General features: G+C 41.9%; 8 protein-coding genes, 2 long non-coding RNA genes and 3 pseudogenes across 14 annotated transcripts; 10 read left to right on the forward strand and 3 right to left on the reverse strand.

Annotated features, from left to right (window-relative positions):
- Positions 1–22,640: 22,640 nt before the first annotated feature.
- On the forward strand, positions 22,641–23,807 carry LOC129062090 (WW domain binding protein 1-like; annotated as a pseudogene).
- Positions 23,808–82,550: 58,743 nt separating this feature from the next.
- LOC129062091 (surfeit locus protein 6-like) lies at positions 82,551–83,593 on the forward strand (annotated as a pseudogene).
- Positions 83,594–92,718: 9,125 nt separating this feature from the next.
- Positions 92,719–97,103, forward strand: HJV (hemojuvelin BMP co-receptor). Of its 3 annotated transcripts, XM_054563241.1 has the most exons (4): positions 92,719–92,904; positions 94,143–94,329; positions 94,726–95,333; positions 95,834–97,103. In XM_054563241.1, exons 2-4 carry the CDS (start codon positions 94,233–94,235, stop codon positions 96,455–96,457), a joined length of 1,329 nt encoding a protein of 442 aa, XP_054419216.1. In that variant the 5' UTR covers positions 92,719–92,904; positions 94,143–94,232; the 3' UTR covers positions 96,458–97,103. The 3 variants fall into 3 exon arrangements, with proteins under 3 accessions (XP_054419216.1, XP_054419218.1, XP_054419217.1); XM_054563243.1 differs by lacking the exons at positions 92,719–92,904; positions 94,143–94,329 and having other exon boundaries at positions 94,743–94,762; XM_054563242.1 differs by lacking the exons at positions 92,719–92,904; positions 94,143–94,329 and having other exon boundaries at positions 95,011–95,379.
- Positions 97,104–111,223: 14,120 nt separating this feature from the next.
- On the forward strand, positions 111,224–111,337 carry LOC129062482 (uncharacterized; annotated as a pseudogene).
- Positions 111,338–116,213: 4,876 nt separating this feature from the next.
- TXNIP (thioredoxin interacting protein) lies at positions 116,214–120,115 on the forward strand. The gene is made up of 8 exons (XM_054563408.1): positions 116,214–116,732; positions 117,095–117,167; positions 117,261–117,408; positions 117,626–117,728; positions 117,841–118,097; positions 118,200–118,356; positions 118,469–118,620; positions 118,749–120,115. Exons 1-8 carry the CDS (start codon positions 116,483–116,485, stop codon positions 118,782–118,784), a joined length of 1,176 nt encoding a protein of 391 aa, XP_054419383.1. The 5' UTR covers positions 116,214–116,482; the 3' UTR covers positions 118,785–120,115.
- Positions 120,116–131,766: 11,651 nt separating this feature from the next.
- POLR3GL (RNA polymerase III subunit GL) lies at positions 131,767–135,883 on the reverse strand. Its single transcript, XM_054563326.1, has 8 exons — positions 135,783–135,883; positions 135,206–135,379; positions 134,746–134,875; positions 133,854–133,922; positions 133,265–133,321; positions 132,961–133,034; positions 132,727–132,837; positions 131,767–132,238 (listed from the first exon to the last, which is right to left on the reverse strand). Exons 1-8 carry the CDS (start codon positions 135,783–135,785, stop codon positions 132,152–132,154), a joined length of 705 nt encoding a protein of 234 aa, XP_054419301.1. The 5' UTR covers positions 135,786–135,883; the 3' UTR covers positions 131,767–132,151.
- A 6,682-nt stretch (positions 135,884–142,565) lies between these two features.
- On the reverse strand, positions 142,566–145,858 carry LOC129062247 (uncharacterized). The gene is made up of 3 exons (XR_008528257.1): positions 145,664–145,858; positions 143,461–143,578; positions 142,566–142,681 (listed from the first exon to the last, which is right to left on the reverse strand). It is a non-coding gene; the product is annotated as an uncharacterized LOC129062247 (long non-coding RNA).
- ANKRD34A (ankyrin repeat domain 34A) lies at positions 144,722–147,696 on the forward strand. Its single transcript, XM_054563070.1, has 2 exons — positions 144,722–144,830; positions 145,378–147,696. The coding sequence occupies exon 2, from the start codon at positions 145,478–145,480 to the stop codon at positions 146,960–146,962; it is 1,485 nt and encodes a 494-aa protein (XP_054419045.1). The 5' UTR covers positions 144,722–144,830; positions 145,378–145,477; the 3' UTR covers positions 146,963–147,696.
- A 1,562-nt stretch (positions 147,697–149,258) lies between these two features.
- Positions 149,259–166,515, forward strand: LIX1L (limb and CNS expressed 1 like). The gene is made up of 6 exons (XM_054562795.1): positions 149,259–149,547; positions 157,283–157,446; positions 159,928–160,068; positions 164,523–164,618; positions 164,917–164,994; positions 165,328–166,515. Exons 1-6 carry the CDS (start codon positions 149,259–149,261, stop codon positions 165,568–165,570), a joined length of 1,011 nt encoding a protein of 336 aa, XP_054418770.1. The 3' UTR covers positions 165,571–166,515.
- Positions 161,615–170,247, reverse strand: LOC129062020 (uncharacterized). The gene is made up of 3 exons (XR_008528254.1): positions 170,179–170,247; positions 166,523–166,640; positions 161,615–161,762 (listed from the first exon to the last, which is right to left on the reverse strand). It is a non-coding gene; the product is annotated as an uncharacterized LOC129062020 (long non-coding RNA).
- A 52-nt stretch (positions 170,248–170,299) lies between these two features.
- Positions 170,300–172,087, forward strand: RBM8A (RNA binding motif protein 8A). 2 transcript variants are annotated; one of them, XM_054562796.1, is made up of 6 exons: positions 170,300–170,448; positions 170,720–170,779; positions 170,900–170,977; positions 171,219–171,355; positions 171,636–171,772; positions 171,880–172,087. In XM_054562796.1, exons 1-6 carry the CDS (start codon positions 170,382–170,384, stop codon positions 171,923–171,925), a joined length of 525 nt encoding a protein of 174 aa, XP_054418771.1. In that variant the 5' UTR covers positions 170,300–170,381; the 3' UTR covers positions 171,926–172,087. The 2 variants fall into 2 exon arrangements, with proteins under 2 accessions (XP_054418771.1, XP_054418772.1); XM_054562797.1 differs by having other exon boundaries at positions 170,903–170,977.
- Positions 172,088–179,185: 7,098 nt separating this feature from the next.
- On the forward strand, positions 179,186–185,208 carry PEX11B (peroxisomal biogenesis factor 11 beta). Its single transcript, XM_054563022.1, has 4 exons — positions 179,186–179,328; positions 180,120–180,235; positions 180,620–180,821; positions 183,782–185,208. Exons 1-4 carry the CDS (start codon positions 179,273–179,275, stop codon positions 184,185–184,187), a joined length of 780 nt encoding a protein of 259 aa, XP_054418997.1. The 5' UTR covers positions 179,186–179,272; the 3' UTR covers positions 184,188–185,208.
- A 507-nt stretch (positions 185,209–185,715) lies between these two features.
- ITGA10 (integrin subunit alpha 10) lies at positions 185,716–200,664 on the forward strand. 2 transcript variants are annotated; one of them, XM_054563001.1, is made up of 30 exons: positions 185,716–185,888; positions 187,373–187,484; positions 187,687–187,796; positions 188,000–188,091; positions 188,319–188,433; positions 189,126–189,253; positions 189,654–189,802; positions 190,467–190,617; positions 190,822–190,987; positions 191,125–191,198; positions 191,432–191,579; positions 191,784–191,932; positions 192,171–192,314; positions 192,450–192,653; positions 193,543–193,673; positions 194,077–194,243; positions 194,339–194,481; positions 194,957–195,070; positions 195,236–195,321; positions 195,477–195,618; positions 195,792–195,884; positions 196,046–196,122; positions 196,278–196,367; positions 196,990–197,074; positions 197,239–197,352; positions 197,598–197,678; positions 197,818–197,931; positions 199,218–199,313; positions 199,658–199,771; positions 200,067–200,664. In XM_054563001.1, exons 1-30 carry the CDS (start codon positions 185,837–185,839, stop codon positions 200,130–200,132), a joined length of 3,507 nt encoding a protein of 1,168 aa, XP_054418976.1. In that variant the 5' UTR covers positions 185,716–185,836; the 3' UTR covers positions 200,133–200,664. The 2 variants fall into 2 exon arrangements, with proteins under 2 accessions (XP_054418976.1, XP_054418977.1); XM_054563002.1 differs by lacking the exons at positions 185,716–185,888; positions 187,687–187,796; positions 188,000–188,091; positions 188,319–188,433 and having other exon boundaries at positions 187,397–187,484.
- Positions 200,665–202,226: the final 1,562 nt, after the last annotated feature.

Here is a 202,226-nt window from a genome sequence, read left to right on the forward strand (position 1 = left end):
GGATAGTGCTAGCCTCATAAAATGAGCCTGGGAGTCTTTCTTCTTCATCAATTTTTGCAATAGTTTGGGAAGGGTAGGTGTTAAATTTTCTTCAAATGCTTGGCAAAATTCGCCTGTGAAGCTATCTAGTCCAGGGCTTTTGTTTGTTGTGAGTTTTTTGATAACTCATTGAACTTTTGTTAGTAGTTTTCAGTCTGTTAGATTTCCTATTTCTTCCTGATTCAGGCTTAGAGGATTGTGTGTTTCTAGGAATTTAATCCATTTCCAATTCATTGGCATATAATTTTTGTGGTATTTTCTGATAATCCTTTGTATTTCAATGGTATCAGTTGATGGCCCAGCCTCTTTAGCCACTGCCCAGCCCCAGCACTGCTGGCTGCACAGAGTCGGGGTGGCTGTAGATTGGCTCAGGACCTGGGGCAGCAAGAGAAGGCCTGGGATGGGTTGGGGGATGGGGGGTGGCTCCAAGACACAGCACATCAGGAACAGGCATGCCCATGTGTGAAGATCTCTGGAAGGAGCAGGGACAGCACACTGTCACTGCTGTGTGTCATAGTATAGCCAAGAGAATCTTCCCAACACCATCCGGGAAAAATTCAGAGAGAAACTTTAGCTACAATGGTCAGAGACCCTCTAAGGAGGTGGTCAGCCCTGACCGTGAGAGACTGTGTGACTTGTGGGTAAGGAGAGCACATGGAGAACAGGACTCCCAGGGACCAGGGCTACATCATATGGTTCATAGAGAAAGTCTTTTAAAAGGGGAGCTGAAGCATGGCCTGAGGCTCAGCCTGGACCTGGGCTCACATGCCTGAGCACGAGGATGGGGCACAGCAACTTTGCTAACCAAAAACTCAGAGGCAGAGAATACACTGAAGAGGCTGGCCCCAGCACAGCTCGCAAGCAGAGAGCAGTATAGAGCACAGAATTCAGGCCAAAATTCCTGCAAAGGAGCAGGCTCAGGTCTCAAAGGCAGGAGATGAGCACCTGAGATTTGCCACAGTCAGCCAGAGGCTTTCACAGACAGGTGAACCCAACCTCCCGTCTGCAGGGATTACAGGCCCGGTAGTGAGGCCAGGCCCAGGAGTTTCCTGCTGCTTACATTTCCTTAGGAGAAAGATGGTGAAGAAAAAGCACCTACAGGGCCCTTCACCAGACACTATGTGCTTCAAAGCTCCTCAGCCCCAATTTACTAAATGCAGCAGAACATAGTAAAAAGAGACAGGGGCAACAAGATGCTATCTTCTGCTAAGCTGTTTAACACTGATTTCATATCCTTCAAGTTTGGGAAAAATATGGCACCAGGTTTTATAATATAGTTTATTTCAAATCTCATTTATTGCTCTTCCCTTTTCTTATTCCATACTACTTTCTTCCTCCCTCTTCATATTTTTGTTTATATTTGATTTTCTCTCTTGCTGCAACTTGTTTCTATTCCACACTGTTATTATTCCCCCTCTAGCCTCTCAAAGCCATTTGTGATTGCCATTAGTCATCTTATGTTTCTTCTCCCATTCTTAAAAGTACCCCATTCTCTCTCCACTGTATTGATCTTTACTCATAGGTTGTAGATAAGGTGGTATTGCAGTTCTTCAATCTTGTTTCTAAATATTGACTGTCTGTATTTCAAATCTCAAATTTCACTGTTTCCCTTGCCTATTCTATCTTTCCTTCTTTCTGTTCTCTCCTGTTTTTGTTTTAAACATTATTTTTTCCCTGCCTTAGCAAGGATTTCATCTTGCACTCTTAGTTTTCCTTCTCCCTCTATCCTCTTAAAATAACTTTGGTTTTTGTCTAGACATCCTAGCTCATTGGTTGTTGATATTTCAGTGGTATAGCTTCTTCAACAATTAAGTAAGGGTGTGTGTGTGTGTGTATGTGTGTGTGTTTTCTCTCACTAGACACATACAAATATATATATATTTTCTTTAAATTTTGGTTTTATCTTAATACTGCATGCTTCTGCTCTCTTACTCCATCCCATCTTCCTTCCTCCCTTTTTAGTCACAAAGTAAATTTTATTTCTATCCCACTTTGCCTTATCTTTATTTCCTCCTTTTATTATTGTCCTTCCCTCTATCCTCACAAAAATCTCTTTTCTTTCAACTAGTCATCTCATATTCATTTTTTCTCTCTTATAATAGCCTTAATCTCTTTATACCTTTATTAATACTGGTGCTTTGGCTATTGATAGTGTGACTGTGAGTGGGGGTTATCTTTGGGGGTATGGGTCTGTTTCCTGGGCTGTTTGGTTTTTGTTCTGGCAGCCCATAACAACAGTATGCAAGACGTGGAGGGTTGACTGACTCTCAGTCAGTCAGCTGGAGGGAATATCCCACCAAAGAATGACCCAACAACAACCAAGACACAATTACAACTACAGAGTCCACATAGAAGTCATAAAGGGAAGTGCAAGAGCATCAAGCTCAGGTGATCAAAGGCACTGCACCACTGATACTCACAAGTCTCCTACCAGAGAAGATTGCACCATGAAGAAAGGGAGTCAAAGCGGATAAATCTAACACAGAGAAACAAACAAGAGAGACCTAAAAGGGAAGACAAAGAAACATCCCCCAATCAAAAGGAAAGGAGGAATCTCCAGAAAGACTGCTAAATGAAATTGAGGCAACCAAACTATCAGACATTGAATTCAAAATAATGGTTACAAAGATGCTACAGGAGTTCAGTGAGAACTTCAAAGAACTCCAGGAAAGCTACAAGGAACTTACTACATACTACACACAATGTAAAATGACATAGAAACTATCCATAAGAACAAGGAAGACATTAAAAATACAGTATCTAAGATGAAGAACACAGTAGAAAGAAATAAAAGCAGGCTAGATGAAGCACAGGATCAAATCAGTGGGATGGAGGACAAAGTAGAAAAAATTCCCAGAAGAGCAACAAAATGAAAAAGACTCAAAAAGGATGAAGAGTGGTTAAGCTGGCAAATCCAGCTGCAAGACAAGAAGAAATGTAATAATATCTGTAAAATAGAGATACCAGAAGGAGAAGAAGAAGAAGGGGTAGAAAACCTGTTTGAAAGAGTAATAAAATAAAACTTCCCTAACTTGGTGGCAGAAAAAGTCAAAGTCCAAGAAGCACAGAGGGTCCCAATCAAGATGAACTCAAAAAGGACCACTCCAATACACATAACTAAAATAGAAATTTTCAAACAAAGAGAGAATCTTAAAGATAACAAGGGAGAAACAGAAAGAAACATACAAGAAAGCTCTGAGAAGTCTAGCAGCTGATTTCTGAACAGAAACACTACAAGCCAGAAGGGAATGGCAAGAAATATTCCAAGTCATGAAAAGCAAAGGCCTGCAACCAAGACCACTCTACACAGCAAATCTCCCATTTTAAATGGAAGGTGTTATAAGGAGTTTCTCGGACAGAAAAAGGCTAAAAGAATATGCCTCCACCAAACCAGCATTGCAAGACATGTCAATGGGACTGCTTTAAGAAGATGAAGAGCGAAAGAAAGAGGAACACTGGTACAAAAGGGAAAAATAGCAATGAACAAGTACATATTGATAATAACCTTAAATGTAAATGGATTAAATGTTTTTTGAATGGATAAAAAAAATATATGACCTGCATATATGCTGTCTACAAGAAAACTACCTCAGATCAAAAAACCTACAACAGACTGATAGCGAAGGGTTGGAAAAAATATTCCAAGCAAATGGGCAGGGAAAAAAAGCTGGAGGAGCAATTCTTATATCAGACAAAATAGATTTCAAAACAAAGGCCATAAAAAAATACATAGAAGGATATTTCACAAGACTCATGAGAACAATGCATCAAGAAAACATAAACATTGTAAACACATATGCACCCAACATAGGAACACCCAAATATATAAGAAAAACCTTAGAGGATCTCATAAAGATTTCAACAGCAACACAGTTATAATAGGGGATCTTCGCACAAAAAATCAATATGGTATTGTAGCACTAAATGACAGCCTAGAATTCAGGGGCATCCAACCTTTTGGCATCTCTGGTCACACTGGAAGAGTTTTGGGCCACACATTAAATACACAAACACTAACAAAAACTGATGAGGAAAAAAAAAGTTGTAAATGAATTTAGGATTTTGTGTTGGGCCACATTCATAGCCATCCTGGGGTGCTTGTGGCCCAACATTCCTGTAGGATCAAATTGACTGAACTGACATATAAAGAACATTTCACACCAAAGAGGCAAAATATACATTCTTTTCCAATTAACATGGAACATTCTCAAAGATAGACCCTGGGATAGGACCCAGAACAGTGTTAACAAATTCAAGAAAATTGAAATCATATCAACCATTTTCTTGGATTACAATAGCTTGAAACTAGAAACCAACTTAAAGGAAAAAAACTTAAAACAGTCAAATTCATGGAGACTGAAAAACATGTTACTAAACAAAGAATGGGTTAACAGCAAGATTAAGAAAGCAATCAAGCTCTGGCTGGTGTGGCTTAGTGGATAGAGTGCAGGACTGTGAAGCAAAGGGTCACCTGTTCAATTCTCAGTCAGGGCACATGCCTGGGTTGCAGGCCAGGTCTCTGGAAGGGGTGTGTGAGAGGCAACCTCCCTCTCTTCCTCACTTCCCCTCTCTCTAAAAAGAAATAAATAAAATAGTTTTAAAAAGGAAAGAGATCAAAAAGTTTCTGGAAACAAATGAAAATGAACACACAACGGTCTAAAATCTATGAGTCAAATTTATGCCTAGGTACTTTATTTTTCTTTTTGCTATATTGAATGGTATTTTTTTCTCTGATTTCTTCTTCTTCTATTGCATTGCTGGTGTACAAAAACGCCTTTGATTTCTGAATGTTGACTTTGTATCCTGCTGTTTTGCCAAATTCACTTATTAGGTTGAGGAGTTTTTTGGTAGAGTCTGCAGGGTTCTCTATGTACACTATCATGTCATCTGCAAACAATGATAGTTTTACTTCCTCCTTTCCTATTTGGATGCCTTTTATCTCTTTCTCTTGTCTGACCGCTGTGGCTAGGACTTCCAATACGATGTTGAAAAGAAGCGGTGAGAGCGGACATCCTTGTCGTGTTCCCAATCTTAGTGGGAAAGCTTTCAGTTTTTGCCCATTGAGTATGATATTGGGTGTAGATTTTTCATATATGGCCTTTATTATGTTGAGGAATGGTACCACCTCACACCGGTCAGAATGGCCATCATGCACAGTTCAACAAACAACAGGTGCTGGCGAGGCTGTGGACAAAAGAGAACCCTAGTACACTGTTGGTGGGAATGCAGACTGGTGCAGCCACTGTGGAAGGCGGTGTGGAGTTTCCTCAAAAATCTGAAAATGGAACTGCCTTTTGATCCAGTGATTCCCCTGCTGGGAATATACCCTAAGAACACCAAAACACCAATTCAAAAGAACCTATGCACCCCAATGTTCATAGCAGCACAATTTACAATAGCCAAGTGTTGGAAGCAACCTAAGTGTCCATCAGTAGATGATTGGATCAAAAAATTATGGTACATCTACACAATGGAATGCTACGCAGCAGAAAGGAAAAAAGAACTACTAAACTTCGCGACAGCATGGATGGAACTGGAGACCATCATGGTAAGCGAAATAAGCCAGGGGGCGAAAGACAAATACCATATGATCTCACCTATAAGTGGAACCTAACCAACAATACAAAGATGAAAGGAAAATATGACCAGCAACACTGAAAGGAAAAGAAATCAACAGAGACAAGAGGGAAGGAGGGAGGGGCGGGCAGGGAATGGGAAGGGAAGGGGAAAGTCAAGGAACATATAGCAAGGACTCATGGACAAAACCAAAGGGGAAGAGCTGAGGGAGGGAAGGAGGGAGGGGGCAAGGGAAGGTGGTGGGGGGAGGCAGAGACAAATGTATTTAAAAATAAATAAATAAATACTTGAAAAAAAAATAAAATCTATGGGTCACAGTGAAGGCAGTCCTAAGAGGGAAATTCATAGCAATACAAGCCAACCTGAAACAGGCAGAAAAAATTTCAAATAAACAAGCTAACTCTCATCTACAAGAACTGGAAGAACAACAACAAACATACCCCAGAGCAATGAAAAGAAAGGAAATAATCCAGATCAGAGCAGAATTAAAAGACATAAAGTCTAAAAGAACAATTCAAAGGATTAATAAATCCAGGAGCTTGTTCTTTAAAAAGATAAACAAGGTCAACAAGCCTTTAACCAGACTCATCAAGAAAAAAGGAGAAATGACAAAAATAAATAAAATCAGAAATGAAGGAGGAGAGATTACAATGGATACCACAGAAATACAAAGAATTGTAAGAAATTACTTAAGCATAACTGTATGCCAAGAAATTTGACAATCTGAGTGAAACAGACAAATTTCTAGAAACATGTAATCTTTCAAAACTGAATAAAGAAGCAGAAAGTCTGAATACACGGAAAACAGCTAGTGAAATTGAAGCAGTAATCAAAGAACTCCTAGCACACAAAAGCCTCAGACTAGATGGCTTTGCAGAATTTTACCAAGCACTTAGGGAAAAACTAACCCTTATTGTGCTCAAACTATTCCAAAAAATTCAAGAAGAGGGAAGACTCCCAAACTCCTTTATGACGACAGCATTGTCCTAATTGCAAAGGCAGATAAAGACACAACCAAGAAAGAAAACTACACACCAATATCACAGAGGAACATAGATGCTAAAATACTCAACAAAATATTGGCAAACCAAATCCAGCAATTCAATAAAAAGATCATACATTATGATTAAGTGGAATTCATCCCAGGGATGCAAAGATCATAAATATTAACAAATCGATAAATGTATCACATAAACAAAATGAAAGACAAAAATCACATGATCATATGTATAGATGCAGAAAAAGCACCCGTTTATGATTAAAAAATTCAGCAATGTGGCAGTACAGGGAGGATACCACACATAATAAAACTCATATATGAGAAACCTACAGCCAACATCATACTCAAGCAGGAAAATCTAAAAGCTTTCTCCCTAAGAGCAGGAACAAGACTGGGGTGTCCTCTCTCACCTCTTCTATTCAGCATAGTATTAGAAGTTCTAGCCACAGTGATCAGATAAGAACATGAAATAAAAGACATTATAAGATGACATGTGTGTGCATAGAAAACCCTATAGACTCCACCAAAAAAAACTACTCAACATAATAAGTGAATATGACAAAACAGTGGGATACAAAGTCAATATTCAGAAATCAAAAGAATTTCTGTACACCAACAATGAAATATCAGAATCAGAAATCAGGGAAAAAATCCCATTTCCTAGAGCAACAAGAAAAATAAAATATCTGAGAATAAACCTACCTAAGAAGGTAAAAGACCTGTACTCAGAAAACTACACAACACTGAAGAAAGAAATTAAGGAAGATACAAACAAATTGAAGCATATATCATGTTCATGGACTGGAAAAATCAACATCATTAAAATGTCTATGCAACCCAAAGCAATTTACAGATTAAACTCAATCCCTATTAAAATATCAATGATATATTTCACAATGAGCCCGAATAGCTACAATTCAGAGAAAGAAAAACAAGGTAGGAAGGATCACAATACCTGATATCAAACTATATTACTAGGTACAGTCCAGAAATTAATCCATGTCTGCATGGTAAATTAATCTTTGACAAAGGGGGCAGGAGCATAAAATGGAATAAAAATAGCCTCTTCGATAAATGGCATTGGGATGTCTAGACAGCTACATGCAAAAGAATGAAACTAGAAAACCACTTACATCATTGACCAAAATAAACTCAAGATGGAGAAAATAATCAAATATAAATTGTGACACCCTAAAAGTCCTAGAGGAGAACATAGACAGGAAAATTTTAGATATCCTATGCAGAAATATTTTCACTGATGTGTCTCTTAGGGTAAGAGTTATAAAGGAAATAATAAATAAATGGGAATACGTCAAATTCAAAACCTTGAAATGAAGATTAACAATGCCTTTAACCTGTGTGTATAGAAACGATCAAATGTGTAAAACCAACATGAATGTTAAAGTCAAATCTGTTGTATATCCCCAAATTAAATTGCCAGGTCTTAAACTCCAACTTATCTCTTCAGTTATCATAATTTACTAAGGTACTTCAACAGATCCTTACCAAGGATGGTATCTATTTTCTCAGACAGCATGAGTAGTCATCCCACACTGAAATGACTATGGTATGCATACTGGTCCCAGAAACACCATAGACGTGTTTGCCAAAAAATCCCACTTGGTACAAAATAATCTTACTATAAACTGGTTTTGCAGTGTTGGGACACTTCACTAATGTTTTCTTGAAACAAATGAAGGTTGAGGACTGTAAGTGAACTCTTTTGTTGATATTCACTTTGATATTCATAAACGTGTAGTATACAACTCATGTAATAGACTGTTCATGCATGTTCCAGTTGGAATACATTTTTCTGCTTCAAAGAATATTTTACAGAAAACTATGAAATACACACATGCTGTTTCAAAACAGACATAATTGTATGAACCCACTGTCTGTTTTGCACATACAAAAGTCTTGGTACTAGCTCCCTAAGAATGTATTCATTCCTGACCTGTACGCTTTATCTCAGGCAGCACTACTCATCACATACTCATCACATACTGAACTGAGTATGCATATTGGGCCTTAAAACTGCATACCAGTTTTTGCCCCAAAACCTGCTTGGTGCAAACTGGTCTTGAAATGTGCAAACACTTTAGTACACGTTTCTCAAAGGAAATCACACTGAGGAACATAAGTGGACTCTTATTGTTATATACACTTAGATATTCACAAACCTGTAGAACACAAGCCATGTGGTAGACTGTCTACGCGTGGTCTATGTGGAATAAAGTTTTCTTCTGGAAAGAATACTTTGCAGAACACTGTGTGCAAAATGCTTATTCTATTTCAAAACTGACCTAATATATGAATCCTCTGATTGTTTTCCACAAAACAAGTGCTTTCAGTAGCTCTTGAAGAATATATTCAATCCTGACCTACACTCTTTATCTAGGAGAGCACTAGTATTCATCACATACTGAAATGAGTATGTTTTTGGCCTAGAAACTTTGTAGAAGTGTTTGGTTTAAAAAAAAATTTAAACCCCGTATGGTACAAAATAATCTTAACACAAAGTGGTCTTGAAATGTTCGGCCACTTCACTACAGCTTTCTCTGAGGAAATGCATACCAAGGACTATAAGTGGACTCATATTTATATTCACTCTGATATTCAGAAACCTGTAGTGTATAAGTCATGTAGTAGACTCTACATGCATGTTCTAGTTGGAATCCATTTTTCTGCTGGAAAGACTACTTAACAGAAAACTGTGTGCAACATGCTTATTCCATGTCCACACTGACATAATTGTATGATTCCACTGACTGTTTTGTACATACAAGAGTGTTTTCAGTAGCTCTCTCAGAATGCATTCACTCCTGACCTGCACTCTTTGAGAACACAGTGTTCACACCCATTACCTAGTACATACGCAAGAAACTCACAGCCTAAGCTACGTAAGGACTTCCAAACAAACAGTAGTTTCTAATCTTTCATCTCATGTAACAGCAAAAGTTAGCTTCCACACATATCCCTCAGAAAACTTTAGGACAAAAAGTCATGATTGTCAAAGCGTTACTTTTGTTTCTGAGCAGACCGTCCATCCAGAGAATAACTTCAACTCAAAAGGTACAGGACAACTTATGTGCAATGGCAATTCTAATGCTATAACAGACTATAGCTCTAAGCAAGTGGAACTCCTGAGTTACTTTGGAGTTCACACTAATCTTATACCAGAGATTAACACTTTTTTCTCTCAGTGAGGAAACCTCCTCGTGTCCAGAACTAATCAGAATTTCACCTCAACTCACTTCTGTCCTCTCACTTTAAGCTACCACTGAGTTGAAGATTTTAGCTGCAAGATAACCCAACATATACCTACTCCAAGATGTTAGTTAATATTTCTCAAAATAACACAGTTTTTTTATCTTGGATGCCCCAAATAGTCTCTACAAGAGGGAGAAGAGCATGCCATGGCAACAAACAGGGTCCCTCCTTAGGCTTGTGCTCACCAGTTTATTAAGCTCAATGTCTAATTTCTTTTGTTTCCTTTATTATTAATAACTAGTTAACTCCCTATGGTAAGCATTTATTCATAAAATAATTATCATGCTTGCTTATACTGCATGCAAAGCCCTGTTATGGATAGTCACATAAATGAACAAAAAGGACAAGGAATCCTATTTTCATAAAGTTTACATTCTAGTGGAGAAAAATTGACCAAGAAAAGCAGTATAATTACCAACAAAATTATATATTATATTGGAAGGTGATTATTAATATGTAAAAATATATAGCAAATCAGAAAAGTTAATGCTGGGTATGGGTAGCTAGATGGCAACACTTTTTTGGTACAAGATAATTACACAGGATATTGAATAATTTCTAAAATAGCAACTAATATATGGTACTAATTTTTTCCCATAGTCAGGATATAAGGATTCAAGAAACAAGATACCAACTAAATTGGAAATAGGAGCATTATATGCATGAGTAAACAGAGAGAGCCAAGACAGACTGAAGTTTTATACAAGAGGAAGAGTAGAGGGAGACATGAGTAGAAACCAAACTGTGTTGGCCATATTCAGAGTCTTTTTAAATGGCTGGTATAGAATTAAGCTAGCATAAAACCAGTGAGAATATTAAGAGGATGCTGTAGTAGTTGAGAGAGATTGAGGTCAGTGTCCCAAGCTTTGCTCTCAGAAGGAAAGCTGGAAGAAAGAAAGAAATATGATGGAAGAAATGTTACAGAACAGGTAAAGGGAAGTGGAGATAAAGCATAGTTCTAATTCAAAATCAGATAAAGACCCAGCAAAGGAAGAATATTATAAGCCAACATCCCTGATGAACACAGATCCTAAAATCCTCAACAAAATTAGCAAACCAGACCCAAAATGAATTAAACAGATCATAAGCCATGATGAGGTGGGATTTATCCCAGGGATGAAAGGTTGGTACAATATATACAAATCAATAACTGTAATACATAAACAAAATTAAAGATAAAAATCAAATGATCATATACATTTCCTTACCCTATTGAGCTTAAACCCTGCTGAAGAGTATAGCTGGAGGCTCTTTCAGAGATTAAGCCTAACAGACAGCCTGTAAGCAGAGGCAGATATATGGGTGCTTTGAGACTTTAGCTGAGGCTCTCCTGGGCCTGGTGCTGGTAAAAACCAGTCTTGGTGCACAGTTTAGTTTTTTTCTGCATGCACCTAGGCCCAGCAGAGGCAGCCAGAAGCTGCGATGGTGGATAGCTCCAAAATAGTTACCCAGGGCCAGTCACAGGCATTGTCTGACATAGGACTGCACCAGAGTCTTTGCAGATATACCTAACATATATAACAAACACAAAGCAAAAATAGAAAGACAAAGAAACAAGCCCCAAATGAAAGTATAAGAGAATACTCCAGAAGAACAGTTCAGTGAAATTCAGGCAAGCAATTTCTCGGATATAGAATTCAAAGTATTGATTACAAGGATGCATAATCCTTAATAACAGCATAAAAAATATAGGAACTATTTAAAAAGACCAATCATAAACAAAGAATACAATATCTGAAATAAATAACAACCTGGAAAAAATAAGCTGTAGGTTAGATGAAGCAGAGAATTGAATCAGCAATTTGAAAAATAAGTTAGGGAGAAACACAAGGGAGGAAGATGGCAGAGGAGTGAATGGGAGTCACACTGACTTCCTCCCAAGACCAAACTGGAATTGCGACTAAATAGTGGAGAAATCACCTGAAAAACAATGGAACGATAGTTAGAGAGGAACCTTGGAGCCACAGAGAGACAGTGGATTCAACTCTCACACAAACCAATGGGTGAGAAGTACGGTGGAGGCTTGAAAGGGGGGGCTCCAGTACCAGAGGGACATTGAAGCGGCCAGTTAGCTTCCCCTGAGAAAAACAGGGTCTGAATCATAAACAGGTACCCCTAGACTACAACAGCTGAAACAAGGAAAACACGCAAACAAAATGCAACTCCGAAAAGCTTAGGGGCGCTGTTTGCCAGAGACATATGGCTGGGGATGCAAAGAGACATACAAAGTGCCAATGCAACAATTTGCAGTGGCATCCGCCCTCCATAATTTCTGGGTAGAGGTGGCAGCAGAGTGGGCTGGTGCCTGGGAAAAGATTGGTGAGGAAGACTTTGTGAAGAGAACAGAGATGGTGGCGAGTGGAGCCCCGGTGATAACTCATCTCCCACTCTACGGCTACCATCTTGCTCAGGCATAAGGGAATCAATTAACTTGCCTTTTGCACACTCTGCACACAGTTCATGCGAATGTGGCGGGGGGTTGCTGCTAAGTGCAGACAAGCTGGAATAAATAGAGGATACCTGGCCAAAGGAGTCACAGCTGCATAGAGAGCCTTGAGGAGAGACTGGAGATGGAGGTGTTGGGGAAAGAACAGGAGGAGGAACCAGGGAATCCCAATTCTTTCTCCTTTCCATAGTCTCCATTGTGCACGGGCAGGCCACGCCCCCAAAAAGCCAAACGCTGAAAAGCACACAATACACAGCCCCAAACCACCCAGTACAGACATGCACACACACGCCAAGTGGCTGGCAAGGATTGGCCTGCGTGTGTGTGGACCCGCAACCACACGGGCTGATGAGGGCTCCCACAGGTTGGCACACACAGGGACTGTGAGGGAGTGCACAGATTGGCGAAAGCAGGCTTACACCGGCACCCGCGGGGGCCAGCAAGTGTAGAGCAGTCAGCAGAAATAGTGGATTCCTGGCCGAAGGGGTCACAGAGCCGCCCAAAGCAGGACTCAGACACAAACATAGACTCCTGGAAAGCTCAAACAAATGACACAAGGTCATATACGATCAACAACTGACATCATGAGAGGCAGCCCAGAAAGAAAAGAAAAGAAACAATAAATAAATACATGAAAACAAACAAACAAATAAATAAAAAGACCCACCTACTACAATAGAAGCTTAATCCACAAAGTCAGAAATTCTAGATGGATCAATTGAAGCAGAAGAAAATAATTAATTGATTGACTGATTGATTGATAGACTCTCACAAAAATGGGAAGAAAACGAAGTTCCCCCCAAATGAGTGGAAAAGGGGAATCCCCACAGAGAGAGCTAAATAAAATAGAGGCAAGGGAACTATCAGATATGGAATTCAAAACAATGGTTCTAAGGAAGCTCAATGAGCTCAGCCAGCTCAAAGATCACTATGAAAAACTGCAGAGAAACTATCAGGATCTTACAGCAAACTACAACAACCTGGAAAAGGACATAAAAACTATCAAGAAGACACAAGAGGATATGAAGAATACCATTTCTGAATTGAAGAACACAGCAGAAGGAATCCAAAGCAGGTTGGATGAAGCTGAGGATCGAATCAGTAAGATGGAGGATAAGGTAGAAAAAAGCTCCCAGAAGGAACAAGAAATCGAGAAAAGGCTCAAAAAGAATGAAGAAGCATTTAGGGAAATGCTGGACAACCTGAAATGCAATAATATCCACATAATAGGGATACCAGAAGGAGAAGAGGAACAAGGGATAGAGAAACTCTTTGAAAAAAATAATGATGGAAAATTTCCCCAATTTGAGGAAAGAAAACGTCTCATGGATCCATAGGCACAGAGGGCCCCACTCAAGAGTACCCAAGGAGGTCCACTCCAAGACACATCATCATTTAAATGACAACTATCAAAGACAAAGAGAGAATCCTCAAGGCAGCAATGGAGAAGGAGAAAGTAACATACAAGGGGGCTCCAATATGGCTAGGAGCTGACTTCACAACAGGAACACTACAAACCAGAAGGGAATGGCAAGAAATATTCGAAGTAATGAAAAGAAAGGGCCTACAACCAGGGTGCTATAACCAGCGAGGTTCTCAATTAAAATAGAAGGGGAAATAAGTTTCCCAGACAAAAGAAGCCTAAAGAATACATCTCTACCAAACCAGCACTCCAAGATATACTAAGGGGACTGGTTTAAGAAGATGAAGGAAAGAGTAAGAAAGAGAAAAACACAGGTAAAAAAGAAAAAATAAATAGGTTTCTATCAGTAATAACTCTCAATGTGAATGGACTAAATGCCCCATTCAAAAGACAAGGATAGCTGAATGGATAAGAAAACATGACCCACACATACGCTGCCTACAGAGACCCACCTCAGAGGAAAAGACCTACACAGATTGAAAGCAAAGGGATGGAAAAAAATATTCCAAGCAAATGGGCAACAGAAGAAAGCAGGGGTCGCAATACTTGTATCAGACAAAATAGATTTCAAAACAAAGGCCATAAAAAGAAACCCAGAGGGACATTTTATAATACTCAAAGGAAGAATCCATAAAGAAAAAATAAACATTGTAAACTCATATGCTCCCAATATAGGAGCACCCAAGAATATAAGGAAAATCTTGGATGACTTTAAAAAAGATATAGACAGCAACACACTGATAGTAGGGGATTTCAACACCGCACTGTCAAAAATGGACAGATGTTTCAAACAAAACTAATAAACATATCAAGGCGCTGAATGACACACTGAATCAAAGAGACTTAACTGACATATATAGAACCTTCCATCCAAAAGAAGAAAAATACACATTCTTTTCAAATGCTCATGGCAGTTTTTCAAAGGTAGATCACATGATAGGACAAAAAGCAAGCCTCAGCAAATTCAGGAAAATTGAAATCATACCAAACTTTTTCTCAGACCACAAAGCCTTGAAACTGGAAATCAACCTCAAAGAGAAACTTCAAAAACTTGCAAACTCATGGAGACTGAACAGTACACTATTAAACAATGAATGGATCAATAATGAGATACGAGAAGATATCAAAAAGCTTATGGAAACAAATGAAAATGAACAGACAACTGTCCAAAACCTATGGGACACAGCAAAGGCGGTCCTGAGAGGGAAGTTCATAGCAATACAGGCTTACCTAAAAAAGATAGAAACATTTCAAATAAAAGACCTAACACTACAACTTCAAGACGTGGAGAAACAACAACAAATAAATCCCAGAGCAAGTAGAAGGAAGGAAATAGTCAAGATTAGAGCAGAACTGAATGACATAGAGACAAACAGAACAATTCAGAGGATCAACCAAACCAGAAGCTGGTTCTCTGAGAAGATAAATAAAATTGACAAGCCTTTAAGCAGACTCATCAAAATAAAAGGGAGAGGACCCAAATTAATAATATCAGAAAGGAAAGAGAAGAAATAGCAACTGATACCACAGAAATACAAATGATCATCAGAAACTACTATGAACAATTATATGCCAAGAAATTGGAAAATCTTGATGAAATGGACTAATTTTTAGAAAAGTATAATCTTCCAACACTGAAGGAGGAAGAAACAGAAAGCTTGAACAGACCGATAACAGCTGGGGAAATTGAAGCAGTAATCAAGAAACTCCCAGCACACAAAAGCCCAGGGCCAGACGGTTTCACAGGAGAATTTTACAAAACATTTAAGGAAGAGCCAACCCCTGTCCTTCTCAGACTATTCCAAAAAAATCCAAGAGGAGGGAAGACTCCCAGACTCCTCCTATGAGGCCAGCATCACCCTGATCCCAAAACCAGATAAAGGCCCTTCAAAGATAGAAAACTACAGGCCAATTTCGCTGATGAACATAGATGCTAAAATCCTCAACAAAATATTGGCAAACCGCATCCAGCAATACATTCAAAAGATTATCCACCACGATCAAGTGGGATTCATCCCAGGGATGCAGGGATGGTTCAATATATGCAAATCAGTAAACGTGATACATCACATAAATGAAAGAAAAGAGAAAACCACATGATCATCTCAATAGATGCAGAAAAAGCATTTGACAAGGTACAGCACCCATTTATGATCAAAACACTCAGCAAAATGGGAATACATGGGGCATTCCTCAATGTAATAAAGGCCATATATGAAAAACCTACAGCCAATATCATACTCAACGGGCAAAAACTGAAAGCTTTCCCACTAAGATTGGGAACACGACAAGGATGTCCGCTCTCACCACTTCTTTTCAACATCGTATTGGAAGTCCTAGCCACAGCGGTCAGACAAGAGAAAGAGATAAAAGGCATCCAAATAGGAAAGGAGGAAGTAAAACTATCATTGTTTGCAGATGACATGATAGTGTACATAGAGAACCCTGTAGACTCTACCAAAAAACTCCTCAACCTAATAAGTGAATTTGGCAAAACAGCAGGATACAAAGTCAACATTCAGAAATCAGAGGCACTTTTGTACACCAGCAATGCAATAGAAGAAGAAGAAATCAGAAAAAAAAATACCATTCGATATAGCAAGAAAAAAAATAAAGTAACTAAGCATAAATTTAACCAAAGATGTAAAAGACCTGTACGCAGAAAACTATACAACATTCAAAAAAGAAATTAAGGAAGACACAAATAAATGGAAGCATATACCATGCTCACGGATTGGAAGAATTAATATCCTCAAAATGTCCATACTACCCAAAGCAATTTATAGATTCAACGCAATCCCCATTAAGATACCAATGACGTATTTCACAGAAATAGAACAGACATTTCAAATATTTATATGGAACCATAAACGACCTCGAATAGCCACAGCAATTTTGAGAAAGAAACACAAAGTAGGAGGGATCACAATACCGGACATCAAACTCTACTACAAAGCCACCATACTCAAAACAATCTGGTACTGGCACAAGAACAGACCCATAGACCAGTAGAACAAAATAGAAAGCCCAGAAGTATGCCCAGGTCTCTATTGACATCTAATATTTGACAAAGGGTGCAGAAGCATAAGATGGAGCAATAACAGCCTCTTCAACAAATGGTGTTGGGAGAGTTGGACAGCTACATGCAAAAAATTGAAATTGGATCATCAGCTGACACCATACACAAAAAAAAAAACTCAAGATGGATAAAAGACTTAAATAGAAGTCGCAACACCATCAAAGTCCTAGAGGAGAACATTGGCAGGAAACTGCCAGATATCCCACGCAGCAATTTTTTCACTGATATGTCTCCTAAAGCAAGGGACATAAAGGAAAGAATAAACAAGTGGGACCTCATAAAATAAGAAGCTTCTGCACGGAGAAAGAAAACATCAGCAAAATGAAAAGGGAGCCAACCGTATGGGAAAATATATTTGCTAATGATACATCAGATAGAGGTTTGATCTCCAAGATATATAAAGAACTCACTTGACTCTACTCCAAGAAGACAAACGATCCAATCAAAAAATGGGCAAAGGACCTGGGCAGATGCTTTTCTATGGAGGAGATACAGAGGGCCCAGAGGCATTTGAAAGGATGCTCTGCATCACTAGCCATCAGAGAAATGCAGATCAAAACCACCATGAGGTACCACCTCACACCGGTCAGAATGGCCATCATAAACAGATCAACAAACAACAGGTGCTGGCGAGGCTGTGGACAAAAGGGAACCCTAGTACACTGTTGGTGGGAATGCAAACTGGTACAGCCCCTATGGAAAGCAGTGTGGAATTTCCTTAGAAAGCTGAAAATGGAACTGCCTTTTGATCCAGGGATTCCCCTGCTGGGAATATACCCTAAGAACACCAAAACTCCAATTCAAAAGAACCTATGCACCCCAATGTTCATAGCAGCACAATTTACAATAGCCAAGTGTTGGAAGCAACCTAAATGCCCATCAGTAGATGATTGGATCAAAAAATAATGGTACATATACGCAATGGAATACTACGCAGCTGAAAGAAAAAAAGAACCTCTAAACTTCACGACAGCATGGATGGAACTGGAGCATTATGCTAACGAAATAAGCCAGGGGGCGAAAGACAAATACCATATGATCTCTCCTATAAGTAGAACCTAACCAACAATACAAAGATACAAGGAAAATAAACCAGCAACACTGAAAGGAAAAGAAACCAACAGATACAAGAGGGAAGCGGTGGGCGGGGGAAAAGGAAAGGAAGGGGAAAGTCAAGGAACATATAGCAAGGTCTCATGAACAAAACCAAAGGGGAAGAGTTGAGGGAGGGATTGGGGGAGGCAGAGACAAAGCTAATTGAAAAAATAAATAAATTTTCAAAAATGAAAAATGAGTTAGAAAAAAACAATCAGAGCAGCAAAAAGAGAAAAAGATTTTAAAAGTGTTAATCGACCTTTGAGATAACATGAAGTATAACAACATCACATCATAGGTATACCATAAAGAGAGGAGAGGGAGCAAGAATCAAGAACTTGTTTAAAGAAATAATGATGAAAACCTCCCTAACCTGGTCAAAGAAAATGACATGCAAGTTCAGGAAATGAAGAGTCCCGAGCAAGATGTATTCAAATAGGCCCACAACAACACACATCATAATTAAAATACCAAAACTAAAAGACAAAAGAGAACCTTAAAAGCCCCAAGAGAAAGGCAGTAAGTTACCTACAAGGGAGCTCCCATAGGACCGTTATCCTATTACTCAACAGCAGTAGAGTGGGCCTGGAAACTATTATGCTAAGTAAAATAAGCCAGTCACTGAAAGACAAATACCATATTATCTCACCTATATATGGAATCTAATGAACAAAGTAAACTAATGAGCAAAATAGAATCAGAGGCATAGAAACCTGCAACAGACTGACAGCTGTAAGAGGGGAGAGGGTGGTGACGACTGGTTGAAAGAAGATGAAGGGATTAGCCAAAGAACATATATGCATGACCCATGGACATAGACAACAATATAGGGATTGTTTGAGGGAGTGGGGGATCTAGATGGAGAAGGGCAAAGGAGGAAATATTGGGACAAATTATAATAACATAAACAATAAATATAATTTAAATTTAAAAAGAGAGGAAAAAAAACATTACTCCAAGGTTTCCAGATAAGTTGGACAGAATGTGAGGTAATAGAGACAGATGAAGACATTGTGATTTGGTGTGGAAAACCAAGGTAAGTATTTATTATATATTTAATTTTAGGTGAATCTGAGACTTTAAAATGGAGGTGCAGTTACTTAGGAGATCAGAGAGCTCATAGAGATACAAATTTGGATGTAATACGGATACAAGCATTTTTATTTTTTAATCTATGAAATGGAAGAGAGAAATGAAAATGAGGCCGAAAAATTCCTTCATCCTGAATTTAAGTAGAGAATGTGATTCTACAAAATAAACCAAGAAGCTTTCACTGAGATGAAGATGAAGATCAAGAGGAAAAGGTGGAAAAGGAGACAAGTAAGATGGAGGAGAAAAAGAGAAGAGAAATATGAAGTAATAATGAAAGTTAGAGTAAGAATAGTTTTGAAAAAGGAGTTAGTGGTCTTTTGGATTTAATGCTCTTGGGAGCTTCAGTAAGGATCATTAGAAATCCACATAGGGCAGGGGAAAGTGGTGGTAGAAAAATGTAGACAACTGTATTTGAACAATAAAATAATAAATTTTGAAAAAGAAATATTAAAAAAAGAAATCCATGTAGGGCATTGATATTTCAATGACACAGATCATTTGTAACCTTAACAAAAACATTTCTAATGGACTGGTATGGGCACAGGACCAGACTGATGTAGATTAAATTATGAATGGGATGTGAAAAAAGTGGAATAATCTCTTTAGATATTTTAGAAGAAGCTGGAGTGTGTAACAGAAGTGCAGTGGCAATTAAGGAACAACATGAGGCAAAGAAATAAGAATAATTGGCTCTTTGCTACAGTCCATTGCTACTTGAGAAATTTTATTCACAGTATGTTTCATAGATAGAGAACCATGTATAGTTTCTAAGTGTAAGGGCTTTGGCATTAGACAGCTGAGCAAGATTTCAAATATTGTACTGGCTAGCTGTGCGATCTTGAACAAGGTATTTAACTGCCCTAAAACTCAGGAGGTTTTAATATGTATATATTTATATATATTTTCATATACATAGTCACAGTTTCTTGTGAAGATTAAATGAAAGAATGCTTGTGGAACACTTTTTCTTTTTTTTTATTGTTGTTCAAATATGGTTGTCTCCATTTTCCCCCATTACTCCCTTTCCCACCCATCCTTACCTTCCACCCTTGATCCTACCCCTCTTCAGCTTTGTCCATATATCCTTTATACATGTTCTTTGGTTACCCCTGCACTTCTTTCCCATGTTATCCCCTCTCCCCTCCCCTCTGGTTATTGTCATTTTGTTCTTTATTTCAATGTTTCAGGTTATGTTTTGCTTGCTGTTTGTTTTGTTCATTAGGTTCCAATTATAAGTGAGATCATATAGTATTTTTCTTTCCTGCCTGGCTTATTTCACTTAGCCTAATGGTCTCCAGATCCATGCTGTTGCAAAGGTAGGAGCTCCATCTTTCTTTCTGCTGTGTAGTATTCCATTGTGTAAATGTACCATTGTTTTTTGATCCACTCATTTACTGATGGGCACTTAGATTGCTTCCAACACTTGGTTATTATAAATTGTGCTGCTATGAACATTGGGGTGCATAGGATTTTTTGGACTTTTGTTTCAGGATTCTTAGGGTATAATCCTAGCAGTGGAATTGCTAAATCAAAAGGCAGTTCCATTTTTAGTTTTCTGAGGAAATGCCACACTGTTTTCCACAGTGGCTGCACCAGTCTGCAATCCCACCAACAGTGTACTAAGATTCTCTTTTCTGTACAACCTCACCAGCATGTGGAACATTTAACTCAATCCTCGATATAAACAGCATATTCTTAATGATGATTTCTTCCCTTTTTTTATTCCTTTTTACTTATCATTTTATCCCTCCAATTTAACAAGGCAAGTAGCTGGTCAAGCCAGCATAGAACCCAGGGTAAATTTAGAACAAATCTGTGATAAAATTTACTTTTATGATATTTTCAGAAGATGAGAAATTATTTTCTCTGTGTTTCTTTTGCTTCCAAAATGTTTTTCATAATCTTAATCCTGGAATGCAGGATTTGGGACAATTGTAGTAATTCTACAAATGATGACTAGAGAACAAAAGAGAACCAGGCAACATCTGAGAAAAAATATTCAGGAACAAGTTGTTCTTGGTTCTAAGATAAGCTTTTCTACTATGAGAAACTCAGATACCAGAGTCTGAGAATTATTTTCAATTAAGCTCATTATTTTTAAGTTAAATAATATATGATAAATCTTCCCAAAGGTTTTTTTCCTTTGCATTTCAAAGATAATGAGGAGGCAATCTTCATTTTATTATTTTGTATTTACAATCTTGGTTCTCATGTAATTATGCATTGTATTATTTGTATCTTTATTTGTTTCCATGTTTGGCAAGATCTTAGAAGACAGCAGGTTATGTACACTAAAATACCATCTTGATTGCTTATGGTCTCTTCTAGAGCATAAAAGTCAAATTGCTTGTACTCTCCTGGAATCAAAGTGGGTCATACCTTCAGCTCCTGTAATGATATCTCTTTACGTGTATTAACTATTAGGTTTATTAACATTACCTAAAACTAAACTTTTCCAACTCTTGAGTTCCCCTATCATTCCCCTACTTTTAGTTTAAACAATCTTATTTCTATGAGATCAGTTTCATATGCAAGTACTCATTTTGCTATTGAGCCTGTATATTAGCATTAGACCATCTGGTAGAGGGTTTAAGAATACACGTAACTGCAGATGCATGCAAGGGAGCACACTGTATGCAACAACATGCTAAGATACTGAAAAAAAATAAAAAGAATAAAAACAAATGTCTCTCAAAGACCAGTAATACTAGGCAGCCAGGAGTTTAGACAAATCAATACCAAAGAATTTTTCTTTGTTTTATATTGGATACTACTTCACTTACTTGCTCTACTTTATGCTCTGTAAGCTGTGAATTATTACTCAGGTTGAAACAGCAGAGTCCTTTAAATTTTTCACATTTATTATTATACCTTAAAACAAGGTAGTTTATATCCTTGCCTTTTGTGAACATATAATTGAAAGGGCTTTATTAGGTTTGGAAGCTCCAAGGCTGGTGCAGAAACCATGCACACCTTCAGGAACTCAGAATCCTAAGTGCACTCCATCATCCACTCCGGACCTTTCAGAGCTTTTCCAGTTTAACAGATTTGATGGAATATGTGCATAACATCCAGTGGGCTGATCCTCTAACCCTACTCCTACTGGAATTCTTCACAAAGGGTATTGCCCTGCCTCGGTTGGGGTTTTTCCTCCACCAGATTTGGTTCCCTGCTAAGATTGAAATGGAGAGGCGACTTCAGGCTAACTTCCCCAGTTTCCTCAGCCAGGTAAGGAGGAAGATCCCCAAGAGCTGGATGGGCCATTGGAATTCTAACCATGTTCACAGTAGCCATAATAACTAGATCTTTCCAGTCCCTCTCCTCTGAGCTTCTGCTATCTTTCAAAGGCAAATTCTCTTTTCTCTATACCATTAATTTATTTCCTTTTAATCCTGCATCTTTATTATGTAAACTCATAAAGGCTTCTGTATAAGGTATTCCATCCAAATTCCCTGATCTTTAATAAAACCACTCTAATTGCAGTATAGTATAATAATTTAGGGAGGGGGAAAAGTGAAACAGGAAAAGAAGGGAAGAAGGTAGAAGAGGAAAGAAGAGGAGAGGGAGGAGGAAGAAGGTGGCGGTGGCCCCGTGGTGAAGGCGCAGGAGCAGGAGAGGGATGGAGAGGAGAAGACTCCAGGGTGGCATAGTGCTCCTGCTCCTCAAGGCACTGCCCAGTGCCCTGTCAGCCAGGGCTGAATGCCAGCAGGATAAGGAAACCTGTGTGGGTACCAAAAATCAGAGCTACATCTATGACACTGCACACTGCTGTGGACAGCCTCAGTGCTGCAACTACTACTAGGAACTCTGGTGGTTCTGGCTGGTGTGAATCATCATCATCATCATCATCATCATCATCCTGAGCTGCTGCTGTGTTTGCCACCACTGCCAAGCCAAGCACCGCCTTCAGGCCCAGCAGCAGCAACACAAAATCAACCTGATTGCCTACCAGGAAGCCCACAATTACTCAGCGCTGCCATTTTATTTCAGATTTTTGCCAAGCTATTTACTACCTCCTTATGAGGAAGTGGTGAACCAACCAACAACTCCTCCCCCACCACACAGTGCCCTCCAGCTACAGCAGCAGCAGCTGTCTGCACAGAGTGTCATGCAGATGGCAACATCCCAGGCGCAGATCCCACCAGGGGCTCCCAGTGGGTGCAGAGCAGCCACTTGTCTGGGCCCAGCAGAAGAAGCACGAGATCCCCAAGCATCATCGCTGACCCTGAACCCTTCAACACCAACATGCCAGCCAACCCAGCAGCCACCAAAGGCCGTGGAATGGAGCCCTGTGGCTCTGTGGCTGGCCTGGGGGAGCTGACCCCCAGGGCCTTCCTGGACAAAGATTCCGAATGTAAGGAGAAGCTGCTGAAAGATTACAGCTGCGAACAGAGCAGGCACCCTCCCTGACAACAAGGATAAGATGCCTGGCAGACATCACCGCTTCACTGGTGACTCGGGCATCGAGGTGTGTGTGTGCAACTGGGGCCACCACAATGATGACCTCAGAAAGTTCTACACATTCATTGATGGACCCCTGGACTTCTGCTACAGCTGCCATATGTGGCCCCCTGGTAACAAGGAGGAAGGGCTCTGCCAGCCCTCTGAGGAGCAAGCATGCAATCCTGGACATCCCCACCTGCTAAGGCCACCTGCGTGTCTGCTGCTGAACACCATCAATGAGCAGGACTCCGCAAACTCCCAGAGCAGCAGCTCTCCCAGTTACAGCAGGCTCTCCTTGTGTCCAAGAACTTGGCAAAGCAACCAGGGTAGGGGAGAACCATGAAAGAAGCATTAAGTGACTTTCAGAGAAAATGGTATAGCCTCTTGGTTCTTTTTGTTGTTGTTGTTCCTTCCTTTTTACGTCTTCGTTCCTGCATTTTCCAACATCTCCAGGTACAGTATGAGGTGTGGATGCCTCTCCGCCCACATAAGCACATTGCTGTGGAAGGCTGAGAAGTTGATTCTGACTCATTGCTCATACCCCACCCCTTATCCCCTTTTCAAGTCATATCTCAATACCTGTGGGTCAAAGAGATGTGTGTTAAAAAGCCCCCAAGGAAGAGGGGTAAAACTGTGTCCTGAGGTGACTTTGGGTGATGGAATGGATTTTTGCTCGGGTGTTAGAGTAAGAGAACCATGCTTTGTCAGTCCAGGAGAGGTGGCAGATTTCAGCCCTGGGTGAAGGTTGCCTCCCCTCACTGCCAGTATCTGCAGAGTCAGACTTGGGTTAATCCTGCGGGAGGATGAGAGCTGAAGGGCAATTGTGTAGTAGGTGGGTAAGGGTTTGTTGCATTTCCAACCAAGGGACAAGGTCTATGCATCACTGTATCCCTGAGGAGCCCTGCCCAGCACATTCTGGCTGACCACAGACTGTTTCAGGTGCAGATATTATACTGCCTTCTTTTGAGCTTTTTTTTTTTAATTAAAAAAAAAAAAGCGAGCTGAAAACAAGAACTTTACCAGTGGGCAGGCAACAATTCTGTTCTGGAAAAGGGAAGTCTTATGGTTCTTTTCCCAAGTTGGCCTTCAAAGAGTATGGCTGCAATTGAACCAGGAGGAGATGTTTTTTGTACCAGCTTGGGTGGGGGTTATCTCTGGAACTTCCTTGGGTGCTCAGGAGGCCCTAAGTGATGGTGGTGGATAGAAGTGCAGCTTTCTGCATCTTTGCCTATAAGTCTGTGCCAACAGGTGACCTGGGCCCTTCCCCATCCCAAGCACACAGTGTGCAGGCATTTATATCTCAGTGTTGTACATGAACAAGTGAGGAAGATGTGGGACCTGAGGAAGGGCAGCCCCAGAGCCTGGCTCTAACACAGTATTTTCTCTTGATTCTGAGTAAGTTTGTTTTGTTTTGTTTTTTAACCACTTGGAAAAACATGCCTTGGTTATCTGTGGTTTTCATGCCCTTCCCCTCCCTCCTTGTGAGTAGGATAACTAGTCATTGCAGCCTTTATAAAGAGTCTCAGTGGCCCAGGAGCAGAGTGAAGGCAGCAAGTCTGAAAGGACCACAGGATCCTTATTACTGCAGTTTGGCTTCAGATGAGCTTTGACAGGAATAATCTGAATGGAAAAGCAAACAGCCAAATTAACATTCCCTGTCCAGCCCTGTTCATATGAAGAGTTTGGTTCTTCCCCTACTCTTGAATGGTGACATTCAGACTAGGCATTGATGTTATGATAAGAAAGGAAAAAAAATACATATGTATACAAAAATAGACAAATCCAAGGCTGTGATGTGAACAAGTGTCTGTGTTTGGAGTCCATAAAACCAAAATCCATGTTGAACGAAGTGAAATCAGTACACAATGACTTTTGGGTAACCTATGTGTGTCTTTTTGTTGTGTGTAAGCCCCCAGCCCTGTTTTCCTGTGAACATACTTTGAATGGCAGCCATTCTGCTTTTATTAATCACAGGTTTGGAGAACATATGGCCCTCTCAAGGTAATTTATTTTACACATTTACTGTTTACTGAACAAATGTATGAATGTGTACTTGGGTGTATTCAGCAGCATTGTTGACAGCAGTCACCAGTGTTTGCCAAGGATACTGTCCTTGAAGAAGAGGTTTTACTCTACCCATCACTGCAATTTGCACATTGCTCCATGGACACTTGGAGGCCTGTGTTCTGTTCCCTGTAAATAGAAACATGTTCTGAACCTGACTGCCTCCCTCAGCTGCTCCTGGCCCTCGGTATCAGCCCCCCAATGGGGTGGTCACAACCACTTGGGACAGAAAGTGAAGGTGGAACTTCAGACAGAAGCTTAATTGGATATTCAGGGACAAGCTTGGACCAGCTGTGGCCCAGACATCAGCCCTACCTAGAATTGCCAAGAGGGTTTGGCAGGCACCACAGGGTTCACCTCCCTTTGCCAAGGTCCAGCACATGCAAGCAAGATGCTGTGTGGCAAGAGGGAGTGGGAGTGTGTCAACAGTCCTTAGATGTCTTTCCTTTCACCATCAAACAAAAAATTCCCAAGCAACTCGCTGAGGTGTCTCCAAGGATATCAAGTTTTACCAAAATGAATCCTCTTTCAGTTAACTGACCATATGGATGAATTCTGGCCCTCTTCATGGTTCCTTCCCCAGTTAGAGTAGGGAACTGGTCTGAGTGTTAAGGTTCACTGCAGCATCCTGCCCTAAAGATAGGAGAAGAGGCTAATGGACCCCGGGAAGCTGGGCTTGATTGCAGTAGTCAGTCTACCCAGAGTGCAGAAAGGTGGACATGGGGAGTGGAAGGACTCATTAGGGAGCCAGAGTGATTTGGTTGAGCCTGGTTTTCCAGACATGTTGAGAAGGAAGGTCTTGGTGAAGAGTTTGGTGCTAGTCAGATTTGCAAATGCTAGCACACTTCTATGTGAGGCACATCACCATTTGTCAGTTACTGTGAATATGTGTATTTTAAGCAGTAAGATTCAGCTGATTAGACCTTTCTGGGCAGTCTCGGTAATGCATTTCCTGTTCTGTTAGTGGCTCTAACCATTGTAAGAAGCCCAAATAAAATCAATCTCAAAAATTAAAATAATAATAATAATTTAAAGACCAGTTCAGTGGCCAGCACTCTCCTGAGTCTAGATTATATATAAGCCAAACAGTGTTACAATAAAAAATATTTTTCTTTTAAGTCAAAGGTTTATAAGCATAGGTTAACCAATTAGTCAAAATTCACCTTAAAGGCTGTTTCCAGGAATGGAGGCTTTTCCCTCCATTCTACCAGACAGAGCTCTATAAGATCACACAAACCAAATTAGAAAACACCTTAATTAAACCAGAAGAAACCTTTTTACCAGAAATAGTTCTGTAAACCAGAAGGCACCTTAATTCCTAACAGTCTAAGTTGTGACCCAGGATTGTAACCCTGAACGAGAAAGCCCAATGATTCAATCAAAAAGTGAATATGATAAGAGGTGCCGAGAGTAGGAGAAGGAGATTCCCTCAGTAAAACCACTTGGCAGCTGCTACACTATCTCTAAATCCATACCCCAGTGCCCCAAGACCAAGAAGCCAATAGGACTCCGTACCAAATACCCAGAGTCACTAGAATATAAAACCAGAAAAGCCAATATTCATGCTGTCTGTTACCACCAGACCCAATAAGTAAAAATAAGGATTAAATTTTTATGGGTGATTTATTCAGATGGCCTGAGATCTGAGAAGACCGTCTTGATTCCTTATGGTCTCTTGTGGAGCATGAAGATCAAAATGCTTGCGTTATCCTAGAGTCAAAGTGGGATGTTCCTTTAGTTCCTGAAACAATAGCTTTTTACATGTATTAACTTCTAGGCTTATCAGCTATTACCTAAAACTAAAATTTTCTTTTTTCTTTTTTTTTAAATTAATTTATTTACTTTTTAAATACATTTGTCTCTGCCTCCCCCCCACCTCTTTCCCTTGCCCCCTCCCACCTTCCCTCCCTCAGCTCTTCCCCTTTGGTTTTGTCCATGAGTCCTTGCTATATGTTCCTTGACTTTCCCCTTCCCTTCCCTTTCCCTGACCCCCCTTCCCTCTTGTCTCTGTTGATTTCTTTTCCTTTCAGTGTTGCTGGTCATATTTTCCTTGCTTCTTTGCATTGTTGGTTAGGTTCTGCGTATAGGTGAGATCATATGGTATTTGTCTTTCGCCCCCTGGCTTATTTCGCTTAGCATGATGCTCTCCAGTTCCATCCATGCTGTCGCAAAGTTTAGTACTTCTTTTTTCTTTCTGCTGCGTAGTATTCCATTGTGTATATGTACCATAGTTTTTTGATCCAGTCATCTACTGATGGGCATTTAGGTTGCTTCCAACACTTGGCTATTGTAAATTGTGCTGCTATGAACATTGGGGTGCATAGGTTCTTCTGTATCGGCGTTTTGGTGTTCTCAGGGTATAGTCCCAGCAGCGGAATCGCTGGATCAAAAGGCAGTTCCATTTTCAGCTTTTTGAGGAAATTCCACACTGCTTTCCATAGTGGCTGCACCAGTCTGCATTCCCACTAACAGTGGACTAGGGTTCCCTTTTGTCCACAGCCTCGCCAGCACCTGTTGTTTGTGGATCTGTTTATGATGGCCATTCTGACCGGTGTGAGGTGGTACCTCATGGTGGTTTTGATCTGCATTTCTCTGATGGCTAGAGATGCAGAGCATCCTTTCAAATGCCTCTGGGCCCTCTGTATCTCCTCCTTAGAAAAGCATCTGCCCAGGTCCTTTGCCCATTTTTTGATTGGATCGTTTGTCTTCTTGGAGGGGAGTTGAGTGAGTTCTTTATATATCTTGGAGATCAAACCTCTATTTCATGTATCATTAGCAAATATATTTTCCCATACAGTTGGCTCCCTTTTCATTTTGCTGATGTTTTCTTTCTCTGTGCAGGAGCTTCTTATTTTGATGAGGTCCCACTTGTTTATTCTTTCCTTTATGTCCCTTGCTTTAGGAGACAAATCAGTGAAAAAATTGCTGCGTGGGATATCTGAGAGTTTCCTGCCAATGTTCTCCTCTAGGACTTTGATAGTGTTGCGATTTCTATTTAAGTCTTTTATCAATCTTGAGTTTATTTTTGTGTATGGTGTCAGCTGATGATCCAATTTCAATTTTTTGCATGTAACCATCCAGCTCTCCCAACACCATTTGTTGAAGAGGCTGTTATTGCTCCATTTTATGCTTCTGCACCCTTTGTCGAATATTAGATGTCCATAGAGACCTGGGCTTATTTCTGGCCTTTCTATTCTGTTCCACTGGTCTATGGGTCTGTTCTTGTGCCAGTACCAGATTGTTTTGAGTATAGTGGCTTTGTAGTAGAGTTTGATGTCCGGTATTGTGATCCCTCCTACTTTGTGTTTCTTTCTCAAAATTGCTGCGGCTATTCGAGGTCGTTTATGGTTCCATATAAATTTTTGAAATGTCTGTTCTATTTCTGTGAAATACGTCATTGGTATCTTAATAGGGATTGCGTTGAATCTATAAATTGCTTTGGGTAGTATGGACATTTTGATGATATTAATTCTTCCAATCCATGAGGAGAGTATATGCTTCCATTTATTTGTGTCTTCCTTAATTTCTTTTTTCAATGTTGTATAGTTTTCTGAATACAGGTCTTTTGTCTCTCTGGTTAAATGTATGCTTAGGTACTTTATTTTTCTTTTTGCTATATCGAATGGTATTTTTTTCTCTGATTTCTTCTTCTTCTATTGCATTGCTGGTGTACAAAAGTGCCTCTGATTTCTGAATGTTGACTTTGTATCCTGCTGTTTTGCCAAATTCACTTATTAGGTTGAGGAGTTTTTTGGTAGAGTCTACAGGGTTCTCTATGTACACTATCATGTCATCTGCAAACAATGATAGTTTTACTTCCTCCTTTCCTATTTGGATGCCTTTTATCTCTTTCTCTTGTCTGACCGCTGTGGCTAGGACTTCCAATACAATGTTGAAAAGAAGCGGTGAGAGCGGACATCCTTATCGTGTTCCCGATCTTAGTGGGAAAGCTTTCAGTTTTTGCCCATTGAGTATGATATTGGCTGTAGGTTTTTCATATATGGCCTTTATTACGTTGAGGAATGCCCCATGTATTCCTATTTTGCTGAGTGTTTTGATCATAAATGGGTGCTGTACCTTGTCAAATGCTTTTTCTGCATCTATCGAGATGATCATTTGGTTTTTGTCTTTTCTTTTATATATGTGATGTATCACGTTTACTGATTTGTGTATATTGAACCATCCCTGCATCCCTGGGATGAATCCCACTTGATCGTGGTGGATAATCTTTTGAATGTATTGCTGGATGCGGTTTGCCAATATTTTGTTGAGGATTTTAGCATCTATGTTCATCAGCGAAATTGGCCTGTAGTTTTCTTTCTTTGTATGGTCTTTATCTGGTTTTGGGATCAGGGTGATGCTGGCCTCATAGAAGGAGTCTGGGAGTCTTCCCTCCTCTTGGATTTTTTGGAATAGTCTGAGAAGGACAGGGGTTGGCTCTTCCTTAAATGTTTTGTAAAATTCTCCTGTGAAACCGTCTGGCCCTGGGCTTTTGTGTGCTGGGAGTTTCTTGATTAGTGCTTCAATTTCCCCAGCTGTTATCGGTCTGTTCAAGCTTTCTGTTTCTTCCTCCTTCAGTGTTGGAAGATTATACTTTTCTAAAAATTTGTCCATTTCATCAAGATTTTCCAATTTCTTGGCATATAATTGTTCATAATAGTTTCTGATAATCATTTGTATTTCTGTGGTATCAGTTGTTATTTCTCCTCTTTCATTTCTGATATTATTAATTTGGGTCCTCTCCCTTTTTTTCTTGATGAGTCTGCTTAAAGACTTGTCAACTTTATGAATCTTTTCAAAGAACCAGCTTCTGGATTGGTTGATCCTCTGAATTGTTCATTTTGTCTCTATGTCATTTGGTTCTGCTCTAATCTTGACTATTTCCTTCCTTCTACCTGCTCTCAGATTTATTTGTTGTTGTTCTCCAGTTCTTCAAGTTGTAGTGTTAGGTCTTTTATTTGAAATGTTTCTATCTTTTTTAGGTAAGCCTGTATTGCTATGAACTTCCCTCTCAGGACCGCCTTTGCTGTGTCCCATAGGTTTTGGACTGTTGTCTGTTCATTTTCATTTGTTTCCAGAAATTTCTTGATTTCTTCTCTTATCTTATTATTGACCCATTCATTGTTTAATAGTGTACTGTTCAGTCTCCATGAGTTTCCAAGTTTTTGAAGTTTCTCTTTGAGTTTGATTTTGAGTTTCAAGGCCTTGTGGTCTGAGAAAAAGTTTGGTATTATTTCAATTTTCCTGAATTTACTGAGGCTTGCTTTGTGTCCTATCATGTGGTCTATCTTTGAAAAACTGCCATGAGCATTTGAAAAGAATGCGTATTTTTCTTCTTTGGGATGTAAGGTTCTATATATGTCAGTTAAGTCTCTTTGATTCAGTGTGTCATTCAGCGCCACGATATGTTTATTAATGTTTTGTTTGGAAGATCTGTCCATTTTTGACAGTGGGGTGTTGAAATCCCCTACTATCAGTGTGTTGCTATCTATATCTTTTTTGAAGTCATCCAACAATTTCCTTATAAACTTGGGGGCTCCTATATTGGGAGCATATAAGTTTACAATGTTGATGTCTTCTTGATAGATTCTTCCTTTAAGTATGATAAAGTGCCCCTCTGGGTCTCTCTTTATGGCCTTTGCTTTGAAATCTACTTTGTCTGATACAAGTATGGCAACGCCAGCCTTTTTCTCATGTCCATTTGCTTGGAATATTATTTTCCATCCCTTTACTTTCAAGCTCTGCAGGTCTCTTGCTCTGAGGTGGGTCTCTTGTAGGCAGCATATGTGTGGGTCATGTTTTCTTATCCATTCAGCTACCCTGTGTCTTTTGATTGGGGCATTTAGTCCATTCACATTGAGAGATATTACTGATAGAAACTTACTCATCTTTTCTCTTTGTACTTGTGTTCCTCTCTGTCTCATTCTTTTCCTTCATCTGCTTAAACCAGTCCCCTTAGCATATCTTGGAGTGCTGGTTTGGTAGAGATGTATTCTTTTAGCTTTCTTTTGTCTGGGAAACTCCGTATTTCTCCTTCTATTTTAATGGAGAGCCTAGCTGGGTAGAGCAGCCTTGGCTGTAGGCCCTTGCTTTTCATGGCTTGGAATATTTGTTGCCATTCCCTTCTGGCTTGTAGTGTTTCTGTTGAGAAGTCAGCTCCTAGGTGTATCGGGGCCCCCTTGTACTTTCTCCTTGGTACTTTCTCCTTCTCCCTTGCTGCCTTGAGGATTCTCTCTTTGTCTTTGACATTTGCCATTTTAATGATGATGTGTCTTGGAGTGGACCTCTTTGAGTCCCTCTTGAGTGGGGTCCTCTGTGCCTCCTGGATCCATGAGAGCCTTTCTCTCCTCAAATTAGGGACATTTTCCATCATTACTTTTTTGAGGAGGTTCTCTATTCCTTGCTCCTCTTCTTCTCCTTCTGGTATCCCTATTATACGGATATTATTGCGTTTCAGGTTGTCCTGCATTTCCCCAAATGCTTCTTCATTCTTTTTGAGCCGTTTTTCCATTTCTTGTTCTTTCTGGGAGCTTCTTTCTACCTTGTCTTCCATCTCACTGATTCGATCCTCAACTTCATCCAGCCTGCTTTGGATTCCTTCTACTGTGTTCTTCAATTCAGAAATGGTATTCTTCATATCCTCTTGTGTCTTCTTGATAGTTTCTATGTCCTTTTCCAGGCTGATATAGTTTGCTGTAAGATCCTGATAGTTTCTCTGCAGTTTCTCATAGTTCTCTTTGAGCTGGCTGAGCTCATTGAGCTTCCTTAGAACCATTGTAAAACTAAAATTTTCTAACTTGAATTTCCCTATCAACTTCATCCATACATTTCATAGATCACATGTGGTGAAACCCAAGATAAATGCCAAAAAAAATCAGTGAGTGGTCTCTTTTTCTTAGCATTCTCTTGAATACTAAGGAGAAATATAGCAGCACAATTTACAATTGCAAAGTGCTGTAAGCAACCTAAGTGCCCATCAGTAAATGAGTGGATCAAAAAACTATGGTACATTTACACAATGGAATACTATGCAGCAGAAAGAAAGAAAGAAAGAAAGAAAGAAAGAAAGAAAGAAAGAAAGAAAGAAAGAAAGAAAGAAAGAAGCTACTACCCTTCATGACAGCATAGATGGAACTGGAGAGCATTATGCTAAGGGAAATAAGCCAAGGGGTGAAAGACAAAACCATATGATCTCATATATAAGTGGAATCTAATCAAAAAAACAAACAAGCAAGAAAAATATAACCAGCAACATTGAAAGAAAAGGACAAACCAACAGTAACCAGAGGGAAGGAGGGAGGGGAGTAATGAGAAAAAGAAGGGGAAGGGTCAAATCAAGGAACATATAAAAGGGCCCATTGGACAAAGCTAAAGTGGGGAAGGATTGAGGGATGGAGGTGGGGGTGGATGAGGCAGGGGAAAGTGGTGGCAGGAAAGTGGAGACAAATGTATTTGAACAATAAAAAAATTAAAATAAATAAAAAATTTTTATTCAACACATAATATGTATAGTGTCACATGGTTTGATATGCATTTTTTAATTTATTTCTCTCAACAAGTCTGTCAAATAGATTCATGTTACAAACAAGGGAACTGAGAAACAGAAATGTTTATCAACTCATCTAATATCAAAGAGCTATATATATTGAAACTCTTAAAGAAAAATTTACTCAAAATAAGCAAACAAAAAAATGATTTCTTCCCCCTAATACAATTGCCAGCAGTAGGGAAGAAAGCACAGACCAAGTCTAGATACCCAATTTTATGAAACAAAGGATAAGGAGAGTTTTCAAGATGTGGAATGGGGGGATCACAGGTCATCTGTGCTTGTTAATAGCCTTTACTCAAAGGAACAGTAAACATTCTCTTTTCTTCATGACAGGAGATAGTTTTACAATTTGAAGAAAAGTGTCCAATAAAGTTAAGTTTGTACTCTCTCAGATACTGGGAGATAGAGGCTTTCTCTTCCTTGATGATCACATTTCAAAGTGATATGCCCAGTGCCTTGAGAAAGGCATCCCCATGTTATTAAACTGGCTGGAGTCTTTAAAAGTATTTCACCTCAGATTTAACTAGACTTCCAGCCAAGATGTATGTGTAGGTAGATACACTTTGTCTCTTCACACAACCAAAAGAAGGACAACAGCAAATTTAAAAACAAAAAATAACCAGAACTGCCAGTAAATCAAACTGTATGGAAGCCTGACAATCAAAGATTTAAAGAAGAAACATTCATCCAGATGGGCAGGAGGGGCATAGATGGGCAGCCTGGATGGAGAGGATGCATGGCAAATCAGCAGCTGGAGGACCAGGAGGGTGAAGCAGCAACTAATGGACCACATTTATGAGCAGATAAACCAGGAGGAACAGCTGGGGAATGAGACAGACCACACAATCCAGGGTTCCAATGTGGGGAAAAGAAAGCCTCAAAACCTCTGGCTATAAAAACCTGTGGGGGAGAGGGCAGTGGGAGAAACCCCTAGCCTCACAAGAGAGTTCATCGGAGAGACCCACAGGGTATAGAATGTACACAAACTCACCCACCCAGGAATCAGTACCAAAAGGGCTAAATTTGCTTGTGGATAGCAAGGGAAGTGACTAAAACCCTGCCAAGAGCCAAGCAAGCAGCACTGTTCCCTCTCAGACCTCTCCCACACATACAGCATCACAATGCAGTGCCCTGGGTTGTCCAGCCCTTGCAAATACCTGAGGCTCTGCCCCTTATAATGTAACAGGTGTACCAAGACAAGGAAATATGGCTTGAATGAAAGAACAGATTAAAAACTCCAGAAAAAAAACTAAGTGATGAGGAGATAGCCAACTTATCAGATGCAGAGTTAAAACACTGGTAATCAGCATGTTCACAGAAATGATTGAGTAAGGTCAAAAAATAGAGGAAGAAATGAAGGCTATTTAAAGTGAAATTTAAAAAAATATACTGGGAACCATCAGTAAAGTTAAGGAAACAGAGGCTCAAATCAATGATTTGGAACAGAAGGAAGAAATAAACATTCAACCAGAACATAATGAAGAAACAAGAATTCAAAAAAAAATTAGGAAAGGCTTAGGAACCTCTGGGACAACTTTAAATGTCCCAACATCCAAATCATAGGGTACCAGAAGAAGAGGAAGAGCAAGACATTGAAAACTTATTTGAAAAAACAATGAAGGAAAACTTCCTCAGGCTGGTGAAGGAAATAGACATGCAAGTCCAGGAAGCTCAGAGAGTCCCAAAGATGTTGGCCCCCCACAAGTAACATACAAAAACACATCATAATACATTACCCAAAATTAAAGATAAGGAGGGAATCTTAAAAGCAGCAAGAAAAAAAGAGAAAGTTACCTACAAAAGGAGTTCCCGTAAGACTGTAAGCTGATTTCTCAAAAGAAACCTTGCAGGCAAGAAGTAGCTGGAAAGAAGTGTTCCAAGTCATGAAAGACAAGGACCTACATCCAAGATTACTCTATCCAGCAAAACTATCATTTAGAATGGAAGAGCAGATAAAGTGCTTCCCAGGTAAGATAAAGTTAAAGGAGTTCATCATCACCAAACCCTTATTATAAGAAATGTTAAAGGTAGTTATATAAGAAAAGAAGAAAATCAAAACTATTAACAGTAAAATGACAATAAACTCACAACTATCAAAAACTGAACCTAAAAAACAAAACAAAAAAAACCTAACTAAGCAAACCCCGCCCTCACAGGACAAAAGGTAAGACAAAGACAAAAGGATGAAAGGGACAAAGAGAAAGGTAACATCACTTCTGCCACTAGTTGACCTGCTGAAGTATCAGCGAAGAGCTGGGCATGGGCTGGAGGGAAGGGCTCTTCTGGTGATTTAATAATAGGGTGTGTCCTATGTAGATATGGCAGCTCAGGGGCTGCTGTTTCTGCATCCACTACTTAAACAAGGGATGAATCCCCATGCTGGGTATTGAGTTTCGGGCTGTTGCTTGAAACTTGTGTCTTAGCTGTGCGGAAGGGCTAGGGAGGCTCAGGAATGCAGGGAACAAAGTGTCCTTGCATATACAGTGTAAGGCATGAGAGGCTGTAACTGGGGTGGAATTCTTTGAATTCCTGCTCATCTGTGAGGGGAACACTATAATAACAAATCTGAATTTGCTAGGGTCAGGATTATGTACTATATTCTGGGTATGGTAAACTTGGCTGTATAACTAGTGATAGCCGTGGGATGTCCAAGAAACAGTCCCATTTACGTTAACAGGTATGTGTTGCTTTTTCTTTCTTTTTTTTTTTAATTTATTTACTTTTTAAATACATTTGTCTCTGCCTCCCCCCCACCTCTTTCCCTTGCCCCCTCCCTCTTTCCCTCCCTCAGCTCCTCTCCTTTGGTTTTGTCCATGAGTCCTTGCTATATGTTCCTTGACTTTCCCCTTCCCTTCCCTTTCCCTGACCCCCCCTTCCCTCTTGTCTCTGTTGATTTCTTTTCCTTTCAGTGTTGCTGGTCATATTTTCCTTGCATCTTTGCATTGTTGGTTAGGTTCCGCTTATAGGTGAGATCATATGGTACTTGTCTTTCGCCCCCTGGCTTATTTCGCTTAGCATGATGCTCTCCAGTTCCATCCATGCTGTCGCGAAGTTTAGTAGTTCTTTTTTTCTTTCTGCTGCATAGTATTCCATTGTGTATATGTACCATCACTTTTTGATCCAATCATCTACTGATGGGCATTTAGGTTGCTTCCAACACTTGGCTATTGTCAATTGTGCTGCTATGAACATTGGGGTGCATAAGTTCTTTTGTATTGATGTTTTGGTGTTCTTAAGGTATATTCCCAGCAGGGGAATCCCTGGATTAAAAGGCAGTTCCATTTTCAGCTTTTTGAGGAAATTCCACACTGCTTTCCACAATGGCTGCACCAGTCTGCATTTGCACCAACAGTGGACTAGGGTTCTCTTTTGTCCACAGCCTCGCCAGCACCTGTTGTTTGTGGATCTGTTTATGATGGCCATTCTGACCAGTGTGAGGTGGTACCTCATGGTGGTTTTGATCTGCATTTCTCTGATGGCTAGTGATGCTGAGCATCCTTTCAAATGCCTCTGGGCCCTCTGTATCTCCTCCTTAGAAAAGCATCTGCCCAGGTCCTTTGCCCATTTTTTAATTGGATCGTTTGTCTTCTTGGAGGGAAGTCAAGTGAGTTCTTTATATATCTTGGAGATCAAACCTCTATCTGATGTATCATTAGCAAATATATTTTCCCATATGCTTGGCTCCCTTTTCATTTTGCTGATGTTTTCTTTCTCCGTGCAGAAGCTTCCTATTTTATGAGGTCCCACTTGTTTATTCTTTCCTTTATGTCCCTTGCTTTAGGAGACATATCAGTGAAAAAATTGCTGCGTGGGATATCTGAGAGTTTCCTGCCAATGTTCTCCTCTAGGACTTTGATGGTGTTGCGACTTCTATTTAAGTCTTTTATCCATCTTGAGTTTATTTTTGTGTATGGTGTCAGCTGATGATCCAATTTCAATTTTTTGCATGTAGCCGTCCAGCTCTCCCAACACCATTTGTTGAAGAGGCTGTTATTGCTCCATTTTATGCTTCTGCACCCTTTGTCGAATATTAGATGTCCATAAAGACCTGGGCTTATTTCTGGGCTTTCTATTCTGTTCCACTGGTCTGTGGGTCTGTTCTTGTGCCAATACCAGATTGTTTTGAGTATGGTGGCTTTTTAGTAGAGTTTGATGTCCGGTATTGTGATCCCTCCTACTTTGTGTTTCTTTCTCAAAATTGCTGCGGCTATTCGGGGTCGTTTATGGTTCCATATAAATTTTTGAAATGTCTGTTCTATTTCTGTGAAATACGTCATTGGTATCTTAATAGGGATTGCGTTGAATCTATAAATTGCTTTGGGTAGTATGGACATTTTGATGATATTAATTCTTCCAATCCATGAGGAGAGTATATGCTTCCATTTATTTGTGTCTTCCTTAATTTCTTTTTTCAATGTTGTATAGTTTTCTGAATACAGGTCTTTTGTCTCTCTGGTTAAATGTATGCTTAGGTACTTTATTTTTCTTTTTGCTATATCGAATGGTATTTTTTTCTCTGATTTCTTCTTCTTCTATTGCATTGCTGGTGTACAAAAGTGCCTCTGATTTCTGAATGTTGACTTTGTATCCTGCTGTTTTGCCAAATTCACTTATTTGGTTGAGGAGTTTTTTGGTAGAGTCTACAGGGTTCTCTATGTACACTATCATGTCATCTGCAAACAATGATAGTTTTACTTCCTCCTTTCCTATTTGGATGCCTTTTATCTCTTTCTCTTGTCTGACCGCTGTGGCTAGGACTTCCAATACGATGTTGAAAAGAAGCGGTGAGAGCGGACATCCTTATCGTGTTCCCGATCTTAGTGGGAAAGCTTTCAGTTTTTGCCCGTTGAGTATGATATTGGCTGTAGGTTTTTCATATATGGCCTTTATTACGTTGAGGAATGCCCCATGTATTCCCATTTTGCTGAGTGTTTTGATCATAAATGGGTGCTGTACCTTGTCAAATGCTTTTTCTGCATCTATCGAGATGATCATGTGGTTTTTCTCTTTTCTTTCATTTATGTGATGTATCACGTTTACTGATTTGCATATATTGAACCATCCCTGCATCCCTGGGATGAATCCCACTTGATCGTGGTGGATAATCTTTTGAATGTATTGCTGGATGCGGTTTGCCAATATTTTGTTGAGGATTTTAGCATCTATGTTCATCAGCGAAATTGGCCTGTAGTTTTCTTTCTTTGGAGGGTCTTTATCTGGTTTTGGGATTAGGGTGATGCTGGCCTCATAGAAGGAGTCTGGGAGTCTTCCCTCCTCTTGGATTTTTTGGAATAGTCTGAGAAGGACAGGGGTTAGCTCTTGCTCAAATGTTTTGTAAAATTCTCCTGTGAAACCGTCTGGCCCTGGGCTTTTGTGTGCTGGGAGTTTCTTAATTACTGCTTCAATTTCCCCAGCTGTTATCGGTCTAGAACCATTGTTTTGAATTCAGTATCTGATAGTTCCCTTGCCTGTATTTCATTTAGCTGTCTCTGTGGGGATTCCCTTTTCCACTCATTTGAGGGGAACTTCTTTTTCTTCCCATTTCTGTGAGAGTCTGTTAAGTTTTTTGTCCTTTACTTTTCTTTCTGGGCCTGCCTCTGATGATGTCAGTTGTTGACCCTATAGGGCCTTGGGTTGTTTGTTTGAGCCTTCCAGGAGTCTAATGCCTGTGTCTGACTCCTGCTTGGAGCAACTTTGTGACCCCTTCAGTCAGGGCTGGGCTAATTTTTGGGATCTCTCTGCACTCTCTCGCGGGCTCCTTGAACGCGCTCCCAGCGCGGCAAGATCCCTCGCCTGCCTGGGCTTGCATGTGCTTGCCCCAGACCAGGGGGCTTATTTGCGACCTCGCGTACTCATCTGGCCCCCCTGGTCGGCGAATTTCCTGGCACTGGTCAGTTTAGGGTCTTCTACTGTGTGTTTTCCCCGCTTTTGGCTCTTTGGGTGCGTTGCTTGCCCTCGCCAAATGGGGACTACCGAAATGGGAGGAAGTCAGCTCAAGGGTTCTCTGGTTAATCCTGTCTCTGGTCTCTCCTCCAGGGACTCTGGGCAGCTCTGTGTCCCCTTTGGCAGGGGAACTACTAATTTTGTGGGCTGCTCTGCAATCGCTGGCAGGCTGGTCAATTTACGCCTGCACTGATGCCTGCACTTGACGCTCTGTGCACTCCCTCGTAGGCCATATCGGTGCCAATCTGTCGGAGGCCTTGCCGGCCGATGCAAGCATTCGCCAGCCCATATGGGTCACACACACGCTCACCAACCCTCACCGGTCACTCGGCGCAAGTGTGCGCGCTGCCCTCGGTGTTTTTGGGGTGTCTATGTGTGCTTTTCGGCTTTTGGTCCTTTGGGGTGTGGCCTCTTCCCACACAATGGAGACTACAGCAAGGAAAAGGAGTCGGGACTCCCAGGTTCCTCCTCCCGTTCTGTCCCAACGCCTCCATTTCTAGTCTCTCCTCAGGGGTCTCTGGGCAGTTCTGTGACCCCTTCAGCCAAGGATCCACCCCCTGTGTGGCCTGTGTTTCAATCACAGGCAGTCTGGTTCATGCGCGCCCCGCTTCTGCCTCTTTGACATCGCGCCTTTCCAGCCCACAATGGAGACTACAGAACGGGGAGGCAGTCGGGACTCCCCGGTTCCTCCTCCCATTTGTTCCCCAATGCCTCCACCTCCAGTCTCTCCTCAAGGCTCTCCCAGCCAGTCTGCACTCAGCCCCGCAGCTCACAGGCATACAAGCTGTGTGCGGAGCGCACAAAAGGCAGGTTAATTGATTCCCTTATGCCTGAGCGAGATGGAAGCTGCAGAGTGGGAAGTGCATTATCACCCGGCTCCACCGGCCACCCTGTCAGTTCTCTTCACAAAGTTTTCCTCACCGGTCTTTTCCCAGGCACCAGCCCACCCTGCTGCCGCTTCTGCCCAGAGATCAAGGAGGGTAGCTGCCACTGCAATTTTTGCATTGGCCCTTTAAATGTCTCTCTGCATCCCCAGCCACCTGTCTCTGGCAGAGAGCACCCCTAAGCTTTTTGGGGTTGCGTTTTGTCTGTATTTTCTTGGCTTTAGCTGCTGTAGTGTAGGGGTCCCTGTTTATGATTCAGACCCCATTCTTCTCGGAGGAAGCTAACTGGCCATTTCAATGTCCCTCTGGTGCTAGTGCCCGTGGGCACCCAGCCCACCCTCTCGAGCCTCCACCGCACTTCTCACTCGTTGGGATGTGTGAGAGTCGATCTACTGTCCGCGGCTCCAAGGCTCCTCTCCTACTCTCGTTCCTTTGTTTTCCCGGTGATTACTCCACTATTTAGTCGCAATTCCAGTTTGGTCTTGGGAGGAGGTCAGCGTGACTCCCATTCACTCCTCCGCCATCTTCTCTCTCTAAATATTCTTATTTCATTTGAAAGGAACAAATTCTCTATAACATAGTGTTAAACAAAATTATCCAAAAGAATATAAGACATTGTTCTTGAAAAATGACTTTAAGGTCTTCTTGAGGTTTGGGGGTCCATTGTTTCTCCGGTGCTTTCTTGACTTTGGTGTGATGAATCCAATGTTTTATTTCTGCCAACTTCACTATGGTGGGGGGTGGTGAGGAGTAAGTCCCAAGGTTCAGTACACTTTTCTTCTAGTTGGCTTTCTGGGGATGCTGTCATCCAAGCCTTGAGTAACACCTTATCCCCAAGCTCAAAAGAATGTAGCGAACCTGTAGGGGAGAGATCTCTAATACAAGCAAGGTCATTAATTACAGCCAAGGTCTAACAAATGTTTTACATTTTTTTTACCTTCACTTCTTGATCTATATATATTATCTCCCAACCCAGCATAGCCTGAAATGGTCACCCATACACAATTTCATAAGGACTCAATTGAATTCCACTTCAAGGATTCACCCTTCTCCTGAGCAGGGCAACAGGTAAAACATGTTCCCAATGGAGATGAGTTTCTAGGCACAGCTTGGCTACATATTTCTTTAAGGTGGGATTCATCTCTACCTTCCCAGAAGCCTGAGGTCTCCATGCTATGTGGAGTCTCCACTTGATTTCTAAAATTTACTCAGCTTCTTATAATCTCTGAAACAAAAGCAGGTCCATTATCACTCTGGATGCTGTTGGGTAGGCCAAGTTTCCTTCAGTAAGTCTTTCAGTACCTTGAGAATTTCTCCATTCTAGTCAGATAGTCTTCTACCTATCCTGAAAAGGTATCAACAAAGACTAGCAAATACTTCCACCCTTGGACCCTGGGCATCTGGGTAAAGTCTCTTTGCCAGTCCTCAGATGAGCTCTGTCCTTGATATTGTTTCCCTTCTTTCTCTTAATGGGGATATGTCTTGAAGTTGTTCCTTTGGTGCACAACACTTCTAGCAATTACTTTCTGTACGGCTTTAGAAATTCCAGGACCTGTGAGCCACAGTGTAATATGCATGATAAATGAGTCCCTTACATACTGAGTCACCTCATGCAAATGCTTCATGACTGGCTCTACTAAGTGATCAGGAAGCAGTAAAACTCATTTCTTATTCTTTCCCCATCCACTCTCAGCCCCTTCTACAACAAAACCTGAGCTCTCAGCTTTCTCTTTTGCTGCCCTGTCAGCCAGATTGTTTCCTCTAGGCACTTTAGTCCTCTTTCTAATGCCTCAGGTAGTATGTAACTGCCACCTATAGGTACCCGAACAGCCTCTAATAATTTTAAAATTTCTGCTGCATGCTTAATCTCTTTTTCGTTAGAGGTTAATGGTTCTTTTTCCTTCCAGATGGAACCACATAATTGCAAAATTAGGAAAGCTTACCTTGAGTCAATATACACATTCACTATCTTTTCATGTGACAATCCAATGCCCTTGTCAATGCAATCAGTTCAGCTTTCTGAGCAGAGGTTCCCGGCAGCAAGGCCTTAACCTCTAGTATTCCTTCAAGAGTCACAACTGCATGCCCAGCTTTTCTGTTTACTTTGTCCATATACAGTTATATGCATATATAGTCCATCTGCATATAGAGTCCAGTCTGTCTCTTCTAGAAGATGGTCAGTTTTGAGGGAGACATTAGGATTTCGAGAAAAATGGTTTGGTACCTGCCCCTTCTTCCAGCAGTGAGCCACAAATTTCTCTTTTGCTCCATCACACTCAACACTTGGTGGGGTGCATAAATGGTGAAAGGCTGTCTGTTAGGGACCACTTTGTGTATCAGAAACTGTAGCCCCATGAAAGAATACATTGTATCCACTGAAGCTTGCTCTGCTTAGCATTGCCCTGATAAGGAAAAACCAGGTGTTTTATTTCACCATAAGGAGATAATCCCTGAGCTCCAAAAACTGTGCCTTAATGAGCATCTGGCACCAGCTTGTCTGACAGACCTTAATTTAAGACAACCTCTGTATTTCTTCAATTTATTATCTATAGCCTTTTTGATGCAGATTGATAGGCTTTGCATGCATGCTGTATACCCCTATGCATATCGTTCTCAATAAAAGCCATTTCAGAGAAGGGCTTGGGGCATTCTCCCCCAGAGGGAATCACCACCCCTTGTCCTGGCAGACCAAAAGTGTCTGGAATGACTTATTTCTTCATCCACGGCAGCTGGGGGGACTCTGCAGGGTGTGGTATCACCTGTTCCCCCCCCCGCCCCCTCCCCCTGCAGCTGTCCCAAGTAAATTTCTCAGTTTCCTGGAAGAGCTCACAGGTGGCTGACATAGCTTTCAAGCAGGCTTACCCCCTCTGGATGATGTGATCTAGTTTCTTTGACAAGTAAACAATGGGTTGCAAAATGTCACTAAGCACTTTGGTGAGGTGCCCTACCTTTCATGAATGTGTAACTGAGAAAGCTTTAGTATGTTTGGAAGCCCAAAGTCTGGTGTAGAAGCCAGGTGTGCCTTCAGGGACTCAAGTGCCTTTAGGGACTCAAAAGCCTGAGGGCACTCCATCCATTTTAAAGGGATATTCTCTGGTCCTTTTAGAGTTTTTTCCAGTTTAGCAGATCTGATGTAGAAAATGGAGTGTGTGCCCAATGATTTCCAGCAGGTCAGCCCTCTGGAAACCATAATAAAAGTTTTCCTTACTCCTAATAGAAGTTTTCACAAAGGGTATTGCTCTGCCCTGGTACAGACTTTTCCTCCACCAAATTTTGTTCCCTGATGTGTTCAAGATGGTGAGACTTGTTCAGGCTCACTTTCCCCAGTTACCTCAGCCAAGTGAGGAGAAAGATCCCCCAGAGCTGGAGGGGCTGTAGGAACCCTGACCACACTTACAACTGCCATAATATCTAGATCTTCCTGGTCCCTCTCCTCTGAGTTTCTGCTATCTTTCACAAGCAAATTCCTTTTTCCTCTGGATCATTAATTTATTTCTTTTTAATCCTGCATCCTGATTAGGTAAATTCATGAAAGTTTCTAGGTAAGGCATTTTGTCCCACTTCCCTGATCTTTGACAAAATTCTAGTTACAGTATAATACAGCAATTTAAAGACCCATTCAGTGGCCAGCACTCTCCTAAGTCTAGATTATACAATACATAAGCCAAAAAGTATTATAATAAAAACCACTTTTTTCAGTCATAAGTTTATAAGCATAGGTTGAGCAATCAGCCAAAGCTTGCCCCAAAGGGCTGTTTCCCAGAAAGGAAGCTTTTCACCCATTCTACCAGGCAGAGCTCTGTAATGTCACAAAAACCAGAAGGCACCTTAATTAAACCAGAGGACATCTTTTTACCAGACAGAGCTCTGTAAATCAGAAGGCACCTTAATTCCTGATGATCTAAGTCCTGACTCAGGATTGTAACCTGAACCAGAAGTTGCAATGGTTTAATCAAATGTGAAGAAGATAGGAGGTGCTGAGAGTCAGAGGAGGAATGTCCCCAAGTGAAATCACTTGGCAGCTCCTAGGGAGCCTCCAAATCTGCACCCTAGGACCCGCTAGTCCAGGCAGCCAGTGGGGCTCCCTCCCAAATACCCGGCCTTACCAGAGAGTCTTACAGTCTGTCCCAGTGTGGAGTCACTAGAATTTGAAACTGGAAAAGCCAGCATTCATGCTGCCTGTCACCCATGGGACCCAAAAAGCAGAGACAGGGATTGAATCTTTATGGGAGCTTTATTCAGATGGCCGGTAATCTGAGAAGACAGTGGGTTATATACCCTAAGAGACGATCTTAAATTCCATTTTAGACTGACCCTTTTTATAAGGAGAAGAAAAGTGTAGATAAGGAGTTTGGAATTCAAGGGGAGAGTTAATCAAATAAATGCTGCAGCATTTTTTCATCTGTTCCCTGGGCAGCAGTCTTTATCTGTGTCCTGGGCAGCAGGCATCTAACCCTGGAGTACAGGCTCAGATGCCATCTTGATTGCTTGAGACCTGCTGAGGCAGAATGGTGGAAGTGCTTATGGTCTCCTGGAGTCAAGGTGGGTCATACCTTCAGTTCCTGAAACAATATCTTTTTACATACATTGATTCCTAAGCTTATTAGCTATTACCTGAAATTAAAATTTTCCCAACATTTGAGTCCCCCATCATTATCAACACACCTTACATTAGCTGGTAGAGGATAGAAAAGGAAAAGAGAAAAATATTGGTCAATACACAAAAATATTCATATCACAATAAGAGAGAAATATTCAATTATTACATCCTAACTTCTGAGACTGTCATTGGTATTTTACGACTATCTTCTTCACTACCATTCCATATTTCCTTTGCCCTCAGTAAGCACCAAAACTCAAGTGCTGGTTTATTTCCCAGTAGAGTGATACAAAAGCCTGCATTCTTGAAGGGTGTGGATCATTTTCAGTCTTGCCTCTATAGGATTGATGTAGTTTTCCATTTATTTTCAATCATAGATTGTAGTACCAAGGGGTTGCCCATGAGCTCTCCTTTATTCCTCACATACTTCTTCTTACTTCTATTGTATAGTGGCAACCCAGTTCCCCCTAGTGGTCAGCATCAATTATCCAGTCAGTAATTTTTTTAATCTGTTGATTCCCTTACATTAGGTACCCAAAGTGAACAGATATCAGTCTCAGTGGCCACTTTAACACAGCCATTATTGCACTTGATGATAGAAGCATTTCTGTCTTGCAAACTAAGACTTCTAGATCAACAGAGTCCAAAGTTACAGGGGTGGGCAGGAAGACAAATCTTCACTCAGTATAATAGTAAGAGGAGCCACTCCTGCTTCTACCACTAGATTCCTAAACCTAGGAGGAACAGTACCTGTGGGGTAGCTCAAGACATGGCCTCTTCCACCACCCATGATGAGGGCTGGTCAGGAGGACCCTGGCCAGAGGGAATGTGTATTGTTTTGGGAATAGTTTGTAATTCCCTCATCATCTCCTTTTGGGAGGGGCTTCTGGTCTTGTGACTGCTTCTTGATCTTTCCTTCTGCATATCCACACTAAGGTAATGTAGTTTAAAGTCACACATTAGGACACATGCGTCCTTTGCCTGGGACCCCTTATAACGAGCCTCAGACTGGAGGAGGTTGTGGTCTCTCGCACCAGCCCGCCACCGTAGGTACACCTCCCCGTAATGTGAGTAATAAACAGCATGTCCACATATGGTAGTCCACTGGATGAGTTTTTTTCAGAATATCATGAACACTTAAGTAGCTCCCCAGTTTGGGGCTCCTATGCTACAGCACCATATATTGGTAGTTGATTTAGAGCATATACCATTTTGTGGGATATTACTTAGATCGTGAAGGCATTGTCATCCAGCTGGCATTGAAACTTAGTTTTCAAAAAGTGATGGGGGACCCAAGATTTCAAAAATTTTAGTTTGTTTTTTTTTTCTTTTACTTGACTTTATTTGTAGCTTATATCATGTCTAATATCTCCAGGAAACTAGCTGATAAATTACTCTATTTTTATTATACATCACATTTTTGTCACATAATGACTAATGACTTTGGACATGAGTTAATAAGACAAGATGAATCTCAGTGTAACTGTTTTTCAGAATTATTATTACAAGAATATGATGAATAAGATTTTTATGATACCAAAATTCAAAAATTTTAGTTTAAGGTAATCATAAACCTACTAGTTAATGCACATTAAAAAACTGTTGTTTCAGGAACTGAAGGTGCAGCTCTCTCTGACTCCAGGAGGCCACAAGCAATTGACCTTTGTACTCCAGGAGAGACCATAAGCAATCAAGGTGATATCCAAGACTTTGAGTACCAGGGAGAGACTGTCCACTGCCCAGGACACAGACAAAGAAAATCACCCAGAGCACTGGATATAAAACACAGATAAAGAAAATCACCAGTCAGTAGATGAAAGGATACTAGGGAAATTGCTGGACTGCAACTATTATCTGATTAACCTCTTTCTTGAATTCCAAACCCCTTGCCTATACTTTTCTTTTCCTTATAAAGAGGGTCAGTTTAAAATGGAATTTAAGATGGTCTCTTAGGGTACAAACCCACCATCTTCTCAGATCACCAGCCATATGAATAAAGCACCCATAAAGATTCAAACCCTGTCTCTGCTTATTGGGCTTGGTAGGTGACAGGCAGCATGAATGCCAGCTTCTCCAGTTTCAAAAGGACATTCCACTATTCCATCAGACTAGCTACTTCAGGGTAGGACCAGTGAGCAAGAGCCCTGGGCAACTGTCAACTGAGCTCTTGGTGAGAAGGAATGCTAATGAAATTCTGTGATATGGGATAAGGCATTTCAGAATTTTATACCGATAGCAGTTTTAGCAGAACCATTACAGACAAAGAAGGCAAGGCCATAATAAGAGTGCCTATTCCAATTGGAACAAAATATTGTATCTCCCATAATACAAAGGTCTTATATAATCAAACTGCCATCCTGTGGCTGGCTGATAACCTCCCTCATTCCTCACTGGAGATTGATGTCATATCAGGGGCTGAGTTGTTCTCTGTTGTTAGCTGTTTGGGCACTCAGTAGTGAATGTAGACAGATTAGCCATGGTGAGTGGAATCCACGTTGCTGAAATCATGCGTAATCTGCATCTGTGCTATTAAGCCATTTTGTTCATGGGCCCATAGGGCAGCCTTAAAATTTCTTTTTGGTGCTTTTCTTATGGTTTCCATTTCTTTGTGAGATTCTCTATCAGAGCACTCATTGATATTGTATTTTAAGCCTTGGGTGTAACTCTCTACACATGAGCAGCCTAACACTCAGCAAATGATCAGCAGGAGACCCAATACGGACTTCTGAAAACTGGCCTCTAAACTGTCTCCTTTTTTTTGGTGTCCTACTCAACAGATTCCAGTTGCTCCAACTGCTCTCATTCTGATCTCTGCCTTCTCTGCTCAGTCAGTGTGAACACTGTGCTCTGGGATTCCAGCTTTCTGTACCATCATCAACCTTTACTCAGGGAATCAGGGCCTTGCACAGCTTCTGTCCTGTGTCTATAAATGGGATTCACATATTTATAAATGGGCTTCACATATTTAGTCCATTTGTATGGTTGTCTAAGGCAAAAAACTAACATGGTGCCATTACTTTTCTAGGTATAGTTAGAAGTCTTAAATTCTTGCCATTACCTTTAAAATGAAGGTTTAATCACATGGATTACTGATTTATAAATAACTTGAACTTTGTTTTTCACATTTCCAAATGATTTGAACCAAGAATTTTGTTTTTACTTTAACAAATACTAAAAATTATCTGAGACTGCTGGATTCACTTTAAGCATGGTAACCTTACAGCACCACAGGGATATTCTGTGCTGAGTACCCTGTTCTCTGGGCATTTTCCAATGACTTGGAGAGTAGCAGATTATGCTACACCAAAATATGCCACTTTGGCATAAGAATTATTTTGCACTAAAAGCATTTGGAAAACTGCCGGTGTGAAAGGGTACTTTGACCTCCCCTCTTCTTCCTGAATGCAGGAGATAAAACCCCCTTATGAAAGATGTTTTCCCTATACTATGAAGAAAAAAACATTTTTTGTCACCAGAGACAGGAAACCAAGACTGAAAGAAATCTATACAAACAGACCTTGTTAAAATAACTCATATCTCTTTTTAGTCTTCCTATAGATTTTACCTTTTCATAATGGCTTCTCTTTATTCAATGTAGTACATAAACACTTGTGCCCCTTCTTAGGGTTTTCATTTTCTTATTGGAGCGTGCATGTACATATAAAAATCTGTATCCTTTTCTCCTGGCAATCTATCTTATGTCCATCTAATTCTCAAGCCCAGGGGAGACCCTAAGAGTCCTTTGCAGACTCTTCTAGGATCCCCCTAAAAAGGATAGCAAAAGACCATCCTATAAGGAACCAGTACTGGTCCTGGTAGGCTTGTTAGACATACTAGAAAATTCCCAGACTCAGATGGAAGGGTGAGAGGCTGCCTGGATAGACAAAGGCTGGGGGGAGAGGCAGAGAGACAAACCATCCTTCATTGGGACCAGCACTAGGAATCCATCTTTTTTCCTTCCCTTTCCTCTTCCTTCTCTGAACTCTTGCTCTTCTCTCTAAATCTTCCTTCTCATTCTCCTCTCCACCCACGTTGCTTGTTCCCATGTGGTCTTTCTTCATATACACATATTTTTAGCTTTTCTTCTACTAAGGATTCCTTTTGGTGATCTGCTGAAACTGGCACATCCTTCTCAGAACAAGACTTTTAACAGGTAAGATAGAATATTTTGAATAACAAGAAAAATCATTTACTTCCCTACCCAGTTCTGCCACAGGAGACAAAATAAGATTACACCAGAGCTCATAGTCAGTCAGAGCTTACCCAGCCAAACCAAGACAACCCTAGAGTTAGGGTGGTAAAAAATAAGAACCCAGAACCCATGTCTTGACCCAACACCATCCCAGAATTGAGGTGGTGGAAAATAAAAGCCTTGGGTCCCTCCAGTCTCAGATAAATTGAAACTACCACATTATTATTCTTTACTAACCAAACTATCAAAATGTAATGGATGCTGGAAGAATGACCATGCCCCTCCTCATGGCCACCATGGGTACCCAGTCCAAATAAAACCACATAAAATATGCTTGCCCCTGGAGGGTGCTCAAGACCTTGAAATTAGAAGTCAAGCATGCTGCAAAATTAGTTTTGGATGATGCAAAGAGGATGAGCTTCCTTCCCTAGCAACTAGGTATCGGTTGGCCCAAATGTAAAATAGCTGAGCCAAGACTAAAGGCAACCTCGGTGCATTGCTGGCAAGGAAATCAGTTTTCAGAATTTAAAGGATTTGCTCCTGGCCCAAGGCTGATGGCACTGAATCATGGTCCAGGCCTATGCTCTCCCTACTTCTCAACAGCAGTTTCTATACACCACAGTTGAGGTCAGGCAGAGAGGAGCTACTCCACTCCTCTGGACTTCTTTTTTTTTTTACAGGTAATATTTCAGCATTTTATTCCATATTTTGCAGCACATTTTTCCAAGTTGACTGAGTATGACAATCTATTACCCACTCTTTTTTATTTTTTATTTTTTTCTTTTATTAAATTAATTTATTTTTTCCAAATACATTTGTCTCTGCCTTCCTCCCACCACATTCCCTTGCCCCCTCCCCCCTCTCCCTCCCTCAATCCTTCCCCTTTGGTTTTGCCAATGAGTCCTTGCTATATGTTCCTTGACTTTCCTCTTCCTTTCCTTTTCCCCCACCCACCCCTCCCCCCTTCCCTCTTGTCTCTGTTGGTTTCTTTTTGTTTTTTTTTTTCAGTTTTGCTGGTCTTATTTTGCTTGCATCTTTGTATTGTTGGTTAGGTTCTACTTATAGGTGAGATCATATGGTATTTGTCTTTCACCCCCTGGCTTATTTCACTTAGCATAATGCTCTCCAGTTCCATCCATGCCGTCCCAAAGTTTAGTAGTTCTTTTTTTCTTTCTGCTGCATAGTATTCCATTGTGTAGATGTAACATAGTTGTTTTTTTTTTAATTTATTTACTTTTTAAATACATTTGTCTCTGCCTCCCCCCCACCACTTTCCCTTGCCCCCTCCCTCCTTCCCTCCCTCAGCTCTTCCCCTTTGGTTTTGTCCATGAGTCCTTGCTATATGTTCCTTGACTTTCCCCTTCCCTTCCCTTTCCCTGCCCCCACCTCTTGTCTCTGTTGATTTCTTTTCCTTTCAGTGTTGCTGGTCATATTTTCCTTGCATGTTTGCATTGTTGGTTAGCTTCCGCTTATAGGTGAGATCATATGGTACTTGTCTTTCGCCCCCTGGCTTATTTCGCTTAGCATGATGCTCTCCAGTTCCATCCATGCTGTCGCGAAGTTTAGTAGTTCTTTTTTTCTTTCTGCTGTGTAGTATTCCATTGTGTATATGTACCATCACTTTTTGATCCAATCATCTACTGATGGGCATTTAGGTTGCTTCCAACACTTGGCTATTGTAAATTGTGCTGCTATGAATATTGGGGTGCATAGGTTCTTTTGTATTGGCGTTTTGGTGTTCTCAGGGTATATTCCCAGCAGGGGAATCACTGGATCAAAAGGCAGTTCCATTTTCAGCTTTTTGAGGAAATTCCACACTGCTTTCCACAATGGATGCACCAGTCTGCATTCCCACCAGCAGCGTACTAGTGTTCCCTTCTCTCCACAGCCTTGTCAGCACCTGTTCTTTGTTGATCTGTTTATGATGGCCATCCTGACCGGTGTGAGGTGGTACCTCATGGTGGTATTGATCTGCATTTCTCTGATGGCTAGTGATGCTGAGCATCCTTTAATGTCTCTGGACCCTCTGTATCTCCTCCTTCTGAAAGTGTCTGCCCAGGTCCTTTGCCCATTTTTTGATTGGATCGTTTGTCTTCTTGGAGTAGAGTTGAGTGAGTTCTTTATATATCTTGGAGATCAAACCTCTATCTGATGTATCATTAGCGAATACATTTTCCCATACGGTTGGCTCCTTTTTCATTTTGCTGGTGTTTTCTTTAGCCGTGCAGAAGCTTCCTATTTTGATGAGGTCCCACTTGTTTATTCTTTCCTTTACGTTCCTTGCTTTAGGAGACATATCTGTGAAAAAATTGCTGCGTGGGATATCTGAGAGTTTCCTGCCAATGTTCTCCTCTAGGACTTTGATGGTGTTCTGACTTATGTTTAAGTCTTTTATCCATCTTGAGGTTATTTTTGTGTATGGTGTCAGCTGATGATCCAATTTCAATTTGTTGCATGTAGCCATCCAGCTCTCCCAACACCATTTGTTGAAGAGGCTATTATTACTCCACTTTATGCTTCTGCCCCCTTTGTCGAATATTAGATGCCCATAGAGACCTGGGCTTATTTCTGGGCTTTCTATTTTGTTCCACTGGTCTATGGATCTGTTCTTGTGCCAGTACCAGATTGTTTTGAGTATAGTGGCTTTGTAGTACAGTTTGATGTCCGGTATTGTGGTCCCTCCTACTTTGTTTTTCTTTCTCAAAATTGCTGCAGCTATTTGGGGTTGTTCATAGTTCCATATAAATTTTTGAAATGTCTGTTCTTTTTCTGTGAAATATGTCATTGGTATCTTAATAGGGATCGCATTGAATCTATAAATTGCTTTGGATAGTATTGATATTTTGATCATATTAATTCTTCCAATCCATGAGCATGGTATATGCTTCCATTTATTTCCTCTGGACTTTTTACAACCACCTCTCCTGGTGCTTTTTTCCACCCAGATGGAACCTAAGATTTCGATGGAAAAGTTGTCCAAGAGAAAAAGATCCAAATAGGTTCCACCGAGACTTACAACAGATCCATCTCCTTTATCCTATTTCTGGAATTTTCCAAAACTCCACAACAATCGTGGGTACCTTTCTGCAAGGTCTTTAGGCACAAGTGAAGGTTCAAGAGGAACCTAAGCCCCTCATGTTCTCTGCCTCTTTTCAGAGCTGTTGGGAGGAACACACATATTGACAAATGGAGTATTAGCTAAGTGTATTATTAAGAAAAATATCAAAGTGCATGCTTGCAGGTATCCTGCACATGACTACAGAGTTATAGTGGACTTCCAGCTCTATTTTCGTGTGGTTAAAGACACAGTTGTCATTGTCCTACTCAGTAAAATCCGCATTACTCAGTTTGCTCCAGGAATGGAATTGAGCTTACTCTGACGTTCTGTTACTCAGAATCTTTTATCAGTATCTCTTACAGTTGCCTCTGACAGTGCATCTATGGTACATATGGTTTGTCACTTTCTTCAACATTCCCCTGCAAGCAGAGGAGGCAGGGCCGAGGGGAGAGGGGACGCACCCAAGAAGGTCTGGGACAGAGTCAGGGACCACCAGGGACAGTTTGCAAAGTTTCCTCGCCTCTTGCCATGATCCAGGGATTGTCCGTCCCCACCGAATGGGCCGTGGATGCCTGGCCCACCTGCTCGGAGGTCTGGACTCGAGAAGTCGTCGAGTCCAAGGCATGACATCTCAAAGGTGTTGCCGTCTTTAACCAAGCATTTAAGAGAGGAACATTGTCTTTTGGACTCGAGAGTATCAACCGTCACCCGTACACCATCGCATTCGCAGCAGTGACTGACAAAGAGAAAGCAAAGGGCAGGTAGGTTATGGAGTTATTTAACAAAACAGTCATTTCTGGGTTTCTGTTGGCCTGTGTGTGTGGCTAGTGACCTCACTCTCTCTCCCCGCCCCTCACCAGGCTGCCCCCATTCCCACTTCCTTCTCTTCTCCAGCTTTCCCTGTTCTACCCCACACCCCCAAACCAGGATGGATTACCCTAAACAGAGGCTGCATCACGGTCAAGGGTGGGAAGCTCAGTTCCACGCCAGTGTGCAAGTGTCCAAGTTTGGGCGTTTGCAGTGTTCGGGTGAAGTCTTCCATTTCTCATTCTTAGCTCTGCTGCACCCGTCGTGCTCACAATGGGTCCCTGCAGGACCAAGAGGAGTGGGTAGGAGGGACACAGACTAGCAGTTCCAACCCACCCCCAGGCCCCGCCCGCCAATGCCTTTAGGACTCCTCTGGACAGGACCTGGGATATGCAACCAGTTCCCCAGAGCAAGGCCTGGCACCTCGTAGCCACCTAATACTGGTAATTCTTCTGTGAAATATGCATTCCACGGCAGGGGTCTGGGAAAACCAATAGTTCCAGAGTGAACTTGAAGCTTTTTGTCCATTGAAGAACCCCAGAATGTGAAGATGGAAAAGGTTTCTCCAAGGTGAATGCGCTTTTATTCCTGGAGCTAATGGAGAACGCTGCAAAGGTCCAGGCTTTGGACACAAGCAAATCCTAGGCCCTGTCCAGTGGAGTCCTACAGGCATGGTGGTATGGGGGGCACTGCTGGTTCGTGTCCTGCCAGAGCCCACTGTGAGCGCAGCAGTTGAAGCTGAGCTAAGAATGGGAAATAGAGAACTTCAGCGGGAGAGGCTGTGGTCATCACCTGGAGCCGGGCAGCTTTTGAAGCAGCGAGGAGCTAGCAGGGAGGCTGTGGATCCCCCAGTTGACTCCTGCCAGGTATCGATGTCCAAACCTGCCCAAAGACAAGGCTCTTGCTCTTGGTGTCTCGCACACTCTTGGTGTCTCCCTTGCTCTCAGTATCTGGAGTGCAAAAATGTGAAGACGTTCCCAGCAAGAAGTTGAAAAGCAATTTCTGGGGTCAAGAAATCAGTTTGGGAAGTCGACCTTTAATGTCTTTTTGGCACAATTGGTTAGTGCCTAACCCACCCAGGAGCAGTACCATTTACATTCTTGAATTACTTTCTAACTACTTGCAATTTTATATTAATCTGTGAGCATCGTTATCCTGAGTCCTCCGGACATCTGTCAGCTTTAAATCAGACTTCAAAATATGCTGCCCAAAGAATCAAATTCTATAAAATGTCTAAAAGAGTTTTTTCAGCAAAGATATTTTTCAACTGATTTTTTTAAAGATTTTATTTATTTATTTTTAGAGAGAGGGGAAGGGAGGAGAACATCAGTGTGTGAGCAACTGGGGACCTAGCTCACAGCCCAGACATGTGCCCTGACTGGGAATCAAACCTGAGAGTTTTCAGCTAGCAAGCCAGAACTCAATCCACTGAGCCACACTAGCCAGAGCTCAATTGGTTCTCTTTTAAGAGAGAGAGGAAAGCAGAGATGGAGAAAGAAATATTGATTTTTGTAAGTGTTCATTGGTTGATTTCTGTATGTCCTCTGACCAGGGACCCACACTGCAATCTTGGTGTATTGGGACAATAATCAATGAGCTGCCTGGCCAGGGCTAAAGGTGTCTCTTTAATAGAGCAGCGTCTAGGGCTTTTAGAGGTCACTTTACCCCAGAACTACTGCACAGATTCCTTCTCTTACTGAAGCTAGGATTTTAAACTGCACATCATGGAAACCAAAAACTCCCAAGAATTGGAAACAATAAAATCCTAATCTTCATTTGTGGTGAAACTTCAAGTTCTGGATGGAAATTCTGTTTTTTCCATAATGTGACCTTGACCAAGTAATTGAATTTTTTTGTGCCTCAAATTCTTCATCTATAAAAGGGGGAAAATAGGAGTATTTCCCTCACATGTTTATCTAAATTTTAATTAAACAGGCACATAAACCATTTGACCACTTAAAAGTGTTCATTAAACATTAGCAACTGTAATTCTTTTCAGTGGCATCTCATCACCATTTTCATTATTTACCTTGTCCTTTGAAACAAGCCCTGACTGAGTGTGGCTCAGTGTATTGAGTGCTGGCCTGCAAACCAAAGTATTTCTGGTTCAATTTCCAGTCAGGGCACATGCCTGGGTTGCAGGCCAGGTCCCCAATACGGGGCACATAAGAGGCAACCACACATGGATGTTTCTCTCCCTCTCTTTCTCCCTCCCTTCCCCTCTCTAAAAACAGGTAAATAAAATCTTGAAAGAAAGAAAGAAAGAAAGAAGGAAAGAAAGAAAGAAAGAAAGAAAGAAAGAAAGAAAGAAAGAAAGAAAGAAAGAAAGAAAGAAAGAACTGCATATCATTCCACAGTATTGATGGCCTATTATATATTTAAACATTCCTCAGTTGATAAACATAGTATTGGTTCTAATGCTTATCATTATAAATAATTCTTCAACAGCTTTGTACAAATATCCTTATCACCCGCTCAAGGGTTTCCCTAAAATAGATTCCTGGAAGTGGACTTTCTGATCAAAGTATTTGTGCATTTCTAATTTTGCCAATTCCTAACTAATGACCTCTAAAGAAGTGCACCTAGTCATAGTCCCATGTTCCAAGAGAACACTCTTTTCTTGGCAACCTTACCTGGAATTTAATAGTGGGGGTATGAATCCATCACTCAGCTTGGGGAGTGTTATTGCGTGTTGGTCTCACACATTCCTCTGAATCTTGTAGGTGAGGGGCTAAGTGCTCTGATGGTCTCCTTTGTTCTCCTGGCCCCTAGGAATTCTGAGAAAATGGTTCACAAGACGGGACCTTAGAGGTGCTGCTCCCAATGTTTCTGTGACAAGAGAACCCAGGCTTTAGCTGCTGATGAGCCCAGAACATACCCTCCAGATGGAGACGTTCGTGGTGGGTCCTAAGCCAAATAAGGATTGGAAAGGGAAGCTTTAAAATTTTCATCGGATTGAGACATTGGCTAATAGATCTTTTATTTTCTTGTCACACGATCTTCACAAGACTTTCACCCTATTTTGTTTTGGAACAATCAGTTTAAGCCTTTGCCTGTGTGACCTATGTGAGTATGTACAAGGTCAACTGGGCACCACAGTACAGCCATCCCCCTACAAAATTCTAAAGACATCAGATTGATAAAATACTTGAAAAACTACAAAATATTCTTATTTCATTTAATATATATTTTTGTCAAGGTTATATATGCACATAGAGAGTCCAACAGTCTTACAAACTTTGTAATGCAAATAAACAGTTCCCTGACCTCTTCCCTGACTTCCTGCTTCTTAGAGGTTACTACTATAATTGTTTTAATCAGTGATTACTGATTTATTTCTATTAATGTAAACAAATATTGTTAATTCTTGATTTTATATTTTTAGACAATTCATCTCCCTTTTACATACTGCTCCAACAATTACCACTACACACACACGCACAAACACACATTTCCCACTTTATTTTCCCAATTGTGCTGGTTAATTTTATGTATCAACTTGGCTAGACCATGGTACCCAGACATTTGGTCAGACATCAGTCTAGATGTTCTTGTGAAGGTATCTTTTAGATGGTATTCACATGTAAGCTCTGGCCCCGTAGCTAAGCTGGTTAGAGCATCGTCCTGACATGGCGAGGTTACATGTTCACTCTCCAATCAGGGCATGTACAAGAAGCAACTAGTGAATGAATGAACAAGTAGAACAACATATTGATGTTTCTCTCTCTCTCTCTCAGATCAATAAATAATATTTTTTAATTAAAAATAAACATGTAAATCAGTACATTTAGGGTAAGGCATATTGTGCTCCATAATATGGGTGGGCCTCATCTGATCAAGTGAAGGCCTTAAGAGAAAAAGACTGAGGTCCCCCAAGGAAGGAGAATTCTTCCTCTAGACTCTGCCTTCAGATTAGAGAGCTATAACATCAATTCTTCCCTGGGTCACAAGCTGCTGTCCCTCCTTGCAAATTTTAGATTTACTGGCCTCCACAACATAATCACATGAACCCAATTCCTTAAAATAAACCCCTTCTCTCTCTCTTTCTACATACATGTATACACATATATACATACATATGCATACATACATATATATGTAATCTCTCTATATATGTAATATATATATTACACACTCCTATTGGTTATGTCGTTTCTCTGCTGGAGACCATAACACATCTATATACATATACTTGCATCACAGTTTTGATGAGGTTAATGATTATTATTTTAAATATATAAATTATTAACAGACAAGCCACATATTTTAACATGAACAATTTTTGTATATGTTTCCCCTGACAGTACCAATTACCTTATTTTTCTATTTGCTTACTGTTCCATTATTTATTACTGAATTATAGCCAATTTTTCCTTGGTTCTGTTAATCTTACCTCAACACATTGAAACACAGAATCAGTTTGTTTGGGTTTTTTTTTTCAAGAAATCTCTCCTTGCACATTCCTATCTCCTCCAGCCTGTCCTCCAATCTGGACCACTTGATCTTTCAGTCCTCCCCATAACACTATCATCTTACTTCACTATCAACTTTACTTCACTATCATCTTAGGATTTCTATTGCCTCTCTCTTTTTCTTTTAATTTTTATTTATTGATTTGGAAGAGGGACATCAATTTTTTGTTCTACTTATTTATGCATTCATTGGTTGATTCTTGTACATGTCCTGACTGGGAATGGAACCCACAGCCTCAGCATATCGGGATGATGATCTAACCAACTAAACTACCTGGCCAGCGCTTACCTCTCTCTTCAATAAAATGCTATTTTTCATGGACCATTAGTGGTCTACTTTCTTTACTCTTTCCTTCCTTTTGATGGTGTATATCCTCCAAAAACTTCTATACAGGGGTAGATTAAGAACTAAACTTTTACAGACATCACATGTCTAAAAATGTCTGAACCATAAGGAGAGAAAAAGCAAGAAATTGGAAATCTATTTGAAAAAATAATGAAAGGAAAATTCTCTAGTTTAGTGAAGGAAATAGACATGCAAATCCAGGAAGCACGGAGAGTCCCAAACAAGATAGATGTAGAGAGGCCCAATCCAAGACACATTATAATTAAAATGCCAAAAGTTGAAGATAAAGAGAGAATATTAAAAGCATCAAGAGAAAAGCAGTTAGTTATCTCTAGGGTGGTTTCCATAAGACTGTCAGCTCACCTGGGGGAGGAGAGGGCAGGGAGAGCAACAAGGTGATATTGGGACAAAAGTAACAGAACAATAATAAAACAAAGAGTGTCAGCTGATTTCTCAAAAGAAACTTTGCAGGCTAGAAGGGATTTGCAAGAAAAATTCAAAGTCATGAAAAGCAGGAACCTACAGCCAAGATTGCTCTACCCAGCAAAGCTATCATTTGGAATCAAAAGGCAGATGAAGAGCTTCTAAGACAAGAAAAAACTAAAGGAGTTCATCATCACCCAACCATGATTATATGAAATATTAAAGAGCCTTATTTAAGAAAAAGAAGAGATTCAAAACTGTGAACAATAAAATGGCAATAAATACTGCTTATCAACAATTGAATCTAAAAAACAAACTTAAGCAAATAAGAAGAACAGAGACAGAATTGTAGATACAGAGAGCATTTTGATGATTGCTAGATGGGAAGAGGGGATGGGGGATGGGTGAAGAGGTAAGGGGATTAAGAAGTACAAATATGTAGTTACAGAATAGCCATAGGGATATAAAGTACAGTGTAGGAAATGGAGTAGCCAAAGAACTTATAGGCATAATCCATGGATATGAGCAATGGTGTGGTGTGAAGATGGCTTTAGGGAGTGAGGGATGCTGGGAGCAGGTAGGCAAAGGGAAAAAAATTGGGACAACTGTAATAGAATAATCAATAAAATATAATTAAAAATAAATTGGACTTCTGGCCAAGATGGAAATATAAATAGATATGCTTTGCTTCCTCACACAACCAAAAGAAGAACAACAACAAATTTAAAAACAAAAAAACAACCAGGACTACCAGAAAATCAAACTATATAGAAATCTTAAAACCAAGGAGTTAAAGAAGAACCATTCATCCAGACTGGTAGAAGGGGCAGAGACAGACAGCTGGGGAGAGGACATGCACAAAGGTGGCAGACTGGGCAGTCCCTCACTTGAGTGTGGATAAGCAAGGAGGAACAACTGGGGAGCGAGACAGAGCACACAACCCAGGGTTCCAGCATAGGAAAATAAAGCCTCGAAACCTCTGGTGGTAAAAACCCATGGGGGTTGCAGCAGCAGGAGAAACTTCCAGTCTCACAGGAGAGTTCATTCAAGAGACCCAGGGTATCCTAGAATGCACAACCTACCCACCTAGGAATCAGCACCAGAAGGGCCCAATTTTCTTGTGGGTTATGAGGGAAGTGACTGAAAGCAGACAGAGAGCCGAGCAAGTGTCAGTGGTCCCCCCCGACCCCTCCCCCACATATAGCACCACAATGAAGTGAAGTGGGTTTCCCTACCCTGGCAAATACCTGAGGGTCCACCCCTTACAATGTAACAGGTGCACTAAGACAAAGAGATATGGCTTGAATGAAAGAACAGATTAAAAAACTCCAGAAAAAGAACTAAGCAACAAGGAGACGGCCAATTTATCAGATGCAGAGTTCAAAACACTGGTAATCAGCATGTTCACAGAAATGATTGAGTAAGGTCAAAAAATAGAGGAAGAAGTAAAGGCTATGCAAAGTGAAAAAAAGGAAAATATACAGGGAACCAAAAGTGGAGGGAAGGAAACCAGGACTTAAATCAACGATTTGGAACAGAAGGAAGAAATAAACATTCAACCAAAACAGAAGAAAGAAACAAGAATTCAAAAAAATGAGGAGAGGCTTAGGAACCTCTGGGACAACTTCAAACATTCCAACATCTTAATAACAGGGGTTCCAGAAGGAGAAGAGGAAGAGTAAGCCATTGGAAACTTATTTGAAAAAATAATGAAAGAAAAATTCCCCAATCTGGTGAAGGAAATAGACATGCAAGTCCAGGAAACTCAGAGAGTCCCAAAGAAGTTGGATCCAAGGAGGAACACACAAAGATACATCATAATTACATTACCCAAGATTAAAGATAAGGAGAGAACCTGAAAAGCAGCAAGAGAAAAGGAGAGAGTTGCCTACAAAGGAGTTCCCATAAGACTATCAGCTAATTTCTCAAAAGAAACATAGGCAAGAAGGGGCTAGAAAGAAGTATTCAAAGTCATCAAAGGCAAGGACCTACATCCAAGGTTATTACATCCAGCAAAGATATCATTTAGAATGGAAGGGCAGATAAAGTGCTTCCCAGATAAGGTAAAGTTAAAGGAGCTCATCATCACCAATATGAAATGTTAAATAAATAATATGAAATGTTAAAGGGACTTTTTAAGGAAAAGAAGAAGATCAAAACTATGAACAGTTAAATGACAAGAAACATAACTATCGACAACTCAACCTAAAAAACAAAAACTAAAACTAACTAAGCAAACATCTTGAACAGAACAGAATCATAGAAATGGACGTCACAGGGAGGTTATCAATGGGGAGGGGTGGGGGAATAAGGGAAAAGGTACAGGGAATAAGAAGCATAATTTTAGGTACAAAATAGACAGGGAGGTGTTAAGAAGAGTACAGGAAATGGAGAAGCCAAAGAACTTATATGTACAAGCCATGGACATGAACTAAGGTGGCAGGGGGAATGCTGGTAGGAGGGGGTGTGAGGGCAGAGGGGGAGAAAGGGGAGAAAAAATGGGACAACTGCAATAGCATAATCAATAAAATATACTTTAAAAAACTCAAAAAATAATAACTAAAAATGTTTAAGCCAGTTGAAGAAAGAGAAATACCATGTGATCTTGCTCATAAAAAGAATTTAATGAATAAAATAAATGAATGAACAAAGAGAACCAGAGGCATAGAATAGAATGACAGCAATAAGAAGGGAGGAGGGAGAAAGTGAAGGGATTAGTCAAGGGACATATATGGAGGACCCACGGATATGGACAATGGGGTGGGGATTGACTATGGAAGTGCAGGGAGGGCTGGGCAGAGGAATCAAATGGGGAAATAATTGGAACCACTGTAAAACATAAAAATAAAAAATAAAAATAAATTGTCTATTTTAGCTATGTATTTAATTAATATTTCACTAGATAGAGATTACTAGATTGAATAATTTTTCCTTAGATTTTTAATAGTGTTACTCCATTGTATTCTATTTTCTCAAGTTGCTTTTGAAAAAGAGAAAAAGTTCTTCACTGCTGTCAGCTCAGAGCTGACCTAACTCAAACACCTAGGCCATGATGTTCTCCTGTTAAAATTATAAAATTTCACAGAACACCCAGATCAGATGAAGTCACTCTATGATCATGATGAAGCAAAGAAACTATTTCATGATCATGTCTGAGCACACAGAGAATACTGTTCAAATCACAAAAATGATCAAACACCCCCTTTCCTAGCTACTAATAGTGACTGTTTCTTCTCTATCAATTTCATATTTATCCCTGTTCCATTCCTCCCACTTTTTTAATGTTTTATTTATTTATTTTTAGAGAGAGGGGAAGGGAGGGAGAAAGAGAGGGAGAGAAACATCAATGTGTAGTTGCCTCTTGCGTGGCCCCAACTGGGGACCTGGACCACAACCCAGGCATGTGCCTTGACAAGGAATTGATCCTGTGATCCTTTGGTTCACAGGTCGGAACTCAATCCACTGAGCCATACCAGCCAGGGTCCTACCACTACCTAGATAAATATAATTAAGTTATAAAATGGTAGAACTCTCCTACAAATCCCCATGGTATACGCTGGTACCTTTGTTGCAATAGGCCAATAAACCCAGCTTTGTTCAACTACAGCTTTGTTCCTGATGGTTATAGACTTGAGGATATCAGCACTGTAAAAAAAAGGCATATGCCATTTTCTGATTCTTGATTATTTGCATTAACTGTTCTCTCATCTCCCTTTGATGAAAGGAAGTTTATTATATTCACAGGCCGCAGAGAGGGTATCACAGCCTGTAACACAGGAGCACAAGTGTTACATTGTAAGGTGAGAAGCAGAGAAAGTGACAACTCGTGGGAAGAATTTACTGGGGTCTCAGTGTTGTCTAGGCAAAACAAACCAAGAGGAGGAGAAAGGGATGGAAAGGGGTAGGCACAAGGAAGAGTGAGAGGTGGTGAGGAGAGAGGGAGGAAAGGAGGTTTAAAGTCCATCACTTAAGCTATTTATGAAGGGGTTTTACCTGTTGTGGGGTGTGAGTTTGAAACTGGTGCAGCCTAAAGGACGCTGATACACTCAAATTATGAACTCAAAATGAAGGATTTCTTAAAAATTATATTTTATTGATTATATAAGAGCTGTTGGGTTTTCCCCCTCCCTTACCACCTCTCCACTCAGCACTGTCCTCCACTACCTCAGGCAATCCCCCCACCATTGTACATGTCTATGGGTGTTGCATAAAAGTTCTTTGACTGCTTCATTTCCTACACTGTACTTTACATCCCCATGGCTACTCTGTAGCTACCTACTTGTACTTCTTAATCCCCTCACCTCTTCACCCATTCCCCCATACTTCCTCCCATGTGGCAACCATCAAAACTCTCTCTGTATCCATGATTCTGTCTCTGTACTTCTTGTTTGCTTAGTTTGTTTTTCAGATTCAGTTGTGATAGATTTGTATTTTTTTCTATTTTATTGTCCATAGTTTTGAACCTCTTCTTTTTCTTAAATAAGTCCCTTTAACATTTCATATAATCATGTCTTCGTGATGATGAACTCCTTTAGTTTTTTTCTTGTGTGGAAAGCTCTTTATCTGCCTTTCAATTCTAAACGATAGCTTTGCTGGCAGAACAATCTTGGCTGTAGGTCCCTGCTTTCTCATGACTCCGAATATTTCTTGCCAATTCCTTCTAGCCTGCCAAGTTTCTTTTGAGAAATCAGCTGAGAGTCTTATGGGAGCTTCCCTGTAGATAACTAGCTTACTTTTCTCTTGCTGCTTTTAAGAGACTCTCTTCATCTTTAACCTTTGCCATTTTAATTATGATGTGTCTTGGAGCGGGCCTCTCTGCAATCCATCTTGTTTGGGACTCTCTGTGCCTCCTGGACTTGCACGTTTATTTCCTTCACCAAACTAGAGACCTTTTCTTTCTTTATTTTTTCAAATAGGTTCCCAATTTCTTGCTCTTTCTCTTTTCTTTCGAGCACCCCTACGGTGCAAATGCTGCTTTCCGGCACCCCTATGGTGCGAATGCTGTACCTCTTGAAGCTGTCCCAGAGGCGGCTCATACTGTCCTCATTTTGGGGGGTTCTTTTTTCTTCTTCTTGCTCTGCATGGTGGTTTTTTGCTTTGTTATGTTCCATATCATTGATTTGATTCTTGGCTTCATCCACTCTTCTGTGGTTTTCCTGTAAATTGTTCTTTATTTCAATTAGTGTATCCTTCATTTCTGACTGGATATTTTTTATGCTGCTGAGGTCCTCACTAAGTTCCTTGAGCGTCCTTATAACCAGTGTTTTACCAATGTATAACCACTCAGCATCTGATAGGTTGCTTATCTCCATTTTGTTTAGCCTTTTTCTGGAGTTTTGATCTGTTCTTTCATTTGGGCCAAAATGTTTCTGTGTCTCCTTGATTTGGCAGCCTCCCTGTGTTTGTTCCTATGTATTAGGTAGAGCTGCTTTGACTCCGTGTCTTGGGCGAGTGGCCTAATATAGTAGGTGTCCTGTAGGGTCCAGTGGCACAGCCTCCCCTATCACCCAAGCTGGGGTACTTGAGATGCGTCCTTCGTGTGGGCTGAGTAGTTGAGCCTCCTCTTGTAGTTGAGACTTGGTTGCTGATGGCAGATGAATGGGAGGGATTTACTCAGGCCAGTCAGCATCAAGGACTGGCTGTAACCACTCGCCACCAACTTTGGACCTCCATGGAAGATTAGCTGTGCAGGGGAAGGGTGGTGGTGCTCCAGCATGGTCTGTAGCTGTCCACTCACTGGGTGCACAGGCCCTGGGGCCTCCTGGGTGTTGCGGGCCAAGGTCAGCCCCCACCTGTGTTTTGCCCAGGGCTACCCTGCCGGAGCTATAAAGCAATCTGAGATGGCCGCTACTTGTGCTGGACTTGGAGATTCCCAGGCAAAGCCAAGCTGTGAATCTAATCTGGCTGCTGCTAGTGCCAGGCCTGGGGTTCACTGAGGGCAGCTCTTGCTTGTTTGAGAGGATTTAGGAAGTTGTGAAGCATGAGCCAAGACCAGTCATTCATATGGAAAAGCAGCTTGGGTGGGCCCATAAGTTGGGTGGGGTGGAGCCTCTGGGGATCTCCAAGGCAGGTCAAACAGTGTTAGCTAGGACGATGGAGTCTCAGATATGGCACCGCTTTACTGGCTCTGTCGGGGCAGGGTTTAGAAAAGGGGTAATGGCCTCTGCTTGCCTTGATGCCAGACACTCCAGTTTTTCCCTGTATACCACTGGTCCCTTTCAAGCTGCTACTGTGGTGCTGGACTCAGAGCGAGTGAGTCTGAGTAGGTGAGTCTGTGTGTGGGTTCTTTAAGAGGAACTGCTTGAGGCTCCAACAGTTTCTTCCACTGACTCAATCCCCACTGGTTTTTGCAGCCAGAAGTTGTAGGGACTTATCTTCCTGGCCCTGGAGTCCTGGGCTGTGGGGTCTGTTGTGGGTCTGGGACTCCTTGCTACCGAGCTATCCCTTCCCGATTTTTATCTACTACACGTGGGTGTGGGCCTGTCCAATTCCATGTGTACACCCCTTCTACCAGTCTGAATGGTTGTGGTTTCTTTAATTTAGTAGTTGTCAGACTCTCGTTCAATTTGATTTCATAGTAGTCAGACTTCTATTCAGCTTGACTTCTGACGTTCCTGAGTGATGACTGTTCCACATTTTAGTGGTAATTTTGACGTGATTGTGCGAAAAGGTGAGCCATGTCTGCCTATGCTGCCTTTTTGACCAGGAGTTCCCAGCGGTTTCTTTCACTGACTCAATCCCTGCTGGATTTTGCAGCCAGAGGTTGTGGGGACTTACTTCCTGGCACTGAACCCCTGGGCTGGGGGGCTTGTTGTGGGCCTGGGACTCCTCACTCCTGAGATATCCCTCCCTAATTTTACCCAACATACATGGATAGGGACCAATCTGTTCAACGTCTGCTCCCCTCTGCCAGCCTGGATGGATGTGGTTTCTTTAATTCTGGAGTTGTCGGGCTTCCATTCAATTTGATTTCTGACAGCTCTGAGTGACGGTAGTTCTATATTTTAGTTGTAATTTTAATGTTGTTAAGTAAAAAGGCAAGCAATGTCTGCCCACACTACAACCTTGACCAGAAGTTCCAGCAGCATTTTTATTAATATTTAAAGATTTTATTTATTTACTTTTTAGAGAGTGGGGAAGAGAGAGAGAATGAGAGGGAGAGAAATAGTAACATGTGAGAGATACATTGATCAGCAGCTCCTCACATGTCCCCAGCTATGGACCTGGCTTTCAACTCAGGCACGTGCCCTGACCAAAACTCAAACCAGTTCCCCTTGGCTCTCAGGCCAGCACTCAGTCCACTGAGCCACACCATCCAGGGCTCCAGCAGCTCTTATTATCTGCTGTGAATTTAGACCAAACTCTGTTGGCCAAAGGGAATATTACATCGTCCAAATACATCATCCATTGAGTGACTGTGTGGTCAGCAGGATCGGAGCATAACTCACTCTTGGGAGACTAAGGGAAGGGCAGGGTTTTGGAGCTTTACATTTTTAAAATAACAATAAGGAAGAGAGGGAGTGAGGAAAAAGAAAAGACAATTAGGGTGAATGTAGGCATGTAGTCTAGAGACTGAAGGAACATTAAAAACTAAATCCATTATTGTATGAATTTTAACTTTGCATCAGAGAGAAAAGAAAGCAAATGTGGCAAAATGTTAATAATGATTCTAGGTGGAGGGTAGCAGAGTATTCATTTTATTCTTTCAACTTTTCTGTAGGTTTGAAATTTTTTGAAATAGAAAGTTGAGTCTTGGCTGGCTTGGCTCAGTTGGTTGGAGTATCACCTAGGGACCAAAAAGTTGTAGGTTGGATTCCCGATCTGGGCACATACCTGGATTGTGGGTTCAACTGGGGATCATATGAGAAGGCAACCAATCAATGTTTCTCCCTCCCCCTCTCTCTAGAAAGCAACAGAATAAAAAAGTCCTTGGGTGAGAATAGAAAACTAAATAAAATAAAAAGTTGAGAAAAACAAATCTAAAACAATCAAAGCCATCCTTCAGACCTTTTTTGACCATATGACTGCAGTGTGAATAACTCTCTGAACTTGATTTCAAACAGAAGTTTTCAAAAGCAACCCCCTCCATATTAACATCAGAAAATACTTCTAATAGTATGTAAAAAAGAAAACTCAAAAGTTGAATCATTAATAACATGTACATATCAGCAGGGCCTGAAATTGATTTAAAAAAATAGGATATGGAGTCTTGCAGGTAGGGTGGAGTGATTTTAAAGTATCAATGTCAAAATTTTGTTTAAGAAAAATGTAACAGGGTGCAGAGCATGGGTCCCTGATAACAGTGGAACATCCCCACAATCCTGCCTATAGGAAGGATTGGGGGAAGGTAAGAGCAGAAGGTACAGCATTTAAGATAAATTATATAACATGCCCTGGCTGGTGTGGATTGAGGGCCAGCCAGTGAACCAAAAGGTCCCTGGTTCAATACCCAGTCAGGGTACATGCCTGGGTTCCAGGCCAGGTCCCCAGTTGTGGTGAGTTAAAGGCAACTGGTTGATGTATCTCTCACACATCAATGTTTCCCTCTTTTTTTTCTTTCCCTTCCCCTTTCTCTAAAGATAAATAAATATATATTTTTTTAAAAGGATACATTACATAACAAAGACACATTAACAGGCCCATGCCTTCTTGAGGAAAGAAGGCTGCTGCCTGGGTGAATTGTATAGTGACTGTTAGAATGTGCAGTAACTCCTGATAGCATGTGTGGGATTGGGGAGTGGGGTAGGCGGAGGCCCTCCCCAGATGCCCATACTTCACTGAAAACTCTTGCCTTGACTCAAGATGGCAACCAAAAAGGGTCAAAGACACTGGGAAAATGACAGAAATGGCGGACACTAATGCACCACAGGAAAAGCCAAATATTAAATCATGCGGGAAGTTCTAAGGCAAACATTTAAATTAGATGGACTGCCACAAAGTCAGAATGTTACAAGAAAAACTTGGTTCTTCTTGCCCATGCAGTTAATAATTACAGATCAGCAAGTCTATTAGCATGCAAGCAGGGTTCATTGCTGATACATTCTCATGGAAGAGAACGGGCCTTGTTGAGGTAGGGGTTGAAATACGTAGATTCAGGAAAGGGCAAGGTAAGGGTAGCAAAAAGCAAGGGTGGCAAGAGCATCAGGTCCTTTGTTCTAAGGATTTATATGCTTGGCAGGATGGGTGTGAAACACTTACATATTGATTGACAGGTAGAGGTGGTGCCAGCTTCCTTGGTGGGACATGGCTACCCAAACTTAGGTATGTGTGGGGGTCTTTTAGCCTGAATTCTTATCTTGCTCCAGACTATACTTGGTCATCTTTTGTAAAACAGATAAGTGACTGGAGGCATTTAATTAACATTGAGGTAGTTACCCAGAGTTATTTATGGGCTCTTTATAAGCACTAAGGACCCTCTCATAAAGCAGATAGTTACCAAAGGCAGGCAGTTAACCAAAGTTGTTTTATGGGTTTTTTCTTTTGGCACTGTGGACTCCCTCCTTGTCCCCTTTCTAGGCCTTTGGGTGAATACACAGTTTCAAAGGTTTTCTTTCCCAGATAGTAGAAATGATACATACAGAACTTCAAGGAATCCCCTCCTCCAGTGCTAGCATGGTGTTTCTTATGATGTTGGAACACCTGGTAATATTATTGGACCAGGCTCAGGACTGCTGAATTAGTGGGTGAAACATATCTCCTTCTTCCTCCCTGCCTTGGTTTACTATCTATCCTATTTAAAAAGGTCAGGAGTTCTGTCTGCGGGTCTCGCAGGAAAGTCTGCAGAAAGGTCAGTCACAAGGTCTAAAATGAGGTCTTCAAATAAGGCTGCATTGAGGTCGGTAGGTCTGTCTGGAAGTCTGCCTGGAAGTCTGCCTGGAAAAGACAGCAGCAAAGCTGGCAGTGCTGCGGGGACCTGCCTAGCCACCCAGACTCATAAAAAGTGCTTGAAGCTGATCCATGACAGGAAATGCGAAGCTTGAGACTACTCCTTTTCTAAAAGATGATACCTCTAAGTGGCATGTTCTGAAATGCCTGGTTTGGCAAAGGGAGCCTGGACATTTGTTTGGGGTGTTTTAAAAGAAGCGGTACATAACAGTAGAAATCTGCCATTATTCTAAATCAGTGCAGCCTTTAAATAAACAACCCCTTTCCTTTTTCACCAAACTCTTGCCTTGTCCATCTTGTCAGTGGGCAATCAAACCCCACAGCTGTTCCAGGACACCATTGGCTGGGTTCTGTAACAGCAATGGCGACCATGAAAGGATGTTGATAATTGCCCATGACAAGTTGACCCCCTCAGGAATGGGAGAGTGGGACTGTGGAGTTTCCCAGTCACTGAAAATGTCTTTGCCTGTCTCTTGAGGGCATTTGTTGACTAAACATGCCTGGCAGATGAAAAGGAAATGGGTCTGGGAAGGGGACAGGCTCTGAGAAGTGAGATTGTTTGACTGAAATTTGGCTTGTCAGCACTGTTTGGAATAATGGAGTTGTAGATACTAGTTTCATTTATATATTCTCAGGTTGCCTGGATTTTTCTGGTTATAGCTCTTTGTAGGTATGAGCGGTACAATAAGAGCAGTTCTATGCTGGCCCCTGGAGGAAATTCACTGGGTAAAATTTTGAAGGACTAGAACATGTACTGCCATTATCCAATGTCTAAGGAAGTATTGGTTTATTACTATAATGCTTGTTTGGCCTACATATGTTTTGGATTGTGGGGAAAGGTGGCCCATGAATGGTTCCCTGAGTTACTGTATGATTATGCAATTGGAACAGTATGGCCAATGATTGGACACATGTATTGAAATCCATTATGTCAATGCATTTATATCATTGTATACTAGGGTTTTGTCAGGGACAAAGAATTGCTTGATGGTACAGAGAAGGGAAGTGGCCTCAAAACCTCTCCTTAATGGCAAGACATATGAAGAAAGAGAGAAGGAAGAGAAAAATCTCATCAATGTTCTGAACATGAGGACCCTGTGTTGGTGGCAGGAGGAGCTTCCTCACCACCACCCTCTTTGCAAGCTGCTCCTGAAGTAGAGACCACAGAGCAAGCAACTCCACCCCTACATGACATGAGAAGAGTCTCCCTACCAAAGATCGATACAGCCAGGGAGCTTCCCAATTTGGAGCAAGTCAATTCTTTTTGAGACAATATCTGATAGGTAAAATAAATCAGCAAGGCAAACCTGCTGCCTACTATTGGGCCTGTACTCCATTCTCTACTTCAGACTCACTGAATTGAAAAAATTTCAACCACTCATATAGGAATGGCCCTCAAAGAATGGCAAATCTTATTGCCTCCATTTTTGCCACTCATCATTAAAACTGGGCAAATGTACAGGCTCTCCTAATTATCTTGTTAACTGTGAAAAGAGCTGGCTGGTTATCCATAGGGCTAATGAAGAGACCCAATATCTCTATCAAGAGGATCCTAATGGGACCTTCAACCCAGCTCAGACAATCCCTTGACAAAGCCTAAAGCCTAACTGGAACCCAAATAGTGAGGGCCTAGCCTTCCTGCAACATTACAGAAAGTGTACACTGGAAGAGCTTAAAAAGGGGGTGCCCAATCAAAAAAGACTAAATATGATACAGGCTATTCATCAAAAGGCATATAAGAATCCTTCTGAATTTTTAGAAAGAATCTATCAGGCCTATAGGAAGCACAGTGATGCTAATCCACAGGCACCAGAAAATGTGTGAATGGTGAATATGACTTTTAATGGGCAAAGTGCCCCAAATATCAAAAAGAAAACTCCAGCATATACATGTGGCATTGGGAATGAATCCCTCTCAACTGGTGGACATAGCATTTAAAGTTTACAATGCCCAGAAAGAAGGAACATAAAACAGGCCACGGTATGCTTAATGGCAGGGTGGAAAGGTCAAAGGAAGAAGCATGTCCCTCAAGAAAGAAGGAAAGGACCATTAGACATCAACCAATGTGCCCATTGCTAGGAGAAGGGCCAATGAAGGAATAAGTGCCCAAAATTAAAAAAAAGAAGATAGAAATAAGAACTCTCAACAAGAAATGCTGAAAAGCGGGGGTGAAGTCTAATTACGAATAAGAAGGCCCAGGGGCTCTTTTGTACATCTCCTGACCTATTACTATTTCCCCACAGGAGTCCCCAGCTACAGTTGACTGTAAGACACAAGCCAATTGATTTATTTGTAAATACAGAAGCTACATACTCAGTGTTGAACACAAAATTAACCAAAAAAAGTTCAGATGCAGTAACAGTTATTGAAGTGACTGGACAGTTACAAAAACAGACATTCCTTCAACCTTGGAAATGCCAGCTTGGGAATTAAAGACTTATGCAGTTTTTTCTACATGCCAGATTGCCCCATTCCATTGCTGGGCCAAAATTTACTTTGTAAATTGTATGCACAAATAACCTTTTTTCCCAAAAAACAGCAATTATGTGTGAAGGTCCTGCTGAAACATGCCCTCCAGCAATAGATATTCCTGACCTGTCCAGGAGGTCCTGGAAGTGAACTCTTCCCAAGTAAGATCCATGAGAAGGTCGATCAAACCATTTGGCCTGATGGAACCTCAGGTAAAGCAGTTAACGTGCAACCCATAAAAATTAATCTAAAAGAAGGGGCATAGGTCCCATGAAAGAAGCAGTAATCCCTCAAAAAATCAGGCTTTAGAGGGAATTCAGCCAACATTGCAAAAGTTCTTAAAATCAGAGCTAATTCAGCCATGACAATCACCCTAAAACACTCCCATTTGCCACTCAAAGAGCCTTACTCTGACAAATATCAGTTTATACAAAATCTGAGGGCCATAAATGACATTGTCATTTATGACATCAAGATATTCATTTCACAGTTCCAAATCCCTACACTTTTTTGACCATGGCACCTGGAGACAGCAAGTGGTTTTCAGTCCTAGACTTGAAGAATGTCTTTGCACCCCAATAAATGAACGGGGTCAGCTACTGTCTGCCTTCGCATGGCAGAACCCAAAAACTAAAGCCATACTTCATTACTACAGAACTGTGTTGCCATAAGGATTTAAGAACTCCCCAACTATATTTGGGGAAGTGTTGGCAAAAAACTTAAGAAATGTTCAATTGAAATCAGGAATTCTTTTGCAGTACATAAATGACATATTAATAGCTAGCAACACCTAAGAGGACTATTTGCTCAACATCATCACAGTATTCCTTTTTTGCCAAATGATTTAAGATAAGGTGCTGCCTCACAAGGCCCAGATTTGCAAATAGGAAGTGGTGTACCTGAAATTTCAACTGAAACAGTGTACCAAAAGCTTAATAGCAAATAAAAAGCTAGCCATTGCTACATTAAAAAAATCCCAGAAAGCCAAAGGCAGCTTCATGAGTTCTTAGGAATTATAGGGTTCTACCAAATTTGAATCTCAAACTTTGTACTTTTAGCAAAACCACTGTACAATTCTTTAAAAGGACTGGACTCTGAACTCTTCAAATGGACAGGGGATTGTCAAGTAGCATTTAATATCTTAAAGAAAAAGCTAGTTTCTGCTCCTGCACTAGAATTGCCCAATTTACAGAAGCCTTTCAGATTGTACATTCATGAAAGTCAGGGAATTGGATTGGGGGGTACTAACCCAAACTCTGGGAAGTATTCCCTGACCCATAGCCTACTTCTCAAAAAAGTTGAATCATATGGCAGAGGAAGGGACATCATGTCTTTGAGCAGTAGCAGCTACCTGTGACACCTTACAGGAAGCTGAGTTTACTTTGAGATAGCCCACTGCAGTATTGCTACTCACCTGGTCCTGACTCTTGATTGCGGGGTGTGTGGGGAAATACCAGACCATTCTGCTGGACAATCCAAATGTTACTTTGCAAACTACCACAACCCTGAACCCCGCCATCCTACTCCCAGATATAAAGGGAGACTCAGTCCTTCAACACGATTGCTTGAAATCATTAAGTTTATTCTAGCAGGATAGATCTGCTGAACCAGCCTCTTTTAGCACCAGACTGAGAGCTATATGTAGATGGGAGCAGCTTCATAGACAACAGCCAATGACAAGGTGTGTATGTGGTAGTCACCATAAACAAGATAATAGGAGTGCAAGCCCTTGTACCAGGAACCTCAGCACAAAAGGCTGAACTAGGAGCCTTCATAAAAGCCTTAGTACTGTCCCCAAAAAGGTTAACATAGACTCCAAATTTGCCTTCATGGTAGTCCATGCCCATGAAGTAATACAGAGGAAAAAAGGACTCAACCTCAGGAAACAAAAATGTTAAACATGCAAAATAAAATTTACAACCGCTAAAGGCAGGAAATCTACTGGACCAGGATGCCATAATGCACTGCCCAGGACACCAAAGGAATGGTTCCCAAACGAACCAGGGAAACCAAACTACTTACAAAGCAACAAGACAGCAGCCAAAAGCCACAACACATGGGAGCTTTGATACCCTGTTTGGACTTGTCAAAGTTTAAACCTTATTACACAAAATGGTATGAGGAACAAGCTGTGAATGGGGATTCACTAACACTAATCCCAATTCTGTGTGAAAAATCAATGGCCATGGTATAATCTTACTCCCTAAGGCTCTAGCATATCCCATCTTCAAACACATACATAAAGGGACCCATTATGTAAGGAAAGGCTTTAATGGACTTCATTAGGCCACATTTGAAAGGCCCTTATTTGCAAAGGACTGTTCAAAAAATCACCCAAGCCTGTCAAATATGTGCCAAAAACAACCCTAAGACAAACCATGCCTCAACAAAAGAGGACGTTGTATCCATTTAAGAACAGGTGGACTTCACACAAAGGCATAAAACCACAGAAAATTTCTAATTTTTGTTAGTCTTTGTGGACACTTTTTCCCAAAGGGTTAAAGGCATACCCTACTAGAATTAAAAAGGCAACTAAGTGGCAAAACTCTTTCTTAAAGAAATAATTCCTAGATTTGGACTTCCTTACAACATTCAAAGTGACAATGGACCATTATTCACTTTGAAAAGTTCCCAAAAGGTTGGACAGGCACTGGAAATACAACAGAAATTGCATACATGTTGAAGGTCTCAATCTATGGAAAAGACTAAAAAAATGGATCACACAATAAAGAAGATCCTGGCAAAAATATACCAGGAAATGCATTTAAAATGGGACCAGGCACTCCCCATTGCCTCGCTCCAAATTAGGGTGGCAGCCAGAAGTGGGCTTAAGTTAAGTGCTTTTGAAATAGTTTATGGGAGACCCCTTCAAATGTCTATTTTAGGTATACCTCCTTTAAATTTGAAACACAAGACAAGAATTAAGAAATATCTATAAGATTTAGGGTAAACATTAACTATTTTGCACAAATTTGCTCAATGCAGTTTCACTTATCCATCTGATGAGCCCCTGCACCCATTCTGAGCAGAGTGCCAGGTCTTACTAAACACCTGGAAGACTCAAGGCCCTAAACAACAGCTTGCCAAACAATGGACTGGTCCCTATGATGTCCTGTTGACAACACATTCTTCTCTAAAGCTAATGGGAATCAAGCCCTAAATCTACCACACACAAATAAAATGGACACCACCTAAAAAGGGCACAAACCCTGCTGCTGTGGTAAACACTGAAAGAGAAAGCTGGACCTATACCCTTGAAGAAGATTTGAAATTCCTCTTTCGGAAAAGGACAGTGAACCCCAATACAGGGGAAAAAAGAATCTGATAAATTGCATAATGTCATTCAAGCAATGGCCTTGCAACTAAATATCTTCCCCAAATACAGTCTCACAGACTCAAGGCTAATCTGCAAGTTGTAGTGTAAATCAACATATGTGTTCTCACTTCTGTTCTCATAGGGCATGAGCCTATGATCTCATTACCTAGTTGCTGGTTTACACGTATAGGCCTCACTTAAGAAGCCCATCTGCATCACTGCCACCTAAGACTCAACAGTCTGACTAAACTAAGTAGTTGGGTAAATAAAATATGGGGCATCTCTGGGCTTTACTTTTTAAAAAAACATATTTTATTGATTATGCTTTACAGTTGTCCCAATTTTCCTCCTTTGCACCCCTCCACCAGGTACCCCTTATTTCCTCAACCAATCCCCCCTTAGTTCATGTCTATGGGTCATGCATATAAGTTCTTTGGCTACCCCATTTCCTATACTGTTCTTAACATCCCTCTGTCTATTTTGTACCTACCAATTTGTACTTCTTAATCCCTTCACCTTTTTTACCATTCTCCCCCAGCCCCCTCCCAATAATAACCCTCCAAATGATCTCCATATCTACGATTCTGTTTCTGTTCTGCTTGTTTGCTTAGTCTGTTTTTTTAGATTCAATCGTTGATAGTTGTGAATTTATTGCCATGTTAATGTTCATAGTTTTGTTTGATCTTTTTCTTAAGTAGGTCCCTTTAACATTTCATATAATAATACCTTGGTGAATACCTTTAGTTTTACCTTGTCTGGGAAGTACTTTATCTTCCCTTCCATTCTAAATGATAGTTTTGCTGGATAGAGTAATCTAGGTCATAGTCCTTGCTTTTCATCACTTTGAATACTTCTTGCCAGTCCCTTCTAGCCTGCAAAGTTTCTTTTGAGAAATCAGCTGACAGTCTTAGAGGAACTCCCCTGTAGGTAACTAACTATTTTTCTCTTGCTGCTTTTAAGATTCTCTCCTTATCTTTGACCTTTGGCATTTTAATTATGATATGTCTTGGTGTGGTCCTCTTTGGGTCTATCTTGTTTGGGAGTCTCTATACTTCCTGGACTTGTATGTCTATTTCCTTCAATTTCTTGCTCTTTCTCTTCTCCTTCTGGCACCCCTATGATTCAAATATTGATTGTTTGAAAATGTCCCAGAGGCTCTATTATTTTGCTTCTTGCTGTTCTGATTGAATTATTTTTTCTTCCTTATGTTCCAAATCATTGATCTGATTCTCAGCTTCAGCCCCTCCACTGTTGGTTCCCTGTAAACTTCTCTTCATCTCACTTAGTGTAACCTTCATTTCTGCCTGGGTCTTTTTCATGCTGTTGAAGTACCCAGTGAGTTCCTTGAGCATCCTAATAACCAGTATTTTGAACTCTGCATCTGATAGATTGCTTATCTCCATTTTGTTTAGTTCTTTTTCTGGGGTTTTGTTCTTTTCTTTCATTTGGGTCATATCTCTTTGTCTTCTCATTTTGGCAGCCTCCCTGTTTATTAGGTAGAGCTTCTTTGACTCCCTGTCTTAGTTGTATAGCCTGTTGTAGAAAAGCATACCAATAAGTGGGATGGGCAGGACCTTAGGTAATTGCCAAGGCAGGGAGACCCATGTCACTACCCTGTGTCTGTGTGTGGGGGAGGGCTCAGAGATTTGACAATGCTACTGCCTGGCCTCTGGAGTTTATCTGGGAGGAAGCTGTCTCCAAGCACTCTCCCTGATGCCAGTCACTTCAATTCCCTGTATGCCACTGGTGCCCTTCCACTGTTTCTCTGGTGCTGAAGCCCACAAGAGTAAGTAGCATAAGCCGTAGTCTGTTGTGGGCCTTTTAAAGGGAGACTACTGAGAATACCAGTTTCTTCTGCCACCCCAACCTCCACTAGCTTTAACAGCCAGAAGTCATGGGGGCTTATCTTCCTAGTGCTGGAACCCTGGGGTGGGTACTTTGGTGTGGGGCTGGGATCTCTTACTCTCAAGGTATCCCTCCTGATTTTTACTCGCCACGCACATGTGTGGACTCACCCATTCATCGTTGTGCACCGCTTCACATCTCCATGCCTGTCTTGCCTCTCTTCACCTCCTCATGCCTCTCTGACTCTCCATGTATCTCTGTGTCTCTGCCCCTCCTACCCATCTGGATGAATGTGGCTTCTTTAATTCCAGACAGTTCAATTTTCTGATGATTCTGGGTGATTTTTGTTTTGTAGTCTAGTTGTAATTTTTGCTCTGGTTGTGCAAGGAGGTGAGTCATGTTTACCTATGCCTCCATCTTGACTGGAAGGCTGTGGGCTTTACTTTAAAACTGGTTTCCTTTTCTTCCCTAATGGCTTGGACAAAAAGGGCCCAAAGGTGTTAAGGGGGTGGGGAGTGGGGGAGAAGAATCCTAGAATATTCCTCTCAACCCACACTAAATATAGTGGGCAAAAGGGCTTTGGACAAGTGTGACATGCCTTGCACACCTTCCTCCAAAGCCACTTCTTTCCTAATGCAGGACATTGCAGAATTGGTCCATACCTTTGTCTTTCGGTGGTTATGGTTTTAATTGTGCCTTCTAACCCTCTTGCCAAATTTGTTGCCTCCAAAATATGACAAGAATGCCAACTCATTGAGCAGTGGCAACTTGTGGACATTGAGCATGCCACTCTCCAAGGAGAGTGAACTGACATGGACTCTGCAAGGTCCTTTCCCTCATGTGAAGTCTGCCGTCCACCTTAGACCCCCATTCTGTTTGTAATCTCTGAACCCAGGGGTAGACAGAACTACAACCATGGCCAACAGGAAGTAGCTCCAAAAATTACATGACCTTCACCCATTATCTTTGTAAAAATTACAAGGGATCCAAAAGGGTAGGAGGGGGGATTGTAACAGGGTGCAGTCACCCTGATAACAGGGAAAGAGACCCACAATCTTGCCTACAGAAAGGGAAGAGTGGAAGGTACAGTGTTTAAGATACATTACATAACAAAGGCAAGTTAACAGCCCATGGCTTCCTGAAGTGAAGAAGGCTGCTACCTGGGGCAAACTGTGTATGTGATTGTGAGAAGTGCAATGATTCATGACATATTGGGGGGGGCAGGGTAGGAGGGTGGATGCCCTACCAAGATGCTTGTGTGTCTCTGGTAACTCTTGCCCTGACTAAAGATTACAGCCAAAAAGGGGTCAAAGACACTGGGAAAATGACAAAAATGGTGGACACTAATGCATCATAGGAAAAGCCAAATACTAAACCACGTAGGAAGTTCCAAGCCAATCATTTAAATTAGAGTAGCTGCTATAAGGTCAGAAGAGGTCAAGGAGGTCTGTGTGTGGGTCTGCCAGGAAAGTCTGCAGAAAGGTCAGCCGTGAGGTCTACAAAGAGATCTGCAAAGAAGGCTCCCACAAGGTCAGGAGGTCTGCCTGGAAAAGGTGGCAGAAAAGCTGGCAGTGCTGTGGGGGCCTGCCTAGCCACCCAGACTCATAAAAAAGTGCTTGAAGCTGTACTGTGACTGGGAATGCTAAGCTTCAGACTTCTGCTTTCTAAAAGATGGTACATCTAAGTAACGTATTCTGAAACTGGACTGGTTTGGCAAAGAAAGACTAGACTAATTTGTTTTGGGGTGCTTTTAAAGGAAGCAGGGCTTAATGGCAAAAATGTGCCATTAATCTAAATCTGTATAACCTTTAAATAAACAACCCCTTTCCTTTTTCACTAAACTCTTTCCTTGGAAGTCGCACTTCTTGGCAGCAGGCAATCGAACCCCACAGCTGTTCCAGAACACAATTGGTGGGGTTCTGTAACAAACATATTATTCCTTCAGTCATTCAATGTCTAACTTCCTATAGATTTAAATGCCAGAAATTAGGGAGAAGAGTAACTAAATACTAGACATTTATTTTCACAAAAGAACAAGTAATCCCATGGTCACATGCCACCAAGAAGCCTAACAGAAGCCACTTTTACTCCATCTCTGTTCCCACTGGACAGCTACCTGTATCTCAGGGCTATAAAAAGTATCTAACCTTTATAGCAACATCTTGGGATTATATCCAGGGTGGGTAATAAAATTAATTTCTCAATGTTACAGAAGAAATCAGCCTATACCTTGTGTTTTGGTCAAGTCCATGTTTATTGATTATTCTGCCACCTACTGGTAATTTTCAAAAACAAATGAGAACCTAGGAAGGAGCCTATGAGCTCTGAGAGACAACCACCTTTCAACATTAAAGCACCAGGAGAAATCTCATCATTTTGGACAGGATTAAGCCTTCTTCTCTTCTTGGCACCACATACCTAAGAATGGATAAGGGAGGAGTGTGATTCATTCACTTCATTCCACATTCTATTTTTTTTTCCTTGATTCAAACATTTCAGATTATGTGCCAGAATAGGTATTAAAGATACAAAAATATACTTCAACTAATTCACAATCTAGCAGAAAAACAGATAAACAAGTAAATAAAAGAATGGATCAGGGAAGAAGAAGTCAATGTACTTATCCCTATTCTTTCTGCTAATACAGTTGAAAACCCTGCACGCTGTATATAAAACAAACAAGGGCCCTGGAGGGTGTGACTAAGTTGGTTGGACTGTCATCCTGTAAACTGAAAGGTTGTGGGTTCAGTCTTAGTTGGGGTGCGTACAGGAGGCAACCGATTAATGTTTCTCACATGGATATTTCTCTTCCTTTCTCCCTCCCTCCCTCCCTCTCTGTCTAAAATCAATAAGCATGTCCTCAGGTGAGGATTTTTTGAAAACATAAGACACTCTGAAAGAGGCAAAGAGGAAGACCAGCTAGGGACTTCAGAATACAGGAACCACACAGTGATGATTTCCTAGGTTTTCTTTTTGTCTCATATATCCCAGACTTGAAGCTGAAAAAGCCAGCAACTTGGAAATGCCAATGGGTGCAGGAAAAAAAAAAAAACCAAAAAACTGTTCTCTCTAGCCAAAGAACCAGGAAAGAGGCAGTCTAGCAAAATAGAAACATTTAGGTAATGACCACTCTAATCCAGGCAAACCCCATAGAAAGAACTGTGACATACCCCTACTCATAACAGCAAAGGCTTAATGGGGTGCTAGACTTCTACTCTTACCAGGTATATAAAGAGGTGTTCTTCCTTTTCACTTCTGGCCTGGTATCTGAGGAGACTTAGGAGGGAAGAGTCAGTACTTTCACCAACACATGGTGATAACAAGGCCACCCCCATTCTTCACTCAGTGGAGGCCATGTAGGAAGCTGGAATTTCTACCCTGACAAGCAGTAATGAGGAACCCCTCACCTCAGCTGTAAGGGAGGCCAACTGGGAAACCTGGACTCCTACACCTACCTGGCTATAACAAGGCACCAAAACACATTTCCTCTGCCTGAGTATTATCAGAGAGCACCAACTAAAACAAGAGGTTTAAATATGATACAGAATCCAAAAAGTCCAGGTTTTTGTTTAAAAGCACTCATCACACCAAGAATAAGGAAGATCCCAAACTAATGAAAGCAGACAACACCTAGATAAGAGATATAAAAATTACCTGGCAGCTTCCAGTTAAGATGGCAGCATAGGCAGACATTGCTTGCCTTTTTACTTAACAACATTAAAATTACAACTAAAATATAGAACTACCGTCACTCAGAACTGTCAGAAATCAAATTGAATGGAAGCCCGACAACTCCAGAATTAAAGAAACCACATCCATCCAGGCTGGCAGAGGGGAGCAGACGTTGAACAGATTGGTCCCTATCCATGTATGTTGGGTAAAATTAGGGAGGGATATCTCAGGAGTGAGGAGTCCCAGGCCCACAACAAGCCCCCCCAGCCCAGGGGTTCAGTGCCAGGAAGTAAGTCCCCACAACCTCTGGCTGCAAAATCCAGCAGGGATTGAGTCAGTGAAAGAAACCGCTGGGAACTCCTGGTCAAAAAGGCAGCATAGGCAGACATGGCTCACCTTTTCGCACAATCACGTCAAAATTACCACTAAAATGTGGAACAGTCATCACTCAGGAACGTCAGAAGTCAAGCTGAATAGAAGTCTGACTACTATGAAATCAAATTGAACGAGAGTCTGACAACTACTAAATTAAAGAAACCACAACCATTCAGACTGGTAGAAGGGGTGTACACATGGAATTGGACAGGCCCACACCCACGTGTAGTAGATAAAAATCGGGAAGGGATAGCTCGGTAGCAAGGAGTCCCAGACCCACAACAGACCCCACAGCCCAGGACTCCAGGGCCAGGAAGATAAGTCCCTACAACTTCTGGCTGCAAAAACCAGTGGGGATTGAGTCAGTGGAAGAAACTGTTGGAGCCTCAAGCAGTTCCTCTTAAAGAACCCACACACAGACTCACCTACTCAGACTCACTCGCTCTGAGTCCAGCACCACAGTAGCAGCTTGAAAGGGACCAGTGGTATACAGGGAAAAACTGGAGTGTCTGGCATCAAGGCAAGCAGAGGCCATTACCCCTTTTCTAAACCCTGCCCCGACAGAGCCAGTAAAGCGGTGCCATATCTGAGACTCCATCGTCCTAGCTAACACTGTTTGACCTGCCTTGGAGATCCCCAGAGGCTCCACCCCACCCAACTTATGGGCCCACCCAAGCTGCTTTTCCATATGAATGACTGGTCTTGGCTCATGCTTCACAACTTCCTAAATCCTCTCAAACAAGCAAGAGCTGCCCTCAGTGAACCCCAGGCCTGGCACTAGCAGCAGCCAGATTAGATTCACAGCTTGGCTTTGCCTGGGAATCTCCAAGTCCAGCACAAGTAGCGGCCATCTCAGATTGCTTTATAGCTCCGGCAGGGTAGCCCTGGGCAAAACACAGGTGGGGGCTGACCTTGGCCCGCAACACCCAGGAGGCCCCAGGGCCTGTGCACCCAGTGAGTGGACAGCTACAGACCATGCTGGAGCACCACCACCCTTCCCCTGCACAGCTAATCTTCCATGGAGGTCCAAAGTTGGTGGCGAGTGGTTACAGCCAGTCCTTGATGCTGACTGGCCTGAGTAAATCCCTCCCATTCATCTGCCATCAGCAACCAAGTCTCAACTACAAGAGGAGGCTCAACTACTCAGCCCACACGAAGGACGCATCTCAAGTACCCCAGCTTGGGTGATAGGGGAGGCTGTGCCACTGGACCCTACAGGACACCTACTATATTAGGCCACTCGCCCAAGACACGGAGTCAAAGCAGCTCTACCTAATACATAGGAACAAACACAGGGAGGCTGCCAAATCAAGGAGACACAGAAACATTTTGGCCCAAATGAAAGAACAGATCAAAACTCCAGAAAAAGGCTAAACAAAATGGAGATAAGCAACCTATCAGATGCTGAGTGGTTATACATTGGTAAAACACTGGTTATAAGGACGCTCAAGGAACTTAGTGAGGACCTCAGCAGCATAAAAAATATCCAGTCAGAAATGAAGGATACACTAATTGAAATAAAGAACAATTTACAGGAAAACCACAGAAGAGTGGATGAAGCCAAGAATCAAATCAATGATATGGAACATAACAAAGCAAAAAACCACCATGCAGAGCAAGAAGAAGAAAAAAGAACCCCCCAAAATGAGGACAGTATGAGCCGCCTCTGGGACAGCTTCAAGAGGTACAGCATTCGCACCATAGGGGTGCCGGAAAGCAGCATTTGCACCGTAGGGGTGCTCGAAAGAAAAGAGAAAGAGCAAGAAATTGGGAACCTATTTGAAAAAATAAAGAAAGAAAAGGTCTCTAGTTTGGTGAAGGAAATAAACGTGCAAGTCCAGGAGGCACAGAGAGTCCCAAACAAGATGGATTGCAGAGAGGCCCGCTCCAAGACACATCATAATTAAAATGGCAAAGGTTAAAGATGAAGAGAGTCTCTTAAAAGCAGCAAGAGAAAAGTAAGCTAGTTATCTACAGGGAAGCTCCCATAAGACTCTCAGCTGATTTCTCAAAAGAAACTTGGCAGGCTAGAAGGAATTGGCAAGAAATATTCGGAGTCATGAGAAAGCAGGGACCTACAGCCAAGATTGTTCTGCCAGCAAAGCTATCGTTTAGAATTGAAAGGCAGATAAAGAGCTTTCCACACAAGAAAAAAACTAAAGGAGTTCATCATCACGAAGACATGATTATATGAAATGTTAAAGGGACTTATTTAAGAAAAAGAAGAGGTTCAAAACTATGGACAATAAAATAGAAAAAAATACAAATCTATCACAACTGAATCTGAAAAACAAACTAAGCAAACAAGAAGTACAGAGACAGAATCATGGATACAGAGAGAGTTTTGATGGTTGCCACATGGGAGGAAGTATGGGGGAATGGGTGAAGAGGTGAGGGGATTAAGAAGTACAAGTAGGTAGCTACAGAGTAGCCATGGGGATGTAAAGTACAGTGTAGGAAATGAAGCAGTCAAAGAACTTTTATGCAACACCCATAGACATGAACAATGGTGGGGGCATTGCCTGGGAGAGTGGTGTGTGCTGGGTGGAGGTGCAGCAAAGGGGAAAAAGTCAGGACAACTGTAATAGTATATTAAATAAAATATAATTAAAAATAAAATTATCTGACAAAGATGTTTGAGCAGTCATCATAAAAATATTTAAACTGACAATTATCAACATGCCTAAACAAATTTTTAAAAAGTTCACAGCGATGAAATCCAAAGTTTCAGCAAATAAATAGAAGATAAAAAGATTAACTAAATGGAACTTTTTGTGGGGAGCGGGGAACCCTCATTGGCTGGGCTCAACAGCAGCACGTCAGGGACAATGGAAAATATCAGTGAACTAGAAGATAGAACAACAGACATTAGTTGATATGAACAGGTGAAATAGAATGGAAAAGGAAAAAAAGAAGTCACAGAACTTGTGGGATTATAACAAAAGATCTAACATTTGTGTCATGGGGCTCCCAGAAGGTAAAGAGAAAAAGAACAGGACTGAAAAAAACTGCTATAAAAAATAAAGCCAAGCTTCCAAGTGCAGGCGCCAAGCCATGGCCAGGCTGTTCAGGGTAGCCTGTCAGGGATGGTATGTGTTTATTCGGGTAGCGGGAGGCTAGTGCTACCACCCTCTTTACCCGAAGCAGGACCCCAAGTGAGCCCCACCAGACCTGAAAGACTCCAGCATGGCTTTTCTGCTTGTTAATGATGCCTACCTGCAGAGTCTGGCCAAGAAAATCTGCCCCTGGCCCAGTACAGAGCCACAGAAGCAAAATTGGCTGGTAAAACTCAAGGTTCAGAAATTGCTGGGCTCCAGAAAAAGAAAAGGAAGGGAGCACAGAAGAAATCCCAGATGTGGTAAGAGAAGGCTACGGAGACCAAGGCACAGATCCTAGGGGAGAAATTACGCACAGCTTATGGGCCAGCCAGCCAGGAGAAGCCAAGGAGGAAAATGCTTCCAGCCTGACAGGGTCCCCTGCAGATGGACTTGCCACAGGGCCTGATTTATTCTTTGACCTAGATGTTCTGCAGCAATGGCTGCATGAGAAAATACAGAAGACCCAGAGCCAAGGCAGCAACACAAAGCTATCTGTTGCCACTTTGAAGAACAGATGGCTGTGGAAGCAGGAGCAGGACCAGAACTGGATAAAGAGGAAGTCAAAGGAGCTCAGAGCAAAGGAGGATGTGGCAAAGACCATGGGGACAGCAGAGTCACCGCCTGAGGCATCCCACGAGGAGGTGTAGGGGCAGACAAAGCTGCTCTTCAACAAGGTGGAAGTAAGCAAGGAGGAGCTGGGCAGCAAGACAAGCATAGGAAGTAGAAGCTGCAGAGGCTGAAGGGGAACCTGACCCTGCTGATGGGGAAAAACTACCAGCAACTGCTGGAGTGGCTGCAGGCACCACTGGAGGAGCTGCAGGAGCCGGCGGGGAACCTGGGGGGCTCAAGGGCGAGATTCAGTGGACCAACATGTTGTACAAGGCCTGAAGGTGGGAAGCCTCAGGACAATTACAAGCACCTGCTGCAAGAGCCTCTGAAGAGACCCTGAAGAGGCTCGGGTGGGAGAAGTGCACCACCCACATGGTGCAGAAGATGCAGTGGCAGCTCCAGGACAAGTGGCAGCAGAACTTGCAGAAGAAGAAGATGGCCAAGTCCCAGTGGCCCCTGGAAAAGGCTGGCAGGAAGGGCCAGATCCTGCCCCAGGACCTGGAGAAGGCTGGCCTGGAGTAAAGGCTGCCTGCCAGGTATCCAGACTACTCCCCAATCTAGGCACCCTTCCCACTTGTAGATGCACCTCCAGTGGAGGAGAACCTCCAAGTCCTGTGATGCTGGACAAGTCTCTAGACTATGCAGACTCATACTCTGTAAAGTGCATACTGTCAAACTTACAGGGCTTTCAGGTCATGTATGCAAAAGAGAACATTGTTGAGAATAGGGGCCCAGATCCTTCAGACCTGGGGAAGGGGTGAAGCAGATCCTGGCTCCAGCTCTCTCTTGTGAGGCCAGAAAGCCCCCTAAAGTTTACAGAGTGAGGGACAAGGGAGCAGTGAGGAGGGCATGGGAGCTGGAGGAGGCCCTTCACTGGCCCCTTCTTCCCCTCTCATGTTCACAGGATCAAGAAGGGAATGGTTTTTGTTACTGCCCGTGTCAGTCCAAAACTCAATTGGAAGAAACAGAAATCCAATTCCCAAGCAAAAGGTAGAACTGACCGTTCAGGTCACTGGAAGATGGACGCAACCTCAGGTGTGACTGCAATGGAATTATTCTGTTTATTTGTAAGAAGGGAAAAAAATAGAATTTAAGTTAACATGCACATTAAGAATTATAAGATAACCACTAAAAGATAGAAACAATGTATACTAAACTAAGAAGAAGAAAAACTTGGATGAGGCAGGAGAGAGAATAAAACTGAGAACCAAGTGAGGTGAATGGAAGATACAGTGTAAGGTGGTAGAATTAAACCCAAGTCAACAGGCAATCAAATGAATGCAACTTGACAAAACTCAGATGAGTTTTATGGTACATGGATTATATTTCAATAAAGCTGTTAACTTAAAAAAAAAAGGAGGCTGAAAACTCCCCCAATTTTGGCAGAGGAATTCAAGAGACTGAGTAAATCACAAAGAGGATAAACCCAAATAAATTCATGCCAAGGCACATCATCATCAAATTGCTAAAAGTGAAAAACAAAGGAAAAAAGCTTAAGCAGTGAAAAATGACACAATTTGAATGATAGAAGATTTCTCATCAGAAACAATGGAAGCCCAAAAAGTGGCACAAAATTTTTCAAGTGCTAAAAGAAAAGACTGTTGATCCAGATTCCTATTCAGCAAAAATATCCTTCAAGATTGAAGGAAATACAACTCAACACCAAAAGGCAAACGATTCCATTTAAAAATGAGCAAATTATGAGAATGGAATTTCTTCAAAGAAGGAATTCAAATGACCAGTAAGCACATAAAAAGGATAGCTATAATTTTTTTAATGGAAAATAACAAGCATCAGTGAGGATGAGGAGAAAATGTTGCAGCTGCTGTGAGAAACACTTTGGTGGTTCCTCAATAAGTGAAACAGAGAATTAAACAGAATATGACCCAGGAATCTCACCCCTAGGTATTTTTCTTGAAGAGCTGAAAACAAGTACTCAAATAGTTGTACATGCACATTTATAGCACATTCATTTTCACATTTAAAATGAATTGTGAAGACATTCATTTTCACAATAGCCAAAAGGTAGAAACAACCCAAATGTCCATCAAGGAATGAATGGTTAAACATATTGGGGTATACCTATGCAATGGCATATTATTTGGACATAAGAAGGAATAAAGTACTGACATGCTACAACTTGCAAGAACCTCAAAAACATTATGATCAATGAAAGAAGCCAGGAACAAAGTCACATATTGTGTGATTTCATTTGCAAGACATAGGCAGAATGGGAGATGAAAATCAAGATGGCAGAGGAGTGAATGTAAGTCACACTGACCTCCTCCCGGGACCAATCTGGAATTACAACTAAATTGTGGAGAAATCAGCTGGAACAAACAACTGAACAATAGTCAGAGAGTAGCCTTATAACCTCAGACAGACGGATGGATCGGCTTTAGCACAACCCAACTGGTAAGGAGCGTGGTAGAGACTCAAGAAGGCGGGCAGGGCACCCGTGGGCAGCAGTGCCAGAGGGATATTGAAACGGCCAGTTGGATCTCCCTGGGAAGAGCGAGGTCTAAACCATAAGCGGAGATCTCCAGCCTACAGCACCAGAACCCAAAAACTACACAGATAACAACCAGCTGCAAAAAGCGGCAGGGTTGCTCTCTGCCAGAGACAGGCGGCTGGAGATGCAAAAAGCCTTTTAAAGGGCCAAGGCATAAATTTTTATTTATTTTTTTATAATAATAAAAAAATTATTATTTTTATTACTTACCCTGGTCTCCAGCAAAGGTGGGGGCGGAGTGGGCTAGAGACACTTGAGGAGAGACTGGAGACCGAGGCTTTGGGGAGAAAACTGAGAGAGTAGCCAGCAGGATCCCAGTGCTAACTCCTCCCCCATATGGCAGCAGCCATCTGACTCAGGCGGACCACTCCCCTGAGCAGCAGCACCGTGAGAGGACCCGATAACCCCACCCACAGGAGGGACTCTGCCCCTCCCTGTGATGTCTAAGCCTGACTGCTGAGTGCAGAGTGACTAGATTAACAACTGAAGGAGACAGCCACAGACAGTAGATTCCTGGAAGTCTCAAAAAGACTGCCTAAGGTCAGACAGGGTCAACAGCTGACACCATCAGAAGCAGAGCCAGAAAGAAAAAACAGCCGTCTCCTACCACAGAAGTTCACACCACAAAGTCAGGAAATCAAGACAGATCAATTTATTTAAGAAGCAGAAGCAAAAACGAAGAGTCTCACAAACAACGGGAAGACAAAGAAACACCCCCCAGTCAAAGGGAAAGGAGGCATCCCCAGAAAGAAAAATAAATGAAATAGAGGCAAGTAAATTATCAGATACTGAGTTCAAAACAGTGGTTCTAAGGAAGCTCATGAGCTCAGTGAGCTCAGAGAGAATCACAAAAAACTACAGGGAAACTACGAGGAACTTACTGCAAATTGTATCAGCATGAAAAAGGACATAGAAGCTATCGATGAGAGACAAGAGGGAATGAAAAATACAATTTCTGAATTGAAGAACACAGTAGAAGGAATCAAAAACAGGCTAGATGAAGCAGAGGATCGAATCAGCACCCTGGAGGTTAAGCTTGAAAAAAGCTCCCAGAAAGAGCAAGAAAATGAAAAAAGACTCAGAAGAGTGAAGAGGCATTTAGGGAAATGCAGGACAACCTGAAATGTAATAATATCCGTATAAAGGGATATCAGAAGGAGAAAAAGAGGAGCAAGGGATAGAGAACCTGTTGGAAAAAGTCATGATGGAAAACTTCCTTAGTCTGAGGAGAGAAAAAGTCACACAAGTCCCCGAAGCACAGAGGGTCCCACTCAAGAGAAACCCAATGAGGCCCGCTCCAAGACACATCATCATTAAAATGGCAAATATCAAAGACAAACAGAGAATCCTAAAGGCAGCAAGGGAGAAACAGGTAGTAACATATAAGGGAGCCCCAGTATGGCTAGCAGCTGACTTCCCAACAACAGAAACACTACAGCCAGAAGGGAATGGCAAGAAATATTCCAAGGAGTGAAAAGCAAAGGCCTGCAACCAACACTGCTCTACCCAGCAAGGCCCTCAATTAAAATGGAAGGCGAAATAAGGAGTTTCCCAGACAAAAGAAGGCTAAAGGAATACACCTTCCACCAAACCAGCATTGAAAGATACGCTAAAGGGACTGCTTTAAGAAGACAAAGAAAAAGAGTTACGAATACCCAGGTCCTTTCACAGTCACCTATACTTGATATTACCAATATTTTTAATATGTATTAATCTGATTGGGACAACAATGTGTTATTTTAATTGTTACTTTATTATTTGTTGAAACTAAACCTGTTTTTTGTATATTTCTTGCCTATTTCTATTATTTTTAAAAAGCTTTAAATGACTTTTCAGTATTCTTTATCCATATTTTTATTAAATGTAGAATTTTTTCCTTAAAAAAACTATTAACCCTTTTTTAGATGTGTTGCAAGTGCTTTCCTATTCTATTACTTGTCCTTTAACTTTTTCTATTTGTATATTACTGTATAGTCTTAAATGTTTAATATAGTCATACTGTCAATGTGTAATATTGACATACTGTAATATTATAGCTTCTGGGTTTGAATATTTTACTTCAGGGTAAGAAAAATATTATTTTGTATTTTCTCCTAGAACTCCTTAGATTTTACATATTGATTTTTAACTCACCTGAATACTTTTTGTATAATGTGTGAAAGAGGGCTCTATATTTGTTTTATTTCAAGATAAAGTGGTCCATGCACCTTATTTGTTGAATAAGCCTTATTTTCCCCCATTGAATTGAAATATCAATTTAATAATATATTACATTGTTAGAAAGATATATATGTTTGTTTCTAGAATGCTCATTTTATTTCATTGAATAATCTACTCGATTATTTCTGTGCTGGTGTCATGTTGTTTTACTTGCTGAGACTTTTCAATGGATTTAATTTTTTTAATATTTTATAATGGATCTTGACATTTAAAAAAAATAAATAAAATCAATCTGCATTTTAAAAAGGAAAGAAAGGAAGGACTCCTACCTTTTGCGACAACATGGATGGAACTGGAGAATATTATGCTAAGTGAAATAAGCCAGTGGGTGAAAGACAAATAACCATATGATCTTACCGATAAGTGGAATCTATTCAACAAAATAAACTAACGAACAAAATAAACCCCATGTATGGAAACATGGAGCAGACTGAAAGTGACCAGAGGGTATAGGGAATGAAGACAATGGTGGAAAGAAGGAGAAGGGACTAGACAAAGAACATGTGTGAATGACCCGTGGACATGGACAACAGAGTGGGAATTGACTGAGGGAGAGGGGTGTGAGGGTGGGGTGGGTGGAGGAGGGCAAAGGGGGGAAAAGTGAGACTACTGTAATTGAGTAAATGTGATTTAAAAATAAAATAAAATAAATAAAAATTTAAAAATAAAAATAAAGAACCAATGAACAAATAAGTGGAAAAACAAGAAGGAAAGGGCAAAATGGGCAAATCCATTAAGACAGAAAGCAGACTGGTCCATTTTAAAAATTATTTATTGTTTTAAAAGTTTTTTCTGCTGTTGCATTTTAATATTTTATAATGGATCTTGACATTTAAGATCAGTTAAGGCTCAGTTGATTGAGCGCTGGCCTGTGAACCAGTCACTGGTTCGATTTCCAGTCAGGACAATGCCTGGGTTGCAAGCCAAGTCTCTGGTTGGGGGTGTGTGAGAGGCAAGAAGATGATGTATCTCTTACACATTGATATTCCTCTCCTTCTTTGTCCCTCCCTTCCCATCTCTCTAAAAATAAATAAATAAAATCTTTTTAAAAAAAGATTTAAAAGTCTTTTTAATTTTTATTGATTCAAGACAGAAGGAAAGAAAGGGAGAAAGAGAGAGACACACACATCAATGTGAGAGAGAAATATCAATTGTTTGCTTCCTGCACGTGCCCTGACCAGAGATTAAGCCTTCAGCCTTGGAGTATGGTGATGACACACTAACCAGCTGAGCTACCCGGCCAGAGCCAGACTGGTCCTTGCCAGAGGTTGGGGAGTGACTGCATAATGTGTACAGGGTTTCCTTTTGGGGTGATGAAAAGGTTCTGCAACTAAATAGTGGTGATGGTTGCACACTTTGAATGTTCTAAATGCCACTGATTGTACACTTTAAAATGGTTAAAACTGTGAAGTTTATGCTATGTGTATTTTACCACAATAAAGAAATTAGTAAGGGGGGAATCCTAGAAAGGTTTTTGTACATATAGAGAAAATTATTCTAAAAGTTATATGGGAAGGCAAAGGAACTAGAATTGCTAAAACAAATTTTGAAAAAAAAAAAAGAATTAAGTGGGAGGAATTAGCCTGCCCATTTTGCTCAAAACTTTACCCCAAGACTTATTAAAAGGCTATAGCAGTCAAGATAGTGGGTATTTAGCAGAAGATTAAATACACAGATCAATGAAACAGAATAGAGGACCCAATGGTAGACCTACACAAATATACCCAACTGATTTTTTTTCACAAAGGTGCAAAAGCAATTGAATGAAAAATAGTTTTTTAAATACATATTGCTGACGATATTGAACATTCATACCCTTAACCTCAGTCTCAGACCTTATACAAAAAAATAACTCAAAGTGGATCACCAACTTAAATGTGAGGTATAAAACTTTTAGAAGAGCTAAAGATTTGACACCAAAACATTATCTGTAAAAGGAGAAACTGATAGAATAGACTTCATCAAAATTAAAACACATTTGCTCTGCAAAAGACCCTGCTATGAGGATGAAAAGACAAACTAGTGATTATACAAATCACATACCTAAGAAAGGACTATTATCTAAAATATATAAAGAACTCCCAAAGTCCACAGTAAAAAAAAAATAATAATTAAAAAAACAGTCCAATGAGAAAATGGTCAAAAGACATGAAGGGACATTTCACCAAAGAGGATATATAGATAGCAAACACATGAAAATATGTTCATCAGCATTAGCCATTAGGGAGATACAAATTAAAACCACAATTAGATATCCCTAAATATCCATCAGAATGGCCAGAATAAAAAATAATAATAATATCAAATGCTGATGAGAATAATGCCAAAAAACCACATCATTCATACATTGCTCATGGGAATGTAAAATGGTAAGCCACTTTGGAAAACAGTTTGGCAGTTTATTTTTTAAAAAACTAAATATGTAACTTTCATATGATCCAGAATTTGCCCTCCTGTGCACTTATCCCAGAGTAATAAAAACTAATACTTACACAAAACCTGTATGCAAATGTTTATTGCAAACCTATCAATAATAGCCAAAAACTGGAAACAAGGCAGATGTCCTTCAACAGGTGAATAGTTAAACAAGTTGTGGTACATCTCTCCCCAATAAAAAGAAACAAACTATTGATACACACATAACTATTGGGTGAATCTCCAGAGAAAAATGCGGAGTGAAAAAAGCTAGTCCCCAAAGGTTACATACTATAACCTGTTTATATAACAATCTTAACATGACAAAATAATAGAAATGGAGAACAGATTAGTTATCGCTAGATGTTAAGGTGAGGATGAGGCATGAGGTATCCTGATAATGGAAATGTCTTGTAGCTTGATGTATCAATGTCAATATCTTGGTTGTAATATTGTACTATATAGTTTCACAAGATATTACCACTCGGGGGGAGCTGGGTAAAGGGCACTCAAATCTCTCTTTACTATTGCTTACAACTGCCTGTAAAGCTATAATAATCTCAAAATAAGTTTAATTTATGTTTAACGGGTATACGGTCTCAGTTTTGCAAGATGAAAAAGGTTCTGGAGATTGCACAACAATATGAATAAACTTACACTACTGAACTGTACACTGAAAAGTGTTAAGGTAGTAAATTTTATGTTATCTATATTTTACCACAATAAAGTATCATTGTGAACTCAGATTTAAATGTATATAAACATAGCAAATATACTTAAATCCATTGCAGATAGTGCCCATTTTGACACATACTGGCCTGTAGAAATTATTCTAGTAGCTCATGATTACTTTTAATGCACTCTTAAATCTTTGAAAGCTTCCTTGCTTATCTTGTTCCTGTCCTATACCTGAAATTAGTCATTTCTCCAAGGAGTTTCTTTTAGTGGAATATGGTATTAAGATAGCTCATTTTAAATACTAGCAAGTTCATTGCTAATGGATTATTTGTTTCTAGACCTTTTTAGGATCAAGTTAGGAAATATTTTAGGATAAAAACACCATAAGCTCCAAGTTATATTTCCAATTTAATTCAGAATTATAGAGTTTTTAACTGTGAACTGTAAATCTGTATCTCTTTATTCTACACCAAAAATCCTGGTTCACAAAGATACTAATATTTCTCATTAGTTTTATCTCACAAAACATAATAGTTTCAAAATTACAATACTAACACTACCGCCAACAATATGACTACTTTAAAATATTTTTGCACTTCTTTTTGTCTTTAGAGTATATCCCACTTAGGATGTCATGGTCAAATTATTGTTCTAAAGTCACTTCGATAGTTTGGTTGGGGGTATTTTACATTTTGGTAATAAAAACTTTATAATATGGCTTCATGTGGTTTAGTTTTTCTAAAGAAAAACTAAATTTGTCGGATATATGTGTATAATATAGAGAAGAGTCCTTCGCAGGCCTCTAGATTCTGAATTAAATGTAGAGTCAGTTAATGCAGATGCCTAAGTAAAACAATTTGGAATCAACCCTTCTGTTAACTTCACTTGGCAAGTACTAAGAGAAAAATGATCCCAGATGCCTATGGCTGCAAAAATATGCCATGGATAAATTCCTTGGCTGCAATATTTTAAAATGTCATAAGATTATGTTACTCCACAAAAGTATCTTTCTGTGTCTCCTTTCTCTCTTTCTTTCTCTCTCTCCAGTGCCCCTCCCCTGCAGATTAGTAACTATCAAAAACTTATATCCCCCATTTCTTCTTCACTTCTTTGCCTGGGTTAGCCTCCTCCCCCAGCAATTCAAGAGGGGGGGGCATGTGTGTGTGCACATGTGTGTGCACACGTGTGTGTGTTGGTGAGAGGGAGGGAAGAGAAATTGTTGTATAACTAAGGGAATGAAAATGAAGGTGGTAGGGGGATAGACAGCTGCAAGGATCTGAGCTGGAAGACTGAAACAAACCCTCCTCCTAAACAACTTAAGAGCTCAGATTTCTTCTCTGGACAGCTGGCTTTTTTTTCAGTCCTTCTGAAATACTCTGCAAAGATGGGGGAAGGGCTGTGAACTACCTCTGCTATGAACCTTACTTAAAGCCAGCTACTCACTAGATATGTCCTGTAGAAACTAAATGTAATATTCAATATAGCAGAGGTGAGGGTGGTGAATGAGAGGTATACAGTTGCCGACCCTAATTTTTAAAAGCTGGAGGCTCATTACTGAGCATGCTGGAGGTCTGTTTGGAGTAGACAGTGACTAGAGTCATATAAGCTAGAATTGGATATCTGATTTGCCTGTCATATTTGTCCCCCCTCCCCTACTTGGCACCCTATACTCCTCATTCTTTCTAATCCTCCTACCCTCCCCACTCCCAAACCCTACCCCCACCAAAGCTCCTGGAATTTTGGACTTAGCTATTTTTAAAACAGTCAACTCAGTAGCCACCTCCCTCCCCTGTCAGCTGTCCATTGCTCTGGCCAGCCATATACTCCCCCTTCCCCCCACACTAGACTTTCTCTGGCTTGCTGACCTCACTGAGATTGCTGCAGGTCTGGGGACCTGGGGGAGACATGGAGAAAGAGACGGGGGATCCCCTGGCTGGAGCTGACCAACAGAGTAGGCAGTCATATCTGGACAACTGGATATCAGAGTAATGTTTGACCTCTGGAAACAGTAAGTCAAAATGAAATTGCAATTCGTTTAATAAGCCTTTAGATTAAAGTTAAGACTTTCATAAAATTACAACACCTACTTGGATATCTCTGGTCCAAAAGCTAAGTAAGATCTCTTCCACGCTAAGGTGCCCAATCTCCATTTCTCCTGTCTGATTTCTCTCTGGCCTGAGGCCCCTGGCCATCTGAAGTTTAATTCCCCAGCTCTCCTCTGACAGTTTTAGCTCCCTCCTCACCTTGTTAGCTCAAGATTTCTGAGAAAGCCTCCTTCTTTAGGATGAGTTTCCTCCATCCCCCTAATCTGTTTAGTCTCACATGATTAGTCACTATTACTCTTCTACCCTGTCCCTGCTTAGCAGTGTCCTTTACATTGGGCTTCCAAGGATGGTGGCCACTTGTCATAAATTATTTATCCACACAACTCTAGTCCTGCTATCCTATCCTCCCTTCTGCATGACTCTTCCCTCAGTTATATCCTTATTCCAAGAGAGGCAAGTCCTCCCCTAAACCCTCTCCTCACCAAAAGACTAAGGACTTCTCAATTTGCATACAGAAGATTAATGAAAAAAGTAATTCTTCAGTCAGTTTTGGAAATATTCAAGAACTGTTGACTCATAACAAGCAAATATTGATTTGCATGCTTGGGTTACACTCCATTATTTGATGAGAGAAAAGGATTATAATTGCAGCTCTCTAGAATAGAATAAAGAAATTGGTTCCCTTTTCATTTGAATACCAAGGGGGTGGGTATTCCACCATTACTCCTTCTTGCTAAAAATTCTGACACAAAGGGAAAAAAATGAATGACCCCTGGAGGGTGTTCCCTCCTGATGGGGAGAGGCAAATAAGAGGTATGTTTCTGAAGTGTTTTTCAGATCCTAATTCTATCACGGAGCCTACTGGAATGACTGGGATCTGATCTGTCCCCATGATTACTCCTTTTTGGATATTTCTGCTGTTTGGTAGCTCAGAATGGGGGAATGTAGTGGACTCTGCCCCCTGAGGCCATTCAATGTTCTTTCCACCCCCCACCAAGGTGTATTGCATAAGGGACCAAAAAGTGGTCACAAGAGCAGAGCACAGAGGTTTAACAGCTACACTTATAGTTTGAGGAGCCCTATTCTCCCCAAACTCCAGTCTGCTTATCCTTTTCTTGATCCTTCCAGATTTTCTTCACATCATCCTGAACAATCTTCAACTTTTCTCTTTCCCCATGACCAGCCAAATTTCTTTTTTCAGTCTCTTACAGGACAGCCAGTCAAAATTCACTAGGTAGGACAGTCATCAGCTAGAAAGAACTGGAGCCTGGGGGCACCTGGCTGGAGAGGTATGAGGGATCCAAGCCAGTACCCTGCTCTCTGGCTCCCCCATGGCAGTCCTCCAACTCTAAGCACTCTCATTCTCCTGCTGCTCCTCTGTGGATATGGTAAGGAAAGGCTAAGGAAGGGTTTGGGAAATCTAGAGGGCAGGCTGCTATCTAGGGGTGGGCATGTGCACATGTGAGTGAGAAGAGATGGGTGCTGAGGAGTTGGTTACTTGCCCCACTCTCAAACAGGTACATTTTATTTCCCATTCAACTTGGGAAAGGGCACTGGAAAAGATCTCTATGGATAGGGAGACGAGACCTAACATGCTTAAACATCTTTAGCAAAACTGAGTGAAGACAGGACTAGGGAACTGGGGGCTGGGGGCTGGGGACTTGGGGAGGCCTTAAGTCATTTTAGGAATGACTGGAATCCCCTAATGAGATTTGGGAGAGCATATTCCGATTGAGCGGGGACCCGGGGATCATCTCACAAACCTCTCTCCTTTATGTTCTCAGCTCATTCTCAATGCAAGATCCTCCGCTGCAATGCTGAGTATGTATCGTCCACCTTGAGCCTTAGAGGTGGGGGTTCACCAGGAGCACTCCGAGGAGGAGGAGGAGGCCGGGATGGAGGGGTGGGCTCCAGTGGTCTCTGTCGAGCCCTCCGCTCCTATGCGCTATGCACTCGGCGCACAGCCCGCACCTGCCGTGGGGACCTCGCCTTCCACTCTGCGGTGCATGGCATCGAGGACCTGATGATCCAGCATAACTGCTCCCGCCAGGGCCCCACGGCCCCTCCCCCGCCCCGGGGCCCAGCCCTTCCAGGCGCTGGGCCCGTCCGCTCCTCTGGCCCCGCCCTTGCAGGCGCGAGCCCCGCCCTCTCCTCCGGCTCCACAGCCCCGGACCCCTGTGACTATGAAGGTCGGTTTTCTCGGCTGCACGGTCGTCCCCCGGGCTTCCTACACTGCGCCGCCTTCGGGGACCCCCACGTGCGCAGCTTCCACCACCACTTTCACACGTGCCGTGTCCAAGGAGCTTGGCCCCTGCTGGATAATGACTTCCTTTTTGTCCAGGCCACCAGCTCCCCCGTGGCTTCGGGGGCCAACGCCACAACCACCCGGAAGGTCAGGACTCAATTGCCCCTCCAGATCATCTTACGGTCACTTCACGGTACCACTCCCATCCCATTCCCACTATTCCTCAGCAATGCCCCCTATTCCCTTTTTCCCTCAACCACTCCCTTGTCTGGAATCACCCCCTCCTACCAAATATTTGTTCCTGTAAGTCACTTTCCCTGGGTGAGAATTTCACTCCAAGTCAGAAAACACTGAAAAGAAAGTTGGGGGAAAGATTGCTGAGGAGCCCTGGGATGAGGTGTTACAGAAGGGAAACTTTTCCTTCTCCTATGGGAGTTCCTGAGATTGAGGCCAAAAACTAGAGAGACAGACTGAGCAGGAATGAGGCAATATTAGAAGATACTGAGAAGGGATTGAGGAACGAGGGCCATGCTAAGCCTTGTATCTCTGCTGGGATCAGATCCCTAACTATGGAAGAGGCCTGATTGGGAGAAGGGGGAAGAATGCCCTGAGCCCAAAATGAACTGTTTTCCCTCTTGCCCTCACAGCTCACCATTATATTTAAGAATATGCAGGAATGCATTGATCAGAAGGTCTACCAGGCTGAGGTGGACAATCTTCCTGCAGCCTTTGAAGATGGTTCTATCAATGGAGGTGCCCGACCTGGGGGCTCAAGTTTGTCCATTCGAACTGCTAAACCTGGGAGCCATGTGGAGATCCAAGCTGCCTATATTGGTACAACTATAATTATTCGGCAGACAGCTGGGCAGCTCTCCTTCTCCATCAAGGTAGCAGAGGATGTGGCCAGGGCCTTCTCAGCTGAGCAGGACCTACAGCTCTGTGTTGGAGGGTGCCCCCCAAGTCAGCGACTCTCTCGCTCAGAGTGCAATCATCCGGGAGCTATAACCATTGATACTGCCAGACAGCTGTGCAAGGAAGGGCTGCCAGTTGAAGATGCTTACTTTCATTCCTGTGTCTTTGACGTTTTAATCTCTGGTGACCCCAACTTTACCGTGGCAGCTCAAGCTGCTCTAGAGGATGCTCGAGCCTTCTTGCCAGACTTAGAAAAGCTGCATCTCTTCCCCTCAGATGCTGGGGTTCCTCTTTCCTCGGCAACCCTCCCAGCCCCACTCCTTTCTGGACTTTTGGTTCTGTTGCTTTGCATTCAATAAGTAGGCCAGAAAGCCCTTGATTGGTTTGAAAATGATTTGGGCATACAGATTGACAAGGGAGAACATGAAGAATCACTGAAGCAATCAGCTGGGACTGGGAGACACACAAAACAATGCCATCTACATTTATCCAGAATCAGATAAGTCTGTACTTCAAAGCTGAAATAATCACAGAATAAGGATTCTGGGCCAGGCTTCTGCATTCCAGACCTCTTTAGGGACTCTTCACCAGTTTCCCCAGTCCCGTTTACAGTGAGTTGTTTCAGTCCATCTACACCCAAGATCACCCCCACAAGCTTAGAGGTTATAGTGGTCCTGATGATCAGTAGAAAACTGAAGGGTTGAGACTTTTAAGAGGACAGAACTAAAAGAGGAAGACATGATCATTACCCATAAATAAACTCAATGATTTTCTAGTGATTTTCTCTTGGAAGGTGGAAAGAGGAAAAAATGATTAGGGAAGAGTCTATTGGATGAATATATATATTTGAGGAGGATGTGTTCTGCTTTCTTGGTTCAGAAATGAAGTGGGAGTTGTCTGGATCTTAGGTGAAAGGGATCTCTGCCTTTGGAGAATGGCACTGATAATAAAGAAACTATCATCCCCACCCCTAACCAAACTGTTATTAAAGCTATGAATTCTTCACTCCTTTGGTTTCCTATGTTCAGTCTCTTCACGGATGCTTGAAAATGAGTAAGACAATGTAGTCACTCCACTGAAAAGGGGCTCAGAAGCATCAGACATTGTTTAGCCCTCAGGAGGTTTACAGGCTATTAGGGAGACAAAACTGATTCACATGAAGGAGTGATGAGCTTGTAATTACTCACTAAATTCTATGGTACTATGAATTCTGATGGGAAGATGGTTGGAGAGAACTCAAGAAATAATAAGAGGTAATAGAGAAGATGGGATTTCAAGTGACCTTAGAAGATTTAAATTGTTAAGCACCATCTTCCAGGCAATAGCAACCATCTGGTATTATGCACAGATTCATGATTCAGTGAGGAAACTAGCAAAACTTAAATGAATTAGGCAAGCAGTAATGGGATAGAAGGGTAATGGGTCAAGGCCAGATTATGAAGCACCTTGAAAGCAGAAACAAGGAGTCTAAATTCAATGAACAGCTAACATTTACTGAGAGCTTAAAATCTGTCAGGCAATGTTGTGAACACTTTTAAATTTTTAATTCATTTAATCCTCACAACTATTAAAGAAGTTAATATCCTCATTGCTATTTTTATATAAGGAAACTGAGGTACAGGAAGATTAAACAACTTGCCTGCAGTCATACAGCTAATAAATGATAAGAGCCAGAAACTGAACCCAGGCAGTTTAGCTCTAGAGCCTTAACTCTTAACCACTATACTATGTATTGTCAAGGAAACAAAGAGCCATTAAAAATTTTCATTTTGGAGCTGAGCAGAAAAGGAAAGCTGAGGCAGTGGCTGCTACCACAAAAGCTACTTTCTTCTATCATATGAAACCCAAAAGGAAGAGCCAGGGGGAGGGGGAGAAGCCCAAAGTTGAAGGAATCTAATTCGTAGAAGAAAAGAATTGAGAATAGAAGTTGTTCTAGTCCAGGATGTTCTAAAGTAACAGTGCTCCTCTGAACAAAAACTATTTAGGAGGTAACTTTTATATTAAGTATTTCCCCATTTTTTTCTGGTCTCAGCCTCCCACCTTCAGCTACTCTATTATCTTGGGCCTGTCCCTAATCTAATCACGTATTGACACTTATGTTCTCCATCTTCTCTCATCCTCACTCACCTGAACTTACTTCCCCAGAACACATATACACACTGGTCAGTACTTACAAGACAGGGTGTCCTATCTGGTCTGCCATTTCAAATTTCTTTTGTAATTCTTCATCCCCTATTTCTTTCTCTTCACCTCCTCTAGGGACCACAGCCACTTTGCCATTGCTTCACAAAGCATCTTTCTTAAAACTGTTCCTTATGTTGGTTCTCTTAATTCATCAGAGTAACTTTATTCCTCATATTTGGGAATCTTAAGTAAGTTAAGAATTTCATAACCAACTGGTTAAAGAGATCCTTTTATGACATCTGTCATGTAATACTGTTTCCTTTGCCCAAATTTAGGATTAGCCCCACTACTAATGCAATATTTTTAAAGAGGTAGTTCAAAATAAGCTCATGAAAAGATTCTCAACATCATTAATCACTATGGATATGCAAATCAAATTAAAACCACAATGAGAAAATACTACACACCATTAGAATGGTTAAAATAAAAGATTGACCATATCAAATGTTGGCAAAATGTGGAGCTCTCGCACCCTGCTGGTGGGAATATAAAATAGTACGAGCACTTTATAAAACAATTTGGCAGTTTCCTTAAAAGCTAAGTATACACTTACCATACAATTGAAACATTCCACTCCTGAGTATTGACTCAAGAAAAATAATGGGTCTTGCCTACAAATGTCCATTATAGTCTTATCTCAATTAGCCAAAAACTGGAAACCAACCAAATGTCCATCAACAGGTAAATGGATACACCAATTATGGTAAATCTATGCAACAGAACACCAGTAGGCAATAAAATGAAATAAACCACAGATCCACACAACATGATTAATTTCAAAATAATAATGTGAGAGAAAGAAGCCAAACAACAAAAAAGAGTACCTGTTTGCTTCCATTTATTTAAAATTATAAGAACAACAAACTAATATATAATGACAGAAAAGAGATGAATGGTTGCCTGGGGATGGGTGGAGGGAGGGAGGAATGGTTTACAACAGGGCACGAGGAACATGAGGAAACTTTTAGGAGTAACATATTCATTATCTTGAGTGTGACAACAATTTTATGGGTATACATATGTCAAAAAACATGAAATTAATACACTTTAAATATATGTAGTTTATCATAATGTAGTTTATCAACAAAGCTGTAAAAATTTTATACAAGTGGGTAACCCACCTTTCTTTCTTCCTTTGGTGGATCAGACAAAAGCTTAGAATGATCACAGATAGCATAGAAAGAAAGTAACATTAGGAAAGATTTTCCTTCTAGGAAAACATAGTTAAGGAAAGGATGACAGAGTAGGGAAGAGGATATTTAATGACTTTATATTCTCTTTTCTAAATCCTATCATAAGGAGCACATTCTTCTTTCATATTGTCATTCTCAAGGTCAGAGACCAGAGAAAGGACATTTTCTAGTTCAAAAACATCAACCCTGTGCTTCATAATTCTTTATTTCCACTCTACCTATAGTCAGCAGGTGGCGATGGAGACTAAGAATTAAAATGGATGGGGCAAGTCTCCAGAAAAAATTTTTTCCCCATTTTTCTCCTCCCTTTTATTGCCCTCCACCCTGCACCACCCCACCACCCAGCATCGCCCCCCCATTCATGTCCACGGGTTGTACATATAAGTTCTTTGGCTTCTCCATTCCCTATACTATCCTTAACCTCCCCCTGCCTATATTGTACCTACTATCTATGCTGCTTATTCCCTGTACCTTTTCCCCTATTCCTCCTCTTCCCTTCCCCCTCCGTTTTACTGTTCATAGTCTTTCATCTTTTTCTTTTTCTTAGATAAGGTCCCTTTAACATTTCATATAATAAAGGCTTCATAATGATGAACTCCTTTCACTTTACCTTATCTGGGAAGCACTTTATCTGCCCTTCCATTCTAAATGACAGCTTTGCTGGATAGAGTAATCTTGCGTGTAGGTCCTTGCCTTTCATAACTTTGAAAACTTCTTGCCAGCCCCTTCTTGCCTGCTTCTTTTCTTTTGAGAAATCAGCTGATAGTCTTATGGGAACTCCTTTGTAGGTAACTGTCTCTTTTTCTCTTGTTGCTTTTAAGACCTCCTTACCTTTAATCTTGGGTAAGGTAATTAGGATGTGCCTTGGTGTGTGCTTCCTTGGGTCCACTTCTTTGGGACTCTCTGAGCTTCCTGGACCTCCTGGAAGTCTATTTCCTTCACCAGATTGGGGAAGTTCGTCTTCATTATTTTTTCAAATAAGCTTTAAATTTCTTGCTCTCCCTCTTCTCCTTCTGGCACCCCTAGGATTCATATGTTGAAACATTTGAAGTTGTCTGAGAGGTTCCTAAGCCTCTCATTTTTTTGAATTCTTGTTTCTTCATTCTGTTCTGGTTGAATGTTTATCTCTTTCTTCTTCTCCAAAGCATTGATTTGAGTCCCAGTTTCCTTCTTTTTACTGTTAGTTCCCTGTATATTTTTCTTTATTTCACTTGGCATAGCCTTTGCTTTTTCATCCACTTTGCAACCATACTCAACCAATTTAGTGAGCATCCAGATTACCCATGTTTTGAATTGTGTATCTGATAAGTTGGCTACCTCTTCATCACTTAGTACTATTTTTGGAGCTTTGATCTGTTCTTTCCCTTGGGCCATATTTCTTTGTCTCAGCGCTCCTGTTATGTTGGAAGGGGCAGATCCTTAGGTGTTTGCCAGGGTGGGGCAACCCAGGTCGGTCACTGAGTTGTGATGCTCTCTATGGGCAAGGGGTCCAAGAGGGAACAATGCTGCTTGCTTGGCTCTCAGCCAGCTTTCAGTCACTTCCCCCACTACCCACAAGCAAATTGGGCCCTTCTAGTGATGATTCTCAGGTGGGTGGGTTTGTGCACGGACCCCATGGGTCTCTCCAATGGACTCTCCTGTGAGGCTGGGAGTTTCTCCTGCCCCCACAACTCCCACCAGTTTTTACCTCTAGAGGTTTTGAGGCTTTCTTTTCCCACACTGGAACCCTGGAGTTTGTGGTCTGCCTCGCTCTCCAGCTGTTCCTCCCAGTATATCCACATACAAATGTGGAACCACCTGGTCTCTCAGCCGCTGCCTTGGTGGCCCAGTCCTCCAGCTGCTGCTTTGCCACACATCTTCTCCACCCCAGCTGCCCATCTCTGCCCCTCCTACTGGTCTAGATGAATGTTTCTTCTTTAGCTCCTTGGTTATCAGACTTCCATACAGTTCGACTTTCTGGCAGTTCTGGTTATTTTTTGTTTTTAAATTTGTTGTTGTCCTTCTCTTGGTTGTGCGAGGAGGCAAATGTATCTGCCTACACCTCTATCTTGGCTGGAAGTCCTCCCTGAAAACTTTTCTAGATTACCTGGTATGTTGCCCATTTGAGAAAAAATATTAATAAGCATTTGGCAGAATTGTCACTTTGAAAATAAACTGAAGCTAGGTGCATGGTAAAGTAAAGAAATTGTTTAAGTTATTATAATGTCAAAACAAAGGGTTATTCAAGACATAAAACAATCAAAATACACTACTTGGCTCCACATGGATATAACTTACACAGTGATAATAATGTAAACACTAAGTATGGATTTAGCCAAAATTGTGATATAACTCTATTGGGAGGTTGAGGTAACAGGAAATGGAAGGTAGGGATACAATGGGATATAAAAATGCTTAAAATTTCAATTATTATAACAAAAAAAGGAGTAGATATGTCTAATATTTCTAAATTAAGAAATAAAAGAAGCAGTTTAGAAATATGAAGTAAATAACACATTAAAAAGCTGAAATAACTGGAAGAAATAATTCAGTAGAGACCTGAGGAGTGCTTTTTTAATGTAAGTATTAAATATTACATGATTTCAACTACATTATATTACATTATTTTGATTTTTAAAAGGGAGGGTATTTTCACCCTAGCCAGTCCTGAACTTTCCCCCTTAACTTCTTTTTTTAACCAAGTTGTATTTTTTTTAATGTTATTCTATAACAGTTGTCCTAGTTTTCCCCCATTGCTCTCCCTTGCCCTGCTCATACCCTCCACCCCCACAGTCAGTCCCTACCCTGTTATCCATGTCCATGGGTCATTTATGCGTGTTCATTGATTATACCCTTCCCCTTCTTTTCCCCTCTTATCCTCCTTCCCTCTCCCTTCTGGTCACTGTCAGCCTGTTCCTTGTTTCATGCCTCTGGTTCTATTTTGTTCATTTGTCTGTTTTGTTCATTAGGTTCCTGTTATAGGTGAAATCATATGGTATTTGTCTTCCACTGCCTGGCTTATTTCACTTAGCATAACACTTTCCAGTTCCACCCATGCTGTCACAAAAGGTAGGAGTTCTTTCTGCTGTGTATTATTCCTTTGTGTAAATGTACCACAGCTTGATCCAGTCGTTTACTGATTCCCCCTTACCTTCTTAAACTTGTGGCCACCTCAACCACTTCCCAGATCCACCCAAACCCTCCCTACCCTAAATCATATATTCCATGGCAAGTTCCTTCCTGCATTTCTTCTCAAGAAAACAGATAATTTCCATGGTGCCAAGAAACTGCACCGGTATTAAGGGGAGGAAAGGAAGGCAGAACATTATAAAAGTCCTTCCTTAATTTTTCTGTCTGCTCTTTAACCAAATTATTCATCATCCTCCCAACAGATAATACGAAGGAATTAGTTAAATGTTTCCTAAGATAAATTTGCATATGAATGGAGGGTGGACTTTGAGGAAGTGGAAGAGAAATCAGATAACTAGATTCTGCCTCCACTATGGGCTATTTTGGAATCTTTGAACCAATAATTTTAATATCAAGGGTTTTGTGCAGTCAATCTTTGATACAGCACTTTTCTTCTACTCCTACCTCTGAGAAACTAGTTATCAGAGTTTTAAAAAATTAATCAGCCTCTTCATTTTGCCCTCTTACCCTACCTCACCACAGCCAAGAACTGAAGGCCACTGTAAAAACTATAACATCTGAAACAGGAAATGTTCTGCCTTAGTTTTATTTTCTCTTTATGGAGGTCACTGATCTGTACCTACCACAACCAAGCCCACGGCTAGGGGAAATACCATCGGCATTGGAGTAGAAACCAAAACCAGAAGGACAAGCAATGAAATGGGCTATATAGTTGATCAGGGTGAAATAATCATTTGGATTGATTTCAACCTTTCTTTAGAATTTTTGAAGCACCTAAATTATGCCAGGCTATAAAAAAAACATGGCTCTTAGCTTTGGCTCAGTTTAGTGGGTAGGAATAGTCAAATATTAAACATAATTACAAGATAAATGATCAATATGCATAACATGTAGAAGAATTTTCTAGCCCTGGCTGGGTAGCTCAGTTGGTTAGAACCTTGTCCCGATACACCAAGGTTGCAGGTTCATTCTTCAGTCAGGGCGTGAAGCAACCAATGAATATATAAGTGGAACAACAAATCTCTCTCTCTCTCTCTCTCTCTCTCTCTCTCTCTCTCTCTTCCCTCCTCTCTCTCTCAAATCAATAAATATAAACTTTTTTTAAAAAGCATGTCCTACATGCTATTGAAATACAAAGGTGACAATTCTGCTTGTAGAATCAGAGAAATCTTTACAAAGGGTTTACAAAGAAGATGACTTTTTTTAAGAATCAGAGATACGCTAGTAGAAAGATCTTTAAACCATAAATCACATGAATTTTGTCCTAGTTGTGTGAAATTAGGCAAGTCACTTGCACTCTCTGAATCACAATATACATTGTACAAAATATCTGTCAGCCTATCTCATAAGAATCAAATGTTTGTGCGATATCTTTATAACACACAGGTATAGTTGGCTCTATGTATACTATAAATGTTATTAACAAAGAAAGTGTTTTTAAATGTCAGTCTAGATTTTTAAGAAACTGTTTTAATATGTGGTTTCTTCCTCTCAGTCATGAACACCTTATTCCTCCCTCTGCTTCTTTTTTTCATGATCAAAGGATCATCTTTGCTACTCAAGGAGAAGTTTGGGTCAAGTTTCAAGACTCCGAAAAGCTTCTGTTTTTTGAGACAATTCTTGGATTAAGGATTTTAACAGTACATTTATTTACCCACTAGGTGGCAAGGCTGAGCCAACTGGATAACTGAATTGTGTAAGAAAGAAATAATTTCTCAGAAATGGGGAAGTTGGGTTAAGCACACAATGTTCTCTCTCCTTCATGCTTATAAACATCAACCCAGACAAATTTTCCCCTCATAGAAAAACAAATCATCACCTCTCACTGCCTTGCCACCCTTACTCTGATACATAATTGGACCAGAGCCTCTGAGGAGAGGCTGGTTATATATGTTACAGTACAGTAGAAGGAACTAAAGTCTAACACTGATAAGAAACAATACTAGGTTCTGAATCAGTGGCACATTCTAGTCCATAGACATACCCAACCTATCAATTCAACTTATATTTAATAATATATTTACTCTATGAAATGTACTCTGCTAGATGCTATAAAGAATACAAAGATTTTAAAAAAGGACATAATTCCTCTCTCTAGGAATTCATTATCTACAAGACAAAAGAAAATTTACATGTAAGTTCTATATAAGAAACATAAACAATGTGCTATGGAGTACTCAAAAAAAGAATGAAATCCTCTTTGATTCCAAGATGAAAGATGAGGGGTTTGAGACCCTGAACAGTGTGGCTCAGTTGGTGGGGCATTGTCCTGAATATCAAAGGGCCCCTGGTTCAATTCCCAGCAGTAGAACACGCCTGGGTTGTGGGTTTCGCCCTAGTCGGGGTGTGTATAGGATGCAAGGGGCCACTGATCAATGTTTCTCTCCTTCTTTCTCTCTCCCTTCCTTCTCTCTAAAAATAAATAAACACCTTTAATTTAAAAAAAAGAAATTGGGCCCTGGCTGGTGTGGCTCAGTGGATTGAGCGCTGGCCTGCAAACCAAAAGGTCGCTTGTTCAATTCCCAGTCAGGGCACATGCCTGGGTTGTGGTCCCCAGTGGGGGGGGGCGTGTGAGAGGCAACCACTTAATGTTTCTCTCCCTGTCTTTCTTCCTTCCCCTCTCTCTAAAAATAAATATTTTTTTAAATAAAATGTAAAAATAAAAATAAATAAAAAATAAAATAGTTTTAAAAATAAAAAAAGTTAAAATAAGGAATTGGGAATCAAGAAAGATTTCATAAAGGAAAAGTCATTGGCTGCCTATCCAAGAGTGGGAAGGATTTCAAAAAGCAGATATGTGAGGAAGGTCAGGCATTCCAGGTAGAGAGAACAACGTAAACAAAGGCAGAGAAGGATATATTAGGAGAACAGTGAGTACTCAGGTTTGGCTGAGGTATAGGGTACATACGTAAGAAAGTAGTCGGAAATGAGACTGGAAGTTTGGTTGAGGCCAATTTGTGAAGGCTTTTAAATGCCAGGTCAAAGCATATAAATTTGATTGTTAAAACAATGGGTTTTGGAGCCTCATAGGAAACATAAATTTAATTTTGATAGATTAATTTAGTCACGGTCTCTAGATTATAGCACAAATATCAGTTAAAAGTTATTAAAATAAAATAAACCAAGTAACAAGGACACAAACAACAGTGGTGGCAGTGGAATAAGAGCTAGTTCTAGAAACACTAGAAAGATGGCCTCTATAGAATTGGCAGTTGATTGGATGTAGGGAATGTCAGAGAGGAAGGAATCAAAGGCAGTTCCTGGATTCTAAGCCTTGAAAACTGAAGGAATGTATAACTATTTTATTAAAAGAAACAAGAGGAAGAACGGAATTTAAGCACAGGGGCAAGATTATGAATTCCATACTGGAGAGGTTAAATCTGAGATGCCAGCTGGAATTTTGGAGACAGACTAAAGGTATTGTATAGATTTTTACATGAGTGATGTACAGATGGGTGAACTGAAGAGCAAACTTAAAGAAAAAAAGGAAGAAGGACAATAAGCCCTTAAGAAAAGCTTTCAGGGAGCATAAAATAAAAAAAGAAAGAAAGAAAAAAATTGCTAGCAAGGAAAAAGTCCAAAAGCCAAGAGATTGTTTACATGTGTAAGAATAGCAGTTTTGTAGGAGTCAAGGGGAATAAGACCTTATGGAATTTCTTCAAAGAAGGAATTCAAATGACCAGTAAGCACATAAAAAGGATAGCTATAATTTTTTTAATGGAAAATAACAAGCATCAGTGAGGATGAGGAGAAAATGTTGCAGCTGCTGTGAGAAACACTTTGGTGGTTCCTCAATAAGTGAAACAGAGAATTAAACAGAATATGACCCAGGAATCTCACCCCTAGGTATTTTTCTTGAAGAGCTGAAAACAAGTACTCAAATAGTTGTACATGCACATTTATAGCACATTCATTTTCACATTTAAAATGAATTGTGAAGACATTCATTTTCACAATAGCCAAAAGGTAGAAACAACCCAAATGTCCATCAAGGAATGAATGGTTAAACATATTGGGGTATACCTATGCAATGGCATATTATTTGGACATAAGAAGGAATAAAGTACTGACATGCTACAACTTGCAAGAACCTCAAAAACATTATGATCAATGAAAGAAGCCAGGAACAAAGTCACATATTGTGTGATTTCATTTGCAAGACATAGGCAGAATGGGAGATGAAAATCAAGATGGCAGAGGAGTGAATGTAAGTCACACTGACCTCCTCCCGGGACCAATCTGGAATTACAACTAAATTGTGGAGAAAGCAGCTGGAACAAACAACTGAACAATAGTCAGAGAGTAGCCTTATAACCTCAGACAGACGGATGGATCGGCTTTAGCACAACCCAACTGGTAAGGAGCGTGGTAGAGACTCAAGAAGGCGGGCAGGGCACCCGTGGGCAGCAGTGCCAGAGGGATATTGAAACGGCCAGTTGGATCTCCCTGGGAAGAGCGAGGTCTAAACCATAAGCGGAGATCTCCAGCCTACAGCACCAGAACCCAAAAACTACACAGATAACAACCAGCTGCAAAAAGCGGCAGGGTTGCTCTCTGCCAGAGACAGGCGGCTGGAGATGCAAAAAGCCTTTTAAAGGGCCAAGGCATAAATTTTTATTTATTTTTTTATAATAATAAAAAAATTATTATTTTTATTACTTACCCTGGTCTCCAGCAAAGGTGGGGGCGGAGTGGGCTAGAGACACTTGAGGAGAGACTGGAGACCGAGGCTTTGGGGAGAAAACTGAGAGAGTAGCCAGCAGGATCCCAGTGCTAACTCCTCCCCCATATGGCAGCAGCCATCTGACTCAGGCGGACCACTCCCCTGAGCAGCAGCACCGTGAGAGGACCCGATAACCCCACCCACAGGAGGGACTCTGCCCCTCCCTGTGATGTCTAAGCCTGACTGCTGAGTGCAGAGTGACTAGATTAACAACTGAAGGAGACAGCCACAGACAGTAGATTCCTGGAAGTCTCAAAAAGACTGCCTAAGGTCAGACAGGGTCAACAGCTGACACCATCAGAAGCAGAGCCAGAAAGAAAAAACAGCCGTCTCCTACCACAGAAGTTCACACCACAAAGTCAGGAAATCAAGACAGATCAATTTATTTAAGAAGCAGAAGCAAAAACGAAGAGTCTCACAAACAACGGGAAGACAAAGAAACACCCCCCAGTCAAAGGGAAAGGAGGCATCCCCAGAAAGAGAAATAAATGAAATAGAGGCAAGTAAATTATCAGATACTGAGTTCAAAACAGTGGTTCTAAGGAAGCTCATGAGCTCAGTGAGCTCAGAGAGAATCACAAAAAACTACAGGGAAACTACGAGGAACTTACTGCAAATTGTATCAGCATGAAAAAGGACATAGAAGCTATCGATGAGAGACAAGAGGGAATGAAAAATACAATTTCTGAATTGAAGAACACAGTAGAAGGAATCAAAAACAGGCTAGATGAAGCAGAGGATCGAATCAGCACCCTGGAGGTTAAGCTTGAAAAAAGCTCCCAGAAAGAGCAAGAAAATGAAAAAAGACTCAGAAGAGTGAAGAGGCATTTAGGGAAATGCAGGACAACCTGAAATGTAATAATATCCGTATAAAGGGATATCGGAAGGAGAAAAAGAGGAGCAAGGGATAGAGAACCTGTTGGAAAAAGTCATGATGGAAAACTTCCTTAGTCTGAGGAGAGAAAAAGTCACACAAGTCCCCGAAGCACAGAGGGTCCCACTCAAGAGAAACCCAATGAGGCCCGCTCCAAGACACATCATCATTAAAATGGCAAATATCAAAGACAAACAGAGAATCCTAAAGGCAGCAAGGGAGAAACAGGTAGTAACATATAAGGGAGCCCCAGTATGGCTAGCAGCTGACTTCCCAACAACAGAAACACTACAGCCAGAGGGAATGGCAAGAAATATTCCAAGGAGAGAAAAGCAAAGGCCTGCAACCAACACTGCTCTACCCAGCAAGGCCCTCAATTAAAATGGAAGGCGAAATAAGGAGTTTCCCAGACAAAAGAAGGCTAAAGGAATACACCTTCCACCAAACCAGCATTGAAAGATACGCTAAAGGGACTGCTTTAAGAAGACAAAGAAAAAGAGTTACGAATACCCAGGTCCTTTCACAGTCACCTATACTTGATATTACCAATATTTTTAATATGTATTAATCTGATTGGGACAACAATGTGTTATTTTAATTGTTACTTTATTATTTGTTGAAACTAAACCTGTTTTTTGTATATTTCTTGCCTATTTCTATTATTTTTAAAAAGCTTTAAATGACTTTTCAGTATTCTTTATCCATATTTTTATTAAATGTAGAATTTTTTCCTTAAAAAAACTATTAACCCTTTTTTAGATGTGTTGCAAGTGCTTTCCTATTCTATTACTTGTCCTTTAACTTTTTCTATTTGTATATTACTGTATAGTCTTAAATGTTTAATATAGTCATACTGTCAATGTATAATATTGACATACTGTAATATTATAGCTTCTGGGTTTGAATATTTTACTTCAGGGTAAGAAAAATATTATTTTGTATTTTCTCCTAGAACTCCTTAGATTTTACATATTGATTTTTAACTCACCTGAATACTTTTTGTATAATGTGTGAAAGAGGGCTCTATATTTGTTTTATTTCAAGATAAAGTGGTCCATGCACCTTATTTGTTGAATAAGCCTTATTTTCCCCCATTGAATTGAAATATCAATTTAATAATATATTACATTGTTAGAAAGATATATATGTTTGTTTCTAGAATGCTCATTTTATTTCATTGAATAATCTACTCGATTATTTCTGTGCTGGTGTCATGTTGTTTTACTTGCTGAGACTTTTCAATGGATTTAAATTTTTTAATATTTTATAATGGATCTTGACATTTAAAAAAAATAAATAAAATCAATCTGCATTTTAAAAAGGAAAGAAAGGAAGGACTCCTACCTTTTGCGACAACATGGATGGAACTGGAGAATATTATGCTAAGTGAAATAAGCCAGTGGGTGAAAGACAAATAACCATATGATCTTACCGATAAGTGGAATCTATTCAACAAAATAAACTAACGAACAAAATAAACCCCATGTATGGAAACATGGAGCAGACTGAAAGTGACCAGAGGGTATAGGGAATGAAGACAATGGTGGAAAGAAGGAGAAGGGACTAGACAAAGAACATGTGTGAATGACCCGTGGACATGGACAACAGAGTGGGAATTGACTGAGGGAGAGGGGTGTGAGGGTGGGGTGGGTGGAGGAGGGCAAAGGGGGAAAAAGTGAGACTACTGTAATTGAGTAAATGTGGCTTAAAAATTAAAATTAAAAAAGAATAGTATAGGAAATGGAGAAGCTAAAAACACTTTTTTTTAATTAATTTTTCCAAATACATTTGTCCCTCTTTCCCCCACCACTTTCTCCTGCCCCCTACCCCCCCCAATCCTTCCCCACTTTAGTTTTGTCCATGAGTCCTTGCTCTATGTTCCTTGACTTGCCCCTTCCCTTCCTTTTATATACAACCCATGGACATGAACTAAAGGTGCAGGAGAATGCTGGGAGGGGTGCAGGGCAGAGGGGGAGAAAGGGGAGTAAAAAATGGGACTACTGTAATAGCATAATCAATAAAATATACTTTTTTTATTTATTGATTTCAGAGAGAGAGAAAGCAAGGAAAAGAGTAAAAATATTGACTGCTGTTGTTTTACTTTTTCATGCATTCATTGGTTGACTCTTGCATGGGACTTGACCAGGGTAGAACCCACAAATCTAGTGTATTAGGATGATACTCCAACCAACTGAGCTACCTACCTAGGCCAGATGAGATATTTTTAATAATTAAAACTAAACTAAGAAAACAAAACAAAACAAAACAAAAAAGGCCTCCACAAAGCCTCCTAGAAACAACTCTAGTTTAAGTATTAAGACTCCTGGATTTGGTGGGTGGCTCCACCAGTTACTATATGTCTTAAGGCAAGTCAAATAAAATAAGAACGGGCTTTAAAAAAAAAACCTGCTAAACCCCTTTAATTCTGAAGTTTTACATCTTATCCTGAATCCTTTAGAATGAAGATCAAACAAGGTATGATGTGTTAAAGCCCTGAGAGGCAGGACAACACATCAGAAAGAGTATTAACACAAACAGCGCTTTAGATCAGACACACCTGAGTTCAGCTCTTGCTCCATTTATAAAACTGTGACCTCAGGCATATTACTTAACCCTTTAAGTCTGACTAAATCAATCCTGAGTTATAGGGTTATTGTAGGAATTAAATGAAATAATCTAACCTTAAATCTTTTCTAGAAAAAGATGACAGATGAACTTATAAACAATATATAATTGAGATTATCTTAAGTACTTGGTCCATTACAGGGGCTAAAAAAATGACAAAAAAGTCATTTTGAACTCAAGATGCCCTACAATTATTAGTGTACTCTTATTTAGCTATGAATTTGAGGTGCGCACACACATACACACACACGCAGTCTTAAATCCACATTCTCTTTCAAACCTCTACTTGCTTTTAACCTGACATTCCCTGGGAAAATGGGAAAGTGTCATGGTTAAGAGTAAAAGGGAAGCTTACCCTTTGTGGAGGTCACCAAAGTGCTTAACAAGACAAAGAAAGGTGCTAGCTCTGGCAGCACATATACTAAAATTTGTATACAGAATGATAACAAAAAGATTAGCATGACCCCTGCACAAAGATGACATGCAAATTTGTGAAGTGTTTCATATTTTAAATTTGATGAGAAAAAAAGTCATGCAAGCCCAGGAAGCACAGAGGATACCAGTCAAGATGAGCCCAAAGAGGCCCACTACAACACACATCATAATTAAAATGACAAATATCAAAGACAAAGAGAGAATCTTAAAGTCAGCAAGGGAAAAACAAAGTAACATACAAGGGAGTGCCAATAAGGCTAGCAGCTGATTTCTCAACAGAAACACTGCAAGCCAGAGGAAATGGCAAGAAATATTCCATGGAATGAAAAGCAAAGGCCTACAACCAAGACTGCTCTACCCAGCAAGGCTCTCAATTAAAATGGAAGGTGAAATAAGGAGCTTCCCAGACAAAAGAAAGCTAAAAGAATACACCTCCACCACACCAGCATTGCAACACATGTTAAAGGGACTGCATTAAGAAGATGAAGAAAAACAGAGAGAGAGGGCGGAACACAGGTACAAAGCGGGGAAATGGCAATGAATAAGCACTTATCAATAATAACCTTAAACGTGAATGGATTAAATGCTCAGCCCAGAATGGATTAAATAGAGAGCCCAGAAATAACTCCGAGTCTCTATGGTCAATTAATATTCAACAAAAGGGCAGGAGCATAAAATGGAGTAAAAATAGCCTCTTCAATAAATGGTGTTGCAAGATCTGGACAGATACATGCAAAAAAAAAATGAAACTAGACCACTAACTTACACTCAATATAAACTAAAGATGGATAAAAGACTTAAATATAAATCATGACACCACAGAAGTCCTAGAGGAGAACATAAGCAGGAAAATGTCAGATATCCTATGCAGCAATATTTTCACCAATGTGTTCCCTAAGGCAAGGGATATAAAGGAAAGAATAAACAAATGGAACTATATCAAACTAAAAAGTTTTTGCACAGCTAAAGAAAACAGCAACAAAATGGAAAGGGAACCAATCGTATTGGAAAATATAATTGCCAATGATACCTCAGAAAAAAGTTTGATCTTCAAAATATGTATATAACTCACATGACTTCACACCAGGAAGACAAATAATCCAATTAAAAAATGGGCAAAGGACCTGAATAAACACTTCTCCAAGGAGGTCATACAGAGGGCCTATAGGCATGTGAAAGGATGTTCAACATCACTAGCCATCAGAGAGATGCAAATTAAAACCACAGTGAGATACTACTTCACATGGTCAGAATGGCCATCATTAACAAATCAACAAACAAGTGCTGGGGAGGAGAAAAGGGAACCCTAATACACTGTCAGTGGGAATGCAGACCTGTGCGGCCACTGTGGAAAACAGGATGGAACTTCCTCAAAGAACTAAAAATAGAACTGCCTTTTGATCCAGTGATTCCACTGCTGGGATTATATCCTAAGAATCCTGAAACACCAAATCAAAAGAAGCTATGCACCCCTATGTTCATAAGCAGCGTTATTTACAATAGCCAAGTGTTTGAAATGGCCCAAGTGCCCGTCAGTAAACTGTGCTACATTTACACAATGGAATACTGCTCAGCAGAAAGGAAGGAGGAACTCCTACCATTAACAACAGCATGGGTGGAACTGGAGAGTATTATGCTAAGTGAAATAAGCTAGGCAGTGAATGAGAGATACCATATGATCTCACCTATAAGTGGAACCTAATGAACAAAATAAACAAATGAGCAAAAAATGAACCAGAGACATGGAAATAAAGAACAAACTGACAGTGACCAGAGGGCGGGGAATAAGGGGGACAGGCAGGAGGAGGGTCAAGGCAAGGAATATGTACATAGGACTCATGGACAAGGATAATGCAATGAGGATTGTCTTTGGGAGCAGGGGTTGGACAGGGCTGGGAAGAGCAACGGAGGAAATTTGGAACAATGGTACTGAACAACAACAAAAAAAAAAAAGACAAAAAAAGGGTTTGTTTTGCTTTAGGAAGTAGGAGTCTTTAGAGTCCCTAAATGTTTGTCATGCCAGAGGTTGAAGAACTGACTGGTAACCGAGTGCTAAGGGTGCCCAAAAGCTTTGGCCTTACCTCTCAACCACCACCAGCAAAGCAAACAACAGTCACCACTTTGTTTCCTGATGGCACTGGGATTGAAGAGGGTGGGGAGGAGGTAAAGATGATCCCACTTGCAAAACTGCAGGACTTAGTCCTACTTTGCTGTTTCTCCTGGACTGACTTTTTTCTCCTTACAAGTGTTTGCACCCTGATTTCAAGACAGGAATTTAGAATATTTTTTCTTCCATCCACCCAGGAACTGAGAAAGAAGAATCAAGGGGCAGATTTTATCAGAATACCAGGCTATTAAGTGAAAGGTCATAAACAACTCTGTCCAGGAGAGCTCCACTTCAGAACATGCCTTGGCTACAGGCCTGGTGAACAGCTGCTGCCAAAACAAAATAGTTTTTTGGCATTTAAGGGAACCCAGGAATAACAAAGAGCAAGTGAGTGGCCTGTACTGAGTACTGCAAAATGAGAAAGTAAGAATAAACTGGAGGCCAAGGGAGGAACTTAGAGCAAGAGAGAATCATACTAAGATTTTTTTAAAACTAAAAATTTCAGCACTTCATAGATGTACCCAAATAAATAAATACCAACATTCCCTTTTTTCTAAGATGTCCCAAGTCAATGCCACCCTGCTCTATTAAATACCCACTCCCCCATCCCCTCAAAATTACCTATTTATACATCACATGCTGTTTAACAATATTGATTCATGTATTTCTTTGTAAGCATTTTGATGTTTCATTTTATGTACACTTTCATACCCACCAAACTAAAAATTCTCCCAGAAACCATAATTTTGAATTTACAAAATTACTTTCTAGTGCTCCAGATAATTCAGTGAATATTGTCTACTGACCCAAAACAAATCACGCCTCTTTGGTTAACTTTCTAGAATGGTGTATCGCCTAAAACCTACACACCTTAAGGTTCAAAATGTTCCTTTTTTCATTCATGGGAGTTGATGCCACATGTGTGTGTTTCCAACAGTCTTGATGCCAGATTCTTGGGCTTGTTTAATATTGGGGTTGAGTTGTAACTTAGCCTTAGGATGTCAACCCAATTAGGGGGTATGAGCAATGAATAGCCGTCTTTTTGCTGATAGGATTTCTGTATAATCTAATGCTTCTTATTTACTTCCCCATCTCAATCTTGGGAACATCATCTTCCTCTTTCCATCATGACACAGAAACCAGAAAGGGGGGTGGGGTCCCAGGAATCAAAGAAAAGTGAGAAGAATCCCTGTAACTCTATGTACAAATTTTTCCTATCACATTTATAAATAAGTTCTCAGGAGTCAGCTCTTAAGATGTTTCATGGCCAGCTATGGAAACACCCATCTGACAGACAGTCAAAATGACAACACAGGATGAGGAGTCAGGGTCTGCTTTAATTTGAACATATCCTGTTCTGATGATTCATCTATCTGCTCTTTTCTTTCTTACCAGTTTCCAAACAGGTTAGGAAGTTTTATAAGATAGAGAAATTATCCCTTCAAACAGGTATATGATCATCTCATCCACTAACACTTTAGTTGTGAACAAGAAAACTTTCCTGCTTTTAACTAACTTCAAGGCTGGGAGGAGTGTGGACTACAGGTTTAGGTGTATACTTTTGATTAATTAGTTGGAGGACAAATGAATACCATAAAAAAAAAAGTTATAGTAATTAAAAAAGTGAAAAGCCCTGGCTGGTGTTGCTCAGTGGACTGACTGCCCACCTACGAACTGAAAGGGCTCCAGTTGGATTCCCAGTCATGCTTGGGTTGCCAGCCAGGTCCTCGGAGGTGAGAGACAACCAATTGGTGAATGTCTCACACATTGACGTTTCTCTCTCCCTCTTTATCCCGCCCTTTCCCTCTCTCTAAAAATAAATAAATAAAATCTTTTAAAAAGAAAGTGAAAAGAGTGAAGCATAATTTTTGCCCCTTTCCTGAAAAAACAGGGAGGGAGGGAGAGATAATTGGAGCCTAAGAACACACCTTAGTGGAGCCTTTAGTGGTAAGGTCATGAGGTAGCTGGGGGAACATACACAAAGTGTTTCCCAAGTTCCCAGGTAGAAACTGAAGAGATGAGAGGATAAGCAACAGGATGTGAACACACCCTTACTATTTCCGTTCCAGAGAACAGAGAGAACAGACTGGAGGGTACAGAGGGTGAGGAACAGCACAGGCCAAAAGCCTACCGCCTAGAGCCGGGAGCACCCAAGGGCTGAAAGAAAGGCAAAAGGCCGATCAGCTACACACACCCGCTTTCCAGTGAGGACTTGAGGTTTAAAATTTGTGGCAAGTTCAACTTGCCTTCACAGAGAGTTTTTGTTCTTATTTTTTTTTAATAGAGATGTGGGGCAGTAGAAAAACAAAGTGGGTCTTCCTGAACAGTAACACCTACTGTATTGTTAAAGCTCTGGGATTGCTTTTCACACTGCTTGCCACTTGTGAATAAATGGGCACCTATTAAATTGCTTAGGGGGTGTCAAGAAATTCCCTCATAATAACGTCTTCCTTTTACCTTCAAACACCGCCCCCAGCCCAGAAGCCGTCTACACCCTCCCTCCGAAGGCCACTGACCCTGAACGCATATTACGGTCTGCGAGGTCCTTCTTCCTCTGAGCCTAAGGGAGGCCGTTTTGCAGCCCACCTCCTCCCCCTGCCCTCCGCCTCCCCCGCCCGCTCCCTGCCGGCTTCCAGCAAGGACAGCAGTCACAACAACCATTTTCCCCGCCAGGAGCACTCCGTGTCCACGCACCGCTGCAGCCTCTCTGATTGGCCAGGCTCCTGGTAAACAAGGGCTGGGCAGCCAATGAGAGGGCTGTGCACGAGGGTAGCACGAGCTCCCAGGGCTAGAGCTCGCGTGGCGCTGCCAGCCGGGGCTACTATATAGAGCAGTTTCCTGGTTTAGTCAAATTATTTTCTCCGTTTTGGCAGCGTGAGTGTGGTGAGCTAGCTCGCTGATCACCCGGAGCGCTCTTCTTGCCATCGGAGGAAAGGAAACAGCTTATTTTTCCCTTGAAATTGCATAACCAGCAGTTTAAATTTTTTGACATCTTTTCAAAAATTGTTGAGTCTTTTGAAGAGGGAAATCTTAAGTTATTCCCTAGGGTTCTTGGATTTCGAGTTTTATTCTTCCTACCCCTATTTCTAACTCTTGTGCCAACCCAGCTTAATCATGGTAATGTTCAAAAAGATCAAGTCTTTTGAGGTGCTCTTTAACGACCCTGATAAGGTGTATGGCAGTGGGGACAAGGTGGCTGGACGGGTAATAGTGGAGGTGTGTGAAGTCACTCGAGTCAAAGCTGTCAGGGTCCTAGCTTGCGGAGTGGCCAAAGTACTCTGGATGCAAGGATCGCAGCAGTGCAAACAGACCTTGGAGTATCTGCGCTACGAAGACACACTTCTCCTGGAGGACCAGCCAACAGGTCAGTGGCCCAGTTGTTCTTTGCCGGAGGGTGAAGGCTGTTTTGAGAATAGAATTGAATCGAACAATTGGATGCTATTCTAAATATTCTAAGTTGCTCTGGTTGAGAGGTTTGGATTTGGTGTTGCATTCCTATCTTTTTACACTTTTAATTTACAACCTCCGCCGGAAAAAAAAAAAAAGATTAGTTTGTCCAGTTTCTTATGGTTCCTTGTTGTGAAGGTAGTCCTGTGAGATGTTTTCTTAGCGAGAGATTTTTTTGTATGCCTAAGTTACTTTTCCTTGCCCAAGACCTCCTTATCACATGGATGAATTTTAAGTGTAACAAAAACCTCATGGCTACTCACTTTTCTCTCCCTTCAGGTGAGAATGAGATGGTTATCATGAGACCTGGAAACAAATACGAGTACAAGTTCGGCTTTGAGCTTCCTCAGGGGTAGGTAGCAGCTAAATGCATGTTTGGACTTTTTTTATCTTACCCTTTTTTGATCTTGGAGAGTATTTTTACATTTTTTCCTCTTTCTTACAGGCCTCTGGGAACATCCTTCAAAGGAAAATACGGGTGTGTAGACTACTGGGTGAAGGCTTTTCTTGATCGCCCCAGCCAGCCAACTCAAGAGACAAAGAAAAACTTCGAAGTGATGGATCTAGTGGATATCAATACCCCTGATTTAATGGTGAGGTTCATTTTTTAAGATTCGATTCCCTTGGGTCTCAGGGATGATAAGTCGCATGTCTTGGGCCTTACATTGAAATACCTCAGAGAATCAAGTTCTTAGATCACTAAGGGGAGGTAAAGCTACTACCTACTCTAGGTAAGGAGTAGAAAGTAAACAAGCAGAGAAAGGACCCCTGGAAATTCTCAAAACAACTTTTCACCCCCATTCTGCATAGGCACCAGTGTCTGCTAAAAAGGAGAAGAAGGTTTCCTGCATGTTCATTCCTGATGGGCGGGTATCTGTCTCTGCCCGAATTGACAGAAAAGGATTTTGTGAAGGTAAAAACCTAGTCCTTAAAAAATAGTAGTATGACAAAATAGAAACTGTAGATTTGGGAGTAGGAACAGAAAAAAACTCATTATCCCTACTTTCCATCTTTCTGATTTCTAGGTGATGAGATTTCCATCCATGCTGACTTTGAGAATACATGTTCCCGAATCATTGTTCCCAAAGCAGCCATTGTAGCCCGCCACACTTACCTTGCCAATGGCCAGACCAAGGTGCTGACGCAGAAGTTGTCGTCAGTTAGAGGCAATCATATTATTTCTGGAACCTGTGCATCATGGCGTGGCAAGAGCCTTCGGGTACAGAAGATCAGGCCTTCTATCCTGGGTTGCAATATCCTTCGAGTTGAATATTTCCTGCTGGTGAGTGTGGGTGAGGCTGGAGAGAAAGTTGCTTGCCTATCTAAATTGCAGTAGTGTTTTTTCCAGACTTTCAGTTTAACAAACTACCAACTTCCTTTCTAGATCTATGTTAGTGTCCCTGGTTCCAAGAAAGTCATTCTTGATCTGCCCCTGGTAATTGGCAGCAAGTCTGGTCTGAGTAGCCGGACGTCCAGCATGGCCAGCCAAACCAGCTCTGAGATGAGTTGGGTGGATCTCAACATCCCCGACACCCCTGAAGGTAAGCCAGACCTAATATCTTATCTTACCCTCCGGCCTGTTTGGGTTTGTAAAACTGTGATGGTCAGGCATTTCTGGGCCAGGTTTCTTATCCAGTACTTTTCTCTCTCTAGCTCCTCCTTGCTATATGGATATCATTCCTGAAGATCACCGGTTAGAGAGCCCCACCACTCCTCTGCTAGATGACACAGATGGTTCTCAGGACAGCCCTATTTTTATGTATGCTCCTGAGTTCAAGTTCATGCCACCACCTACTTACACTGAGGTAAGAATTGTCATTTTACCACTACATTTGTTGTAGGTTTTCTACAGGAAGTTCACTCGGAGGGATTGCTAAAGGCCAGTTTTCTTTTATTACCGAAACTAAAATGGTCTTGTCTGTCTTCCTTCCAGGTGGATCCCTGCATCCTCAACAACAATGTGCAGTGAGCATGTGGAAGAAAAGAAGTAGCTGTTATCTACTTTTCTTTGTGCCTCTATGCTGTACTGTCTGTCACAGACTCCACAGTCTCTACAGTAGGGGTTGGTTCCACCCCAGCCTCTGACTCCCTGGTGTAGGAGATGATCAGCAGGCAATCTCCTGGGCCTTAAAGGTTGCATGCTCATCCTCAGCCAGTGAGATATTGTGACTGTATCGGGGTGTTTACCAGATGGGTATTAAAACACTCTAGAAAAACTTAGGCCCATCCTATTTTCTCAGATCTTGAAAATTGAGGCATACTCAGTAGAAATGGCCTCCAGGCATGATCTTACCAAGTTTTTCTTGGAGGGGAATATAGATTGTTACAATGGTATCAGATCTTGAGCTCCTGTGCCATGTGGGACAGGGCCAATTTATCAAACTGGGAAAATGAAAAAAAAAAACCATGTTCAAAGCTTTGAGAAAAGGGGGTTCTTAAAATTATTTTTGCCCTTTGTACATTTATAGGGGAAAAAATCCTCCAGAGCTGATTTGGTCTGGACTTTGGAGAGCTGCTTGAGTTAAAATGAAGAAGGTCTAAGGTTGTCTTGGCTAAGAATGTATTTTAATTTGGCCTAAAGCAGTAATAACTGTGTCCTACCAAAGGTCTTAAAAGCTGTTTTTAGAGCCTATTGCACTGTGTTCTGTTGAAATCATGTGGGAGAATGTTTCTCTTTTCATGTGACTCCTTGGAATTGATTCTGAGGGAAATGTGTTTTAGCACTTTAGTTTCTGTCAAATTTTTTTATTTTCTTTTTTCTATCTCAAAATGTAAGCTAAAACTGGTCTACTATGTCTTTAGGGGTAAGCAGAAGGGCAAAAAACAAAAAAGCATTATTTTTGAGACTTCATCCCAGTGTACAGAATTCTATAATTCTGACACATTATACAAGAAGGGTTGCTGCTATCAGCCTTGCCTACTGTGACTTATCCATACCTAGGGAAAAACTCTAAATCAAGATACCCCAACACTGATCAGAGCCTTCAGACACTGCCATGAGAAATGGGAGGGCAGGTCTTCACAAAAGCCCCCAGGGCTTCCTGTTTCTAACCAGTGTTAGGAGATGGGGGATGTTAACAGCCCCTCTCTCACTGCAGCCTTTAGCACTTTGTTTCCTGTTCTGTGTTAGAGCACTGAGCTCCACTCTTCTCTGAGAAAGTATGTGGACTGAAGGTGGTTATTTTTTTTAATTTGTGTATCTTTTTGTATGATAAACCATATTTTGTACTTAACCAGATGTATTTTCACCCCAATTCTTTGTAAAAAACAATAAAAATAAAGGTTTTTTAATGGCAGAAACTTGTTTTCTCATGTGTGAGATGGTTGGAGAAGTTATTAGGAAGTGCCTGAAGGAGTGTGTTTCCCCTGCTTCACAATTGATTCTTGAAAACCCTGTAAAGAGTGTTACCTACTGACTAATAAATTTAGTCAGGTTGTGGTTTTAGAAGGGTGAAAAGGGAAGAAATTTGAGCTCTACTTTAATGAGCCTTTTCCAAATCAATAAAAACTAGCTGGGCTCTCCCAGTATTCTAAGCTAACTTTCTACATTAATTGCTAATAAATTTCTTAATTTTGGAGTACCTGAATTTTTTAATGAGCTCTTGAAATACAGGGAAGTGAGGTTGGTAGGAAGGGTTTACAGTCCCATATTTTATAATTTGGCTTTATCATGGTTTCTTCCCCGTGTAAGCCTGGTTTATGTGCAACAAGATAATTATTCAGGACTTAGGGATTTAAGAGTTATGACTATTAAGGTTTGTTAAGGCTGCTCCCATTTTTTTTTTAATCCAAGCATGTAGTCATAACTCAGAAAACGTTTGCTGAGTATGCAACTCCATCCTCATCCCTTAGGATATGTATGCTTCATCAGTTCCTATTTCTTCCTTGTAGGGTAATAACAGTAGATTACATTATTCCACATCTAACTGAAATGATATTCCTAAAAGGCTGAGTAGGATGAGCTACCCTGAAATATGAGAGGTTAATGTACTTTTTGATTTCTGACTCATTTAAACTTTTGTAGACAGAGCTAGTCCCGGCCTTTACCTGGGGTTCGTTTTTAACTGTGGACCCCTACATACTAATTACAAACCTCAGATTTCTGGAAATCCATAAAGTCAATCAATGTGAATTGAACAGAAAGTGAAACTGAAGATTCTCACTTCAATCTATGTCATCTTATTCTCAGGAGCTCTTCTGCTCTCCTTGCTCTGTTTTTTCCTTACTAGGGTGTCAAAGTTTCTAGCTCTCTTTTGCCACTTTGACTCTCACCTTTTATTCGGATCTCTGCCTCCTTTTCTTGCCTATTCAAGAATCTGCTTGCTCCTCCCCTTTTCAAATCAGTGACCAGGAAACTAGGTCAAAGTTGATGGAAAAGTTTTTACTGCAGCTGGTTTTCCAGGGACTGGAGAGTTGGAGCAAGAACAAAAGCAAGCCAGAGTGCAGAACTAAGGGATGGAGAGAGCAAGGAGCACAAAGCCCAGTTGTTTGTTTATATACCTGGCTACTGGTAACTAACTTGAGAAGGGGATAACATACATGGGTCTGCCAGAGAGATGATCCTCTAAGAGCCAGAGCATAACGCATCCCCTCCTGATTCCTTTATACCTCAAATCCAGCACTTCCAATAGAACTTTTCTATAATGATGGAAATTTTCCATATTTGTGTTAATATGGTAGCCACTCGCCAGCCACACACATGGCTATCAAGCTCTGAAATGTGGCTACTGTGACTGAAGAACTGAATATTTATTTTTGTTTAACTTAATTTAAATGTAGTAAGTGCTATGTGATTAGTGACTACCCTATTAAACAGTATGGCAAAATCTGAGGAAGGAAATAAGCAGCTATAGCTGTTCACCCAGAGGAAACACCCCCTCCTTAGAGCACGAAAGGTCCCATTGGACTCCCTTTTGCCTTCTACGCACAACTTCTACCTCACCTCAGGACATTTACTGCATGTAGGTTCACTTTATACTGTCCTGGGTACTGGCCCAGCTATTTCTCCATTAAAGTGGGCAAATATTTTGGGTCTTCCTTTCCCTTATTCTTTTCATATGCCTTTTAATTTTTAAAGTGCTATAACTTCTATGTACAACCGTTAGAGGAGATTCAGTTCCTAGTATCAAATATTCATTAGGTCCCATGTGGTATAGGAAGAATTGAGAGAAGACAGACAACTAAAGAAAGCTAAAAAAAAAATTGAACAGGGCAGGTTTACCAACCAGGGTCCTTGGCTACCTTAATACCTCTGAACAGACTGGAAACACAAGGATGTTGTAATTTGGACTGAGGCATTGGGAAGCAAAAATGTCGGGAGGGGATCTGACCAAGCATCTGGTCAAAAACTATTGCATGGTAGCTGAAAAGAGATGAAGTGGGGTGAAGGAGTGACTTTTGTCCAGGTCTTTCAACAGCATGCAGATCTTTTCCTGGTGTTCTTTCCTTGGACCATCTCTAAGTGATAGAATGCATAAGGTGGATAAGGAAAATATTTTACTGCCCACTTCAGTGGCCCAGTCTCTGTCCCAAGGACCCCCACCTCAGTAGTTCTGGAGTGAGAGGGAAGAAACTTCTGCCCCATTCTCTGTGCTGACCCCATATCCACCTCCATTTCCTAAGCCTAAAACTCCCTCTCAGAGATGACTGTACATCCAGGCCACAGGTCCTGAACCTATAGCCTAAAAAAATTTCAAGGATTAGCCTGCCTACGATATTAAGGAGAAATAGTGTTACTGTACTGTACTAAAGGGGTCCTTTCATCTGCACATATCAAAGCCCAAGAAGACATGAACAGGAATTTGCAGCAAAGAAAGTAACAGTTTATTTTTAGGAAGTGGCCCGCACTGGGAGACAGGTTAGCTAATGACCAAAGACCTGGTTCCCCATGGTTTCCAGGGGATGGATTATATATGGAAAAAGTAAATTATGGTTACTAAGGGAGGGTCATGGTCAAAGTCGTGGTCTTTATTAATTGGTCGTGCTAGGGTAGGGGGTAGTTGATCAGAGCATCTGGTCCTGATGCCAGCCATGGCACTGCTTTGTCTTTTCTGGGCCTGGAACTGAAACACACTTGAGGCCCAGATGTTATCTCTAATTTGACCAACATTAGAGATAATCAGAACCTCATTGTCCTGAGGACTTAATAATTAAGGGAGTTGTCCTGCAAGGAAGAAAGAAACAGGTAAGTCAGTGTGCTGAATGAGGCCATTTTGAGTCAAAAAGAAAGGAAGGAGTAAAGGTCACATTAAAGAAAGTTTCTACTGGGTCATAATAGTATAGTGTGGTGATTTTCAACCAGTGTGTCACAAGAATTTTTAAAACATGCAGTACCTGACTATTTAGTCAGGGACATTGATGTCTTTTACCTTACATTGTTAAAAAAATAACAACCAACACAACAATAGCCACTGGGTGTGAATGAATCAATATTATACCTACTTTTTTATGTCAGATGGGCAAAAGTATGTGTTTTGGTGTGCCACAGAATTTTAGTTGTTGGGGAATGCCCTGCCTGATTTCAGGAGCTGCAGCCCCGCCCACAGGTGAGAGGGCCCTAAGGTTGGAAATAATCAAGGAGGCCTTGGAAAAACAGGCCGCTGAGGAGACAAAACCTGTTCCCCTGGCAAGGGCACAGCCCCTGCCTTCCTCACATCACCCTGCTTGGCCCTGTGATGGTCCAATGTTGATGACGGGTAAGTTCTCTCGCGAGGAGAGACGACCTAAGACAGACATCAGCTGGTATGCGCTGTGGGAGAAGGACTTGGGGGACATGAAGAAAGGGCAAAAAGGCCCGCACCCCTTGGCTTGGCTTGGATGTGGCTGGGGGTCCTCATTCTATCTGAAAGTAGTCTCCTTATCTCTTGGTGGCTCTGCCCCACCCACCTGGCTCAGGCTTGCAACAATAGTAAAGGCAGGTACAGCCCTAAATTGGATTGGGCGGTTCCCGGGGATAATCAGGCCTAGAAGAAGTAAGTTCCTCTAAGCATGCTTTGTTCTTCCCTCAAAAGCGATAACCAGCTCATACTGGGAAGGAGATTTACATTATTCATAGACCCTGACCTGAGGCAGATCTCTTGTGTTCCTCCAATTGTTATCTATGATCTCTATTTGTTTTCTGTAAACATAGTCTTTTGACATTGATTGATGAGCTTTGCTTCCATACCCCTGTACATACGGTTCTCAATAAAAGCCTTTGGACAAGGAGGTTCAGAGCCTTCCTTCTCTCCTAGAGGGAACTTGCCATGTCCCCTCTCCTGGCAAACAGAGAAGTGTTTGTGACAACTCATATTTATTCCCCCCAATCTGTGACAATCCCAGGATGGGCTCTGCAGGATTCAGAGCCCCACTTCCTCTTCAGCTGGCTCGAGACAGTAACCCTTAGATCCAGGAGCACATGCAACCCATGCTCCTTGCAATGCGTTGCCCCCCACGAGAGATGGCGCCTGAACAGGGACATTTAGTAATTAGTTTATGTGTGCTGTGAGAGGAAAAGGTTGAAAATCATTCAAAGAGTGTGGTAGTGAAGCAAATATATCCTAGATACAAACTTTCTAAATTCAAATCTTACTTCCACCACTTAATAAGCTCTATGACTTTGAGCAACTTGTTTAATCTCTGGGTTTGTTTACCTGTAAAATGGGAGATAATAATAGTATCTACTTTGGAAGATTATTGTGAAGATTTTAACAACGTATGTTAGGTGTTAGAACAATAGCAAGTAAATTGTTTGTTACCTAAAATAAAAGAGGAGACATATCCTCCACCTCCACCTCGACCACTGCCAACTTAATTAGTTCACTCCCAACCATGTCTCAAAAATTGTTCTTCCTCCTTAACCTGTCAGAAGACCATTCTTTCTTCATTCTTCTTCATTCCTTTCCTGCATTTGGGGGAAAAAAACAGCCTGAAAAGAAGTCAGTGTATAGAAGCTGACTCAGCCTGGGCTGGGGTTCATTGTGGTAGGGGACAGGTAGCCTACTGTTGGAACTCCCATCCCCAGCCCAGGACAGGACTTTTGCACACCTTTAACCTCTGTTGGTATAGCCCTGGGAGAAAAAGAGTTTTCTCTCCCATAATTTCTGTGTGCTTTTCAGGTCTTTGGAACCTCCTGGAAATTAACTGAGCTTTCTTAGCTTTTTAGTATACAACTCCAGAAGAAAGCTGTCCACCATTTGGAGTGACAAACTGAGGAACACAGCGTACTGGATATACAATGGGACACTACAAAGAATCCTCAGACTCCTTATTTAAAAGTATTGCATGTTGTTTGATTTTTTAAAATTTTCCCCTGAGGTGGCCTAGACTAAGCAGCACAAAAACCAGTGGAGGACAGCAGTGGCTTGTTTAGCCACGGTAAAAATTAAAGCTTGAGACCTTTGTAGCAAGAAGGGGTAAAGCTGTCCCACTTGCACATCGCCAAAGTCACAGGTGGCCCAGGTTTTAAGGTTTCTAAAGACCCAAGTTGTTCACAAATCCATTGTCTGTGTTCTTACAGTTAACAAGACTCAGGGAACCTCAGGACATTCTACAAGGGCAATAAGTACTTGGGATCTGCAGCCCAAGAAAAGCCCTGCTGGCTCAACAAGCATGAAGATGAACCTGAAGACCAAGAAACAGCAGAAGGAGCAACTATATCCACTGTGGTCAAGGCCTGAGCATCCTGGCATCAATAAAGCACAAACTGGCTAAAAAAGGAAAGAAGGGAGGGAGGGAGGGAGGGAGGGAGAAAAGCAACCCCTAGCCAGGTGGCTCATACACCAAAACGTCATGGGTTCCATCCCTGGTTGGGGTCCTGGGTTGCCTATGGAAGACAATAGGTCTATGTTTCTCTCTAATAATAATGTCTCTCTGTCTCTCTCTTTCTCTCTCTCTCTCATTCTATCCCTTAAAAAAGAAATCAATAAACATATCCTCAGGTGAAGATTTAAAAAAAAAAACAATAGAGGTGAGCCTACTGATGAGGCCCAATTTAGCCTATTTAGACTATTCCTATTTTTCCCTGACCTTTCACTTGGCTTAACCCTGCTGTACTTTCTACTGGGCTTGTTATATAAGGCTAAAAGATTGAACAGATTCTGAAGACAGGGTTTTTTTCTGACTACTAAGTTATTGGTCTTCTCTAGGCAATGGAGTGATGGGAGAAGGAAGGACATGGGGACATAATTGTAAATCCCAAATGTTTTGAGTGCTGGGATGTCAGGCAAGATCTATTCTCACTCCTTATTGGGTGATGGAGCTGTTGACTCCCTCTCCAAGTCAATCAGATAGTTAGTAAACAGGTTCTTGGAAATGTCTGGCTTGGTGTCCAACTTGAATATTTTTAACCTCCTGGACAGATGGAGAGAGGAAGGATTTCAATTGCTGGGAGGGATGGTAAGGTCAGGGGCGTGAGAACTGTGTTTCCTTTTTATGGTCCTATGGCTAAAGGCCCCTCCCCCTCCACTTTACCTGTCTAAATTCTGACTTCCTCTTTCATCTATCTAGACTCATAGTTAATCCCTCCTTTTTCTCCTGTTCTCCCATTTCTCTCTATTCCTGGTCTTTCATGTTTGACTCGCCTTCCATCTCTGAGGAAACTTTGGTTTCTATTCCAGACCACGAGATGTTTTTAGATCCATATCAGGATAGGTGAGAGGAAAGGTGGTTGGGCAGTGACCAGTGCCTTCTATGCTTCCCAGGAGAAAGGTGTAACCTGCCAGTGGTACCCAGAGTGGTACCTTCTTTTCTGTTCTACCTCCCCAAGCTGTCCTTCAGGGAGCTCCAAACTCTCCCACAACCTCATGTACCTCACTGTCCCCAGCTCCTGGGAACAGAATTTGAGAACTTGGGAGCCCACATTTGGACCTCATATTCCTTTGAAAAGTAAAGAAATTAGAGGCAGCAAACCAGAGACCCATAGATGGAATCAGCTTGCAGACATTTAGAAACCTGTACTCTTTCTTCCTAAAAATTTGAATTGGTTATAAACATTTAAAAACCAAATTTTCAGAAAAATCTACTGTTTTGGCTTCTCTTAAAAAGCAATCATATTTGGTAACACTGAGCCCACACAGTATTAGGGCATCAACATGCTGGAGCTGAAGGGGCCAAACAGGCTCTTATTTGCCAGTTTTCACCACTCCCAATTGCATTACACTCACTGGCTTCAACTCCTTTTTATATGCCTAGCTGACATCTGTCTAGTGATCACCTCTGTTTTAAGCAGAGCTTTCCAAGTATTTCCTCCGAAGGACCCTTAAGATTAGGGAAAGTGAATCATTTTCCCCAGGACTTCCTGAGAAGTCCAAAGCAGTCTGTCACAAGTCAGAAATGTCTTTGCAATATGTAATACAGGTTTAAAAAATGGAAATTTTTATTTACACTTTATATTTACCTAGTTTTAGTATTAAAAAAATTATCTCCCCACCAAATCTTAAAGGTAAAATTGAGCCCTGATTGTTGCGCCTCATCCTGCAAACTGAAAGGCTGTTGGTTCAATTCCTGGTCAGGGAACATGTCTGGGTTGTGGTCCAGGTCCCTGGTCAGGGTTGTGCAAGAGGCAACCGATCAATGTTCTTCTCATACATTGATATTTCTCTCCTTCTCTTTCTCCCTCCCTTGCCCTCTCTCTAAGAACAAATAAATAAAATATTTTTTATAAACAGTAAAATTGACACTCTGGAAGATGTGCCATGTGTATTATGTGGCTCCAAACACTCCTCACTACATCTCCCATGAATAACCCAATTTAAGCAGCATGATGCAAAAGACATGAAGCAAAGAGAGACATGGGAAGAAAGGCTTGGAGACAGGAAAAGAATCTCAATGACAACAAGAACAAGATGAGTCTGAAAGACAAGCTCTTTCTCTAGTCCTAAGTCATCCCTCCTGACCTGGCCCAGGCCAGTTCCCGAGAAGTTTGTAGACATTTCTGATATCTCTGGACAGGTGTTAGAGTGGTGGCTCAGAGTGAAAAGCAAGTTTCAAAACAGAAACCAGGCCAAGTAAGGGAGAGGTGAGCAGTCAAGAGCAGCCAAGTGTGGTCAGACAGGAAAGAATGTCCAGGAGCCAGGGAAGAGGCTCGGGGACAGAGAGCTGAAGGCTATGGAAAGGAGTGGTCAGCATTTGCCCTCTCTCCTAGTGAGCCCATCTTTGTTTCACTTGTTCTTACCACCCCAGCTTGAGAAAAAAAATGAGGTAAAAAAAATTATTTTAAACAACTTAGATGAGGGTTTTTTTTTTTTTTTTCCTCCAGAATGGTTGTACCTCTGGCCATAGCAGAACATAGAAGAATGAGTACCAGGATTTGTTTCCCTGTCCAAATGAGATTGTATCTATTCGCTCCAAGATAGAAAATACCCCAGATCAGTGTCCCAGACTTAGGTGAGTTCATTTCCTCCACCGCTTTAGTAGGACAAAGACAGGTTTAACTAATCTCCCTCCTATTATAATACTAGCTATCAATGCTGCCTTATGTGTAACAAATAATGTTAGAGGCAGGACTTGAATATTTTCTCCCTTGTCCATTGTACACCAGGAGAAATGGAATCACAGGATGAGGAAAATTCAGGAAGGCAGGGGCACTGGCTTTGGGAAGTCCAGCCCACAGCTGAGGATCCTGGAGGAGAGGAGGTTTGAGAATGAAGAATAGTCCCAAACTCAGAGGTCATAGGGACACAGGCTTCTCTGCATTGGTCAAGACTGAGTCTGAGGAATCCCTGGATTCCACCCTCCAAAGTCTTGGGTTCCCAAGGTGATGCACTTAACATCTGTTAGGGTAGGATCATTGTCTTCCCAATGACTCTCATTATGGTTGCAGGGGAAACCTCCATTCCCTCCAAGATACAAAATGGCAAATTGGGGATAAGGCAAGGGTGATACTAGGAAGTTAGAATTTATTTCTAGCTTTCTGGTCGCAAGTAACGTTGTGGGCGAAAGTGAGCCTCACTAGGAGAAATGTTAATGGAGAAGGGGTCTGGCCAGATTAGCTAACTGAGCTACAGCCTTCCTCTCCATCTCATTTCTCTCCTCTATCCTCTAGCTAGACATAATATATAAGGGAGGATAGAAAGGATGTCACCACTGGCTCCTTCCTCAGAACATTTCTTGGGCCTGCTTCATTTGATTTCTGGCTTGCAGATCATGACCTTTAACTCTGCTGCAGGGGTTCTCTCCTTCCTTGCTAGTTGATGGAATTGCTGATCTTCCTGCTATTCAAGTCAAAGCAGGTACTTGGAAAAGACTCATTAGACGCCTGAGTTATCTTTAGCTTACCCAAGCTGAAAATAAGATGGGGAAGTCCAGCAGATGGAATGAGTTCAGCAAAAGCTGGACATGTCCTGACCTTTGTTCTCAGAACCATTTGGGTTCCTGCGGGTGGAGCAACATGAGCTTGATGGATTCCTGGCAGACATTCTAATCCAAACTTGTTTCACAGATGAGGAATTTAGGCTTGGAGACTTGACATAACTTTTCCAAGGACACAAAACTATGGAGTAGTGAAACTAGGACCATAAACCAGTGCTTTGCCCAGTTGAGATGACAGCCCTTCCCTTTGGCTTAGTTCTTAACCAGCCTATGCCTACAAGCCACCCTGCCTTCCTTTCAAATTTCAAACAGCAGTAAAAATGAATTGAGGAAAATAATGATCTTTTCCTAACCAAAGCAAGCATGGTCTGCCCATCTGACATTTGACCCTCCAATTTTCTTTGGTCTCCACTGCTGATCTTCTAAACCACATGTTTCATCCAGGTATCCCATTCAGCTCTCCCTCAAGCCACTTAAATTCGCCGATTCAATTTGCAGACTCCACTTTCAAGCTTTCTGGCCAAGCTGGGAGGGAACCAGGAGGCTAGGAACACAGGGTGGGAAAAGATAGGATTCCTGCCAGAAAACCTACCTTGGCTGGGCCAGTGCAGCCCAGGCTGTGGCCATGGGGAGCAATCCATTCAACATAAGCAAGCCTTAGCAGGCAGATGTACAGGGCTGAGCAAGTGCTGCATGGCTCTTCTCTAAATGTTTGTAAGCAGGGCCTCAACCTCTAGCCTTTCTCTGGGGCCTCCAGAGGAATAGCAGCCCTGACTGTTTACTGGGCTTAGGTGTCAACTTCAGGCCCCCTGATAGAGCCTATGAAAAGTGGGGTAGAGGTCAGTGGAAACAGTCTATCTCATGCATGGAACTGCTCCAGAATCTGGGGCAGTTTCTGGTTCCCATGTCTCTGGCTTTGTTCAGCAAGGTCATCTGCCAGGAGAGGCAGGAAGCCAGACAGGAAAGAGTCCAAGAATGGTCTGATCTTTCCGATACTTTGTCTTTGAGGCAGTATAACTGATCCCAAGTGGTCCCTCTAACCTTTGTCCTCCTTTCCTCCATTTCATGAGCAAAGGATGTGTGTGTGTGTAGAGGTGTGGGGGCAGGGATGTGTTACTCTCCTTCTCCACTGCCTCTTGTTTACAATCTTCTTTGTTCCCATTCCTTTAAGTTCCCAGGCTGGTATTAAATGGGACTTAGGGGATTGTCTGTGAATCCCAACAAAGACAGATATATAGCTGACCAGGTTAGGATTATATGTGTGTGTATGTAGGGGAGAAGAGCAAAAGGAGATTTTTCAGTGTTTCAGTGTCTTTTAGATTTTTCTTGCTGATTTCTCCCTAGCCATATCACAGGCTATAGTGTGACAGGTTCTCTCCATTCCCACTCCACTCACAACACTTCCAAGAGCTAGAAAAAGGAAACACATCAATCATAACAAATTGCTTAATAACTCTGGAATGTTCTGTTTCTATTCTGGATTCCTCCTCTGTTCTCTTGGCTATTTCTACCCTAACACTTACTACTGTACCCATTCCAGGCTTTTAAGGGGCTTTCTCTCAATGGAATCACAGCCCCTATTCATTCTTTACAATGGGTCATAGATATCTAGCATTAGATTTCTGTCACTTGATGCTGTAGAGAATTCAGTCAACCAGCCTGAATATGGTTGGGGAATTCCTTGAAGCCTTTCCTGCATCCCATCTTTATGGCTTTCAAATGTTCTGTAGGGTTGCTATCTGTGCCTGCCTCCTTATTTAGCCCTTTGGACATGCAGCTAGCCTGTGACTGCTGCATGACAAGTGGCTGGAACCAATCAGCTCTTCTAGAGCTTCCTCAGAAGCCAATCAGAACATAGGGAAGTGATCTCACCCAAGAGAGAGCTATGTGGCTGAGACAGCATCTCTCAGAGCTGTGAGTGTCCCTAAGTCATTCTCTTCCTCCGCACCCTCCTTACTTCCCATAAAGCAACACCGCCTGCCCCTTTTCCCCAAAAGACAGAAGAGAGAAAGGCTAACTAAATTCCACAAAGAACCAAAAGAGAAACTGCAACTCAAACACACAGTGGCTTCTGGAAGTGGACAATAGAATACACAGGGGGCTTCACCTGCGCAGACATATTTTTCAAAGTGAGGTCTCCAGGGCCTGGAAGAAGGTGACTGTGCTGAAGAAGAATCAGCACCTCCTCCCTATTTCCTCCCCACACCTGACTTTCTTGATTCTCCCCACAAAAATAGCTGCAACCAATCTTTGTAAACAAGGACAAGATGAAGGTCAAGTGTGAGAAAGGGCCTGTGTTCCTGTGAACACCTGTGAACGGGCACAATCCTGTCCCTGTGGCCTGAGGACCAGAGGCTTAGAAGTCAGCTGATCTTTAGGGTGTGAGCTATTCTTTCTACTACTCATTCTGCACAGCCCTGCAGATGAGTTTCCTGAATGTTCTTGGGCAGGGCTAGATTTGGAGCATGTGTCCCACCATTGTGGTGGGAGGGAAGGGGCAAAGGATAGGAAGGCTGTAACCCCCAGGGTGTCACACTGGACTCTGACAGGTAAGAAGAGAATGACTCAGCTAAGCATCCCCTTCATTTCTCCAGCCCTCTCCCATTAGGCCTCTCACCCTGAACAGACAGATAAAAAAAACCTTTTATTTAAAAATATAAAACTGGCCTTACTCCTCTTAACTGCTCCCACCCCCAATTATCTCCACAAAGAATTATAAAAAATGGGTAAGGGCATATGTACAGCTGTCTCAGACCCAACAATTCCAGTTTTTCTTTCAGCCCTCCTTTCTCCCTTTAATACAATTAAGACATTGGTCCTCTGCTCTTTCCCCATGATATCAGAAATGATACAATGGTAGAGGGAGGGGAAAGTTAGAAAAGAGAGGTGTCTATTGTTATTTTCCACATCTATTTCCAGGGACTAAACAGGTTATCTGGACTCAGAGCAAACAGTCTCCTTGTCCACAAAACCAAACGATAGAGACGGTTACTTTCTGTATCCTAAATTAGAAAGATGAAGATCCAGGGTGCTATTTAGGGTCCTTTTTCAGTATATAGCCTCATCCATATTGTCATCACTGTCACCCGCAAAGTCCTCTCCATTGTCAAAATATGACACGATGTAATCAGTTTCCTGGAATAGAAAATAGAAGTCAGGTATGCTTTTGGCATTCTCCTTCCTCCCAGTGTACCACATCCCTTCTCTCCCAATAGCACCATTCTAGCCCTAGATATCTCTTCCAGTTGTAGTTTACTATTTATTTATTTTTTTTAAGTTTTTATTTATTGATTTTAGAGAGAGGAAGGGAGAAACATCGATTTTTTTGTTCCACTCATCTCTGCATTCATTGGTTGATTCTTGTATGTGCCCTGACCCAGCTGCAACCTTGGCATGTTGGGATGATGCTCTAACCAACTGAACTACACAGCCAAGGCTAGTTGTAGTTTGCTCTTTAGAAGAGCCTAAAGACAGATAAAGTGGAGAGCACTATCCTTTGGAGGCACTATCGCCTTTGGCCCCCCAACCCTCTGGAGAGAATATCTCTGGTGAACAGAGTTGAGATCTCCAGAGCTAACAAGGGCAAGAGAGAGGAACTGTGGGTGGAAGGAAGTCCCCTTCACCTCTTCATGTTCTTCTTCATCATACTCCTCTTCTTCTCCCTCTTCCTTCTCTTCTTCTTCTTTCTCTTCATCTTCATCTGAAGTTAATTCTTCCTCTTTCTTCTCCAGGGTCTTATGTTAAGAAGAATAGGAAGACAGATGCAGCTCACAGAAGGGAAAAATTAAGGTATACATGGGCCAAGGAGGAGGGAATGGATCTAGGGCCAGGTGGTCCCTATGCACATTTCCTCTTACCTCTAGTTTCTGTATTGTTTCCTCCTTATAGTCTGTGGCCTTAGGGAGCCTCTTGGGGAGTAGAATGGTGGTCCCTGGTGAGAGGATCAAAAAGTAAACCATCAGAGAGCAAACTTCCTTGTTAGCCTTCTACCCACCTTCCTGCAGAGACTATGTCACTCTGCTGCCCTCATGTGGCCACTAAGGCACCCAGCAACAATACTGGGTGCTTTGGGTAGGAATTGGGAGGGCAGGCAACCAGGCTTGGTCCTTCAGTTGAAGAAGGAAACCTCTCTTTTCCTTCTTTTTTCTATTATATACTCACGGTCTTTCTGTAGCTTCCTTACTCGTATTTTTAGCTCCTGGGGTAGACGTCGCCAATCTGGGAATAGTGGGAATGTAGAAGTCAGTAAGACCCTGTCTGGGTCTCCTATGAATTAGTTATTTTTAATAAAGATTTTGTATTTATTTTTAAAGAGGGGAAGGGAGAGAGAAAGAGGGAAAGAAACATCGATCTGGGAACCAAACCCACAACCTAGTCAACTCAGGCATGTGCCCTGATTGGGAATCAAACTGGCAACCTTTAACTTTGCAGGACGATAGATGCCCAACCGAGCTGCACCAGTCAGGGTAGAATGACTGGTTTTAAGGGAGATAATAAGGGTCAGGATAAACATGAGAAAAGAAGAGGTTGGATCAAAAACTGGCTTGGATGTCTCCAGGGACGTGAAGGTTATTTAATAGGTTTTTAGATAGAGCCTGAGCATGTTCGCTAGCATACGTAAGGCTCTAGCTTATAAATACTGGATGGAGTAGAGGGGGGACAAAGAAGGGTGAATGAGGTGATAGCCAGTGGCTTGAGGCTTGCCAGATATTTGAAAGAAGGGCAGTTAATGAAAGGACCCATCACCTACCAGGGTTCCAATCAATGGCATTGTCAATCGGTCCTGACATCTGATATTTGTCTGAGTAACGCTCCACATCTGAGAGATCAGAGGCCAAGGGTCAAAGTTTTATCATTTCAAAGTCATAGAACAGGGTCATTCCGCAGGGCCCAGCCCTCTCAATACTTAGGAATTGTCTGTCCCTTCAGCCCAAACCCAGAGCCCAAGGGGCTCAGCTTCAGTGAGAACCTGAAATTACAGTATTTTTGTTAACTTCCTCAACCCAAAGGCATGACTATATCAAGAGGTAGTGTGATACAGTAAAAAATATACTAGAGAGCAAGAAAACAGGGTTTCTGTATTCCTTTTACTCCTTTTAATGGGACTAACTTAGACAAGTCTTTCCTCTCTCTGAGTTTTAGCTCCTAGGGCTTCAGTAGGAAGGCACCAGTTACCAATATCCTGAAATACTGTACTTCCACAGCAGTCAGTAAATATCCACTATCCCAAGCCTACCAAGCACACCCCTCTTCTCCAGTCCCTCCCGGTCTCCCTAACTTCTCCATGATCCACTAACCAAAAAGGTAATACTTTAGTTAGCAGGGTACCTCAGACACCTAACACCAGCCCCCCTTCTGACTGGTTGATGCCTGTAATAACCAGATTGTTAAAAATTTAATACATCTCCCCATTTACACATGTGAAATGCACATCTTAATACTTAACTTCCTACTGTCCAAAGACTATTGTAAGACACAAAACAAGCCATGAATAGTGTCATGTATTTCAAACGCAGGGGTAATTATTATGATCTCCCCAGGTAGACAGTGAGCTTTCTGTGCCTCTTCTGGCATCTCTGGCCTCCAGTAGTGCTGAATATAAGGCACTGCGCATGGAAGGCACTCAGAACATTCCAACTGACCTCTTTTGGGGACAGCTGGCCGGATGAAGTAAGGGAGCTGCCTCATGGCCCCTCGCAACTCCTGCTTCAATGCCAGGACATATTCTCCTTCCTCTCCTGAGGGCAGAGGCACTGGTTGGAACTCCAATGGCTAAGGAGGCAGGGGCAGTGGTCAGCCCAGGGAGAAAATGCTGGAGTACAAATCTAGGAGGGTTTCTCCCTGCAATTCAATCCAATGCTCCTACTGAGCAAAGGGCCAAAAGACAATGAGCATCACAAGACAGCATTTTGAAAGCTGGTGATCTGGGATTATGAGATGTAAGGATATACACCTCCTTTCCTTGAAAATATCCCATGCAAGCTAGGTGCATAGAGATGGGGAGAAGGAAGATGAGGATGGTTTTGTGATGGCCCAGGAGAAATCCAGGATCAGCCAGTAAGGGGCACTTGGGAGGCTTGGGAAAGGAGGACACACACTCACAGGGAAGAGTGGAGAAGGCTGCAGGGTGGGTGGTGGCAGAGCATCCCCCTTCCCAATGCCCACAGCCTCCGTATTGAAGGTCAACTGGCCCCGGCCCCGGCCGCGGCCCCGGCCCCCACCCCGGCTGGCCATGGTGAAGGGGGCCTGGGTAGTCAGAGATCCAGTGAGAAAAACCTGGTAAGACAAAAACAAAGAGAAAAAGTACAGTAGAATGTATAGGAAGCCATGGAGGTATGCCCAATCTTTTTCCCTGGGATCTAAAAGCCAGTGTAATTCAACAAATTTTGATTAACAGTGCATGTACCAGGCAGGGTATCTCTGGAAATATAAATATGGATGAGACATGGTTTCAACAGGACAGATAATTGCAATACAGTGTAACTGTAGCACAAAGGGGAAAGTGATAAGATCCTTGGATAAAACTTCCCTGCATCCCTAAGATAATTTGATGTTTATCAGCATCTGCATATCTATATATGACCTTTTAATTCTTTCTCTCCATAGCATTCCAAACCCAACTAGGCCCCAATTCAATCCAATTTAATGTATTTCAATAAAACACTTATTAAGCACATACCATGAAAAAGGTAGTGTGCCAGGCAATGCAGAAGCACAGGGATAAGTCATCAGTCTCACTGTCAGAAGTAGGAGGTGAGAGTGGAGAGAGGGAACCATTACAATCAAATTGATCTTTTAAAACACAACTTAGAAGCACAGAACTTAGAATTAGAAGGACTCACAGTTATCTAGTCCAAACCCCCTCCCAATGTAGTACTCTACTCTCCAAGTTGTTAAGTTATTCTGCTTCTAGTGACATTTTCTTGAAGTGAGGGTGGTCAGTCCTGACTGATGTGGCTCAGTTGGCTGGGCATCATCCCACGAAGCAAAAGTTATCTGGTTTGATTTCCTGTCAGAGCACATGCCTGGGTTACAGTTTCAGTCCTCAGACAGGGCACCTATCAGAGGCAACAGATCAATGTTTCTCTCCCTCTCTTTCTCCCTCCCTTCCCCTCTCTCTAAAAATAAATAAATAAATATATATATATATATATATATATATATATATATATATATATATATTTTTTTTTTTTTTTTAAAGGGCAAGGGTATTCATTCTCCCCAATGGCAGCCTGTTCCACTGTGATCAACTCTGATGACTCAAAAGCTCCTCCTGATACTGAAATGAACTCTGCCTCTTGTCTTTATCAGTCTTGAAGGGACAGTCAGAAGCCACTAGGATGGGGTATAAAGTTATCAAATGCAAATGAAACTTGAAAGAAATGATACCCCAGTAGCAAGAAACACAGCTAATGCCCAGATCTTGGTTTCTAATACCATTTTCCAATAAAAGGAATCAAGGCTTCTTGGAGCAAGGACTGAGGCAGGAAGTATACAAGATGAGACCAAAGTATCTTCTAGTGCCAGAAAGTAAGAAAGTGCTAAAAAAATTAAAATAAAAAATAACACACATACATTAATGGGGCTATGTCAAAGGAGCATAAAAGTAAAATGAAAGAGTTCCCAATGGCCAAAGTGAGGACAGTTTGAGCAATACAATAGTGTTGGATTATAACCCAAAAGTATAAAATAAGAAATAAAAAGTATAAAATCCATGAGTTCATACTACCATAAATAAATTATTGATTAAATTCATACATCAGGGAGAAAAGACAAATCTCTCATGTAGGTTACACAGACTCCTCTAAAGACAGAGGGTAGAACTCCCCTCTCCTGAAGTGTGGGCTGTATATAGGGAATTTTGTCCCATACAATTTTTGAAAGGGGGATAATAACTTTAAAATGGAGAAACTGGATGACTACTACTTTAGTCAGGTGACCAAGGTCAGTATCAACAATATTAAATCATGTCATTACTAAGTACCCTTAATATTGAAATTATGAAAATGGCACTCTATCACTTTACCTCTGTGAGCCTCATCACCTAACTCCATAACCCCAGTCTAATCAAGAGAAAAACATCAGACAAATTCCACCAGAGGAGTATCTTATCATATACTTGACCAGTACTCTTTAATACAGTCAAAGTCACCAAAATTAAGGAAGGTCCACTCTTCCATTGTAAAAGAGAAGGAGCTGACCTAGTGGTAGGATTCTGAAAAATAAAAAAACACCATTCCCTTTGTTCTCTTATTATAGAACTAATATACTTAGTTCTATAGAAACTAATAAGTATAATATACTAGAAAAATATACTTATCCTAAAAAACTTGGAAAGACATAAAGGTATAAAGAAAAATACCTATTATTTCATGATGACCACCACATAGTAATAACCATTATTAAGGCTTTTTATTTAGTGACTTGAGAGAGAAAGAAACATTGATTTGTTGTTCCACTTATTTATGCATTCATTGGTTGCTTCTTGTATGTGCCCTCACAAGAGATCAAACTCGCAACCATGGCATATTGGGTGGTACTCTAACCAACTGAGTTACCTGGCCAGGACTCCCATTATTAATATCTTAATACATATCCTTTTAACTTCATTTCCATGTGTCTGCATACATATACATGCACATAATAGGCCATGATAAGTAAATGAAGTATGGTATACTGGATGGAATTCTGGAATAGAAAAAGAGCAGTAGGTAAAACTACAGAAATATGAATCAAGTATGACCTTAAATAATTATATCAATATGGTTTCATAATTGTAACTAATGTACCATACTAATATATGATGCCAATAATAGGGGAAACTGTGTGCCAGGGCATATAGAAACCTTTTGTACTATCTGTTCAATTTTTCTATAAATCAAAGTTGTTTTAAGAAATAAAATCTATTTTTAAAAAAACTCGAGTAGCAATTTGAAATGCACAGTTTCTCATATCTCCCTTGTTTTTGATTACCTTGACAGTGTTAAAGAGTACCGGTCAGTTATATGATAGGATGCCCCTCTGCTGGAATTTGTCTGATGTTTTTCTCCCTATTAGACTGGGGTTATAGGTTTTGGGGAGGAGAATTGCAGAAGTAAAATGCCATTTCATCACATCATATTGAGGGTACATACTAACAACATGTTAGAGAACAACAGGAAATAATACAGTATATAATTAATATCACTCAAATTAGTGATTTGTAATATAATTGTCCCCCACAGTCCAAAGAAGGGAGAAAACTAGGAGGTCTGGGATGGTGAGGGAGGGCTTTGTGAGTATAAATCACAAGGTCTCAAGTTTGAAAGAGCCCTTAGAAATCATGCATTTATTCACACACCAAATATTTATTGAACATCTACTATTTGCCAGACAGTGTCAGATAATAGGGATCATGGTGAAACATCTACTCTAGATTTGCCTCCTTCCTCTGATAAACTATAATTAGTAAATTGTTACTCAACTTCTGGTTAATCATCTTTAGTGAGAGAACTCCCTCGTTCACTTTGCAGGTCCTTCCATTTCTGGATATTTGTTCTTCAATTAATATCCAACAAATGCTCTAGACAAGAAATATATGGCTCAATGAAGGGCATTTTACAAAAGATTAGTTGGTAAAAAAGATTCTAAAATATTTATAAAGTAATTTATACACACACCAATATAAATAAAAATGTTCTTAAAGGACATGAGGGGGGACCCCAAAAATCCAGAATTTATTTATAAAAATTATGTATTTATTCTTACATGTTTAAACTTCAGTCACCTTCAAAGTACTCTCCATTTGATGCAATACACCTATCGAGACTTTTTTCAGTGGGGAAAATAGTTTTTGAACAGATTTTGATGCCTTTTAGTGCTTTTGCCATTTTTTGTTTCATCTCTTCCACATAGGCAAAACACTTCCCTTTGAAGATTTTTTTAATATGAGGAAACAAAAAAAGAGTCACTTGGGCAAGACTGGGTGACTAGAAAGGGTGGAGCACCCATTTTTTGGTCAAAAACTGCTGAACACGCAGCATGGTGTGGGCAGGTACACTCATAAATCACCCATCATGAAATGGGCAAACATATTGAAAGAGACTTCAATAAAAATCACTGAAGTGGAAATGCAGCCTTACACAACGCCAGCTGGTGCACTGATAAAGATGGGTTCCTAGAACACTTACCTAATGGGAGAAGCCTGAGCTACACAGGACCCACCATCCAGAAGGTAATTCTGGAGTTTGGGGGGTTTCCCCCTCATATACATCAAAAATTATCATTGGTTGAGGTGGGCTTTTTGGGGGGTTTTTTGGGGGGGGGGGGGGGTGTTATTTGTATTTTAAGATTTTCTTCTATACTGAATAGGTACTATTTTTGTAATTAGAGAAAAATACTGATTTAAATTTAAAAATAAATACTAACTATAGTAGATGAGACTAATATGCAGCAGGAAGGAGAGGGTAAAGAAATGCGTGTCTGAAGAAAGTTTCAAGTCCAACTGCCACAAAAAAATGTGAAGAAAAAATGGCTGTTAATTAATAGATTTAATTGTGATCTGAGTGAAAGAGCATATTAGGGGAAAGAGGAATTCTCATGGATACTGGGGAAGGAATGAGAATTCATCACCATAAAGAGGCCCTTTAAAAAGAAAGAATATGCTAACCATCTGACTTAGGTCTCTTTCCACTTGACATTTACAGTTCTAGCAGTGGAGATGGGAGCTGTTTGGATTGCAAAGCAGTGAGGAGTCAGGAAAAGGCCAGGAGTTTTGAGGTTAGATAAAGCTAACTCCATTTCCACATATCTACCCAATGATTCCCAAAGAAGTGGTGTAAAAGAAGACAAAGGTCTATTTAATTTAGGTAATAAACTGATGTTTGAGAAACTAAACCATTCATCTCTACTCCATTTAGTTCAGCAATTACAATGAGTCTCTTACATTTAAATTGTGACTGACTCTCAATTCTTGAAGATATTTAAATCTCCCATAATCTGGTCCCAAACTACTCCTCTTTAATATCAACCCTCCCCAATGTTCACCCCTGCATTCTCCTTCCCTAAAACTACATCTCATATACTTTATACTTATTCCCAATTATGCATAATGGTGTATTATGGTAGAAGTTACTAAGAATGGGTTGCAACAAAACATACAGCAAAACAATTACATCAAATTTAAGGAGGGCTGTACACGTAGTGGTTAAGAACATGGATTTGAATCCCAGTTCTGCCATTTCCTAGCCCCATAACCTTCAACAATTTATTTAAAATCTCTAAACCTGTTTCTTCATCTGTAAAATGGAGATAAGAAAATAAAACCACCTTAATTAATTCAATAAATACTTACTGAGTGCTTACTATGTGCCAGGCACTGTTCTAAAAAATCTAGGGACTGAGGCCTGAGGCACTCTAATGTTTAGACTGTCCTATATTTATAATAAATAAGACAAGGTGTTAACACTAATTATATTAGAATCCATGGAAACCCGAGTAGAAAAAAATCATCCCCCCAAAAATAAATGTGCAAAGTATATGAACAATTGACAAAAGTATAAGTAATAAAACCATGCTTTGCCTATCAAACTGACAAAGATTTATCTCTCAAACATTGATGTTTCTTTCCTCTTTCTCCTTCCCTTCCCCTCTCTCTAAAAGTAGATAAATAAAATCTTTTAAAAAATAAAAATCTACCCTGAAGAAATCATCAGACATATTGTCAGAGATATAAGTTCAAGGATGTTCCTCAAAGAGCTATTCATATTAGCAAAAATTTTGAAATAACAAAAAAAGAATGATTTAAAAAGTTCAAAATATCCATTTTAGACTATTATGTAGCCATAAAATGAATTCAAATAATACTTACAGGCAAAAAATCACAATATAAAGTGTGGGGAACATGATATAAAAAAATGCATTTATTGCATGGCCCTATTTATGTAATATATAAACACACACATATGTATGCATGTGGAGAAGAAATTGAAAGGATACATATTAAAATAGTAATGGATATCACTACATCATGGTCATGAAATAATTTTTCTTTTTATCTTTTTGTGATTCCAAATTTCTAGAATAAATGTGTATTACTTCTATAATCAGAAAACAAGAGGAATAGTATTCTTTATTTTAAGAATGCTACCACTAGAACAGCTCTCCCTCTTTTACAGTGGAAGTGTAGAATGCATTTAGTTGAGCTATATATTTGTTAAGAATATTTGTTGGATATTAACTGAAGAACAAATATCCAAAAATGGAAGAACCTGTAAAATGAGATAGAGTTCTTTGACTAAAGACAATTAAATAGAAGCTGAATAACAATTTACTATATATGGTTTATCAGAGGAAGTAGACTGGAGTAGAGGACTCATTATGATCCCCATTGTCTAGCACTGGCATATAATAGAAGCTCAATAAATATTTGCTAAATGAATAAATACATGATTTTTAAGGTTTCTTTCAAACCTTAAATGAATCATAAGATTCATAAATCCTCCCCTCACCATCCCATTCTTTCTAGCTTTCTCCATTCTCTGAACTGTGGAGCAATTACTCTATCATGAACAACTAATTTTAAGAGACCTTAATTATATACTGTATTGTATTTTATCTCTTATTAATTGTTCCCTAATCACATTAGGAGTTTAAATTCTGCATTCCCTATCAATTCCATTTACTTAACCTTTAAGTTAAGTAAATGTGTATTAAGCACTGTGTATTAAGAATCTGCCTTATAAAACCTTATATTCTGAGAAGAATAGAAACAATAAAGAGGCAGGGTGCACGGAGTACTCTAATAGAGGTATGCATAAAATGCTATCATCTGACTGAGAAACAATTAAGTCTAGGGGGGGAAAGAGGTATTACAGGAAAGCTACAGGTAGAAAGTAAGTAGCCTTTCAACTGAATCTTAACAGATAATGGAAGTCTGTCTGTCTATTGGAGAAATAATATTAATAGATTCGAGGAAAGCTGATGCCCTTGCAAAGAGTCAGAAGTACAAGAGTGAGTTTTTTCACTTTTGTTTTAAAATCTCTTGCCTATACGCAAAAGAAAACTACGGTTTTCTGATATACTAATCAATATAGCAATGGGAACCCAGAAAGGGTAGGGAGCGAGAAGAGGGCTAATCCACCAGACTGCTGATAATCCTTGTCTATCTTGCCTCTTGGCCCTGGTGAACTAGCACGGGAAATGTGCGATAGAACCAGGTCCGAGCCACCAGATCGGAGTCTTACCTTCTACCCCTCCCCCACACGGAGCCCACGCAGCAGCCAACTTGAAATCTGCTCCTCTTCCTCCAACTGCTGGCGTTCTAGGTCCGCCTCCCGGAGCTCCCCATTGGTGAATTCTCCCCGCCAATCTAGGAGAAGCGGAGGGAGGTCCGCCCACTTGAAGCGGAGGGAGGTCCGCCCACTTGAAGCGGATAAAGAGAAGGAGGGAGGGAAGGGAGTGAGCCGGAACCCAGGCTTGGAGAGCCGGGAGCTGAGAGAGATGGGGTTGCAAAATCAACCAAGAGTCCGTTATTTACGATTTCATCTCGGATGGAGAAGCCTGACCTCAGATCTCACCGACGGACTGTTGAGGGAACTCCTGCAGAGAAATAAACCCCTATGAAACCTACTCATTATAGATCAGTCTTTTTGTAACTGGCTTCACAGCTTGGCCTTTGCTCCATTACTCCAACCTTCCTGTTAATCCTACACTGCTCCCCTCTTGTACCACCAATGAATACTTCTTTTCTACCAATTTTTTTTCCTGTGGGTTGCTGCCATGTCTGTGAGAAGATGGCAAGAAGGTTTGGGGAAGGAAGGGTTCAGAATCAGAGAACCGGAGTTGGGGTGGCAGGGCAGAAGCCCAGTGAGTGTTTCCTGCATTTTCCATTACCTTCGAGCTCCTCCTAGCCCTTGGTAAAGGGAACACGGTGGGTAGAGGAGTCCTACTTTCACACACACACACACACACACACACACACACACACACACACAGAAGGAAAGAGTTCAGAGTGGTTATAAAATCTAGGAGTGAGTAGAGAATATCCCAGATGTCAGAGAAAATGGCCCTGGGAGTAAGCCTCTGGACTTGGTAGGAAGGCTGTAGGGGTAGTGGCAAGTGCCCAGTCTTTGGAATAGGACAGAAACAGAGCTGTGAGACCTTGGAGAATTTGCTTAACTTTACTAAGTCTCTGTTTCTTCATCTACAACAAGAAGATAATTCCTTCCTTATAGCATTGTTGTGAGGATTGGAGATAATGTATGTAAAGTACTTGACATATAGTCGGTGTCCAATAAATGGCAGCTAGTAAAAAATGGGTATCTTCTCTGCAAATATTTCTCTCTCCCCTGTTTTCCCAGGACCATTATTTTTAGTACCTTGTGGCTAGTGTCCTCCAGCTTCTGAATGGTCTCAGGTGAGTTTTCCGAATCCAAAGGATATTTTCCTCATCCCGCATTTCCCTCTGATGCCCTCCAGCTGGACACAAGTTCATTCCTAAAACATGCAGATGGAAGCTATGGTAACCATGGAGACGGGGCAGGTGGCAAGGAGAAGCAGAGACGGTGAAAGAAACCGCTTCGGACAGATAGGGGAGAGAGACTTAGGAGCGATTTGGACAGACTCCAAGCAAGATGGAAAAAAAAAAAAAAAATGAGTGTAGGCCCTGGCCGGGTAGCTTAGTTGGTTAGAGCGTCGACCCCATAACGCTAAAGTTGCGGGGTTTGTCTCCAGTCAGGGCGCGCCAATGAGTGGAACCGCAAATCGATACTTCTCTCCCTCTCTCTAAAATTAACAAATTTTTAAAAATCATAATTAAAAAATAACAAGACTAAGAGTAAACAGATACAATGAGAGGATGTGTTACAAGGTTTGCTCTCCTCTCTACCCTTTTCTATCCTTCCCCCCACCCTCCCACCAAGAATATGGGGAGGAGGCATCTAGGAATGCCCCCTGGCTTTTCCTCAAAATAACCCAAAATATCCACCTTCATACTTATTTAAGAGGGCTGTACAAGAGGGCTGAGCCAAGTTTACGCGTGCTGTGTTCAGTTTGGGGAGGAGGGGGCGTGTAGAATGAGGACGTACCACTGTGTCCGATTCCAGCTCTCCCTGATATTTAAACTCTAAGAAGCCAGTCAGATCTCTAGGCACTCTGCACAGTATCGACGCTGACTGTGGATCCCAAACGCCTCCCTCCACCCCTGTGCACAGTGTGTCCTGTGCCGTGCGTGATAGGTAGGTCAGGTCTGGCGCACAAGCGCGCAGAAACACGCCAAGCGAGAATGGGGATCTGCTGAAGCTCAATCTGGGTCTCTCAGAAATCTCCCAAGGAACATTTAGATTTGCTGGGACGGAAGGGAGGTCGGCTAAGCAAAGACAATCAAGATTGGAGCCTCTAGGTTTAAAGGGTTTATGTGTAAATGGGTGGGGAAAAGGTTTGGTGTCCGACGCCCCCACCCGAAGAAACTAGGCTATAAATAGCAAAGCAGAGCTCCGCCTTTCGAACTCCCCCCACCCCCACCACACCCCAGCTTTTCTCCTCCCCAGCCGGCGCTGTGCCCGGGCGCACCGGGAGGAGGGACCAGGATCTGGTGCCCAGGCGCAGATACTGACACCAAAGGAATCGGGTAACCGGGTGCCCCCCCCCGCGACGCCATGTGGGCCCCCGGGAACCCGGCTCCATCACCCCAGCTGCCAGGTGGCCCTGGCCTCAGTCCTGGCCAGGCGGAGATTCTGCGGACATTCAGGTATCTATCTAGACGCACAGCCTGGGAGGGGAAAGAGCAAGATGTGATGGGGAACATAGCAGGGGCAAAAGAAACCCCCAATTACCCCCCCCCCATACACACACACGTTTTAGGTCCCAAATGCAAGCTGCTTCCCTTCCCCCACTCAATTTATGGGGCTGTGGCAACTTAAAAGAGGTTAGGAATGGGAATGCGTGTGAATGTATGGGTGCATGTGCGTGGGTGGGCGGCATTCTGCATCCTAGAAAGGGGGATTCTAAGTGCGGTTAAGAAAACGGGGAGCTGGAAAGGTCTGATAAGCCGTGGGGTGAGGGTGGAGGTGCGGATGTCTCTTGAGCGTGCACGTACGTGCTCGTTCTCTAATGCGGGTGCACCCTTCCCACCTCCTCAGGCATGCTCTGGGGGGAGGGCGCGGCTCAAGGCAGGACTTAGAGGAAGGACTGTGTGCCAAGCAGTGGAGATCTCCTCCGCCCCATGCCGGGTCCTTCCTCCGGTGCCTCAGCTTCCCTGCCTGAATCCGTGGATAAGATCTCTCTCTTTCTCGCAGGGATTGGCTTCACCACTGAGCCCTGAGGCCTCTTCCAGCCACCACCCCCACATCCCTAGCCTTCCTCGGCACCATCAGTGCTCTTATCCTAGCCTCAGCAATGCTGCATACCGAGGGCCACGCTCTTCTTCGGGCTGTGGGTCAGGGTAAACTACGCTTGGCCCGTTTGCTTCTGGAGGGAGGTGCCTACGTGAATGAGGGTGATGCCCAGGGGGAGACTGCGTTAATGGCGGCTTGTCGGGCCCGCTACGATGACCCCCAGAACAAGGCGCGCATGGTACGCTACCTTCTGGAGCAAGGTGCAGACCCCAACATCGCAGACCGCCTAGGGCGTACTGCGCTCATGCACGCTTGCGCTGGGGGTGGAGGAGCCGCAGTGGCGTCGCTGCTCCTTGCCCACGGCGCAGACCCCTCAGTTCGAGACCACACGGGCGCCTCGGCGCTTGTCCACGCCCTGGACCGCGGGGATCGCGAGACCCTTGCCACACTGCTGGACGCCTGTAAGGCCAAGGGCACGGAGGTCATCATCATCACCACGGACACCTCGCCCTCAGGCACCAAGAAGACCCGGCAGTATCTCAATTCCCCACCGTCCCCGGGGGTGGAGGACCCCACTCCCTCTCCTCCTAGCCCTGGGGTCTGCACGTCGCCTTCGGAAATCCAACTGCAGACTTCAGGAGGAGGCCAGGGTTTGTTATCTCCTCGCACCCAGGAAGAAGAGGAGAAGCGGGACGTATTTGAATTCCCTCTTCCTAAGTCCCCTGATGACCCTTCCCCTTCTGATCCGCTCCCCAAACCACCCCGTCACCCTCCAAAACCACTCAAAAGGCTCAACTCCGAGCCCTGGGGCCTAGTGGCTCCTCCACCCGTTCCGCCCGCCGAAGGGAGGCTAGGGATAGAGCGCCTGGCCACCGATTTCAACGGCTTGACCCTAGGTGGTCGACCCCGTCTTTCCAGACGTCACAGCACCGAGGGCCCGGAGGACCCGCCCCCGTGGGCGGAGAAAGTGACGGGTGGGGGTCCCCTCTCACGCCGAAATACCGCGCCAGAAGCTCAGGAGTCTGGTCTTCCGTCAGGGCTGAGGCAAAAACTGAGCCGCATGGAGCCGGTGGAGCTCGATGCCCCCGGAAATCTTTGCCCTGATTCGCCGGAGTGCTGCCGCCCATCCTTGGAGCGCCGCCGATACAGCGCCTCCCCGCTGACTCTTCCTCTGGCAGGTTCGGCTCCCTCCCCGCGCCAGTCCCAGGAAAGTCTGCCTGGGGCTGTGTCTCCCCTGAGTGGGAGAAGGCGGAGCCCGGGGCTGCTGGAGCGGAGGGGCTCGGGAACTTTACTCCTGGACCACATCTCGCAAACGCGGCCGGGTTTCCTGCCTCCGCTCAACGTCAGCCCCCACCCTCCCATCCCCGACATTCGCCCCCAACCCGGATGTCGGGCGCCCTCGCTGCCCGCTCCTCCCCAGGCGGGGACGCCAAGTTCTCCCAGGGCCAAGCGCAAACTGGTGAGGCGCCACTCCATGCAGACGGAACAGATCCGCCTGCTAGGGGGCTTCCAGAGTCTAGGCGGGTCGGGGGAGCCGGGGCGCTGAGAGGTGTGAGAGGAGCCAGGAGGGTGGGGATCAGGACCTTGATGGAACAAGTAGGAGAACCAGCTCACACACGTAACCATAGGGGTCTTTTGCATGTGCTCCTGGGCACGGTGCACGCACACATGGGCAACCGTGTTCACAAACACAGTTACTCTTATTTGCAGGGAAGGGTAAGTACTCTATTGGGCATATAGACACATGCATTCATGCCCTGGTCACTTCACATGCATATGAGAATTACTTGTGTACCTACCCACAGACACAGCACACACAGGACCACTTATCCTGGGGCCCCAATTGGGTCCCAAACTTACTTGCATTTGTTCAGAAGTAGTAGGGAACCCTTCTTATGGGTAGTCTCCAATCTCCTTGCTCTCTGACAGAAGCAATCCCTTCCTTTCCATACATGCCCTACAACACAGCCATGATTTCGCACACTCTACCCTCTCTGTGAATATTTCATCTCATTCTTCATGTCTTGCTTCTTTCTCTAGGCCTGACTCCTTGTTCACACCCTGCTTCCAGTCCTAACCATTGTTCAGTATATCTTCGCTCTCCTTGGGGGTTTTCTGCAGCAATGCCTAGCCTCATTTCTGCTGCTGCCCTTCCTGCTCTCAGCTTCTCAACTTTCTGCTTTTTATTCCCACCCTGTTCCCCCGACCACCACAACAGATTGTCACATTTTCCCAGGGGGTGGGTCAGCTTATGAACCGCCCCCCCCCAGCGTGGGTAAAAGTGGGGAATAACCCTAAATCATTCCTCTCTCCACTTGACATATCAAATAAATGTGTTCAGAAGTCTCTGTTTTGTCTCTTCTACCATGGGATGTGGGAAATGAGGAATGTGGAGGGAGGTGATGCTAACTATAGCTATGATGCTTTCTAGGGGATACTTAAGAGGTTCCACCCACCTTCTTTCCAAGAGTCCAACTGACCAACTGTGGTTGTAGAAGAAAAGGCAGGTGTCCTGTGTCCTCAGGGTTTTAAGGCAGATGGCATGCTTCCATTTCCCCCAGTCTTCCCTATGTCTATCCTCAAATTCTTTAACTGAAGAATCCCTCCACTATCAGTAGATACATCCCAGTAGATTGTGTCCTTTTTTCAAGTTCTAGTTCTTTTCCTAGTTCTTGACCACTCACAGGTTTTCCTATGGGTTCTAACTTTCATCTAACCAGGTGCATTTCATTCATTTTCTTCTGGCTTATATTTCCTCATCCTTGATTTCATGGGGGGGGGCAGGGGGCGAGAATTAGTATAATCTCACCTCGATAAAAATGGCATGATGGTCAACTGACAAAGGGTGTGTGTGTGTGTGTGTGTGTGTGTGTGTGTGTGTGTGTAAGAGTACACAGAGAAACCCAGTCTGACAGGTTCTACAAACAAGGGCACCTGTCTTAATCTGCTCTCTGGACCTCTTAGTGTGCTGATTTTCTGCATATATTCTAACTCTTCCTCAACCTAATAGGAGGCAAAGGAGCAGCGCATTCTACTCTTTCTTACTTCCCTAACTAGAATAGGTGAAATCAGAAAAGTACTCAGCAATGTGATATAATGAAAATATCAAAGTATCGGGACTCAGAAGGCTTATGTCTAACCCCACTCCCACCCCCATCCTCGCCATCTCCTACCTGTTTAATTTTGTGCAGTTTAGCCTGAGTGTGTTTCCTTATTCATAAAATACTAAAATTGACTTAGTGATTGTGATAATTAAATATGACAATGTCCTAAGTGTATGGCATAGTGTCTGACATATAGTAAATATTTTCTTATTAAATGTCAGCATCTTCCATTGCATGTGATCTTGGACAAGTCACATCACTTCTCTGAGCCAGTTTCCTCAACTACATCTCTAAAATGAAGTGGTCAGGCCAATGCTCTCTAAGTATCCTCTCACTACGTCTGTAATTCTTCCCAGCCTTGCTTCCTAGCCAATTCTCCTCCCCACCCTCCGACCGCCGCAAGCCCCGCCCTAGGGGCCGGCCGGGTTTTTAGTACTCCCACAGACGCCCCCACTCCGAGCTTCTCTTATACGGAGCGATCGCTTTTTCTCTGTGCAATTGGGTGTTCAGAACTTTAGCCCTCCTCAATAATTAGCCTATGGCGGAGCTGGAGCCCGCCAACTCCCGCCCCCTCCCTGGTGATTGGCATAGGACCTGGCTCGTCCCCGCCCCCGCTTGACTGACGGCTAGGCTTTGGCACCGCCTTCAGTCCCTAGGCTCTAGCTGGCGCGGGTGGTTGGGACCGTTATAGCTCGCCAGACTGGCAAGCTCCGGGCCGCTACTCCACTGGCGTCAGGAATGGAGACGATGCGAGCGCAGCGGCTGCAGCCTGGGGTGGGCCCCAACGGGAGGGGCACTCTGCGAACGCTGCGCCCCGGAGTGACTGGGGCCGTGGCTGCCCCCGCCACACCCTCAGTGGGCTCCCCCCAAACCCCGCCAGCCCCACCGCCCCCGCCGCCCCTGCTCCTGTCCGGGGCCCCCGGACTGCCACTGCCGCCTGGAGCGGCTGGCAGCCCGGCGGTGCTGCGGGAGGCTGTGGAGGCCGTGGTGAGGAGCTTCGCCAAGCACACGCAGGGCTATGGCCGAGGTGAGTCTGCGGGTCTGACCTCCTGCGGGACATCCTCCGTACGGGAGCCTTGCTCCGACAGTCCTCTGGATTGCTTTTCCTGGCGCAGAGCCCTCACATACATTTCCTTTTGGGGAGTTTCCTTCTGGGCTATACGCACACGCACACACTCATACACACACTCAGTCTCTCACCCGTCCCCTTTATTGAGTTACTACTATATTCTCTAGGAACCCCTTTTTACAGATACGGTCCTCTTTTCCTCCCAACCTTTTCTCCTTCAAAAATGGAATTCCTCCTACAGCTTAATGCTTTAACATCTCTGCCTTTGAGAACAGGTCCCCATTGTGTGAGATCCTGTCCTTTATCTCAGATCTAAAACGTCTCTCATCCATATGCTCTTCAGTCTTCTGTGATCTCAGCAATTTCTGGGCTCCCATGTAAATTTACTCCATCGCCTTGACTTCTTAATTCTTTTCTTATGTACTGTCATTCTAAAATTCCTAATGTGCAACTTTAGATTTGCTGGGAGTTCCGTGGTGTCTTCACAAGTTACTTTTAATAACTGCTTTTAAGCCTGGACACGTACTACTGAATTCACACCAGCTTCCTGTGACTTAGTACCTCACTTTGGTATCTTTTTTAGTCTGGATCCTTTCAACTCTGGCCTGTCTGGTTCAGTTTTCCTGGCCTTTGCCCAGGAACTGAGGATAAATCCCAGGCCTTGGCTCTTTCAGTGTTACAATACATTCTGTGGAAATGAGCCAGGCCGAAATCCGATTTCTGTTAGAAATCTTCACCTTAAAGAAGCCTAATTTCTAGCGCTTCTGAAAAGGGGAATGTCAGGATTTTCTTTGTTGTTTTTGTTTAACCAATGCATGTTTGCCTGAGTTGGAGCTCCATATTTATAGTGTAACAAGGAATACATATATAGTGATGGATGTGGGATACAGAATTTAGGTCTGGACTTTCTGAGACCTCGCTTCTGTTTGGTCAGGTCCTAAATCTTTAACTTGCTAGTTTAATAATAATGCAGAGAATGGTTGCAGGACTTTCTCTATAGACAGTAATGAGGTTGTTTTTCTCCATAAGAAAGTGTAGTGAAAAGAGCACACACAGGGTGTGGAGTCAGACAAGTCTGGATTAAATCCCAGATTAAATCTCCATCACTTGCCAGCTATGTCTTTGGAGAAGTGACTTAACCTCATTGAGCTTCAGTTTCCTCAGGAGTTAGGATGTGGATTAAATGAGACATTGCACCTGACACATAATGCAAACTTAAAAATGATGAGTATTATATCAAATTTATTGATTCATATTTCCTTGGGAAGGATATGTCTCATTTTCTCCCATTTTTAAATCCTGACAGTGTAAACCCACAGATTCCTATGAAAATAGATTTTTTGATCCATTTGGTTATATATGACTAATGATATATTTACTATCAGTTTCCCTTTGTTCTTCAACATTTTGAATTCCTACCATGGGGCAGGCACTCTATACTAGGAGCTGGGAATGCAAATGCATATAACTCTGAAATTCATCATGAGGGATATAGTTGTTTTTCTAGTTTAATTTCTATATTTAACAGAGCTATGTGATGGAACTGCCATCAGCTATTGTCCTGCTGCTTCAGTTCTCTTTAAGATGAGACCAAGGGAAGGTCTGCCTTTGAGCACAGGAGTAGCCAGGATCAGTCACTCCATATCTGCATCCTTCCTCTTGGAAACTTACAAGTTTTTTATTAAAATTGTAGAGGAGTGGATTTTTTTGTGTGTGTGCCTGTGTTACCTGAAAAGCTTCTGGTTTGACTAAACTGAGTGTCCTGTGAAGCCTTTTTCATTTCCTTAGAAATGATGAGGTAACAAGGGGATAGCACTGACAAAGAACAACCAGTTAGACTTCAGATTCCGCAGCAATTCTCTCTTCCAACCTCCCTACCTCCCACCAGTCCTCATTATTTTTAAGTTTCTCGTTTCCAGTCTGGGTGTCCAGCCAGTACTTTGGGAGAGTTTGGCCGATAGTCCAGCTTCAGGCAAACAGAATCTCAGCCAATTTTCGCTTAGAAGTCCTTCACCACATGGAATCATTTATTTTGCTTTGATTATTAGGCAAAGCTGCCATTGGCGTGTACCCCCATACCCCTGTGACTGATGGCATGGTGTTTGGGGGCTGACTGTATTTCCCTGCATATAATTTACTTTGGTCTTTGCCCAGCACATTTCTTGATCTAGCAATGCTTTACTGCATCATCTTCAGTTCACATTGTTCATCTTCTTCTGACTGCTCCAAATTCACCTTTTTCCAGTCATGGTCTTTAGCTTTACTTTCACTCATGTAGGATCTTAGTGTTTTTACAAAACAAACAAGCAAAAACTCTTTTGTTATTTTACCTGTTTCTGCTATATAGCCTCCACCCCCAAATCCCTGCCCAGGGTATTTTGGGCATAGCTCAAGTATGCTGTAGGATCTTAGTTTGTAGTGCATAAGATTTGGAATCAGAGCCTGGCGCTGTTAAATAGTGGCTGTGTGATCTTGGATAAATTGCTTATTCTCTCTAGACCTCATATATTCCATTAATTCATCTAACAAATATTTGTTGTTCACTAGATGCAGTGGTTAATAAGACAGATACTCAGTCCCTATCTTCATGGAGTTCAAAGTCCACTTTACAGACCATGTGCAAGGATGAATGGTGAAATAAAGCAGGATAGTACAACAGAGAGTGAGCTTTGGAGGCAAACCTTGATTCTAAATCCTGGTTCAGCCACTGTGACCAATTTTTAGCTTGTTCACTTTTTGTAAAATGGATATTATAATACCTATTTTGACAGTTTTGTGTGGATTAAATGATATACTGAGTGTAACGCATGCAACAAGTGGTACTCAATAAGTGGCTGCTATTGTTATGCATTTGGAAATGCTTTGGACACTGTGCATACAATAGGTATTTTAGCATTACCATTTCCTTTGCCCCTTTTTCCCACATGGCATACATATAGTTTCCTTTTTCTAATGTCTGACAGCTGGAAGTCTCTAAACTGGCATGATTGCCTGAGTGACTTTCCTTGTTAGGTAACTTGTGCATTGCTCTCTTCAAACCTATTTTTGCTCTCCCTTTATATCACAATATGGGTACATGATTGGAAAGTCTGCCCAGCTTTCTACAAGGTTGAAGAAGTGAATCTTGTGTGGTATTTTTTCTATTTAGTTGTTCCTTTTCCTCAGAATCCAGACAGCTTCTTTGCCTGTAAGTTACCATGGAGTTAAATTGATTGGTCTGAGTATTTCTAACTTTTGAAATGTTGGATTAGACTCTGTATTAGTTTCCTGTGGTTGCTCTAACCAATTATCCCTAACTTGGTGCCTTAAAACAACAGAAATTTATTCCCTCACAGTTCAGGAGGCCAGAAGTCCAAAATCAGTATCAGTGGGCCAAAATCAAGGTGTCAACAGATACATACTCCCTTCAGATACTCTAGGGGATCATCTGTTTCCTTGCCTCTGCCAGCTTCTGGTGTCTGTCAGCATTCCTTGGCATGTGACTGCCTTACTCCTGTCCCTGCCACCTTTTCCTCTTTGATGTTTCATCAAATATCATTCCCTAAGGACATTTGTGATTGTATTTAGAGCCCATCCCCTTAAGGTGAGGATATCCTCATGTTAAGATTATTAACTTAATCACATCTACAAAGTCTTTGCCATATAAGGTCATTCAGAGGCTCCAAGGAATAGAACATGGGCATCTTGGCAGGGGACATCATTTAGCCTACCACAGTCCTCTCCTAAAGTCTCTGTCACTTTGTAATGCCTTGCTTCCAAAGAGTCTGTGCACTTTGGGCTATTCAGGGGTACCTTCTACAAACTGACATAGGATATGTCAGATGAAATATTGTCCACCAGCTTCCCTATCTTCATTGTAATGTGAATTAAGTCAGACCAGCCTATTCTTACCATCCTTGATCAAGGAGAACCTTCTCACTCACCTCTCAATTTCATTATCTATATCCATGCTCCCCCCTCACAGAATTGTATTTATTTTTATGATATAAACTTTTTACTATAATCTGTGCCTCTCATTTTCACTTAGACACTCATCTAATATTTTATTTCCTAAGGACAAAACCAAAATTCTTCTCTTTTTTATTGCTATTCAGCATCGTAGCACAAGTAATTAAATATTCCTTGCTTTCTTGGTCTGTCTTCTCCCTTTCACCCCAGCATCCATCAGTGACTTTCAAAAAGCAATTGTAGCTGTCAGCTGTGCATGTCTCAGTCATTGCCACCCTCCCATCTCACTGTTTTTTAAACATTCTTATATAAACTATTATATCCATGTTTCCTCACTGAAAATCTTATAAACACTATGGGCAGACCCCCCCCCACACACACACACATAAATACTCATATGTGCATGCACACATACTTTTCCTATAGTTTAGGGAGCTTTTGAACCCCCATGAAGCTTAACTATGAACTTAATCTTAGCCCCTGTATTAAGATTCCCAAATTGAAAAACACTGGTAACCAGATGTCTACTCCATGCCCCCAAATTTGCTACAGCTGTGTGACACCAAGCACATCACTTACCCTTTCTTAGCCTGAGCTGGACTAAGTGATCTCTAAAGTATCTGTCAGCTCTAAAAAGAAATGAGTCTATGAGCATTTTCAAATGCAGATCACAATTAATTGCTTTTTTTACCTGAGCACATGCCCAATTTCCTAGTTCATATTCACATTTCTGAAATAAGGTTCCCTATTTCCTGTGGTTTTGAATAATCATTAAAAAATAGACCTGTATTCTGTTCCAAGAGGGGTTTAACTGGATATAAAATGGATATATGCTTTTTAATAGGACCTTCCCCATTATAGTGTTCTCCTCCCCTTTCTTATTTCAGTATTCTCCCTTTTGTTTGCATGTAAGGAGAATTGTCATTCAGCACATTGTGTTAAATTATCTCAAAGAGAGAACTGGGCCTGAAAAGATCTCAGTGGAAAGAACAAAGATGGCTGAGCTTCCTGGGCAGCAGTGACCTTTGAAAAACCCCTGCCAAAACTAAGGGTGGGAAAGAAAGTTTCCTTTTCATGCTGTCTTTTAGTAAAAGAATGAACATTCTAAAAAGTCAGTTAAATATAGGGTGTTAGAAAAGAGCTTATGCAGCTTTTGAACTCTGGCTGGTACATGGAGTGTTTGCTTCAGTTGTAGAACAGGTGAGATAAGTTATTATTGGCCAGTAGTTTTTTAACCCCTTGCTGGTGGGGCATGTGTTATTTATATTTGTATTCCTAATGCTTAAAATAGAGCAATGCCCCTATTACATGCTCAAATTTTTGTTTAATGTGTGTCTGGCAGCCATGAAAATGTGCTGTTCATATCTCCTTCTGCAGGGAGAATAATTGACTGACAGCCTTAAGCTGCTGTCCCCCTTAGGTCTGTTACATATTTGCACTAAGTTTACTTATCTGTTAGGCTGCTCCCAGCCAATGACTGAGCACAGCAGGGGTACTAACTCAGGCAAATCTGATGAGATATGGTACTTCTTTGTCCCAATGGCCTGGCCAAACCTTTCTTATAACTGTGCTGCAGTCTCTCATTTCTAAACTTCCTCCCTTCCCTCTCTCCCTCCACAGCTGTCAGGCCTTCAGTGTGGTTTAAAGACACTTCCTTCTACATCCTCCCCAATAAAACTCTTGCATGTCTATCTTATCTTGGTGTCTTCTCCTTGGCAGACCTGAACTAACACAACGTAAAAGAATTGTACTCCTGAAACTTATATAATTTTATTAACCAATGTCACCACAATAAATTCAATTAAAAGAAAAGAACAAACAAGTCCTTGTAACTGAGAGTAGAGAGTGGTAATGTTGGAAGATATTGGAGAATGTTTGTTATGAATTTATTATGATGAGGCTTTAAAGTCATTTGAAATGTTTGACCATAGAGTCAAAGTGACCCTTTCCAAAGGCAAACTGATCTCATCCTGTCTTCCATTTAAAACCCTTCAAAGGCTTCCCAATGCTCTTAGGATAAAGCCAATTCTCTATTATGGCCTGGTCTGGTCCCTGCTTCCTTTTGCAACCTCATCTTGAATTATACTTTACCTTGCTCTCTCTTTTCTAGACCCACTAGTCACTTTATTCACCATATTCCCTGCTGCCACAGAGCCTTTTATACATGTCATGCCTTCTGCTCAGAGCACTAGTCTTTTACCTTTTTGCCTAGTAAAAAATATAACTACATCTGAACTTCAACATTGCCTTGTAAGAGTAGCTTCTTAACTAAGTCAGATGTTCCTATAACATTTCCCACCATTTACCCCTTCTCTATAGCACTTATCACATTGGCTATCTTTCATTTGTTTGAGACTATTTGGTTAAATCTCTCTCCCTTTTTGGACTGTAAGCTGCATAAGGAAAAGGAACAGTATATGGTTTTGCTCAGTATTGTAGCCTAGCATCCAGCACAGAGTCTAGCTAGCACAGAGGAGGTACTCAATATATATTTGTGGAATAATTGAGTCCAATACTGGGGGATGAGGGCAACTGTTCTGGAATACAGCATCGGGTCTGGTGTTAGATTTTACCCTATTTATAGCTAATAAGTTAGCCTGTTACTGTTTCATGGGTGCTGGCAGAAGTCAAGAAATTCTGGGTCAGAGACAAAGGACTTTATTATTACTCTTAGCACAGCAAGTAGCATGAGTATCATGTTTGTCTGCATTGGTTTCCCTTGCCTCCGAAGTTCAACGTGGAAGGCTTGTTCTTCATCCCACCGAAAAATATCCATCTGTTAAGGTTTCTTACTGCAACCATAATCCTGAGAAGTGGCCTAAGTAAAGAGCAGCCAGGGCCTTGAAATCTTGGCATACCCAGCAAGACTGAAAAGAGATTGCAAGAAACCTGTGGAGAAGTATCTCCCAATAAACAGTTTCTCCAAAAATGATTTATATCTAGGGAAAACCTCAGAAGAGAAATTCATTTCTCTCCCCCCGCCATAGTATTATATCTATCGATCGATCGATCGATCGATCGATAGATCAATCTCACATAGTATTCCAGGATGGAAAAGGAATCTGGCCATGAATTTGCTTGCCAGAAGCATAGGCTTGGTAATAGCTAATACAACCATATTTCCTTGAATAGCAGTATTACATAATGGTTAAGAACATTGACTGCACCTAAGACTTCCTGGGTTTGAATTTTTGTTCTTCTGCTTTCTAGCTATTACATCCTTGGGCAAGTTATTTAACTTCTATATACCTCATTTCCCTCATCTGTAAAATGGGATAATAAAAGTACTTACCTCAGAAGGTTGTTGTGGTTAAATGGGTAAAGAACTTAGAGAAATGGGTGACATACAGTAAGTGTTCAGTAAATGTTTATACCTATTATTGTGGTGGTTATTTTTATTCTAGGGCAGCTGACCAATTGTAGAATAATCTACTTGCACTTCATCAGGCAGTGATAATGGTCTGCTCACCTTGGAACCTCTGCCTTCAATATTTAAGTCACTCTCCTTTGGAGTCTAGGACTAATCAAAATGTGAACTAGGAGGAGAAAGGCATACTCTGGGCTTCCTATGCCAATTGACTTAATCACTGTCTAAGCTTATTCATTTTAAAATGCTTTTAAATGGTGATAGATAGGAAGCTAAAGAGAGTAGACTCAACATAGGTACAGGTTACAGATACTCTACTGAAGGAGAGCATCACTTGGGAGTTCTCATTGCTGTACTTAATTGCTTCTCTTTTTGTAGTGAATGTGGTGGAGGCACTTCAGGAATTCTGGCAGATGAAGCAGTCTCGTGGGGCTGACTTGAAGAATGGGGCTCTAGTGGTTTATGAAATGGTTCCCTCCAACACCCCTCCCTATGTCTGCTATGTCACCCTGCCTGGGGGAAGTTGCTTTGGCAGTTTCCAGGTAAGAATTATGAAGCAGCAGTAGCAAAGATAATTTCTTAGGTGCTAATAATGGCTTTCTCCATCACTTTGGCCATTAAATTTCTGTTTGAAATAATGAGGACCTAAAACAATTCTGGGCAAATCATTCCTGTAAGCATCTGAGGTTCATTTGATCACAAAAGAACCTCAGTAGTGTGCTTTTAAGCCTGCAAAAATTCAAACCCACTTTGAATTTCAACAGTGATAAAAATGCCCTTACTCAAAAAAAGAATTTTTTTTTAAGAAAAAAATGTCCTTACTCAGTGTATCAGACTACCAGCATCTAACCCATGTTCCCATCTGGCTTTTTTAACTTTCTGCCATCTCTTTTTGAGAACATGGAATAGTATCCCTTGCCTCAAGTATGTTTTCATAGACATTTACTAAGGAAAGCAATGTCTGAGTTCTCTAAGAGATCAAAAGAGTGGGACTATGATGGAAATGTTACCCATCTAAGAGTTAGGAGAATCAATTTTTCATGTCTTTGACTGCCAGCAGGGCAAGTCAGGTAACTTCTCTGGGCCTCAGTTTCCCCATCTATAATATGAAGGAGATAGGTTAGATTATCTCTAAAGTCTTTCTAGCACTAGCTTTCTACAATTATGTGAAAAAAAAAAACATGTAACATATAGTGATGAAAAGTGTGGTTGCTATTATAGGGTAATGAGAAATTTGACGAGTGTGAATATTATCATCAAAGATGGATTCTTTACATTGCATATAGGAAGGTAGCCCTCTGAAATGTTAGAGTCTGAATAGGAATTTAGAAAAGAGAATAGATACTTTTGTTCTGTTTCCCATATGGTTTGTGCAACCCTTAGACAAAGTTATAACCCCTGATATGTGCTTCCATAACACCTTGAACTTCTCCTATCATATCACTTATCACAACATACAATTGTTTATGTCTCCTAGTGGATGACACTCCATGGAGGCAGAGATGGTGTCTGTCTTCTTCCTTGTTCGTTTTAAATTTCTACCACCAAACTCAGTACCTAGCACAGAGTAATTACTTAATAAATATGTTGCATGAATGAGTGCCATTGCAATTCATTTCCTGTCTCAAACAGAAACAGTCCTCAGGAAGCTTCATTTAAAATCAGATGACTGCCCTGGCCAGTGTGGCTTTGTCAGTTAGAGCATTGTCCCATAAACTGAAAGGTCACGGATTCGATTCCTGGTCAGGGCACATGCCTGGGTTGTGGAAACTGGTCAGGGCTGACATCAGTGTTTCTCTCCTCTCTCTCCCTCCCTTCCACTTTATACATGTCCTTGGGTGAGAATAGAAAAATACACAAAAATCAGATAACTAAATTTTACCCCTTAGAGCCCCCAGCTATTTCAGGGAAATAAATATGTGCCCAGGATGATTAATGCTTATGTTTCCTCCTCTACAGAGTAAGATCTTTCCTTCCCTTCTCCCATCTCATTAAGTTGCTGAATAAGGATCTGATTACTTTATGGTGATTCCCCAAGCTGGACCGTTAATGTACCAAGCTCTGTATGCTGTCTCAGAGAGACCTGTCAGCTAAAGGAAATTAGGAATTATTGATAATTAAGAATGGTTAAGTACCAAATAATATCTTGGTCTACTTTTTAAAGTTGTAACATCACTTTTTCCCTTTCTTCTAATCCTAATGATAAATGACAAAGGGCAGAGGTCTTTGAAGCAGCCAGTTAAGATGAATTTATAAAGGAATACTGTGGTGCCTAAGGGTCTGAAGTTGAATGATTTAAGACTTCTGAAAATCAGACTCTTCTGATACCGATGTTGGATACAATGTAGAACCATGAATTTTTAAATTTTTTCTTGCTTTCCTCAGGTCAGCAGCTTTCCTTCCCCTAGCCACTTCTCTTCTCCTAGCTTCCACTGGGGAAAAAGACAACTACGAATCCTTTCTTCAGACCTTAGACTGTGTTTGGGTATAGCTCCTTGGGGGAACTGCCTTCTCACAGATAAAAGTGAAGGCCAAGAATCCCAGATGAGTGCTTCTGATAGAGACTAGAGGTCTCCTCTGCAGAAGCAGGCTAGACACAGCTTTGTTCCAATCTTAGGTTATCTAGAAGGATGAAGAAAAATCTTGCCTGTCCACAGAACAAGAGAACAAAATACAGATTTCTAACAGGCTGGTCAGAATCTGGCTTTTGAGTAATTAATTGTTGACGGTTTAAACAGGGCTATTTTTCATATCCAGTGATTATATGCTGACTTCAACCAGCTTTTTTATTCCATATTCAATTTGGTATAAGCTACAGCCATCCAATTCTTTAATGACTTCAGGATGTTGAACCAAAATTATGTTTCCAAATATCTCCACTATTTTTACAATAACAACTTTAGTGTTGAACAAACTGATTTATCTAGAGTGTCTGTTTTCTGTCCCATGCATTTTCATCCATTGTTCCTTCTGTCTCTCAGACACACATATATACATTTTCTCTCTCTCTCTACCCTACCTAGTTTTGCCCCACAAAAGCTGAGGCCCGGAGGAGTGCTGCAAAGATTGCACTAATGAACTCTGTGTTTAATGAACATCCTTCCCGAAGAATCACTGATGAGTTCATTGAGAAGAGTGTCTCTGAGGCCCTGGCATCTTTCAATGTAAGTTACTTGGAGTTGGAAGGAAAGAGAGTGGGAGATGGGACAATTTGCCTGGCTGGACATCTTGTATATTACTGGGGAACAGGGCATGAACTCTTTATTTTTCTGTCTACATCTCTTCTGTTTTTTTCCTCTGTCAGTCTTTTGTATTCCAGGTTCCATAAGTATCAGTCTCTAATTCTATATGTGTGATTTATGGTTTTGTTGCTATTTTGTTTCTTTAGTATTTAGAAACCCTTGTATCTCTTTGGTATCTAAAAATATTTAATTCAAGTTTTATGGAATTTTAGAGATATTTCAAAACAAATTAAGCTTGAATTTTGTTTTTCCCAATTTTGGATTTAGACCTTAGTCCATTCTTGCTTCACTGTTATTTTTTTTTATATGACTGCTTTTATTGTCACTTGTCTCCTGCCTCCATTACTGTATCTTATTAATAAAGAATACTTTATAATACAGTGTCTTGGCTCTTTTCCTTTCTGGGAATGGGGAAGATAATTTATTTACTCTCTTTAAAAAGAACATTTGTTTTTTCAAGTGATGATGCTGATGAGGAGAATAACCACAGCTAATCCTAATTATTTACTAGTCTAGGTATTTATATGTACTATGTCTCATTTGATCTTAATGACAATCCTGAGGTATAGATACTATTATTACCCCTGTTTTACAGATGAGGAAACTAAAAACACAGAAATGAAGTTTTGCCTAAAGTGGTAGAGCTAGTAAGTTGTAGGGCCAAGACTGGAACCCAAGTCAACTTATAGACTTTTCTATATTAGGGTACATCTTAGAAGTTAACACTGCCTTCCTCCTCCCTCCCACAGGGTGATAAAGTCAGATCAATTTTCTGTTTCTATCCTCTCTGCAGTTAAGATGTAATTACATATACTAAACTGCTTCAGGGCCCTGGCTGGGTAGCTCAGTTAGAGCATCCTCCTGATGTGCCAAGGTTGTAGATTCAATCCCTAGTCAGGACACAAATAAGAATTGATCAATGAATGCTTAAATAAGTGGAAAAACAAATCAGGTATTTCTTTCCTTCTCAAGTCAATAAATAAAAATTAAAAATAAAATAAACTGCTTTAGTTATCTCTTCTGTGTTTTAAGAGTTGAACAGATGGATCTGTTACCTAGGATCCATTAGCTTTTCTCCCATTACCCTTTGCCCCAGGCAGCGGTATCTGCAGGGAATAAAAACATTTTTATATTAAAGCCAATTAAAATTTAAAGAGTACATTTGCCACTCTTGTTACCTAATGTATTGTAAAACAAAACATTAGTTTGGATTATAGAAAGCAGTGATTATGAGCACTGCTGGGGTCTGATTTTTGTTTTGGAATTACAATTCTACCAGCTATGTGACTTTGAGCAAATTATTTAATCCATTTCCTCATATACTTATCACATGGGATTACTGGATAAAATATATCCACGCACTTAGCACATGTTACCTATTTAAATGCCTTTGGATGCCAGTTATAGAAAATATCACATCAAATAGACTTAACAGAATAAGAAAATTTATTATCTAACATGACAGGAAGTTCAGAAATAGGGCAAATTTTCAGGGCTGGTTGATTCTGTGGATCAAGAATGTCATCATCTGGCTCAAATTCTTTCCATCTTCCACTCAGCCATCCTCTTCAGGGGTGTCCAACCAGTGACCGCAGGTGGCATGTAGCCCAGGATGGCTATAAACGTGGCCCAACACAAAGTCGTAAATTCACTTAAAACATTATGAGGTTTTTTTGTGTGTGATTATGTGTCACAATGTATTTAACGTGTGGCCCAAGACAATTCTTCTTCCACCAGTGTGGCACAGAGACACCAAAAGACTGGACACCCCTGTGTATTGGCTTTGTCCATGGGCTGGCTCCCCTCAGGGTTCAAGATGGCTACAGAATTCCAGACATTCAGACATAAGTCCATTCAGAGACAGAAAGAGACCATCTTTTTTAGTGTCTCTTTAATAGTAAAGAATGTTTTCCCAGAAGCTCTCCGACAGACCTCCTTTCTACCTCCCAATGGCCAGAATTCCCACTTTAAAACCAATTACAAAAACAAAACAAACAAATTACAGCCAAAAGGGATTAGGATTTACCCTGAGGCACATAGAAGTAAGTAGACACTAGAACAAGATTAAGGTTCTATAGTATGGAAGAAGGAAATTGATGTTGGTTAGATCACCAGCAACATCTACTACAAAGTGAAAGTAATGTAAGCAATTATTATTCTCTTGCCACTATTCCTCTTTGATTAACCCCCAAAATCGAGAACTTAATGGACGCTCATTAATATTCCAGTAGAATCTCCATTCTTCAGAATAACAATTTTTATTTGATCTTAGCCATGAGAGGAGAGTGTTGACCACATTCTTTGTTTTCAGCCTTTTTTCTTTAAAATTCCTGAATCTGACAGTATATCATACTGTCTTTTGACAAATCATTTAACCTCTGTGGGTCTGAGTTTCCTCATTTGTAAAATAAGTAGGTTGAATTAAATTAACTCTAATTCCTTTCCAACTATATCCTAATGTTCCTATTCCTCATCAAGTATTCTGTGGTTAAGGGTTTATTGAATAAAACCATGTTCAGTGTATGAGTGCCATCTGAGTTAACTTCCCAACTGGTGGGTCATGCCACTCTAGTGTACTCCAGATAGGTTGCAGATGTGCCCTGATATTGAACCCCTCAGCTCTTAGGGGACTGAGCAAGGCCTGGGACTGATGGATTCCTATGCCCCACAGCATCTGCTGGCAGGCTGCTCTGCCAACAGCCTCCTCTGTATATCCTAGTTAGCTGTACAGATATGATGGTTATTGTTAGGTGCCATATCATGAAATTTTTTAGATACTGAATTAAAGTGTCATATTGAACAATTAGAGGCAAAAATGAAAATGGTTGCTTACATCAGTGCTCTAAATCCTAATAATGAAGATTACCTTTTTTCCTTCTGCCCTCTAGTTTTTCATTCATAAATCCAAATTTTGTGATCTTTGCTTCACCACTACTTTCTTACCACGAGGCATGGTGGTTTCTCCTGAGCCACAAAATAATACAGGTTGATCTTGAGTAGTTCTGACTTCTTGTTGATTCTAACACAATTAAAATAACAATAATTTCCTAGCACTTATGGTGTTTTTACTAAGTGTCTGGCATTATTTTAAGTTGTGATACATACACAGTAAAACCCCATTATAAAGTACCCCACAATTAACTGAATTTGGGTATAACTTGATTGGCTCCTGAACTCCACCTAGCTTCCTTTCTCGAAGAGAACAGAATAAAAGTTTTTGTCTTGCGGGGTAGGGTTGTGTGGTATGGAATTGGCTAGAAAAAGCAGGCAATTTCTTAGGAAGCAGGAGGAGAGATTTAGGTCCCTGTGTACCCAATAGTTTCCAGGCCTTATTTTCCTAGATCAGTTTGACAAGAGGGTCACCAACAAACTTGATACCCTTATTAGTTATCACCAATACCCTTATTTTGGAAGTCCCAGCCAGCCCCAGGACCTGGAATTATCCTCAATAATATTAAATTACCACCAAATAGCACCAAACAACAACCAATACCAGTATGGATTTAGATTGTGTAATTGAACACCAGGTCCAGTATAATTATGTACCCACATTTTATATAATTGGCGTTTTAAATCATATTTACTACTCTTTAAATTAAAAAATTTTAACTTATTCTCAAAACAAGCCTATAAGGTAGATCTATGATTATTTCCATTTTATAGATAAGGAAACTAAGGAAAAGAAGGTTAAATGACTTCAACAAGGCCACAAGACTATTAAGTCCATGCTCTTAACTTCTATATTGCATTGTTTTTTTTGTAGACACTATGCTTGCAGATCAATGTATCTTAATTCTAGCCCTAAAGGCTCATATCATCAATAGAAGACACATGGGGCAAATGTTTAGGATGCCAAACTGTTACCCAGAATGTGCCATGCTTATGGCTCCTTCTGTCTCCCTTTAAGATGCGTTTGCCCAACTGCCCTCTAGTCTAGTCCAATCCCACATGCTGAACTCAACTCTTATTTTGACTACTTCAGAGCTCTTCTGTATGTCTCAGTGTTCTCTCTTGTAAAAACAGGGAAAATCAGATTGACCTTTTTCTGTCACCTCAGTTAAAATGTGTGATAACTTTGGAGTCCTCTAGGTCTGTGCTGGCCAGAATAGCCACTAGCCACATACAGTTATTGAGCACTTGAAACGTGGCTACTGTAAATTGAGGTGTGCTATAAGCATGTGATAACAGATTCTGAAAACTTAGTACTAGAAAAATAGTTCGTGAATAATTTTATACCATTTACATTTGAAATATTTTGTATGTATTAGGTTAAAATAATGCTATTGAAATTAATATATATTAATTATATTTCTATTGGACAGTGCTGCTCAAGGTGGTAATTCTAACTGAAAATCTTTATCTGTTCCTGTTACCAGGGCAATAGGGAGGAAGCTGACAATCCAAATACAGGGATTGGTGCCTTCCGATTCATGTTGGAATCCAACAAGGGCAAGTCAATGTTGGAGTTCCAGGTACTACTATCCCATTTACTTCCCTGGCTCTAATAGCATGGGTCAGCGCGCGCACGTGCGCGTGTGTGGGTGCATGCACGCCTTTTACTAATCCTTAACACATTGAATTATCATGGAAAAGAAATGAGTGCAGGAGGTTAGAATATTTTTCAAAATAAACTTTCCTATTCCCGAGGGCATATCAGGATTGGTATAAGAGATACTTCCACAAACACATGTAAAAGATTACCCATGTAATTCTGAGGCAACCTCCCAATATAAAATCACTGTCCTGGCACTTTATATTTTCTTCCTCCAGGAGCTAATGACAGTTTTTCAACTGTTGCACTGGAATGGCAGCCTTAAGGCCATGAGAGAAAGACAGTGCTCTCGACAGGTAAGAGATCCTGTGGGTGAGGGAAGTCTGGTAGAGGGACTATTTTGATATGGCTGTTGTGTTGGAAATCATCAGGCCTATGGATACCAGCCTGTGAGTATTGAAAGCCTTAAAGTGCCCTTTTCTCTCCTATTGCCTTTCATGTTTAAATCTTAGCTGTGATTCTTTTGCCTGCCTTGCTTTCCCCACCAGTAAATTTCCCTTAATCTTCTTAGAGGACTTAAAGTGCTGACTTCAGTTAGGACTCTAAAGCTGAGTTCCTAGTCCCAGTTGGGTCTAAGTGGTATGAACCTTTACCTTGTCGGTGACCTTCACATTCCTCTCCCCCTCTAGGAAGTGTTGGCTCACTATTCACACCGGGCCCTGGATGATGATATTCGCCACCAAATGGCACTGGACTGGGTGAGCCGGGAGCAGAGTGTGCCAGGGGCACTGTCTAGAGAGCTGGCCTCTACTGAGCGGGAGCTGGATGAAGCCCGGCTGGCAGGCAAGGAGCTGCGCTTCCACAAAGAGAAGAAGGATATTCTCATGCTGGCTGCTGGACAGCTGGGCAATATGCATTCTTCCAACTGCTAGGCATCCACTGATGTGTTTCCCATCCTCTCCAGGCCTCTTTTTATATGTTCTTTCTAAGATTTACTATGATTTCTGTACATACTTTATCAATTTTATACTTTAAAATATAGGTATATATGTATAAATTCTACACCTGGACTCTTTTTTGCCAAGAGATCCCTTTTCTTCTAGTTTCTGAACGTAGTTCTCTTTGAAACATCTCCACTCCACTTTACAAGAGGAGCAGGCTGTCTTGAGGTTTGTTGGCTTCACATTTGCAGTAACTCTGTATAATCATGTCAGTAGCACAGGATGATTACGTGTTCGTGTCTCCTTTCTTTTAAAATAACAGGGAGCTTGAGTAAGGACTATGTTCCTCCCTTACCTACCCCAATTCCTTTTTTCTCTGAGACTGGAACAGGTTATAAATATGAAACCTTCGGCTTTGGTTTATCTTGACCTGGGCCTACTTGGTACCAAGTTGTTCCTCCAGTAACAATATTTCCTAACCTACACCACCCCTCCTCATCACTGCCTTACTCCCCTCTCTCATTCCGAATAGTACTAGGTAGGAAGTGGAGATCTGGTTTCTCATTTTTGAGGTCATCCCTGAGAAAGTGTCCAGAAACAAGAAGGGAATTATAAACACAATTCACAAGGCTTTTTCACCTAAATTGCTTCTGGGACATAGATACCATACTGTAGTCCAAATTTCACTACAGAAGGGATCAGTGTTGAAGTTGCTTATCTTTCAGTATTCCCTTTTCATTCCTGTTCCCTTGCTCCCCTAGCTTAGTTAGGCCCTGTATTTAGACCATCTTGTCTGCAAAGAAAGTAAAAGGTATTTTTCTCTCTTCTCTCTCCTCCCATCATTTTGCTCTTTGGAAAACTTATCAGTCCTATTTGGTGAGGGCCATTTTCCTTCTCTCACTGCCACAAATTTGTTGCCGTGTACTACCTTACATGTACATACCTTAGATTCACATTTGTTTTCTCTTTTTTTACTCTTTCTTCACATTGATTATTAGAGCATGAATTGATCAGGTAAATTAGATGAGACTTTGGCATTACGGCACTTCCTAATTGGAACCCTGGGAAGGGAAGGGAAAGAGAATCAATTATCAACTATTTGTGTTTTTAATAATGTTCTCTTCCTCCACCTCTCTCCTGGGTGGAACAGGAGAGAAAAGATCTGGAGTACAGATAAAGCATTCACCTTCAGGATACCTTTCTGTAGGTCTAAGATATGTTTTACCCTTGTTTCTGTAGTCTCCTTTATACAATATTATAGCTCAGTGCACTTTAAATTGAGCTTGGGAAGTTCAATGTTTCTAAAATTACTTCCCATTTAACAATTATACACTTTACTTTCAGAAATAGGTTAGGAAACAGGCCACAATTTCTTTTGGATCAGACAGGGGCAAGATGAAAGTCAACTTTTTTTCTTTTGAAGGCATCTTAGTGACCAGTACATATGGGATTAAAAGTAAGGAATCTAGCAACAAATGTGTCTGCTTGAAAGGGACTTCCTTGAATTCTCCAAGCCCCTTCTCTGTATTCCATGACATACATGTAGGGTTGGAGCAGAGGCTCCTAAACAATAGGTGTGTCTATTTAGTTTTTATTGATATTCCTAATTCAGAAATCATAAATCCTCATTTCTCTTATGCGCCTTTCTCTGAGAGGTGTTATGTGGTGTGAGTTGTGGGAAGAATTTGTCTTTGCACCTCCTGGATTTACTATTTTTCTCAAATACCAACCAGCAAGATCCCAAAGAACTTGAGAAAAATTGTTCCCTGATCTGTACACTTTTGGTGCTAACGATTTTACTTATGTTTAGTACTTTCTATGTGTTTTATCTGTATAATTTTATACAATTAAAAGTAGATTTTTTTTCTAATGTGCCAGATTGACTCTTTGAGACTTTTATATCAGGGGAGCTATAAAATGACCCTTCTTTTACATATATAATAAAAAATAATTTTTATTAGTATTTTTGGTAGAGATAAGATTGTACTGCTGGGGCAAAGCGTTCTGCCTCACCTTTTCTATACATTTGAGAAGTCTGGATTTTGTCCTTAGTTCTTTCTCTTCAAGTTCTACCTAGTCCCACATGTAACCTCACCCACTATGGTGGTCTAAACTCCATCATACACACGATTCTCAAATATATTTCTTCTACCCTAACCTGTTTTGAGCTTTGCATCTCTATTTCCATATTGTTGGACATCATCGCCTCAAAACAACACAAGTTCTTTGAACTCACATATCTAAGATAAAACCCCTTTCTCCATACATGCTCCTGTTTGATGCTGCAGATCTGGCTGAAATTGTCTACCCACATATCTAAGCTAGAACCTGAAATCTATCCTCAGCTCTTTCCTACCATCATCTAATCTGCCACTTACTATCGAGTTTACCTCCTATATAAACTCTCTAGTCTATTTTGTCAACATTTACTGCCTTTGTTCAATCCTTTTCATCTCTGGCCTGGACGACTGCAATAGCTTCCTAACTGGTCTGCTTCATTCTTGATATTCTCCCCACCACTGTTATGTATGTTTCATTCTAAAATACTTAATGACTATACAGCTCCTTTGCTTAAAACCATCAGTTAGCTATCTTCACCTTTAGCAGCACTTCCCAAAGTTTTATATGTGAACCTTTGGTAGTGCCTGTGATGATTTTGGATAGTAGATTGGCAAATATTTTTCATTTTTACTCATTGTATTTTTATCTGAATGAGTGCAAAAATATAGGTTTTATATTATGGCAGTGATATTAAATTTAGTATGTATTTGTTTAAAAAGTCAGCCTATTAAGAAAAGTGCTAATAAAAATAGTATGGGGGCTATTTGCAAATATTAAAAATCATGAATACTCAAATACTTGATGAAAAGAAGTTTCTTGTCTACAAGATCATCAGCATGACATACAATTTGGCCCTAAGATGAATTTCCAGCTTTATTTCCTAAGCCACATAGCATCAGGCATACAGAATTTCTTGTCATTCTGATAATCAATCAGTAAGTATATACCAGATGCCTACTGTGAGCCAGGCACTGGTCAAAACTTTGCAGAAACAGTTGTAAATACAAGTCTTTGCCATAACAATTACATCGCAATGGGGAAAACAGACATTAAACAAGTTAGGAAGTAAATAAGCTGATTAAATGTTCCAATTTAAGTTTTGTGAAGGAGTAAACAGAGTGCAAGATATGAGGGTAGAGAAGACCCTTTTGGGTGACAGTAGTATTTTAGGGAGACCTAAAGTATGGGGTTGAACTGGCCATGTGAATAGCTGGAGTTAAGAGCATCAGAGCACAAAGACGTGTAAGTCCTGAGATGGGAAAGAGCACATACAATACAACATAGTGGAGGGAAAGCATAGGGAGAGCTTGAGCTTAACCAGTGAGAGAGAAGAGTGGTGGAAGAGGTTGTACACATATGCAGGCAAGCTGTGTGAATTTTAACTTTATTCAAAGGGCCAAAATACGGCAAAAAAGGGAGGTGACTAATTGATTCTTTAAAAGATCATGTCCCTCACTGTGGAGACACCTCAGTGGAGGTCCCTCACCTCCTAGCCTCAACACAACTGCTTTGCCTACAGATCTACCCAGCCTTAAAAGCCCATTTTAAATAGACGCCCTCCCTTAAATGGACTCTTCTATACCCATTCCTATTAAAAACTTGTTTTGTACAACCATACTGCTTTGTGATAGAATTACCACTTTCACATATAAAGTGACTGTTGATAATACGATTATTTTTGCTTGTATTGCCAGCACCTCCTCTAGTATAAGACATATTAACATTTAAAATTGTTTGATTAAAAAAATTAGCCCTGGCTGATGTTGCTCAGTGGACTGAGGACTAGCCTGTGAACCAAAGGGTCACTGGTTCAATTCTCAGTCAGGGCACGTGCCTGGGTTGTGGGCCAGGTCCTTTTGGCGGGGAGGGAGGGTAGGCATGCAAGAGGCAAAGACACATTGATGTTTATCTCCCTCTTTCTCCCTCCCTTCCTCTCTAAATCAATAAAACCTTTAAAAAAAATAAAAATAAAAAAATTAGTAAGTGAATCTGCAGCCTACTATTGTTTATAACGCCTACATTGGGATTCCAGGATTTGGGGGCAATATTGGTTTTGCCTCAGCTTCTAGGTTTTTAAACGTGAAATACCTGCAACATCCTCTAAGAAGCTTAAGCCCCGGTTTCTTTTAAAACCATGGGCTTTTTTTAATTCCCAGAAGTGGTGGGAAGTCTTTGAGAGTTTAAATTTTTTTTTTTAACTGTGGTGTCTGTGTCTCCAAAAGAATTTCACAGACAAGGTCTATTTGTTTTTATAAAAGTGAAATTCGCTGCTTCAGTATGTACCAGAAGCAGCTTTTTGAGCGACACTGCTAACTTTTTTTTTTTTTAATGCTTACATCACAGATCCAGCTGTTCCTCGAAACAAGGTACAGGCCTGGAAGTTTTCAAAGAAAAAAGCTTTCTTCAACTTCCACTTTCTAGTACGGGGTGAAAAGAGAGGAGAACTCTCTACTAAACAAATCAGGCTGGGCTTCCCTGTCAGGATTTCTCCTCGGTTAACCTAAACAAAAAGAAGCGAATGACTTCGCCTAGCCCTACCGTGACGCTCACAGGGAGGCTGCTTTCAGATCACGATCTGCTCAAGATGGCTACAGGAACACTTCCGGCTCTTCCCGAACTAGACCCGCCTCCATGCGCGTGTATTTCTCCGCGCCGAGGGCGGGACTTAAAATGAGCTTCCGACAATTTGTCGCGGTGCTTCGTTGCTGAGCGGCCCTGACGAGACTTACGACGAAGGCAAGATGGCGGACGTGCTGGATCTTCATGAGGCTGGGGGCGAGGATTTCGCCATGGACGAGGATGGGGACGGTGAGGACAGTGGAGGCAGCTGCGGGAAGGTGCGAGAGAAGAGTGTAATAGGGGAAACAATTTCTCTTCCTAACGGCAGTGAGGATGGGAGCCGAGGAACCGGGATTCAGTTGGACTGAAGACTCCGCCCCCGTTCGGAGGCATGTGGGCAGGGCCAGGAAGGGACTGGGACTAGAGGTGGTGGGGTTAGCTGTCAGGTATTGTCTTGGGAAGGAGACTAGTGTTTTAAATGTTATCTTTGTTACTTATTCTTTCGCCTATGGGGTTACAGAGAGCATCCATAAACTGAAAGAAAAAGCCAAGAAGCGGAAGGGCCGCGGCTTTGGCTCCGGTGAGTATGGAGAAAATGAGGTTTGTAACGGCTGAACTACGAGTTTTGGAGTCACCGTTCAGATTCATGGTGAACAGTGAGAGAAGGGGGATTTCCGTTGATCTCGTGTATGTTTCCTAGAAGAGGGGTCTCGAGCACGGATGCGTGAGGATTATGACAGCGTGGAGCAGGATGGAGATGAACCCGGACCACAACGCTGTAAGTAAAATGGAACCTGTACGTATCTGTGTCTGTAGAGAATTAGAGACTAGCAAAATAAAAGCCAGTAGGAAAGGGGTCAGGGATCCTACTAGTCTCTAGTCGTATAGTCGTATAGAGACTGGTAGTCTCTAGTCTACCAATACTAGTCGTACTGGGATCCCCACTCACTCTGCTCCTGTGATCTTGCTTCAAGTTTTTCTCTCATGTAGTCAAACAACCTTCCTCCCTTCCCTAATAGCTGTTGAAGGCTGGATTCTCTTTGTTACTGGAGTACATGAGGAAGCCACGGAAGAAGACATCCATGACAAATTTGCAGAGTATGGGGAAATAAAAAACATCCACCTCAACCTGGACAGGCGTACAGGATACCTGAAGGTATCCTAAGTTATACTCCATTGCCTCTTTTCCCCCGTAACCCTTAGCATTGGTAGAGCTCCCATGTTTGCAATGGTTGGCTAAGAGCGAAGTTGAAATAAAAATGGTACTGGAAATTGATTTTGTTAGATACAGCAAAAACAGAATCAGACAAACATGTATATATATAGTAGGGATATACGATGTACATCCATTGTTTAAAGTGGATATATTTTCCTATTTAAGTAGAAAATAGCTTGGTGGAGCAGGAGGGTTTTGATGTGTCTTTTTTTTGCCCTAGGGGTATACTCTAGTTGAGTATGAAACATACAAGGAGGCCCAGGCTGCTATGGAGGGACTCAATGGCCAGGATTTGATGGGACAGCCGATCAGTGTGGACTGGTGTTTTGTTCGGGGTCCACCCAAGGGCAAGAGGAGGTAAAGTGGAGTGGGCAGACACTGTCTTGGTGAAGGGACTATAGTAATACAGAAAAAGAACATTGTATTCTGTCCTTTTCATGGACTTCCCTCCCCTTTTTCCCTAGAGGTGGCCGAAGACGCAGCAGGAGTCCAGACCGGAGGCGCCGCTGACAGGTCCTCTGTTGTCCAGGTGTTCTCTCCAGAGATTCCACTGGACCATGCAGCCTTGGAGAAATAGGGTTGGGTGGGACTCACTGTTTATAATTATTCTCTTACCCTATTGCTTAGTGGGTTTGTTTTTGTTTTATTTTTTTTTTTGAGTTATGAATAAATGTCCCATTGTTTTCTACATTTAAAATTCCTTTTCTGCTCTAACATTACAAGCTCTGAAGTACTATTTACAGTAAGGCAGTATGGGTTACTGTGAAAATCTCCCAGCAACTGAATTCTGTCTGAGTGTCTACATTAGACATAGTCTCAAGTCTCAGAGAGTCAAAGTAGAAACACTGCATGGTATTTATTTTTCTTGGAAGCTAAGAGAGCAGGAGTAGAAGTGAGATGATTTCAGGATATTAAAGAATAATTATTCTGTTCCTATGTACACTCTCTCCTGAGAAGATGGATGTTATAGGAATGTTTATTTTGTCTCTCCTGCCCGTGCTGCCACGTTTGTACCTCCAGCTGTCTTAAGGGCTTAGGTCTCCTATCAGGGCATTCTCCCAGATCCACCTTCCCTGAGGGAATCTGTGCCAAGTTCTTGGTGCCCACTTCAGGAGCCAAGGGTGACGGTCCCTTGTAGATTAGGGAGAGGAACATTGATGAGGCCAAAGAGGTAAAGCGTGTGGCTGAGGCTGGGAGGGACTTCAGTTAGCATGGTGGGAGAGAACCAGTACCAGAGACCAAGCAGGTATTAAGGTATCTAGCAGAGGATGGAGGTCAGCAGGACAAACAACCAGTTGGCAAACAAACATGGGGGGCAATTGTCTAAGGAGTGACAGAGGACAAATTCACCAGCAGGAGCTGGGAACTTAAAAAATACACTGAAATTCAGAATCATTCAGCTCCTGGCCTGAGTATAGGGTAAATTGATAAGTGGGCAGTGAGGTGGAACTCTCCTACAAGCAAGACAATGCTGCAAACCTACTTCTTCCTAGTTTAGGACTATGTATGTTCCCTTCCTCCCCCCGCCCCTGCCCCGCCCCCAGGAATTATGACAAACATGCTGGAGAAAAGGTTTGCTTGACGTACTGTGTTATATGAAGCTACTAAATCTACTTTAAGATTTCATAGTGTCCCAAGAGTAAAGGAGAAGACTAATCACCTTTCTCCTTAATCCTTTCCCAGCTAACACAAATTCGGGCAAGAAAACTGTGCAGCATCAGGTACTAGAAATACAGTTAGGGTTTTACTTTGATAAGTAGCTATCAGATAAATCAGTCAGGCTAGAGGCTAGTTTTAGGGTATGGATTAGGGTCTGGGGGTTGAAGACTCACCCTCCTTGTTAGGAGACTAGACATACTGAAGACAGTGCAGCTATAGCAGATGGTGATGGCAGTCAGTGTCAGTAGAATGGGCAGCAGAAGGTGAAGAGGTTACAGGTGGTCTTTTGCTATTGAGCCTTGAAGCTACCTTTAGTGACACACTAAGTGAAGGGGTCTGGGCCAGCTTGGCTGGTGGTATGCTGGAGGAGGGTTGAGAACTATTAAAACTGGTCCTCTTCCACCTCCCCGCAACCTACCCACCAGTGTCACACTCTCTCTTCCTAGTTCATCCTTGAATCTATGAAGAACAGTGCAGTGCTGAGTTAATGGTTTAACTATGGTGCTAATATTAAAAAGGTTAGAAATGTATCTTGAAAATCCCCTGTATTTTCTTTAGGCTATGGGGCTAATCATTAAGTTTGTTAAATCCTGGGACTTAAAGAATCCTGCCTTTTCAGGAACTACTCTAAATATTACACTTTACAGAAAGTGAACAAGCTTAAAAATCAGTCACAGTGGCCGAACCAGGATTTAGAACCAAAGTTTGCCTCCAAAGCCAACTCTCATACTATCCTGCTTTATTTCACAATTAATCCTTGCACATGGTCTATAAAGTAGACTTTGAATTCCACGAAGATAGGGACTGAGTATCTGTCTTAATCGCCACTGCATCTAGTGATCAACAAATATTTGTTGGATGAATTAATGGAACATACGAGGTCTAGAGAGATTAAGCAATTTATCCAGGATCACACAGCCACTATTTAACAGGGCCAGGTTCTCTGATTCCAGATCTTACACACTACAAACTAAGATCCCACAGTATACTCAGTTATGTGTGTATCTTGGGCAGAGATTTGGGGATGAAGGGTATATAGGACAAATAGGTGAAATAACTGTTTTTTTGTTTTGTATAAACACTAAGATTCTACATGAGTGAAAGTAAAGCTAAACATTGTACTTTATAAAAGGATATCTCTTCCACCTCATCAACATTTTAGATGAAATGATTTTCCCGATATGTCTGTGAATTTTGTGGGAAAAAATCATGTGTAAAATGGGTGCTGCTAAAACTTTAGGGCATTTCGTAGCCTCTCTGGAGTGACCTTTAGTAATAAGTAATCTTGTGTACAATACAATATAATGATGAAACAATGTTAAATAATTTAACATTTTCCAAATGCTATTTTAGGCCCCTCCCCTTTTCAGTAAATGGCTGAGTTTTTGGTTTGAATCAGTAAAGAGAAGTTTTCAGGTTTGAGCTTCAGAGTTACTACCTTCATTCAGGTCAGGTAGATTGAGTCTCTATTAGCTTGATAAAAGGCAGGCTCTGTAAGATTCCTAGGTATAAGGCATTTGGAAAAGTGATTTCAGCAGGCATGAGGGACTTTTAGGAAAGGTAGTATCAGCCATAGACATAAAATTTTATGAAATGGAGTTATGACCAGGCTATGCTGAGCTTGTTGGACATTGATGTTTCCTCTTCCCCTATCCTGAGTCCCTATATTTCTGGGGTTTGAGGGTTTTTTGGGGGGGGTTTACACTGCCTAGAAATACTTTATACTGTGAGAAGTATAAAAATAGGTCAGGCTTAAGTTGGATCCATTGCTTTACCTCTGCTTCCCCTTCCTCTATTTTATATGCAATTTACCACCTAAAAACCTTCTTTTCAACTACTTCTGATACTTGGAAACTTGAGCTTACAAAATAATTCCTAACTAGTTCAATACTCTGTCATCACACTAACACCATACTTAAAAATTTTTTTGACTCTGCTATTTGGAATACAATGTATAGGCAATGCAGAATTATATAAAAGGATGCTAATTTGGAACCAAAAATAACACCATTTGGACATGTATCATAATGTTACTACTAGGGTGCCGATGAAGTAAGTGAAGATTGCATCTATTAATCAGGTTGTCAGGCTCAAAGAATGAAATTCATCTGTATCATGTTGTGGCCCATGGACTTCAAGTGATTTAACCAAAGTAACGTAGCTAGTTAGTGTGAGCCTAGGCTCAGAAAAAACAAAGTAAAACAAGCAAACAGTGCAACAGAAACAGGTTTCTCACTCTAAGTTCACACCTAAAATTTGCTTCTTGTAAACAAACCCAATTGTAATTATGTTTACACTGAGGCAACAAGCTGCTTTTTAAGTCTTGGGGTAGCAGAGATCCTATATGCAACATACTATTAGAAGACATATATACATAAAAGGTCTGTCCAGAAAAAAATACAGCCATGGTTAATATAACAAGAATGGTTTGTGTGACATTGATGTAACCTGGGAGCCAAGGAGAGTGGACTGGAATGTGCATGTGTGAACAATGATGACTTCACTGTACTAGTCGTGACTAGTACACTAGTCATGTTGGATGAGCATGTCTACTGTGTGGCCATCATATTCAAAATGACAGCAAGGAGAACAACAAATCTGCATCAAATTTTTCATTAAGCTTTAACATTCCTTCACAGAAATTACTCAGATGATTCAGAAGGCTGCAGCTATGGGCAACTGTTGGCAACTGTCCCGCCTGGTTTCAGGAAGTGTAGTCTTGTCGACAGGCGAGAGAGCCCCAACTAAATGAAGCCTTGGCAAAATAGGCCACCGAGGAGACAAAAGCTGTCCCCCTGGTAGGGGCACAGCCCCTGCCTCCCTCACCTCACCCAGCTTGGTCCCGGAGGATGACTGGTTAGTCAATGACAGGTAAGACCCCTTGATGGCAGGGGCAACCTAAGATAGGCACAGTCGCATAGGGGCCATCAGGGAAGGACTTGAGGGACAGTGAGGCAAAAGACCCTGACCCCTTGGCTTTGTTATCACCAGAGGAGTCCTCATTCTGTCTGAAAGAAGTCTCCTTATCTCTTGGCTGCTCTGCTCCGCCCGCCTGGCTCAGGCTTGAAACAATACTAGAGGCAGCCCTAAACTGGATCAGGCAGTTCCCAGGGGAAATCTGGCCTAGAAGTAAATTCCTTGAAGCATGCTTTGTTTTTCCCTCAAAGCTATTATAACTGGCTCACGCTGGGAAGGAAATTTACATTATTCACAAACCCTGAACCTAAACCATTTGGCACTCTTATGCTTACGTGTCTCGGACCCATGCATATTGGTGTGTTCCTGCCCTTTGTCTTCAAACATCCCCTACACTCTAAACATTAACGTACTGATGTAATGAGATTACCACCTAGCCCCCACGAATAACCCTTTTAAAAAAAGCCATTGGACATGGGGGCTTGGGGCGTTCTCCACTAGAGGGAATTGCCACCCCCTTTCCCTGGCAGACGGAGAAGTGTCTGGAACGACTTACTTCCAACCGTGGCAACCAGAGCAGCTCTGTGGTACAGGGCTCCTCCCCCTCAGGCAACTGGTGATTGGCACCTTCACAACAACATGCCTGCTCATGCATCACGTGTCATGCAGAGTTGTTTGGCAAAACATCAAATCAACCAGGTGACTCAGCCACCACTACAGCCTAGATTTGGCACCCTGCGACTTCCGGCTTTTCCCAAAACTAAAATTGCCTTTGGAAGAGTCAGGAAAGTACAACAGGGTAACTGATGGCAATTGGGAGAACTGTGTGACTTCCCAAGGTGCTTACTTTGAAGGGAACTGAGGTGTCATTGTCCCATGTACAATGTTTCTTTTATCTTGTAAATTCTTCAATAAATGTCTATTTTTCATATTACATTTGCTGGCTACCTTCTGGACAGACCTTGTATAGTCTTAGAACTATAGTCAGATTAACTTTTGGTATTTATATATCTAGTATTTGAGGGATTAAGGATGAAATCTTTGACTCTATAATGCATTATCATTTGAGAGATTGAAAGTTTAGCCCCATTCTCCTAATCCTAGTCTGGATGCTGCAGTCTACGTATCCCAACCCTCCAACCCCGCTATGGTAGTAGTGGGTTTTGTTTTTGTTTTGAAGAAATAGCTTCATATTTAACTTTTTTCTAGATTCTAGTTCCTTTTCATATTGAGATTTGATTACCTGGTACTCCAGTTAAGATGCTTGCCTCCCCCTCTGCCCCGCCGCCTGCCGCCAGTTTTGACACCCATTTCATGATAAAGCTAAAGTAAAATACACAAATCTGATTATGTCACTCTCCACATTTTACTTTAGTGTCTCTTCACTACCCTGAGGGTAAAGTACAAGCTTAATATTTGTAATTGGGCTCTTCCCCTCCAGGTTCATTACTATTTTCTAGCCCTCAACTTCAGCAGCAACCACTTTGAGATCCACTACCCTCCAGACTTCCCAGCATTCCTCCTGCTTTTACTTAACTTGTCTAACACCTGTCTTTTAGGAGTCTAATTTTAATATCTCTGGGAAGCTTTCCCTGACCAAGAGTGGATAGACACCCCTCATTGTTCTTTAGCTCCTTATACTTACCTTTAGCATAACACGACTGTACACTGTATTGTATTAATTTGTCTCCTGCACTAGTCCATAAATTTCTTGAAGGCAGGACTTTGTTGCTCTATCCTTGATAGAGCACTTGTACTTGGGGATGATGCACAGTATTTTTTGAATAGACTAATAAAAGCCCCTGGCTTCACCATCTTCTTAATATACCCCCATATATGTTTCTTCCCTGCCCTAGAGTTTTTCTGCAACAATCTCCTGAAGCAAGGTGGGACTAGGAAGATGCAAAGAGGAGAAAGCTAAGTGTAGTAAAACCAAGCTGAAGGAAAAGGATAGATGAAAGGGTACTGCTTTTAAGAGGTAGGCTCTTAATAGAGATACAAATTAACATGCAAAAGAATATCAGGCACTCCCCCGTGAAGATTAAGGGCTGACCAAGGCCAACCACACCCATTGTCTCTGAAAGCTCATGTAAGGTACCCAAATTCTTGTTCAGTCTAGCCCTGAGTCCGGACAAGTCGCTCACCTGGGACGAGGTAAGCAGAAAACCAAGTCCACAGGTTGCCCTAAGAAGTTTCCTGGCAGCTGACCGGGATCCCAGCAGGGGGAGTACTGCTGCCTGGTGGTGGAGCCCAATGACCACGGGCAAGAAAGCTGCGGGGTACACGGCAATTAGTTTCAGGAACATTTTCCAGATGGCATCTAAGGGTATAAACACAAACGTGACCAGTAAATCGAGAGATACTAAGTGGACAAATAGTTGTACGGGAGAGGGGCGGGGCTGGTTTAGTTACAGCTGTGTCACTGACCACAGCATGGCCAGGTTACGTCCAGCCACAGAAAAGCAGCACAGTGATCACTCCTACTCGGACCTTGACTGCAGCTGAGAAGGTGGGCAGCTCTGGGCCCTCCATCTCCACTCCTGATCCACCCCAGGCCTCCTCCCACGTTGCTGACCCCAAACGGGGCCTTGCCTGCAGACACGGTGACTTGGAAGGGAAAGGGATGGAGGGATTAAGTGTGGGTTTGAAGAGATTAGCTTCCGCTACTGAATCTTCGCTCTCCTTTTTTAGGATGTGGAGCTGGTTATTGCAAATTTCGTCCACTAAAGACCTCTGTCTCTGGAGACTCCTTCTGTATTCTGGAGATTACCTGTCCAATTGTCTGGGTCCTTCGGGAACATGGGACCTCGTGCTGGCTGCTAGTTCCATAGACTTACTTAGTTCCTGGGGCCCTGGACTTGACAAGAGGGCGGGGGCGGGGGGGCGGGGCGGTGAGAGTTGGGGATGTTACGCTGGCGGAGCGGGGAAGGGGGGAGCGGGGAGGAGAGGGAGGGCGGGAAGACTGTGGCCCTCGTCGCCCCGCCCCTGTCCTGCAAAAGTCCCACCCTTGGTCCAGAATGTTTAAAGCAGAAAGTGCAGCTGGCAGCGTGCTTCGGAAATAGAAGCCTTCTGATGAGAAGACATCCAAAGGAGATACGCACAAAAACATGAAAGTGTAGGCTCGCTTCCCATTCTGAAATTCCGTTTAAGGGGCCGGCTCCACTCGCTTTCTTTTCTGATGATGTTTGTCCCTCACGAGGCACTGTTGAGTCGTCCCAGAGGCGTGCCGGGGGGCGGGAAGTGGGTCAGGAGCGGAGCTGTGGAGCTTGGGCTGAAGCTGTTATGGATTCCTGGGTTCGCTTCAGTGCTCAGAGCCAGGCCCGAGAGCGGCTATGTAGGTGCGACTCGAATGGGAATGGGGAGAGGGAGGGCAGACGAAGGCCCTTGTGAGGCGTGGTCAGTTCACACTACGGGGGTCAAAAAGGGTCAACTCGGGCTACGGGGGCCTGGACGGACCTTGAGGCGCTGATTTGAACAGGCATGAAATGATAATTTCGTTTCTCCTCACGGCAAAGATGGGGAAACTGAGGCACGAGAGGGCCAGCGGGGTGGGCGCTCAGGGTTGCCATGTCCCCGTAAGACCTACACTTGTCTCACGGGGCGGTAGTGGAATGAAGAGCCCTGTGGTGGATAGCGACCTCAGAGCTGAGGAGTTTTTCCAAGTTTCCGCGCCCCTTTACCCCGCTGTCATCCGGGAACCTCTGCCTCCGTTCTGTCTTCTGGTGTCAATTCAGCCCGAGGTCCTTGAACTCTCTTGGTTCACGTGTTCTGAAGAAGAATCTGCCCTCCAACCATCCGCCAGCTGCGGACATACCCCAGGCTTGCTCTCCCGGGTGTGCTTGTGATAACCCCCTGCTGCCCTCACTGTCCTCTTCAGCCATCAGCATTGCCAAGTCTCTTATTTTCTCAACTCTTAAGTAGGATCCCAACCCCCTCCTAGGCTCCTTTTCATTCTTCTGCCTTTCCCTTACCCTGGCCTGAATAGAAACAGTGAGTTACGGACTTGAAGAGGAGGAAAGGGAATGGTCTCAACCTGGGTAAAGGGGAAGTCCATACTTGCCATTTGGAGACATTTTTGAGGCGGAGGTTAGGAAGGTCTCCACCTTACTCTGCCTGTGTCCTCTTCCAGAGCCGCCCAGTACGCCTGCTCCCTTCTTGGTCATGCACTGCAGAAACGTGGGGCCAGTCCTGAGTTACAGAAACAGATTCGGCAACTGGAGGGTCATCTGAGCCTAGGAAGAAAGCGTAAGTAACTGTGCCTTTCCCTTTATTACTACAACACTTCCTCCATCCCCAGCTACTCTCCCTTAATCCCTCCTCATGTTTTTCACCTTTTCTGTCAGTTCTTTTCCCTTATTTGGCATGCATTTATCCTCTACAATGGAGTTAAGAAAACAGGAGCAAGAGAGTAATGAAGAATTGGAGAGAATGGGGCAAGTCTGAGAAAACTAAACTGGGACACAAATTAAAATTTGAAGTGAAAAGGAATGAACTGTTACTGCTCGTTTTAAAAATTGTTATTTTTTTCTATCACTTGCTCAACTTTCACTCGCTTTTTCTCTTTCTTTGTGTTTTGCTTTCTGCCCCTCTGCTTCCAAATCTTTCCTTTTTCCTGATAATCCCCACAAGTTCTACGGCTGGGTAACTCAGCAGATGCCCTTGAGTCAGCTAAACGAGCTGTGCACCTATCAGATGTTGTCCTAAGATTCTGCATCACTGTTAGTCACCTCAATCGAGCCTTGTACTTCGCCTGTGACAACGTCCTGTGGGCTGGAAAGTCTGGACTAGCTCCCCGTGTGGATCAGGAGAAGTGGGCCCAGCGTTCATTCAGGTTTGATATCCTTCTATTCTACAAGACCTTTTACATTCTCCATACTGCATAGCTTGCCTTTTATAAGAGAAAGATTTCTCAGGATCTTCCCAGAATGTACATATCGTAAGAAATCACTTGGCTTCCAATCTTCATTTATATCTTAAGACAAACACTCTTCCATGATGAATGACTTAAGATTGAGCAAGATATTATATAGCTTTAATTTTGCTTCTATCTATACCATAGATCAGTGATTTTCAAACTTTTTCATCTTACAGCACACATAAACTAATTACTAAAATTCTGCAGCACACGAAAAATATATTTTTTGGTGATCTGACAAAATTAGGTATAATTCTGATTCATTCATACCAAACAGCTATTGTTGTGTTGGCTGTTGTAATTGTTTTATTTGACAGTCTAAGGGAAAAGAGGTCAGTGCCCTGACTACATAGTTAGGTATTACATATTTTAAAAATTCTTGCAGCACACTGGTTGAAAATTGCTGCCATAGGTTATGCCCCTCACTTCCGAAAGCTCATGCAGTCATCCTAAAAATATTTAGTAGGTGCTTACTCCAGTGCAGGAAATAAAGCAAACAGCCAAAAAGATATGGTTCCTGCTCTCATGAAGCTTCTAGTCTAGTGGGGTAGTCATATATTAAAATAAACACCAAACCACATATTTGTGGAAACGTATAGGGTGTTATGAGATATATAACAAGAGGAGCTGATTTAGACTGAAAATCAGGAAAGAACTGTTTGAGAAAGTAATATTTTAGTTCAGACCTGAAGTTTGAGTAGAAGTTGGACAAAGCAAGCAGTAGCCAAACAGAAAATAGCATGCTCTAAGGCCTTGAACCAACAAAGACTTTGGGAAATTAGAAAAATAGAAAGAAAGTCAATGTAATGGACAATGTTGAATAAAGGGCATATGTTCAAACTGGAGAGGTGACAGAGATCAAATGATTCATGAAAGGCATTTTTAGACAATGATAAGATATTTTGTTTAGTTTTTAAAAAAAATTTTATCCTCAGTAAAAAGGGTTCTGAATAGGGATGGGACATGATTCAAATTGTATTTAAAAAAGACCTCTCATGCTGCAGTGTGGAAAATGGATTGCAATAGGGCAAAAGAGGAGGAGGTGTCTTAATACAGCCAAGAAATGATGTTGGCTTGGATTAAGGAGCTGGCTAGTAGTGAAGGTGGAGAGAAATATGAGTTGGAAGTAAAATTACATGTATACATATCATCTGTATTTTATTTTACTTTTTGCTATGATTCTCTTTGCTGTTTTAGATTATATTGGCATCTTTTTGTCTCCATATATGTATTGTTTTTCTCTTCATCTTTCTCATTGATTTATAGCTGTAACATGGCATGTGATGTATGAAGGCTAGGGACAGAGGCATGATTGAAGTGGAATGGAAAAACACCTACCTAAAAGAGTCTGTATGCCATGTTTATTCATTCAACAAATATTTATCAAGCTCTTACTGTATTCAGGCACTAATCTAGACACAGGGATACAGTGGTAAAGATAAATAAGGTTCCTGCTTCTATGGAGCTTACATTATAATGGGAGGAGACAGACATAAAGAATAAATAAGAAAAATATCAGATAGTGGCAAATGCTATGCAGGAAATTTAAATAGGGTCATGTGGTAGAAAGTAAATGGCTTGCTACTTTGGAATGTGGGGATCAGAGAAGGCCTCTCTAAAAAGGGGACATTTAAGCTCAGACCCAAAGAACAAGAAAAAGCCAACCATGTGAAGATTTTAGAGGCAGAATATTCCATTCCAGGTAGAGGGATGTGGTATTGTAAAGTTCCTAAAACAGGGATAAGCTTGGTGGGATCAAAATATAGAAAGAAACATGGATGGTACATAGTGATTGAGGGAAGGAGTTGTATATTGTCAAGTTAGGGAGGCAGGGTCGGGTATTGAGGTCTGAAAGGCTGTCTGTCTAAGCCTGAATTATCAAGATTTTATTCTAAATGTGACAGGAAGGAAACCATAAAGAGTTTAAGAAGAGGAGTTTATGCCAGGTGATATATGAAATTAGATTGTTGGGGGCAAGGGGCAAGAGTGGCCAATGGAGAGACAAGTTAAAAGACTAAAGTGGTAGTTCCAGCAAGAGATGATGGTGGCTTATACTACGGAGATGGAGTGTAATAGATGTGTTTAGATTCAGGATGTGTGTTGGAGGTAGGACAATTATATTAAGTACAGACCACTGTTGTGAGATAGATTAAAAATCAGAAACATAGACTGTTCTTAATGAATTTATAATCTAACACATTTGGCAAGCTGCTTAACACCTCTGGGCCTCATTTTTTTTTTTTAATCAAAAGGATTGGATTTACCCTGAGCAGTGTGGCTCAGTTGGTCCAGCATTGCCCCACAAAGCGAAAGACTGGCTCCATTCCCAGGCAGGGCACACATCTAGGTTGCAGGTTCGGTCACCAGTTGGGATGAGTGCAAGAGGCAACCAATTGATGTTTCTATTTCACATCAATGTTTCTCTCCCTCTTTCTCTCCCTCCCTTCGAGAGAGGGGAGGGGGGGGGGAGGGAGGGAGGGAGGGAGAAGGAGAGAGAGAGATTTTTTTTAAAGGATTGAATTTAAATTATTATTTGACTTTTAAACGACTGAAGCTTGTTTTTTTAAGACAAATTTATAAATCTGTAATTCAAGTTGAATATCTGTGTGCTGATGTGTTGCCAAGTGAAATTTGAGGTTGATCTTGGAAGATTTGATGATGCTTATGACTTTTAAACCAGAATCTTAGGATACATATAAATATTTTAGTTATAGAAGGGTCAAGGACATTTCTCATAGTGGGTGGTAGCATTCACTTCTGGTGTTCTAATATGTAATCCTTTGCATTGCGGGGGGAAAAATGTTTGAGTGTCCTGTGGGATATGCTAAGTAGATATATGTGTGCCCTTACTGACCCTTTTGTCCTTTGTATCTCAGGTACTATCTGTTTTCACTCATCATGAATTTGAGCCGTGATGCTTATGAGATTCGCCTACTAATGGAACAAGAGTCTTCAATGTCTAGCCGGCGACAGAAGGGTTCTGGAGGAGGAGTCCCAGGAGGAATTGAAACTTGGGGATCTGAGGTTCCAGGAACTCCAGGAGGAGGCCTGACCCACCTAGCTCTGAAGCTTCAGCTCCAAGTCCTTCTTCTGGCTCGGGTCCTTCGGGGTCATCCTCCCCTTCTGCTGGATGTAGTCAGAAATGCCTGTGATCTCTTCATTCCACTGGACAAACTAGGCCTCTGGCACTGTGGCCCTGGCATTGTGGGATTTTGTGGCCTCGTATCCTCCATCCTGTCTATTCTCACCCTAATCTGCCCTTGGCTACGACTCAAGCCCTGATATTCTGTTAGAGGGTAAGGAGGGGACCTGGATTGGTAAGATGAATCTTAGATAGTTCTCAATATACCAGACTCATCCGAACTCCTTGCTTAAAGTTAAAATGGAGAGATTTAGGGGTAGAGGAAAGAGCTTTGGACTAGATGAGGTGAGGAAAGATTACTTGTGTAGTTAATAGCATGTTTCTGATGTTCAGATCTGCTGGAGCTTTTGTTCTTTTCCTCCTTCATTGCATTGTCTATGTTTCTCTTAATTCTTTTTACTTTGTTTCTCTTAAATCTATTTAAGATTCTGTTCTGTATCTCAGTCCCCTCTCCTAGGAATTTAATCAGCACCAAATTACTTTTTGGTAGGGGAGGTAGAAGGTGTCGCCTGTAAGATTCTAATTGCCTTCTTTTTCCTCACAAAGGTGTCCTGTGACAGGTTTTACTCCCTTCAGACTACAAATCATAATTTTAAAGACTTTGTATCCCAGTGTACTCTTCCTTCATGTACTAGAAGTGGTTTGATGCTTCCTCTTTCCCCCTCATGTCTACCTTACCAACCTCCCTCATGACTTGGCCTTTACCCTTCCTTCTGCTCACGTCTGCAGATTTCTGCTTGCCTTTGATTTCAGGGCTTTGTTCATAGCTTGTTCTTACCCCTTCTTTGCCTATCTAGAATGATGCCATGTCTAATATCTTGATGTAAATATTGTACAATGATTCTGTGTAAATAGTTAGGGCCCATGCCCACAATGGAGAGCAAGCCTTTTAGGTCAGAAAATTAAAGATCAAGTTTGTTCATTGATATTTGGTCTGGTCTTATGTGTTCTTGTCACCCAAGGCCCCTGTTTCTGTCACAGTGGTTCAGATTATCCATGGTATTAGCCACTGCATCATCACCCACAGACTTTTATTGAGCACCTAAATTATGCAGGGCATAATACTAGGTGGTTGAGATGCAATAAGTTTAACTCCATGGTCCCAACCTTAGACATTTATAACCTAGTTGAGAAGATGGAAGTCTAATGTTAAAGTAATTATACTGGTTCCACAAATCACATCCCATCACAGCTCATAGCTTATAGTCCCTCCAAAAACTGTAATGCCACAAGGCAGCATAGGCTAAGGCTTACCAACACAACTAAGTGGAGTGAGCTGGTAAGGCTTAGTCTTTGGGCTGGCTGTCTTCACATGTTGGGACTCTGCTTGGTAGGTGGGGAAATGAAACCACTGTTACTAGTTTTTTTATTTTTTCATATCTCAAGTTGGGATAAATAAGGTTAGGAAATAAAAAGTATTTCTCTCCCATTCCTACTTTCTATTCAAAACTCAAAGAAAGCATTATTGCCTAGAAACAACAAAGGATACGAAAGAGACAGACACAGGCAGACAGACATGAGACCGCAGAAATTCTCTAATTGTGTTCTGTTTGGATAGTGAGATGATGCCTCCAGGGGGCAGCACCAAGGCAGAGAACTAGACTAAGATCACTCAGTCTGTTTCTTCTGGGGCTTCCCACAGTTTCCAACCCTCACTCCTCCCATTTCTTCCAACTTTATTTTTAGCTGGCAGTGGGAGGGGGCAGGATGGGAGGGTAACTAAAGGAAACAGAAAAGGAGAGGGACACAGGCACAGAGGACTTCTTACACGGACAGACAACAACCAGGCATGGAGCTGCCCCTCATCCCTCACCTGTTCTTGTCCCTGATGTTGTTAACAGGTGAGGGAGGTTAACTTCTTGGTTTCTGATGGGAATTGAAGATATATGAATTGTTTGGCATTGGGACCTCAGGGTTAAAATTCCTTGGGAGTTAGGATGGGAGATGAATACTGATTCTCCATTGCTAGTGTGTTTGTGTGTTTCTGTTTATGCATGCATGTCTGCATATTTGCATTCTTATGCCCACTATATGACTGCTTCAGTATTGAGACTGTCAGACCTTGTGTAAGATTTGTGTCCAATTATCTAAAACCTATGTTCTAAGCCCTGGAGAAGTGAGGGGACCAAAAAGTAACATGATGTGACCTTCCACATGGCTAAACTCATTCTTATTATACCCCTCCTTACCTCTCCCTACCCTTGGTGGTCTCTGGGGCCTGGGGCATAACTGACTACCTGTGTGGTCAGAACTCTCTGGGTTTATCTAACCAATAAGGTACCGTTCATAGTCATGTAGCCCTGTCAGTTTCCTGGAGGCAAAAAGGCTCACGTACAAAATACCTCTTTAAAAATGAGCATGGTTTGAGACAGAGCTATAGCCATTGGTGGGCGTGGTAGTGGGGTGGCCTAATTGGGGGATGCTTGAAAGGAACGGGCAAGACACAGTCAGGGAAAGAACCATGGGAGAGAACACAGGCCTGGAATTTTTCCTCATCAGTGCCCTGTAATCTTCATTTCCTAAAATACCAGCTCTGATTTTAAAGGGATAGGAGGGAAGAATCAGCAAAGACATAATTGGGAGGGTCTTTACAATGGCTTGAGAGTTAATGAAAAAATGCAGGCAGGCAGGGGGTAGTTGGGAGGGTGCATGAGTTTAGAAAGGAAGCTGGTTGTAGGAAACTTTAGGGTGAAGGGAACCTTATTAAGGATGAATGGCAAACCATGTGTGTGGGCAGGCGAGTGACTCCACCCGGTTAATTACCACTGAGGTTTTCAGGGCTGGAATCAAACAGACCTAAACATGGAGAATAAGAGTGAATGTGTAACAGTGACACTGGGAATCAGAAAGAAAAAGGAGACCCAGACATTCAGTGTTCCTTCATCTCCTGTTCTCCCCGTGGTCCTGATTTTGGGGAGAATTTGAAAGAAATAGTTGTTCTGGGGCTGCAGTCAGACTCTCTCCCTCTTCTGACCCTCACAGCTTGGGTAGGAGGATGTGTAGAAGGAATGATGTGGAAAAGAGGAACTTGACCCAGACAAGTCTCTAATTGAGATTTCAGGGACTGGAATGGAAATTCAGCTGTGCACTAGCATGGCCAAGGGCCACAGGTTAGAGAGCTGGACCCAAATACAAGAGGATCATCCTTGCTTGGAGCTCTGAGTACATGACATTGACAGAGGCCAAGACAGCTTATGAGTAATAAGCAGAGAGATAGACTGATATCAAAACATTCCATTCACTGCTTCTCTCCGGTGGTACCACTCTGGGCATTCATTAGGCTCTCTGATTGCTTCCTGCTAACCTTATGATCCTGGGCCCTCAGGTCTCTGCTCCCCCTTTAACCTGGATGTGCATCACCCACGCCTATTCCCAGGGCCACCTGAAGCTGAATTTGGATACAGTGTCTTACAACACGTTGGGGGTGGACAGCGATGGTGAGGAGGAAACCAGAGGGCCATGGGGCTGGGACTCTGATAGAGCTATTAAAGGGGAGGCAAGACAGATGGGAATTTAAACTAATCTAGTCTTTGGGAAGTGGCTGGGGCTCTAGATTTGCAACCCCCATGTACTTTTCCTCTGGTCTATCTCAAAGGTCAAGTTCACACTATGTTTATTTATATTCATGTCCTCTCCCAGGATGCTGGTGGGTGCTCCTTGGGATGGGCCTTCAGGTGACCGAAGGGGAGATGTTTACCACTGCCCTGTAGGGGGCTCCCACAATGCCCTATGTGCCAAGGGCCACTTGGGTAAGAAGGTGCCTCACTCTTCCACTCCAAACCCCTAACCTTTATACACTAGTAACTTTGACCCCTTATACCTCACCTTCACCCACACTCCCTGCCCCTGACTTAATTCTGATCTCTTCTCATACTCTTCTAAAATCTACCCGAATTCAAACAAACCATCTGTGATCCCATGATTTCATTTTCTTCCACCCCCCTCCAATCAGGTGACTTTCGACTGGGAAATTCATCTCATCCTGCTGTGAATATGCACTTGGGGATGTCTCTACTAGAGACAGATGGTGATGGAGGATTCATGGTGAGCTAAGGGAAGGGTGGTGGCAGGGTCTCTGAAGATTTGTAGCAGAGAAAAGAACAGTATGTTAAGGGAAACTGGCATATGTGGAGGGGTCAAGGAGTTAAAAAACCCTAGAAAGTAAGGAGGAGAATCTTGGGGAGTGGTTCTCAATGCCTCCTTCTACTCAGAGTGTGATCTGAGGGTGCCCTCCCAACCTGGAAGTAACCATGTCCCCCACCTATCCCCAGGCCTGTGCCCCTCTCTGGTCTCGTGCTTGTGGTTCCTCTGTCTTCAGTTCTGGGATATGCACCCATGTGGATGCTTCATTCCAGCCCCAGGGAAGCCTGGCACCTACTGCACAACGTAAGCCAGAAGGATCTGAGGATTCAGTCCTCAGAATGGGGTGCATGGTGGGGAAAAAGATGGGGCACCAAGGTATGATGCTTGACAGGAAGTCTGAATCCTCATTGCTACCTAATGTACCTGCATAAGCTCTATGTTTCCTAACAGATTAAAATTCAAACTCAGCCAGGGCATTAAGACTCCAGGAACTTATCAAACCAACTTTAAAATCTCAACTTTCACGATATCCCTCCACACCCTAGGCTACAGCATTTACTTCACCTTTCTCCAATGTATCATCTATTTTATACCTTCATCTCCTTTTATTTACCATGTTCTCCACCCTTTTCTTATATTCTAATCTCTTCAAATATCTTCATTCTTCAATATTTTCTCAGTTGCTGCCTCCTTTGATTGACTGCCCACCATCAGAACTAACCCTCTTTTGTTCTCCCGCAGCATAGAGTGGTGCTATGTTTCTGCCTAGTGCTTACTTCTTTATATATTTATTGTTTTTTAGTAAATTGCATGTATGTCCATCTCTTCTTTTATTTATTTCTACACTTACCAGGTGCCTAGTATACTACCTTCTTTGCATGTCAGAAGTGCCTAATAAATGTTTAAATTGAGTGTGTCCCCTTGTGACCTCTTGTTGCCTTCATGCTCAATATCCTGTATCCCTCTGCTCTCCATCACCATACCCCTCCTCCTAGGCTGTCCTACATACATGGATGTTGTCATAGTCTTGGATGGCTCCAACAGCATCTACCCCTGGTTTGAAGTTCAGACTTTCCTGCGAAGACTGGTAGGAAGACTGTTTATTGACCCAGAGCAGATACAGGTAAGAGAAACAGTAAGGATTGGCTTCAAGGCAAGAGACAGGAAGAGAGGAGATAAATGTAGGTAGTGTTGCCCTGGCCGGTGGCTTCGTTGTTTGGAGCGTCAACCTGTAAACCAGAAATGTTGTGGGTTCGATTCCCAATCAGGGCACATACCTAGGTTGCAGGTTTAATCCTAGTCCAGGCCTGTACAGGAGGCAACCAGTCTATGCCCCGCCCGCACCTTCTTTCCTTTCTCTCCAGAATCAATGAACATATCCTCATGAGGATTTAAAAAAAAATTTTAAATGTAGATACTGTCTTCAGTAGTATCCAGATATTCATCTTCCTTCTCTCACATACTATCTTCTCCCTCTCCACCTTCCTGCACACATTTCATTTGACTATATACTTTGTTCTCAGGTGGGCCTGATACAGTATGGTGAGACCCCTATACATGAGTGGTCCCTGGGAGATTTCCGAACCAAAGAAGAAGTGGTGAGAGCAGCAAGAAACCTGAGTCGGCGGGAAGGCCGAGAAACAAAGACTGCCCAAGCAGTAATGGTGGCCTGGTGAGGCACTGGGAGAAGGGCATGTGGAAGGCCGAGTGAGGAAGGCCTGGAAAGGTTAGGGGAGGGTTTGGAGTACAGTGTGTACTTCTCAAGATGTGTTGCATGCTTCACAGATGTGAACACTAATGGTAGGGGGGGAAAAGCTAAATTGGCTGTCATTGCACTCCCTCTCATCACATTTCTACAAAATACATATGTCTGTATCTCTCCATATTTCTGCTTTACTTCTCTGCAGACAGAACTATCTCTCTCTCTCTTTCTCCTTCCATTCCCACTTTGATCTTGGTCCTCAGGTTCTCTACCACTCAAGTCAGGTCCCAGTTCCCTTCCCAAACACAATTTAAACTCATTCTGGGGAAGACTAGCCTGACCTGACTGTTCTTCTTTGTTGTACATTCCCTTAATATTTCTCCTCCCAAATGTACTATTTGCTAAATTAATCTAGAAATGAATGAATTTTATACTTATTGTATTGATGATATGCTGCTCTATATGTTCTAAGCCATTCAAGCATTTAAGCTCTTATTGTGTACCTGTCTCCATGCTAGGTGCTGTAGGGGAGATGGTCTAAAAGGCAAGATGCCTGACTCGGTGAACTGCTGATGATGTCAGGTCATGTGCATGTGTATCCGTGCATCTGATCACACCTCCTTTCTTTTCTCAGCACAGAAGGATTCAGTCAGTCCCGTGGGGGCCGACCAGAGGCTGCCAGGCTACTGGTGGTTGTCACTGACGGAGAATCACATGACAGAGAGGAGCTTCCTGCAGCACTGAAGGCCTGTGAAGCTGGAAGAGTGACACGCTATGGGATTGCGGTGAGATCTGGAAGACCTGGAAGAATGGAGGGAGTGGGGATGGTGACATTGAGGACTGGGAACTTGAGAAAAACAGGCATGAACCACTTCCCAGATATCAGCCACATTTCCCTTCCTTCATTTTAGTTGGCTGTGTTCTGTACCAGCTCTAACATCTCACTCCACACAGCTAACAGACTGCACCTTGATCTCTCCTGACCCCAGGTCCTCGGTCATTACCTCCGGCGGCAACGAGATCCCAGCTCTTTCTTACGGGAAATCAGAGCTATTGCGAGTGATCCAGATGAAAGATTCTTTTTCAATGTGACAGATGAAGCTGCACTGACCGACATTGTGGATGCATTAGGAGACCGGATTTTTGGTCTTGAGGGTAATGATTACCCTTGAAAAAATGGAGGATGGGATAGGGGAAGTTCTGGAGTATAGGTGAGGTTTTGGAATGAGTTCAGTAGGTCAAAGGGGGAGCTGTCTTCCCTGATATTGCCTCAATATTTTCTCATGCTCAAGGGTCTCATGGAGAAAATGAAAGCTCCTTTGGCCTGGAAATGTCTCAGATTGGTTTCTCTACTCATCGGCTAAAGGTTGGACAGTCCCCTCTATGACCCCCTCAACCTCTGACTCCTTTCAACCTCTGACTCAGACAACTTCAATCCCAGGGATTTTCTATACTCCCCCTTTAACCAATGTCCATCCTGACCTGCTCATGTCTTTAAAACTGACCCCAGCATACCCTCAGTGACCCTGTTACTCCTGGAGAGTTTTCTTTTTATTCCCCACTGTCTTTTCAGTGATCCTATCTGATTCTTCCCTACAGGATGGGATTCTCTTTGGGATGGTGGGAGCCTATGACTGGGGGGGGTCAGTGTTATTATGGCTTGAAGAAGGTCACCGCTTTTTCCCTCCACGGACGGCTCTGGAAGATGAGTTCCCCTCTGCATTGCAGAACCATGCAGCCTACCTGGGTGAGTAGCAGAGAGCTGTAGAGGATTGGAAGTTGAGGGAATGCTCCCTCCATGTGGGGTATGAGGTATTTCCTTTTAACTTTTGCAGCTTTTCACTGATCTCTTGCTACTCTCCTTGGGACCTCTTCCTATGCCTTTAGGAAACCATCCTACTCTGACCCCATCTTCTTTTCCTTTCACCCCTGATTCCTTGCCCACTTCTAGGTTACTCTGTTTCCTCCATGATTTTGCGGGGTGGACGACGCCTCTTTCTCTCAGGGGCCCCTCGGTTTAGACATCGAGGAAAGGTCATCGCCTTCCAACTTAAGAGAGATGGGACTGTGAGGGTCGCCCAGAGCCTCCAAGGGGAACAGGTAGGGCGGGTGGATGGCAGTCAAGGGAGGATGGGACCCTTGGATTCCAAAGGAAATTTAGCCTGTAGGGGAAGAGAGTGAAGGTGCAGGAGAAAGGCTTGAAAAGTTTGTGCTGAGTTCTGGTTGGCAGAGCCTGTTAGGGCTGTGAGGACCAAATTGAAAGGATGATGGGTGCTTCCCACTTGTTCACAATCACCTTCCGTTTTGTCTCGGTTCCCTACTTCCCACTACTCCCTAGATTGGCTCATACTTTGGCAGTGAACTCTGCCCATTGGATACGGACAGGGACGGAACAACTGATGTCTTACTTGTGGCTGCTCCCATGTTCCTGGGACCCCAGAACAAGGAGACAGGGCGTGTTTATGTTTATCTGGTGGGTCAGGTGAGGCTTGCTGGGATCCTCCAGAACATATTTTGCAGGGGATGGAGGGAAGGAGGAAAGGAAGGCACATACATTTGAGTGCTGGCTGAAAGGTTGGGACTATCAGATCAGCATCTCTCTTCTCATCTCCACCAGCAGTCCTTGCTAACACTCCAGGGAACACTTCAGCCAGAACCCCCCCAGGATGCTCGATTTGGCTTTGCCATGGGTGCCCTTCCTGATCTGAATCAAGATGGTTTTGCTGATGTGGCTGTGGGGGCACCCCTGGAGGATGGGCACCATGGAGCCCTGTACCTATATCATGGGACCCAGAGTGGAGTCAGGCCCCATCCTGCACAGGTCAGGAGTGCGCAAAGCAGAGGCATGCAGTTTCTCACTGATCTCCTGCTATTGTCCTTGGGACCTCTTCCTATGCATGGGGCATGGTGGGAAGAAGGGAAAGGGAGATGTGTTCTTTGCTTATCAATGCTCCCCTGGACTTGAGAGCCAAACTGAACGAATGCTTTTTTAAGTTAGTACAGAATTCCCCCACTTACCCACAGGGGATACATTCCAAGACCCCCAGATGATGCCTGAAACTGCAGATAGTACCAAACTTTATATACACTATTTCATATGTTCGTCCCTATACCTACATACCTATGATAAAATTTAATTTATAAATTAGGTACAGTAAGAGATTAACAACAACAATTAAATAGAACAATTACATAAAATAAAAGTTATGTGAATGTGGCATTATTAAATTAAAAAAGGGTTACTTGAACACTTCAACTATTGATCTGATACTTCAACTATTGATTTGATAGCAAAGATAGCTATTAAATGACTAATAGCAGGTAGTATATATAGTGTGGATACATTGGACAAAGGGATGATTCATGTCCCAGGTAGGACAGAGTGGGGTGGCTTAGGATCCCATCCCACTACTCAGAATGGCACACAGTTTAAAACTTAAGAATTGTTCATTTCTGGAATTTTTCATTAAATATTTTCAGACCATGGGTGACTATGGGAAACAGTGGAAAGTGAAACCATGGATAAAGGGGGCAATTACTGGCTTAAAAAATGAGGTAGTGGGGTAGGATAGAGGTTGCTAGGGACCCCTGAACACAGGCAAGATTCTCATATTCCTTCCCATGCCTGATGAAAGAATTAAGAGCCAGATGGGAAGCCTGGGAAACCAGGTGTGTGAGTCTCTGCTCAGTCTCCCCTCTCTTCCTTTCAGCGGATTGCTGCTATCTCCATGCCACGGGCCCTCAGCTACTTTGGTCGAAGTGTAGATGGCCGGTTAGATCTGGATGGAGATGACCTGGTAGATGTAGCTGTGGGTGCTCAAGGGGCAGCCGTCCTGCTCAGGTGAATGGTCCCATCTCAGGTAACAGTGAACAGCATAGCATAGCTGTTAAAAGCAAGGGATTTAGAGTCTAAGGCTTAGGTTTGGATTTCTTGGTCAATTTAATCTGTGTCTCCATTTCCTAACTTTCAAATGGGAATAAGAATAGTACCTACCTTATAGGCTTATTTTGAGGATTAAATGAGATAATTCATGTAAAGATCTTAACACAGTGACTAGCACATAGAAAGTACCTATTAAATGTTAGCTCTTATCTTACTTCTGTCAGAAGGTTATGGTGAGGGTGACACCTGTACACCTACCCTGTCATTCCTTCCTTTGACCTCAAGGAGACAAACACTGGGAATGGCCTTTCTCAAGGGCATTCTTCCTACAGCTAGAAGTTCTTTCCCACCCTGTTCCTAGCTCCCGGCCCATTGTTCACCTGGCTCCTTCACTGGCTGTGACTCCGCCGGCCATCAGTGTGGTTCAGAGAGACTGCATGCGTAGAGGCCAGAAGGCAGCCTGCCTCTCTGCAGCCCTTTGCTTCCAAGTGACCTCCCGTACTTCTGGTCATTGGGATCACCGATTCTGTAAGTGACTATAGTGGATCCTAGGTAAATCGCAACCCCTTGCCTGCCTTGGTCTCTGGATCTTCTTTGCCTTTACTCTTGCTTGTCCCATTCAGATATGCAGTTCACAGCATCACTGGATGAGTGGACAGCAGGGGCCCGTGCAGCATTTGATGGCTCTGGCCAGAGGCTGTCCCCTAGACAGCTCCAGCTCAATGTGGGGAATGCTACTTGTGAGCAGCTGTACTTCCATGTGCTGGTGAGGAGGGAGTAGGAACCACTTTGCATCAGGGCCTGGGAGTGAGGAGATGGCCATTTCAGAGGAGGAATTTCTGCTGGATTTTTAGAAATTCACACTTTGAAGTCAGGCTGATCTAGGTTTGAATCCTAACCCTACCATTTACCATCTGCACAATCTGGAAAGTCATAGGCTACAAACCACAGTTTCCTTGCCTGCAAAGGCAGGGGATAATCATAACTGCAAGGTAGAAATTGTATTAGAAGTAAATGTGATAGTATTAATAAAACTTTAGGACAGTGCTCAGCACACAGAAAGTACTAAGAAAGAAAGGAAGGAAGGGAGAAAGAAAGAAAAAAGAAAGAAAGAAGGAAAGAAAAGAAAGAAAAAAAAAAGTGCTCAGTAAATGATCATTATAATGATCACATTCTGCCAGAAGCCTGGGTGGTACCACTAACCCTGGCTCTCCATGATCCTTGACTCTGGTTTCCCTTAGGACACATCAGATTATCTCCGGCCAGTGGCCTTGACTGTGACCTTTGCTTTGGACAACACCACAAAGCCAGGGCCTGTGCTGGATGAGGGTTCACCCACCTCTATACAAAAACTGGTCAGCCCTGAAAAAAGCCCTGCCTGCCCTGCCCCTGGGTGAATTCAAGAAAAATGAGGGGGAGGAGACCTGAGATCACAATGAAATCTGACCCGGGCACTCACTCTTTTCTTTTCAGTTTTCTCCCAATTGCATTCCTTTCTCCTTGCTTTTGCTCCCCTCCAGGTCCCCTTCTCAAAGGACTGTGGCCCTGACAATGAATGTGTCACAGACTTGGTGCTTCGAGCTAACATGGACATCAGAGGCTCCAGGTAGGATGGGCATGAACTGGCCAAACCACGGTGAACTGAGCCAGACTGGAAGGGACTAGAAGGGAGCTAGAAGGTTGTTCCCGCCCCAGGACAATAGAAGTGAGACTTTTGTCATTCCTTCAATTCCTGAGTTCTCCCTTATCCACAACTCCTAGGAAGGACCCATTCGTGGTTCAAGGTGGTCGGCAGAAAGTGCTGGTGTCAGCAGCACTGGAGAACAGGAAGGAAAATGCCTACAACACTAGCCTGAGCCTCAGCTTCTCTAGAAACCTCCACCTAGCCAGTTTCACTCCTCAGGTGCCCTTGGGGGAAGGGTTTTGGGAGGAGGTGGAGAAGAAGGAGAAATAAGATTGGGGTATTATTCTCAGCTGTAAGGGGTCTCTAGAGAAAGGCACAGGGTTTAGAGGCTGCGGGCAGGAAAGCAGTTGCAATCTCAGCTCCAGCCTTCACCTCTATTTCTCTGCTCTCAGAGGGACAGGCCAGTGAAGGTGGAATGCACAGCTCCTTCTCCTCATGCCCGTCTCTGCAGCATAGGACATCCCGTCTTTCAGACTGGAGCCAAGGTAAGTTGGGGCCCAGGATGAGAAAGGAGCTCTGTAAGAGAGCAGGAGCTGGAATCAGGAGGGTTTGGGAGCTTAGAGAAGGAGACACACAAGGGCTCCTGTTCCTTTGTAGTTGCCCCATGAATAGGAATCTACCATGACCCCATGTCCCCTGCCTGCAGGTGACCTTTCTGCTAGAATTTGAGTTTAGCTGCTCCTCCCTCCTGAGCCAGGTTTTTGTGAAGCTGACTGCCACCAGGTGAGAACAAGGGGAACTGCCTCCCAGCCCTCTTCTATTGGGTCTTGGTGGTGTGGTGGCATCTGTGTTGGGGTAGGAGGGGATAGCACTGACTCCTCTACTCCAGAAAAAGTTATCTAAGACAGTATGTGAGCGTCTCTCCCATGACCCTACAGTACTAGCTTGGAGAGAAATGGAACCCTTCAAGATAACACAGCCCAGACCTCAGCCTACATCCGATATGAACCTCATCTCCTCTTCTCTAGGTATGGTTCTGTTCTCCTTTGGGACTCCCCAACTCTGTTCTGACCCCATATGCATACTCTTTATGCTTCCACCTCTCCCTCCATGTGCTTCAGTGTTTCCCAAAACCCAAACCCTTGGGGCTGCTCCATCTTTTTGCCCTCGATTCCACTCATGAGAAACCATCTCTTTTAAGCATCTTACTTTCTTCCTAGGTATGGGGCTTTGCTGGGCCCTGAGGATTGGAGTGGGGTTAAGGGAATGTGGAATGTGCCCATAAAGTTTGTTAATTTGAGCTGTATCCCATTTCTATATTCTCTATGTACCCCCATCTCTTTATCTGTGTGCTGGCTCAGCCTTCCCTGAATCTATAGGGTCTGGCAGAAGTAATACCTGCTTGAGTATGGTTGGTAAGGTAATAATATGGGTGTAGTCATTTAAGTTTTAATTTGAACATTTCACTTAAAATGTCAGATGGTATGCTTGAGTGTGATATTGTTATGTTACAGAATTACATGTTTATGATTTTGTAGTAAAAAAGGGATGTTATTTGTGCTGGACCCTGTATGTATGTATGTATGCTGACCACATGCCCCTTTGTGTCATGGCTGTGATCATGTACTTCCTGACTTGGTGTCCATGCAGCGAGTCCACTCTGCACCGCTATGAGGTTCACCCGCATGGGACTCTGCCATTGGGTCCTGGCCCCGAATTCAAAACCACTCTTAGGGTAAGAAGCTGGAGGGACCTTGGCATGAGCAGGGGGAAGGGGAGGAGTCCTGGGAAAAGAATGGAAGAGTCTTTCTAGATTTCAATGGTATCTAGAATAATGGGGAACAGGTGAAGAAGGGTCTTCTGTCTCCTGCCTCTTCCCATTTCTAATTCTCCTATCAGGTTCAGAACCTTGGCTGCTATATGGTCAGTGGCCTCGTCATTTCAGCCTTCCTTCCAGCTGTGGCCCATGGGGGCAATTACTTCTTGTCACTGTCTCAAGTCATCTTTAACAATGTGAGTCGGGCCAAGGGTATATGGAGCCCTCCCACCTTAATCTGGTGGACTCACCAGTTCCTTATCTGCTGCATCACTGCTTTCAGGGCTCCTCCTCCTGGGGCACTTTTTTTTTTACATATGTGGCTTCTTTGATTAGAAAGGGATTACCCCACCACAAGAGTATAGGTAGTATGCTACTGCTGAGCCTGGAGTAGCTGGCCTCCCACCATCAACGGTGTCCCTCAAGTCTGATCTTCCTCTAGGCAAGCTGTACAGTTCAGAACCTGACTGAGCCCTCAGGGCCCCCTGTACATCCAGAGGAGCTTCAGCACACAAACAGACTGGTATGAGTCATAAGACTGTGAAAAATGTCCAGAATGGAAACAAGAGAGCTTGGAGCCTTGGGATTGAGGGTACAGCCCTAAGTGGTAAGTGGGGGAATCCTTCCATCCCAGGTCCTGATCTGCCTCTCTCTCCTGGTAGAATGGGAGCAATACTCAGTGTCAGGTTGTGAGGTGCCACCTTGGGCGGATCGCAAAAGGGACCGAGGTCTCTGTTGGACTACTGAGACTGGTTCACAATGAATTTTTCCAGAGGGTAAACCTTTCATTTTCTACTACTCTCCCCTTCTACTTCTATCTGGAACTTGAGCAGAGGCTTTGGAGGTGAACAGACCTGTGTTCAATTTCCACTTTACCTCTTACTAGGCTGTTGGACCTTGAGCAAATTATTTCATCTATCTAAGCTTCTTTCTTCTCAGATCTAAAATGGGAATGATAATACCTACTTTCAGGAGTTGTTATAAAGAATAAATGAATAATGAGATGGACTCATTAAAAGCTAGCTATTGTCCTCCATTTATCATCCCTTAGTACTATACCAATAATCAATCAACATTGTTAGGATGCCTAGATTCAATCAATTCATAATTCATCAAGTGCTTACTATATAAAAGGTCCTGTACTACGAGACACTGGTGAGAAAATCCCTAACGTTTAGCACCATGTTTAACTCATTGTAGTCACTTAATACACTTTTGTTAAATGAATGAACAAATAGTTGATATTACATGCGGAATATATATTGTGGGTTATCAGAAATAAGATTATATAGTTGAGAGGAATCTAGATTATGAAAGTTTTCTAAAGCTAGGGAGGTAAAATTGAACTTAACATGGTTGGCAGTTAGGAGTCATTGTGAATTCCTGAGAAGGGAAATGACATCTTAATTATAACAGTTGCACTTAGTACTAGGGGTTTTTACTCTATATCCCCATATACCATCCACTTTGATAAACACAATATCCCTGGGATATAGGCATATATTTTAGGGAAGTTAACTCTGACAGATCATTCCTCTCTAAGTCTGCTTATCTCTTTGGTATCCTGTTTTTCATTCATTCATCTATTAATAAAGATTTATTGAGAAACTACAAGGTATTTGGCATTGTGCTATGTACTAGACACTAGAGACACATAATTAATAAGAAATAGGCCTTGACCTCAATGATCTTATAATTCAGTGGTGAAAGACAGAAAAGTAAACAGAGTATTATAACCTTATCAGGGTGGTGGGGGTAGGAGGAAACACTTTCCTAATTCCCAGAAGAGATGACATCTAAACATCAACCTAAAAGAAGGGTAGAGGTTAGTCAAAGAAAAGGAAGTTGAATGCATTTCAGGTAGACCAAATGGCACAATGAAGGACTGGTGGCTTTTCATCCATTGCCCTTCTTCTCTTTCCCCCTTGGTCTCCTACTTTTTCTTCTAATCTTGAAGGTCCTGAAAGTGTCTCTCAGCCTCGTCTTTGCTGTTGGGGTTTCAATTGCCACACTACCTGATGATGGCTCACTTTAAATGTCTTCACATCCACTTGTTCCACAGGCCAAATTCAAGTCTCTGACCGTGGTCAGCACCTTTGAGCTGGGAATTGAGGAGAACAGCATCCTACAGCTAACTGAAGCTTCCCGTTGGAGTGAGGTGGGGCTGGAGGCTGAGTTTGAGAGCTATGAAAATACTAAGGGTGGGGATGGGGTAAGGACACCTGTGGGCTTTTTTCAGAACAGAAATGTCTTTATTAGGCAGAAATCAGGGAGTCAGAAGTGATAAATCAGAATGGTAGGGTCCCAGGGAGATAAATGGTAATGGAAAAAATACAATAAAAAATGAACTATTAAAAAAAAGAATGCTAGCATCTCACTGCCTCAATTCTTGCCTCAGCTTCATTCCTTTTAGTCTTCTGTTTTGAGGCTGGTTTTGCTATAATGTGCAGTGAGGCTAGCTGGGTGAAAGGGTGCAGGTAAAAATCAATTTTCCCCATATAGAGCCTCCTGGAAGTGATCCAGACCCGTCCTGTCCTTATCTCCCTGTGGATCCTTACTGGCAGTGTGCTGGGAGGGCTGCTACTGCTTGCTTTTCTTGTCTTCTGCCTTTGGAAGGTAAGCTTTGGAAGGTAAGCACAGCCAGCTTTAGTTAGAAGTATGGGCATGATACCCACGAGTTGAGGGATCCTTGGTTATAGCAAAGAAAACAGAGTTTGTGCTGGGTGTCATGCCTAAATCTCCTTCTCTGTACTCTACAAATATTGTTTGAATTAAACTAAGCCAAATAAAATAAATTTGAACCTCATGTTTGGAAGCAGAACAAAAGTGAAAACTTCAGATATGTCTGAGGGCTGTTGGCAAGGTCCCCAGGGAGGGCATTTGACAATAACTCTTATCTCTTTCCCTACAGCTTGGCTTCTTTGCCCGTAAAAAGATCCCGGAGAAAGGAAAAAGAGAAGAGAAATTGGAACAATGAATGTACAATAAAGTCTAAGAAAGTCCTCCCTGGAAGCATCTCCAAAAGACTTGCAAAAGAGTGGAGGGTTGAGGACTCAGAGGGGATAACAATAAGTCTCTGGATTGTCTCCCCAGACCTGAACCCTGACTTGACTTTTGAGTCATGAGGAAGCTGCTGGCAAGAGATGAGGCCTTACCTCAGACAAGAAAGGCTAGCACACAAACTAGGAACACTCCCACTGCCTGCTTTCCTCCTCATGATCCTGGTTCCACAGCCAACACTGGGGCCTTTCTCCCTATCCTCAGGAATCAAAATTTTTTTGTCTAGGTCCCTGACTCCTTTCAGATTCCCTCTACATCTGGAAAAGATGACCGTTATCTTCCTCTATTCCCAGCCTCTCACTTTCCTGTCTGCTCCCCACTCCACAGGAGGGAGCTGACGTTGGCTTGTAAGAAGTAAAGTCAACATCTGCTGCTTTCCTCTGGAGTCTGGCCTTTCAGAAAGCCAGTTGGGGAGAGTCAACAGGAAAAGAGGAGGGAGCAGGAAAAGCCACAAGAGACATTCTGTACAATTCCAAGAAACAGAGAAGCCTTTACACAGGCAGCTTCCATCCCCCTTGAAACCTGAGACTTCATGGTGCACTCCCCCGCCCCCAGGTGCTGGTGAAACAAAGCTGCCTCTGGCTTGCTGGGTATGGGTTTTCCAACTCCCACCGTTCCCTGGGAGCAAAGCCAGGTGCCTGATTCTCTGGAGCCAGGGGCCCCCAGGTGGCTACAACTGGAATAGCAAAGAAGACTAGGTAGCAGTATTTCCTTCTCTCTGGCCTCACACACTCCTGAGCCCTCTACATACTACAGAGAAGGGAAACCATTGCTGCTTGATGGTGGGACACCCTTTCACCTTATCAGCTTTGGGAAGAAGCAGCTCCATGGAGTCAGAATGAATGGGGCCTGGTTTAAGGAGGAAGCTGAAATGAGTGGTAGGAGGTCTCTGGGGAACAAGCCCTTCCTTGCTCAGCCCTAGTTGGTTGGTTAGCACAAAACACTCCTAGGAAAATGTTTCTAGGGTAACTTTAGTCATACTTTGCAGGGCTTCTCTGTTGGAATCACTTTTCTATCCACTGCCTGACATTTACTAGATATCCTCAAGTTAATTTCTATTTCTGGATTACGCCCACCTCCCTCCCATTTTTTTTATCATGACCAGTTAAGGGAATTGGATTCTCATCAACAAGTGGGTAACTTACATCTCTTTGTAATCAAGACATTGGATGGAGTGCCTCTCCCACTTAGACCTGAGAAGAGAGACCTGATCAGGCATTTGACTAGCAGACACAGAACCTGCCTCCAGGGTGGTTCCTGAGGCCCACAATATATATTTTGGCATGTTTCTGGTCCTTGTCTGGCATTGTCTCTGTTTCCCAGCACTGTGGACAATGTATCAGATGGCCAGAACAAATAAAGTTCAGTGTCAAATGACTTCTGGCTCTATTTGAGTTCCCCAGGATATGAACTCCTCAGGAATGGTGAGAGGTGATCCTTGGATCCCCTGAGGTGAGACCTTATATGATGAGTCCCTGGAAGGTACAGCTATGAGATATTTGAAGTGTTTCCTGTGACTCACCCACTGAAGCTGTGCTCTAACCTCCTGTATAAAATGTGTAGGTTTCATAAGTACATAGGTCTAGATTGAAACCCTAGGTCTGCCATTTATTAGCTGTGTGGCCTTGAGCAAGTCATAACTACCCCAAGGCTTAGATAGCAACAATAGGCTGTGTGTAATAGTAGATAAGAAAGAAAAGAGACTTGGATTTAATCTAAGCTATACTACTTAAAACTTGTTTGACTTTGAACAGATTTAACTTCTCTAAGTCTTGGCTTTCTTGACTTTAAACTTATTAGGGTTGTGAGGACTAAATTAGATAATTCAAGTAAAGTGAACGTATGATAAGTCCTCATAAATGATCACTGTTGTTATGGAAATATTTTGTTATTAAATAATCTACCCTACTATGTGTTGTGAAGATAGAATGAGAGGTATACTAAAGCACCAGGTAATGCTCTTGGTCTAGCAACTCACTTCACCTTTATAGACCCTGAACATTTGTTTCTT

Source organism: Pteronotus mesoamericanus, unplaced genomic scaffold (genome assembly GCF_021234165.1).
Source record: "Pteronotus mesoamericanus isolate MK-2021 breed Mesoamerican mustached bat unplaced genomic scaffold, CSHL_Meso_final scaffold_705, whole genome shotgun sequence".
Lineage (NCBI taxonomy): Eukaryota > Metazoa > Chordata > Mammalia > Chiroptera > Mormoopidae > Pteronotus > Pteronotus mesoamericanus.

Bases quoted from the DNA above. Each gene is read 5' to 3' on its own strand.
- TXNIP (XM_054563408.1), top strand. From the start codon at position 116,483: ATGGTAATGTTCAAAAAGATCAAGTCTTTTGAGGTGCTCTTTAACGAC. The intron at 117,409-117,625 runs GTGAGGTTCATT...CATTCTGCATAG, and splicing joins TCAATACCCCTGATTTAATG to GCACCAGTGTCTGCTAAAAA. The intron at 118,621-118,748 runs GTAAGAATTGTC...TCTTCCTTCCAG, and splicing joins CACCACCTACTTACACTGAG to GTGGATCCCTGCATCCTCAA.
- HJV (XM_054563241.1), top strand. From the start codon at position 94,233: ATGAGGGATCCAAGCCAGTACCCTGCTCTCTGGCTCCCCCATGGCAGT. The intron at 94,330-94,725 runs GTAAGGAAAGGC...TTATGTTCTCAG, and splicing joins GCTGCTCCTCTGTGGATATG to CTCATTCTCAATGCAAGATC. The intron at 95,334-95,833 runs GTCAGGACTCAA...TTGCCCTCACAG, and splicing joins ACGCCACAACCACCCGGAAG to CTCACCATTATATTTAAGAA.
- ANKRD34A (XM_054563070.1), top strand. From the start codon at position 145,478: ATGCTGCATACCGAGGGCCACGCTCTTCTTCGGGCTGTGGGTCAGGGT.
- PEX11B (XM_054563022.1), top strand. From the start codon at position 179,273: ATGGATTCCTGGGTTCGCTTCAGTGCTCAGAGCCAGGCCCGAGAGCGG. The intron at 179,329-180,119 runs GTGCGACTCGAA...GTCCTCTTCCAG, and splicing joins GCCCGAGAGCGGCTATGTAG to AGCCGCCCAGTACGCCTGCT. The intron at 180,236-180,619 runs GTAAGTAACTGT...AATCCCCACAAG, and splicing joins TCTGAGCCTAGGAAGAAAGC to TTCTACGGCTGGGTAACTCA.
- ITGA10 (XM_054563001.1), top strand. From the start codon at position 185,837: ATGGAGCTGCCCCTCATCCCTCACCTGTTCTTGTCCCTGATGTTGTTA. The intron at 189,254-189,653 runs GTAAGAGAAACA...CTTTGTTCTCAG, and splicing joins TTGACCCAGAGCAGATACAG to GTGGGCCTGATACAGTATGG. The intron at 196,368-196,989 runs GTATGGTTCTGT...GTGTCCATGCAG, and splicing joins CCTCATCTCCTCTTCTCTAG to CGAGTCCACTCTGCACCGCT.
- RBM8A (XM_054562796.1), top strand. From the start codon at position 170,382: ATGGCGGACGTGCTGGATCTTCATGAGGCTGGGGGCGAGGATTTCGCC. The intron at 170,978-171,218 runs GTAAGTAAAATG...CTTCCCTAATAG, and splicing joins TGAACCCGGACCACAACGCT to CTGTTGAAGGCTGGATTCTC. The intron at 171,356-171,635 runs GTATCCTAAGTT...TTTTTGCCCTAG, and splicing joins GGCGTACAGGATACCTGAAG to GGGTATACTCTAGTTGAGTA.
- POLR3GL (XM_054563326.1), bottom strand. The intron at 133,923-134,745 runs GTCAGTTGGAAT...CTGATCTCTCAG, and splicing joins GCCAGCTGTCCCCAAAAGAG to ATGTGGAGCGTTACTCAGAC. The intron at 132,239-132,726 runs GTGAAGGGGACT...TTTCTATTCCAG, and splicing joins ATGAAGAAGAACATGAAGAG to GAAACTGATTACATCGTGTC.
- LIX1L (XM_054562795.1), top strand. From the start codon at position 149,259: ATGGAGACGATGCGAGCGCAGCGGCTGCAGCCTGGGGTGGGCCCCAAC. The intron at 149,548-157,282 runs GTGAGTCTGCGG...CTCTTTTTGTAG, and splicing joins CACGCAGGGCTATGGCCGAG to TGAATGTGGTGGAGGCACTT. The intron at 164,995-165,327 runs GTAAGAGATCCT...CTCCCCCTCTAG, and splicing joins AAAGACAGTGCTCTCGACAG to GAAGTGTTGGCTCACTATTC.